General features: G+C 41.9%; 4 protein-coding genes across 9 annotated transcripts; 1 reads left to right on the forward strand and 3 right to left on the reverse strand.

Moving 5' to 3' along the window:
- Positions 1-5,302: 5,302 nt before the first annotated feature.
- LOC129818226 (BTB/POZ domain-containing protein KCTD9-like) lies at positions 5,303-9,387 on the reverse strand. 5 transcript variants are annotated; one of them, XM_055873963.1, is made up of 12 exons: positions 9,127-9,385; positions 8,790-8,911; positions 8,649-8,692; positions 8,424-8,541; positions 8,288-8,346; positions 8,057-8,185; positions 7,910-7,977; positions 7,740-7,835; positions 7,481-7,630; positions 7,227-7,332; positions 6,972-7,105; positions 5,303-6,871 (listed from the first exon to the last, which is right to left on the reverse strand). In XM_055873963.1, the coding sequence occupies exons 1-12, from the start codon at positions 9,172-9,174 to the stop codon at positions 6,785-6,787; spliced, it is 1,161 nt and encodes a 386-aa protein (XP_055729938.1). In that variant the 5' UTR covers positions 9,175-9,385; the 3' UTR covers positions 5,303-6,784. The 5 variants fall into 5 exon arrangements, with proteins under 5 accessions (XP_055729938.1, XP_055729936.1, XP_055729937.1 ...); XM_055873961.1 differs by having other exon boundaries at positions 5,303-6,934; XM_055873962.1 differs by having other exon boundaries at positions 5,303-6,901; positions 9,127-9,381.
- Positions 9,388-15,719: 6,332 nt separating this feature from the next.
- Positions 15,720-18,639, reverse strand: LOC129818228 (E3 ubiquitin-protein ligase MARCHF5-like). Its single transcript, XM_055873966.1, has 7 exons — positions 18,470-18,639; positions 17,708-17,794; positions 17,425-17,627; positions 17,109-17,239; positions 16,727-16,901; positions 16,369-16,535; positions 15,720-16,277 (listed from the first exon to the last, which is right to left on the reverse strand). Exons 2-7 carry the CDS (start codon positions 17,734-17,736, stop codon positions 16,101-16,103), a joined length of 882 nt encoding a protein of 293 aa, XP_055729941.1. The 5' UTR covers positions 17,737-17,794; positions 18,470-18,639; the 3' UTR covers positions 15,720-16,100.
- Positions 18,640-19,014: 375 nt separating this feature from the next.
- LOC129818227 (beta-centractin) lies at positions 19,015-27,726 on the forward strand. The gene is made up of 11 exons (XM_055873965.1): positions 19,015-19,225; positions 20,752-20,816; positions 20,933-21,008; positions 21,161-21,286; positions 21,529-21,653; positions 21,761-21,977; positions 24,784-24,876; positions 25,051-25,225; positions 25,341-25,402; positions 25,549-25,589; positions 25,677-27,726. The coding sequence occupies exons 1-11, from the start codon at positions 19,178-19,180 to the stop codon at positions 25,777-25,779; spliced, it is 1,131 nt and encodes a 376-aa protein (XP_055729940.1). The 5' UTR covers positions 19,015-19,177; the 3' UTR covers positions 25,780-27,726.
- An 8,123-nt stretch (positions 27,727-35,849) lies between these two features.
- Positions 35,850-217,908, reverse strand: LOC129818229 (neuropeptide Y receptor type 1-like). 2 transcript variants are annotated; one of them, XM_055873968.1, is made up of 6 exons: positions 217,693-217,908; positions 182,811-183,402; positions 182,417-182,658; positions 165,068-165,214; positions 164,320-164,536; positions 35,850-47,151 (listed from the first exon to the last, which is right to left on the reverse strand). In XM_055873968.1, the coding sequence occupies exons 2-6, from the start codon at positions 183,117-183,119 to the stop codon at positions 46,936-46,938; spliced, it is 1,131 nt and encodes a 376-aa protein (XP_055729943.1). In that variant the 5' UTR covers positions 183,120-183,402; positions 217,693-217,908; the 3' UTR covers positions 35,850-46,935. The 2 variants fall into 2 exon arrangements, with proteins under 2 accessions (XP_055729943.1, XP_055729944.1); XM_055873969.1 differs by lacking the exon at positions 217,693-217,908 and having other exon boundaries at positions 182,811-185,851.
- Between the last annotated feature and the right edge of the window lie 56,325 nt (positions 217,909-274,233).

Here is a 274,233-nt window from a genome sequence, read left to right on the forward strand (position 1 = left end):
TTGCTGCTGACGCCACATTGGCGAGTATAGCAGAGGAGGGGGGAGAGGAGGAGAGGAGAGATGAGGAGAGGAGGGGGACAGGAGGTCCTAAACCAGTGGTTTATTTTTAAGAATGGAATAAAGCAAACAATTGTTTCTAGTTCCGACCCAGCCAGCCCCGTCTCCAGCCCCAGACAATCAGCTTTACACACCATTAAAGGGGCAATCAGCAGTTGCTACATACTTTTTAAAACTTTCAATTCATAATATGTACCATAGGAAGCTGGTGGGAGAAGCTATTGAAGGATGGCTCATTGTAATGAGCCCATCCTCCTATACCTCCTAACACCAGCATCCACTGATATGTACCTATTGATTCTTGACGAATATAACTTCAAATGCCTCATGTTCTTAGCTCAACTGTCATACCCAATCAGAAACAAAAATATAAGCTAATTTTACTACGTTTGTAACAAAGTAAATGTAAACAAATGCTTTTCAGCCTCCAAACATGGTTAAAATTATTCTTTTGATATCATTGATGGTCAGACCTTGCATCCACAGCTCTGTTTATGAGAGTACTTACTTTTTACCAAAACAGGGGTGGGAGTAAGCTTTATTATTGTTTCAACTGCTGATTGCCATTTTAAGGAAACTCTAACACTGTGTGTGGTTACCCTCTAGAGAATGCAGTTCTGAATGCCTGAGAATTGCGGAGCCCCAAACACACATCTACTATCATTATAAGGTGCCCATAGATCTGTCCCAAACACAAGCATACTGATGCACATACACATGCATGCACGCACACCGGATGTTACTAGCTGTAGCAGGCTCAGTCCAGTCCAGTCCAGCTGACCACAGGAGAGGAAATAAGAAGATATGTGTGTGTTTAGAACATAGCAGACAGTTCGAGAGGATACCCGCTGTAGCCACAGAACAGGGGAACAGAGAGGACAACTAAATACAGAAACACACAGACATCCCATCTGAGCTAAAGGCCAAAACCACACAAACAGCCTCAGCCCAGGTCCTCTCCCCAGCCCCAGCCTCATCACCCAGCCATCGCCGTCTCCCCAGCCATAGCCCTCTTCCCAGCCCGGGCCTCAGCCCGGGCCTCTCCCCACCCCTAGCCTCAGCCCTATCACCCAGCCATAGCCCTCTCCCCAGCCCCAGCCTCAGCCCGGGCCTCTCCCCAGCCCTAGCCTCAGCCCGGGCCTCTCCCCAGCTCTAGCCTCAGCCTATCACCCAGCCATAGCCCTCTCCCCAGCCCCAGCCTCAGCCCTATCCCCAGCCTCAGCCCGGGCCTCTCCCCGGCCTCAAACTTACCAGCCTTGTCAGGGCACAACAGCCCTCTCACACCACAGTAGACTGTGAGACCCGTGACTTCAGCCTCTGTGGTCTCAGCCTTTACCATGTCACTGATCACAGCTGTCACTGTAACCCAGACACACACACACACACACCCCTCATACACATATTTCGCACAAGCATATGCACAAACAAGCATACGACGACATCAAGTCATGACCACTACTGCTAATTAAACACTTTAACCAGGCCAGCCGAGCTGTGTGAGTTCGGTCTTCTGGTTCAGCCCTGTATGGTCAGGCTGACATTGGTAGAGCAGTAAAATGGGAGTGTGTGTTGAATGTGGCTTTATATGAAGCTGTTTTATAAGGCGTTACCCAAGACGACGTCGGACCACAGAGGGTGACATGAGGAACCAAAATGGCTGCTAAGAGAGGCTGAGAGAGAGAGAGGAAGATGGAGAGAGAAGAGCGGGGGTAGAGTCAAAGAGAGGAGAGTGGAGATGGACAGGATGAAGGATGGGTGAGACTACCAAACCCTTTAAACCACAGTTCTAATATAAGGAAAATAACATCCTAAAATAGGATTTAAATTATTAAACATTTCTGGAAACCTGTAGGAACATCCGGGAACAAGCCTTGTTAAAAACAGTAGAAACATGTGATCACACCTGTATGTAGATGGGAGAGAAAGACTGGGTGCATATAACCACCTCTCCAGTTAAGCTGGATTCACTCCCCAGGCAGGGATGAGCATGAGTGATGACCATGCCTGCCTCTCTGCTTCGCCACTTTTTCACTCTCACTAACATACGCACAGTATCAGCTAGCATTAACTAAAACATGCACCCAGCTCAACTAAATACAGGACCTTCCAGCTGTCGAACCCTAACATCACATTACACACCCACTATCACCTCATATTCTCTTAATCAACAATCTCCTTTCCTCTCTGCCTCTCTCTAGTGACAGTATGCCACATGTTATTTGTCACATGCTTCGTAGACAACAGGTGTAGACTAACAGTGAAATTCTTACCATTTCCAACAATGCAGAGTTAAAGTATACATAAATGGTAGTCCAGTGTGTGTGCATAGTCAGTGCAAGAGAGTTAGTGCAAAAATGGGTCAATGCAGGTAGTCCGGGAAGCCATTTGATTAGCTTTTTAGCAGTCTTGTTTTTAAGTCTTATAGCTCGGGGGTAGAAGCTGTTCAGGGTCCTGCTGGTTCCATACTAGGTGCATTGGTACCGCTTGCCATGCGGTAGCAGAGAGAACAGTCTGTGGCTTGTATGCATGCGTGTGTGTGTGTGCAATAATGTGTAAGCTATATGTAAGCTATATCTGTCACGACTTCCACCGAAGGTGGCTCCTCTCCCTGTTCGGGCGGTGCTCGGCGGTCGTCGTCGCCGCCTACTAGCTGCCACCAATCCATTTTTCCTTTTCGTTTGTGTCTGTCTGTTTTGTTTACACCTGTGTCCTATTAGTTAATTTCGGTGGGTTTATTAACCTCCGCTGCCTGCTAGTCTTTGTGCGGGATTATTTGCTGTGTTTGCTCTTTTAGGGGTACGTGTTTGCGACAGTTTTTTATTTTCTCACAGTCGTTGTACCGTTGGTACTGTGTTACGAGTAGAGGTTTCTCCTCCATGTGTTTCGTGATTTTCCCTGTGTGTGGCGACTTCGTTGGGGTGTGTTTCCCCACCTGTTGTTGTTGGGTTGGGACTTTATAATAAACGACTGTGCCACTGGGACTTCCTTGCTCTCCTGCACCTACCTCTTCTTAGGAGGCACCTAACAATATCTGAGCTTAGCGGAGAGAGGAGAGTGTATTTATAAAGGAAGTGGGTTCTGGGCTGACTGAAGGGACATTCTCTGTTCTTCAAATAAAACTGCCTGGCTTTGTAACCTCCACATTCCCGAGCTTGTGGTCTCTCTCAGAGGGAAGGACTGAGGCAAGACTTCATCCATACCTTTTGAACCTGCTAAATCAGTACGCTTTAGAAATAAAATAAATCACAAAAAAATTGTTTCCAAAGATCTATCAAGACCTTGCACATGCTTGCCTGCCTGCACCATAAGTGTGTGTGTTTTCCTCCCATGAGCTCATGCTGCAGGAGAGTGTTCAAGCAGACAAGGCCTTGAGGAAGGAAGGGAGGAGACCTGAGGGGTTTAGGAATGGAACGTGTCCCGCCCTTTAACCCCAAAACTAAGGATTCCAGCCCACACCACAAAAGGCAAACCATCTCTTTGTCTTTCTCTCTCTCTCACACACACACACACACGCGCCACACCATTACCCACAATGCACACCAACCAGGGGTTACCTAGCTATCCCTCTGTGAATGGCGTCGCTGACCCTCAGTACTGCATGGTTGGGAGGGAAGGGGCACATACATGCACGCATGCATACATACATGAGCACACACACACACATACAAGTATAAGGCCACACACAGAGCACGATCATCTGTGATGTCATCGGAATTAAAGCTTCTCCACCACACTCAAGGATACACTGTAAATACAATGCTTTACCATGCATTTTACACACACAATCTAGCCCAGTATCAAGACTCTATTATTATTGTGGAGTTCACTGACTTGTGACTGTTTGAATCTCACCAAAATAACAGTTTCACAGCCCATATTCTACAGAGAGAGAGAGAGAGAGAGGAAGAGGAAGAGAGATAGAGACTTTGTGTCTCTGCCCCTCCAAAAATAGCTAGTTGTTTTGGTATGCCATTTTCAATTCTACTAAAAGATAAGAAGAATACAAATAGGAAGAATTGATGCTGAGTTATATCATGAGAGTTCTTGGTTTTGATGAACAGCCATTCTACCTATGATGTGTTTGTTTGTGTTCAGTAATTAGCATATCCGTGCCATCGCCCCCTCTGATTTGACCACAGGCCACAGGACCCCTCTGTGGTCCCGCCCCCACAGCCTCATGCCAGCAAACAGGGTCTCCCACCCACAAATCCGACACACACAGACAGAAACACACACGCACTTCCCCATCCATCACGGGTCGTTAGTGAAAGCCACATCCATCCAATCAGCTCTATGGTTTGTCTATAGAAACAAATCAAATCAATCAAATTGTATTTGCCACATGCGCCAAATACAACAGGAATAGACTTTACCATGAAATGCTTATTTATGACCCCTTTCCCAATAATGCATAGTTAAAAAGTACGAAAATTTAAAAAGCTAATATTTACACAATAAAATAATGAGTGTAAGGAGTACCAGTACCGAGTCAATGTGCAGGGTTAAGAGGTAGTTGAGGTAATATGTACATGTAGATAGGGGTAAAGTGACTAGACAATCAGGATAGATAATAAACTATAATAAATTCATAGTGTTTGTGTGTGTTGGAGTGACTGTGTGTAGGGCCCTGTGAGTGTGAAAAAAAAGATTTCGATATATAGATCAACTCAGATAGTCCGTGTAGCCATTTTGTTAGCTCTTTAGCAGTCTTATGGCATGGTGATGGAAGCACTTCAAGAGCTTGTTGGTGTCAGACTTGATGCACCGTTACCGCTTGCTGTGCAGAAGCAGAGAGAACAGTCTATGACTTGGGTGGTTGGAGTCTTTAAAGATATTTGGGCCTTCCTTTCACACTGTCTGATATAGAGGTCCTGGATGGCAGGAAGCTCAGCCCGTGATGTACTGGGCTGTCCGCACCACCCTCTATAGCACCATGCGATCGAGGGCGGTGCTATTGCTGTACCAAGCAGTGATGCAGCCAGTCAAGATGCTGTCAATGGTACAGCTGTATAACCTTTTTTTAGGTTTGTTCCTAAAAGGCAGGTTTCAAACACAAACCTTTACAATAAGGTACATTCCAGTTACCCTACACACCCTTGTACGTGTGCATCACTTTATGCGTGCCTAGTCTGCCAGGGCCATCCTTCCAAATCTTGTCTCTTTAACTCAAGTTTCCGAGGGTAAAGCATGGCAAATATACGTGCGGATCACTTAGAGGAACCGTCAACATAAAAACACAACAAGATACTAAAAACAGGCTAGAGCCTTTATTGCAAAAGACATAAAACAGTAATTATACAGTGATAGCGTGAAACAAAAAAAAAATACTTTCCACAATGATAAAGTGTAGCACCATGTGATGGAAATCCAACCCCAGGCACGGAGAAGATGCCCATGTAGGATAATGTACATGTGGACCCATTAAAGTGAGACTCTATATAACTTTTGCCATGAACCTCAGATATTGCAGATAAGCGCATGGGTGCATTTCACACTGCTGCAACACGATAGCTGCGAGACCAAAACAGCGAGAAGTTTAGCCTCACACTGTTTGTTGTTGCAGAAGTCGGCCCGAATCTGCCGTATCTACCTTCAAAATAAATATATTATTTTACAAACATGTAGAACCTTTTACGCCATATATACAAACATGTGTACTAGAACTAAAACATTCCTGGGTCTCGTTTCATATTCACTCCTCATGTCAGAGGAACAACCACTGCCCTCAGGTAGCTAAGTGACTACTAAGGGTTGATATAGTATTGGACAACTAGTCTCTTCTGAGAATTCAAAAATCAGTGGTGAGCTACACAGGGGGTTGGGAGGTGTGACTTAAGGACCAGGAGTGTATGTTTGTGTGGGGTTATCCTACACTCTGAGACATGTGCAGTAGGGTTATCCTACACTCTGAGACATGTGCAGTAGGGTTATCCTACACTCTGAGACATGTGCAGTAGGGTTATCCTACACTCTGAGACATGTGCAGTAGGGTTATCCTACACTCTGAGACATGTGCAGTAGGGTTATCCTACACTCTGAGACATGTGCAGTAGGGTTATCCTACACTCTGAGACATGTGCAGTAGGGTTATCCTACACTCTGAGACATGTGCAGTAGGGTTATCCTACACTCTGAGACATGTGCAGTAGGGTTATCGTACACTCTGAGACATGTGCAGTAGGGTTATCGTACACTCTGAGACATGTGCAGTAGGGTTATCGTACACTCTGAGACATGTGCAGTAGGGTTATCGTACACTCTGAGACATGTGCAGTAGGGTTATCGTACACTCTGAGACATGTGCAGTAGGGTTATCGTACACTCTGAGACATGTGCAGTAGGGTTATCGTACACTCTGAGACATGTGCAGTAGGGTTATCGTACACTCTGAGACATGTGCAGTAGGGTTATCGTACACTCTGAGACATGTGCAGTAGGGTTATCGTACACTCTGAGACATGTGCAGTAGGGTTATCGTACACTCTGAGACATGTGCAGTAGGGTTATCGTACACTCTGAGACATGTGCAGTAGGGTTATCGTACACTCTGAGACATGTGCAGTAGGGTTATCGTACACTCTGAGACATGTGCAGTAGGGTTATCGTACACTCTGAGACATGTGCAGTAGGGTTATCGTACACTCTGAGACATGTGCAGTAGGGTTATCGTACACTCTGAGACATGTGCAGTAGGGTTATCGTACACTCTGAGACATGTGCAGTAGGGTTATCGTACACTCTGAGACATGTGCAGTGGAGTCAGCATCTCTTCAAAGATGGCTCCCTTCACGTTGGAGCCCCGAAGGTTAGCTTCCTGTAGATCACATCCAGACAGGTCACAGTTCTGAGAGAGAGGGGGAGAAAGAGAGGGAGGGAGCTATGTTTGAGAGGTGTTTGTGTGTGTGTGTGCTTACCTCTAGGTCTGTGCCAGCCAGTGTAGCTCCTCTCAGGTTGCAGTTTTTCAGCTTGGCGTTCTTCAGTGTGGCAACTCGCAGGTTGATACCTGTCATCTGACTACCCTCCATGTCCACCCCCTTTAGGTTGGCACCTAACACACACCATCAATACAAATCCAAGTATGATCGAAAAGGTATTGAACCTTGCTCGTCCTTGCAATTTAAGTGTGTGTGTGTCGAGTCAAGTCAAATTTGTTTATATGTGCGTGTTACCCTCCATGTTGGCTTTGACTCCAGAAGGGTCCTCAAAGTTACACCCTCTCAGAGACGCACCCTCCGCATTAGAACACAGCATCTTAACACCCTGTAGGTTAGCTCCCTGTAACACACACACCTCCGCATTAGAACACAGCATCTTAACACCCTGTAGGTTAGCTCCCTGTAACACACACACCTCCACATTAGAACACAGCCTCTTAACACCCTGTAGGTTAGCTCCCTGTAACAAACACAATGCATTTACACACATCAAGGCAGGCTGAGGACAGGTCTGCCCGCTCCAGGTTGGCACCACTGAGGTTGGCATGAGTGAGGTTGGCAGCTCTCAGGTTGGCCATCTTAAAGTTGATGTAGCGCAGGTCCAGGCGAGACAGGTCTGCACCGCTGAAGTTCAGACCCTGTGTGTGTGTGTGTGTGTGTGAAATAGAGGGAGATCAAAGAGGACAGTGTCAGACAAGATAGATCATAGCCACTGAAAACAGATACATTTTGGTGAGTGTGTGCTACCTGACAGCGCAGCTCTGACTTGGTGGGTGTGGCCAACAGGAAACGTACAAACTCCTTCCTGGTTAGAGGGGAGTGGTCATCAGCAGGCTGGGAACTCTGGGTAGGAGAAAATATGGTGTAGTTAGGATAGACAGGCCTCATGCACACTTACGGTATTCACACACACACACCTTGATCAGGTTCTCCAGTTGCTCAGCCAGCTGCTCAATGCCGAAGAACCGAGCCTCCTCCAGGACCCCTGAGACAGAGAAAGAGATGAAGTAGCTATTAGTGTGCGTGTGTAAGTCCAGTGTGTACATTGTGAGTGTGTGGCATACCCAGTGGGTTGATGCCGTCATTGATGATGAGTTGTCCGTGTCTCAGGTAGTTGAGGATGGGTTCAAAGTAGCCTGGACTCCTGTCTATCAGGTAGGCACCCTGGGAGTCCTGTTTATTACCCCACACATCTACACACACACACACACACACACACACACAGAATTCGGGACATGAATAATGAGTGGAGGAGACAGGCAGTGAGTGGTGCATTGTGGGAGTGACATCATCACCTTTGTCTCGGAACATGTGGGCCAGCATGCTCACTGGCTCTTTACTGACCAGAGTGCTCCTGAGGAGAAAACACACCACACAGGTTATGTGTATCAATAGAATGGAGTGGACAGACTGCGAGGTTGTCATGGTTACCGTGTGGTGGTGAAGCAGCAACCCCCAACGTTGAGCGTCAGCCAATCAGTGTGAGTCTGGAACCAGTCTGGACAACCAGGGTCATCCTGGGGGTCTGCACACTGTGTCTTACTCACATCTGAGGGAAGTCATACAGATAGCAAGTACATCCCACCCAGATAGAAGCACAGAATATCCCACACTGTACCTCCTGATAGAGCTGTTGAGAGGTTGTCGTCAACTTACCATCAAAGGAGTCGCCCTCAGACACATACAGCACGTCATCATCCCTGCAGAACACACACACGCACGGTGTTAGCAGTGAACAGAACTTTGTCCTGCCTAGCTAGCTGAGTAGTTCTGCTATGTCGCCAATTTCGAACTCACCTTATAAGCGTTATGTCGTCTATAAGACCGCCTGTACCGTTATAAACGCTGGAGGCTCGGATTCCCAGTTTACTGCTAGCGACGGACAGCAGGTCTGTCAGCGATCCATACAGCGCCACAACCTACGGGAAAATACACACGAAGCCCACAGATACAACCCTGCGACAGTATATATCTGGCGATGTACACTGACAAATTACGAAACTGCTGGCAACCTAGCGCACCTACTGTGGTCAGATGAGATGTAGCTAGCTACAGCAGTAGCTATGCAGAGATGTTATCTGTGCTGCAGTTCATATAGAAAGGGATCCGATAGGGTTCTCGGAAACTAGCTTACCTTGCCATTGGAAGACTTTCCGTTGACAAACAGAGTGACTCTCTTCATGATAGTTCTGGTTATTTAGCTGCTCGGCTGGAGTCAACTAGCTAAAGACACCCGTTTCTGATTTTTTCGATTGGGACCAAAACATCCGCATTAAAATAAAAAGCTTGAAAAAGTGTTGCAACGATGTCGTCCAATCAACGATTAAAGAGTGAATGTTGTCCAATGGCGATGAATGAGGGGGTAACTCACATGCAGTTACCGAGATGTCATTGGTAAAAATAATTTTTTCTAAACAATGAATGCTTCCTTTCCTCGCTTCCTGTCCTTAAAACTTTTAGTTTGGTGGTGGAAAAATAATTGTTATCGAGCAATAATGACAAACGTCCTGGCATTGACAACTTAGATGGAAAGCTACTGAGGATGGTAACGGACTCTATAGCCACTCTTATCTGTCATATATTTAATCTATATCAGCTTGCTGCCAACTCTAGGCAAACTGTTGGAAAAAATTGTTTAACCAAATTTTTCTCTGTGAACAAATTAACAAGACTTTTAACATGCATATAGAGAATGGCACCCAACGTGTACAGCACTGACACATATGACTGATGATTGGTTGAAAGAAATTGATAAGAAGATTGTGGGAGCTGAACTGTTAGATTTCAGTGCAGCCTTTGATATTATTGACCAAAACCTGCTGTTGAGAACGTTGGTGTTATGGCTTTTCAACCTCTGCCATATCGTGGATTCAGGGCTATCTATCTAATATAATTCAAAGGGTTTTCTTTAATGGAAGTTTCTCTAATGTCAAACATGTAAAGTGTGGTTTACTGCAGGGCAGCTCTCTAGGCCCTCTACTCTTTTCGCCAATGACCTGCCACTGGCATTAAACAAATCATGTGTGTCCATGTATAATGATCAACTATATACACATCAGCAACCACAGCTAATGAAGTCACTGAAACCCTTAACAAAGAGTTGCAATCTGTTTGGAATGGGTGGCCAGTAATAAACTGGTTGTGAACATCTCTAAAACTAAGAGATCTGTATTTGGCACAAATCATTCCCTAAGTTCTAGAACTCAGCTGAATCAAATCAAATCAAATTGTATTTGTAACATGCGCCAAATAAAACAGATGTAGACCTTACAGTGAAATGCTTACCTACAAGCCCTTGAACAACAATGCAGTTTTAAGAAAATACAAAAAAGGTAAGATAAGAGCTATTGTTGTCTTAGCTAGCTCTCCCAATCAACACCTGTGATTGCTTTATGCCTCACTTTACGTCTCTCTAAAATGTCAATATGCCTTGTACGCAGTTGTTTAGGACAGTTATCATTGTTTTAGTTTACTGCGGAGCCCCTAGACCCACTCAATATGCCTCAGATACCTCCTTTGTCCCACCTCCCACACATGCAGTGACCTCACCCAGCATAACTAGCCCGTCCAGAGATGCAACCTCTCTTATCATCACTCGGTGCCTGGGTTTACCTCCACTGTACCCGCACCCCACCATACCCCTGTCTGTACATTATGCCCTGAATCTATTCTACCACGCCCAGAAATCTGCTCCCTTTATTTTCTGTCCCCAACGCACTAGACGACCAGTTTTGATAGCCTTTAGCCGTACCCTCATCCTACTCCTCCTCTGTTCCTCAGGTGATGTGGAGGTTAACCCAGGCCCTGCATATCCCCAGGCACTCTCATTTCTTGACTTCTGTAACAGAAAAAGCCTTGGTTTCATGCATGTTAACATCAGAAGCCTCCTCCCTAAGTTTGTTTTACTGTTTTACTGCTTTAGCACACTCCGCCAACCCTGATGTCCTTGCCGTGTCTGAATCCTGATTTAGGAATGCCACCAAAAATTCTGAGATTTCCAAACCCAACTACAACATTTTCCGTCAAGATAGAACTGCCAAAGGGGGAGGAGTTGCAATCTACTCCAGAGATAGCCTGCCATACATAAGTTCTGTCATACTTTCCAGGTCTATGCCCAAAAAGTTCGAGCTTCTAATTTTAAATATGAATCTCTCCAGAATTAAGTCTCTCACTGTTGCCGCCTGTTATAGATCCCCCTCAGCTCCTAGCTGTGCCCTGGACACCATATGTGAATTGATTGCCCCCCATCTATCTTCAGAGTTTGTTCTGTTAGGTGACCTAAACTGGGATATGCTTAACACCCCGGCAGTCCTACAATCTAAGCTAGATGCCCTCAATCTCACACAAATTATCAAGGAACCCACCAGGTACAACCCTAAATCTGTAAACATGGGCACCCTCATAGATATTATCCTGACCAACTTGCCCTCCAAATATACCTCTGCTGTTTTCAATCAGGATCTCAGCGATCACTGCCTCATTGCCTGCATCCGCTATGGGTCCGCGGTCAAACGACCACCCCTCATCACTGTCAATCGCTCCCTAAAACACTTCTGCGAGCAGGCCTTTCTAACCGACCTGGCCCGGGTATCCTGGAAGGATATTGACCTCATCCTTTCAGTCGAGGATGCCTGGTCATTCTTTAAAATACATTTCCTCACCATCTTAAATAAGCATGCCCCTTTCAAAAAATGTAGAACTAAGAACAGATATAGCCCTTGGTTCACTCCAGACCTGACTGCCTTTGATCAGCACAAAAACATCCTCTGGCGGATTGCACTAGCATCGAATAGTCCCCGCGATATGCAACTTTTCAGGGAAGTCAGGAACCAATATACGCAGTCAGTCAGGAAAGCAAAGGCTAGCTTTTTCAAACAGAAATTTGCATCCTGTAGTTCTAACTCCAAAAAGTTTTGGGACACTGTAAAGTCCATGGAGAACAAGAGAACCTCCTCCCAGCTGTCCACTGCACTGAGGCTAGGTAACACTGTCACCACCGAAAAATCCACGATAATTGAGAATTTCAATAAGCATTTCTCTACGGCTGGCCATGCTTTCCTCCTGGCTACCCCAACCCCGGCCAACAGCTCCACACCCCCCGCAGCTACTTTCCCAAGCCTCCCCAGCTTCTCCTTCCCCCAAATCCAGATTGCAGATGTTCTGAAAGCGCTGCAAAACCTGGACCCGTACAAATCAGCTGGGCTAGACAATCTCGGACCCTCTCTTTCTAAAATTATTATTGGAAAGTTGCCGCGGTCATCCCCCTCTTAAAAGGGGGTAACACTCTAGACCCAAACTTTTATAGACCTATATCCATCCTGCCCTGCCTTTCTAAAGTCTTTGAAAGCCAAGTAAATAAACAGATCACTGACCATTTCGAATCCCACCGCACCTTCTAAGCTGTGCAGTCCGGTTTTTAAGCTGGTCACGGGTGCACCTCAGCCACGTTCAAGGTACTAAACGATATCATAACCGCCATCGATAAAAGACTGTGCAGCCGCCTTCATCGACCTGGCCAAGGCTTTCGACTCTGTCAATCACTGTATTCTTATCGGCAGACTCAACAGCCTTTGTTTCTCAAATGACTGCCTCACCTGGTTCACCAAAAACTTCTCAGACAGAGTTCAGTGTGTAAAATCGGAGGGCCTGTTGTCCGGACCTCTGGCAGTCTCCATGGGGGTACACCAGGGTTCAATTCTCGGGCCGACTCTTTTCTCTGTATATATCAACGATGTCACTCTTGCTGCGGGTGATTCCCTGATCCACCTCTACGCAGACAACACCATTCTGTATACATTTATCCCTTCTTTGGACACTGTGTTAACTAACCTCCAAACGGGCTTCAATGCCATACAACACTCCTTCCGTGGCCTCCAACTGCTCTTAAATGCTAGTAAAACCAAATACATGCTTTTCAACCGTTCACTGCCCGCACCCGCCCGCCTGACTAGCATCACTACTCTGGATGGTTCTGACTTAGAATATGTGGACAGCTACAAATACCTAGGTGTCTGGCTAGACTGTAAACTCTCCTTCCAGACTCATATTAAACATCTCCAGTCCAAAATTAAATCTAGAATTGGCTTCCTATTTCGTAACAAAGCCTCCTTCATTCACGCCGCCAAACATACCCTCGTAAAACTGACTATCCTACCGATCCTCGACTTTGGCGATGTCATTTACAAAATAGCTTCCAATACTCTACTCAGCAAACTGGATGCAGTCTATCACAGTGCAATCCGTTTTGTCACCGAAGCCCCTTATAACACCCACCACTGCGACCTGTATGCTCTAGTCAGCTGGCCCTCGCTACATATTCGTCGTCAGACCCACTGGCTCCAGATCATCTATAAGTCTATGCTAGGTAAAGCTCTGCCTTATCTCAGCCCACTGGTAACGATAACAACACCCACCCGTAGCACGCGCTCCAGCAGGTACTATATCTCACTGGTCATCCCAAAGCCAACACCTCCTTTGGCCGCCTTTCCTTCCAGTTCTCTGCTGCCAATGATTGGAACGAATTGCAAAAATCACTGAAGCTGGAGACCTATATTTCTCTCACTAACTTTAAACATCAGCTATCTGAGCAGCTAACCGATCGCTGCAGCTGTACATAGCCCATCTGTACATAGCCCATCCAATCTACCTACCTCATCCCCATATTGTTTTTATTTACTTTTCTGCTCTTTTGCATACCAGTATTTCTACTTGCACATCACCATCTGCTCATCTATCACTCCAGTGTTAATTTGCTAAATTGTAATTACACATCTACTATGGCCTATTTATTGTCTTACCTCCTCACGCCATTTGCATACACTGTATATTGACTTTATTTTTTTCTATTGTGTTATTGACTGTACGCTTGTTTATTCCATGTGTAACTCTGTGTTGTTGTTTGTGTCGCACTGCTTTGCTTTATTTTGGCCAGGTCGCAGATGTAAATGAGAACTTGTTCTCAACTAGCTTACCTGGTTCAATAAAGGTGAAAAAAATAAATAAAATAAGAATAACAAATAATTAAAGAGCAGCAGTAAATAACAATAGCGGGGCTATATACAGGGGGTACCGGTACAGAGGCAATGTGCAAGTAGGTAGAGTTATTAAAGTGACTATGCATAGATAATAACAGAGAGTAGCAGCAGCATAGAAGAGGGGGGAGGCTTAATGTAAATAGTCTAGGTAGCCATTTGATTAGATGTTCTGGAGTCTTATGGCTTGGGGGTAGAAGCTGTTTGGAAGCCTCTTGGACCTAGACTTGGTGCTCCGGTACTGCTTGCTGTGCGGTAGCAGAGAGAACAGTCTATGTCTAGGGTGGCTGGAGTCTTTGAAAATTTTTAGGGCCATTCCTCTGACAACGCCTGGTATAGAGGTCCTGGATGGCAGGAAGTTTGGCCCCGGTGATGTACTGGGCCGTACACACTACCCTCTGTTGCGCCTTGTGGTCGGAGGCCGAGCAGTTGCCATACCAGGCAGTGATGCAACCCGTCAGGATCCTCTTGATGATGCAGCTGTAAAATCTTTTGAGGATCTAAGGACCCATGCCAAATCTTTTCAGTCTTCTGAGGGGTAATAGGTTTTGTCGTGATCTCTTCATGACTGTCTTGGTGTGCTTGGACCATGTTAGTTTGTTGATGATGTGGACACCAAGGAACTTGAAGCTCTCAACCTGCTCCACTACAGCCCCATTGATGAGAATGGGGGCGTGCTCGGTCCTCCTTTTCCTGTAGTCCACAATCATCTCCTTTGTCTTGATCACATTGAGGGAGAGGTTGTTGTCCTTGCACCACACGGTCAGGTCTCTGACCTCCTCCCTATAGGCTGTCTCATCGTTGTCGGTGATCTGGCCTACCACTGTTGTGTCATCGGCAAACTTAATGATGGTGTTGGAGTCGTGTCCTGGCTGTGCAGTCATGAGTGAACAGGGAGTACAGGAGGGGGACTGAGCACACACCCGAGGGGCCCTCGTGTTGAGGATCAGCGTGGCAGATGTGTTCTTACCTACCCTTACCACCTGGGGGGTGGCCCGTCAGCAAGTCCAGGATCCAGTTGCAGAGGGAGGTGTTTAGTCCCAGGGTCCGTAATCTGGTAATGAATGGTGTTGTGTAAAACAAGTTGAGGAGACTAAATTACTTGGTGTTACTTAAGATTGTGAACTGTCATGGTCAAAATATATAGATTCAATGGTTGTAAAGATGGGGAGAGGTCTATCCGTAATAAAGATATGACACCAGACTCCACAAAGCAAGTTCTGCAGGCTCTAGTTTTATCTTATTATTAAATATGTTTCTTATAAGAAACTGTTTTCATAGTCAACTTACACACAGCACTGACACACACACACTTACCCCACTAGACATGTCCCCACAGGTCCAGAACAAATTCAAGGAAATGTAGAGTATTATACAGAGTCATGAGTTCTCCCTTCCATCTTATATAGCGCAAGTGAACAGCAAACCTGGTTTAAAAAAAATTATAATAAAGTAAAACATCAGGGCACAACGCCTCGCCCTCATGTGACGTCCTTGTTATGTGTATGTACTGACATGTATGTGTAACTGTTAGATGCACACATACACTACATGTTGTTTTTAAATGTATGCAAATTGAAAAGTAATTTTGTCTGTCTTTTTTGCTTTATGTCAGACCCCAGTAAGACTAGCTGTCGCCATAGGAGTTGGCTAATGGGGATCTAATCAATCACATCAAACAGAGAGAATGCAGAAATTAACAATCAAATCACTTTATTTGCCAATTCATTCATACAGGCAAATAAAATAGCATGGGCTCTACAGTGTACACACACACTCACACATACAGTCATGGTTGGGTGGATATCTTACAATGCAAATAGAAGAGCTGGGTCGCATTCAGGAGACCTAAATGGGAGAAAAAAACGAACAATTGCATTCCTATTGAACAAGTTCTCTGTTTGGAAATGTAATGCGCCTCCTAAACACACCCCTTGTCTGAGTAAAATAAAACTACATTGCGATTGGGAACAGAGGATTCTGGGAGGCTGTCAATCATTTCTGCTGTCCTTGTGTGCCGAACTCCAACTCTTTCTCCCTCCCCCGGGGTTAAGGTTGGGGAGGGGGAGTCTTGCATTCACTCATTTCCGCTGTCCTCTGTGTCGTCTTCTCCTCCCTCGCTCCGTCCCTCCGTCTCTCCGTCCCTCCCTCTCTCAGGGTAGTTGAGGATGTGGCGGTTGGCCTGAATGAGGTACTGCTGCTGTTTGAAATACACCTTCAACACTCCCTTCATCACCACAAATGCTATACCACCCTACAACACAGAGAAAGAGAGCGAGAGACAAACATAAAACAAATTCTACCCCAGCCTTGAAACATACTGTACAAATACACTCTCCCCTCACCAGAACGGTGCGTTGCAGAGATGAGGGTACCCTGCTGAAGATCAGTCGTCCCACCAGGCTGGCTACAGAGGGGAAGATGAGAGCTCCACACAGAGTACGAGACACTGACAGGTGGTCCCCTCCATTACCCCCATCAGCTGGCACACGGGGCAACGGACGACCTATACCTGGGAGGGAGGGGAAGAGAGGAAGAGTTAAAAATTGTTTTGTCAAATGCATTTCATTTGCAGAATGTACTATATGCTGTAACGTTTACTAAACCTCTAGAGTTAACCATACCTCAGACAGACAGCCATACCCCAGGCAGACAACCTGTCTTCTCACTTTTGTATGTATGTATGCATGCATGCATGTATACCTGGCAATAGCAGCTGTAGTTTAGAGGAGTGTCTCTGCCACAGCCTCAGTATGTAGTCCTCCCAGCGGATCATCTTGCCCAGGACAAGCATCACAGGGATGGTAGGTAGACCCATCAGGAGGAACAGAGGATCTGCTCTCTCCATCACATCCAAGCCCTTCTTATGGCCCACCACCTGGAGAAAGAGGGGGAGGGGTAGAAGATGAGGGAGGGAGGGAAAGAGGTGAGCTGGGACTCTTGTGTTTTGAGTTGCATTGTTGTTTGCAATGGATTCACTGAACTAGTTACTGAACTAGTGAGTAGTTAGTGTTAGTTATGGGTCAAAGGTTAAGGGTATAACGCATATGACAGGGTTAAGGTTCAGAAGTCAAGAGGCATGTACCTGCATGACAGTCACAGCTCCATAGGTGACAGCTGACCAATAGACTGTCCCCAGCACCACACCGGCAGCAGTGAATGGACTGGCCCGTGACAGAGCACTGTTCATCTGCTGGAGGAAGTATACCAATGGCCCTGGAGGGTGGGGGACAAACATATACAGACAGCCATTAACTAACTGACACACCTGGACATGAAAGCTACAGAATAGAACTTTCATTGTGGTGTGTAGTGTGTTTGTGTGCGAGTTGGTGAGTGTGTTTGTTCTATATCTCACCTTGGGTAAGATGATGCAGTGTGTGTGTGTGTGTGTTAGTTACCCATTTTGGGAAAGAAAATGCGGTACTCTGTGCCACACTGAGGGCAGCTGACGGCTCCTCCACTGTTTCCTTTCTGCTTCTCATCGAGCCAACGCTGCAGACAGGCCTGGTGGATCCACTTGGTACAGCCCTTACATCTACAGGGGCTCACCCACTCTGCCACGCTGTCCTCTCTCTCTGTCGCAAAACACACCCAGCAGTGCCTGGAAACACACAGAGGGAGACACAGGTTAATACGCACGCACGCACGCACACACACGCACACACACACACACACACTTACTTCTCAGGGGGCTCCTCCACACAGGCCATCTTGAGTCTGTTCAGTTCCTCTAGGTCCCCGTCTCACCATGGGCCAGCCAGGCAAGATCTACACACACATTCTTTCACTTTCTCTACATCTGGCTAAAATATAGACCCAATAGGTACCCTTTGCGAGGCATTGGAAAACCTCGCTGGTCTTTGTGTTTCAATCTGTTTTTGAAATTCACTGCTTGACCGAGGGACCTTAAAGATCATTTTATGTGTGGTGTGCAGAGATGAGGTAGTCATTCATGTTAAACACAATTATTGCATCCGTGCAACTTATGTGACTTGTTAAGCATATTTTTACTCTTGAACTTACTTAGGCTTGCCAAAACAAAGGGGTTGAATACAATATTGACTCAAGACATTTCAGCTTTTAATTTGTACACATTTCTACTAACTGCCTGTATTAGCTTGCTTCTTCTACATTCACAAACTCACTTCCGGTCAAACTTGTAACTTAGCTGGCTAACTGGCTACAAAGGCCTTGGCTAAACTAATTTTAGCTATAGTTAATGCTGTGATGCATATTTTCTATGTTTTAGTTGGATCAGAAAATGACATGTCCATACAATTTGCCATTCATAAGTTTTAATCGCTTTGTGATACTTGCTGACGGCCTAGTGTTAAGAGTAGCCATACTAGCTACCTCCGGTGCGTAACTACCTAGCTAGCTAACTATAGATTAGAGGAATTCATAACTTTTAGTTGTTGTTGAATAATGACAGTGGTTTCTTACCTCGACAATACCTCTATTTAAAAACCTGTAAGTACCTTACAGTCAGTTTTTTAACTGGTTGGATGACAATAAAAGAGATTTGATTTATAAAAAATATTCGAACTGCCTGTCCTACGGACGGACAAAAATACATAACAGTTCTTCCGGTTACAGACACTTTTTCTTAAAGGCAAATACATTTTTTTCCTCCAACTTCAACATTTTTGGATGTTGTGGAATTTACAGATAAAACATACATAATTTCTGTTCATCAATAATTGCCCATGATTTCCCAAACATGCACATAATAATGTAATAGATATTATGTTTCCACCCACTCTGATGCTCATCTATTCATCTTGGAAAGGGGGAAAGTTTATTTAGCTGAAGGTACATTTATTCATAAAGATGGTGATGATGATAATAATGATTATGATGATGATGATGGAAAAACAAGACGGCAAAAACTGCACAAGCTCACAACCCTGAATCTGGGTTTGACAGCGAGCACGTGGGCTCCAGCTGGCAGTATTGCCATTGGCTGTTGCACTGTCAGTCTACTCTAGAGACAACCGCATACCTACTGGGTTAGGTTGTGATCAACGCAAGCAGCAGCGACCGGTGGTCTGAGACCAGAGTGACAGGGCGTTATTTACATGATTAAAATATCAAATAGGCAAGATTGTATCAAAGGATTAATAGAAACATATCTTAAACAATCAGTTCGTCATGGAGTCCTATGACATTATAGCTAACCAGCCGGTTGTGATCGATAATGTAAGTATGATGTCACTCATCCACACCCTTGCCTAGCTAACGACTAGCCAGGGAGGGTAGCTAGCTAGTGTTGTGTTGGAGGTTTTGATCAAAGATTTTTATAACTAAACAAAGATAGGCAACAGCCTGTCGTTTCCAATGGAAACAAAGCCATAGTGGGCAGAACAAGGAAAGAGGTGGGCAGAGCCGAGTACGAGCTAGCGAGATCCTATTGGCCTGTTCTAGCAGACATCTGCATATTTCCGTCAGGGAATACCTATTCTGAGGTGCGCGTGTGCAATAACTAAATTCGCCTTTGCACCCCTTCTAAACGCCTTCTTTTTTTTTTTTTACTTTGGCAAAGGGTAAAGTCTACAACAGATTGTAGTTTTGGGAAAATAAAACTATTGAGATCAAATGTTTCATCTATGAGGACATTTGCATAATGTTGGCCAAAATCCACTGCCCGCTTCTGGGCTTCCTCTCACTACCATATTTGGTCGTGAGTGGAAACGCTAAGCGGATGATTCACATTTATACATCCGGTGAAATATCTGTCTTATTGTTCTAGCTGTGCTTTGATAGCGGACATTACTGAATACATTGTACTAGCTTACTATTCATAAATATATTCCACTTGCGCTTAGCCACCTCTTTCCACGTGCACCTCGTGTAGTAGAATGTATCTTTATCGACTGTGCCGCAAAAGCATGCTCAAGCGGCAGAGTCGATTTCCGCGCTTATAAACCCAGGGTCGTTACACTATGTTGCTGTGTGTGCTGCAGAATCAGCGAACGTTATTTAGCCAGCTTACGTTGTTATTTTTCATCCAAACACTGGTTTGCCTGTATCGTCTCCATCATATATGTTCTGTTCTGGAAGAATAACTATCTAGCTAGATTTATATGATACATTTACAGTTAACGTCAGGCACTAGCTAGGTAAATAGCTGCAACACCGGCTAGATACACAGTTGTGTCGCCGGGAAACAAACCCCACCTTGCGAACGGCTAGCCATCTATGCGAAATGCGTTGGTCGAGAAAGAAGTTAGCTAGCAGCGTTAGCTATCGCCACCTGTCACTGATTATGTGGACCACACTATAAATAAACCACTTATTTCCTAAATGAGCTTATTCGCTAGATAATTGGTCCTGAATGAGTGTACTGGACCTTGCAGGTGATAACTGTTGTGTTGTTGTCAACATAATACTACCTGTGTCATCTGTTGCCCTGTCATGAGCCCAGAGGCATTTCATGGGCTAATGTTTTACTCAAACCCTTATGACTATTAATTATAAGGAAACACTAGGCATGTTAAAGCCCAGTGATGCAGCCATAACCCAGCAGATAGGGGCTGTGATGTCTCAGAGTGGGATAATGCCTTCCGCTGCCTCAGGCTGTGTCTTATGACTCAACACACACGAAGAAGTGTTAATTGTTGTGGCTTGGGACAGACAACTTAAGTAGTCATAGCTTGATATGAATAACTTTCTCTCCTGTCCTATCTCTCCTAATCTTCCCTCTACCTCCATCTGTCTCTCCCCAGGGTTCAGGTGTTGTCAAAGCTGGCTTTGCTGGAGACCAGATCCCCAAATACTGCTTCCCCAACTAGTAAGACCTCCTTTATTTGTACCTATCCTACATCAATAAGACACAGCTGTGATTCAGATGGATAACATCCGTGGGTTTGTTTCTAACTGTTTTGTGTTCTGCTGTGTGTGATCCAGTGTGGGCCGTCCCAAGCACGTGCGCGTGATGGCAGGAGCCCTGGAGGGGGACCTCTTCATTGGACCCAAAGCAGAGGTAGGCTTCATACCATAGCCTTACACACACACACACACACACACACACACACACACACACACACACACACACACACACACACACACACACACACACTATGAAGGGGCCAGTTTCATCAAGCCTCTAACCCTTCTCTTATCCCTCCCTCCCAGGAGCACAGAGGGTTGCTGTCAGTAAGGTATCCTATGGAGCATGGTATAGTGAAGGACTGGAACGATATGGAGAGGATCTGGCAGTACGTCTACTCTAAGGAACAGCTGCAGACCTTCTCAGAGGAGGTGGGCTCTCCTCTCACCTCCTTATTCTCCTCCTCCCCTTTTCCTGTCTCTAATCTCCTCACTGTGTGAACAGTTTACCATTGTTGTAAATGTTAGGCTTCTTGATTTATTGAATTGTATAAAAAATGATGGATGTTGTGAGTGTGTGAAAAGTATTTAACAGACAAGGGAGCTAGTATGACTAAGAAAGCGATTTTCAGCCTTCTGGCTCGCATGCTAACTGGATCTTTCTTCCCCTCCAGCACCCTGTCCTGCTGACTGAAGCCCCTCTGAACCCCAGTAAGAACAGGGAGAAGGCGGCTGAGGTGTTCTTTGAGACCTTCAACGTTCCCGCCCTCTTTATCTCCATGCAGGCAGTCCTTAGTCTGTGAGTACGCTACACTGTTTGTGTGTTTGCGTACATACCGTGTGTGTTAGTGTGTGCAGGCACGCTTTTGTGTGTTTGTTATACTCACGCCCCTTTCTCTGGTCCAGCTATGCGACAGGGCGTACCACGGGTGTGGTGTTGGATGCAGGCGACGGGGTGACCCATGCGGTGCCCATCTACGAGGGCTTTGCCATTCCCCACTCCATCATGAGGGTGGACATCGCTGGAAGGGACGTGTCCCGTTACCTCCGGCTGCTGCTACGCAAGGAGGGCTATGACTTCCATACCTCCGCAGAGTTTGAGGTGGTCCGCACCATCAAAGAGGTAAGGGACGGACAGTGTGTGTGTGTGTGTGACCTAACTAGAAGAAAATGAAGGGGTCAATAGGAATTGCTGTCAATTAGGGCTGGGCAATTTGGCCTAAAAATCACATCTCTATTTTTTTCAAACATATGGGTCATTCACAATATATATCTATTATCATTTTAAATGTTCTCTCTAAATAAGCATTGTTGTACAATTAAAGTTCAAATGCACTGCATTTGAACTTTAAGCAATAATCTAATGAATTCATAAGACACTAATAATTATTTAATCAAAATAATTCAACCTGCTTTTTAAACATTTTATAATCACTGATCCAGCTTTCAAGTCTGTCTATGAAATGGCCCTTTTTTGTTGCAAATGTAACCAGAACCCTGCATAATGCACATTCACTAACTAACTTCATATAGCAGGCATCAGGCTATAGAACATTAACACAGGTCTCATCAACAATCTCTCCAGCCCACATGCTAGTGATTAGCCAGCTAATTTTATATTTCATGTTTACCAACTTGGATGTATTTTCTAGCTAACAAGAAAACAGTTGAATATTTATAAACACACCCTGCTGTCCGTCTCCAACTGTTTGAGCAGCATGCTAGCCTGTCCACTTTGTTCCCTTCTGTCTCCAACTGTTTGAACAGCATGCTAGCCTGTCCACTTTGTTCCCTTCTGTCTCCAACTGTTTGAACAGCATGCTAGCCTGTCCACTTTGTTCCCTTCTGTCTCCAACTGTTTGAACAGCATGCTAGCCTGTCCACTTTGTTCCCTTCTGTCTCCAACTGTTTGAACAGCATGCTAGCCTGTCCACTTTGTTCCCTTCTGTCTCCAACTGTTTGAACAGCATGCTAGCCTGTCCACTTTGTTCCCTTCTGTCTCCAACTGTTTGAACAGCATGCTAGCCTGTCCACTTTGTTCCCTTCTGTCTCCAACTGTTTGAACAGCATGCTAGCCTGTCCACTTTGTTCCCTTCTGTCTCCAACTGTTTGAACAGCATGCTAGCCTGTCCACTTTGTTCCCTTCTGTCTCCAACTGTTTGAACAGCATGCTAGCCTGTCCACTTTGTTCCCTTCTGTCTCCAACTGTTTGAACAGCATGCTAGCCTGTCCACTTTGTTCCCTTCTGTCTCCAACTGTTTGAGCAGCATGCTAGCCTGTCCACTTTGTTCCCTTCTGTCTCCAACTGTTTGAACAGCATGCTAGCCTGTCCACTTTGTTCCCTTCTGTCTCCAACTGTTTGAACAGCATGCTAGCCTGTCCACTTTGTTCCCTTCTGTCTCCAACTGTTTGAACAGCATGCTAGCCTGTCCACTTTGTTCCCTTCTGTCTCCAACTGTTTGAACAGCATGCTAGCCTGTCCACTTTGTTCCCTTCTGTCTCCAACTGTTTGAACAGCATGCTAGCCTGTCCACTTTGTTCCCTTCTGTCTCCAACTGTTTGAACAGCATGCTAGCCTGTCCACTTTGTTCCATGCTGTCCGTCTCCAACTGTTTGAACAGCATGCTAGCCTGTCCACTTTGTTCCCTTCTGTCCGTCTCCAACTGTTTGAGCAGCATGCTAGCCTGTCCACTTTGTTCCCTTCTGTCTCCAACTGTTTGAACAGCATGCTAGCCTGTCCACTTTGTTCCCTTCTGTCTCCAACTGTTTGAACAGCATGCTAGCCTGTCCACTTTGTTCCCTTCTGTCTCCAACTGTTTGAACAGCATGCTAGCCTGTCCACTTTGTTCCCTTCTGTCTCCAACTGTTTGAACAGCATGCTAGCCTGTCCACTTTGTTCCATGCTGTCCGTCTCCAACTGTTTGAACAGCATGCTAGCCTGTCCACTTTGTTCCCTTCTGTCCGTCTCCAACTGTTTGAGCAGCATGCTAGCCTGTCCACTTTGTTCCCTTCTGTCTCCAACTGTTTGAACAGCATGCTAGCCTGTCCACTTTGTTCCCTTCTGTCTCCAACTGTTTGAACAGCATGCTAGCCTGTCCACTTTGTTCCCTTCTGTCTCCAACTGTTTGAACAGCATGCTAGCCTGTCCACTTTGTTCCCTTCTGTCTCCAACTGTTTGAACAGCATGCTAGCCTGTCCACTTTGTTCACATGTTGAAATCAAGTGGCCTACCTTATTTCTCAGAATGACAACGAGTTGCCAATTCCTTATATAATTGTGTTTTATGCTTATTGCACATTTATAAAACACAGACTAGACCGTATAAGTCTTTGACTAAAATGCTGCTCGTGGTATGTGGCACGACAAACTTAGCCTTCTTTTCCAGAATCAATGTTCATTGATACTCCTGTTTTAGTCATGTCTGCTCTGTACGCCATGTGAGCAGTTGAGACATAAAAAGGGTATCGTCAGAAAGGTTAACTTGTCCTTTATTACAGTTAAATCATGTTTCAGTGTGTTTCAGTGTCCATATGACTGATTCTGTTGGACCAAACCTCAAATTCAAATAGCGAGTTGAAACAGCGGGCTTATTCTCTTTGGGCTTATTTTGGACCTACGTTTGTCATCTGCCTTCCCGACTTTGGGACAACGACTCCCATTGTTAGGGCAGAGACGTGCATCTCATCATTATATACAGATCTCTGGTGTAAATGGGGAGGTGCACACAGCACAGAAGGAGCAAAAGAGACCGGACCAAAAATACAACACGAGAACAAGCGGACATAAACGCTCATAAAGACAAAATCCGTTACAGGCATTTGGAATATCGCGGAAAAACATATATTCAAATGAATCTAATTAATTAAATATATTGGCCAGCCTTACTGTCAATAGGGAAGTGCTGGTAATATGTGTGTTTCTGTCCTCAGAGAGCCTGCTACCTGTCCCTGAACCCCCAGAAGGATGAGACTCTGGAGACCGAGAAGGCCCAGTACACCCTCCCCGACGGTAGCACGCTGGATGTGAGTCAAACACCACACACACACACACACACACACACACACACACACACACACACACACACACACACACACACACACACACACACACTGTTTTATTTTGAAGGACTACAAACATCAATATCATCATCTCTGACACCCAGTTGACCCTAACTCTGACCTCTGCCCCCTGTCCAGATTGGTCCAGCCAGGTTCCGCGCCCCAGAGCTGCTGTTCAGGCCAGACTTGATCGGAGACGAGAGCGAGGGGATCCACGAGGTGCTGGCCTTCGCTATCCAGAAGTCTGACATGGACCTCCGACGCACACTCTTCTCCAACATCGTACTGTCTGGAGGATCCACACTGCTCAAAGGTTACACACACACACACACACACTGACCAACAACAACTAATACTAGTGTGTTGTGAAAGTAGGTGTTTTCTCATGTGGTTTAAGGCTCCTTAGCTAACAGTCTTTTCTGCTGCAGGTTTCGGGGACAGGTTACTAAGCGAAGTGAAGAAGCTCGCTCCCAAAGACGTGAAGATCAAGGTATAGTAACCAATGACCCAGCTTTTCACCTCTTCTTGGCCAGATCTCAGCATGTTCCTATATGAGTCTTTTTAGCATGTGTGGGCAGGATGTCTCCTCAGCAAGTCCCTGCTGACTTTCCGTCTCTCTCTGTGTTTCCTGTCCAGATTTCCGCCCCTCAGGAGAGGCTCTACTCCACGTGGATCGGGTAAGAGATCACCACACACAGACTCACTCTCACTCACGCATCTCTCTATTCCCTAATCCCTCTCTCCTCCCTCTGTGTTCTGCGTAGTGGCTCCATCCTGGCGTCGTTGGACACCTTTAAGAAAATGTGGGTCAGCAAGAAGGAGTATGAGGAGGACAGAGCACGGGCCATCCACAGGAAGACCTTCTAACACCGCTGCCCTTAAACTGACCTCAACATGACCTATCTGCCCTGTGCTGCCCCAATCTGTCACGACACTACCCTCCAATGCTCCTATATTTGCTCTGTTGCCCCACATGACTGATTTGCCTCAACATCTGGAACTATCCCCACAGCCCCATGTCTGCCCCAGTCTCCCCCTCCCCTTAAGGTCTCCCCCATCCTCTGGCTAGGGGAATTTCCATATACACCCTCCCTCAATTCAGCATGCCTTCTGTTACCAGCCATGTGGGAGAGAGCAGCGTGGCCCTTCAGGCAAGCCTTTGGCCCTCTCACCTCCTCACACACCCAGGGCTGCGTGGGAATCTGTCAATACTGTGGACTGTTCTTTCTGTTCTTAAAGGGGCAATGCTATACTCAACCCTGAAGTATTTATATTACTCTCCTATCTACCCTGCCCTGTACGATACCTTGCATCATATCATCCAATGACAAAGAAGGTGAATTATTTTTGATTCTGTAAGAATTCCATTCCAAACCGAAGAGATTGATTTCATTTTTTTGCGTTCTTTAAAAAAGTATCTTGGTCGTCAGTTACAAATCACCATGTTAATGTCAACGGTTGAATTCACCATTGTTTTCTTTAATTTTTTGGTTTCCATTTGTGTTGGTGTTGAGGGTCGGGGTTAGGATAGTCTGCTATAGGAATAGGTCATGCTGTAGACGGGTAGAGAATACCACTGTGTTTTACATTGGCTCATCAAATATTCAAGGAATTCATTGGAAAACATTCAAAGAACTTCTCTTTCCACTAACCCTCCCACATGTGTTCTTCAACAACGACTAATGGACATGTTTAGACGACAGCGATGTTTAACACTTCCTTTATGATGTGTAAAGTATCTCCATTCAGTTAGCTGTGTTTTTTCTCTTTGTTTGAAAATGACATTAGTGGAAATGGTTTGATAACAAAGGACGGGTGAGATGTATCCTCCTCACTCGGTACCAAATCCAACGGGGGGATTTCAACTTTAAATAACCATTAGATGACCATTGCTATTTCTAAATGACCGTTTAAGATATGACAGTTAAACTTTGGGACCAGTTGAATGGGACCCTTGAATGCCTTGTAAAGATTAAACATGACAAAGTGCTGTCCATAAAACATGTTATTGTTCTGTACTGCACAGAGAGACTGATCTGAGAGCTGTATGCCTGGACAGGATCATCTCTGAGGAGGTCCAAGTCTCCACTAACCATTGATACAGGTTCATATTTAATAATCACCTTTCTGGTTAACCTTCAGATTGATGAAGGCTTATCTGATCCTAGATCTGTGGTTATGGGCAGCTACAACCTGGAGTGATCTCTGATCTCAGTGTTAGTCAAGGGTCAGGGACTAGCTGAATATTGGGTGAAAGGCCACAGAGATCATCCAACAAACATTGTCGTTTTATTTCTCTCCAAAGACTCCATATTTGGCTCCATTTAAAGGATGGTGGAGATCACCTGTTAAATGTTCCCTGTGAGTTATTTTAAAACACCAAGTGAATGGGTTAGAACAATTGAGAGCAATGTTTAGTTGCTATAGACTGTAGTAGGACCATTCTCATAATAAGCATGTAGAAGCACAAGATGGTGGATTATTATCAGTTAGTTTTCTACCCTCTATTCCCCCTCATGTACCACTAGAAGTCTGGCTGTTTATTATGGCTAAGCTGATTTCCCTACGTCTCAGTGGCAGTAAAGGGGTTGTGTCCAAAACTGCGTCCGCCTTACTCCTGTGCCCTGGCACCGGAAAGTCCACTTCAGATTCTGGGTGTTTTTTAAAAGGTTCTATACTTCATCAGCCTTGTGTACAGTGGACCGCTTTTCAAAACGTCAAAAAATACAATAAATGTACAATACTGTTTATTCAAGTGTTGCTTTTACTTTTCATTTTGTAAATTCAGTATAATAAATAAGTTAATGACTGCTGTTGGAGGTGTCTGGTCTTTGTAATTAATTAATCTTTATGATAATCATAACCAACAGGATGCTATGAATTGTTTCAGACATTGTGACCCACTTCAGTTACACTCTGGTGACTTTGGTCACATATTAAACTAACTTATAAAGGCTTTATAAGGCATTAATTCAGAAGTACTACACATGCTTTACAATGAAAGTCATACCACATTCATAAGCAAGTCATATAAGATAAACTGAGAATGCTCTTGGCATCTTTTCTCAGTCACTCAATAAGGACATCACTATCGTCTGCTGGCTGGTAATTACGGGTGAAGTTGACGGCACCATATTGTCTATGTTGGCAGAAATCCACTTTCCAAAAAGCAGAGAGAAGAATATAGGGGGGAGGAGTTTACTCCCAAGTACCTGTGTATAGCCTACCTGTGCAAAGGAGAAAGTAAAACTTTTGCTTATTCCGTAGATCTCCTGTGCAGTGCATTCTCGAAACGTGTAGATACAGTATGTGTGTATTATAGATTTATGGAGGAGATGTTTGGGGAGGGTTGTTGGGAACACTGTGATTGTATTCACCCATGATGGTGGCCTGAAAGGGCAGAACATTGAGGAGTTTCTCCAAGCAGGGAGTCAGGACCTCCAGCAGCTTGTAGAGACATGCGGGAGCAGGTACCACATCCTCAACATTAAGGACAGGGCTCATGGTACTCAGGTTCCAGAGCTGCTGGAGCAGGTAGAGGAGATGGTGGCAAGAAACAGAGAGATTCTACAGCAGGAGAGGAACTTGAGACAGAGGCTTGTGGAGTTGCAGGACTCTGATACAGATAGAGATCCAGGAGCATGAGGTAGATATTAGAACACTCAGTGAAAGAACCACTGAACTGGAGAGACAGGTGAACGAAGAGAGGGAAGAAAATAATAACATTTGGTATTTTATTATGATCCCCATTAGCTGTTGCAAAAGCAGCAGCTACTCTTCCTGGGGTTCATACAAAACATGACATAATACAGAACATTAATAGACAAGAACAGCTCAAGGACAGAAGTACATCATTTCAAAAGAGAACTCGAGAGGAAGCTGAAAAGAGAATCTGATAGGAAGGAGGAGATGGAGAGAAAGCTAAAGAGACTGAGAGCGAAGAGAGAGAATGAGAGGGAGGAGAGACACAGGCAGGAGATAGAGGAGATGAGAGGAAACTATGAAGGAGAGGCCAGAGTTGAAGCAGAGAGAAACCTGATGAAGATAGTTCTGCCTGAGTTACAGAGGAACGTCATGATCTCTAAGACAAAGATGGAGAGGAAGAATAGACAGATGGAGGAGAAGGATAGACATGAAGAAGAAGGATAGAGAGATGATGGAAAAGGATAGAGTAACTACTGTATATAGCCCTGCTACTGTTATTTTGCTGCTGCTCTTTAACTATTTGTTATTTTTATTTTTTTACTTATCTATTTTTTACTTAACACTTATTTTTCTTAAAACTGCGTTGTTGGTTAAGGGCCTGTAAGTAAGTATTTCACTGTAAGGTGAACCTGTTGCATTCTACCTGTTGTATTCGGTGCATGTGACAAATACAATCATTCACAATGTGAGATCAAAAGTGGTCGTCTTACTATTTCAGCAGTGTCATTTTTTCTATTTGTATAAGTGGTTATGTTACATGTTGAAACTTGAAATATAAGTATCTCTACAGTGAAGGATTTATTAGTAATTCATTTATTTACGTTGTCATGCATAGTTTATTAGTTCAAAGAAACCCTTTAATAATGAGTGACTTGAATGACACATTGTGAATTTACTCCCACATTAACAATCAGACTCCCAATGACAACCACCACCTGAGATGGCTATTATTGCAATAAAGAAAATAAACTTAGTAAGGAGTCAGTGGGAATTTCTTGTCTTGAATGATTCAATCTCAGGAGACCAGAGGAAGTTATGGAGCATCAGTCTGAATGGAGGTGTCCATATGACTGACAGGTGAGGAGTAAAAAAGACATGCAGTAACCTTCTCTGGCCACTAGATGTCTCCGTTGCACCACCAGAGGAGAAGGAGGAACCATGCGGAGTATAGGAGCAGGAGTAAGCTACAGATAACTGCGAAAATAAAGGAAACACCAACATAAAACATCTCAACAGGGCGTTGGGCCACCATGATCCAGAACAGATTCAATGCATCTTGGCATAGATTCTGTGGAACTTGGAGGTATGCGACACCATTCTTCCACAAGAAATTCCATCATTTGATGTTTTGTTGATGTCTCAGTCGCCGTTCCAGAATCTCCCATAAGTGTTCAATTGGGTTGAGATCTGGTGACTGAGACAGCCAATGCATATGGCTAACATAATTTTCATGCTCATCAAACCATTCAGTGACCACTCGAGCCCTATGGGGGCATAGCCATAGTAGCCAAAATAATGACCTGGCCAGCATTTTTATACATGACCCTAAGCATCATGGGATGTTAATTGCTTATTTAACTCAGGAACCACACCTGTGTGGAATAACCTGCTTTCAAAATACTTTGTATCCATCATTTACTCGTGTTTCCATTATTTTGGCAGTTACCTGTATACTTACTATGGCTGTCTCGATTCTTCTATGAGGAAGAGAGATAGGAAACCTGCTTTCTTTATCTTCTATATGGTATGTTTGCTCTCAGCTCATTGAGCCCAAAGGGACAGATATTAATACACATATCAGTCGAGGGCCACCGTAGTGTAGGGACAGTTCGAGTGTTAGTGTGTATGTGTGTGTGTGTATCTGTATTGTGTTAACACAGTTGCTATGCAATTATCTTTGCTGTGGCATTGTGTGCAGTTATCTTTGCTGTGGCATTGTGTGCGTGACTGTGTGAATGTCTCCTGCCCAGATCCCCAGTCACCAACACACAGAGCACAGACAGAGAGAGAAAGTTATAAAAGATATGTGATACCAGTGGTTGGCATATACACTTTCACCTGGCAGCGTGTGTGAGTGTGTGGGCATGCCTGTGTCTGCTTGTGCACATTGTTTTGTGCGTGTGTGTGTGTGTTGGGGGGAGGGGGGGGGTGGGGGGGGGGGGGGTGTAAGGGTGTGGGGGGGGGCGTGTGAGTGTGCGTGTGTGTGTGTGTGTGGGGGGGGGGGGTATTTGTGTGCATCACAGGAGGCTGAAAGGATGATGGCTCATAATAATGGCTGGTATGGCGTGAATGGAATGATATCAAACCATGTGTTTGATACCATTCCATTAATTCCGTTCCAGCCATTACTACGACCTCATCATCCCCAATTAAGGTTCTACCAGCCAACTGTGGTGTGTATAATAGTGAGAGTGTAGGTGTGTGTCTCCCCCATGGTGTTGCTATGGTATTTATGGAGCGAGAGAATATAAATAGAGAGTATAAATAAAGTACTAGTCTGGCACGTCTCTGATGTTTTCTGTCTTTATTTGGAAGGAAAATAAAATAATGAATAATGGATGAGTTATCAAGAGATAAATGAGGAGAGAGCAGAGTGTGGGGCCAGGGGAATGAGAAAGCAAAGAGGGGGGGAGGGGAAGGGGAGGGGAAGAGGGAGCAAAGAGGATGGGAGGATAAGGGGAGGGGAAGAGGGAGGAAAGAGGAGGGGAGGGGAAGGGGAGGGGAAGAGGGAGCAAAGAGGATGGGAGGATAAGGGGAGGGGAGGAGGGAGCAAAGAGGAGGGGAGGATAAGGGGAGGGGAAGAGGGAGCAAAGAGGAGGGGAGGGGAAGGGGAGGGGAAGAGGGAGCAAAGAGGATGGGAGGATAAGGGGAGGGGGAGAGGGAGCAAAAAGGATGGGAGGGGAATGGGAGGGGAATGAGAAAGCAAAGAGGAGGGGAGGGGAAGGGGAGGGGAAGAGGGAGCAAAGAGGATGGGAGGATAAGGGGAGGGGAAGAGGGAGCAAAGAGGATGGGAGGATAAGGGGAGGGGAGGAGGGAGCAAAGAGGAGGGGAGGATAAGGGGAGGGGAAGAGGGAGCAAAGAGGAGGGGAGGGGAAGGGGAGGGGAAGAGGGAGCAAAGAGGATGGGAGGATAAGGGGAGGGGAGGAGGGAGCAAAAAGGATGGGAGGGGAGGGGAGGGGAATGAGAAAGCAAAGAGGAGGGGAAGAGGGAGCAAAGAGGATGGGAGGATAAGGGGAGGGGAGGAGGGAGAAAAGAGGAGGGGAGGATAAGGGGAGGGGAAGAGGGAGCAAAGAGGAGGGGAGGGGAGGGGAGGGGAAGAGGGAGCAAAAAGGATGGGAGGACAAGGGGAGGGGAAGAGGGAGCAAATAGGATGGGAGGATAGGGGGAGGGGAAGAGGGAGGAAAGAGGATGGGAGGATAGGGGGAGGGGAAGAGGGAGCAAAGAGGATTGGAGGATAAGGGGAGGGGAAGAGGGAGCAAAGAGGATGGGAGGATAAGGGGAGGGGAGGAGGGAGCAAAGAGGATGGGAGGATAAGGGGAGGGGAGGAGGGAGCAAAGAGGATGGGAGGATAAGGGGAGGGGAGGAGGGAGCAAAGAGGATGGGAGGATAAGGGGAGGGGAGGAGGAAGCAAAGAGGATGGGAGGATAAGGGGAGGGAGAGAGGGAGCAAAGAGGATGGGAGGATAAGGGGAGGGGAGGAGGGAGCAAAGAGGATGGGAGGATAAGGGGAGGGGAAGAGGGAGCAAAGAGGATGGGAGGATAAGGGGAGGGGAAGAGGGAGCAAAGAGGATGGGAGGATAAGGGGAGGGGAGGAGGGAGCAAAGAGGATGGGAGGATAGGGGAGGGGAGGAGGGAGCAAAGAGGATGGGAGGATAAGGGGAGGGGAGGACGGAGCAAAGAGGATGGGAGGATAAGGGGAGGGGAAGAGGGAGCAAAGAGGATGGGAGGATAAGGGGAGGGGAAGAGGGAGGAAAGAGGATGGGAGGATAAGGGGAGGGGAAGAGGGAGCAAAGAGGATGGGAGAATAAGGGGAGGGGAAGAGGGAGCAAAGAGGATGGGAGAATACGGGGAGGGGAGGAGGGAGCAAAGAGGATGGGAGGATAAGGGGAGGGGAGGAGGGAGCAAAGAGGATGGGAGGATAAGGGGAGGGGAGGAGGGAGCAAAGAGGATGGGAGGATAAGGGGAGGAGGGAGCAAAGAGGATGGGAGGATAAGGGGAGGGGAAGAGGGAGCAAAGAGGATGGGAGGATAAGGGGAGGGGAGGAGGGAGCAAACAGGATAGGATAATACGGGGAGGGGAGTGGGGAGCAAAGAGGATGGGAGGATAAGGGGAGGGGAAGAGGGAGCAAAGTGGATGGGAGGATAAGGGGAGGGGAGGAGGGAGCAAAGTGGATGGGAGGATAAGGGGAGGGGAAGAGGGAGGAAAGAGGATGGGAGGATAAGGGGAGGGGAAAAGGGAGGAAAGAGGATGGGAGGATAAGGGGAGGGGGAGAGGGAGCAAAGAGGATGGGAGGATAAGGGGAGGGGGAGAGGGCGCAAAGAGGATGGGAGAATAAGGGAAGAGGGAGTAAAGAGGAGGGGAGGATAAGGGGAGGAGGAGAGGGAGTATAGAGGAGGGGAGGATAAGGGGAGGGGGAGAGGGCGTAAAGAGGAGGGGAGGTGGAGAGGGAGTAAAGAGGAGGGGAGGGTAATGGGAGGGGGAGAGGGAGCAAAGAGGAGGGGAGGATAAGGGGAGTTGAGAGGGAGTAAAGAGGAGGGGAGGGGGAGAGGGAGCAAAGAGGAGGGGAGGATAAGGGGAGGGGGAGAGGGAGTAAAGAGGAGGGGAGGGTAGGGGGAGGGGGAGAGGGAGTAAAGAGGAGGGGAGGGAGAGAGGGAGTAAAGAGGAGGGGAGGGAGAGAGGGAGTAAAGAGGAGGGGAGGGAGAGAGGGAGTAAAGAGGAGGGGAGGGAGAGAGGGAGTAAAGAGGAGGGGAGGGGAGAGGGAGTAAAGAGGAGGGGAGGGTAGGGGGAGGGGGAGAGGGAGTAAAGAGGAGGGGAGGGAGAGAGGGAGTAAAGAGGAAGGGAGGGAGAGAGGGAGTAAAGAGGAGGGGAGGGAGAGAGGGAGTAAAGAGGAGGGGAGGGGGAGAGGGAGTAAAGAGGATGGGAGGGAGAGAGGGAGTAAAGAGAAGGGGAGGGAGAAAGGGAGTAAAGAGAAGGGGAGGGGGAGAGGGAGTAAAGAGAAGGGGAGGGGGAGAGGGAGTAAAGAGAAGGGGAGGGAGAGAGAGAGTAAAGAGAAGGGGAGGGAGAGAGGGAGTAAAGAGGAGGGGAGGGAGAGAGGGAGTAAAGAGGAGGGGAGGGAGAGAGGGAGTAAAGAGGAGGGGAGGGAGAGAGGGAGTAAAGAGGATGGGAGGGGGAGAGGGAGTAAAGAGAAGGGGAGGGAGAGAGGGAGTAAAGAGGAGGGGAGGGAGAGAGGGAGTAAAGAGAAGGGGAGGGAGAGAGGGAGTAAAGAGGAGGGGAGGGAGAGAGGGAGTAAAGAGAAGGGGAGGGGGAGAGGGAGTAAAGAGAAGGGGAGGGGGAGAGGGAGTAAAGAGAAGGGGAGGGGGAGAGGGAGTAAAGAGAAGGGGAGGGAGAGAGGGAGTAAAGAGAAGGGGAGGGGGAGAGGGAGTAAAGAGAAGGGGAGGGGAGAGGGAGTAAAGAGAAGGGGAGGGGGAGAGGGAGTAAAGAGAAGGGGAGGGGGAGATGGAGGTTAGGTTTCTCTCTCTCTCACCACATGTGAGGAAAGGACCACTGAAATGTATAAAAATATCAGGGACAGAACACACAAAGAGGACAGAGTAACACCCTAACACACACACAAACACATTTACTCTCTCTCACACATACACACACACACAGACACACACACACACACACACACACACACACACACACACACACACACACACACACACACACACACACACACACACACACACACACACACACACACACACACACACACACACACACACACACACACACACACACACACACACACACACACACACACACACACACACACACACACACACACAGACACACAGACAGACAGATTTACTCCACAGGCACTGTAATCTGCTCCCAGGAGTCTCTCAGATCTGCAATAATTACATAAGAGAGGGAACAAAAACTAGCAGGTGGCAACAATCTCTCAGACATGATGATCCTGTTTCTCTAAGCCCTGACTCCTCTCTCCATCACTTCATCCCTCTCTCATCCTCCTCTGACCTTATGTGACATTACAGCAAAACAAAGCAACAGAGACAGAGAGGAGATGGGAAGAGGAGAGAGGAGGGGAGAGGAGTGAGGGGAGGAGAGAATAGGAGATGAGGAGAGAGGAGGGGAGAGCAGAGGATAGGATAGGAGATGAGAGAGTAGAGGGGAGGGGAGAGGGGAGGATAGGAGATGAGAGAGTAGAGGGGAGGGGAGAGGGGCGAGGGGAGGAGAGAATAGGATAGGAGATGAGGAGAGAGGAGAGCAGAGGCGAGGCGAGAGGAGAGGGGAGCAGTGGATAGGAGATGAGAGAGGGGAGGGGAGGAGAGAGGAGAGGATAGTAGATGAGAGAGGAGAGGGGAGAGGGGATGAAAGGATAGGAAATGAGAGAGGAGAGGATAGGAGATGAAAGAGGAAAGGATAGGAGAGGATAGGAGATGAGAGAGGAGAGAGGAGGAGAGGATAGGAGATGAGAGAGGAGAGGGGAGGAGATGAAAGAGGAGAGGGGAGGAGAGGATAGGAGAGGATAGGAGATGATAGGAGATGAGAGAGGAGAGGGGAGGATAGGAGATGAGAGAGGAGAGGGGAGGAGATGAAAGAGCAGAGGGGAGGAGAGGATAGGAGAGGATAGGAGATGAGAGAGGAGAGGGGAGGAGAGGATAGGAGATGAGAGAGGAGAGGGTAGGATAGGAGATGAGAGAGGAGAGGGGAGGAGATGAAAGAGGAGAAGCGAGGAGAGGATAGGAGAGGATAGGAGATGAGAGAGGAGAGGGGAGGATAGGAGATGAGATGAGAGAGGAGAGGGGAGGAGATGAAAGAGGAGAGGGGAGGAGAGGATAGGAGAGGATAGGAGATGAGAGAGGAGAGGATAGGAGATGAGAGAGGAGAGGGGAGGAGATGAAAGAGGAGAAGGGAGGAGAGGATAGAAGATGAAAGAGGAGAGCTCAAGTTTCTCTTGACTCATGTTGATCTATTAGTCCTAGAAAGAATAGACAACCACAGAGATACAGGTTGGACTCTTGTATTCAAACACATTTACAGAACATTACTGCCACAGAAATATCAATATGGAAATTATAGTAGGAATCAATGAAGAGGTCATAGGCTACATCTGCTTGAGGCTTGCTACACAGATCAGAGAACAGAAGAAGAGACAGAAAAAAGAGAAAAAGGTTAAAAAAAAATAGAACGTCTGGACTCGTTAGAGAAGTTCGAGAGGGCGATGCTTACAGGTTGTACTATCCACTGATTGGCCATTGGGTCAGAGACATGAATCACCTCACAACATCGCTAACGAGCTCCGGTAACGGTTACACTGGAATCCATTCTGAACAATCATATTCCGGAGCAGACAGAAATAGTTCTCAAAGAAAACATTTCCAGAATGAGAGAAATTATCATTCAGTTCAACAATCAGTTGAATCACAAATCACCGTTTTTGTTTAAAGTGCATTTCAACATGAAAAAACAGCCCTTAAAGCTGCGGTACAGACACACTGAAAAGCACCCCCCCCCACCACCTCCACACACAGACCAGATCCCTTTTCCAGATGTCTTGTAGTCATGTCCAGCACACTGCAGGGTCATTAGATGTCTGTGTTTGTTGTACCTGTAATCTATGTGAGGGTCCCTGTATATATAGTGTGTGATCATTAGTGGGGTCAAACACACTTCGGGTGGTGATTACACACACACACACACACACACACACACACACACACACACACACACACACACACACACACACACACACACACACACACACACACACACACACAACATTCATAAATGCATGATGATAAGTGTTCAAACACACATTAGTTGATGATTTTGTATATTATCACTCATACAGCCCTAACCACCTGTTGTCTATGTTTTGTGAGTGTGTGTGTGTGTGCACGTGTGTGCGCATGTCAAATTGGCCAGCAACATGCATCAGCCTACTAAACACTCCTCTACAACAGCACAGAGTGAGGTATCATGGGGCACCAAGGCAACAGAAAGGAACGTCACATCACAGACAGAAATACATGTAACATCACAGTCACACTGCTAGTTTGCACCTCTTCTTTTCACATGAATACAAATAAATGGAAACAAAAACAGACATAAACCCTGATTTTGTCATCACCTAGCTGTAAAATGGCTGCATGTGTGTCAGTGTGACTATGTGACTGTGTGTCAGTGTGTGACTGTGTGTCAGATTGTGACTGTCTGGCAGTGTGTGACTATGTGTGACTGTGTGTCAGTGTGTGACTGTGTGTCAGATTGTGACTGTGTGTCAGTGTGTGACTGTGTGTCAGTGTCAGATTGTTACAGTGTGTGACTGTGTGTCAGTGTGTGACTGTGTGTCAGATTGTGACTGTGTGTCAGTGTGTGACTGTGTGTCAGTGTCAGATTGTGACTGTGTGTGACTGTGTGTCGGATTATGACTGTGTGTCAGTGTGTGACTGTGTAACAGATTGTGACTGTGTGTCAGTGTCAGATTGTTACTGTGTGTGACTGTGTGTCAGTGTGTGACTGTGTGTCAGTGTCAGATTGTTACTGTGTGTGACTGTGTGTCAGTGTGTGACTGTGTGTCAGTGTCAGATTGTTACTCTGTGTGACTGTGTGTCAGTGTCAGATTGTTACTGTGTGTCAGATTGTTACTGTGTGTCAGATTGTTACTGTGTGTCAGATTGTTACTGTGTGTCAGATTGTTACTGTGTGTCAGATTGTTACTGTGTGTCAGATTGTTACTGTGTGTGTGTGTGTTTAGCCCTTGGAGTTTAGGGTTTAAACAGTATCTTCCTGGCAAGGAAATCATCCAGAGATGTCGAATCAAATTTGTCATGTCGAGTTGCTGTGACGTTTTGGGGCACTAAACACCCTCTCATGGGAGTTGAACAGCTGGTGAGAGCAGTCCTATCTCCTGTATGTGTGTGTGTGTGTTTGCCCGTCTGTGGTGTTTACTCTGTGAAGGTTGTTGGAAGTACATACACTATAATGATATCTAACCTGAACAATGAATTTCAATTCCGGATATCTTATTTAGACATAAGAACATAAACAACAACTCTGATGCCGGGACATTCCCAGCACTTCAATTTAAGCATGTGCCGTTTCTCAGTACCATATTTCTCACCACACTATTTCTAGGTAGTATTTAGGTAATTATTTTTACAGCTGTACAGTCATTTGTCAGAAGACAGTAAGCCCGAGTAAATCCTGCAAGCACAGCGAATGGGAGGGTAATGTCATTTGTAATTTATGAAATTTCTATATTTTTCAGTTTTAGAATGAGTTGCTTATTAGGCTATATATAGATGTGTGCCCGATGCCGCCCCTCATCTCTGATTCTCCGCTGGGCGTGCAATATCAAGTGCGTCTGAAGGCTATTTAGTGCGGTCTCTATTAAATGATCCACAGCCTATAGGCTTTAGGCTACGAAGTGCATGCTCGGGGAAGCACAGAGCACAGTTATGTTTCTAAGATAGCTGCTGAGACGGTGTAAATACAACTAGGCTGCATTACACACTGCAATGGATATTCCAACAATGCTCTGCTCTTGCTGATCCAACATTTTTTAGTGTGCAGCCTAACTAATGGCTGTGCTGTGTATGACTACGCTGTCAGTTTAGGAGAGTCAAAGGCTTCTTCCAAATAGCCTATAGCTTATGTTCTGTTCAGTTTGAGGAGAAGGCACAGGACCGGTCAACTTTGATAGCTTGCTACTACTATAATAGATTTGATTAAAAACTATTTGTTTCTTGCCCATGATGTATTTATCACAGTTATTGACCTCACAAGAGGTAACAATGTACTTTGTGGTGCTGAAACTTGAAGCAGCAGTCGCGTCACAATCAATCGGAAATGGACAGCTCATGGTGCTGAAAGTAGGCAAATTAGAGTAGGAATAATTCATTTCAACAGTCTTCATTTTAATTGGAATTTACTAACAACAAGAGGGCTTTGTGTTGGAGCCTATTTCTTCTAATTTAAGAAATAATAGGTAGGCCTATCGGTTTGACAAATGAAATTAGGCTATAGGCTGCTATATCCATAGATTTTGTCGGTCAATTCCTCCACCCACCATGCACTCTTTAAAAACAGCCAACCTTCATGTCATTGAAGGTGTCACGCCCTGGCCATAGAGAGGCTTTTATTCTCTATTTTGGTTAGGCCAGGGTGTGACTAGGGTGGGCATTCTAGTTTCTTTATTTAGGCAGCCTGTTTTGCCACCTTAGTTGTGTGTAGTTGTCTGTGTTAGTGGCCTGTATAGCCCTAGTCATCTTCACGTTCGTTTCTGTTGTTTCTTGTTTTGTTGGCGACATTCATAATAAAGAGAAATGTACGCTCACCACGCTGCACCTTGGTCCGGTTATTTCCACCCTGACGACAATCGTGACAGAAGAGCTGAGTTAGAACCAAGACTGGAATTGGGGGGGTTATGAGAGGTTATGACATAGTTAGTTTATATAAACTGATCCGATTATATAAAGTAATCTTTAACAACGCTTTATAATGCTTTGGCTAACCTAAAAAGCGTTACATGGGCTTGCTCCTACCTATCTTTCCGATTTGGTCCTGCTGTACATACCTACACGTACGCTACGGTCACAAGACGCAGGCCTCCTAATTGTCCCTAGAATTATTTCTAAGCAAACAGCTGGAGGCAGGGCTTTCTCCTATAGAGCTCCATTTTTATGGAATGATCTGCCTACCCATGTGAGAGACGCAGATACGGTCTCAATCTTTACGTCTTTACTGAAGACTCATCTCTTCAGTGGGTCATATGATTGAATGTGGTCTGGCCCAGGAGTGTGAAGGTGGACGGAAAGGCTCTGGAGCAACGAACCGCCCTTGCTGTCTTTGCCTGGCCGGTTCCCCTCTCTCCACTGGGATTCTCTGCCTCTAACCCTATTCCAGAAGATGACTGGCCACCCCTCATAGCCTGGTTCCTCTCTAGGTTTCTTCCTAGGTTTTGGCCTTTCTAGGGAATTTTTCCTAGCCACCGTGCTTCTACACCTGCATTGCTTGCTGTTTGGGGTTTTAGGCTGGGTTTCTGTACAGCACTGAGATATCAGCTGATGTAAGAAGGGCTATATAAATAAATTTGATTTTGATTTGGTCTGCGATACTAGAAACAAGCTGTAAAATAGCCGAGAAAGACGTGGCAATATCATTGTTTCAATTCTTTGACATTCAGAGGCTGAGCTACAACCTGCTATAGCCAAGGAGACAAAAAATTGACTTTGCTTGGGAAGTAATCTAATTCTGTCACTATCAATTGATTAAGGTATTCACTTTCTGTACAATAGAAGATGTTTAAACCCAGGCAGCTTTTAGGTTAGCACTTGTGTTGAAGACCTTCTCTCATTGTGGTTTCCACTCGGGTGGAAAGGTAGGCCTAACTTTTGAAAATACCATTCTCAGATTCCAAATGAAGTCTCAGATTTAATTATTTGCATACAGGGCCAGTTTTGTTGCAAACAAGACTAACATGATTTGGCATTGGAGAATATGATAAGATGAACACATAGGCCTATCTCTCTGTCCATTATTAGCCTGTCAGATGAACACATAGGCCTATCTCTCTGTCCATTATTAGCCTGTCAGACGAACACATAGGCCTATCTCTCTGTCCATTGTTAGCCTGTCAGATGAACACATAGGCCTATCTCTCTGTCCATTATTAGCCTGTCAGACGAACACATAGGCCTATCTCTCTGTCCATTGTTAGCCTGTCAGATGAACACATAGGCCTATCTCTCTGTCCATTATTAGCCTGTCAGACGAACACATAGGCCTATCTCTCTGTCCATTATTAGCCTGTCAGATGAACACATAGGCCTATCTCTCTGTCCATTATTAGCCTATAATTTTGGTAATTTGTGTGGCATTAAAAAAAGATTCTGCTAATATGTAAAATTATGTAGAATTGCATGAACTGTTTATAAAAGGTATTTTTTTCTTGGACCTGCAAATACAATGATAGATTCATGCAATGCTTTTACTATAAAGGAGATCTTTCCACCTCTACTCTTGTAAAATGTATGTCTGCAAACCCACAACCTTCTGGCCTGCAGCCTTATACGCTATAAAAACCTCTTCGTTGCAATGTAACAAGACAAAAACTGAAAACCTAAAACTGCATATCTAAGGCTCTGGTCTGTCCATGACGTGAGGGTAAAAGGTAGACAGACATGTTCTCTGCTATCCACATGGTTTAATTCTTATTTTGGGTATAGGGGAGGGTCACTTTTTTTTTCAAGCGTTCAGGGAAAAAAAAAATGAACGCTTTTCAAGCGTTCATTTTTATTTCAGAAGTCAGATTATCTCCATGTAACTATTATTATAAATAACGTTCACTCCCTTACATTTAGAATGCTCAGGCAGGACAGAAATATGGTCCAATTCACACACCTACCAATATAACCCATTGCCATCCCTACTGCCTCAGATCTGTCAGACTCACTATACACAAATACTGCATTTATAAATGTCTGTTTTGGAGTGTGCCCATGTCTGTCTGTATAAAAAAAGTAAAGAAAAAACCGTGATGTCTTGTTTGCTTTATAAAATGAATTTGATGTATAGCATTTACTTTTACTTATGACTTTTACTCTTTACTTATGACTTTTACTTTTTACTTTTACTTATGACAAATTAGTTATTTTTCCACCACTGTACTTAAGTACATTTAAAACCAGATACTTACATACTTTTACTCAAGTAGTGTTTTACTTGGTGACTTTCACTTTTACTTGAGTAATTCTCTATTAAGGTATCTTTAGTTTTACTCAAGTATGACCATAGCATACTTTTTCCACCACCGATTTACGGTTGTAACGTTTTTTCATCATTATAACTATCTGTGAACATTTAGACTCTCTTCATACATTCAGATTCCTATATGTTATCCTGAAAGCCCAATCACCATGACATTAAAGAGTATTGGAGCTATGTGAGTATGTGATCTAGGAGTATTGAGCATCAATAGCATGACCAGATAGACTGTAACATAGTCAACATGATGTGACCACCTGTGTATCACTCCTACTTCAGTGGTGAATTCATATATGCACTAGTCTACTGTTGTAGTTCAGCACTCAGGGCCCAGGGTTGTTTCTGAACATACCCTAGCTAACACATTAGTATGTAGCAGCATACATTTTGACACATGATTGGCTCTAGTTAAGCAGGAAACTGCCTGGGGCTAAGAGCCAATCAGGCCTCACTGCCCGGGGGCAGGAGACAATGAGAAGGGGCTGAGGTGATTATATCGTGAACACACAGCTAAGAGGGTCTGCACACACACACACACACACACACACACACACACACACACACACACACACACACACACACACACACACACACACACACACACACACACACACACACACACACCAAAACACAACACACACCACAGCTAATTAGCTAAAGATAATTTCATACACGAGGGATTTGTAATTTTTATTAGGATCCCCATTAGCTAACGCCATAACGCTAGCTTATCTTCCTGGGGTCCAACACCAATTAACAAGACATTACAAACAATAGGGTTGGACCATTAAAACCAGCCAAATTTAAAACAAAAACACTCCATATTTGAAATTACAGATGCACAAAATCAAATGGAAAAAATGGAACACAGAAGAAGAAGAATCTGCCGCAGGAACCACAACGAAAATATACTTTTTAAATATAAAATCAGATATGAGATATATATATATTATTTGGTTTACATCATTTCCACAGTTCTGTACAATCATAAGGTTGATGTGGATTCATGATGAAGATTTACAGTAGGCCAGCTAGACAGTCGGCCACCCACACAGATGTACAGTATATCAGCCAGCCAGATAGCAAACCAGGCAGCCAGCCAGTCAGCCAAACAGACAGATACAGTAAACATTAGACCAGCCAGCCAGACAGCCAACATGCCAGCCAGCCAGTCAGCCACCCAGACAGATATACAGTAGACCAGCCAGCCCCTAAGCCAGCAAGACAGCCAGTAGACCAGACAGCCAATCCAGTCAGCCTGCTCTGTGTGTCTGTGATCTGTCTGCAATGTGTCAGCAGCACCCGGGACTCCCTCTCTCAGCCAGAAACAGCTGTCAGTCACACTCTAGCCCCTGGCTCACTGCTGGACACCCAGCACCAACCTGCACTGCATGGTGTCCTTATTCCTCTCTCTCTCTGTGTCTCGTTCTATGTCTATCGCTCTCTGTCTGTCTCTCTCGCTCGGTCTCAATCTACCTTCCCCTCTCTGTCTCGTTCTCTGTCTCTCGCTCTTTGTCTGTCTCTCAATCTCCCTCTCTCTTTCTCTCTGTCTCTCGGTCTCAATCTAACCCCCCTCTCTATCTCCTCTCTCTCTTTCTGTCTCGTTCTCTATCTCTCTCTCTTTCTCTCTATCTCTCGGTCTCAATCTAACCCCCCTCTCTATCTCTCTCTCTCTTTCTGTCTCGTTCTCTATCTCTCTCTCTTTCTCTCTGTCTCTCGGTCTCAATCTAACCCCCCTCTCGATCTCTCTTTTTCTGTCTCGTTCTCTATCTCTCTCTCTTTCTGTCTCGTTCTCTATCTCTCTCTCTCTGTCTCATTCAATTCCATTCAATTCAATTCACTTTATTGACATGGCAAGTTCATTATTACTTACATTGTCAAAGTATACATATCGAAAAATAAAAATAAAATATATATGTATATACTATATACAAAATATTTATCATTCTCTATCTCTCTCTCTCTCTCTCTCTCTCTCTCTCTCTCTCTGTCTCTTGGTCTCAATCTAACCCCCCCTCTCTATCTCTCTCTCTGACTCTCTCACTCGGTCTCAATCTATCCCCCTTCTCTCTATCTATTCTCACTTCTCTCACTCTTTCTTCTCACTTCTCTCTCTCTCTCTTTCTTCTCACTTCTCTCTCTCTCTCTCAGACAGAAGTATCAGCGTATTTCAGACTAATCTCCGATTGGTGAATAGCTTATAGATTTTTCTACTGTTGTCACAGAGAGAGTGACTGAGAGGAAGGGCTGTCAGTGCCAACAGGGTTATTCTGACGTTAGAGAGACAGCTGTCATATAAGCTTCAAGTTCAATTGCATGCACATCCCTGACAACCTGAAATGGTCCCTTCACACAGACAGCGTGGTGAAACAGTGCCTCTTCAACCTCAGGAGGCTGAAGGAATTTGTCTTGGCCCTTAAGACCTTCACAAACTTCTACAGATACTCCATTGAGAGACACCAGGTAGTCTACCCTGCACTTTAGAGACTGCTGCACTATGTATATAGTCACTGAACGCTGGTCACTTAAAAAATGTTTACATAATGTTTTACACACTTCATATGTATACTGTATTCCTGTCAAGGCTCATTCTACTGTTGTACATACCTTTTCTATTCATACACTGTCCATACTGCCTACACACACCATTTCATATATATATATTTATATACACAGTATATACAGTACCAGTCAAATGGTTGGACACGCCTACTCATTCAAGGCTTTTTCTTAATTTTTACTATTTTCTACATTGCAGAATAATAGTGAAGACATCAACACTTTGAAATAACACATATGGAATCATGTAGTAACCAAAAAAAGTGTTAAACAAATCAAAATAAGTTTTATATTTGAGATTCTTCAAAGTAGCCACCGTTTGCCTTGATGACAGCTTTGCACACTCTTGGTATTCTCTCAACCAGCTCCATGAGGTAGTCACCTGGAATGCATTTCAATTAACAGGTCTGCCTTGTTAAAAGTTAATTTGTGAAATGTATTTCCTTCTTAATGCATTTGAGCCAATCAGTTGTGTTGTGACAAGGTAGGGGTGGTATACTGAAGATAGCCCTATTTGGTAAAAGACCAAATCCATATTATGGCAAGAACAGCTCAAATAAGCAAAGAGAAATGACAGTCCATCATTACTTTAAGACATGAAGGACAGTCAATGCAGAAAATGTCAAGAACTTTGTAAGTTTCTTCAAGTTCAGTCACAAAAACCATTTAACTAGGCAAATCAGTCAAGAACAAATTCTTATTTACAATGCCGGCCTACCCAGGCCAAATCCTAACCCGGACGATGCTGGGCCAATTGTACATCGCCCTATCACGGCCGGTTGTGATATAGCCTGGACTCGAACCAGGGTCTGTAATGACGTCTCTAGCACTGAGATGCAGTGCCCTAGACCGCTGTGCCACTCGGGAGCTTGGAGCTTGGGAACCATCAAGCGCTATGATGAAACTGGCTCTTATGAGGACCGCCACAGGAAAGGAAGATCCAGAGTTACCTCTGCTGCAGAGGATACGTTTGTTAGAGTTACCAGTCTCAGAAATCGGCGATTAACTGCACCTCAGATTGCAGCCGGAATAAATGCTTCAAAGAGTTCAAGTAACAGACACATCTCAGCATCAGCTGTTCAGACGAGACTGTGTGAATCTGGCCTTTATGGTTAAATTGCTGCAAAGAAACCACTACTAAAGGACACCAATAAGAAGAAGAGACTTGCTTTGGCCAAGAAACATGAGCAATGAACATTAGACCGGTGGAAATCTGTCCTTTGGTTTGATGAGTCCAAATTTTAGATTTTTGGTTCCAACCGTAGGTGAACGGATGATCTCAGCATGTGTGGTTATCACGGTGAAGCACGGAAGAGGTGTGATGGTGTTGGGGTCCTTTGCTGGTGCCGCTGTCAGTGATTTATTTAGAATTCAAGGCACACTTAACCAGCATGGCTACCACAGCATTCTGCAGCAATACGCCATCCCATCTGATTTGCGCTTAGTGGGACTATCATTTGTTTTCAACAGGACAATGACCCAAAACACACCTCCAGGCTGTGTAAAGGCTATTTGACCAAGAAGGAGAGTGATGGAGTGCTGGATCAGATGACCTGGTCTCCACAATCACCCGACCTCAACCCAATTGAGATGGTTTGGGATGAGTTGGACCGCAGAGTGAAGGAAAAGCAGCCAACAAGTGCTCAGCATATGTGGGAACTCCTTCAAGACTGTTGGAAAAGCATTCCAGGTGACTGGTTGAGAGAATGCCATGAGTGTGCAAAGCTGTCATCAAGGCAAAGGGTGGCTATTTGAAGAATCTCAAATATAAAATATATTTTTATTTGTTTAACACCCTTTTGGTTACTACATGATTCCATATGTGTTTTTTCATAATTTTGATGTCTTTACTATTATTCTACAATGTAGAAAATAGTAAAAAATAAAGAAAGATCCTTGAATGAGTAGGTGTTCCAAAACTTTTGAACGGCAATGTATATATTCTGAACTTTGACCATGGCTCTGATATTTCTACCTTTCTCTCTTTATTTATTTTAAGGGATTTGTGTCTTTTGTTTTGCATTGTTAGGTATTACTGCACTGAGGGAGTACCAAATATAATCATTTCGCTGCAACTGTGATAACATCTGAAAAATATGTGTATGTGGTTAATCAAATTTGATTTGGATTAGAGCTCAAGGCAGCCCTGAGTTCAGAATTGACTGTCTGACTGACTGACAGTCTGTCCATCTTTCTGACTGGCTTGACAACAGCTTAACACCCCAGGATGATGTCAATCTCTGGTGAAGACAGTTTTTCTGGGGACAAGCTGAATTAGCTCAGAAATACATCATCACCATTGAAACAGAGCCCACGCGTCCCTGGTTCTGTCAGGCTCTCTGCCGCAGTCTCTCCAGAGGTTTGCTACCGAGCGTAGCTGCATGTGTGCAATCTGTCCATGAGCTTCTCTGTCGATTAGCTGTATGGATCTGTTTGTTTGCTTTTAGCGAAGTGCATTCTGTATACTCTGCAGGGCCTGCGATGCTTTGTAGGAATTCAGAAATGGACCGATCTCTATGGAGACTGGGGCCAACCAGCTCTGTCTTTGACTGTCAGTCCAGCTGCTTAGTTCCACTTTCTCTCTCTCTATTAGCGTTAGCTGCTCTCTATTAGTTCTGTCCATTGGGGTGTTCTGTCTGTTAGCTGCTTGCTTGATATGAACTTTACCCTTGTTGTTTACATCCTGTCTGACAGCTGTACACACTACACAATGTCCATTAGCTCTTAGCCATTAGCATTAGCCACTAGCTCTGTCGGCTAGCCGTTAGCTGCATATGCTAACACTGGGCTCAGCCCGTGGCGGCGGCGCGATGCTCATTGACCCTGCCCGGTTCAGCATCGACATCTTGGTGATCCCCTCGCTGCCAACGGTAGAGAGTGGGAAATTCTCGTAGCTCTCTGGCGCCCCCAAACCACAGTGGCAGCGCTGCAGCTGGGCCTTCAACTCCCTCTGGAAGTTACTGTTCAGGAAACCGTACACCTGTGTGTGTGTGTAGACAAAGTTTAAATGCAGAGCACCAGCACCTTAATAATGTTTGTAATGACATTTACATTTCCAACATTTTAATCAATACAGAGTTAAGTTCATTTAAATTCAATTCAGTTAAGTTAAATTAGATTTGATTAAATTTCATTCAATTCCACTCCACCCCTCTCTACCCCACTCAATACTTTCAAGCTTTTCTTGAGGAATTCTCCCAGTCCCTCTCTGTAAATCTTCTGGGAGAGAGGAAGGCAGCTAGCACTTCCACATCACTCAGCTACCCCTCTCACTACCGCTACCCTAACCCTCTGGGAAAGAGAGGAAGGTAACTAGCACTACCACTCTCACTACCGCTACCCTAACCCTCTGGGAAAGACAGGAAGGTAACTACCACTACCACTCTCACTACTGCTCTCAACCTTCCGGACTGTTCGGACAGAGGGAAGACATGAGCAAGAACAAGGACACAGCATCTTGTGTCCTGCTTTTAACCGGGAAACTACAATCAAAACTGGACCAAATGTGGAAAAAAGAGAGCCAACCACAGGTCCAAGACCCTAGAATAGAGATACAAAGGAACAAGCGCCCCTTGCACAAAACAGTCGAGAAAATAACAGAGGTGATACATGGATTCTAAAGCATTTGGAATGTAAACAACTGCAAACAAACTGTAAACAAATTGGTTACTCAGTAGAGAAGCTTCTTAAGAAAAAAAAAATAACTTCATAAGATAGTTCGTAAGTGCAATTCCTCAACAATATCTTAAGATTTAATGATTTTCTTACAAACTTCTCAAATATTCTATTTCGAATCTTCTTAAGATGTTTGTTGCCAGGCAACTGATTTAGCTAGCTATCTAGCTAGCAATGACAATCATGTTAGCATATTTCCTACTGAGATTACTGTTCTAAACATGTTATTGGGTTTAAAATAATCAATACTGAAACTTTCAGATGAAATTTGTGAGTGAATTAAACATGTTCAATTGCTTTCATGAGCGTATTCTCTCACTACCCTGAGTTTAAGACGAGGGTTTAGCTATCTAAAGGGTTTAGGCAGTCTCTATGGGGGTACCACAGGGTTCAATTCTCGGGCCGACTCTTTTCTCTGTATACATCAATGATGTTGCTCTTGCTGCGGGCGATTCCCTGATCCACCTCTATGCAGACGAAACCATTCTGTATACCTCCGGCCCTTCCTTGGACACTGTGCTATCTAACCTCCAAACGAGCTTCAATGCCATACAACACTCCTTCCGTGGCCTCCAACTGCTCTTAAACGCTAGTAAAACCAAATGCATGCTTTTCAACCGTTCGCTGCCTGCACCCGCACGCCCGACTAGCATCACCACCCTGGACGGTTCCGACCTAGAATATGTGGACATCTATAAGTACCTAGGTGTCTGGCTAGACTGCAAACTCTCCTTCCAGACTCATATCAAACATCTCCAATCCAAAATCAAATCTAGAGTCGGCTTTCTATTCCGCAACAAAGCCTCCTTCACTCACGCCGCCAAACTTACCCTAGTAAAACTGACTATCCTACCGATCCTCGACTTCGGCGATGTCATCTACAAAATAGCTTCCAATACTCTACTCAGCAAACTGGATGCAGTTTATCACAGTGCCATCCGTTTTGTTACTAAAGCACCTTATACGACCCACCACTGCGACCTGTATGCCCTAGTCGGCTGGCCCTCGCTACATGTTCGTCGTCAGACCCACTGGCTCCAGGTCATCTACAAGGCTATGCTAGGTAAAGTGCCGCCTTATCTCAGTTCACTGGTCACGATGACTACACCCACCCGTAGCATGCGCTCCAGCAGGTGTATCTCACTGATCATCCCTAAAGCCAAAACCTCATTTGGACGCCTTTCCTTCCAGTTCTCTGCTGCCTGCGACTGCAACGAATTGCAAAAATCTCTGAAGTTGGAGACTTTTATCTCCCTCAACAACTTTAAAAATCTGCTATCCGAGCAGCTAACCGATCGCTGCAGCTGTACATAGTCCATCTGTAAACTACCCACCCAATTTACCTACCTCACCCCCCATACTGCTTTTATTTATTTACTTTTCTGCTCTTTTGCACACCAGTATCTCTTCTTGCACATGATCATCTGATGATTTATCACTCCAGTGTTAATCTGCTAAATTGTAATTACTCGATTTATTGCCTACCTCATGCCTTTTGCACACATTGTATATAGATTCTCTTTTTTTTTCTACCATGTTATTGACTTGTTTATTGTTTACTCCATGTGTAACTCTGTGTTGTTGTCTGTTCACACTGCTATGATTTATCTTGGCCAGGTCGCAGTTGCAAATGAGAACTTGTTCTCAACTAGCCTACCTGGTTAAATAAAAGTGAAAAAAAAAATATAAAAAAAATAAAAAAACTTGGAATTAAGAACAAATCTAAAAATGTTATTTTCAATAACCTTCAATAAACTTTTTGCTTAAGGAGAAACATAATAAATAGCGCAAGAACATTTCCAATAACCTTTTTGAGAAATATCAACTTTGTTTAATTTTCTTCGTAAGTCTATAGTTCAGGGAAAAATGGCAGTTAAGAAGAAATGTCGTTTTAAGAAAGTTTTGTGAATCTGGGCCCAGGAAATCTGCACCTGGCTTGTTGATTTTAAAACAGGCATTTCAAACAAAAACAATTCAAACAAAAACCAAAACAATAACAATGGAACTATCAGCAATAGTCCCAGTCGTTATTCAGGTAATAATGAATTCCCCTCGACCACGCCCACAAACCAACAGTCTTTCCTATTGACCCCCATTGTAAAAGAGGCAACTTCGTTGTCGATTTTTTTGTTATACAGAAATAATAAAACATGCCGAAAAGCTGCTGTGTTGTTCAATGTGCATGTAGCTAAGTCAAAAATCCTGACCTATGGTTCGCAATGCTCCCACATAGGGAAATATAGCCTGTGAGAAGAGCCCTCTGGATTCAGGCTATTCGGTGTGGCAAAGTGGGAAATGTTGGGACGCTGTGTCCAACTAGGCTAAAACATTTCATCAAAGTAAGACATTTAACTTGTTTAGTACAGTTCGTTTGTAACTCTACTCACTACTTATAGTCTGTTTGTAACTCTACTCACTACTTGTAGCTGTATAGTCTGTTTGTAACTTTACTCACTACTTATAGTCTGTTTGTAACTCTACTCACTACTTGTAGCTGTATAGTCTGTTTGTAACTATACTCAATACTTCTAGCTGTATAGTCTGTTTGTAACTCTACTCACTACTTGTAGCTGTATGGTCTGTTTGTAACTCTACTCATTACTTGTAGTCTGTTTGTAACTCTACTCACTACTTGTAGTCTGTTTGTAACTCTACTCACTACTTATAGTCTGTTTGTAACTCTACTCACTACTTGTAGCTGTATGGTCTGTTTGCAACTCTACTCACTACTTGTAGTCTGTTTGTAACTCTACTCACTACTTATAGTCTGTTTGTAACTCTACTCACTACTTGTAGCTGTATAGTCTGTTTGTAACTCTACTCACTACTTGTAGCTGTATGGTCTGTTTGTAACTCTACTCACTACTTGTAGTCTGTTTGTAACTCTACTCACTACTTATAGTCTGTTTGTAACTCTACTCACTACTTGAAGCTGTATGGTCTGTTTGCAACTCTACTCACTACTTGTAGTCTGTTTGTAACTCTACTCACTACTTATAGTCTGTTTGTAACTCTACTCACTACTTGTAGCTGTATAGTCTGTTTGTAACTCTACTCACTACTTGTAGCTGTATGGTCTGTTTGTAACTCTACTCACTACCTATAGTCTGTTTGTAACTCTACTCACTACTTATAGTCTGTTTGTAACTCTACTCACTACTTGTAGTTGTATAGTCTGTTTGTAACTCTACTCACTACTTATAGTCTGTTTGTAACTCTACTCACTACTTGTAGCTGTATAGTCTGTTTGCAACTCTACTCACTACTTATAGTCTGTTTGTAACTCTACTCACTACTTATAGTCTGTTTGCAACTCGACTCACTACTTGTAGCTGTATAGTCTGTTTGTAACTCTACTCACTACTTGTAGCTGTGTGGTCTGTTTGCAACTCTACTCACTACTTGTAGTCTGTTTGTAACTCTACTCACTACTTATAGTCTGTTTGTAACTCTACTCACTACTTGAAGCTGTATGGTCTGTTTGCAACTCTACTCACTACTTGTAGTCTGTTTGTAACTCTACTCACTACTTATAGTCTGTTTGTAACTCTACTCACTACTTGTAGCTGTATAGTCTGTTTGTAACTCTACTCACTACTTGTAGCTGTATGGTCTGTTTGTAACTCTACTCACTACCTATAGTCTGTTTGTAACTCTACTCACTACTTATAGTCTGTTTGTAACTCTACTCACTACTTGTAGTTGTATAGTCTGTTTGTAACTCTACTCACTACATATAGTCTGTTTGTAACTCTACTCACTACTTGTAGCTGTATAGTCTGTTTGCAACTCTACTCACTACTTATAGTCTGTTTGTAACTCTACTCACTACTTATAGTCTGTTTGCAACTCGACTCACTACTTGTAGCTGTATAGTCTGTTTGTAACTCTACTCACTACTTGTAGCTGTATGGTCTGTTTGCAACTCTACTCACTACTTGTAGCTGTATAGTCTGTTTGTAACTCTACTCACTACTTGTAGCTGTATAGTCTGTTTGCAACTCTACTCACTACTTATAGTCTGTTTGTAACTCTACTCACTACTTGTAGCTGTATAGTCTGTTTGTAACTCTACTCACTACTTGTAGCTGTATAGTCTGTTTGCAACTCTACTCACTACTTATGGTCTGTTTGTAACTCTACTCACTACTTGTAGCTGTATAGTCTGTTTGTAACTCTACTCACTACTTGTAGCTGTATAGTCTGTTTGCAACTCTACTCACTACTTATGGTCTGTTTGTAACTCTACTCACTACTTGTAGTTGTATAGTCTGTTTGCAACTCTACCCACTACTTGTAGCTGTATAGTCTGTTTGCAACTCTACTCACTACTTATAGTCTGTTTGTAACTCTACTCACTACTTGTAGCTGTATAGTCTGTTTGTAACTCTACTCACTACTTGTAGTCTGTTTGTAACTCTACTCACTACTTGTAGCTGTATAGTCTGTTTGTAACTCTACTCACTACTTATGGTCTGTTTGTAACTCTACTCACTACTTGTAGTTGTATAGTCTGTTTAAAACTCTACCCACTACTTGTAGTTGTATAGTCTGTTTGTAACTCTACTCACTACTTGTAGTTGTATAGTCTGTTTGTAACTCTACTCACTACTTGTAGTTGTATAGTCTGTTTGTAACTCTACTCACTACTTGTAGTTGTATAGTCTGTTTGTAACTCTACTCACTACTTATAGTCTGTTTGTAACTCTACTCACTACTTGTAGCTGTATGGTCTGTTTGTAACTCTACTCACTACTTGTAGTCTGTTTGCAACTCTACTCACTACTTGTAGTTGTATAGTCTGTTTGTAACTCTACTCACTACTTGTAGCTGTATAGTCTGTTTGTAACTCTACTCACTACTTGTAGCTGTATAGTCTGTTTGTAACTCTACTCACTACTTGTAGCTGTATGGTCTGTTTGTAACTCTACTCACTACTTATAGCTGTATAGTCTGTTTGTAACTGTACTCACTACTTGTAGCTGTATAGTCTGTTTGTAACTCTACTCACTACTTGTAGCTATATAGTCTGTTTGTAACTCTACTCACTACTTGTAGCTGTATAGTCTGTTTGTAACTCTACTCACTTCTTATAGTCTGTTTGTAACTACTCAATACTTATAGTCTGTTTGTAACTCTACTCCCTACTTGTAGCTGTATAGTCTGTTTTCAACTCTACTCACTACTTATAGTCTGTTTGTAACTCTACTCACTACTTGTAGCTGTATAGTCTGGTTGCAACTCTACTCACTACTTGTAGTTGTATAGTCTGTTTGTAACTCTACTCACTACTTGTAGCTGTATAGTCTGTTTGTAACTCTACTCACTACTTATAGTCTGTTTGTAACTCTACTCACTACTTGTAGCTGTATGGTCTGTTTGTAACTACTCACTACTTATAGTCTGTTTGCAACTCTACTCACTACTTGTAGTTGTATAGTCTGTTTGTAACTCTACTCACTACTTGTAGCTGTATAGTCTGTTTGTAACTCTACTCACTACTTGTAGCTGTATGGTCTGTTTGTAACTCTACACACTACTTGTAGCTGTATGGTCTGTTTGTAACTCTACTCACTACTTATAGTCTGTTTGTAACTCTACTCACTACTTATAGTCTGTTTGCAACTCTACTCACTACTTGTAGCTGTATAGTCTGTTTGTAACTCTACTCTCTACTTGTAGCTGTATAGTCTGTTTGTAACTCTACTCACTACTTGAAGCTGTATAGTCTGTTTGCAACTCTACTCACTACTTATGGTCTGTTTGTAACTCTACTCACTACTTGTAGTTGTATAGTCTGTTTGCAACTCTACCCACTACTTGTAGCTGTATAGTCTGTTTGCAACTCTACTCACTACTTATAGTCTGTTTGTAACTCTACTCACTACTTGTAGCTGTATAGTCTGTTTGCAACTCTACTCACTACTTGTAGCTGTATAGTCTGTTTGTAACTCTACTCACTACTTGTAGCTGTATAGTCTGTTTGCAACTCTACTCACTACTTATGGTCTGTTTGTAACTCTACTCACTACTTGTAGTTGTATAGTCTGTTTGCAACTCTACCCACTACTTGTAGCTGTATAGTCTGTTTGTAACTCCACTCACTACTTGTAGTTGTATAGTCTGTTTGTAACTCTACTCACTACTTGTAGTTGTATAGTCTGTTTGTAACTCTACTCACTACTTGTAGCTGTATAGTCTGTTTGTAACTCTACTCACTACTTGAAGCTGTATGGTCTGTTTGCAACTCTACTAACTACTTGTAGTCTGTTTGTAACTCTACTCACTACTTATAGTCTGTTTGTAACTCTACTCACTACTTGTAGCTGTATAGTCTGTTTGTAACTCTACTCACTACTTGTAGCTGTATGGTCTGTTTGTAACTCTACTCACTACCTATAGTCTGTTTGTAACTCTACTCACTACTTATAGTCTGTTTGTAACTCTACTCACTACTTGTAGTTGTATAGTCTGTTTGTAACTCTACTCACTACTTATAGTCTGTTTGTAACTCTACTCACTACTTGTAGCTGTATAGTCTGTTTGCAACTCTACTCACTACTTATAGTCTGTTTGTAACTCTACTCACTACTTATAGTCTGTTTGCAACTCGACTCACTACTTGTAGCTGTATAGTCTGTTTGTAACTCTACTCACTACTTGTAGCTGTATGGTCTGTTTGCAACTCTACTCACTACTTGTAGTCTGTTTGTAACTCTACTCACTACTTATAGTCTGTTTGTAACTCTACTCACTACTTGAAGCTGTATGGTCTGTTTGCAACTCTACTCACTACTTGTAGTCTGTTTGTAACTCTACTCACTACTTATAGTCTGTTTGTAACTCTACTCACTACTTGTAGCTGTATAGTCTGTTTGTAACTCTACTCACTACTTGTAGCTGTATGGTCTGTTTGTAACTCTACTCACTACCTATAGTCTGTTTGTAACTCTACTCACTACTTATAGTCTGTTTGTAACTCTACTCACTACTTGTAGTTGTATAGTCTGTTTGTAACTCTACTCACTACTTATAGTCTGTTTGTAACTCTACTCACTACTTGTAGCTGTATAGTCTGTTTGCAACTCTACTCACTACTTATAGTCTGTTTGTAACTCTACTCACTACTTATAGTCTGTTTGCAACTCGACTCACTACTTGTAGCTGTATAGTGTGTTTGTAACTCTACTCACTACTTGTAGCTGGATGGTCTGTTTGCAACTCTACTCACTACTTGTAGCTGTATAGTCTGTTTGTAACTCTACTCACTACTTGTAGCTGTATAGTCTGTTTGCAACTCTACTCACTACTTATAGTCTGTTTGTAACTCTACTCACTACTTGTAGCTGTATAGTCTGTTTGTAACTCTACTCACTACTTGTAGCTGTATAGTCTGTTTGCAACTCTACTCACTACTTATGGTCTGTTTGTAACTCTACTCACTACTTGTAGCTGTATAGTCTGTTTGTAACTCTACTCACTACTTGTAGCTGTATAGTCTGTTTGCAACTCTACTCACTACTTATGGTCTGTTTGTAACTCTACTCACTACTTGTAGTTGTATAGTCTGTTTGCAACTCTACCCACTACTTGTAGCTGTATAGTCTGTTTGCAACTCTACTCACTACTTATAGTCTGTTTGTAACTCTACTCACTACTTGTAGCTGTATAGTCTGTTTGTAACTGTACTCACTACTTGTAGCTGTATAGTCTGTTTGTAACTCTACTCACTACTTGTAGCTATATAGTCTGTTTGTAACTCTACTCACTACTTGTAGCTGTATAGTCTGTTTGTAACTCTACTCACTTCTTATAGTCTGTTTGTAACTACTCAATACTTATAGTCTGTTTGTAACTCTACTCCCTACTTGTAGCTGTATAGTCTGTTTTCAACTCTACTCACTACTTATAGTCTGTTTGTAACTCTACTCACTACTTGTAGCTGTATAGTCTGGTTGCAACTCTACTCACTACTTGTAGTTGTATAGTCTGTTTGTAACTCTACTCACTACTTGTAGCTGTATAGTCTGTTTGTAACTCTACTCACTACTTATAGTCTGTTTGTAACTCTACTCACTACTTGTAGCTGTATGGTCTGTTTGTAACTACTCACTACTTATAGTCTGTTTGCAACTCTACTCACTACTTGTAGTTGTATAGTCTGTTTGTAACTCTACTCACTACTTGTAGCTGTATAGTCTGTTTGTAACTCTACTCACTACTTGTAGCTGTATGGTCTGTTTGTAACTCTACACACTACTTGTAGCTGTATGGTCTGTTTGTAACTCTACTCACTACTTATAGTCTGTTTGTAACTCTACTCACTACTTATAGTCTGTTTGCAACTCTACTCACTACTTGTAGCTGTATAGTCTGTTTGTAACTCTACTCTCTACTTGTAGCTGTATAGTCTGTTTGTAACTCTACTCACTACTTGAAGCTGTTTAGTCTGTTTGCAACTCTACTCACTACTTATGGTCTGTTTGTAACTCTACTCACTACTTGTAGTTGTATAGTCTGTTTGCAACTCTACCCACTACTTGTAGCTGTATAGTCTGTTTGCAACTCTACTCACTACTTATAGTCTGTTTGTAACTCTACTCACTACTTGTAGTTGTATAGTCTGTTTGTAACTCTACTCACTACTTATAGTCTGTTTGTAACTCTACTCACTACTTGTAGCTGTATAGTCTGTTTGCAACTCTACTCACTACTTATAGTCTGTTTGTAACTCTACTCACTACTTATAGTCTGTTTGCAACTCGACTCACTACTTGTAGCTGTATAGTCTGTTTGTAACTCTACTCACTACTTGTAGCTGGATGGTCTGTTTGCAACTCTACTCACTACTTGTAGCTGTATAGTCTGTTTGTAACTCTACTCACTACTTGTAGCTGTATAGTCTGTTTGCAACTCTACTCACTACTTATAGTCTGTTTGTAACTCTACTCACTACTTGTAGCTGTATAGTCTGTTTGTAACTCTACTCACTACTTGTAGCTGTATAGTCTGTTTGCAACTCTACTCACTACTTATGGTCTGTTTGTAACTCTACTCACTACTTGTAGCTGTATAGTCTGTTTGTAACTCTACTCACTACTTGTAGCTGTATAGTCTGTTTGCAACTCTACTCACTACTTATGGTCTGTTTGTAACTCTACTCACTACTTGTAGTTGTATAGTCTGTTTGCAACTCTACCCACTACTTGTAGCTGTATAGTCTGTTTGCAACTCTACTCACTACTTATAGTCTGTTTGTAACTCTACTCACTACTTGTAGCTGTATAGTCTGTTTGTAACTGTACTCACTACTAGTAGCTGTATAGTCTGTTTGTAACTCTACTCACTACTTGTAGCTATATAGTCTGTTTGTAACTCTACTCACTACTTGTAGCTGTATAGTCTGTTTGTAACTCTACTCACTTCTTATAGTCTGTTTGTAACTACTCAATACTTATAGTCTGTTTGTAACTCTACTCCCTACTTGTAGCTGTATAGTCTGTTTTCAACTCTACTCACTACTTATAGTCTGTTTGTAACTCTACTCACTACTTGTAGCTGTATAGTCTGGTTGCAACTCTACTCACTACTTGTAGTTGTATAGTCTGTTTGTAACTCTACTCACTACTTGTAGCTGTATAGTCTGTTTGTAACTCTACTCACTACTTATAGTCTGTTTGTAACTCTACTCACTACTTGTAGCTGTATGGTCTGTTTGTAACTACTCACTACTTATAGTCTGTTTGCAACTCTACTCACTACTTGTAGTTGTATAGTCTGTTTGTAACTCTACTCACTACTTGTAGCTGTATAGTCTGTTTGTAACTCTACTCACTACTTGTAGCTGTATGGTCTGTTTGTAACTCTACACACTACTTGTAGCTGTATGGTCTGTTTGTAACTCTACTCACTACTTATAGTCTGTTTGTAACTCTACTCACTACTTATAGTCTGTTTGCAACTCTACTCACTACTTGTAGCTGTATAGTCTGTTTGTAACTCTACTCTCTACTTGTAGCTGTATAGTCTGTTTGTAACTCTACTCACTACTTGAAGCTGTTTAGTCTGTTTGCAACTCTACTCACTACTTATGGTCTGTTTGTAACTCTACTCACTACTTGTAGTTGTATAGTCTGTTTGCAACTCTACCCACTACTTGTAGCTGTATAGTCTGTTTGCAACTCTACTCACTACTTATAGTCTGTTTGTAACTCTACTCACTACTTGTAGCTGTATAGTCTGTTTGCAACTCTACTCACTACTTGTAGTTGTATAGTCTGTTTGTAACTCTACTCACTACTTGTAGTTGTATAGTCTGTAACTCTACTCACTACTTGTAGTTGTATAGTCTGTTTGTAACTCTACTCACTACTTGTAGCTGTATAGTCTGTTTGTAACTCTACTCACTACTTGTAGCTGTATAGTCTGTTTGTAACTCTACTCACTACTTGTAGCTGTATGGTCTGTTTGTAACTCTACTCACTACTTATAGCTGTATAGTCTGTTTGTAACTGTACTCACTACTTGTAGCTGTATAGTCTGTTTGTAACTCTACTCACTACTTGTAGCTATATAGTCTGTTTGTAACTCTACTCACTACTTGTAGCTGTATAGTCTGTTTGTAACTCTACTCACTACTTATAGTCTGTTTGTAACTCTACTCACTACTTGTAGTCTGTTTGTAACTCTACTCACTACTTGTAGCTGTATAGTCTGTTTGTAACTCTACTCCCTACTTATAGTCTGTTTGTAACTACTCAATACTTATAGTCTGTTTGTAACTCTACTCACTACTTGTAGCTGTATAGTCTGTTTGTAACTCTACTCCCTACTTGTAGCTGTATAGTCTGTTTTCAACTCTACTCACTACTTATAGTCTGTTTGTAACTCTACTCACTACTTGTAGCTGTATAGTCTGTTTGCAACTCTACTCACTACTTGTAGTTGTATAGTCTGTTTGTAACTCTACTCACTACTTGTAGTCTGTTTGTAACTCTACTCACTACTTATAGTCTGTTTGTAACTCTACTCACTACTTGTAGCTGTATGGTATGTTTGCAACTCTACTCACTACTTGTAGTCTGTTTGTAACTCTACTCACTACTTATAGTCTGTTTGTAACTCTACTCACTACTTGTAGCTGTATAGTCTGTTTGTAACTCTACTCACTACTTGTAGCTGTATGGTCTGTTTGTAACTCTACTCACTACTTGTAGTCTGTTTGTAACTCTACTCACTACTTATAGTCTGTTTGTAACTCTACTCACTACTTGTAGCTGTATGGTCTGTTTGCAACTCTACTCACTACTTGTAGTCTGTTTGTAACTCTACTCACTACTTATAGTCTGTTTGTAACTCTACTCACTACTTGTAGTTGTATAGTCTGTTTGTAACTCTACTCACTACTTATAGTCTGTTTGTAACTCTACTCACTACTTGTAGCTGTATAGTCTGTTTGCAACTCTACTCACTACTTATAGTCTGTTTGTAACTCTACTCACTACTTATAGTCTGTTTGCAACTCGACTCACTACTTGTAGCTGTATAGTCTGTTTGTAACTCTACTCACTACTTGTAGCTGTATGGTCTGTTTGCAACTCTACTCACTACTTGTAGCTGTATAGTCTGTTTGTAACTCTACTCACTACTTGTAGCTGTATAGTCTGTTTGCAACTCTACTCACTACTTATAGTCTGTTTGTAACTCTACTCACTACTTGTAGCTGTATAGTCTGTTTGTAACTCTACTCACTACTTGTAGCTGTATAGTCTGTTTGCAACTCTACTCACTACTTATGGTCTGTTTGTAACTCTACTCACTACTTGTAGCTGTATAGTCTGTTTGTAACTCTACTCACTACTTGTAGCTGTATAGTCTGTTTGCAACTCTACTCACTACTTATGGTCTGTTTGTAACTCTACTCACTACTTGTAGTTGTATAGTCTGTTTGCAACTCTACCCACTACTTGTAGCTGTATAGTCTGTTTGCAACTCTACTCACTACTTATAGTCTGTTTGTAACTCTACTCACTACTTGTAGCTGTATAGTCTGTTTGTAACTCTACTCACTACTTGTAGTCTGTTTGTAACTCTACTCACTACTTGTAAATGTATAGTCTGTTTGTAACTCTACTCACTACTTATGGTCTGTTTGTAACTCTACTCACTACTTGTAGTTGTATAGTCTGTTTAAAACTCTACCCACTACTTGTAGTTGTATAGTCTGTTTGTAACTCTACTCACTACTTGTAGTTGTATAGTCTGTTTGTAACTCTACTCACTACTTGTAGTTGTATAGTCTGTTTGTAACTCTACTCACTACTTGTAGCTGTATGGTCTGTGTGTAACTCTACTCACTACTTGTAGTCTGTTTGCAACTCTACTCACTACTTGTAGTTGTGTAGTCTGTTTGTAACTCTACTCACTACTTGTAGCTGTATAGTCTGTTTGTAACTCTACTCACTACTTGTAGCTGTATAGTCTGTTTGTAACTCTACTCACTACTTGTAGCTGTATGGTCTGTTTGTAACTCTACTCACTACTTATAGCTGTATAGTCTGTTTGTAACTGTACTCACTACTTGTAGCTGTATAGTCTGTTTGTAACTCTACTCACTACTTGTAGCTATATAGTCTGTTTGTAACTCTACTCACTACTTGTAGCTGTATAGTCTGTTTGTAACTCTACTCACTTCTTGTAGTCTGTTTGTAACTACTCAATACTTATAGTCTGTTTGTAACTCTACTCCCTACTTGTAGCTGTATAGTCTGTTTTCAACTCTACTCACTACTTATAGTCTGTTTGTAACTCTACTCACTACTTGTAGCTGTATAGTCTGTTTGCAACTCTACTCACTACTTGTAGTTGTATAGTCTGTTTGTAACTCTACTCACTACTTGTAGCTGTATAGTCTGTTTGTAACTCTACTCACTACTTATAGTCTGTTTGTAACTCTACTCACTACTTGTAGCTGTATGGTCTGTTTGTAACTACTCACTACTTATAGTCTGTTTGCAACTCTACTCACTACTTGTAGTTGTATAGTCTGTTTGTAACTCTACTCACTACTTGTAGCTGTATAGTCTGTTTGTAACTCTACTCACTACTTGTAGCTGTATGGTCTGTTTGTAACTCTACACACTACTTGTAGCTGTATGGTCTGTTTGTAACTCTACTCACTACTTATAGTCTGTTTGTAACTCTACTCACTACTTATAGTCTGTTTGCAACTCTACTCACTACTTGTAGCTGTATAGTCTGTTTGTAACTCTACTCTCTACTTGTAGCTGTATAGTCTGTTTGTAACTCTACTCACTACTTGAAGCTGTATAGTCTGTTTGCAACTCTACTCACTACTTATGGTCTGTTTGTAACTCTACTCACTACTTGTAGTTGTATAGTCTGTTTGCAACTCTACCCACTACTTGTAGCTGTATAGTCTGTTTGCAACTCTACTCACTACTTATAGTCTGTTTGTAACTCTACTCACTACTTGTAGCTGTATAGTCTGTTTGCAACTCTACTCACTACTTGTAGCTGTATAGTCTGTTTGTAACTCTACTCACTACTTGTAGCTGTATAGTCTGTTTGCAACTCTACTCACTACTTATGGTCTGTTTGTAACTCTACTCACTACTTGTAGTTGTATAGTCTGTTTGCAACTCTACCCACTACTTGTAGCTGTATAGTCTGTTTGTAACTCTACTCACTACTTGTAGCTGTATAGTCTGTTTGTAACTCTACTCACTACTTGTAGTTGTATAGTCTGTTTGTAACTCTACTCACTACTTGTAGCTGTATGGTCTGTTTGTAACTCTACTCACTACTTATAGTCTGTTTGTAACTCTACTCACTACTTGTAGCTGTATGGTCTGTTTGTAACTATACTCAATACTTCTAGCTGTATAGTCTGTTTGTAACTCTACTCACTACTTGTAGCTGTATGGTCTGTTTGTAACTCTACTCATTACTTGTAGTCTGTTTGTAACTCTACTCACTACTTGTAGTCTGTTTGTAACTCTACTCACTATTTATAGTCTGTTTGTAACTCTACTCACTACTTGTAGCTGTATAGTCTGTTTGTAACTTTACTCACTACTTATAGTCTGTTTGTAACTCTACTCACTACTTGTAGCTGTATAGTCTGTTTGTAACTATACTCAATACTTCTAGCTGTATAGTCTGTTTGTAACTCTACTCACTACTTGTAGCTGTATGGTCTGTTTGTAACTCTACTCATTACTTGTAGTCTGTTTGTAACTCTACTCACTACTTGTAGTCTGTTTGTAACTCTACTCACTACTTATAGTCTGTTTGTAACTCTACTCACTACTTGTAGCTGTATAGTCTGTTTGTAACTCTACTCACTACTTGTAGCTGTATGGTCTGTTTGTAACTCTACTCACTACTTGTAGTCTGTTTGTAACTCTACTCACTACTTATAGTCTGTTTGTAACTCTACTCACTACTTGTAGCTGTATGGTCTGTTTGCAACTCTACTCACTACTTGTAGTCTGTTTGTAACTCTACTCACTACTTGTAGTCTGTTTGTAACTCTACTCACTACTTGTAGCTGTATGGTCTGTTTGTAACTCTACTCACTACTTGTAGTCTGTTTGTAACTCTACTCACTACTTATAGTCTGTTTGTAACTCTACTCACTACTTGTAGCTGTATGGTCTGTTTGCAACTCTACTCACTACTTGTAGTCTGTTTGCAACTCTACTCACTACTTATAGTCTGTTTGTAACTCTACTCACTACTTGTAGCTGTATAGTCTGTTTGTAACTCTACTCACTACTTGTAGCTGTATGGTCTGTTTGTAACTCTACTCACTACTTGTAGTCTGTTTGTAACTCTACTCACTACTTATAGTCTGTTTGTAACTCTACTCACTACTTGTAGCTGTATGGTCTGTTTGCAACTCTACTCACTACTTGTAGTCTGTTTGTAACTCTACTCACTACTTATAGTCTGTTTGTAACTCTACTCACTACTTGTAGCTGTATGGTCTGTTTGTAACTCTACTCACTACTTATAGTCTGTTTGTAACTCTACTCACTACTTGTAGCTGTATAGTCTGTTTGTAACTCTACTCACTACTTGTAGCTGTATGGTCTGTTTGTAACTCTACTCACTACTTGTAGTCTGTTTGTAACTCTACTCACTACTTGTAGCTGTATAGTCTTTTTGTAACTCTACTCACTATTTGTAGCTGTATGGTCTGTTTGTAACTCTACTCACTACTTATGGTCTGTTTGTAACTCTACTCACTACTTGTAGTTGTATAGTCTGTTTGCAACTCTACCCACTACTTGTAGCTGTATAGTCTGTTTGCAACTCTACTCACTACTTATAGTCTGTTTGTAACTCTACTCACTACTTGTAGCTGTATAGTCTGTTTGTAACTCTACTCACTACTTGTAGTCTGTTTGTAACTCTACTCACTACTTGTAGCTGTATAGTCTGTTTGTAACTCTACTCACTACTTATGGTCTGTTTGTAACTCTACTCACTACTTGTAGTTGTATAGTCTGTTTAAAACTCTACCCACTACTTGTAGTTGTATAGTCTGTTTGTAACTCTACTCACTACTTGTAGTTGTATAGTCTGTTTGTAACTCTACTCACTACTTGTAGTTGTATAGTCTGTAACTCTACTCACTACTTGTAGTTGTATAGTCTGTTTGTAACTCTACTCACTACTTGTAGCTGTATAGTCTGTTTGTAACTCTACTCACTACTTTTAGCTGTATAGTCTGTTTGTAACTCTACTCACTACTTGTAGCTGTATGGTCTGTTTGTAACTCTACTCACTACTTATAGCTGTATAGTCTGTTTGTAACTGTACTCACTACTTGTAGCTGTATAGTCTGTTTGTAACTCTACTCACTACTTGTAGCTATATAGTCTGTTTGTAACTCTACTCACTACTTGTAGCTGTATAGTCTGTTTGTAACTCTACTCACTACTTATAGTCTGTTTGTAACTCTACTCACTACTTGTAGTCTGTTTGTAACTCTACTCACTACTTGTAGCTGTATAGTCTGTTTGTAACTCTACTCCCTACTTATAGTCTGTTTGTAACTACTCAATACTTATAGTCTGTTTGTAACTCTACTCACTACTTGTAGCTGTATAGTCTGTTTGTAACTCTACTCCCTACTTGTAGCTGTATAGTCTGTTTTCAACTCTACTCACTACTTATAGTCTGTTTGTAACTCTACTCACTACTTGTAGCTGTATAGTCTGTTTGCAACTCTACTCACTACTTGTAGTTGTATAGTCTGTTTGTAACTCTACTCACTACTTGTAGTCTGTTTGTAACTCTACTCACTACTTATAGTCTGTTTGTAACTCTACTCACTACTTGTAGCTGTATGGTCTGTTTGCAACTCTACTCACTACTTGTAGTCTGTTTGTAACTCTACTCACTACTTATAGTCTGTTTGTAACTCTACTCACTACTTGTAGCTGTATAGTCTGTTTGTAACTCTACTCACTACTTGTAGCTGTATGGTCTGTTTGTAACTCTACTCACTACTTGTAGTCTGTTTGTAACTCTACTCACTACTTATAGTCTGTTTGTAACTCTACTCACTACTTGTAGCTGTATGGTCTGTTTGCAACTCTACTCACTACTTGTAGTCTGTTTGTAACTCTACTCACTACTTATAGTCTGTTTGTAACTCTACTCACTACTTGTAGCTGTATAGTCTGTTTGTAACTCTACTCACTACTTGTAGCTGTATGGTCTGTTTGTAACTCTACTCACTACTTATAGTCTGTTTGTAACTCTACTCACTACTTGTAGCTGTATAGTCTGTTTGTAACTCTACTCACTACTTGTAGCTGTATGGTCTGTTTGTAACTCTACTCACTACCTATAGTCTGTTTGTAACTCTACTCACTACTTATAGTCTGTTTGTAACTCTACTCACTACTTGTAGTTGTATAGTCTGTTTGTAACTCTACTCACTACTTATAGTCTGTTTGTAACTCTACTCACTACTTGTAGCTGTATAGTCTGTTTGCAACTCTACTCACTACTTATAGTCTGTTTGTAACTCTACTCACTACTTATAGTCTGTTTGCAACTCGACTCACTACTTGTAGCTGTATAGTCTGTTTGTAACTCTACTCACTACTTGTAGCTGTATGGTCTGTTTGCAACTCTACTCACTACTTGTAGCTGTATAGTCTGTTTGTAACTCTACTCACTACTTGTAGCTGTATAGTCTGTTTGCAACTCTACTCACTACTTATAGTCTGTTTGTAACTCTACTCACTACTTGTAGCTGTATAGTCTGTTTGTAACTCTACTCACTACTTATGGTCTGTTTGTAACTCTACTCACTACTTGTAGCTGTATAGTCTGTTTGTAACTCTACTCGCTACTTGTAGCTGTATAGTCTGTTTGCAACTCTACTCACTACTTATGGTCTGTTTGTAACTCTACTCACTACTTGTAGTTGTATAGTCTGTTTGCAACTCTACCCACTACTTGTAGCTGTATAGTCTGTTTGCAACTCTACTCACTACTTATAGTCTGTTTGTAACTCTACTCACTACTTGTAGCTGTATAGTCTGTTTGTAACTCTACTCACTACTTGTAGTCTGTTTGTAACTCTACTCACTACTTGTAGCTGTATAGTCTGTTTGTAACTCTACTCACTACTTATGGTCTGTTTGTAACTCTACTCACTACTTGTAGTTGTATAGTCTGTTTAAAACTCTACCCACTACTTGTAGTTGTATAGTCTGTTTGTAACTCTACTCACTACTTGTAGTTGTATAGTCTGTTTGTAACTCTACTCACTACTTGTAGTTGTATAGTCTGTTTGTAACTCTACTCACTACTTGTAGTTGTATAGTCTGTTTGTAACTCTACTCACTACTTATAGTCTGTTTGTAACTCTACTCACTACTTGTAGCTGTATGGTCTGTTTGTAACTCTACTCACTACTTGTAGTCTGTTTGCAACTCTACTCACTACTTGTAGTTGTATAGTCTGTTTGTAACTCTACTCACTACTTGTAGCTGTATAGTCAGTTTGTAACTCTACTCACTACTTGTAGCTGTATAGTCTGTTTGTAACTCTACTCACTACTTGTAGCTGTATGGTCTGTTTGTAACTCTACTCACTACTTATAGCTGTATAGTCTGTTTGTAACTGTACTCACTACTTGTAGCTGTATAGTCTGTTTGTAACTCTACTCACTACTTGTAGCTATATAGTCTGTTTGTAACTCTACTCACTACTTGTAGCTGTATAGTCTGTTTGTAACTCTACTCACTTCTTATAGTCTGTTTGTAACTACTCAATACTTATAGTCTGTTTGTAACTCTACTCCCTACTTGTAGCTGTATAGTCTGTTTTCAACTCTACTCACTACTTATAGTCTGTTTGTAACTCTACTCACTACTTGTAGCTGTATAGTCTGTTTGCAACTCTACTCACTACTTGTAGTTGTATAGTCTGTTTGTAACTCTACTCACTACTTGTAGCTGTATAGTCTGTTTGTAACTCTACTCACTACTTGTAGATGTATAGTCTGTTTGTAACTCTACTCACTACTTATAGTCTGTTTGTAACTCTACTCACTACTTGTAGCTGTATGGTCTGTTTGTAACTACTCACTACTTATAGTCTGTTTGCAACTCTACTCACTACTTGTAGTTGTATAGTCTGTTTGTAACTCTACTCACTACTTGTAGCTGTATAGTCTGTTTGTAACTCTACTCACTACTTGTAGCTGTATGGTCTGTTTGTAACTCTACACACTACTTGTAGCTGTATGGTCTGTTTGTAACTCTACTCACTACTTATAGTCTGTTTGTAACTCTACTCACTACTTATAGTCTGTTTGCAACTCTACTCACTACTTGTAGCTGTATAGTCTGTTTGTAACTCTACTCTCTACTTGTAGCTGTATAGTCTGTTTGTAACTCTACTCACTACTTGAAGCTGTATAGTCTGTTTGCAACTCTACTCACTACTTATGGTCTGTTTGTAACTCTACTCACTACTTGTAGTTGTATAGTCTGTTTGCAACTCTACCCACTACTTGTAGCTGTATAGTCTGTTTGCAACTCTACTCACTACTTATAGTCTGTTTGTAACTCTACTCACTACTTGTAGCTGTATAGTCTGTTTGCAACTCTACTCACTACTTGTAGCTGTATAGTCTGTTTGTAACTCTACTCCCTACTTGTAGCTGTATAGTCTGTTTGCAACTCTACTCACTACTTATGGTCTGTTTGTAACTCTACTCACTACTTGTAGTTGTATAGTCTGTTTGCAACTCTACCCACTACTTGTAGCTGGATAGTCTGTTTGTAACTCCACTCACTACTTGTAGTTGTATAGTCTGTTTGTAACTCTACTCACTACTTGTAGTTGTATAGTCTGTTTGTAACTCTACTCACTACTTGTAGCTGTATAGTCTGTTTGTAACTCTACTCACTACTTGTAGTTGTATAGTCTGTTTGTAACTCTACTCACTACTTGTAGCTGTATGGTCTGTTTGTAACTCTACTCACTACTTATAGTCTGTTTGTAACTCTACTCACTACTTGTAGCTGTATGGTCTGTTTGTAACTATACTCAATACTTCTAGCTGTATAGTCTGTTTGTAACTCTACTCACTACTTGTAGCTGTATGGTCTGTTTGTAACTCTACTCATTACTTGTAGTCTGTTTGTAACTCTACTTACTACTTGTAGTCTGTTTGTAACTCTACTCACTACTTATAGTCTGTTTGTAACTCTACTCACTACTTGTAGCTGTATAGTCTGTTTGTAACTTTACTCACTACTTATAGTCTGTTTGTAACTCTACTCACTACTTGTAGCTGTATAGTCTGTTTGTAACTATACTCAATACTTCTAGCTGTATAGTCTGTTTGTAACTCTACTCACTACTTGTAGCTGTATGGTCTGTTTGTAACTCTACTCATTACTTGTAGTCTGTTTGTAACTCTACTCACTACTTGTAGTCTGTTTGTAACTCTACTCACTACTTAGAGTCTGTTTGTAACTCTACTCACTACTTGTAGCTGTATAGTCTGTTTGTAACTCTACTCACTACTTGTAGCTGTATGGTCTGTTTGTAACTCTACTCACTACTTGTAGTCTGTTTGTAACTCTACTCACTACTTATAGTCTGTTTGTAACTCTACTCACTACTTGTAGCTGTATGGTCTGTTTGCAACTCTACTCACTACTTGTAGTCTGTTTGTAACTCTACTCACTACTTGTAGTCTGTTTGTAACTCTACTCACTACTTGTAGCTGTATGGTCTGTTTGTAACTCTACTCACTACTTGTAGTCTGTTTGTAACTCTACTCACTACTTATAGTCTGTTTGTAACTCTACTCACTACTTGTAGCTGTATGGTCTGTTTGCAACTCTACTCACTACTTGTAGTCTGTTTGTAACTCTACTCACTACTTATAGTCTGTTTGTAACTCTACTCACTACTTGTAGCTGTATAGTCTGTTTGTAACTCTACTCACTACTTGTAGCTGTATGGTCTGTTTGTAACTCTACTCACTACTTGTAGTCTGTTTGTAACTCTACTCACTACTTATAGTCTGTTTGTAACTCTACTCACTACTTGTAGCTGTATGGTCTGTTTGCAACTCTACTCACTACTTGTAGTCTGTTTGTAACTCTACTCACTACTTATAGTCTGTTTGTAACTCTACTCACTACTTGTAGCTGTATAGTCTGTTTGTAACTCTACTCACTACTTTTAGCTGTATGGTCTGTTTGTAACTCTACTCACTACTTGTAGTCTGTTTGTAACTCTACTCACTACTTGTAGCTGTATAGTCTTTTTGTAACTCTACTCACTATTTGTAGCTGTATGGTCTGTTTGTAACTCTACTCACTACTTATGGTCTGTTTGTAACTCTACTCACTACTTGTAGTTGTATAGTCTGTTTGCAACTCTACCCACTACTTGTAGCTGTATAGTCTGTTTGCAACTCTACTCACTACTTATAGTCTGTTTGTAACTCTACTCACTACTTGTAGCTGTATAGTCTGTTTGTAACTCTACTCACTACTTGTAGTCTGTTTGTAACTCTACTCACTACTTGTAGCTGTATAGTCTGTTTGTAACTCTACTCACTACTTATGGTCTGTTTGTAACTCTACTCACTACTTGTAGTTGTATAGTCTGTTTAAAACTCTACCCACTACTTGTAGTTGTATAGTCTGTTTGTAACTCTACTCACTACTTGTAGTTGTATAGTCTGTTTGTAACTCTACTCACTACTTGTAGTTGTATAGTCTGTAACTCTACTCACTACTTGTAGTTGTATAGTCTGTTTGTAACTCTACTCACTACTTGTAGCTGTATAGTCTGTTTGTAACTCTACTCACTACTTGTAGCTGTATAGTCTGTTTGTAACTCTACTCACTACTTGTAGCTGTATGGTCTGTTTGTAACTCTACTCACTACTTATAGCTGTATAGTCTGTTTGTAACTGTACTCACTACTTGTAGCTGTATAGTCTGTTTGTAACTCTACTCACTACTTGTAGCTATATAGTCTGTTTGTAACTCTACTCACTACTTGTAGCTGTATAGTCTGTTTGTAACTCTACTCACTACTTATAGTCTGTTTGTAACTCTACTCACTACTTGTAGTCTGTTTGTAACTCTACTCACTACTTGTAGCTGTATAGTCTGTTTGTAACTCTACTCCCTACTTATAGTCTGTTTGTAACTACTCAATACTTATAGTCTGTTTGTAACTCTACTCACTACTTGTAGCTGTATAGTCTGTTTGTAACTCTACTCACTACTTTTAGCTGTATGGTCTGTTTGTAACTCTACTCACTACTTATAGTCTGTTTGTAACTCTACTCACTACTTGTAGCTGTATAGTCTGTTTGTAACTCTACTCACTACTTGTAGCTGTATGGTCTGTTTGTAACTCTACTCACTACTTGTAGTCTGTTTGTAACTCTACTCACTACTTGTAGCTGTATAGTCTTTTTGTAACTCTACTCACTATTTGTAGCTGTATGGTCTGTTTGTAACTCTACTCACTACTTATGGTCTGTTTGTAACTCTACTCACTACTTGTGGTTGTATAGTCTGTTTGCAACTCTACCCACTACTTGTAGCTGTATAGTCTGTTTGCAACTCTACTCACTACTTATAGTCTGTTTGTAACTCTACTCACTACTTGTAGCTGTATAGTCTGTTTGTAACTCTACTCACTACTTGTAGTCTGTTTGTAACTCTACTCACTACTTGTAGCTGTATAGTCTGTTTGTAACTCTACTCACTACTTATGGTCTGTTTGTAACTCTACTCACTACTTGTAGTTGTATAGTCTGTTTAAAACTCTACCCACTACTTGTAGTTGTATAGTCTGTTTGTAACTCTACTCACTACTTGTAGTTGTATAGTCTGTTTGTAACTCTACTCACTACTTGTAGTTGTATAGTCTGTAACTCTACTCACTACTTGTAGTTGTATAGTCTGTTTGTAACTCTACTCACTACTTGTAGCTGTATAGTCTGTTTGTAACTCTACTCACTACTTGTAGCTGTATAGTCTGTTTGTAACTCTACTCACTACTTGTAGCTGTATGGTCTGTTTGTAACTCTACTCACTACTTATAGCTGTATAGTCTGTTTGTAACTGTACTCACTACTTGTAGCTGTATAGTCTGTTTGTAACTCTACTCACTACTTGTAGCTATATAGTCTGTTTGTAACTCTACTCACTACTTGTAGCTGTATAGTCTGTTTGTAACTCTACTCACTACTTATAGTCTGTTTGTAACTCTACTCACTACTTGTAGTCTGTTTGTAACTCTACTCACTACTTGTAGCTGTATAGTCTGTTTGTAACTCTACTCCCTACTTATAGTCTGTTTGTAACTACTCAATACTTATAGTCTGTTTGTAACTCTACTCACTACTTGTAGCTGTATAGTCTGTTTGTAACTCTACTCCCTACTTGTAGCTGTATAGTCTGTTTTCAACTCTACTCACTACTTATAGTCTGTTTGTAACTCTACTCACTACTTGTAGCTGTATAGTCTGTTTGCAACTCTACTCACTACTTGTAGTTGTATAGTCTGTTTGTAACTCTACTCACTACTTGTAGTCTGTTTGTAACTCTACTCACTACTTATAGTCTGTTTGTAACTCTACTCACTACTTGTAGCTGTATGGTCTGTTTGCAACTCTACTCACTACTTGTAGTCTGTTTGTAACTCTACTCACTACTTATAGTCTGTTTGTAACTCTACTCACTACTTGTAGCTGTATAGTCTGTTTGTAACTCTACTCACTACTTGTAGCTGTATGGTCTGTTTGTAACTCTACTCACTACTTGTAGTCTGTTTGTAACTCTACTCACTACCTATAGTCTGTTTGTAACTCTACTCACTACTTGTAGCTGTATGGTCTGTTTGCAACTCTACTCACTACTTGTAGTCTGTTTGTAACTCTACTCACTACTTATAGTCTGTTTGTAACTCTACTCACTACTTGTAGCTGTATAGTCTGTTTGTAACTCTACTCACTACTTGTAGCTGTATGGTCTGTTTGTAACTCTACTCACTACTTATAGTCTGTTTGTAACTCTACTCACAACTTGTAGCTGTATAGTCTGTTTGTAACTCTACTCACTACTTGTAGCTGTATGGTCTGTTTGTAACTCTACTCACTACCTATAGTCTGTTTGTAACTCTACTCACTACTTATAGTCTGTTTGTAACTCTACTCACTACTTGTAGCTGTATGGTCTGTTTGCAACTCTACTCACTACTTGTAGCTGTATAGTCTGTTTGTAACTCTACTCACTACTTGTAGCTGTATAGTCTGTTTGCAACTCTACTCACTACTTATAGTCTGTTTGTAACTCTACTCACTACTTGTAGCTGTATAGTCTGTTTGTAACTCTACTCACTACTTATGGTCTGTTTGTAACTCTACTCACTACTTGTAGCTGTATAGTCTGTTTGTAACTCTACTCGCTACTTGTAGCTGTATAGTCTGTTTGCAACTCTACTCACTACTTATGGTCTGTTTGTAACTCTACTCACTACTTGTAGTTGTATAGTCTGTTTGCAACTCTACCCACTACTTGTAGCTGTATAGTCTGTTTGCAACTCTACTCACTACTTATAGTCTGTTTGTAACTCTACTCACTACTTGTAGCTGTATAGTCTGTTTGTAACTCTACTCACTACTTGTAGCTGTATGGTCTGTTTGTAACTCTACTCACTACTTATAGCTGTATAGTCTGTTTGTAACTGTACTCACTACTTGTAGCTGTATAGTCTGTTTGTAACTCTACTCACTACTTGTAGCTATATAGTCTGTTTGTAACTCTACTCACTACTTGTAGCTGTATAGTCTGTTTGTAACTCTACTCACTTCTTATAGTCTGTTTGTAACTACTCAATACTTATAGTCTGTTTGTAACTCTACTCCCTACTTGTAGCTGTATAGTCTGTTTTCAACTCTACTCACTACTTATAGTCTGTTTGTAACTCTACTCACTACTTGTAGCTGTATAGTCTGTTTGCAACTCTACTCACTACTTGTAGTTGTATAGTCTGTTTGTAACTCTACTCACTACTTGTAGCTGTATAGTCTGTTTGTAACTCTACTCACTACTTGTAGATGTATAGTCTGTTTGTAACTCTACTCACTACTTATAGTCTGTTTGTAACTCTACTCACTACTTGTAGCTGTATGGTCTGTTTGTAACTACTCACTACTTATAGTCTGTTTGCAACTCTACTCACTACTTGTAGTTGTATAGTCTGTTTGTAACTCTACTCACTACTTGTAGCTGTATAGTCTGTTTGTAACTCTACTCACTACTTGTAGCTGTATGGTCTGTTTGTAACTCTACACACTACTTGTAGCTGTATGGTCTGTTTGTAACTCTACTCACTACTTATAGTCTGTTTGTAACTCTACTCACTACTTATAGTCTGTTTGCAACTCTACTCACTACTTGTAGCTGTATAGTCTGTTTGTAACTCTACTCTCTACTTGTAGCTGTATAGTCTGTTTGTAACTCTACTCACTACTTGAAGCTGTATAGTCTGTTTGCAACTCTACTCACTACTTATGGTCTGTGTGTAACTCTACTCACTACTTGTAGTTGTATAGTCTGTTTGCAACTCTACCCACTACTTGTAGCTGTATAGTCTGTTTGCAACTCTACTCACTACTTATAGTCTGTTTGTAACTCTACTCACTACTTGTAGCTGTATAGTCTGTTTGCAACTCTACTCACTACTTGTAGCTGTATAGTCTGTTTGTAACTCTACTCACTACTTGTAGCTGTATAGTCTGTTTGCAACTCTACTCACTACTTATGGTCTGTTTGTAACTCTACTCACTACTTGTAGTTGTATAGTCTGTTTGCAACTCTACCCACTACTTGTAGCTGGATAGTCTGTTTGTAACTCCACTCACTACTTGTAGTTGTATAGTCTGTTTGTAACTCTACTCACTACTTGTAGTTGTATAGTCTGTTTGTAACTCTACTCACTACTTGTAGCTGTATAGTCTGTTTGTAACTATACTCAATACTTCTAGCTGTATAGTCTGTTTGTAACTCTACTCACTACTTGTAGCTGTATGGTCTGTTTGTAACTCTACTCACTACTTATGGTCTGTTTGTAACTCTACTCACTACTTGTAGTTGTATAGTCTGTTTGCAACTCTACCCACTACTTGTAGCTGTATAGTCTGTTTGCAACTCTACTCACTACTTATAGTCTGTTTGTAACTCTACTCACTACTTGTAGCTGTATAGTCTGTTTGTAACTCTACTCACTACTTGTAGTCTGTTTGTAACTCTACTCACTACTTGTAGCTGTATAGTCTGTTTGTAACTCTACTCACTACTTATGGTCTGTTTGTAACTCTACTCACTACTTGTAGTTGTATAGTCTGTTTAAAACTCTACCCACTACTTGTAGTTGTATAGTCTGTTTGTAACTCTACTCACTACTTGTAGTTGTATAGTCTGTTTGTAACTCTACTCACTACTTGTAGTTGTATAGTCTGTAACTCTACTCACTACTTGTAGTTGTATAGTCTGTTTGTAACTCTACTCACTACTTGTAGTTGTATAGTCTGTTTGCAACTCTACCCACTACTTGTAGCTGTATAGTCTGTTTGCAACTCTACTCACTACTTATAGTCTGTTTGTAACTCTACTCACTACTTGTAGCTGTATAGTCTGTTTGTAACTCTACTCACTACTTGTAGCTGTATGGTCTGTTTGTAACTCTACTCACTACTTATAGCTGTATAGTCTGTTTGTAACTGTACTCACTACTTGTAGCTGTATAGTCTGTTTGTAACTCTACTCACTACTTGTAGCTATATAGTCTGTTTGTAACTCTACTCACTACTTGTAGCTGTATAGTCTGTTTGTAACTCTACTCACTTCTTATAGTCTGTTTGTAACTACTCAATACTTATAGTCTGTTTGTAACTCTACTCCCTACTTGTAGCTGTATAGTCTGTTTTCAACTCTACTCACTACTTATAGTCTGTTTGTAACTCTACTCACTACTTGTAGCTGTATAGTCTGTTTGCAACTCTACTCACTACTTGTAGTTGTATAGTCTGTTTGTAACTCTACTCACTACTTGTAGCTGTATAGTCTGTTTGTAACTCTACTCACTACTTGTAGATGTATAGTCTGTTTGTAACTCTACTCACTACTTATAGTCTGTTTGTAACTCTACTCACTACTTGTAGCTGTATGGTCTGTTTGTAACTACTCACTACTTATAGTCTGTTTGCAACTCTACTCACTACTTGTAGTTGTATAGTCTGTTTGTAACTCTACTCACTACTTGTAGCTGTATAGTCTGTTTGTAACTCTACTCACTACTTGTAGCTGTATGGTCTGTTTGTAACTCTACACACTACTTGTAGCTGTATGGTCTGTTTGTAACTCTACTCACTACTTATAGTCTGTTTGTAACTCTACTCACTACTTATAGTCTGTTTGCAACTCTACTCACTACTTGTAGCTGTATAGTCTGTTTGTAACTCTACTCTCTACTTGTAGCTGTATAGTCTGTTTGTAACTCTACTCACTACTTGAAGCTGTATAGTCTGTTTGCAACTCTACTCACTACTTATGGTCTGTGTGTAACTCTACTCACTACTTGTAGTTGTATAGTCTGTTTGCAACTCTACCCACTACTTGTAGCTGTATAGTCTGTTTGCAACTCTACTCACTACTTATAGTCTGTTTGTAACTCTACTCACTACTTGTAGCTGTATAGTCTGTTTGCAACTCTACTCACTACTTGTAGCTGTATAGTCTGTTTGTAACTCTACTCACTACTTGTAGCTGTATAGTCTGTTTGCAACTCTACTCACTACTTATGGTCTGTTTGTAACTCTACTCACTACTTGTAGTTGTATAGTCTGTTTGCAACTCTACCCACTACTTGTAGCTGGATAGTCTGTTTGTAACTCCACTCACTACTTGTAGTTGTATAGTCTGTTTGTAACTCTACTCACTACTTGTAGTTGTATAGTCTGTTTGTAACTCTACTCACTACTTGTAGCTGTATAGTCTGTTTGTAACTATACTCAATACTTCTAGCTGTATAGTCTGTTTGTAACTCTACTCACTACTTGTAGCTGTATGGTCTGTTTGTAACTCTACTCACTACTTATGGTCTGTTTGTAACTCTACTCACTACTTGTAGTTGTATAGTCTGTTTGCAACTCTACCCAGTACTTGTAGCTGTATAGTCTGTTTGCAACTCTACTCACTACTTATAGTCTGTTTGTAACTCTACTCACTACTTGTAGCTGTATAGTCTGTTTGTAACTCTACTCACTACTTGTAGTCTGTTTGTAACTCTACTCACTACTTGTAGCTGTATAGTCTGTTTGTAACTCTACTCACTACTTATGGTCTGTTTGTAACTCTACTCACTACTTGTAGTTGTATAGTCTGTTTAAAACTCTACCCACTACTTGTAGTTGTATAGTCTGTTTGTAACTCTACTCACTACTTGTAGTTGTATAGTCTGTTTGTAACTCTACTCACTACTTGTAGTTGTATAGTCTGTAACTCTACTCACTACTTGTAGTTGTATAGTCTGTTTGTAACTCTACTCACTACTTGTAGCTGTATAGTCTGTTTGTAACTCTACTCACTACTTGTAGCTGTATAGTCTGTTTGTAACTCTACTCACTACTTGTAGCTGTATGGTCTGTTTGTAACTCTACTCACTACTTATAGCTGTATAGTCTGTTTGTAACTGTACTCACTACTTGTAGCTGTATAGTCTGTTTGTAACTCTACTCACTACTTGTAGCTATATAGTCTGTTTGTAACTCTACTCACTACTTGTAGCTGTATAGTCTGTTTGTAACTCTACTCACTACTTATAGTCTGTTTGTAACTCTACTCACTACTTGTAGTCTGTTTGTAACTCTACTCACTACTTGTAGCTGTATAGTCTGTTTGTAACTCTACTCCCTACTTATAGTCTGTTTGTAACTACTCAATACTTATAGTCTGTTTGTAACTCTACTCACTACTTGTAGCTGTATAGTCTGTTTGTAACTCTACTCCCTACTTGTAGCTGTATAGTCTGTTTTCAACTCTACTCACTACTTATAGTCTGTTTGTAACTCTACTCACTACTTGTAGCTGTATAGTCTGTTTGCAACTCTACTCACTACTTGTAGTTGTATAGTCTGTTTGTAACTCTACTCACTACTTGTAGTCTGTTTGTAACTCTACTCACTACTTATAGTCTGTTTGTAACTCTACTCACTACTTGTAGCTGTATGGTCTGTTTGCAACTCTACTCACTACTTGTAGTCTGTTTGTAACTCTACTCACTACTTATAGTCTGTTTGTAACTCTACTCACTACTTGTAGCTGTATAGTCTGTTTGTAACTCTACTCACTACTTGTAGCTGTATGGTCTGTTTGTAACTCTACTCACTACTTATAGTCTGTTTGTAACTCTACTCACTACTTATAGTCTGTTTGCAACTCTACTCACTACTTGTAGCTGTATAGTCTGTTTGTAACTCTACTCTCTACTTGTAGCTGTATAGTCTGTTTGTAACTCTACTCACTACTTGAAGCTGTATAGTCTGTTTGCAACTCTACTCACTACTTATGGTCTGTGTGTAACTCTACTCACTACTTGTAGTTGTATAGTCTGTTTGCAACTCTACCCACTACTTGTAGCTGTATAGTCTGTTTGCAACTCTACTCACTACTTATAGTCTGTTTGTAACTCTACTCACTACTTGTAGCTGTATAGTCTGTTTGCAACTCTACTCACTACTTGTAGCTGTATAGTCTGTTTGTAACTCTACTCACTACTTGTAGCTGTATAGTCTGTTTGCAACTCTACTCACTACTTATGGTCTGTTTGTAACTCTACTCACTACTTGTAGTTGTATAGTCTGTTTGCAACTCTACCCACTACTTGTAGCTGGATAGTCTGTTTGTAACTCCACTCACTACTTGTAGTTGTATAGTCTGTTTGTAACTCTACTCACTACTTGTAGTTGTATAGTCTGTTTGTAACTCTACTCACTACTTGTAGCTGTATAGTCTGTTTGTAACTATACTCAATACTTCTAGCTGTATAGTCTGTTTGTAACTCTACTCACTACTTGTAGCTGTATGGTCTGTTTGTAACTCTACTCACTACTTATGGTCTGTTTGTAACTCTACTCACTACTTGTAGTTGTATAGTCTGTTTGCAACTCTACCCAGTACTTGTAGCTGTATAGTCTGTTTGCAACTCTACTCACTACTTATAGTCTGTTTGTAACTCTACTCACTACTTGTAGCTGTATAGTCTGTTTGTAACTCTACTCACTACTTGTAGTCTGTTTGTAACTCTACTCACTACTTGTAGCTGTATAGTCTGTTTGTAACTCTACTCACTACTTATGGTCTGTTTGTAACTCTACTCACTACTTGTAGTTGTATAGTCTGTTTAAAACTCTACCCACTACTTGTAGTTGTATAGTCTGTTTGTAACTCTACTCACTACTTGTAGTTGTATAGTCTGTTTGTAACTCTACTCACTACTTGTAGTTGTATAGTCTGTAACTCTACTCACTACTTGTAGTTGTATAGTCTGTTTGTAACTCTACTCACTACTTGTAGCTGTATAGTCTGTTTGTAACTCTACTCACTACTTGTAGCTGTATAGTCTGTTTGTAACTCTACTCACTACTTGTAGCTGTATGGTCTGTTTGTAACTCTACTCACTACTTATAGCTGTATAGTCTGTTTGTAACTGTACTCACTACTTGTAGCTGTATAGTCTGTTTGTAACTCTACTCACTACTTGTAGCTATATAGTCTGTTTGTAACTCTACTCACTACTTGTAGCTGTATAGTCTGTTTGTAACTCTACTCACTACTTATAGTCTGTTTGTAACTCTACTCACTACTTGTAGTCTGTTTGTAACTCTACTCACTACTTGTAGCTGTATAGTCTGTTTGTAACTCTACTCCCTACTTATAGTCTGTTTGTAACTACTCAATACTTATAGTCTGTTTGTAACTCTACTCACTACTTGTAGCTGTATAGTCTGTTTGTAACTCTACTCCCTACTTGTAGCTGTATAGTCTGTTTTCAACTCTACTCACTACTTATAGTCTGTTTGTAACTCTACTCACTACTTGTAGCTGTATAGTCTGTTTGCAACTCTACTCACTACTTGTAGTTGTATAGTCTGTTTGTAACTCTACTCACTACTTGTAGTCTGTTTGTAACTCTACTCACTACTTATAGTCTGTTTGTAACTCTACTCACTACTTGTAGCTGTATGGTCTGTTTGCAACTCTACTCACTACTTGTAGTCTGTTTGTAACTCTACTCACTACTTATAGTCTGTTTGTAACTCTACTCACTACTTGTAGCTGTATAGTCTGTTTGTAACTCTACTCACTACTTGTAGCTGTATGGTCTGTTTGTAACTCTACTCACTACTTGTAGTCTGTTTGTAACTCTACTCACTACCTATAGTCTGTTTGTAACTCTACTCACTACTTGTAGCTGTATGGTCTGTTTGCAACTCTACTCACTACTTGTAGTCTGTTTGTAACTCTACTCACTACTTATAGTCTGTTTGTAACTCTACTCACTACTTGTAGCTGTATAGTCTGTTTGTAACTCTACTCACTACTTGTAGCTGTATGGTCTGTTTGTAACTCTACTCACTACTTATAGTCTGTTTGTAACTCTACTCACTACTTGTAGCTGTATAGTCTGTTTGTAACTCTACTCACTACTTGTAGCTGTATGGTCTGTTTGTAACTCTACTCACTACCTATAGTCTGTTTGTAACTCTACTCACTACTTATAGTCTGTTTGTAACTCTACTCACTACTTGTAGCTGTATGGTCTGTTTGCAACTCTACTCACTACTTGTAGCTGTATAGTCTGTTTGTAACTCTACTCACTACTTGTAGCTGTATAGTCTGTTTGCAACTCTACTCACTACTTATAGTCTGTTTGTAACTCTACTCACTACTTGTAGCTGTATAGTCTGTTTGTAACTCTACTCACTACTTATGGTCTGTTTGTAACTCTACTCACTACTTGTAGCTGTATAGTCTGTTTGTAACTCTACTCGCTACTTGTAGCTGTATAGTCTGTTTGCAACTCTACTCACTACTTATGGTCTGTTTGTAACTCTACTCACTACTTGTAGTTGTATAGTCTGTTTGCAACTCTACCCACTACTTGTAGCTGTATAGTCTGTTTGCAACTCTACTCACTACTTATAGTCTGTTTGTAACTCTACTCACTACTTGTAGCTGTATAGTCTGTTTGTAACTCTACTCACTACTTGTAGTCTGTTTGTAACTCTACTCACTACTTGTAGCTGTATAGTCTGTTTGTAACTCTACTCACTACTTATGGTCTGTTTGTAACTCTACTCACTACTTGTAGTTGTATAGTCTGTTTAAAACTCTACCCACTACTTGTAGTTGTATAGTCTGTTTGTAACTCTACTCACTACTTGTAGTTGTATAGTCTGTTTGTAACTCTACTCACTACTTGTAGTTGTATAGTCTGTTTGTAACTCTACTCACTACTTGTAGTTGTATAGTCTGTTTGTAACTCTACTCACTACTTATAGTCTGTTTGTAACTCTACTCACTACTTGTAGCTGTATGGTCTGTTTGTAACTCTACTCACTACTTGTAGTCTGTTTGCAACTCTACTCACTACTTGTAGTTGTATAGTCTGTTTGTAACTCTACTCACTACTTGTAGCTGTATAGTCTGTTTGTAACTCTACTCACTACTTGTAGCTGTATAGTCTGTTTGTAACTCTACTCACTACTTGTAGCTGTATGGTCTGTTTGTAACTCTACTCACTACTTGTAGCTGTATAGTCTGTTTGCAACTCTACTCACTACTTGTAGTTGTATAGTCTGTTTGTAACTCTACTCACTACTTGTAGTCTGTTTGTAACTCTACTCACTACTTATAGTCTGTTTGTAACTCTACTCACTACTTGTAGCTGTATGGTCTGTTTGCAACTCTACTCACTACTTGTAGTCTGTTTGTAACTCTACTCACTACTTATAGTCTGTTTGTAACTCTACTCACTACTTGTAGCTGTATAGTCTGTTTGTAACTCTACTCACTACTTGTAGCTGTATGGTCTGTTTGTAACTCTACTCACTACTTGTAGTCTGTTTGTAACTCTACTCACTACCTATAGTCTGTTTGTAACTCTACTCACTACTTGTAGCTGTATGGTCTGTTTGCAACTCTACTCACTACTTGTAGTCTGTTTGTAACTCTACTCACTACTTATAGTCTGTTTGTAACTCTACTCACTACTTGTAGCTGTATAGTCTGTTTGTAACTCTACTCACTACTTGTAGCTGTATGGTCTGTTTGTAACTCTACTCACTACTTATAGTCTGTTTGTAACTCTACTCACTACTTGTAGCTGTATAGTCTGTTTGTAACTCTACTCACTACTTGTAGTCTGTTTGTAACTCTACTCACTACTTGTAGCTGTATAGTCTGTTTGTAACTCTACTCCCTACTTATAGTCTGTTTGTAACTACTCAATACTTATAGTCTGTTTGTAACTCTACTCACTACTTGTAGCTGTATAGTCTGTTTGTAACTCTACTCCCTACTTGTAGCTGTATAGTCTGTTTTCAACTCTACTCACTACTTATAGTATGTTTGTAACTCTACTCACTACTTGTAGCTGTATAGTCTGTTTGCAACTCTACTCACTACTTGTAGTTGTATAGTCTGTTTGTAACTCTACTCACTACTTGTAGTCTGTTTGTAACTCTACTCACTACTTATAGTCTGTTTGTAACTCTACTCACTACTTGTAGCTGTATGGTCTGTTTGCAACTCTACTCACTACTTGTAGTCTGTTTGTAACTCTACTCACTACTTATAGTCTGTTTGTAACTCTACTCACTACTTGTAGCTGTATAGTCTGTTTGTAACTCTACTCACTACTTGTAGCTGTATGGTCTGTTTGTAACTCTACTCACTACTTGTAGTCTGTTTGTAACTCTACTCACTACCTATAGTCTGTTTGTAACTCTACTCACTACTTGTAGCTGTATGGTCTGTTTGCAACTCTACTCACTACTTGTAGTCTGTTTGTAACTCTACTCACTACTTATAGTCTGTTTGTAACTCTACTCACTACTTGTAGCTGTATAGTCTGTTTGTAACTCTACTCACTACTTGTAGCTGTATGGTCTGTTTGTAACTCTACTCACTACTTATAGTCTGTTTGTAACTCTACTCACTACTTGTAGCTGTATAGTCTGTTTGTAACTCTACTCACTACTTGTAGCTGTATGGTCTGTTTGTAACTCTACTCACTACCTATAGTCTGTTTGTAACTCTACTCACTACTTATAGTCTGTTTGTAACTCTACTCACTACTTGTAGCTGTATGGTCTGTTTGCAACTCTACTCACTACTTGTAGCTGTATAGTCTGTTTGTAACTCTACTCACTACTTGTAGCTGTATAGTCTGTTTGCAACTCTACTCACTACTTATAGTCTGTTTGTAACTCTACTCACTACTTGTAGCTGTATAGTCTGTTTGTAACTCTACTCACTACTTATGGTCTGTTTGTAACTCTACTCACTACTTGTAGCTGTATAGTCTGTTTGTAACTCTACTCGCTACTTGTAGCTGTATAGTCTGTTTGCAACTCTACTCACTACTTATGGTCTGTTTGTAACTCTACTCACTACTTGTAGTTGTATAGTCTGTTTGCAACTCTACCCACTACTTGTAGCTGTATAGTCTGTTTGCAACTCTACTCACTACTTATAGTCTGTTTGTAACTCTACTCACTACTTGTAGCTGTATAGTCTGTTTGTAACTCTACTCACTACTTGTAGTCTGTTTGTAACTCTACTCACTACTTGTAGCTGTATAGTCTGTTTGTAACTCTACTCACTACTTATGGTCTGTTTGTAACTCTACTCACTACTTGTAGTTGTATAGTCTGTTTAAAACTCTACCCACTACTTGTAGTTGTATAGTCTGTTTGTAACTCTACTCACTACTTGTAGTTGTATAGTCTGTTTGTAACTCTACTCACTACTTGTAGTTGTATAGTCTGTTTGTAACTCTACTCACTACTTGTAGTTGTATAGTCTGTTTGTAACTCTACTCACTACTTATAGTCTGTTTGTAACTCTACTCACTACTTGTAGCTGTATGGTCTGTTTGTAACTCTACTCACTACTTGTAGTCTGTTTGCAACTCTACTCACTACTTGTAGTTGTATAGTCTGTTTGTAACTCTACTCACTACTTGTAGCTGTATAGTCAGTTTGTAACTCTACTCACTACTTGTAGCTGTATAGTCTGTTTGTAACTCTACTCACTACTTGTAGCTGTATGGTCTGTTTGTAACTCTACTCACTACTTATAGCTGTATAGTCTGTTTGTAACTGTACTCACTACTTGTAGCTGTATAGTCTGTTTGTAACTCTACTCACTACTTGTAGCTATATAGTCTGTTTGTAACTCTACTCACTACTTGTAGCTGTATAGTCTGTTTGTAACTCTACTCACTTCTTATAGTCTGTTTGTAACTACTCAATACTTATAGTCTGTTTGTAACTCTACTCCCTACTTGTAGCTGTATAGTCTGTTTTCAACTCTACTCACTACTTATAGTCTGTTTGTAACTCTACTCACTACTTGTAGCTGTATAGTCTGTTTGCAACTCTACTCACTACTTGTAGTTGTATAGTCTGTTTGTAACTCTACTCACTACTTGTAGCTGTATAGTCTGTTTGTAACTCTACTCACTACTTGTAGATGTATAGTCTGTTTGTAACTCTACTCACTACTTATAGTCTGTTTGTAACTCTACTCACTACTTGTAGCTGTATGGTCTGTTTGTAACTACTCACTACTTATAGTCTGTTTGCAACTCTACTCACTACTTGTAGTTGTATAGTCTGTTTGTAACTCTACTCACTACTTGTAGCTGTATAGTCTGTTTGTAACTCTACTCACTACTTGTAGCTGTATGGTCTGTTTGTAACTCTACACACTACTTGTAGCTGTATGGTCTGTTTGTAACTCTACTCACTACTTATAGTCTGTTTGTAACTCTACTCACTACTTATAGTCTGTTTGCAACTCTACTCACTACTTGTAGCTGTATAGTCTGTTTGTAACTCTACTCTCTACTTGTAGCTGTATAGTCTGTTTGTAACTCTACTCACTACTTGAAGCTGTATAGTCTGTTTGCAACTCTACTCACTACTTATGGTCTGTTTGTAACTCTACTCACTACTTGTAGTTGTATAGTCTGTTTGCAACTCTACCCACTACTTGTAGCTGTATAGTCTGTTTGCAACTCTACTCACTACTTATAGTCTGTTTGTAACTCTACTCACTACTTGTAGCTGTATAGTCTGTTTGCAACTCTACTCACTACTTGTAGCTGTATAGTCTGTTTGTAACTCTACTCACTACTTGTAGCTGTATAGTCTGTTTGCAACTCTACTCACTACTTATGGTCTGTTTGTAACTCTACTCACTACTTGTAGTTGTATAGTCTGTTTGCAACTCTACCCACTACTTGTAGCTGGATAGTCTGTTTGTAACTCCACTCACTACTTGTAGTTGTATAGTCTGTTTGTAACTCTACTCACTACTTGTAGTTGTATAGTCTGTTTGTAACTCTACTCACTACTTGTAGCTGTATAGTCTGTTTGTAACTCTACTCACTACTTGTAGTTGTATAGTCTGTTTGTAACTCTACTCACTACTTGTAGCTGTATGGTCTGTTTGTAACTCTACTCACTACTTATAGTCTGTTTGTAACTCTACTCACTACTTGTAGCTGTATGGTCTGTTTGTAACTATACTCAATACTTCTAGCTGTATAGTCTGTTTGTAACTCTACTCACTACTTGTAGCTGTATGGTCTGTTTGTAACTCTACTCATTACTTGTAGTCTGTTTGTAACTCTACTTACTACTTGTAGTCTGTTTGTAACTCTACTCACTACTTATAGTCTGTTTGTAACTCTACTCACTACTTGTAGCTGTATAGTCTGTTTGTAACTTTACTCACTACTTATAGTCTGTTTGTAACTCTACTCACTACTTGTAGCTGTATAGTCTGTTTGTAACTATACTCAATACTTCTAGCTGTATAGTCTGTTTGTAACTCTACTCACTACTTGTAGCTGTAAGGTCTGTTTGTAACTCTACTCATTACTTGTAGTCTGTTTGTAACTCTACTCACTACTTGCAGTCTGTTTGTAACTCTACTCACTACTTATAGTCTGTTTGTAACTCTACTCACTACTTGTAGCTGTATAGTCTGTTTGTAACTCTACTCACTACTTGTAGCTGTATGGTCTGTTTGTAACTCTACTCACTACTTGTAGTCTGTTTGTAACTCTACTCACTACTTATAGTCTGTTTGTAACTCTACTCACTACTTGTAGCTGTATGGTCTGTTTGCAACTCTACTCACTACTTGTAGTCTGTTTGTAACTCTACTCACTACTTGTAGTCTGTTTGTAACTCTACTCACTACTTGTAGCTGTATGGTCTGTTTGTAACTCTACTCACTACTTGTAGTCTGTTTGTAACTCTACTCACTACTTATAGTCTGTTTGTAACTCTACTCACTACTTGTAGCTGTATGGTCTGTTTGCAACTCTACTCACTACTTGTAGTCTGTTTGTAACTCTACTCACTACTTATAGTCTGTTTGTAACTCTACTCACTACTTGTAGCTGTATAGTCTGTTTGTAACTCTACTCACTACTTGTAGCTGTATGGTCTGTTTGTAACTCTACTCACTACTTGTAGTCTGTTTGTAACTCTACTCACTACTTATAGTCTGTTTGTAACTCTACTCACTACTTGTAGCTGTATAGTCTGTTTGTAACTCTACTCACTACTTTTAGCTGTATGGTCTGTTTGTAACTCTACTCACTACTTATAGTCTGTTTGTAACTCTACTCACTACTTGTAGCTGTATAGTCTGTTTGTAACTCTACTCACTACTTGTAGCTGTATGGTCTGTTTGTAACTCTACTCACTACTTGTAGTCTGTTTGTAACTCTACTCACTACTTGTAGCTGTATAGTCTTTTTGTAACTCTACTCACTATTTGTAGCTGTATGGTCTGTTTGTAACTCTACTCACTACTTATGGTCTGTTTGTAACTCTACTCACTACTTGTAGTTGTATAGTCTGTTTGCAACTCTACCCACTACTTGTAGCTGTATAGTCTGTTTGCAACTCTACTCACTACTTATAGTCTGTTTGTAACTCTACTCACTACTTGTAGCTGTATAGTCTGTTTGTAACTCTACTCACTACTTGTAGTCTGTTTGTAACTCTAGTCACTACTTGTAGCTGTATAGTCTGTTTGTAACTCTACTCACTACTTATGGTCTGTTTGTAACTCTACTCACTACTTGTAGTTGTATAGTCTGTTTAAAACTCTACCCACTACTTGTAGTTGTATAGTCTGTTTGTAACTCTACTCACTACTTGTAGTTGTATAGTCTGTTTGTAACTCTACTCACTACTTGTAGTTGTATAGTCTGTAACTCTACTCACTACTTGTAGTTGTATAGTCTGTTTGTAACTCTACTCACTACTTGTAGCTGTATAGTCTGTTTGTAACTCTACTCACTACTTGTAGCTGTATAGTCTGTTTGTAACTCTACTCACTACTTGTAGCTGTATGGTCTGTTTGTAACTCTACTCACTACTTATAGCTGTATAGTCTGTTTGTAACTGTACTCACTACTTGTAGCTGTATAGTCTGTTTGTAACTCTACTCACTACTTGTAGCTATATAGTCTGTTTGTAACTCTACTCACTACTTGTAGCTGTATAGTCTGTTTGTAACTCTACTCACTACTTATAGTCTGTTTGTAACTCTACTCACTACTTGTAGTCTGTTTGTAACTCTACTCACTACTTGTAGCTGTATAGTCTGTTTGTAACTCTACTCACTACTTATGGTCTGTTTGTAACTCTACTCACTACTTGTAGTTGTATAGTCTGTTTAAAACTCTACCCACTACTTGTAGTTGTATAGTCTGTTTGTAACTCTACTCACTACTTGTAGTTGTATAGTCTGTTTGTAACTCTACTCGCTACTTGTAGTTGTATAGTCTGTAACTCTACTCACTACTTGTAGTTGTATAGTCTGTTTGTAACTCTACTCACTACTTGTAGCTGTATAGTCTGTTTGTAACTCTACTCACTACTTGTAGTTGTATAGTCTGTTTGTAACTCTACTCACTACTTGTAGTTGTATAGTCTGTTTGTAACTCTACTCACTACTTATGGTCTGTTTGTAACTCTACTCACTACTTGTAGCTGTATAGTCTGTTTGTAACTCTACTCGCTACTTGTAGTTGTATAGTCTGTTTGTAACTCTACTCACTACTTGTAGTTGTATAGTCTGTTTGTAACTCTACTCACTACTTGTAGTTGTATAGTCTGTTTGTAACTCTACTCGCTACTTGTAGTTGTATAGTCTGTAACTCTACTCACTACTTGTAGTTGTATAGTCTGTTTGTAACTCTACTCACTACTTGTAGCTGTATAGTCTGTTTGTAACTCTACTCACTACTTGTAGCTGTATGGTCTGTTTGTAACTCTACTCACTACTTATAGCTGTATAGTCTGTTTGTAACTGTACTCACTACTTGTAGCTGTATAGTCTGTTTGTAACTCTACTCACTACTTGTAGCTATATAGTCTGTTTGTAACTCTACTCACTACTTGTAGCTGTATAGTCTGTTTGTAACTCTACTCACTACTTATAGTCTGTTTGTAACTCTACTCACTACTTGTAGTCTGTTTGTAACTCTACTCACTACTTGTAGCTGTATAGTCTGTTTGTAACTCTACTCACTACTTTTAGCTGTATGGTCTGTTTGTAACTCTACTCACTACTTATAGTCTGTTTGTAACTCTACTCACTACTTGTAGCTGTATAGTCTGTTTGTAACTCTACTCACTACTTGTAGCTGTATGGTCTGTTTGTAACTCTACTCACTACTTGTAGTCTGTTTGTAACTCTACTCACTACTTGTAGCTGTATAGTCTTTTTGTAACTCTACTCACTATTTGTAGCTGTATGGTCTGTTTGTAACTCTACTCACTACTTATGGTCTGTTTGTAACTCTACTCACTACTTGTAGTTGTATAGTCTGTTTGCAACTCTACCCACTACTTGTAGCTGTATAGTCTGTTTGCAACTCTACTCACTACTTATAGTCTGTTTGTAACTCTACTCACTACTTGTAGCTGTATAGTCTGTTTGTAACTCTACTCACTACTTGTAGTCTGTTTGTAACTCTACTCACTACTTGTAGCTGTATAGTCTGTTTGTAACTCTACTCACTACTTATGGTCTGTTTGTAACTCTACTCACTACTTGTAGTTGTATAGTCTGTTTAAAACTCTACCCACTACTTGTAGTTGTATAGTCTGTTTGTAACTCTACTCACTACTTGTAGTTGTATAGTCTGTTTGCAACTCTACTCACTACTTGTAGTTGTATAGTCTGTAACTCTACTCACTACTTGTAGTTGTATAGTCTGTTTGTAACTCTACTCACTACTTGTAGCTGTATAGTCTGTTTGTAACTCTACTCACTACTTGTAGCTGTATAGTCTGTTTGTAACTCTACTCACTACTTGTAGCTGTATGGTCTGTTTGTAACTCTACTCACTACTTATAGCTGTATAGTCTGTTTGTAACTGTACTCACTACTTGTAGCTGTATAGTCTGTTTGTAACTCTACTCACTACTTGTAGCTATATAGTCTGTTTGTAACTCTACTCACTACTTGTAGCTGTATAGTCTGTTTGTAACTCTACTCACTACTTATAGTCTGTTTGTAACTCTACTCACTACTTGTAGTCTGTTTGTAACTCTACTCACTACTTGTAGCTGTATAGTCTGTTTGTAACTCTACTCCCTACTTATAGTCTGTTTGTAACTACTCAATACTTATAGTCTGTTTGTAACTCTACTCACTACTTGTAGCTGTATAGTCTGTTTGTAACTCTACTCCCTACTTGTAGCTGTATAGTCTGTTTTCAACTCTACTCACTACTTATAGTCTGTTTGTAACTCTACTCACTACTTGTAGCTGTATAGTCTGTTTGCAACTCTACTCACTACTTGTAGTTGTATAGTCTGTTTGTAACTCTACTCACTACTTGTAGTCTGTTTGTAACTCTACTCACTACTTATAGTCTGTTTGTAACTCTACTCACTACTTGTAGCTGTATGGTCTGTTTGCAACTCTACTCACTACTTGTAGTCTGTTTGTAACTCTACTCACTACTTATAGTCTGTTTGTAACTCTACTCACTACTTGTAGCTGTATAGTCTGTTTGTAACTCTACTCACTACTTGTAGCTGTATGGTCTGTTTGTAACTCTACTCACTACTTGTAGTTGTATAGTCTGTTTGTAACTCTACTCGCTACTTGTAGTTGTATAGTCTGTAACTCTACTCACTACTTGTAGTTGTATAGTCTGTTTGTAACTCTACTCACTACTTGTAGCTGTATAGTCTGTTTGTAACTCTACTCACTACTTGTAGCTGTATAGTCTGTTTGTAACTCTACTCACTACTTGTAGCTGTATGGTCTGTTTGTAACTCTACTCACTACTTATAGCTGTATAGTCTGTTTGTAACTGTACTCACTACTTGTAGCTGTATAGTCTGTTTGTAACTCTACTCACTACTTGTAGCTATATAGTCTGTTTGTAACTCTACTCACTACTTGTAGCTGTATAGTCTGTTTGTAACTCTACTCACTACTTATAGTCTGTTTGTAACTCTACTCACTACTTGTAGTCTGTTTGTAACTCTACTCACTACTTGTAGCTGTATAGTCTGTTTGTAACTCTACTCACTACTTTTAGCTGTATGGTCTGTTTGTAACTCTACTCACTACTTATAGTCTGTTTGTAACTCTACTCACTACTTGTAGCTGTATAGTCTGTTTGTAACTCTACTCACTACTTGTAGCTGTATGGTCTGTTTGTAACTCTACTCACTACTTGTAGTCTGTTTGTAACTCTACTCACTACTTGTAGCTGTATAGTCTTTTTGTAACTCTACTCACTATTTGTAGCTGTATGGTCTGTTTGTAACTCTACTCACTACTTATGGTCTGTTTGTAACTCTACTCACTACTTGTAGTTGTATAGTCTGTTTGCAACTCTACCCACTACTTGTAGCTGTATAGTCTGTTTGCAACTCTACTCACTACTTATAGTCTGTTTGTAACTCTACTCACTACTTGTAGCTGTATAGTCTGTTTGTAACTCTACTCACTACTTGTAGTCTGTTTGTAACTCTACTCACTACTTGTAGCTGTATAGTCTGTTTGTAACTCTACTCACTACTTATGGTCTGTTTGTAACTCTACTCACTACTTGTAGTTGTATAGTCTGTTTAAAACTCTACCCACTACTTGTAGTTGTATAGTCTGTTTGTAACTCTACTCACTACTTGTAGTTGTATAGTCTGTTTGCAACTCTACTCACTACTTGTAGTTGTATAGTCTGTAACTCTACTCACTACTTGTAGTTGTATAGTCTGTTTGTAACTCTACTCACTACTTGTAGCTGTATAGTCTGTTTGTAACTCTACTCACTACTTGTAGCTGTATAGTCTGTTTGTAACTCTACTCACTACTTGTAGCTGTATGGTCTGTTTGTAACTCTACTCACTACTTATAGCTGTATAGTCTGTTTGTAACTGTACTCACTACTTGTAGCTGTATAGTCTGTTTGTAACTCTACTCACTACTTGTAGCTATATAGTCTGTTTGTAACTCTACTCACTACTTGTAGCTGTATAGTCTGTTTGTAACTCTACTCACTACTTATAGTCTGTTTGTAACTCTACTCACTACTTGTAGTCTGTTTGTAACTCTACTCACTACTTGTAGCTGTATAGTCTGTTTGTAACTCTACTCCCTACTTATAGTCTGTTTGTAACTACTCAATACTTATAGTCTGTTTGTAACTCTACTCACTACTTGTAGCTGTATAGTCTGTTTGTAACTCTACTCCCTACTTGTAGCTGTATAGTCTGTTTTCAACTCTACTCACTACTTATAGTCTGTTTGTAACTCTACTCACTACTTGTAGCTGTATAGTCTGTTTGCAACTCTACTCACTACTTGTAGTTGTATAGTCTGTTTGTAACTCTACTCACTACTTGTAGTCTGTTTGTAACTCTACTCACTACTTATAGTCTGTTTGTAACTCTACTCACTACTTGTAGCTGTATGGTCTGTTTGCAACTCTACTCACTACTTGTAGTCTGTTTGTAACTCTACTCACTACTTATAGTCTGTTTGTAACTCTACTCACTACTTGTAGCTGTATAGTCTGTTTGTAACTCTACTCACTACTTGTAGCTGTATGGTCTGTTTGTAACTCTACTCACTACCTATAGTCTGTTTGTAACTCTACTCACTACTTATAGTCTGTTTGTAACTCTACTCACTACTTGTAGTTGTATAGTCTGTTTGTAACTCTACTCACTACTTATAGTCTGTTTGTAACTCTACTCACTACTTGTAGCTGTATAGTCTGTTTGCAACTCTACTCACTACTTATAGTCTGTTTGTAACTCTACTCACTACTTATAGTCTGTTTGCAACTCGACTCACTACTTGTAGCTGTATAGTCTGTTTGTAACTCTACTCACTACTTGTAGCTGTATGGTCTGTTTGCAACTCTACTCACTACTTATAGCTGTATAGTCTGTTTGTAACTCTACTCACTACTTGTAGCTGTATAGTCTGTTTGCAACTCTACTCACTACTTATAGTCTGTTTGTAACTCTACTCACTACTTGTAGCTGTATAGTCTGTTTGTAACGCTACTCACTACTTGTAGCTGTATAGTCTGTTTGCAACTCTACTCACTACTTATGGTCTGTTTGTAACTCTACTCACTACTTGTAGCTGTATAGTCTGTTTGTAACTCTACTCACTACTTGTAGCTGTATAGTCTGTTTGCAACTCTACTCACTACTTATGGTCTGTTTGTAACTCTACTCACTACTTGTAGTTGTATAGTCTGTTTGCAACTCTACCCACTACTTGTAGCTGTATAGTCTGTTTGCAACTCTACTCACTACTTATAGTCTGTTTGTAACTCTACTCACTACTTGTAGCTGTATAGTCTGTTTGTAACTCTACTCACTACTTGTAGTCTGTTTGTAACTCTACTCACTACTTGTAGCTGTATAGTCTGTTTGTAACTCTACTCACTACTTATGGTCTGTTTGTAACTCTACTCACTACTTGTAGTTGTATAGTCTGTTTAAAACTCTACCCACTACTTGTAGTTGTATAGTCTGTTTGTAACTCTACTCACTACTTGTAGTTGTATAGTCTGTTTGTAACTCTACTCACTACTTGTGGTTGTATAGTCTGTTTGTAACTCTACTCACTACTTGTAGTTGTATAGTCTGTTTGTAACTCTACTCACTACTTATAGTCTGCTTGTAACTCTACTCACTACTTGTAGCTGTATGGTCTGTTTGTAACTCTACTCACTACTTGTAGTCTGTTTGCAACTCTACTCACTACTTGTAGCTGTATAGTCTGTTTGTAACTCTACTCACTACTTATAGTCTGTTTGTAACTACTCAATACTTATAGTCTGTTTGTAACTCTACTCCCTACTTGTAGCTGTATAGTCTGTTTTCAACTCTACTCACTACTTATAGTCTGTTTGTAACTCTACTCACTACTTGTAGCTGTATAGTCTGTTTGCAACTCTACTCACTACTTGTAGTTGTATAGTCTGTTTGTAACTCTACTCACTACTTGTAGCTGTATAGTCTGTTTGTAACTCTACTCACTACTTGTAGATGTATAGTCTGTTTGTAACTCTACTCACTACTTATAGTCTGTTTGTAACTCTACTCACTACTTGTAGCTGTATGGTCTGTTTGTAACTACTCACTACTTATAGTCTGTTTGCAACTCTACTCACTACTTGTAGTTGTATAGTCTGTTTGTAACTCTACTCACTACTTGTAGCTGTATAGTCTGTTTGTAACTCTACTCACTACTTGTAGCTGTATAGTCTGTTTGTAACTCTACTCACTACTTGTAGCTGTAAGGTCTGTTTGTAACTCTACACACTACTTGTAGCTGTATGGTCTGTTTGTAACTCTACTCACTACTTATAGTCTGTTTGTAACTCTACTCACTACTTATAGTCTGTTTGCAACTCTACTCACTACTTGTAGCTGTATAGTCTGTTTGTAACTCTACTCTCTACTTGTAGCTGTATAGTCTGTTTGTAACTCTACTCACTACTTGAAGCTGTATAGTCTGTTTGCAACTCTACTCACTACTTATGGTCTGTTTGTAACTCTACTCACTACTTGTAGTTGTATAGTCTGTTTGCAACTCTACCCACTACTTGTAGCTGTATAGTCTGTTTGCCTCTCTACTCACTACTTATAGTCTGTTTGTAACTCTACTCACTACTTGTAGCTGTATAGTCTGTTTGTAACTCTACTCACTACTTGTAGCTGTATAGTCTGTTTGTAACTCTACTCACTACTTGTAGCTGTATAGTCTGTTTGCAACTCTACTCACTACTTATGGTCTGTTTGTAACTCTACTCACTACTTGTAGTTGTATAGTCTGTTTGCAACTCTACCCACTACTTGTAGCTGTATAGTCTGTTTGTAACTCCACTCACTACTTGTAGTTGTATAGTCTGTTTGTAACTCTACTCACTACTTGTAGTTGTATAGTCTGTTTGTAACTCTACTCACTACTTGTAGCTGTATAGTCTGTTTGTAACTATACTCAATACTTCTAGCTGTATAGTCTGTTTGTAACTCTACTCACTACTTGTAGCTGTATGGTCTGTTTGTAACTCTACTCACTACTTATGGTCTGTTTGTAACTCTACTCACTACTTGTAGTTGTATAGTCTGTTTGCAACTCTACCCACTACTTGTAGCTGTATAGTCTGTTTGCAACTCTACTCACTACTTATAGTCTGTTTGTAACTCTACTCACTACTTGTAGCTGTATAGTCTGTTTGTAACTCTACTCACTACTTGTAGTCTGTTTGTAACTCTACTCACTACTTGTAGCTGTATAGTCTGTTTGTAACTCTACTCACTACTTATGGTCTGTTTGTAACTCTACTCACTACTTGTAGTTGTATAGTCTGTTTAAAACTCTACCCACTACTTGTAGTTGTATAGTCTGTTTGTAACTCTACTCACTACTTGTAGTTGTATAGTCTGTTTGTAACTCTACTCACTACTTGTAGTTGTATAGTCTGTAACTCTACTCACTACTTGTAGTTGTATAGTCTGTTTGTAACTCTACTCACTACTTGTAGCTGTATAGTCTGTTTGTAACTCTACTCACTACTTGTAGCTGTATAGTCTGTTTGTAACTCTACTCACTACTTGTAGCTGTATGGTCTGTTTGTAACTCTACTCACTACTTATAGCTGTATAGTCTGTTTGTAACTGTACTCACTACTTGTAGCTGTATAGTCTGTTTGTAACTCTACTCACTACTTGTAGCTATATAGTCTGTTTGTAACTCTACTCACTACTTGTAGCTGTATAGTCTGTTTGTAACTCTACTCACTACTTATAGTCTGTTTGTAACTCTACTCACTACTTGTAGTCTGTTTGTAACTCTACTCACTACTTGTAGCTGTATAGTCTGTTTGTAACTCTACTCCCTACTTATAGTCTGTTTGTAACTACTCAATACTTATAGTCTGTTTGTAACTCTACTCACTACTTGTAGCTGTATAGTCTGTTTGTAACTCTACTCCCTACTTGTAGCTGTATAGTCTGTTTTCAACTCTACTCACTACTTATAGTCTGTTTGTAACTCTACTCACTACTTGTAGCTGTATAGTCTGTTTGCAACTCTACTCACTACTTGTAGTTGTATAGTCTGTTTGTAACTCTACTCACTACTTGTAGTCTGTTTGTAACTCTACTCACTACTTATAGTCTGTTTGTAACTCTACTCACTACTTGTAGCTGTATGGTCTGTTTGCAACTCTACTCACTACTTGTAGTCTGTTTGTAACTCTACTCACTACTTATAGTCTGTTTGTAACTCTACTCACTACTTGTAGCTGTATAGTCTGTTTGTAACTCTACTCACTACTTGTAGCTGTATGGTCTGTTTGTAACTCTACTCACTACTTGTAGTCTGTTTGTAACTCTACTCACTACCTATAGTCTGTTTGTAACTCTACTCACTACTTGTAGCTGTATGGTCTGTTTGCAACTCTACTCACTACTTGTAGTCTGTTTGTAACTCTACTCACTACTTATAGTCTGTTTGTAACTCTACTCACTACTTGTAGCTGTATAGTCTGTTTGTAACTCTACTCACTACTTGTAGCTGTATGGTCTGTTTGTAACTCTACTCACTACTTATAGTCTGTTTGTAACTCTACTCACTACTTGTAGCTGTATAGTCTGTTTGTAACTCTACTCACTACTTGTAGCTGTATGGTCTGTTTGTAACTCTACTCACTACCTATAGTCTGTTTGTAACTCTACTCACTACTTATAGTCTGTTTGTAACTCTACTCACTACTTGTAGCTGTATGGTCTGTTTGCAACTCTACTCACTACTTGTAGCTGTATAGTCTGTTTGTAACTCTACTCACTACTTGTAGCTGTATAGTCTGTTTGCAACTCTACTCACTACTTATAGTCTGTTTGTAACTCTACTCACTACTTGTAGCTGTATAGTCTGTTTGTAACTCTACTCACTACTTATGGTCTGTTTGTAACTCTACTCACTACTTGTAGCTGTATAGTCTGTTTGTAACTCTACTCGCTACTTGTAGCTGTATAGTCTGTTTGCAACTCTACTCACTACTTATGGTCTGTTTGTAACTCTACTCACTACTTGTAGTTGTATAGTCTGTTTGCAACTCTACCCACTACTTGTAGCTGTATAGTCTGTTTGCAACTCTACTCACTACTTATAGTCTGTTTGTAACTCTACTCACTACTTGTAGCTGTATAGTCTGTTTGTAACTCTACTCACTACTTGTAGTCTGTTTGTAACTCTACTCACTACTTGTAGCTGTATAGTCTGTTTGTAACTCTACTCACTACTTATGGTCTGTTTGTAACTCTACTCACTACTTGTAGTTGTATAGTCTGTTTAAAACTCTACCCACTACTTGTAGTTGTATAGTCTGTTTGTAACTCTACTCACTACTTGTAGTTGTATAGTCTGTTTGTAACTCTACTCACTACTTGTAGTTGTATAGTCTGTTTGTAACTCTACTCACTACTTGTAGTTGTATAGTCTGTTTGTAACTCTACTCACTACTTATAGTCTGTTTGTAACTCTACTCACTACTTGTAGCTGTATGGTCTGTTTGTAACTCTACTCACTACTTGTAGTCTGTTTGCAACTCTACTCACTACTTGTAGTTGTATAGTCTGTTTGTAACTCTACTCACTACTTGTAGCTGTATAGTCTGTTTGTAACTCTACTCACTACTTGTAGCTGTATAGTCTGTTTGTAACTCTACTCACTACTTGTAGCTGTATGGTCTGTTTGTAACTCTACTCACTACTTGTAGCTGTATAGTCTGTTTGCAACTCTACTCACTACTTGTAGTTGTATAGTCTGTTTGTAACTCTACTCACTACTTGTAGTCTGTTTGTAACTCTACTCACTACTTATAGTCTGTTTGTAACTCTACTCACTACTTGTAGCTGTATGGTCTGTTTGCAACTCTACTCACTACTTGTAGTCTGTTTGTAACTCTACTCACTACTTATAGTCTGTTTGTAACTCTACTCACTACTTGTAGCTGTATAGTCTGTTTGTAACTCTACTCACTACTTGTAGCTGTATGGTCTGTTTGTAACTCTACTCACTACTTGTAGTCTGTTTGTAACTCTACTCACTACCTATAGTCTGTTTGTAACTCTACTCACTACTTGTAGCTGTATGGTCTGTTTGCAACTCTACTCACTACTTGTAGTCTGTTTGTAACTCTACTCACTACTTATAGTCTGTTTGTAACTCTACTCACTACTTGTAGCTGTATAGTCTGTTTGTAACTCTACTCACTACTTGTAGCTGTATGGTCTGTTTGTAACTCTACTCACTACTTATAGTCTGTTTGTAACTCTACTCACTACTTGTAGCTGTATAGTCTGTTTGTAACTCTACTCACTACTTGTAGTCTGTTTGTAACTCTACTCACTACTTGTAGCTGTATAGTCTGTTTGTAACTCTACTCCCTACTTATAGTCTGTTTGTAACTACTCAATACTTATAGTCTGTTTGTAACTCTACTCACTACTTGTAGCTGTATAGTCTGTTTGTAACTCTACTCCCTACTTGTAGCTGTATAGTCTGTTTTCAACTCTACTCACTACTTATAGTATGTTTGTAACTCTACTCACTACTTGTAGCTGTATAGTCTGTTTGCAACTCTACTCACTACTTGTAGTTGTATAGTCTGTTTGTAACTCTACTCACTACTTGTAGTCTGTTTGTAACTCTACTCACTACTTATAGTCTGTTTGTAACTCTACTCACTACTTGTAGCTGTATGGTCTGTTTGCAACTCTACTCACTACTTGTAGTCTGTTTGTAACTCTACTCACTACTTATAGTCTGTTTGTAACTCTACTCACTACTTGTAGCTGTATAGTCTGTTTGTAACTCTACTCACTACTTGTAGCTGTATGGTCTGTTTGTAACTCTACTCACTACTTGTAGTCTGTTTGTAACTCTACTCACTACCTATAGTCTGTTTGTAACTCTACTCACTACTTGTAGCTGTATGGTCTGTTTGCAACTCTACTCACTACTTGTAGTCTGTTTGTAACTCTACTCACTACTTATAGTCTGTTTGTAACTCTACTCACTACTTGTAGCTGTATAGTCTGTTTGTAACTCTACTCACTACTTGTAGCTGTATAGTCTGTTTGCAACTCTACTCACTACTTGTAGTTGTATAGTCTGTTTGTAACTCTACTCACTACTTGTAGTCTGTTTGTAACTCTACTCACTACTTATAGTCTGTTTGTAACTCTACTCACTACTTGTAGCTGTATGGTCTGTTTGCAACTCTACTCACTACTTGTAGTCTGTTTGTAACTCTACTCACTACTTATAGTCTGTTTGTAACTCTACTCACTACTTGTAGCTGTATAGTCTGTTTGTAACTCTACTCACTACTTGTAGCTGTATGGTCTGTTTGTAACTCTACTCACTACTTGTAGTCTGTTTGTAACTCTACTCACTACCTATAGTCTGTTTGTAACTCTACTCACTACTTGTAGCTGTATGGTCTGTTTGCAACTCTACTCACTACTTGTAGTCTGTTTGTAACTCTACTCACTACTTATAGTCTGTTTGTAACTCTACTCACTACTTGTAGCTGTATAGTCTGTTTGTAACTCTACTCACTACTTGTAGCTGTATGGTCTGTTTGTAACTCTACTCACTACTTATAGTCTGTTTGTAACTCTACTCACTACTTGTAGCTGTATAGTCTGTTTGTAACTCTACTCACTACTTGTAGTCTGTTTGTAACTCTACTCACTACTTGTAGCTGTATAGTCTGTTTGTAACTCTACTCCCTACTTATAGTCTGTTTGTAACTACTCAATACTTATAGTCTGTTTGTAACTCTACTCACTACTTGTAGCTGTATAGTCTGTTTGTAACTCTACTCCCTACTTGTAGCTGTATAGTCTGTTTTCAACTCTACTCACTACTTATAGTATGTTTGTAACTCTACTCACTACTTGTAGCTGTATAGTCTGTTTGCAACTCTACTCACTACTTGTAGTTGTATAGTCTGTTTGTAACTCTACTCACTACTTGTAGTCTGTTTGTAACTCTACTCACTACTTATAGTCTGTTTGTAACTCTACTCACTACTTGTAGCTGTATGGTCTGTTTGCAACTCTACTCACTACTTGTAGTCTGTTTGTAACTCTACTCACTACTTATAGTCTGTTTGTAACTCTACTCACTACTTGTAGCTGTATAGTCTGTTTGTAACTCTACTCACTACTTGTAGCTGTATGGTCTGTTTGTAACTCTACTCACTACTTGTAGTCTGTTTGTAACTCTACTCACTACCTATAGTCTGTTTGTAACTCTACTCACTACTTGTAGCTGTATGGTCTGTTTGCAACTCTACTCACTACTTGTAGTCTGTTTGTAACTCTACTCACTACTTATAGTCTGTTTGTAACTCTACTCACTACTTGTAGCTGTATAGTCTGTTTGTAACTCTACTCACTACTTGTAGCTGTATGGTCTGTTTGTAACTCTACTCACTACTTATAGTCTGTTTGTAACTCTACTCACTACTTGTAGCTGTATAGTCTGTTTGTAACTCTACTCACTACTTGTAGCTGTATGGTCTGTTTGTAACTCTACTCACTACCTATAGTCTGTTTGTAACTCTACTCACTACTTATAGTCTGTTTGTAACTCTACTCACTACTTGTAGCTGTATGGTCTGTTTGCAACTCTACTCACTACTTGTAGCTGTATAGTCTGTTTGTAACTCTACTCACTACTTGTAGCTGTATAGTCTGTTTGCAACTCTACTCACTACTTATAGTCTGTTTGTAACTCTACTCACTACTTGTAGCTGTATAGTCTGTTTGTAACTCTACTCACTACTTATGGTCTGTTTGTAACTCTACTCACTACTTGTAGCTGTATAGTCTGTTTGTAACTCTACTCGCTACTTGTAGCTGTATAGTCTGTTTGCAACTCTACTCACTACTTATGGTCTGTTTGTAACTCTACTCACTACTTGTAGTTGTATAGTCTGTTTGCAACTCTACCCACTACTTGTAGCTGTATAGTCTGTTTGCAACTCTACTCACTACTTATAGTCTGTTTGTAACTCTACTCACTACTTGTAGCTGTATAGTCTGTTTGTAACTCTACTCACTACTTGTAGTCTGTTTGTAACTCTACTCACTACTTGTAGCTGTATAGTCTGTTTGTAACTCTACTCACTACTTATGGTCTGTTTGTAACTCTACTCACTACTTGTAGTTGTATAGTCTGTTTAAAACTCTACCCACTACTTGTAGTTGTATAGTCTGTTTGTAACTCTACTCACTACTTGTAGTTGTATAGTCTGTTTGTAACTCTACTCACTACTTGTAGTTGTATAGTCTGTTTGTAACTCTACTCACTACTTGTAGTTGTATAGTCTGTTTGTAACTCTACTCACTACTTATAGTCTGTTTGTAACTCTACTCACTACTTGTAGCTGTATGGTCTGTTTGTAACTCTACTCACTACTTGTAGTCTGTTTGCAACTCTACTCACTACTTGTAGTTGTATAGTCTGTTTGTAACTCTACTCACTACTTGTAGCTGTATAGTCAGTTTGTAACTCTACTCACTACTTGTAGCTGTATAGTCTGTTTGTAACTCTACTCACTACTTGTAGCTGTATGGTCTGTTTGTAACTCTACTCACTACTTATAGCTGTATAGTCTGTTTGTAACTGTACTCACTACTTGTAGCTGTATAGTCTGTTTGTAACTCTACTCACTACTTGTAGCTATATAGTCTGTTTGTAACTCTACTCACTACTTGTAGCTGTATAGTCTGTTTGTAACTCTACTCACTTCTTATAGTCTGTTTGTAACTACTCAATACTTATAGTCTGTTTGTAACTCTACTCCCTACTTGTAGCTGTATAGTCTGTTTTCAACTCTACTCACTACTTATAGTCTGTTTGTAACTCTACTCACTACTTGTAGCTGTATAGTCTGTTTGCAACTCTACTCACTACTTGTAGTTGTATAGTCTGTTTGTAACTCTACTCACTACTTGTAGCTGTATAGTCTGTTTGTAACTCTACTCACTACTTGTAGATGTATAGTCTGTTTGTAACTCTACTCACTACTTATAGTCTGTTTGTAACTCTACTCACTACTTGTAGCTGTATGGTCTGTTTGTAACTACTCACTACTTATAGTCTGTTTGCAACTCTACTCACTACTTGTAGTTGTATAGTCTGTTTGTAACTCTACTCACTACTTGTAGCTGTATAGTCTGTTTGTAACTCTACTCACTACTTGTAGCTGTATGGTCTGTTTGTAACTCTACACACTACTTGTAGCTGTATGGTCTGTTTGTAACTCTACTCACTACTTATAGTCTGTTTGTAACTCTACTCACTACTTATAGTCTGTTTGCAACTCTACTCACTACTTGTAGCTGTATAGTCTGTTTGTAACTCTACTCTCTACTTGTAGCTGTATAGTCTGTTTGTAACTCTACTCACTACTTGAAGCTGTATAGTCTGTTTGCAACTCTACTCACTACTTATGGTCTGTTTGTAACTCTACTCACTACTTGTAGTTGTATAGTCTGTTTGCAACTCTACCCACTACTTGTAGCTGTATAGTCTGTTTGCAACTCTACTCACTACTTATAGTCTGTTTGTAACTCTACTCACTACTTGTAGCTGTATAGTCTGTTTGCAACTCTACTCACTACTTGTAGCTGTATAGTCTGTTTGTAACTCTACTCACTACTTGTAGCTGTATAGTCTGTTTGCAACTCTACTCACTACTTATGGTCTGTTTGTAACTCTACTCACTACTTGTAGTTGTATAGTCTGTTTGCAACTCTACCCACTACTTGTAGCTGGATAGTCTGTTTGTAACTCCACTCACTACTTGTAGTTGTATAGTCTGTTTGTAACTCTACTCACTACTTGTAGTTGTATAGTCTGTTTGTAACTCTACTCACTACTTGTAGCTGTATAGTCTGTTTGTAACTCTACTCACTACTTGTAGTTGTATAGTCTGTTTGTAACTCTACTCACTACTTGTAGCTGTATGGTCTGTTTGTAACTCTACTCACTACTTATAGTCTGTTTGTAACTCTACTCACTACTTGTAGCTGTATGGTCTGTTTGTAACTATACTCAATACTTCTAGCTGTATAGTCTGTTTGTAACTCTACTCACTACTTGTAGCTGTATGGTCTGTTTGTAACTCTACTCATTACTTGTAGTCTGTTTGTAACTCTACTTACTACTTGTAGTCTGTTTGTAACTCTACTCACTACTTATAGTCTGTTTGTAACTCTACTCCCTACTTGTAGCTGTATAGTCTGTTTGTAACTTTACTCACTACTTATAGTCTGTTTGTAACTCTACTCACTACTTGTAGCTGTATAGTCTGTTTGTAACTATACTCAATACTTCTAGCTGTATAGTCTGTTTGTAACTCTACTCACTACTTGTAGCTGTAAGGTCTGTTTGTAACTCTACTCATTACTTGTAGTCTGTTTGTAACTCTACTCACTACTTGCAGTCTGTTTGTAACTCTACTCACTACTTATAGTCTGTTTGTAACTCTACTCACTACTTGTAGCTGTATAGTCTGTTTGTAACTCTACTCACTACTTGTAGCTGTATGGTCTGTTTGTAACTCTACTCACTACTTGTAGTCTGTTTGTAACTCTACTCACTACTTATAGTCTGTTTGTAACTCTACTCACTACTTGTAGCTGTATGGTCTGTTTGCAACTCTACTCACTACTTGTAGTCTGTTTGTAACTCTACTCACTACTTGTAGTCTGTTTGTAACTCTACTCACTACTTGTAGCTGTATGGTCTGTTTGTAACTCTACTCACTACTTGTAGTCTGTTTGTAACTCTACTCACTACTTATAGTCTGTTTGTAACTCTACTCACTACTTGTAGCTGTATGGTCTGTTTGCAACTCTACTCACTACTTGTAGTCTGTTTGTAACTCTACTCACTACTTATAGTCTGTTTGTAACTCTACTCACTACTTGTAGCTGTATAGTCTGTTTGTAACTCTACTCACTACTTGTAGCTGTATGGTCTGTTTGTAACTCTACTCACTACTTGTAGTCTGTTTGTAACTCTACTCACTACTTATAGTCTGTTTGTAACTCTACTCACTACTTGTAGCTGTATAGTCTGTTTGTAACTCTACTCACTACTTTTAGCTGTATGGTCTGTTTGTAACTCTACTCACTACTTATAGTCTGTTTGTAACTCTACTCACTACTTGTAGCTGTATAGTCTGTTTGTAACTCTACTCACTACTTGTAGCTGTATGGTCTGTTTGTAACTCTACTCACTACTTGTAGTCTGTTTGTAACTCTACTCACTACTTGTAGCTGTATAGTCTTTTTGTAACTCTACTCACTATTTGTAGCTGTATGGTCTGTTTGTAACTCTACTCACTACTTATGGTCTGTTTGTAACTCTACTCACTACTTGTAGTTGTATAGTCTGTTTGCAACTCTACCCACTACTTGTAGCTGTATAGTCTGTTTGCAACTCTACTCACTACTTATAGTCTGTTTGTAACTCTACTCACTACTTGTAGCTGTATAGTCTGTTTGTAACTCTACTCACTACTTGTAGTCTGTTTGTAACTCTAGTCACTACTTGTAGCTGTATAGTCTGTTTGTAACTCTACTCACTACTTATGGTCTGTTTGTAACTCTACTCACTACTTGTAGTTGTATAGTCTGTTTAAAACTCTACCCACTACTTGTAGTTGTATAGTCTGTTTGTAACTCTACTCACTACTTGTAGTTGTATAGTCTGTTTGTAACTCTACTCACTACTTGTAGTTGTATAGTCTGTAACTCTACTCACTACTTGTAGTTGTATAGTCTGTTTGTAACTCTACTCACTACTTGTAGCTGTATAGTCTGTTTGTAACTCTACTCACTACTTGTAGCTGTATAGTCTGTTTGTAACTCTACTCACTACTTGTAGCTGTATGGTCTGTTTGTAACTCTACTCACTACTTATAGCTGTATAGTCTGTTTGTAACTGTACTCACTACTTGTAGCTGTATAGTCTGTTTGTAACTCTACTCACTACTTGTAGCTATATAGTCTGTTTGTAACTCTACTCACTACTTGTAGCTGTATAGTCTGTTTGTAACTCTACTCACTACTTATAGTCTGTTTGTAACTCTACTCACTACTTGTAGTCTGTTTGTAACTCTACTCACTACTTGTAGCTGTATAGTCTGTTTGTAACTCTACTCACTACTTATGGTCTGTTTGTAACTCTACTCACTACTTGTAGTTGTATAGTCTGTTTAAAACTCTACCCACTACTTGTAGTTGTATAGTCTGTTTGTAACTCTACTCACTACTTGTAGTTGTATAGTCTGTTTGTAACTCTACTCGCTACTTGTAGTTGTATAGTCTGTAACTCTACTCACTACTTGTAGTTGTATAGTCTGTTTGTAACTCTACTCACTACTTGTAGCTGTATAGTCTGTTTGTAACTCTACTCACTACTTGTAGCTGTATAGTCTGTTTGTAACTCTACTCACTACTTGTAGCTGTATGGTCTGTTTGTAACTCTACTCACTACTTATAGCTGTATAGTCTGTTTGTAACTGTACTCACTACTTGTAGCTGTATAGTCTGTTTGTAACTCTACTCACTACTTGTAGCTATATAGTCTGTTTGTAACTCTACTCACTACTTGTAGCTGTATAGTCTGTTTGTAACTCTACTCACTACTTATAGTCTGTTTGTAACTCTACTCACTACTTGTAGTCTGTTTGTAACTCTACTCACTACTTGTAGCTGTATAGTCTGTTTGTAACTCTACTCACTACTTTTAGCTGTATGGTCTGTTTGTAACTCTACTCACTACTTATAGTCTGTTTGTAACTCTACTCACTACTTGTAGCTGTATAGTCTGCTTGTAACTCTACTCACTACTTGTAGTTGTATAGTCTGTTTGCAACTCTACCCACTACTTGTAGCTGTATAGTCTGTTTGCAACTCTACTCACTACTTATAGTCTGTTTGTAACTCTACTCACTACTTGTAGCTGTATAGTCTGTTTGTAACTCTACTCACTACTTGTAGTCTGTTTGTAACTCTACTCACTACTTGTAGCTGTATAGTCTGTTTGTAACTCTACTCACTACTTGTAGTTGTATAGTCTGTTTGTAACTCTACTCGCTACTTGTAGTTGTATAGTCTGTAACTCTACTCACTACTTGTAGTTGTATAGTCTGTTTGTAACTCTACTCACTACTTGTAGCTGTATAGTCTGTTTGTAACTCTACTCACTACTTGTAGCTGTATAGTCTGTTTGTAACTCTACTCACTACTTGTAGCTGTATGGTCTGTTTGTAACTCTACTCACTACTTATAGCTGTATAGTCTGTTTGTAACTGTACTCACTACTTGTAGCTGTATAGTCTGTTTGTAACTCTACTCACTACTTGTAGCTATATAGTCTGTTTGTAACTCTACTCACTACTTGTAGCTGTATAGTCTGTTTGTAACTCTACTCACTACTTATAGTCTGTTTGTAACTCTACTCACTACTTGTAGTCTGTTTGTAACTCTACTCACTACTTGTAGCTGTATAGTCTGTTTGTAACTCTACTCACTACTTTTAGCTGTATGGTCTGTTTGTAACTCTACTCACTACTTATAGTCTGTTTGTAACTCTACTCACTACTTGTAGCTGTATAGTCTGTTTGTAACTCTACTCACTACTTGTAGCTGTATGGTCTGTTTGTAACTCTACTCACTACTTGTAGTCTGTTTGTAACTCTACTCACTACTTGTAGCTGTATAGTCTTTTTGTAACTCTACTCACTATTTGTAGCTGTATGGTCTGTTTGTAACTCTACTCACTACTTATGGTCTGTTTGTAACTCTACTCACTACTTGTAGTTGTATAGTCTGTTTGCAACTCTACCCACTACTTGTAGCTGTATAGTCTGTTTGCAACTCTACTCACTACTTATAGTCTGTTTGTAACTCTACTCACTACTTGTAGCTGTATAGTCTGTTTGTAACTCTACTCACTACTTGTAGTCTGTTTGTAACTCTACTCACTACTTGTAGCTGTATAGTCTGTTTGTAACTCTACTCACTACTTATGGTCTGTTTGTAACTCTACTCACTACTTGTAGTTGTATAGTCTGTTTAAAACTCTACCCACTACTTGTAGTTGTATAGTCTGTTTGTAACTCTACTCACTACTTGTAGTTGTATAGTCTGTTTGCAACTCTACTCACTACTTGTAGTTGTATAGTCTGTAACTCTACTCACTACTTGTAGTTGTATAGTCTGTTTGTAACTCTACTCACTACTTGTAGCTGTATAGTCTGTTTGTAACTCTACTCACTACTTGTAGCTGTATAGTCTGTTTGTAACTCTACTCACTACTTGTAGCTGTATGGTCTGTTTGTAACTCTACTCACTACTTATAGCTGTATAGTCTGTTTGTAACTGTACTCACTACTTGTAGCTGTATAGTCTGTTTGTAACTCTACTCACTACTTGTAGCTATATAGTCTGTTTGTAACTCTACTCACTACTTGTAGCTGTATAGTCTGTTTGTAACTCTACTCACTACTTATAGTCTGTTTGTAACTCTACTCACTACTTGTAGTCTGTTTGTAACTCTACTCACTACTTGTAGCTGTATAGTCTGTTTGTAACTCTACTCCCTACTTATAGTCTGTTTGTAACTACTCAATACTTATAGTCTGTTTGTAACTCTACTCACTACTTGTAGCTGTATAGTCTGTTTGTAACTCTACTCCCTACTTGTAGCTGTATAGTCTGTTTTCAACTCTACTCACTACTTATAGTCTGTTTGTAACTCTACTCACTACTTGTAGCTGTATAGTCTGTTTGCAACTCTACTCACTACTTGTAGTTGTATAGTCTGTTTGTAACTCTACTCACTACTTGTAGTCTGTTTGTAACTCTACTCACTACTTATAGTCTGTTTGTAACTCTACTCACTACTTGTAGCTGTATGGTCTGTTTGCAACTCTACTCACTACTTGTAGTCTGTTTGTAACTCTACTCACTACTTATAGTCTGTTTGTAACTCTACTCACTACTTGTAGCTGTATAGTCTGTTTGTAACTCTACTCACTACTTGTAGCTGTATGGTCTGTTTGTAACTCTACTCACTACTTGTAGTTGTATAGTCTGTTTGTAACTCTACTCGCTACTTGTAGTTGTATAGTCTGTAACTCTACTCACTACTTGTAGTTGTATAGTCTGTTTGTAACTCTACTCACTACTTGTAGCTGTATAGTCTGTTTGTAACTCTACTCACTACTTGTAGCTGTATAGTCTGTTTGTAACTCTACTCACTACTTGTAGCTGTATGGTCTGTTTGTAACTCTACTCACTACTTATAGCTGTATAGTCTGTTTGTAACTGTACTCACTACTTGTAGCTGTATAGTCTGTTTGTAACTCTACTCACTACTTGTAGCTATATAGTCTGTTTGTAACTCTACTCACTACTTGTAGCTGTATAGTCTGTTTGTAACTCTACTCACTACTTATAGTCTGTTTGTAACTCTACTCACTACTTGTAGTCTGTTTGTAACTCTACTCACTACTTGTAGCTGTATAGTCTGTTTGTAACTCTACTCACTACTTTTAGCTGTATGGTCTGTTTGTAACTCTACTCACTACTTATAGTCTGTTTGTAACTCTACTCACTACTTGTAGCTGTATAGTCTGTTTGTAACTCTACTCACTACTTGTAGCTGTATGGTCTGTTTGTAACTCTACTCACTACTTGTAGTCTGTTTGTAACTCTACTCACTACTTGTAGCTGTATAGTCTTTTTGTAACTCTACTCACTATTTGTAGCTGTATGGTCTGTTTGTAACTCTACTCACTACTTATGGTCTGTTTGTAACTCTACTCACTACTTGTAGTTGTATAGTCTGTTTGCAACTCTACCCACTACTTGTAGCTGTATAGTCTGTTTGCAACTCTACTCACTACTTATAGTCTGTTTGTAACTCTACTCACTACTTGTAGCTGTATAGTCTGTTTGTAACTCTACTCACTACTTGTAGTCTGTTTGTAACTCTACTCACTACTTGTAGCTGTATAGTCTGTTTGTAACTCTACTCACTACTTATGGTCTGTTTGTAACTCTACTCACTACTTGTAGTTGTATAGTCTGTTTAAAACTCTACCCACTACTTGTAGTTGTATAGTCTGTTTGTAACTCTACTCACTACTTGTAGTTGTATAGTCTGTTTGCAACTCTACTCACTACTTGTAGTTGTATAGTCTGTAACTCTACTCACTACTTGTAGTTGTATAGTCTGTTTGTAACTCTACTCACTACTTGTAGCTGTATAGTCTGTTTGTAACTCTACTCACTACTTGTAGCTGTATAGTCTGTTTGTAACTCTACTCACTACTTGTAGCTGTATGGTCTGTTTGTAACTCTACTCACTACTTATAGCTGTATAGTCTGTTTGTAACTGTACTCACTACTTGTAGCTGTATAGTCTGTTTGTAACTCTACTCACTACTTGTAGCTATATAGTCTGTTTGTAACTCTACTCACTACTTGTAGCTGTATAGTCTGTTTGTAACTCTACTCACTACTTATAGTCTGTTTGTAACTCTACTCACTACTTGTAGTCTGTTTGTAACTCTACTCACTACTTGTAGCTGTATAGTCTGTTTGTAACTCTACTCCCTACTTATAGTCTGTTTGTAACTACTCAATACTTATAGTCTGTTTGTAACTCTACTCACTACTTGTAGCTGTATAGTCTGTTTGTAACTCTACTCCCTACTTGTAGCTGTATAGTCTGTTTTCAACTCTACTCACTACTTATAGTCTGTTTGTAACTCTACTCACTACTTGTAGCTGTATAGTCTGTTTGCAACTCTACTCACTACTTGTAGTTGTATAGTCTGTTTGTAACTCTACTCACTACTTGTAGTCTGTTTGTAACTCTACTCACTACTTATAGTCTGTTTGTAACTCTACTCACTACTTGTAGCTGTATGGTCTGTTTGCAACTCTACTCACTACTTGTAGTCTGTTTGTAACTCTACTCACTACTTATAGTCTGTTTGTAACTCTACTCACTACTTGTAGCTGTATAGTCTGTTTGTAACTCTACTCACTACTTGTAGCTGTATGGTCTGTTTGTAACTCTACTCACTACTTGTAGTCTGTTTGTAACTCTACTCACTACCTATAGTCTGTTTGTAACTCTACTCACTACTTGTAGCTGTATGGTCTGTTTGCAACTCTACTCACTACTTGTAGTCTGTTTGTAACTCTACTCACTACTTATAGTCTGTTTGTAACTCTACTCACTACTTGTAGCTGTATAGTCTGTTTGTAACTCTACTCACTACTTGTAGCTGTATGGTCTGTTTGTAACTCTACTCACTACTTATAGTCTGTTTGTAACTCTACTCACTACTTGTAGCTGTATAGTCTGTTTGTAACTCTACTCACTACTTGTAGCTGTATGGTCTGTTTGTAACTCTACTCACTACCTATAGTCTGTTTGTAACTCTACTCACTACTTATAGTCTGTTTGTAACTCTACTCACTACTTGTAGTTGTATAGTCTGTTTGTAACTCTACTCACTACTTATAGTCTGTTTGTAACTCTACTCACTACTTGTAGCTGTATAGTCTGTTTGCAACTCTACTCACTACTTATAGTCTGTTTGTAACTCTACTCACTACTTATAGTCTGTTTGCAACTCGACTCACTACTTGTAGCTGTATAGTCTGTTTGTAACTCTACTCACTACTTGTAGCTGTATGGTCTGTTTGCAACTCTACTCACTACTTATAGCTGTATAGTCTGTTTGTAACTCTACTCACTACTTGTAGCTGTATAGTCTGTTTGCAACTCTACTCACTACTTATAGTCTGTTTGTAACTCTACTCACTACTTGTAGCTGTATAGTCTGTTTGTAACGCTACTCACTACTTGTAGCTGTATAGTCTGTTTGCAACTCTACTCACTACTTATGGTCTGTTTGTAACTCTACTCACTACTTGTAGCTGTATAGTCTGTTTGTAACTCTACTCACTACTTGTAGCTGTATAGTCTGTTTGCAACTCTACTCACTACTTATGGTCTGTTTGTAACTCTACTCACTACTTGTAGTTGTATAGTCTGTTTGCAACTCTACCCACTACTTGTAGCTGTATAGTCTGTTTGCAACTCTACTCACTACTTATAGTCTGTTTGTAACTCTACTCACTACTTGTAGCTGTATAGTCTGTTTGTAACTCTACTCACTACTTGTAGTCTGTTTGTAACTCTACTCACTACTTGTAGCTGTATAGTCTGTTTGTAACTCTACTCACTACTTATGGTCTGTTTGTAACTCTACTCACTACTTGTAGTTGTATAGTCTGTTTAAAACTCTACCCACTACTTGTAGTTGTATAGTCTGTTTGTAACTCTACTCACTACTTGTAGTTGTATAGTCTGTTTGTAACTCTACTCACTACTTGTGGTTGTATAGTCTGTTTGTAACTCTACTCACTACTTGTAGTTGTATAGTCTGTTTGTAACTCTACTCACTACTTATAGTCTGTTTGTAACTCTACTCACTACTTGTAGCTGTATGGTCTGTTTGTAACTCTACTCACTACTTGTAGTCTGTTTGCAACTCTACTCACTACTTGTAGCTGTATAGTCTGTTTGTAACTCTACTCACTACTTATAGTCTGTTTGTAACTACTCAATACTTATAGTCTGTTTGTAACTCTACTCCCTACTTGTAGCTGTATAGTCTGTTTTCAACTCTACTCACTACTTATAGTCTGTTTGTAACTCTACTCACTACTTGTAGCTGTATAGTCTGTTTGCAACTCTACTCACTACTTGTAGTTGTATAGTCTGTTTGTAACTCTACTCACTACTTGTAGCTGTATAGTCTGTTTGTAACTCTACTCACTACTTGTAGATGTATAGTCTGTTTGTAACTCTACTCACTACTTATAGTCTGTTTGTAACTCTACTCACTACTTGTAGCTGTATGGTCTGTTTGTAACTACTCACTACTTATAGTCTGTTTGCAACTCTACTCACTACTTGTAGTTGTATAGTCTGTTTGTAACTCTACTCACTACTTGTAGCTGTATAGTCTGTTTGTAACTCTACTCACTACTTGTAGCTGTATAGTCTGTTTGTAACTCTACTCACTACTTGTAGCTGTAAGGTCTGTTTGTAACTCTACACACTACTTGTAGCTGTATGGTCTGTTTGTAACTCTACTCACTACTTATAGTCTGTTTGTAACTCTACTCACTACTTATAGTCTGTTTGCAACTCTACTCACTACTTGTAGCTGTATAGTCTGTTTGTAACTCTACTCTCTACTTGTAGCTGTATAGTCTGTTTGTAACTCTACTCACTACTTGAAGCTGTATAGTCTGTTTGCAACTCTACTCACTACTTATGGTCTGTTTGTAACTCTACTCACTACTTGTAGTTGTATAGTCTGTTTGCAACTCTACCCACTACTTGTAGCTGTATAGTCTGTTTGCCTCTCTACTCACTACTTATAGTCTGTTTGTAACTCTACTCACTACTTGTAGCTGTATAGTCTGTTTGTAACTCTACTCACTACTTGTAGCTGTATAGTCTGTTTGTAACTCTACTCACTACTTGTAGCTGTATAGTCTGTTTGCAACTCTACTCACTACTTATGGTCTGTTTGTAACTCTACTCACTACTTGTAGTTGTATAGTCTGTTTGCAACTCTACCCACTACTTGTAGCTGTATAGTCTGTTTGTAACTCCACTCACTACTTGTAGTTGTATAGTCTGTTTGTAACTCTACTCACTACTTGTAGTTGTATAGTCTGTTTGTAACTCTACTCACTACTTGTAGCTGTATAGTCTGTTTGTAACTCTACTCACTACTTGTAGTTGTATAGTCTGTTTGTAACTCTACTCACTACTTGTAGCTGTATGGTCTGTTTGTAACTCTACTCACTACTTATAGTCTGTTTGTAACTCTACTCACTACTTGTAGCTGTATGGTCTGTTTGTAACTATACTCAATACTTTAGCTGTATAGTCTGTTTGTAACTCTACTCACTACTTGTAGCTGTATGGTCTGTTTGTAACTCTACTCACTACTTGTAGTCTGTTTGTAACTCTACTCACTACTTATAGTCTGTTTGTAACTCTACTCACTACTTGTAGCTGTATAGTCTGTTTGTAACTTTACTCACTACTTATAGTCTGTTTGTAACTCTACTCACTACTTGTAGCTGTATAGTCTGTTTGTAACTATACTCAATACTTCTAGCTGTATAGTCTGTTTGTAACTCTACTCACTACTTGTAGTCTGTTTGTAACTCTACTCACTACTTGTAGCTGTATAGTCTGTTTGTAACTCTACCCACTACTTGTAGTTGTATAGTCTGTTTGTAACTCTACTCACTACTTGTAGTTGTATAGTCTGTTTGTAACTCTACTCACTACTTGTGGTTGTATAGTCTGTTTGTATCTCTACTCACTACTTGTAGCTGTATGGTCTGTTTGTAACTCTACTCACTACTTGTAGTCTGTTTGCAACTCTACTCACTACTTGTAGTTGTATAGTCTGTTTGTAACTCTACTCACTACTTGTAGCTGTATAGTCTGTTTGTAACTCTACTCACTACTTGTAGCTGTATAGTCTGTTTGTAACTCTACTCACTACTTGTAGCTGTATGGTCTGTTTGTAACTCTACTCACTACTTATAGCTGTATAGTCTGTTTGTAACTGTACTCACTACTTGTAGCTGTATGGTCTGTTTGCAACTCTACTCACTACTTGTAGTCTGTTTGTAACTCTGCTCACTACTTATAGTCTGTTTGTAACTCTACTCACTACTTGTAGCTGTATAGTCTGTTTGTAACTCTACTCACTACTTGTAGCTGTATGGTCTGTTTGTAACTCTACTCACTACTTGTAGTCTGTTTGTAACTCTACTCACTACCTATAGTCTGTTTGTAACTCTACTCACTACTTGTAGCTGTATGGTCTGTTTGCAACTCTACTCACTACTTGTAGTCTGTTTGTAACTCTACTCACTACTTATAGTCTGTTTGTAACTCTACTCACTACTTGTAGCTGTATAGTCTGTTTGTAACTCTACTCACTACTTGTAGCTGTATGGTCTGTTTGTAACTCTACTCACTACTTATAGTCTGTTTGTAACTCTACTCACTACTTGTAGCTGTATAGTCTGTTTGTAACTCTACTCACTACTTGTAGCTGTATGGTCTGTTTGTAACTCTACTCACTACCTATAGTCTGTTTGTAACTCTACTCACTACTTATAGTCTGTTTGTAACTCTACTCACTACTTGTAGTTGTATAGTCTGTTTGTAACTCTACTCACTACTTATAGTCTGTTTGTAACTCTACTCACTACTTGTAGCTGTATAGTCTGTTTGCAACTCTACTCACTACTTATAGTCTGTTTGTAACTCTACTCACTACTTATAGTCTGTTTGCAACTCGACTCACTACTTGTAGCTGTATAGTCTGTTTGTAACTCTACTCACTACTTGTAGCTGTATGGTCTGTTTGCAACTCTACTCACTACTTATAGCTGTATAGTCTGTTTGTAACTCTACTCACTACTTGTAGCTGTATAGTCTGTTTGCAACTCTACTCACTACTTATAGTCTGTTTGTAACTCTACTCACTACTTGTAGCTGTATAGTCTGTTTGTAACGCTACTCAATACTTGTAGCTGTATAGTCTGTTTGCAACTCTACTCACTACTTATGGTCTGTTTGTAACTCTACTCACTACTTGTAGCTGTATAGTCTGTTTGTAACTCTACTCACTACTTGTAGCTGTATAGTCTGTTTGCAACTCTACTCACTACTTATGGTCTGTTTGTAACTCTACTCACTACTTGTAGTTGTATAGTCTGTTTGCAACTCTACCCACTACTTGTAGCTGTATAGTCTGTTTGCAACTCTACTCACTACTTATAGTCTGTTTGTAACTCTACTCACTACTTGTAGCTGTATAGTCTGTTTGTAACTCTACTCGCTACTTGTAGTCTGTTTGTAACTCTACTCACTACTTGTAGCTGTATAGTCTGTTTGTAACTCTACTCACTACTTATGGTCTGTTTGTAACTCTACTCACTACTTGTAGTTGTATAGTCTGTTTAAAACTCTACCCACTACTTGTAGTTGTATAGTCTGTTTGTAACTCTACTCACTACTTGTAGTTGTATAGTCTGTTTGTAACTCTACTCACTACTTGTGGTTGTATAGTCTGTTTGTAACTCTACTCACTACTTGTAGTTGTATAGTCTGTTTGTAACTCTACTCACTACTTATAGTCTGTTTGTAACTCTACTCACTACTTGTAGCTGTATGGTCTGTTTGTAACTCTACTCACTACTTGTAGTCTGCTTGCAACTCTACTCACTACTTGTAGCTGTATAGTCTGTTTGTAACTCTACTCACTACTTATAGTCTGTTTGTAACTACTCAATACTTATAGTCTGTTTGTAACTCTACTCCCTACTTGTAGCTGTATAGTCTGTTTTCAACTCTACTCACTACTTATAGTCTGTTTGTAACTCTACTCACTACTTGTAGCTGTATAGTCTGTTTGCAACTCTACTCACTACTTGTAGTTGTATAGTCTGTTTGTAACTCTACTCACTACTTGTAGCTGTATAGTCTGTTTGTAACTCTACTCACTACTTGTAGATGTATAGTCTGTTTGTAACTCTACTCACTACTTATAGTCTGTTTGTAACTCTACTCACTACTTGTAGCTGTATGGTCTGTTTGTAACTACTCACTACTTATAGTCTGTTTGCAACTCTACTCACTACTTGTAGTTGTATAGTCTGTTTGTAACTCTACTCACTACTTGTAGCTGTATAGTCTGTTTGTAACTCTACTCACTACTTGTAGCTGTATAGTCTGTTTGTAACTCTACTCACTACTTGTAGCTGTAAGGTCTGTTTGTAACTCTACACACTACTTGTAGCTGTATGGTCTGTTTGTAACTCTACTCACTACTTATAGTCTGTTTGTAACTCTACTCACTACTTATAGTCTGTTTGCAACTCTACTCACTACTTGTAGCTGTATAGTCTGTTTGTAACTCTACTCTCTACTTGTAGCTGTATAGTCTGTTTGTAACTCTACTCACTACTTGAAGCTGTATAGTCTGTTTGCAACTCTACTCACTACTTATGGTCTGTTTGTAACTCTACTCACTACTTGTAGTTGTATAGTCTGTTTGCAACTCTACCCACTACTTGTAGCTGTATAGTCTGTTTGCCTCTCTACTCACTACTTATAGTCTGTTTGTAACTCTACTCACTACTTGTAGCTGTATAGTCTGTTTGTAACTCTACTCACTACTTGTAGCTGTATAGTCTGTTTGTAACTCTACTCACTACTTGTAGCTGTATAGTCTGTTTGCCTCTCTACTCACTACTTATAGTCTGTTTGTAACTCTACTCACTACTTGTAGCTGTATAGTCTGTTTGTAACTCTACTCACTACTTGTAGCTGTATAGTCTGTTTGTAACTCTACTCACTACTTGTAGCTGTATAGTCTGTTTGCAACTCTACTCACTACTTATGGTCTGTTTGCAACTCTACCCACTACTTGTAGCTGTATAGTCTGTTTGTAACTCCACTCACTACTTGTAGTTGTATAGTCTGTTTGTAACTCTACTCACTACTTGTAGTTGTATAGTCTGTTTGTAACTCTACTCACTACTTGTAGCTGTATAGTCTGTTTGTAACTCTACTCACTACTTGTAGTTGTATAGTCTGTTTGTAACTCTACACACTACTTGTAGCTGTATGGTCTGTTTGTAACTCTACTCACTACTTATAGTCTGTTTGTAACTCTACTCACTACTTGTAGCTGTATGGTCTGTTTGTAACTATACTCAATACTTCTAGCTGTATAGTCTGTTAGTAACTCTACTCACTACTTGTAGCTGTATGGTCTGTTTGTAACTCTACTCACTACTTGTAGTCTGTTTGTAACTCTACTCACTACTTATAGTCTGTTTGTAACTCTACTCACTACTTGTAGCTGTATAGTCTGTTTGTAACTTTACTCACTACTTATAGTCTGTTTGTAACTCTACTCACTACTTGTAGCTGTATAGTCTGTTTGTAACTATACTCAATACTTCTAGCTGTATAGTCTGTTTGTAACTCTACTCACTACTTGTAGTCTGTTTGTAACTCTACTCACTACTTGTAGCTGTATAGTCTGTTTGTAACTCTACCCACTACTTGTAGTTGTATAGTCTGTTTGTAACTCTACTCACTACTTGTAGTTGTATAGTCTGTTTGTAACTCTACTCACTACTTGTGGTTGTATAGTCTGTTTGTAACTCTACTCACTACTTGTAGCTGTATGGTCTGTTTGTAACTCTACTCACTACTTGTAGTCTGTTTGCAACTCTACTCACTACTTGTAGTTGTATATTTTGTTTGTAACTCTACTCACTACTTGTAGCTGTATAGTCTGTTTGTAACTCTACTCACTACTTGTAGCTGTATAGTCTGTTTGTAACTCTACTCACTACTTGTAGCTGTATGGTCTGTTTGTAACTCTACTCACTACTTATAGCTGTATAGTCTGTTTGTAACTGTACTCACTACTTGTAGCTGTATAGTCTGTTTGTAACTCTACTCACTACTTGTAGCTATATAGTCTGTTTGCAACTCGACTCACTACTTGTAGCTGTATAGTCTGTTTGTAACTCTACTCACTACTTATAGTCTGTTTGTAACTACTCAATACTTATAGTCTGTTTGTAACTCTACTCCCTACTTGTAGCTGTATAGTCTGTTTTCAACTCTACTCACTACTTATAGTCTGTTTGTAACTCTACTCACTACTTGTAGCTGTATAGTCTGTTTGCAACTCTACTCACTACTTGTAGTTGTATAGTCTGTTTGTAACTCTACTCACTACTTGTAGCTGTATAGTCTGTTTGTAACTCTACTCACTACTTGTAGATGTATAGTCTGTTTGTAACTCTACTCACTACTTATAGTCTGTTTGTAACTCTACTCACTACTTGTAGCTGTATGGTCTGTTTGTAACTACTCACTACTTATAGTCTGTTTGCAACTCTACTCACTACTTGTAGTTGTATAGTCTGTTTGTAACTCTACTCACTACTTGTAGCTGTATAGTCTGTTTGTAACTCTACTCACTACTTGTAGCTGTATAGTCTGTTTGTAACTCTACTCACTACTTGTAGCTGTATGGTCTGTTTGTAACTCTACACACTACTTGTAGCTGTATGGTCTGTTTGTAACTCTACTCACTACTTATAGTCTGTTTGTAACTCTACTCACTACTTATAGTCTGTTTGCAACTCTACTCACTACTTGTAGCTGTATGGTCTGTTTGTAACTCTACTCTCTACTTGTAGCTGTATAGTCTGTTTGTAACTCTACTCACTACTTGAAGCTGTATAGTCTGTTTGCAACTCTACTCACTACTTATGGTCTGTTTGTAACTCTACTCACTACTTGTAGTTGTATAGTCTGTTTGCAACTCTACCCACTACTTGTAGCTGTATAGTCTGTTTGCAACTCTACTCACTACTTATAGTCTGTTTGTAACTCTACTCACTACTTGTAGCTGTATAGTCTGTTTGTAACTCTACTCACTACTTGTAGCTGTATAGTCTGTTTGTAACTCTACTCACTACTTGTAGCTGTATAGTCTGTTTGCAACTCTACTCACTACTTATGGTCTGTTTGTAACTCTACTCACTACTTGTAGTTGTATAGTCTGTTTGCAACTCTACCCACTACTTGTAGCTGTATAGTCTGTTTGTAACTCCACTCACTACTTGTAGTTGTATAGTCTGTTTGTAACTCTACTCACTACTTGTAGTTGTATAGTCTGTTTGTAACTCTACTCACTACTTGTAGCTGTATAGTCTGTTTGTAACTCTACTCACTACTTGTAGTTGTATAGTCTGTTTGTAACTCTACTCACTACTTGTAGCTGTATGGTCTGTTTGTAACTCTACTCACTACTTATAGTCTGTTTGTAACTCTACTCACTACTTGTAGCTGTATGGTCTGTTTGTAACTATACTCAATACTTCTAGCTGTATAGTCTGTTTGTAACTCTACTCACTACTTGTAGCTGTATGGTCTGTTTGTAACTCTACTCATTACTTGTAGTCTGTTTGTAACTCTACTCACTACTTGTAGTCTGTTTGTAACTCTACTCACTACTTATAGTCTGTTTGTAACTCTACTCACTACTTGTAGCTGTATAGTCTGTTTGTAACTTTACTCACTACTTATAGTCTGTTTGTAACTCTACTCACTACTTGTAGCTGTATAGTCTGTTTGTAACTATACTCAATACTTCTAGCTGTATAGTCTGTTTGTAACTCTACTCACTACTTGTAGCTGTATGGTCTGTTTGTAACTCTACTCACTACTTATAGTCTGTTTGTAACTCTACTCACTACTTGTAGCTGTATGGTCTGTTTGCAACTCTACTCACTACTTGTAGTCTGTTTGTAACTCTACTCACTACTTGTAGTCTGTTTGTAACTCTACTCACTACTTGTAGCTGTATGGTCTGTTTGTAACTCTACTCACTACTTGTAGTCTGTTTGTAACTCTACTCACTACTTATAGTCTGTTTGTAACTCTACTCACTACTTGTAGCTGTATGGTCTGTTTGCAACTCTACTCACTACTTATAGTCTGTTTGTAACTCTACTCACTACTTATAGTCTGTTTGTAACTCTACTCACTACTTGTAGCTGTATAGTCTGTTTGTAACTCTACTCACTACTTGTAGCTGTATGGTCTGTTTGTAACTCTACTCACTACTTGTAGTCTGTTTGTAACTCTACTCACTACTTATAGTCTGTTTGTAACTCTACTCACTACTTGTAGTTGTATGGTCTGTTTGCAACTCTACTCACTACTTGCAGTCTGTTTGTAACTCTACTCACTACTTATAGTCTGTTTGTAACTCTACTCACTACTTGTAGCTGTATAGTCTGTTTGTAACTCTACTCACTACTTGTAGCTGTATGGTCTGTTTGTAACTCTACTCACTACTTATAGTCTGTTTGTAACTCTACTCACTACTTGTAGCTGTATAGTCTGTTTGTAACTCTACTCACTACTTGTAGCTGTATGGTCTGTTTGTAACTCTACTCACTACTTGTAGTCCGTTTGTAACTCTACTCACTACTTGTAGCTGTATAGTCTTTTTGTAACTCTACTCACTATTTGTAGCTGTATGGTCTGTTTGTAACTCTACTCACTACTTATGGTCTGTTTGTAACTCTACTCACTACTTGTAGTTGTATAGTCTGTTTGCAACTCTACCCACTACTTGTAGCTGTATAGTCTGTTTGCAACTCTACTCACTACTTGTAGTCTGTTTGTAACTCTACTCACTACTTGTAGTCTGTTTGTAACTCTACTCACTACTTGTAGCTGTATAGTCTGTTTGTAACTCTACTCACTACTTATGGTCTGTTTGTAACTCTACTCACTACTTGTAGTTGTATAGTCTGTTTGTAACTCTACTCCCTACTTATAGTCTGTTTGTAACTACTCAATACTTATAGTCTGTTTGTAACTCTACTCACTACTTGTAGCTGTATAGTCTGTTTGTAACTCTACTCCCTACTTGTAGCTGTATAGTCTGTTTTCAACTCTACTCACTACTTATAGTCTGTTTGTAACTCTACTCACTACTTGTAGCTGTATAGTCTGTTTGCAACTCTACTCACTACTTGTAGTTGTATAGTCTGTTTGTAACTCTACTCACTACTTGTAGTCTGTTTGTAACTCTACTCACTACTTATAGTCTGTTTGTAACTCTACTCACTACTTGTAGCTGTATGGTCTGTTTGCAACTCTACTCACTACTTGTAGTCTGTTTGTAACTCTACTCACTACTTATAGTCTGTTTGTAACTCTACTCACTACTTGTAGCTGTATAGTCTGTTTGCAACTCTACTCACTACTTGTAGTTGTATAGTCTGTTTGTAACTCTACTCACTACTTGTAGCTGTATAGTCTGTTTGTAACTCTACTCACTACTTATAGTCTGTTTGTAAATACTCACTACTTATAGTCTGTTTGTAACTACTCACTACTTATAGTCTGTTTGTAACTCTACTCACTACTTGTAGCTGTATGGTCTGTTTGTAACTCTACTCACTACTTGTAGTCTGTTTGCAACTCTACTCACTACTTATGGTCTGTTTGTAACTCTACTCACTACTTGTAGTTGTATAGTCTGTTTGCAACTCTACCCACTACTTGTAGCTGTATAGTCTGTTTGCAACTCTACTCACTACTTATAGTCTGTTTGTAACTCTACTCACTACTTGTAGCTGTATAGTCTGTTTGTAACTCTACTCACTACTTGTAGCTGTATAGTCTGTTTGTAACTCTACTCACTACTTGTAGATGTATAGTCTGTTTGTAACTCTACTCACTACTTGTAGCTGTATAGTCTGTTTGCAACTCTACTCACTACTTATAGTCTGTTTGTAACTCTACTCACTACTTGTAGCTGTATAGTCTGTTTGTAACTCTACTCACTACTTGTAGCTGTATAGTCTGTTTGTAACTCTACTCACTACTTGTAGATGTATAGTCTGTTTGTAACTCTACTCACTACTTATAGTCTGTTTGTAACTCTACTCACTACTTGTAGCTGTATGGTCTGTTTGTAACTATACTCAATACTTCTAGCTGTATAGTCTGTTTGTAACTCTACTCACTACTTGTAGCTGTATGGTCTGTTTGTAACTCTACTCATTACTTGTAGTCTGTTTGTAACTCTACTCACTACTTGTAGTCTGTTTGTAACTCTACTCACTACTTATAGTCTGTTTGTAACTCTACTCACTACTTGTAGCTGTATAGTCTGTTTGTAACTTTACTCACTACTTATAGTCTGTTTGTAACTCTACTCACTACTTGTAGCTGTATAGTCTGTTTGTAACTATACTCAATACTTCTAGCTGTATAGTCTGTTTGTAACTCTACTCACTACTTGTAGCTGTATGGTCTGTTTGTAACTCTACTCACTACTTATAGTCTGTTTGTAACTCTACTCACTACTTGTAGCTGTATGGTCTGTTTGCAACTCTACTCACTACTTGTAGTCTGTTTGTAACTCTACTCACTACTTGTAGTCTGTTTGTAACTCTACTCACTACTTGTAGCTGTATGGTCTGTTTGTAACTCTACTCACTACTTGTAGTCTGTTTGTAACTCTACTCACTACTTATAGTCTGTTTGTAACTCTACTCACTACTTGTAGCTGTATGGTCTGTTTGCAACTCTACTCACTACTTATAGTCTGTTTGTAACTCTACTCACTACTTGTAGCTGTATAGTCTGTTTGTAACTCTACTCACTACTTGTAGCTGTATGGTCTGTTTGTAACTCTACTCACTACTTGTAGTCTGTTTGTAACTCTACTCACTACTTATAGTCTGTTTGTAAATCTACTCACTACTTGTAGTTGTATGGTCTGTTTGCAACTCTACTCACTACTTGCAGTCTGTTTGTAACTCTACTCACTACTTATAGTCTGTTTGTAACTCTACTCACTACTTGTAGCTGTATAGTCTGTTTGTAACTCTACTCACTACTTGTAGCTGTATGGTCTGTTTGTAACTCTACTCACTACTTATAGTCTGTTTGTAACTCTACTCACTACTTGTAGCTGTATAGTCTGTTTGTAACTCTACTCACTACTTGTAGCTGTATGGTCTGTTTGTAACTCTACTCACTACTTGTAGTCCGTTTGTAACTCTACTCACTACTTGTAGCTGTATAGTCTTTTTGTAACTCTACTCACTATTTGTAGCTGTATGGTCTGTTTGTAACTCTACTCACTACTTATGGTCTGTTTGTAACTCTACTCACTACTTGTAGTTGTATAGTCTGTTTGCAACTCTACCCACTACTTGTAGCTGTATAGTCTGTTTGCAACTCTACTCACTACTTGTAGTCTGTTTGTAACTCTACTCACTACTTGTAGTCTGTTTGTAACTCTACTCACTACTTGTAGCTGTATAGTCTGTTTGTAACTCTACTCACTACTTATGGTCTGTTTGTAACTCTACTCACTACTTGTAGTTGTATAGTCTGTTTGTAACTCTACTCCCTACTTATAGTCTGTTTGTAACTACTCAATACTTATAGTCTGTTTGTAACTCTACTCACTACTTGTAGCTGTATAGTCTGTTTGTAACTCTACTCCCTACTTGTAGCTGTATAGTCTGTTTTCAACTCTACTCACTACTTATAGTCTGTTTGTAACTCTACTCACTACTTGTAGCTGTATAGTCTGTTTGCAACTCTACTCACTACTTGTAGTTGTATAGTCTGTTTGTAACTCTACTCACTACTTGTAGTCTGTTTGTAACTCTACTCACTACTTATAGTCTGTTTGTAACTCTACTCACTACTTGTAGCTGTATGGTCTGTTTGCAACTCTACTCACTACTTGTAGTCTGTTTGTAACTCTACTCACTACTTATAGTCTGTTTGTAACTCTACTCACTACTTGTAGCTGTATAGTCTGTTTGCAACTCTACTCACTACTTGTAGTTGTATAGTCTGTTTGTAACTCTACTCACTACTTGTAGCTGTATAGTCTGTTTGTAACTCTACTCACTACTTATAGTCTGTTTGTAAATACTCACTACTTATAGTCTGTTTGTAACTACTCACTACTTATAGTCTGTTTGTAACTCTACTCACTACTTGTAGCTGTATGGTCTGTTTGTAACTCTACTCACTACTTGTAGTCTGTTTGCAACTCTACTCACTACTTATGGTCTGTTTGTAACTCTACTCACTACTTGTAGTTGTATAGTCTGTTTGCAACTCTACCCACTACTTGTAGCTGTATAGTCTGTTTGCAACTCTACTCACTACTTATAGTCTGTTTGTAACTCTACTCACTACTTGTAGCTGTATAGTCTGTTTGTAACTCTACTCACTACTTGTAGCTGTATAGTCTGTTTGTAACTCTACTCACTACTTGTAGATGTATAGTCTGTTTGTAACTCTACTCACTACTTGTAGCTGTATAGTCTGTTTGCAACTCTACTCACTACTTATAGTCTGTTTGTAACTCTACTCACTACTTGTAGCTGTATAGTCTGTTTGTAACTCTACTCACTACTTGTAGCTGTATAGTCTGTTTGTAACTCTACTCACTACTTGTAGATGTATAGTCTGTTTGTAACTCTACTCACTACTTATAGTCTGTTTGTAACTCTACTCACTACTTGTAGCTGTATGGTCTGTTTGTAACTCTACACACTACTTGTAGCTGTATGGTCTGTTTGTAACTCTACTCACTACTTATAGTCTGTTTGTAACTCTACTCACTACTTATAGTCTGTTTGCAACTCTACTCACTACTTGTAGCTGTATAGTCTGTTTGTAACTCTACTCTCTACTTGTAGCTGTATAGTCTGTTTGTAACTCTACTCACTACTTGAAGCTGTATAGTCTGTTTGCAACTCTACTCACTACTTATGGTCTGTTTGTAACTCTACTCACTACTTGTAGTTGTATAGTCTGTTTGCAACTCTACCCACTACTTGTAGCTGTATAGTCTGTTTGCAACTCTACTCACTACTTATAGTCTGTTTGTAACTCTACTCACTACTTGTAGCTGTATAGTCTGTTTGTAACTCTACTCACTACTTGTAGCTGTATAGTCTGTTTGTAACTCTACTCACTACTTGTAGCTGTATAGTCTGTTTGCAACTCTACTCACTACTTATGGTCTGTTTGTAACTCTACTCACTACTTGTAGTTGTATAGTCTGTTTGTAACTCCACTCACTACTTGTAGTTGTATAGTCTGTTTGTAACTCTACTCACTACTTGTAGCTGTATAGTCTGTTTGTAACTCTACTCACTACTTGTAGTTGTATAGTCTGTTTGTAACTCTACTCACTACTTGTAGCTGTATGGTCTGTTTGTAACTCTACTCACTACTTATAGTCTGTTTGTAACTCTACTCACTACTTGTAGCTGTATGGTCTGTTTGTAACTATACTCAATACTTCTAGCTGTATAGTCTGTTTGTAACTCTACTCACTACTTGTAGCTGTATGGTCTGTTTGTAACTCTACTCACTACTTGTAGTCTGTTTGTAACTCTACTCACTACTTATAGTCTGTTTGTAACTCTACTCACTACTTGTAGCTGTATAGTCTGTTTGTAACTTTACTCACTACTTATAGTCTGTTTGTAACTATACTCACTACTTGTAGCTGTATAGTCTGTTTGTAACTCCACTCACTACTTGTAGTTGTATAGTCTGTTTGCAACTCTACCCACTACTTGTAGCTGTATAGTCTGTTTGTAACTCCACTCACTACTTGTAGTTGTATAGTCTGTTTGTAACTCTACTCACTACTTGTAGTTGTATAGTCTGTTTGTAACTCTACTCACTACTTGTAGCTGTATAGTCTGTTTGTAACTCTACTCACTACTTGTAGTTGTATAGTCTGTTTGTAACTCTACTCACTACTTGTAGCTGTATGGTCTGTTTGTAACTCTACTCACTACTTATAGTCTGTTTGTAACTCTACTCACTACTTGTAGCTGTATGGTCTGTTTGTAACTCTACTCACTACTTACAGTCTGTTTGTAACTCTACTCACTACTTGTAGCTGTATGGTCTGTTTGTAACTCTACTCACTACTTGTAGTCTGTTTGCAACTCTACTCACTACTTGTAGTTGTATAGTCTGTTTGTAACTCTACTCACTACCTGTAGCTGTATAGTCTGTTTGTACCTCTACTCACTACTTGTAGCTGTATAGTCTGTTTGTAACTCTACTCACTACTTGTAGCTGTATGGTCTGTTTGTAACTCTACTCACTACTTATAGTCTGTTTGTAACTCTACTCACTACTTATAGTCTGTTTGCAACTCTACTCACTACTTGTAGCTGTATAGTATGTTTGTAACTCTACTCTCTACTTGTAGCTGTATAGTCTGTTTGTAACTCTACTCACTACTTGAAGCTGTATAGTCTGTTTGCAACTCTACTCACTACTTATGGTCTGTTTGTAACTCTACTCACTACTTGTAGTTGTATAGTCTGTTTGCAACTCTACCCACTACTTGTAGCTGTATAGTCTGTTTGCAACTCTACTCACTACTTATAGTCTGTTTGTAACTCTACTCACTACTTGTAGCTGTATAGTCTGTTTGTAACTCTACTCACTACTTGTAGCTGTATAGTCTGTTTGTAACTCTACTCACTACTTGTAGCTGTATAGTCCGTTTGCAACTCTACTCACTACTTATAGTCTGTTTGTAACTCTACTCACTACTTGTAGCTGTATAGTCTGTTTGCAACTCTACTCACTACTTGTAGTTGTATAGTCTGTTTGTAACTCTACTCACTACTTGTAGCTGTATAGTCTGTTTGTAACTCTACTCACTACTTATAGTCTGTTTGTAAATACTCACTACTTATAGTCTGTTTGTAACTACTCACTACTTATAGTCTGTTTGTAACTCTACTCACTACTTGTAGCTGTATGGTCTGTTTGTAACTCTACTCACTACTTGTAGTCTGTTTGCAACTCTACTCACTACTTGTAGTTGTATAGTCTGTTTGTAACTCTACTCACTACTTGTAGCTGTATAGTCTGTTTGTAACTCTACTCACTACTTGTAGCTGTATAGTCTGTTTGTAACTCTACTCACTACTTGTAGCTGTATGGTCTGTTTGTAACTCTATTCACTACTTATAGTCTGTTTGTAACTCTACTCACTACTTGTAGCTGTATAGTCTGTTTGTAACTCTACTCACTACTTGTAGTTGTATAGTCTGTTTGTAACTCTACTCACTACTTGTAGCTGTATAGTCTGTTTGTAACTCTACTCACTACTTGTAGTCTGTTTGTAACTCTACTCACTACTTGTAGCTGTATAGTCTGTTTGTAACTCTACTCACTACTTATAGTCTGTTTGCAACTCTACTCACTACTTGTAGTTGTATAGTCTGTTTGTAACTCTACTCACTACCTGTAGCTGTATAGTCTGTTTGTAACTCTACTCACTACTTGTAGCTGTATAGTCTGTTTGTAACTCTACTCACTACTTGTAGCTGTATGGTCTGTTTGTAACTCTACTCACTACTTATAGTCTGTTTGTAACTCTACTCACTACTTATTGTCTGTTTGCAACTCTACTCACTACTTGTAACTGTATAGTATGTTTGTAACTCTACTCTCTACTTGTAGCTGTATAGTCTGTTTGTAACTCTACTCACTACTTGAAGCTGTATAGTCTGTTTGCAACTCTACTCACTACTTATGGTCTGTTTGTAACTCTACTCACTACTTGTAGTTGTATAGTCTGTTTGCAACTCTACCCACTACTTGTAGCTGTATAGTCTGTTTGCAACTCTACTCACTACTTATAGTCTGTTTGTAACTCTACTCACTACTTGTAGCTGTATAGTCTGTTTGTAACTCTACTCACTACTTGTAGCTGTATAGTCTGTTTGTAACTCTACTCACTACTTGTAGCTGTATAGTCCGTTTGCAACTCTACTCACTACTTATGGTCTGTTTGTAACTCTACTCGCTACTTGTAGTTGTATAGTCTGTTTGCAACTCTACCCACTACTTGTAGCTGTATAGTCTGTTTGTAACTCCACTCACTACTTGTAGTTGTATAGTCTGTTTGTAACTCTACTCACTACTTGTAGTTGTATAGTCTGTTTGTAACTCTACTCACTACTTGTAGCTGTATAGTCTGTTTGTAACTCTACTCACTACTTGTAGTTGTATAGTCTGTTTGTAACTCTACTCACTACTTGTAGCTGTATGGTCTGTTTGTAACTCTACTCACTACTTATAGTCTGTTTGTAACTCTACTCACTACTTGTAGCTGTATGGTCTGTTTGTAACTCTACTCACTACTTACAGTCTGTTTGTAACTCTACTCGCTACTTGTAGCTGTATGGTCTGTTTGTAACTCTACTCACTACTTGTAGTCTGTTTGCAACTCTACTCACTACTTGTAGTTGTATAGTCTGTTTGTAACTCTACTCACTACTTGTAGCTGTATAGTCTGTTTGTAACTCTACTCACTACTTGTAGCTGTATAGTCTTTTTGTAACTGTACTCACTACTTGTAGCTATATAGTCTGTTTGTAACTCTACTCACTACTTGTAGCTGTATAGTCTGTTTGTAACTCTACTCACTACTTGTAGCTGTATAGTCTGTTTGTAACTCTACTCACTACTTGTAGTCTGTTTGTAACTCTTCTCACTACTTGTAGCTGTATAGTCTTTTTGTAACTCTACTCACTATTTGTAGCTGTATGGTCTGTTTGTAACTCTACTCACTACTTATAGTCTGTTTGTAACTCTACTCACTACTTGTAGCTGTATAGTCTGTTTGTAACTCTACCCACTACTTATAGTCTGTTTGTAACTACTCACTACTTATAGTCTGTTTGTAACTCTACTCACTACTTGTAGCTGTATAGTCTGTTTGCAACTCTACTCACTACTTATAGTCTGTTTGTAACTCTACTCACTACTTGTAGCTGTATAGTCTGTTTGCAACTCTACTCACTACTTGTAGTTGTATAGTCTGTTTGTAACTCTACTCACTACTTGTAGCTGTATAGTCTGTTTGTAACTCTACTCACTACTTATAGTCTGTTTGTAAATACTCACTACTTATAGTCTGTTTGTAACTACTCACTACTTATAGTCTGTTTGTAACTCTACTCACTACTTGTAGCTGTATGGTCTGTTTGTAACTCTACTCACTACTTGTAGTCTGTTTGCAACTCTACTCACTACTTGTAGTTGTATAGTCTGTTTGTAACTCTACTCACTACTTGTAGCTGTATAGTCTGTTTGTAACTCTACTCACTACTTGTAGCTGTATAGTCTGTTTGTAACTCTACTCACTACTTGTAGCTGTATGGTCTGTTTGTAACTCTACTCAGTACTTATAGTCTGTTTGTAACTCTACTCACTACTTGTAGTTGTATAGTCAATTTGTAACTCTACTCACTACTTGTAGCTGTATAGTCTGTTTGTAACTCTACTCACTACTTGTAGTCTGTTTGTAACTCTACTCACTACTTGTAGCTGTATAGTCTGTTTGTAACTCTACTCACTACTTGTAGATGTATAGTCTGTTTGTAACTCTACTCACTACTTGTAGCTGTATAGTCTGTTTGTAACTCTACTCACTACTTGTAGTCCGTTTGTAACTCTACTCACTACTTGTAGCTGTATAGTCTGTTTGCAACTCTACTCACTACTTGTAGTTGTATAGTCTGTTTGTAACTCTACTCACTACTTGTAGCTGTATAGTCTGTTTGTAACTCTACTCACTACTTGTAGCTGTATAGTCTGTTTGTAACGCTACTCACTACTTGTAGCTGTATGGTCTGTTTGTAACTCTACTCACTACTTATAGTCTGTTTGTAACTCTACTCACTACTTATAGTCTGTTTGCAACTCTACTCACTACTTGTAGCTGTATAGTATGTTTGTAACTCTACTCTCTACTTGTAGCTGTATAGTCTGTTTGTAACTCTACTCACTACTTGAAGCTGTATAGTCTGTTTGCAACTCTACTCACTACTTATGGTCTGTTTGTAACTCTACTCACTACTTGTAGTTGTATAGTCTGTTTGCAACTCTACCCACTACTTGTAGCTGTATAGTCTGTTTGCAACTCTACTCACTACTTATAGTCTGTTTGTAACTCTACTCACTACTTGTAGCTGTATAGTCTGTTTGTAACTCTACTCACTACTTGTAGCTGTATAGTCTGTTTGCAACTCTACTCACTACTTATGGTATGTTTGTAACTCTACTCACTACTTGTAGTTGTATAGTCTGTTTGCAACTCTACCCACTACTTGTAGCTGTATAGTCTGTTTGTAACTCCACTCACTACTTGTAGTTGTATAGTATGTTTGTAACTCTACTCACTACTTGTAGTTGTATAGTCTGTTTGTAACTCTACTCACTACTTGTAGCTGTATAGTCTGTTTGTAACTCTACTCACTACTTGTAGTTGTATAGTCTGTTTGTAACTCTACTCACTACTTGTAGTTGTATAGTCTGTTTGTAACTCTACTCACTACTTGTAGCTGTATGGTCTGTTTGTAACTCTACTCAATACTTATAGTCTGTTTGTAACTCTACTCACTACTTGTAGCTGTATGGTCTGTTTGTAACTCTACTCACTACTTACAGTCTGTTTGTAACTCTACTCACTACTTGTAGCTGTATGGTCTGTTTGTAACTCTACTCACTACTGGTAGTCTGTTTGCAACTCTACTCACTACTTGTAGTTGTATAGTCTGTTTGTAACTCTACTCACTACTTGTAGCTGTATAGTCTGTTTGTAACTCTACTCACTACTTGTAGCTGTATAGTCTGTTTGTAACTCTACTCACTACTTGTAGCTGTATAGTCTGTTTGTAACTCTACTCACTACTTGTAGTTGTATAGTCTGTTTGTAACTCTACTCACTACTTGTAGCTGTATGGTCTGTTTGTAACTCTACTCACTACTTATAGTCTGTTTGTAACTCTACTCACTACTTGTAGCTGTATGGTCTGTTTGTAACTCTACTCACTACTTACAGTCTGTTTGTAACTCTACTCACTACTTGTAGCTGTATAGTCTGTTTGTAACTCTACTCACTACTTGTAGCTGTATAGTCTGTTTGTAACTCTACTCACTACTTGTAGTCCGTTTGTAACTCTACTCACAACTTGTAGCTGTATAGTCTGTTTGTAACTCTACTCACTATTTGTAGCTGTATAGTCTGTTTGTAACTCTACTCACTACTTGTAGCTGTATGGTCTGTTTGTAACTCTACTCACTACTTATAGTCTGTTTGTAACTCTACTCACTACTTGTAGCTGTATAGTCTGTTTGTAACTCTACTCACTATTTGTAGCTGTATGGTCTGTTTGTAACTCTACTCACTACTTATGGTCTGTTTGTAACTCTACTCACTACTTGTAGTTGTATAGTCTGTTTGCAACTCTACCCACTACTTGTAGCTGTATAGTCTGTTTGCAACTCTACTCACTACTTGTAGTCTGTTTGTAACTCTACTCACTACTTGTAGTCTGTTTGTAACTCTACTCACTACTTGTAGCTGTATAGTCTGTTTGTAACTCTACTCACTACTTATGGTCTGTTTGTAACTCTACTCACTACTTGTAGTTGTATAGTCTGTTTGTAACTCTACTCCCTACTTATAGTCTGTTTGTAACTACTCAATACTTATAGTCTGTTTGTAACTCTACTCACTACTTGTAGCTGTATAGTCTGTTTGTAACTCTACTCCCTACTTGTAGCTGTATAGTCTGTTTTCAACTCTACTCACTACTTATAGTCTGTTTGTAACTCTACTCACTACTTGTAGCTGTATAGTCTGTTTGCAACTCTACTCACTACTTGTAGTTGTATAGTCTGTTTGTAACTCTACTCACTACTTGTAGTCTGTTTGTAACTCTACTCACTACTTATAGTCTGTTTGTAACTCTACTCACTACTTGTAGCTGTATGGTCTGTTTGCAACTCTACTCACTACTTGTAGTCTGTTTGTAACTCTACTCACTACTTATAGTCTGTTTGTAACTCTACTCACTACTTGTAGCTGTATAGTCTGTTTGCAACTCTACTCACTACTTGTAGTTGTATAGTCTGTTTGTAACTCTACTCACTACTTGTAGCTGTATAGTCTGTTTGTAACTCTACTCACTACTTATAGTCTGTTTGTAAATACTCACTACTTATAGTCTGTTTGTAACTACTCACTACTTATAGTCTGTTTGTAACTCTACTCACTACTTGTAGCTGTATGGTCTGTTTGTAACTCTACTCACTACTTGTAGTCTGTTTGCAACTCTACTCACTACTTATGGTCTGTTTGTAACTCTACTCACTACTTGTAGTTGTATAGTCTGTTTGCAACTCTACCCACTACTTGTAGCTGTATAGTCTGTTTGCAACTCTACTCACTACTTATAGTCTGTTTGTAACTCTACTCACTACTTGTAGCTGTATAGTCTGTTTGTAACTCTACTCACTACTTGTAGCTGTATAGTCTGTTTGTAACTCTACTCACTACTTGTAGATGTATAGTCTGTTTGTAACTCTACTCACTACTTGTAGCTGTATAGTCTGTTTGCAACTCTACTCACTACTTATAGTCTGTTTGTAACTCTACTCACTACTTGTAGCTGTATAGTCTGTTTGTAACTCTACTCACTACTTGTAGCTGTATAGTCTGTTTGTAACTCTACTCACTACTTGTAGATGTATAGTCTGTTTGTAACTCTACTCACTACTTATAGTCTGTTTGTAACTCTACTCACTACTTGTAGCTGTATGGTCTGTTTGTAACTCTACACACTACTTGTAGCTGTATGGTCTGTTTGTAACTCTACTCACTACTTATAGTCTGTTTGTAACTCTACTCACTACTTATAGTCTGTTTGCAACTCTACTCACTACTTGTAGCTGTATAGTCTGTTTGTAACTCTACTCTCTACTTGTAGCTGTATAGTCTGTTTGTAACTCTACTCACTACTTGAAGCTGTATAGTCTGTTTGCAACTCTACTCACTACTTATGGTCTGTTTGTAACTCTACTCACTACTTGTAGTTGTATAGTCTGTTTGCAACTCTACCCACTACTTGTAGCTGTATAGTCTGTTTGCAACTCTACTCACTACTTATAGTCTGTTTGTAACTCTACTCACTACTTGTAGCTGTATAGTCTGTTTGTAACTCTACTCACTACTTGTAGCTGTATAGTCTGTTTGTAACTCTACTCACTACTTGTAGCTGTATAGTCTGTTTGCAACTCTACTCACTACTTATGGTCTGTTTGTAACTCTACTCACTACTTGTAGTTGTATAGTCTGTTTGTAACTCCACTCACTACTTGTAGTTGTATAGTCTGTTTGTAACTCTACTCACTACTTGTAGCTGTATAGTCTGTTTGTAACTCTACTCACTACTTGTAGTTGTATAGTCTGTTTGTAACTCTACTCACTACTTGTAGCTGTATGGTCTGTTTGTAACTCTACTCACTACTTATAGTCTGTTTGTAACTCTACTCACTACTTGTAGCTGTATGGTCTGTTTGTAACTATACTCAATACTTCTAGCTGTATAGTCTGTTTGTAACTCTACTCACTACTTGTAGCTGTATGGTCTGTTTGTAACTCTACTCACTACTTGTAGTCTGTTTGTAACTCTACTCACTACTTATAGTCTGTTTGTAACTCTACTCACTACTTGTAGCTGTATAGTCTGTTTGTAACTTTACTCACTACTTATAGTCTGTTTGTAACTATACTCACTACTTGTAGCTGTATAGTCTGTTTGTAACTCCACTCACTACTTGTAGTTGTATAGTCTGTTTGCAACTCTACCCACTACTTGTAGCTGTATAGTCTGTTTGTAACTCCACTCACTACTTGTAGTTGTATAGTCTGTTTGTAACTCTACTCACTACTTGTAGTTGTATAGTCTGTTTGTAACTCTACTCACTACTTGTAGCTGTATAGTCTGTTTGTAACTCTACTCACTACTTGTAGTTGTATAGTCTGTTTGTAACTCTACTCACTACTTGTAGCTGTATGGTCTGTTTGTAACTCTACTCACTACTTATAGTCTGTTTGTAACTCTACTCACTACTTGTAGCTGTATGGTCTGTTTGTAACTCTACTCACTACTTACAGTCTGTTTGTAACTCTACTCACTACTTGTAGCTGTATGGTCTGTTTGTAACTCTACTCACTACTTGTAGTCTGTTTGCAACTCTACTCACTACTTGTAGTTGTATAGTCTGTTTGTAACTCTACTCACTACCTGTAGCTGTATAGTCTGTTTGTACCTCTACTCACTACTTGTAGCTGTATAGTCTGTTTGTAACTCTACTCACTACTTGTAGCTGTATGGTCTGTTTGTAACTCTACTCACTACTTATAGTCTGTTTGTAACTCTACTCACTACTTATAGTCTGTTTGCAACTCTACTCACTACTTGTAGCTGTATAGTATGTTTGTAACTCTACTCTCTACTTGTAGCTGTATAGTCTGTTTGTAACTCTACTCACTACTTGAAGCTGTATAGTCTGTTTGCAACTCTACTCACTACTTATGGTCTGTTTGTAACTCTACTCACTACTTGTAGTTGTATAGTCTGTTTGCAACTCTACCCACTACTTGTAGCTGTATAGTCTGTTTGCAACTCTACTCACTACTTATAGTCTGTTTGTAACTCTACTCACTACTTGTAGCTGTATAGTCTGTTTGTAACTCTACTCACTACTTGTAGCTGTATAGTCTGTTTGTAACTCTACTCACTACTTGTAGCTGTATAGTCCGTTTGCAACTCTACTCACTACTTATAGTCTGTTTGTAACTCTACTCACTACTTGTAGCTGTATAGTCTGTTTGCAACTCTACTCACTACTTGTAGTTGTATAGTCTGTTTGTAACTCTACTCACTACTTGTAGCTGTATAGTCTGTTTGTAACTCTACTCACTACTTATAGTCTGTTTGTAAATACTCACTACTTATAGTCTGTTTGTAACTACTCACTACTTATAGTCTGTTTGTAACTCTACTCACTACTTGTAGCTGTATGGTCTGTTTGTAACTCTACTCACTACTTGTAGTCTGTTTGCAACTCTACTCACTACTTGTAGTTGTATAGTCTGTTTTTAACTCTACTCACTACTTGTAGCTGTATAGTCTGTTTGTAACTCTACTCACTACTTGTAGCTGTATAGTCTGTTTGTAACTCTACTCACTACTTGTAGCTGTATGGTCTGTTTGTAACTCTATTCACTACTTATAGTCTGTTTGTAACTCTACTCACTACTTGTAGCTGTATAGTCTGTTTGTAACTCTACTCACTACTTGTAGTTGTATAGTCTGTTTGTAACTCTACTCACTACTTGTAGCTGTATAGTCTGTTTGTAACTCTACTCACTACTTGTAGTCTGTTTGTAACTCTACTCACTACTTGTAGCTGTATAGTCTGTTTGTAACTCTACTCACTACTTATAGTCTGTTTGCAACTCTACTCACTACTTGTAGTTGTATAGTCTGTTTGTAACTCTACTCACTACCTGTAGCTGTATAGTCTGTTTGTAACTCTACTCACTACTTGTAGCTGTATAGTCTGTTTGTAACTCTACTCACTACTTGTAGCTGTATGGTCTGTTTGTAACTCTACTCACTACTTATAGTCTGTTTGTAACTCTACTCACTACTTATAGTCTGTTTGCAACTCTACTCACTACTTGTAACTGTATAGTATGTTTGTAACTCTACTCTCTACTTGTAGCTGTATAGTCTGTTTGTAACTCTACTCACTACTTGAAGCTGTATAGTCTGTTTGCAACTCTACTCACTACTTATGGTCTGTTTGTAACTCTACTCACTACTTGTAGTTGTATAGTCTGTTTGCAACTCTACCCACTACTTGTAGCTGTATAGTCTGTTTGCAACTCTACTCACTACTTATAGTCTGTTTGTAACTCTACTCACTACTTGTAGCTGTATAGTCTGTTTGTAACTCTACTCACTACTTGTAGCTGTATAGTCTGTTTGTAACTCTACTCACTACTTGTAGCTGTATAGTCCGTTTGCAACTCTACTCACTACTTATGGTCTGTTTGTAACTCTACTCGCTACTTGTAGTTGTATAGTCTGTTTGCAACTCTACCCACTACTTGTAGCTGTATAGTCTGTTTGTAACTCCACTCACTACTTGTAGTTGTATAGTCTGTTTGTAACTCTACTCACTACTTGTAGTTGTATAGTCTGTTTGTAACTCTACTCACTACTTGTAGCTGTATAGTCTGTTTGTAACTCTACTCACTACTTGTAGTTGTATAGTCTGTTTGTAACTCTACTCACTACTTGTAGCTGTATGGTCTGTTTGTAACTCTACTCACTACTTATAGTCTGTTTGTAACTCTACTCACTACTTGTAGCTGTATGGTCTGTTTGTAACTCTACTCACTACTTACAGTCTGTTTGTAACTCTACTCGCTACTTGTAGCTGTATGGTCTGTTTGTAACTCTACTCACTACTTGTAGTCTGTTTGCAACTCTACTCACTACTTGTAGTTGTATAGTCTGTTTGTAACTCTACTCACTACTTGTAGCTGTATAGTCTGTTTGTAACTCTACTCACTACTTGTAGCTGTATAGTCTTTTTGTAACTGTACTCACTACTTGTAGCTATATAGTCTGTTTGTAACTCTACTCACTACTTGTAGCTGTATAGTCTGTTTGTAACTCTACTCACTACTTGTAGCTGTATAGTCTGTTTGTAACTCTACTCACTACTTGTAGTCTGTTTGTAACTCTTCTCACTACTTGTAGCTGTATAGTCTTTTTGTAACTCTACTCACTATTTGTAGCTGTATGGTCTGTTTGTAACTCTACTCACTACTTATAGTCTGTTTGTAACTCTACTCACTACTTGTAGCTGTATAGTCTGTTTGTAACTCTACCCACTACTTATAGTCTGTTTGTAACTACTCACTACTTATAGTCTGTTTGTAACTCTACTCACTACTTGTAGCTGTATAGTCTGTTTGCAACTCTACTCACTACTTATAGTCTGTTTGTAACTCTACTCACTACTTGTAGCTGTATAGTCTGTTTGCAACTCTACTCACTACTTGTAGTTGTATAGTCTGTTTGTAACTCTACTCACTACTTGTAGCTGTATAGTCTGTTTGTAACTCTACTCACTACTTATAGTCTGTTTGTAAATACTCACTACTTATAGTCTGTTTGTAACTACTCACTACTTATAGTCTGTTTGTAACTCTACTCACTACTTGTAGCTGTATGGTCTGTTTGTAACTCTACTCACTACTTGTAGTCTGTTTGCAACTCTACTCACTACTTGTAGTTGTATAGTCTGTTTGTAACTCTACTCACTACTTGTAGCTGTATAGTCTGTTTGTAACTCTACTCACTACTTGTAGCTGTATAGTCTGTTTGTAACTCTACTCACTACTTGTAGCTGTATGGTCTGTTTGTAACTCTACTCAGTACTTATAGTCTGTTTGTAACTCTACTCACTACTTGTAGTTGTATAGTCAATTTGTAACTCTACTCACTACTTGTAGCTGTATAGTCTGTTTGTAACTCTACTCACTACTTGTAGTCTGTTTGTAACTCTACTCACTACTTGTAGCTGTATAGTCTGTTTGTAACTCTACTCACTACTTGTAGATGTATAGTCTGTTTGTAACTCTACTCACTACTTATAGTCTTTTTGCAACTCTACTCACTACTTGTAGTTGTATAGTCTGTTTGTAACTCTACTCACTACTTGTAGCTGTATAGTCTGTTTGTAACTCTACTCACTACTTGTAGCTGTATAGTCTGTTTGTAACGCTACTCACTACTTGTAGCTGTATGGTCTGTTTGTAACTCTACTCACTACTTATAGTCTGTTTGTAACTCTACTCACTACTTATAGTCTGTTTGCAACTCTACTCACTACTTGTAGCTGTATAGTATGTTTGTAACTCTACTCTCTACTTGTAGCTGTATAGTCTGTTTGTAACTCTACTCACTACTTGAAGCTGTATAGTCTGTTTGCAACTCTACTCACTACTTATGGTCTGTTTGTAACTCTACTCACTACTTGTAGTTGTATAGTCTGTTTGCAACTCTACCCACTACTTGTAGCTGTATAGTCTGTTTGCAACTCTACTCACTACTTATAGTCTGTTTGTAACTCTACTCACTACTTGTAGCTGTATAGTCTGTTTGTAACTCTACTCACTACTTGTAGCTGTATAGTCTGTTTGCAACTCTACTCACTACTTATGGTCTGTTTGTAACTCTACTCACTACTTGTAGTTGTATAGTCTGTTTGCAACTCTACCCACTACTTGTAGCTGTATAGTCTGTTTGTAACTCCACTCACTACTTGTAGTTGTATAGTATGTTTGTAACTCTACTCACTACTTGTAGTTGTATAGTCTGTTTGTAACTCTACTCACTACTTGTAGCTGTATAGTCTGTTTGTAACTCTACTCACTACTTGTAGTTGTATAGTCTGTTTGTAACTCTACTCACTACTTGTAGTTGTATAGTCTGTTTGTAACTCTACTCACTACTTGTAGCTGTATGGTCTGTTTGTAACTCTACTCACTACTTATAGTCTGTTTGTAACTCTACTCACTACTTGTAGCTGTATGGTCTGTTTGTAACTCTACTCACTACTTACAGTCTGTTTGTAACTCTACTCACTACTTGTAGCTGTATGGTCTGTTTGTAATTCTACTCACTACTGGTAGTCTGTTTGCAACTCTACTCACTACTTGTAGTTGTATAGTCTGTTTGTAACTCTACTCACTACTTGTAGCTGTATAGTCTGTTTGTAACTCTACTCACTACTTGTAGCTGTATAGTCTGTTTGTAACTCTACTCACTACTTGTAGCTGTATAGTCTGTTTGTAACTCTACTCACTACTTGTAGTTGTATAGTCTGTTTGTAACTCTACTCACTACTTGTAGCTGTATGGTCTGTTTGTAACTCTACTCACTACTTATAGTCTGTTTGTAACTCTACTCACTACTTGTAGCTGTATGGTCTGTTTGTAACTCTACTCACTACTTACAGTCTGTTTGTAACTCTACTCACTACTTGTAGCTGTATAGTCTGTTTGTAACTCTACTCACTACTTGTAGCTGTATAGTCTGTTTGTAACTCTACTCACTACTTGTAGTCCGTTTGTAACTCTACTCACTACTTGTAGCTGTATAGTCTGTTTGTAACTCTACTCACTATTTGTAGCTGTATGGTCTGTTTGTAACTCTACTCACTACTTGTAGTCTGTTTGTAACTCTACTCACTACTTGTAGCTGTAAAGTCTGTTTGTAACTCTACTCACTACTTATAGTCTGTTTGTAACTACTCACTACTTATAGTCTGTTTGTAACTCTACTCACTACTTGTAGCTGTATAGTCTGTTTGCAACTCTACGCACTACTTATAGTCTGTTTGTAACTCTACTCACTACTTGTAGCTGTATAGTCTGTTTGCAACTCTACTCACTACTTGTAGTTGTATAGTCTGTTTGTAACTCTACTCACTACTTGTAGCTGTATAGTCTGTTTGTAACTCTACTCACTACTTATAGTCTGTTTGTAAATACTCACTACTTATAGTCTGTTTGTAACTACTCACTACTTATAGTCTGTTTGTAACTCTACTCACTACTTGTAGCTGTATGGTCTGTTTGTAACTCTACTCACTACTTGTAGTCTGTTTGCAACTCTACTCACTACTTGTAGTTGTATAGTCTGTTTGTAACTCTACTCACTACTTGTAGCTGTATAGTCTGTTTGTAACTCTACTCACTACTTGTAGCTGTATGGTCTGTTTGTAACTCTACTCACTATTTATAGTCTGTTTGTAACTCTACTCACTACTTGTAGCTGTATAGTCTGTTTGTAACTCTACTCACTACTTGTAGCTGTATAGTCTGTTTGTAACTCTACTCACTACTTGTAGCTGTATAGTCTGTTTGTAACTCTACTCACTACTTGTAGCTGTATAGTCTGTTTGTAACTCTACTCACTACTTGTAGTTGTATAGTCTGTTTGTAACTCTACTCACTACTTGTAGCTGTATGGTCTGTTTGTAACTCTACTCACTACTTATAGTCTGTTTGTAACTCTACTCACTACTTGTAGCTGTATGGTCTGTTTGTAACTCTACTCACTACTTACAGTCTGTTTGTAACTCTACTCACTACTTGTAGCTGTATAGTCTGTTTGTAACTCTACTCACTACTTGTAGCTGTATAGTCTGTTTGTAACTCTACTCACTACTTGTAGTCCGTTTGTAACTCTACTCACTACTTGTAGCTCTATAGTCTGTTTGTAACTCTACTCACTATTTGTAGCTGTATGGTCTGTTTGTAACTCTACTCACTACTTGTAGTCTGTTTGTAACTCTACTCACTACTTGTAGCTGTAAAGTCTGTTTGTAACTCTACTCACTACTTATAGTCTGTTTGTAACTACTCACTACTTATAGTCTGTTTGTAACTCTACTCACTACTTGTAGCTGTATAGTCTGTTTGCAACTCTACGCACTACTTATAGTCTGTTTGTAACTCTACTCACTACTTGTAGCTGTATAGTCTGTTTGCAACTCTACTCACTACTTGTAGTTGTATAGTCTGTTTGTAACTCTACTCACTACTTGTAGCTGTATAGTCTGTTTGTAACTCTACTCACTACTTATAGTCTGTTTGTAAATACTCACTACTTATAGTCTGTTTGTAACTACTCACTACTTATAGTCTGTTTGTAACTCTACTCACTACTTGTAGCTGTATGGTCTGTTTGTAACTCTACTCACTACTTGTAGTCTGTTTGCAACTCTACTCACTACTTGTAGTTGTATAGTCTGTTTGTAACTCTACTCACTACTGGTAGCTGTATAGTCTGTTTGTAACTCTACTCACTACTTGTAGCTGTATAGTCTGTTTGTAACTCTACTCACTACTTGTAGCTGTATAGTCTGTTTGTAACTCTACTCACTACTTGTAGCTGTATGGTCTGTTTGTAACTCTACTCACTATTTATAGTCTGTTTGTAACTCTACTCACTACTTGTAGCTGTATAGTCTGTTTGTAACTCTACTCACTACTTGTAGCTGTATAGTCTGTTTGTAACTCTACTCACTACTTGTAGCTGTATAGTCTGTTTGTAACTGTACTCACTACTTGTAGCTGTATTGTCTGTTTGTAACTCTACTCACTACTTGTAGCTATATAGTCTGTTTGTAACTCTACTCACTACTTGTAGCTGTATAGTCTGTTTGTAACTCTACTCACTACTTATAGTCTGTTTGTAACTCTACTCACTACTTGTAGTCTGTTTGTAACTCTACTCACTACTTGTAGCTGTATAGTCTTTTTGTAACTCTACTCACTACTTGTAGCTGTATGGTCTGTTTGTAACTCTACTCACTACCTATAGTCTGTTTGTAACTCTACTCACTACTTGTAGCTGTATAGTCTGTTTTTAACTCTACTCCCTACTTATAGTCTGTTTGTAACTACTCACTACTTATAGTCTGTTTGTAACTCTACTCACTACGTGTAGCTGTATAGTCTGTTTGTAACTCTACTCCCTACTTGTAGCTGTATAGTCTGTTTGCAACTCTACTCACTACTTATAGTCTGTTTGTAACTCTACTCACTACTTGTAGCTGTATGGTCTTTTTGTAACTCTACTCACTACTTGTAGTCTGTTTGCAACTCTACTCACTACTTGTAGTTGTATAGTCTGTTTGTAACTCTACTCACTACTTGTAGCTGTATAGTCTGTTTGTAACTCTACTCACTACTTGTAGCTGTATAGTCTGTTTGTAACTCTACCCACTACTTGTAGCTGTATAGTCTGTTTGTAACTCTACTCACTACTTGTAGCTGTATGGTCTGTTTGTAACTCTACTCACTATTTATAGTCTGTTTGTAACTCTACTCACTACTTGTAGCTGTATAGTCTGTTTGTAACTCTACTCACTACTTGTAGCTGTATAGTCTGTTTGTAACTCTACTCACTACTTGTAGCTGTATAGTCTGTTTGTAACTGTACTCACTACTTGTAGCTGTATTGTCTGTTTGTAACTCTACTCACTACTTGTAGCTATATAGTCTGTTTGTAACTCTACTCACTACTTGTAGCTGTATAGTCTGTTTGTAACTCTACTCACTACTTATAGTCTGTTTGTAACTCTACTCACTACTTGTAGTCTGTTTGTAACTCTACTCACTACTTGTAGCTGTATAGTCTTTTTGTAACTCTACTCACTACTTGTAGCTGTATGGTCTGTTTGTAACTCTACTCACTACCTATAGTCTGTTTGTAACTCTACTCACTACTTGTAGCTGTATTGTCTGTTTTTAACTCTACTCCCTACTTATAGTCTGTTTGTAACTACTCACTACTTATAGTCTGTTTGTAACTCTACTCACTACGTGTAGCTGTATAGTCTGTTTGTAACTCTACTCCCTACTTGTAGCTGTATAGTCTGTTTGCAACTCTACTCACTACTTATAGTCTGTTTGTAACTCTACTCACTACTTGTAGCTGTATGGTCTGTTTGTAACTCTACTCACTACTTGTAGTCTGTTTGCTACTCTACTCACTACTTGTAGCTGTATAGTCTGTTTGTAACTCTACTCACTACTTGTAGCTGTATAGTCTGTTTGTAACTCTACTCACTACTTGTAGCTGTATAGTCTGTTTGTAACTCTACTCACTACTTGTAGCTGTATAGTCTGTTTGTAACTCTACTCACTACTTGTAGCTGTATGGTCTGTTTGTAACTCTACTCACTATTTATAGTCTGTTTGTAACTCTACTCACTACTTGTAGCTGTATAGTCTGTTTGTAACTCTACTCACTACTTGTAGCTGTATAGTCTGTTTGTAACTCTACCCACTACTTGTAGCTGTATAGTCTGTTTGTAACTGTACTCACTAATTGTAGCTGTATTGTCTGTTTGTAACTCTACTCACTACTTGTAGCTATATAGTCTGTTTGTAACTCTACTCACTACTTGTAGCTGTATAGTCTGTTTGTAACTCTACTCACTACTTATAGTCTGTTTGTAACTCTACTCACTACTTGTAGTCTGTTTGTAACTCTACTCACTACTTGTAGCTGTATAGTCTAGTCTTTTTGTAACTCTACTCACTACTTGTAGCTGTATGGTCTGTTTGTAACTCTACTCACTACCTATAGTCTGTTTGTAACTCTACTCACTACTTGTAGCTGTATAGTCTGTTTTTAACTCTACTCCCTACTTATAGTCTGTTTGTAACTCTACTCACTACTTATAGTCTGTTTGTAACTCTACTCACTACGTGTAGCTGTATAGTCTGTTTGTAACTCTACTCCCTACTTGTAGCTGTATAGTCTGTTTGCAACTCTACTCACTACTTATAGTCTGTTTGTAACTCTACTCACTACATGTAGCTGTATGGTCTGTTTGTAACTCTACTCACTACTTATAGTCTGTTTGTAACTCTACTCACTACTTGTAGCTGTATAGTCTGTTTGTAACTCTACTCACTACTTGTAGCTGTATAGTCTGTTTGTAACTCTACTCACTACTTGTAGCTGTATAGTCTGTTTGCAACTCTGCTCACTACTTGTAGCTGTATAGTCTGTTTGTAACTCTACTCACTACTTGTAGCTGTATAGTCTGTTTGTAACTCTACTCACTACTTGTAGATGTATAGTCTGTTTGTAACTCTACTCACTACTTATAGTCTGTTTGTAACTCTACTCACTACTTGTAGCTGTATGGTCTGTTTGTAACTCTACTCACTACTTATTGTCTGTTTGCAACTCTACTCACTACTTGTAGTTGTATAGTCTGTTTGTAACTCTACTCACTACTTGTAGCTGTATAGTCTGTTTGTAACTCTACTCACTACTTGTAGCTGTATGGTCTGTTTGTAACTCTACTCACTACTTATAGTCTGTTTGTAACTCTACTCACTACTTGTAGCTGTATGGTCTGTTTGTAACTCTACTCACTACTTATAGTCTGTTTGCAACTCTACTCACTACTTGTAGCTGTATAGTCTGTTTGTAACTCTACTCTCTACTTGTAGTCTGTTTGTAACTCTACTCACTACTTGTAGCTGTATAGTCTGTTTGTAACTCTACTCTCTACTTGTAGTCTGTTTGTAACTCTACTCACTACTTGTAGCTGTATAGTCTGTTTGTAACTCTACTCACTACTTGTAGCTGTATGGTCTGTTTGTAACTCTACTCACTACTTATAGTCTGTTTGTAGCTCTACTCACTACTTGTAGCTGTATAGTCTGTTTGTAACTCTACTCACTACTTGTAGCTGTATAGTCTGTTTGTAACTCTACTCACTACTTGTAGCTGTATGGTCTGTTTGTAACTCTACTCACTACTTGTAGCTGTATGGTCTGTTTGTAACTCTACTCACTACTTATAGTCTGTTTGTAACTCTATTCACTATTTGTAGCTGTATGGTCTGTTTGTAACTCTACTCACTACTTACAGTCTGTTTGTAACTCTACTCACTACTTGTAGCTGTATGGTCTGTTTGTAACTCTACTCACTACTTGTAGTCTGTTTGCAACTCTACTCACTACTTGTAGTTGTATAGTCTGTTTGTAACTCTACTCACTACTTGTAGCTGTATAGTCTGTTTGTAATTCTACTCACTACTTATAGCTGTATAGTCTGTTTGTAACTCTACTCACTACTTGTAGCTGTATGGTCTGTTTGTAACTCTACTCACTACTTATAGTCTGTTTGTAACTCTACTCACTACTTGTAGCTGTATAGTCTGTTTGTAACTCTACTCACTACTTGTAGCTGTATAGTCTGTTTGTAACTCTACTCTCTACTTGTAGTCTGTTTGTAACTCTACTCACTACTTGTAGCTGTATAGTCTGTTTGTAACTCTACTCACTACTTGTAGCTGTATAGTCTGTTTGCAACTCTACTCACTGCTTATGGTCTGTTTGTAACTCTACAAGTAGTGAGTAGAGTTACAAACAGACCATAAGCAGTGAGTAGAGTTGCAAACAGACTATACAGCTACAAGTAGTGAGTAGTTGTATAGTCTGTTTGCAACTCTACCCACTACTTGTAGCTGTATAGTCTGTTTGCAACTCTACTCACTACTTATAGTCTGTTTGTAACTCTACTCACTACTTGTAGCTGTATAGTCTGTTTGTAACTCTACTCACTACTTGTAGCTGTATAGTCTGTTTGCAACTCTACTCACTACTTATGGTCTGTTTGTAACTCTACTCACTACTTGTAGCTGTATAGTCTGTTTGTAACTCTACTCACTACTTGTAGCTGTATAGTCTGTTTGCAACTCTACTCACTACTTATGGTCTGTTTGTAACTCTACTCACTACTTGTAGTTGTATAGTCTGTTTGCAACTCTACCCACTACTTGTAGCTGTATAGTCTGTTTGCAACTCTACTCACTACTTATAGTCTGTTTGTAACTCTACTCACTACTTGTAGCTGTATAGTCTGTTTGTAACTCTACTCACTACTTGTAGCTGTATAGTCTGTTTGTAACTCTACTCACTACTTGTAGCTGTATGGTCTGTTTGTAACTCTACTCACTACTTATAGTCTGTTTGTAGCTCTACTCACTACTTGTAGCTGTATAGTCTGTTTGTAACTCTACTCACTACTTGTAGCTGTATGGTCTGTTTGTAACTCTACTCACTACTTGTAGCTGTATGGTCTGTTTGTAACTCTACTCACTACTTATAGTCTGTTTGTAACTCTATTCACTATTTGTAGCTGTATGGTCTGTTTGTAACTCTACTCACTACTTACAGTCTGTTTGTAACTCTACTCACTACTTGTAGCTGTATGGTCTGTTTGTAACTCTACTCACTACTTGTAGTCTGTTTGCAACTCTACTCACTACTTGTAGTTGTATAGTCTGTTTGTAACTCTACTCACTACTTGTAGCTGTATAGTCTGTTTGTAATTCTACTCACTACTTATAGCTGTATAGTCTGTTTGTAACTCTACTCACTACTTGTAGCTGTATGGTCTGTTTGTAACTCTACTCACTACTTATAGTCTGTTTGTAACTCTACTCACTACTTGTAGCTGTATAGTCTGTTTGTAACTCTACTCACTACTTGTAGCTGTATAGTCTGTTTGTAACTCTACTCACTACTTGTAGCTGTATGGTCTGTTTGTAACTCTACTCACTACTTGTAGCTATACAGTCTGTTTGTAACTCTACTCACTACTTGTAGCTGTATAGTCTGTTTGTAACTCTGCTCACTACGTATAGTCTGTTTGTAACTCTACTCACTACTTGTAGTCTGTTTGTAACTCTACTCACTACTTGTAGCTGTATAGTCTTTTTGTAACTCTACTCACTACTTGTAGCTGTATGGTCTGTTTGTAACTACTCACTACTTATAGTCTGTTTGTAACTCTACTCACTACTTGTAGCTGTATAGTCTGTTTGTAACTCTACTCACTACTTATAGTCTGTTTGTAACTCTACTCACTACTTGTAGCTGTATAGTCTGTTTGTAACTCTACTCACTACTTGTAGCTGTATAGTCTGTATGTAACTCTACTCGCTACTTGTAGCTGTATTCTCTGGTTGTAACTCTACTCACTACTTGTAGCTGTATAGTCTGTTTGTAACTCTACTCACTACTTGTAGCTGTATAGTCTAACTCCACTCACTACTTGTAGCTGTATAGTCTAGTCTGTTTGTTTGTGTTGTTGGTCTTGGCTAGCTTAATGTTCTGGTCGGTTGCTAGCTAGCACTCACTCAAGTGGCTGCTAGCACAGGCATGAAAAGTGGCATGAGAGAAGCACTACAATATTATGTTTTCTAAGTAGTGAGAACGCTAGGGAGCAGCCATTGTTGAAAAGTAATCTTTAGACATGTAGTGCTTTTCTTAAATGTAGTTTTGTAATCGACTTAAACAAGCAGACAACAAGAAAATTGTATTTGAAAAAGGTCAAGTTTTTGCTGTGAGCCAATGAGGTAACTACAGGTTGTTTTCCCCACAGGCGTGCAGGTTTGTCTAATACTGACTGGATCTATAGCAAGAGCAGTAGCAACGGAAACTTCAGCAGCAGTAGAAGTCTCACCATGCCCGTTTGTCTATCCACCATCTGTGACATCAGGACATTCCAAAAGGTGCCACAAACTGAAGCAATAAAGGGACAGCCCAGATACATTACTTGGTCACTATGTGCATTTGCAAAACACATGAACTAACCTCCTGTGTTTCACCTGTTGCCCAACGACATGGCACTCTGCCCTACGTAGACACTAAAAATACATAACAAAAAGGGGCATTGGAAAAGGGATGGCAGATTCAGATTTTGGAGGACCAGGAGAAAGAAAGCGAGATCAGGTACCTCACAATAAACATATACCTGAATGGGACAGTATTGGTTCAAGGGAGCGAATGATGAAGTTGCGCTCCACACCTTTGTAGACAGATTTTTTACACTCAAATCTGTGGTGGAAGCAGAGGGAAAAAATGACCAGTACCTGATCAACATTACAACATCACAAGCAAGTTCCAATGAACCCAATGAACAAAGACAGTGAACAAAGACAGAGAGGCCATGGTCAAAGAAATGGCCAAATCATCACCTAAACCCAATTTCATTGTGGTGCAGATGAGAGGCAGCCTCTCCCAGCTAGACTCAGAACTCGTAGAGTTAAAAGATCAAGTCCTGGACCAGCTCTCTACCAGCACTGACGTAGAGATGGAGCAGCTGAGTGACCAACTCTGCCACGTGAAGAATGAACACAGACGGTTGATAGAAAATCTGACATCAGAGAGAAAGAAAGGAAATGACAGAAGAACTCTGAAAAAAATAAATAATAATACATTAAAAAAAATCCAAGATGGCGTAGCAGTCAGACATCTTTGTCTTTGTCTCGTCCCATGTATATATCTTTTTATATCTTTCTCTTCGCATTCTTTTTAATATTTTTCCTAAACCTCAACTTCAAAATACTCTCCTGCAACCCGCCTCACCCAATGTGGTGTGGATCTGTTTTTTTTCTTAAGTATTTCTATTTACCTCCGAACTGGAATACCTCAACTGAAGCTAGCTAGCTAACTAGCTACCAGCTATCAGTCAGCTAACCACTGCTAGCGGTCATCAGCTAACCTTTAGCTCGGAAAGCTCTCGCCAGTTCGTACAACGCGTTTCAAACAAGAGCATACTGGACCTATTTTTCGCTCCATATCCCCGGATTCCTACCGCAAACTCTGAACCTTTTCATCTGGATCATCACAGCTAGCTAACCGCAACCCGGGTTGACTACTCCTGGCTAACATTTCCGTCCCAGAGCTAGCACCAACTGGCCTGGAGCTAGCCCATGCTAGAACCATCTCCCGGCTAGGGCTCCGGAACCCCGCCGATCCTTCACGACTGGAATACCGACATAATCTGCCCGAGGATCCCAACAAGCCCCTCAGGGGCAACGTCCCCTGAATGCCCATTCTGCTAACCGCGGCCTGCTAGCTATCTAGAGTATATTGGACTGTTAGCTGATCCATCGGCCAGTTTCTTGGACCACTATACCCATTTTGCCAGTTGGACTTGGACCCCTCTGCTACTTGGAACCCTACTAATTCCACGACTGGTCTATCGACGTCACCGCACGAGGAGGCAAAAACAGACTTTCCCCCATCGCGACGTCCATCTAAGGCCCTTATCCTAGCTTGCTAGCCCCGGCCTGCTAACTGTCTGAAACGCCATGTCCCCAGCCAGCCCAACCTCCCATTGGACCCATACGATCACTTGGCTACGCATGCCTCTCCCTAATATCAATATGCCTTGTCCATTACTGTCTTGGTTAGTGATTACTGTCTTATTTCACTGTAGAGCCTCTAGCCCTGCTCAGTATGCCTTAACCAACCATGTTGTTCCACCTCCCACATATGCGATGACATCACCTGGTTTAAATATCTCTAGAGACTACATCTCTCTCATCATTACTCAATGCCTAGGTTTACCTCCCATGTACTCTCTTCCTACCATACCTTTGTCTGTTCATTATGTCTTGAATCTATGCTATCGTGCCCAGAAACCTGCTCCCTTTACTCTCTGTTCCGAACGTGCTAGACTGCCAGTTCTTATAGCTTTTAGCCGTACCCTTATCCTACTCCTCCTCTGTTCCTCTGGTGATGTAGAGGTTAATCCAGGCACTGCAGTGCCTAGCTCCACTCCTACTCCCCAGGTGCTCTCATTTGTTGACTTCTGTTACCGTAAAAGCCTTGGTTTCATGCATGTTAAAATTAGAAGCCTCCTCCCTAAGTTTGTTTTATTCACTGCTTTAGCACACTCTGCCAACCCAGATGTCTTAGCCGTGTCTACAACATTTTCTGCCAAGACAGCCCTGCCAAAGGGGGCGGTGTTGAAATCTACTGCAGAGATAGCCTGCAGAGTTCTATCTTACTATCCAGGTCTGTACCAAAACAATTCGAGCTTCTACTTCTAAAAATTCACCTTTCCAGAAACAAGTCTCTCACCGTTGCCACTTGTTATAGACCACCCTCTGCCACCAGCTGTGCCCTGAACACCATATGTGAACTGATTGCCCCCATCTATCTTCTGAGCTCGTGCTGCTAGGTGACCTAAACTGGGACATGCTTAACACCCCGGCCATCCTACAATCTAAGCTTGATGCCCTCAATCTCACACAAATTATCTATGAACCTGCCAGGTACAACCCCAAATCCGGAAACACGGGCACCCTTATAGATATATCATCCTAAGTAACTCGCCCTCCAAATACACCTCTGCTGTTTTCAACCAAGATCTCAGCGATCACTGCCTCATTGTCTGCATCCGTAATGGGTCTGCGGTCAAACGACCACCCCTCATCACTGTCAAACGCTCCCTAAAACACTTCAGCGAACAGGCCTTTCTAATCGACCTGGTAGGGTATCCTGGAATGACATTGACCTCATCCCGTCAGTAGAGGATGCCTGGTTATTCTTTAAAAGTGCCTTCCTCACCATCTTAAATAAGCATGCTCCATTCAAAAAATATAGAACCAAAAATAGATATAGCCCTTGGTTCACTCCAGACCTGTCTGCCCTTGACCAGCACAAAAACATCCTGTGGCGTTCTGCATTAGCATCGAATAGCCCCCGTGAAATGCAACTTTTCAGGGAAGTTAGGAACCAATATACACAGGTAGTTAGGAAAGCTAAGGCTAGCTTTTTCAAACAGAAATTTGCATCCTGTAGTACAAACTCAAAAAAGTTCTGGAACACTGTAAAGTCCATGGAGAATAAGAGCACCTCCTCCCAGCTGCCCACTGCACTGAGGCTAGGAAACACTGTCACTACCGATAAATCCACAATAATTGAGAATTTCAATAAGCATTCTTCTACGGCTGGACATGCTTTCCACCTGGCTACCCCTACCCTGGTCAACAGCCCTGCACTCCCCACAGCAACTCGCACAAACCTCCCCCACTTCTCCTTCACCCAAATCCAGATAGCTGATGTTCTGAAAGAGCTGCAAAATCTGGACCCCTACAAATCAGCCGGGCTAGACAATCTGGACTCTCTCTTTCTAAAATTATCTGCCAAAATTGTTGCAACCCCTATTACTAGCCTGTTCAGCCTCTCTTTCGTATCGTCTGAGATTTCCAAAGATTGGAAAGCTGCCGCGGTCATCCCCCTCTTCAAAGGGGGAGACACTCTAGACCCAAACTGCTACAGACCTATATCTATTCTACCCTGCCGTTCTAAGGTCTTTGAAAACCAAGTTAACTTCTTATGGCTGCCGGGGCAGTATTGAGTAGCTTGGATGAAAGGTGCACAGAGGTGCCCAGAGTAAACGGCCTGCTCCTCAGTCATAGTTGCTAATATATGATAACACATAATGAATTATGTCTGTGAGTATAACAGAACTCATATGGCAGGCAAAAACCTGAGAAGCTCCACTTCCTGTTTGGAATTTTTCTGAGGCTGGTAGTTTTTCAACCAAGCTCTCATTGAAATTACAGCGAGATATGGATGAGTTTTCACTTCCTACGGCTTCCACTAGATGTCAACAGTCAATAGAACTTTGTCTGACGACTCTGCTGTGAAGGGGGGCCGAAGGAGACAGGAATGAGTAACCAAAGCAATGAGGTGACCACGCTTTGACCACGCGCGTTCACGTGGGAGGCAGCTCCGTTCCATCGCTCAACTGAAGTCAATGTAATTCTCCGGTTGGAACGTTATTCAAGATGTATGTTAACAACATTCTTAAGATTGATTCAATACATCGTTTGACATGTTTCTACTGACTGTTACGGAACTTCTGGCCATTTCGTCACGTTATAGTGGACGTGCTTTGTGACTTTGGAATTGTTTACCAAACGCGCTAACCAAAGTAGCTAATTGGACATAAATAACGGACATTATCGAACAAATCAAGCATTAATTGTGGACCTGGGATTCCTAGGACTGCATTCTGATGAAGTTCATCAAAGGTAAGGAAACATTTATCATGTACTTTCTGCTCTCTGTTGACTCCAACATGGCGGCTAATTTTACTATTGTTCTGAGCTCCGTCTCAGATTATTGCATGGTTTGCTTTTTCCGTAAAGTTTTTGGGAAATCTGACACAGCGGTTGCATTAAGGAGAGGTATATCTATAATTCTATGTGTATAACTTGTATTATCATCTACATTTATGATGAGTATTTCTGGTCATGGATGCACCTCAGCCACGCTCAAGGTCCTAAACGATATCATAACTGCCATCGATAAGAGACATTACTGTGCAGCCGTATTCATTGACCTGGCTAAGGCTTTCGACTCTGTCAATCACAACATTCTTATTGGCAGACTCAACAGCCTTGGATTCTCAAATGATTGCCTCGCTTGGTTCACCAACTACTTCTCCGATAGAGTTCAGTATGTCAAATCGGAGGGCCTGTTGTCCGGACCTCTGGAAGTCTCTATGGGGGTGCCACAGGGTTCAATTCTCGGGCCGACTCTCTTCTCTGTATACATCAATGATGTCGCTCTCGCTGCTGGTGATTCTTTGATCCACCTCTACGCAGACGACACCATTATGTATACCTCTGGCCCTTCGTTGGACACTGTGTTAACTAACCTCCAGATGAGCTTCAATGACATACAACTCTCCTTCCGTGGCCTCCAACTGCTCTTGCAAGTGAAACTAAATGCATGCTCTTCAACCGATCGCTGCCCGCACCTGCCCGCCCATCCAGCATCACTACTCTGGACGGTTCTGACTTAGAATATGTGGACAACTACAAATACCTAGGTGTCGGGTTAGACTGTAAACTCTCCATCCAGACTCACATTAAACATCTCCAATCCAAAATGAAATCTAGAATCGGCTTCCTATTTCGCAGCAAAGCATCCTTCACTCATGCTGCCAAACATACACTCGTAAAACTGACCATCCTACCGATCCTCGACTTCGGCGATGTCATTTACAAAATAGCTTCCAACACTCTAATCAACAAATTGGATGCAGTCTATCACAATACCATCCGTTTTGTCACCAAAGCCCCTTATACTACCCACCTCTGCGACCTGTATGCTCTCGTTGGCTGGCCCTCGCTTCATACTCGTCGCCAAACCCACTGGCTCCAGATTATCTACAAGTCTCTGCTAGGTAAAGCCCCGCCTTATCTCAGCTCACTGGTCACCATAGCAGCACCCACCCGTAGCACGCGCTCCAGCAGGTATATCTCACTGGTCATCCCCAAAGCCAATTCTTCCTTTGGCCGCTTCTCCTTCCAGTTCTCTGCTGGCAATGACTGGAACGAACTGCAAAAATCTCTAAAGCTGGAGACTCTTACCTCCCTCACTAGCTTCAAGCACCAGCTGTCAGAGCAGCTCACAGATCACTGCACCTGTACATAGCTCATCTGTAAATAGCCCATCCAATCTACCTCATCCCCATACTGTATTTATTTATTTTGCTCCTTTGCGCCCCAGTATCTCAACTTGCACATTCATCCTCTGCACATCCAGTGTTTAATTGCTATATTGTAATTACTTTGCCACCATGGCCTATGTATTGCCTTACCTCTCTTATCCTACCTCATTTGCACATGCTGTATATAGATTTTCCTACTGTAATATCGATTGTATGTTTGTTTATTCCATGTGTAACTCTGTGTTGTTGTATTTGTCGAACTGCTTTGCTTTATCTTGGCCAGGTTGCAGTTGCAAATGAGAACTTGTTCCCAACTAGCCTACCTGGTTAAATAAAGGTGAAATAAAAATTATAAAAAATGAAGACAGTGACAATGAGAAAAGTAGAGGAGATCAAGGAGATGAGAAAAGAGTTTTTAGAAGTAAAAAAGGACCTGAAGAAAAGGGGACACCATACGGGCTCTGAAGGAGCAGCTAGCCAGGGTCACAAACCCCAGCCCACCTCCCACTGTGCTCCACACACTCATCCCCACCAGCTCTCCAGGAGATCCCTCTCCACCCAACACCAACCGTCCCCCCTCAGATCCATCTCCAACAAATAACAACCTCCCTACCACCTCTGCTAGCTCAACCAACACTCCCACCAACGCTCCAAGAACAACCTGGGAATGGAGTCATTCCTGGGAATGGAGTCACACTACTTGTAGTTGTATAGTCTGTTTGTAACTCTACTCACTACTTGTAGCTGTATAGTCTGTTTGTAACTACTCACTACTTATAGTCTGCTTGTAACTCTACTCACTACTTATAGTCTGTTTGCAACTCTACTCACTACTTGTAGCTGTATAGTATGTTTGTAACTCTACTCTCTACTTGTAGCTGTATAGTCTGTTTGTAACTCTACTCACTACTTGAAGCTGTATAGTCTGTTTGCAACTCTACTCACTACTTATGGTCTGTTTGTAACTCTACTCACTACTTGTAGTTGTATAGTCTGTTTGCAACTCTACCCACTACTTGTAGCTGTATAGTCTGTTTGCAACTCTACTCACTACTTGTGGTCTGTTTGTAACTCTACTCACTACTTGTAGCTGTATAGTCTTTTTGTATCTCTACTCACTACTTGTAGCTGTATGGTCTGTTTGTAACTACTCACTACTTATAGTCTGTTTGTAACTCTACTCACTACTTGTAGCTGTATAGTCTGTTTGTAACTCTACTCACTACTTATAGTCTGTTTGTAACTCTACTCACTACTTGTAGCTGTATAGTCTGTTTGTAACTCTACTCACTACTTGTAGCTGTATAGTCTGTATGTAACTCTACTCGCTACTTGTAGCTGTATAGTCTGTTTGTAACTCTACTCACTACTTGTAGCTGTATAGTCTGTTTGTAACTCTACTCACTACTTGTAGCTGTATAGTCTAACTCCACTCACTACTTGTAGCTGTATAGTCTAGTCTGTTTGTTTGTGTTGTTGGTCTTGGCTAGCTTAATGTTCTGGTCGGTTGCTAGCTAGCACTCACTCAAGTGGCTGCTAGCACAGGCATGAAAAGTGGCATGAGAGAAGCACTACAATATTATGTTTTCTAAGTAGTGAGAACGCTAGGGAGCAGCCATTGTTGAAAAGTAATCTTTAGACATGTAGTGCTTTTCTTAAATGTAGTTTTGTAATCGACTTAAACAAGCAGACAACAAGAAAATTGTATTTGAAAAAGGTCAAGTTTTTGCTGTGAGCCAATGAGGTAACTACAGGTTGTTTTCCCCACAGGCGTGCAGGTTTGTCTAATACTGACTGGATCTATAGCAAGAGCAGTAGCAACGGAAACTTCAGCAGCAGTAGAAGTCTCACCATGCCCGTTTGTCTATCCACCATCTGTGACATCAGGACATTCCAAAAGGTGCCACAAACTGAAGCAATAAAGGGACAGCCCAGATACATTACTTGGTCACTATGTGCATTTGCAAAACACATGAACTAACCTCCTGTGTTTCACCTGTTGCCCAACGACATGGCACTCTGCCCTACGTAGACACTAAAAATACATAACAAAAAGGGGCATTGGAAAAGGGATGGCAGATTCAGATTTTGGAGGACCAGGAGAAAGAAAGCGAGATCAGGTACCTCACAATAAACATATACCTGAATGGGACAGTATTGGTTCAAGGGAGCGAATGATGAAGTTGCGCTCCACACCTTTGTAGACAGATTTTTTACACTCAAATCTGTGGTGGAAGCAGAGGGAAAAAATGACCAGTACCTGATCAACATTACAACATCACAAGCAAGTTCCAATGAACCCAATGAACAAAGACAGTGAACAAAGACAGAGAGGCCATGGTCAAAGAAATGGCCAAATCATCACCTAAACCCAATTTCATTGTGGTGCAGATGAGAGGCAGCCTCTCCCAGCTAGACTCAGAACTCGTAGAGTTAAAAGATCAAGTCCTGGACCAGCTCTCTACCAGCACTGACGTAGAGATGGAGCAGCTGAGTGACCAACTCTGCCACGTGAAGAATGAACACAGACGGTTGATAGAAAATCTGACATCAGAGAGAAAGAAAGGAAATGACAGAAGAACTCTGAAAAAAATAAATAATAATACATTAAAAAAAATCCAAGATGGCGTAGCAGTCAGACATCTTTGTCTTTGTCTCGTCCCATGTATATATCTTTTTATATCTTTCTCTTCGCATTCTTTTTAATATTTTTCCTAAACCTCAACTTCAAAATACTCTCCTGCAACCCGCCTCACCCAATGTGGTGTGGATCTGTTTTTTTTCTTAAGTATTTCTATTTACCTCCGAACTGGAATACCTCAACTGAAGCTAGCTAGCTAACTAGCTACCAGCTATCAGTCAGCTAACCACTGCTAGCGGTCATCAGCTAACCTTTAGCTCGGAAAGCTCTCGCCAGTTCGTACAACGCGTTTCAAACAAGAGCATACTGGACCTATTTTTCGCTCCATATCCCCGGATTCCTACCGCAAACTCTGAACCTTTTCATCTGGATCATCACAGCTAGCTAACCGCAACCCGGGTTGACTACTCCTGGCTAACATTTCCGTCCCAGAGCTAGCACCAACTGGCCTGGAGCTAGCCCATGCTAGAACCATCTCCCGGCTAGGGCTCCGGAACCCCGCCGATCCTTCACGACTGGAATACCGACATAATCTGCCCGAGGATCCCAACAAGCCCCTCAGGGGCAACGTCCCCTGAATGCCCATTCTGCTAACCGCGGCCTGCTAGCTATCTAGAGTATATTGGACTGTTAGCTGATCCATCGGCCAGTTTCTTGGACCACTATACCCATTTTGCCAGTTGGACTTGGACCCCTCTGCTACTTGGAACCCTACTAATTCCACGACTGGTCTATCGACGTCACCGCACGAGGAGGCAAAAACAGACTTTCCCCCATCGCGACGTCCATCTAAGGCCCTTATGCTAGCTTGCTAGCCCCGGCCTGCTAACTGTCTGAAACGCCATGTCCCCAGCCAGCCCAACCACCCATTGGACCCATACGATCACTTGGCTACGCATGCCTCTCCCTAATATCAATATGCCTTGTCCATTACTGTCTTGGTTAGTGATTACTGTCTTATTTCACTGTAGAGCCTCTAGCCCTGCTCAGTATGCCTTAACCAACCATGTTGTTCCACCTCCCACATATGCGATGACATCACCTGGTTTAAACATCTCTAGAGACTACATCTCTCTCATCATTACTCAATGCCTAGGTTTACCTCCCATGTACTCTCTTCCTACCATACCTTTGTCTGTTCATTATGTCTTGAATCTATGCTATCGTGCCCAGAAACCTGCTCCCTTTACTCTCTGTTCCGAACGTGCTAGACTGCCAGTTCTTATAGCTTTTAGCCGTACCCTTATCCTACTCCTCCTCTGTTCCTCTGGTGATGTAGAGGTTAATCCAGGCACTGCAGTGCCTAGCTCCACTCCTACTCCCCAGGTGCTCTCATTTGTTGACTTCTGTTACCGTAAAAGCCTTGGTTTCATGCATGTTAAAATTAGAAGCCTCCTCCCTAAGTTTGTTTTATTCACTGCTTTAGCACACTCTGCCAACCCAGATGTCTTAGCCGTGTCTACAACATTTTCTGCCAAGACAGCCCTGCCAAAGGGGGCGGTGTTGAAATCTACTGCAGAGATAGCCTGCAGAGTTCTATCTTACTATCCAGGTCTGTACCAAAACAATTCGAGCTTCTACTTCTAAAAATTCACCTTTCCAGAAACAAGTCTCTCACCGTTGCCACTTGTTATAGACCACCCTCTGCCACCAGCTGTGCCCTGAACACCATATGTGAACTGATTGCCCCCATCTATCTTCTGAGCTCGTGCTGCTAGGTGACCTAAACTGGGACATGCTTAACACCCCGGCCATCCTACAATCTAAGCTTGATGCCCTCAATCTCACACAAATTATCTATGAACCTGCCAGGTACAACCCCAAATCCGGAAACACGGGCACCCTTATAGATATATCATCCTAAGTAACTCGCCCTCCAAATACACCTCTGCTGTTTTCAACCAAGATCTCAGCGATCACTGCCTCATTGTCTGCATCCGTAATGGGTCTGCGGTCAAACGACCACCCCTCATCACTGTCAAACGCTCCCTAAAACACTTCAGCGAACAGGCCTTTCTAATCGACCTGGTAGGGTATCCTGGAATGACATTGACCTCATCCCGTCAGTAGAGGATGCCTGGTTATTCTTTAAAAGTGCCTTCCTCACCATCTTAAATAAGCATGCTCCATTCAAAAAATATAGAACCAAAAATAGATATAGCCCTTGGTTCACTCCAGACCTGTCTGCCCTTGACCAGCACAAAAACATCCTGTGGCGTTCTGCATTAGCATCGAATAGCCCCCGTGAAATGCAACTTTTCAGGGAAGTTAGGAACCAATATACACAGGTAGTTAGGAAAGCTAAGGCTAGCTTTTTCAAACAGAAATTTGCATCCTGTAGTACAAACTCAAAAAAGTTCTGGAACACTGTAAAGTCCATGGAGAATAAGAGCACCTCCTCCCAGCTGCCCACTGCACTGAGGCTAGGAAACACTGTCACTACCGATAAATCCACAATAATTGAGAATTTCAATAAGCATTCTTCTACGGCTGGACATGCTTTCCACCTGGCTACCCCTACCCTGGTCAACAGCCCTGCACTCCCCACAGCAACTCGCACAAACCTCCCCCACTTCTCCTTCACCCAAATCCAGATAGCTGATGTTCTGAAAGAGCTGCAAAATCTGGACCCCTACAAATCAGCCGGGCTAGACAATCTGGACTCTCTCTTTCTAAAATTATCTGCCAAAATTGTTGCAACCCCTATTACTAGCCTGTTCAGCCTCTCTTTCGTATCGTCTGAGATTTCCAAAGATTGGAAAGCTGCCGCGGTCATCCCCCTCTTCAAAGGGGGAGACACTCTAGACCCAAACTGCTACAGACCTATATCTATTCTACCCTGCCGTTCTAAGGTCTTTGAAAACCAAGTTAACTTCTTATGGCTGCCGGGGCAGTATTGAGTAGCTTGGATGAAAGGTGCACAGAGGTGCCCAGAGTAAACGGCCTGCTCCTCAGTCATAGTTGCTAATATATGATAATACATAATGAATTATGTCTGTGAGTATAACAGAACTCATATGGCAGGCAAAAACCTGAGAAGCTCCACTTCCTGTTTGGAATTTTTCTGAGGCTGGTAGTTTTTCAACCAAGCTCTCATTGAAATTACAGCGAGATATGGATGAGTTTTCACTTCCTACGGCTTCCACTAGATGTCAACAGTCAATAGAACTTTGTCTGACGACTCTGCTGTGAAGGGGGGCCGAAGGAGACAGGAATGAGTAACCAAAGCAATGAGGTGACCACGCTTTGACCACGCGCGTTCACGTGGGAGGCAGCTCCGTTCCATCGCTCAACTGAAGTCAATGTAATTCTCCGGTTGGAACGTTATTCAAGATGTATGTTAACAACATTCTTAAGATTGATTCAATACATCGTTTGACATGTTTCTACTGACTGTTACGGAACTTCTGGCCATTTCGTCACGTTATAGTGGACGTGCTTTATGACTTTGGAATTGTTTACCAAACGCGCTAACCAAAGTAGCTAATTGGACATAAATAACGGACATTATCGAACAAATCAAGCATTAATTGTGGACCTGGGATTCCTAGGACTGCATTCTGATGAAGTTCATCAAAGGTAAGGAAACATTTATCATGTACTTTCTGCTCTCTGTTGACTCCAACATGGCGGCTAATTTTACTAATGTTCTGAGCTCCGTCTCAGATTATTGCATGGTTTGCTTTTTCCGTAAAGTTTTTGGGAAATCTGACACAGCGGTTGCATTAAGGAGAGGTATATCTATAATTCTATGTGTATAACTTGTATTATCATCTACATTTATGATGAGTATTTCTGGTCATGGATGCACCTCAGCCACGCTCAAGGTCCTAAACGATATCATAACTGCCATCGATAAGAGACATTACTGTGCAGCCGTATTCATTGACCTGGCTAAGGCTTTCGACTCTGTCAATCACAACATTCTTATTGGCAGACTCAACAGCCTTGGATTCTCAAATGATTGCCTCGCTTGGTTCACCAACTACTTCTCCGATAGAGTTCAGTATGTCAAATCGGAGGGCCTGTTGTCCGGACCTCTGGAAGTCTCTATGGGGGTGCCACAGGGTTCAATTCTCGGGCCGACTCTCTTCTCTGTATACATCAATGATGTCGCTCTCGCTGCTGGTGATTCTTTGATCCACCTCTATGCAGACGACACCATTATGTATACCTCTGGCCCTTCGTTGGACACTGTGTTAACTAACCTCCAGATGAGCTTCAATGACATACAACTCTCCTTCCGTGGCCTCCAACTGCTCTTAAATGCAAGTGAAACTAAATGCATGCTCTTCAACCGATCGCTGCCCGCACCTGCCCGCCCTTCCAGCATCACTACTCTGGACGGTTCTGACTTAGAATATGTGGACAACTACAAATACCTAGGTGTCGGGTTAGACTGTAAACTCTCCATCCAGACTCACATTAAACATCTCCAATCCAAAATGAAATCTAGAATCGGCTTCCTATTTCGCAGCAAAGCATCCTTCACTCATGCTGCCAAACATACACTCGTAAAACTGACCATCCTACCGATCCTCGACTTCGGCGATGTCATTTACAAAATAGCTTCCAACACTCTAATCAACAAATTGGATGCAGTCTATCACAATACCATCCGTTTTGTCACCAAAGCCCCTTATACTACCCACCTCTGCGACCTGTATGCTCTCGTTGGCTGGCCCTCGCTTCATACTCGTCGCCAAACCCACTGGCTCCAGATTATCTACAAGTCTCTGCTAGGTAAAGCCCCGCCTTATCTCAGCTCACTGGTCACCATAGCAGCACCCACCCGTAGCACGCGCTCCAGCAGGTATATCTCGCTGGTCATCCCCAAAGCCAATTCTTCCTTTGGCCGCTTCTCCTTCCAGTTCTCTGCTGGCAATGACTGGAACGAACTGCAAAAATCTCTAAAGCTGGAGACTCTTACCTCCCTCACTAGCTTCAAGCACCAGCTGTCAGAGCAGCTCACAGATCACTGCACCTGTACATAGCTCATCTGTAAATAGCCCATCCAATCTACCTCATCCCCATACTGTATTTATTTATTTTGCTCCTTTGCGCCCCAGTATCTCAACTTGCACATTCATCCTCTGCACATCCAGTGTTTAATTGCTATATTGTAATTACTTTGCCACCATGGCCTATGTATTGCCTTACCTCTCTTATCCTACCTCATTTGCACATGCTGTATATAGATTTTCCTACTGTAATATCGATTGTATGTTTGTTTATTCCATGTGTAACTCTGTGTTGTTGTATTTGTCGAACTGCTTTGCTTTATCTTGGCCAGGTTGCAGTTGCAAATGAGAACTTGTTCCCAACTAGCCTACCTGGTTAAATAAAGGTGAAATAAAAATTATAAAAAATGAAGACAGTGACAATGAGAAAAGTAGAGGAGATCAAGGAGATGAGAAAAGAGTTTTTAGAAGTAAAAAAGGACCTGAAGAAAAGGGGACACCATACGGGCTCTGAAGGAGCAGCTAGCCAGGGTCACAAACCCCAGCCCACCTCCCACTGTGCTCCACACACTCATCCCCACCAGCTCTCCAGGAGATCCCTCTCCACCCAACACCAACCGTCCCCCCTCAGATCCATCTCCAACAAATAACAACCTCCCTACCACCTCTGCTAGCTCAACCAACACTCCCACCAACGCTCCAAGAACAACCTGGGAATGGAGTCATTCTCTGTGACTACAACAGAAACATCTATGGGAAGAGAACTACTATCTGATATGGAGGTGAGAAAAATATGGTGCCCCACACCCTAGAGTGCCCTCAAAATAATTTCACAGGACAGTTGAATAGGAGCGAAGACAATAAAAATCCACACTGGAACGAACGACCTAAAGAACATGAGAGAACGTGTGGCCCCAGCTATGGAAGTAATAGCCAATATGGCCACAGAGAGATACCCATCTGCAATAATTATAATTTCATCTCTTCTCCCACGCTGCGATGTGCCATTCAATATTATTTTAGAAAACAAACTCAGAGCTCTCAAGAAAACGTGCACTAAGATCTAACATCTTTTTGGCACACCACAAAGACATCCACCCTCACCTCATGCAAGACCATGTCCATCTAAATTGGTGGTGTGCAAACGTCTTAGCAAAGGTTCTAAAGTACATGGCCAATATGCGAAGAAAGACTAAGAGCATCCGGCCTATGGGAAGCCAGCAAATAAGAACATCACACCCAGAGAGCCCTCCACCAAGAGAAGTCAGCACTCCGCACAGAGAGACCCTCACATAACCCAGAGAGCCCAGCACTCCACCCAGAGACTCCCACAATCCACCCAGAGAGCCCTCCACCAAGAGAAGTCAGCACTCCGCACAGAGAGACCCTCACATAACCCAGAGAGCCCAGCACTCCACCCAGAGAGCCCAGCACTCCACCCAGAGAGACCCTCACATAACCCAGAGAGCCCAGCTCTCCACCCAAAGACTCCCACACTCCACCCAGAGAGTCCAGCACTCCGCCCAGAGAGTCCAGCACTCCGCCCAGAGACTCCCACACTCCACCCAGAGAGTCCAGCACTCCGCCCAGAGAGCCCAGCACTCCACCCAGAGAGACCCTCACATAACCCAGAGAGCCCAGCTCTCCACCCAAAGACTCCCACACTCCACCCAGAGACTCCCACACTCCACCCAGAGTCCAGCACTCCACCCAGAGACTCCCACACTCCACCCAGAGTCCAGCACTCCGCCCAGAGAGACTATCACCTCACCCAGAGAGCCCAGCACTCCATTGAGTGTGACCAATGAACAAGTTGAAGAACTTCTAGCAGTAACATTGGATGGTCAGTTATCATGGTCACGTCATATTGACAAAGTTGTTGTGAAGATGATGAGAGGTATGTCTGCGTTTGACACAAAGATCAACTGTACTCGTTGTTCAGGCTTTGATCCTGTCCCATCTTGATTACTGTCTGGTAATATAGTCAGGTGTAGCAAAGACAGACCTAGCAAAGCTGTAGCTGTCTCAAAACAAAGCAGCACGCCTTACCCTGAACTGCAAACATAGAACTAACATCAACAACATGCATGAAAGTCTCATGGTTGAGGACAAAATTACTGCTTCTCTTCTAGTCTTTTTAAGACACGTTTTTGTGTTGAAAATGCCTAACCACTTGTATAATCTATTTGCATTCACTTCAAACAGACATACAGTACCAGTCAACATTTTGGACACACGTACTCATTCAAGGGTTTTTCTTAATTCTTTACTATTTTCTACATTGTATAATAATAGTGAAGACATCAAAGCTATGAAATAACACATGGAATCATGTAGTAACTAAAAAAGTGTTAAACAAATCAAAATATATTTTATATTCTTCAAAGTAGCCACCCTTCCCCTTGATGACAGCTTTGCACACTCTTGGCATTTTCTCAACCAGCTTCATGAGGAATGCTTTTCCAACAGTCTTGTAGGAGTTCCCACATATGCTGAGCACTTGCTGGCTGCGGTCCAACTCATCCCAAACCATCTCAATTGGGTTGAGGTCGGGTAAATGTGGAGGCCAGGCCATCTGATGCAGCACTCCATCACTCTCCTTCTTGGTTAAATAGCCCTTACACAGCCTGGAGCTGTGTTTTGGGTAATTGTCCTGTTGAAAAACAAATGATAGTCCCACTAAGCGCAAACCAGATGGGATGGCGTATTGCTGTAGAATGCTGTGGTAGCCATACTGGTTAAGTGTGTCTTGAATTCAAAATAACTCACTGACAGTGTCACCAGCAAAGCCCCCCCACACCATTACACCTCCTCCTCTATGCTTCACGGTGGCAACCACACATGCAGAGATCATCCGTTCACCTACTTTGACACGGAGGCTGGAACCAAAAATCTCAAACTTGGAGTCATGTGACCAAAGGACAGATTTCCACTGGTCTAATGTCCATTGCTCGTGTTTCTTGGCCCAAGCAAATTTCTTCTTATTATTGGTGTCCTTTAGTAGTGGTTTCTTTGCAGAAATTTGACCATGAAGGCCTGACTCACACAGTCTCCTCTAAACAGTTGATTTTGAGATGTGTCTGTTACTTGAACTCTGTGAAGCATTTATTTGGGCTGCAATCGGAGGTGCAGTTAACTCTAATGAACTTATCCTCTGCAACAGAGGTAACTCTGGGTCTTCCTTTCCTGTGACTGTCCTCATGACAGCCAGTTTCATCATAGCGCTTGATGCTTTTTGTGACTGCACTTGAAGAAACTTTCAAAGTTCATGACATTTTCCGCATTGACTGACCTTCATGTCTTAAAGTAATGATGGACTGTTGTTTCTCCATGCTTATTTGAGCTGTTCTTGCCATAATATGGACTTGTTCTTTTACCAAAAGGGGCTACCTTCTGTATACCACCCCTACCTTGTCACAACACAACTGATAGGCTGAAACACATTAAGAAGGAAAGAAATTCCACAAATTAACTTTTAACAAGGCACACCAGTTAATTGAAATGCATTCCAGTCGACTACTCAATGAAGCTGGTTGAGAGAATGCCAAGAGTGTGCAACGCTGTCATCAAGGCAAACGGTGGCTACTTTGAAGAATCTCAAATAAAAAAATATATTTTGATTTGTTTAACCATTTTTTGGGGTACTACATGATTCCATATGTGTTACATAAATTTTTTGATGTCTTCACTACTATTCAACAATGTAGAAAATAGTAAAAATAAAGAAAAACCCTTGAATGAGTAGGTGTGTCCAAACCTTTGACTGGTACTGTACATAACCCACCAGACACACTACTATGGGTTTCTTCACTGTACCCAAACCCAAAACAGATTTAATGCATAGCTCAGTTATGTATATAGTCATGTCATCGTGGAATGCTCCGCCACCAGACGTTACTCAGGCAAATAGCACATTTAGCTTTAAAAAATGGATAAAAAAAAAAACATATTGTTTCACAGAGCCTCTACTCTTTCTAAATATCTCATTTAACTGTATACAGTGGGGCAAAAAAGTATTTAGTCAGCCACCAATTGTGCAAGTTCTCCCACTTAAAAAGATGAGAGAGGCCTGTAATTTTCATCATAGGTTTTCTTCAACTATGACAGACAAAATGAGAAGAAAAAAAATACAGAAAATCACATTGTAGGATTTTTTATGAATTTATTTGCAAATTATGGTGGAAAATAAGTATTTGGTCACCTACAAACAAGTAAGATTTCTGGCTCTCACAGACCTGTAACTTCTTCTTTAAGAGGCTCCTCTGTCCTCCACTCCTTACCTGTATTAATGGCACCTGTTTGAACTTGTTATACAACCTCAAACAGTCACACTCCAAACTCCACTATGGCCAAGACCAAAGAGCTGTCAAAGGACACCAGAAACAAAATTGTAGACCTGCACCAGGCTGGGAAGACTGAATCTGCAATATGTAAGCAGCTTGGTTTGAAGAAATCAACTGTGGGAGCAATTATTAGGAAATGGAAGACATATAAGACCACTGATAATCTCCCTCAATCTGGGGCTCCACGCAAGATCTCACCCCGTGGGGTCAAAATGATCACAAGAACGGTGAGCAAAAGTGCCAGAACCACACGGGGGGACCTAGTGAATGACCTGCAGAGAGCTGGGACCAAAGGAACAAAGCCTACCATCAGTAACACACTACGCCGCCAGGGACTCAAATCCTGCAGTGCCAGACGTGTCCCCCTGCTTAAGCCAGTACATGTCCAGGCCCGTCTGAAGTTTGCTAGAGAGCATTTGGATGATCCAGAAGAAGATTGGGAGAATGTCATATGGTCAGATGAAACCAAAATAGAACTTTTTGGTAAAAACTCAACTCGTCGTGTTTGGAGGGCAAAGAATGCTGAGTTGCATCCAAAGAACACCATACCTACTGTGAAGCATGGGGGTGGAAACATCATGCTTTGGGGCTGTTTTTCTGCAAAGGGACCAGGACGACTGATCCGTGTAAAGGAAAGAATGAATGGGGCCATGTATCGTGAGATTTTGAGTGAAAACCTCCTTCCATCAGCAAGGGCATTGAAGATGAAACGTGGCTGGGTCTTTCAGCATGACAATGATCCCAAACACACCGCCCGGGCAACGAAGGAGTGGCTTCGTAAGAAGCATTTCAAGGTCCTGGAGTGGCCTAGCCAGTCTCCAGATCTCAACCCCATAGAAAATCTTTGGAGGGAGTTGAAAGTCTGTGTTGCCCAGCAACAGCCCCAAAACATCACTGCTCTAGAGGAGATCTGCATGGAGGAATGGGCCAAAATACCAGCAACAGTGTGTGAAAACCTTGTGAAGACTTACAGAAAACGTTTGACCTCTGTCATTGCCAACAAAGGGTATATAACAAAGTATTGAGACACACTTTTGTTATTGACCAAATACTTATTTTCCACCATAATTTGCAAATAAATTCACAAAAAATCCTACCATGTTTTTTTCTGGAATTTTTTTTCTCATTTTGTCTGTCATAGTTGAAGTGTACCTATGATGAAAATTACAGGCCTCTCTCATCTTTTTAAGTGGGAGAACTTGCACAATTGGTGGCTGACTAAATACTTTTTTGCCCCACTGTGTAATAATATGAATATGTATATAAGAATAGTGTGTAAATAATATTTTTGTTCTCTCTTAGTGTCTATCCAATTTATAACTCTTATTTATTTTATTTGTTTATGTTTATTTGTTATTATTATTAATAATTCTATTTCATGTCCTTGTCTGTAACTGTTCTGCACTTTGTCATGTATTTGTACGTTTTATGTGGACCCCAGGAAGAGTTGCTGCTGCATGTGCAGGAGCTAATGTGGATACTAATAACCTAAACTAAACTCCACTACACTCACCACAGGATTGACACAGGTGGAGGCCATGGCGGTGAGGTGGCAGGCGGAGAACACAGCATCATGCTGGCAGGCGGGCAGCGCCTGGTGGTCCCAGTCGAATATCGTGTTGAACACGTTGAGAGGCAGCCAGCAGAGGGCGAAGGCGGCAACGATGGCCGCCAACATAGCATTGATCCTCTGGGCTCCTCGGGCCTTCCGGCTCCGCTCCACCACGTCCCTGGATGGGAAAAACACAGGAAAGGACTTTAGATGGGACTTACAGTATTCAACACTTTTCCAGTTACTTTTGTTTCTGTTTTCTTTGTCTGTTTATTTGTTCTTTGTGTAACTGTTGTTGTAATTTTGTTTTGATCAATGGGTGGCAACCGGAACGGACTACATGGATGGGATTTAACCATACTTTACCAGGTACTTACTAATTTCATTAACATTTCTATTTACTCATTAACTGTTCATTGTCTATCCTCTTTGATGATCCTTGGACTATTACTCTACGCATTAATTTATTTTATTCACCTATTCATCATTGGTCACTCATTGACTACCATTCATTGACTCCTGTCCTGATGTATTACCTGCGTCTGAGTAGGCATACTATTATTGACTTTTCACTGACAATTCTTTGACTGTCTTGTGTGTGTGTGTGTGTCTGTCTGCGCTTGCGAGCATGCATGAGTGCATGTGTGTGTGTGCTTGTGTGGTGGAGTGAGTGTGCATGTGTGTGTGCATGCATGTGTGTGTGTGTCACCTGCGTCGACGTAGGCGTAGGAATATGCGGAGGTAGCAGAGCAGCACTAGTAGTAGAGGGAGGCAGTACTGGAACAGCAGCAGGGAGGTGGTGTAGGCCAGACGGTGTCTTTCAGTAGGCCATTTCTCCAAACAGATCACATGGTCTCTGAGGAGAGAGAGTGAGAGAGAGAGGGAGGGAGCGAGCGAGCGAGAGAGGGAGGGAGCGAGCGAGAGAGAGTGGGAGAGAAGGAGAGCAAGAGAGAGGGAGGGAAAGAATGAGAGTGAAAGAGAGCAAGAGAGAGGGAGCGAGAGAGAGAGAGTGAGACCAAACGTAGCGTCCCATCTCGACAACTTCCGGTGAAATTGCAGAGCGCCAAATTAAAATTAAATTACTATAAATATTTAACTTTCATGAAATCACAAGTGCAATACATCAAAATAAAGCTTAACTTGTTGTTAATCCAGCCGCCGTGTCAGATTTCAAAAAGGCTTTACGGCGAAAGCAAACCATGCGATTATCTGAGGACAGCGCTCAGCACACAAAACATTACAAACAGTTAGCAGCCAAGTAGATTAGTCACGGAAGTCAGAAATAGCAATAAAATTAATCACTTACCTTTGATGATCTTCATATGGTTGCACTCACAAGACTCCCAGTTACACAATAAATGTTCATTTTGTTCGATAAAGTCCCTTTTTATATACAAAAACCTCAATTTTGTTGGCGCGTTTTGTTCAGTAATCCAATGGCTCAAATGCGGTCACAAGAGGCAGACGGAAATTCCAAATAAAATCCGTAAAGTTCGTAGAAACATGTCAAACGATGTTTATAATCAATCCTCAGGTTGTTTTAACTTCTTATGGCTGCAGGGGGCAGTATTGAGTAGCTTGGATGAAAGGTGCCCTGCTCCTCAGTCCCAGTTACTAATATATGCATATTATTATTATTATTGGATAGAAAACACTCTGAAGTTTCTAAAACTGTTTGAATTATGTCTGTGAGTATAACTGAACTCCTATGGCAGGCAAAAACCTGAGAAAAAATCCAAACAGGAAGTGAGAATTCTGAGAGTGGTCGATGTTAAAGTCATTGTTACGCCCCTGAAAAAGGGGAGAAATGATCACGAGAGTGGTACGGAATTGTTTACTCATTGAAACTTTAGTGCAATCATTTTACAAAAGTAACACATTACAGAACAACAGATCTACAGGAAATAGATAGGTTTGTAGGGTACAAGGCTTATTCAAGTCACAACAGTATACACTGTAATTCACTGAAACAGATACTAATTTCAATATAACTGTCAAGCACAAAGCTTTAACTCAGTAAACCATAACTCAATTTATCAACAGGAAATAAAGTGTTTGAAAAACCATTACACAAATAACACCGCAAAATATCTTATTAACAACGCACCTGTTCATTCACAATCAACATAAAATGGCAGCTACTCTCAGTACGAAGCTATTCTTCGCTGCAACCGAGCAGGGCTCATATTACTCTCTGCAAACTTAACTAACCTTCTCAATATGTTACTAAGACACACCTTAAACACTCTTGACATGTTAGCGAGTTATTACATTTAAATTACTATTTTTTATCATCAATAACGTACCTGAAAAAGGGGAGAAATGATCACGAGAGTGGTACGGTATTGTTTACTCATTGAAACTTTTAGTGCAATGAGAAAAGACCGCAATTTCTGCGGGACCTTCAGTGGAGACCAGAGCAATCGATCTCAGGCTCATAGATTAAGAGCATTTAGTAGATCACAGATTAACACTTTTACCCACGACAAAATTAAGTAATCAACATGACGTTTACACATTCCTCTCACAATTCGTACCCATTGTACGCTTGACGGATTTTAATTATATAAATGTTATAAATCTCTATCAACTAGTACTGAATGCATGATCTTCTTAACCTTAGATGTTATAAGATCTTCACATACTATGAACTTACTAATACTTTTTAATGCATAACAGGCTATTAGTATTTCCTTTAACCTGTCACACTCTCCCCGACAAAATAAATGTTGTCCCAACATTACCAACATTGTCTTCTTCAACAGTCTGTATGCACTGGACCTAGAAAATCATCTTCTGTAAGGTAGTACTTGAGCAGAGGTCAAGGGTCACAGTTCAAATATAACTAACAAGTTATTCACAGTCCATATCTGTTGACCAGCTGTATAACATAAACAGTCCTTTCTCATACTATTGATCAACAGTCCATCAATTTTAATGATCTAAATGCATAGTCTGCAAATTGTCTCTTGTGACAGTTTGTGAAATCAGTCAGTAGTCCATGGTCAAACATGTCAACTCTGTAGCCTCATGTTTGCTGAAGCCCATACATGTAAGGTGGCTGAAAGTAACATTACTGTAGTGATGGCAGCCATGGAACCAGTCCTGGTGCAGAGTAGACAGGGAACAACTGTGGCTGTGGCTGGATACTGTAGCAGGAAGGGATACCAAGCTGATCATAGGTGATACGTCTTGGAGGGTGTCTCTCTCTTTGTGGCAGCTGGTAGGCTGGTTCCTCAGGTTCAGCAGCATCAGTTAATGAAGGAAAGGCACTTGGTGGACAATCATCAGGCAGATTTTCAGCAGGCAAGTTCATCTCCTCAGCAGGCAGGTCTTTAACTGTTGTTGTCTCCTCCAGCCGCTTTTCAACAAGAGGCTGTGCTGGTAGCGTATCAGGGACTGGCACCGCAACTGTCTGTTTCACTGGTGGGGGCCTGTGTTCCCACTCTCTCGCTGGTTCAGCATTCCTCTCCTCAGGTACTGTAGGAGATGTGGGAACCTGTAGCGGCTCATGATGAAGGTCATATTCATCCCCGCTGTCTTCATCAGAATCTAGAGGATGTGATGCAGGCTGATGTCTCCTTTATTTCTGACTTTTGTCATCTTTGGTCATTTCTGGTTGTGTCTCAAAAGGTAAGTGGTCACAGGACATGAGCAGGTTTCTGTGCAGGACCCTGGAGCGTCCCCTACCCTTTTCTGGTCTCAATTCATAAATCGGCAGGTCTGAACCCATTTGTCTCACTACTGTGTGAATTGTATCTTCCCAATAGTTACGGAGTTTGCCTGGTCCTCCTCTTGGTGTCAGGTTTTTAATCAGAACTCGCTCGCCAGGCTGTAGCACTGAACGCCTAACTTAAGTGTCATAGTACTTCTTACTTCTTTCAGCGGCTTTCTGAGCATTTTCATTTGCAATGGCGTATGCTTCTTCCATCCCTCGTTTCCAGTTCTCCACGTAGTCTCGATGGTTACTGGAACCTGCCTCTGTGCACAATCCAAAGAGCATATCAACTGGAAGCCTGGGTGATCTCCCAAACAGAAGATAAAATGGTGAATAGCCAGTCACTTCGCAACGGGTGCAGTTATAGGCATAAACCAGTTTGTTCAGAGACTCCTTCCAATTGGACTTTTGTGTCTCAGTTAGTGTCTTTAACATTTGCAACAATGTTCTGTCCATGCGTTCCACTTGACCGTTCCCCATCGGGTGGTAGGGTGTTGTTCTGGACCCCGCCATGCCACTGAGTTTCTTTAACTGATGGAACAACTGATTTTCAAATTCTCCCCCTTGGTCATGGTGGATGCGGGATGGGAACCCAAACTTCAGGGCAAAGTCATTGAAGATGAGATTTGCAGCAGTTTTACCTGACTTTGATGTGTTGGCATAGGCTTGAGTGAAACGTGTAAAATGATCAACAATCACGAGGATGTACTCATATCCCCCTTTGCATCTGTCGAGATGAAGCAAGTCTAAACATACCAGTTCAAATGGCTGTGTTGTCACAATGTTTGTCAGAGGAGCTCTTGTTTCATGGGCTGGCTTTTTCTGCTTGACACAGCTACAAGTTTTAGTCACATAGTGCTCGATGTCAGATTGCATATATGGCCAAAAGAAGCGGTCACGTACTAGTGATACAGTGCGGTCAGTACCTTGGTGTCCCATGTTATTGTGCAACTCTTACATCACTTTACCTTTGTACTGCTCTGGTAGAACTAACCGCTTGCGGGCTGTAGTGATTCTGTACAGAATGCCATCACTGTCTATTGTCAATTTGTCCCATTCTCTGAATAGGCACTTTGTCTTTGGACTGAATTCATTTTGCTCTTTATTAACTTGCGGTTTAGAACCAGACAGTTTGAAATTGAGCACAGGACGGATGACCGGATCAGATTCTTGTGCTTCTCTTATCCCATCTTTTGGGATCGAGCTGGTTGTTGCAGTGGTTGTCTCACCTTCAGATGACACTGACATAGCTGCAGCTGAAAGTGACCAAGGTACAACAGCCTCTTTCTGTACCTCAACTGCTTGTATCGTGGCGGCAATGGTGTCTGGTGGAAGCTCCTCAGAACATTCTCTCATCAGTGACTCTACATCCAGTGGCATCCTTGACAACGCATCTGCATCACCGTTCTCTCTGCCTGGCCTGTACTTTATTGTAAAGTGGAAATCAGCCAATTCTGAAACCCACCTGGAAGTGGTTGCGTTCAGTTTTGCAGTAGACAGAATGTAGCTGCGCGGGTTGTTATCGCTGTATACAGTGAAGGTCGGAACATTGTACAAATAATCATGGAACTTATCAGTGATTGCCCATTTTAGAGCTAGAAATTCTAGCTTGCCCGAGTGGTAGTGATAGTTCTTCTCAGCCGCTGTTAAGGTTCGAGAGCCATAAGCAATGACCCTAAGCTTCCCATCTTGCTTTTGATAAAGAACTGCTCCCAAGCCTTGGTGTGACACATCAGTGTGTACAACAAATGGCTGAGTGAAATCAGGGAAACCTAAGACTGGTGGGTAAAGCAAACACTCAATCAGCTGTTCAAGTGCCTGTTGATGCTGGTCAGTCCACAGGATTGGCTTGTTTGAGGGCACCACATGACTTACTTTCTTTGTTTTTGTTTTCCGTGGGTGGTCAGGTAATTTCTCTGAATCTGCTTTTAGGAGGTCATACAGGCAGCTGGCCCTCCTAGAAAAGTATTTGATGTACTGTCTGTTGTAAGTGAGTAAACCAAGCATTTGTCTGAGCTGACCCACAGTCTCTGGTCTGATTTTTTTCAATGCTCTTACTGCTTCAAAATCGTAAAGGGTCAACTCGGCTGCCCTCTGCAGACACTATTCTGCCCAAATAACGGATCTGGGGTTTAAAGAGATCACACTTACTGGGTTTGAGTTTAATGCCATACTCTCTGAGACGCTGCAAATTTTTTTGCACAGCATTCACATGGCTGTCGAAAGTTTAACTGAAAACTAGCGTGTCGTCCAGATAAGGAATGCAGAAGTTATCCCGGAGCCCTTCCAAACACTCCCCCATACACCGCTGAAAAGCTGCAGGAGCGTTCATGAGACTGAATGCCATACGTATCCACTCATAGAGTACTCCTATTAAATTCCCTGTAATATATGGATCTGTTTGCACTTCCTATGCCTTCCAATAGATGTCAACAGTCAGTAGAACGTGGAATGAAGCGTATGCTGTGTTGTGGGACCGGATGGGAGGTGTTTGAGTCAGTGGTCTGGCAGAGTGCCAGTTCTTGGTCACGCACTTTCCTCATGATATCGCCATGCGTTCCATTACTTATAGAGACGGAGAAGAATTATTGGATATAGATGATAACAACGTCCTGAAGATTTATTCTCTACTAAGTTTGACCAGTTTATTCGACTTGTAATATAATTTTTTGAAGTTTTCGTCCAACGTTTGCCTGCATCTGCGCGAGCGTTTGGACACGTACACATGCTAGCAAAATTAGCTAATTGGACATAAGTAATGGACATTATCGAACAAAACAACGATTTAATGTGGAAATAAGATTCCTGGCACTGCATTCTGATGAAGATAATCAAAGGTAAGGGAATATTTATGATGTAATTTCGTATTTCTGTTGACTCCAACATGGCGGCTAATTTGGCTATTGTTCTGAGCGCCGTCTCAGATTATTGCATGGTTTGTTTTTTCCGCAAAGTTTAAAAAAAATCTGACACAGCGGTTGCATTAAGGAGAGGTATATCTATAATTCCATGTGTATAACTTGTATTATCATCTACATTTATGATGAGTATTTCTGTTGAAACGATGTGGCTATGCAAAATCACCTGATGCTTTTGGAACTAGTGAATGTAACGCGCCAATGTAACTCAGATTTTTTTATATAAATATGAACTTTATCAAACAAAACATGCATGTATTGTGTAACATGAAGTCCTATGAGTGTCATCTGATGAAGATAATCAAAGGTTAGTGATTAATTTTATCTCTATCTCTGCTTTTTGTGAAAGTTATCTTCCGCTGGAAAAATGGCTGTGCTTATTGTGGTTTGGTGGTGACCTAACATAATCGTTTGTAGTGCTTTCGCTGAAAAGCATATTTGAAATGGGACACTTTGGTGGGATTAACAACAAGATTACCTTTAAAATGATATAAGACACATGTACAGTGGGAAGAAAAACTATTTGATACACTGCCGATTTTGCAGTTTTTCCTACTTACAAAGCATGTAGAGGTCTGTAATTTTTATCATAGGTACACTTCAACTGTGAGAGACGGAATCAAAAATCCAGAAAATCACATTGTATGATTTTTAAGTAATTAATTTGCATTATATTGCATGACATAAGTATTTGATACATCAGAAAAGCAGAACTTAATATTTGGTACAGAAACCTTTGTTTGCAATTACAGAGATCATACATTTCCTGTAGTTCTTGACCAGGTTTGCACACACTGCAGCAGGGATTTTGGCCCACTCCTCCATACAGACCTTCTCCAGATCCTTCAGGTTTCGGGGCTGTCGCTGGGCAATACGGACTTTCAGCTCCCTCCAAAGATTTTCTATTGGGTTCAGGTCTGGAGACTGGCTAGGCCACTCCAGGACCTTGAGATGCTTCTTACGGAGCCACTCCTTAGTTGCCCTGGCTGTGTGTTTCGGGTCGTTGTCATGCTGGAAGACCCAGCCACGACCCATCTTCAATGCTCTTACTGAGGGAAGGAGGTTGTTGGCCAAAATCTCGCGATACATGGCCCCATCCATCCTCCCCTCAATATGGTGCAGTCGTCCTGTCCCCTTTGCAGAAAAGCATCCCCAAAGAATAATGTTTCCACCTCCATGCTTCACGGTTAGGATGGTGTTCTTGGGGTTGTACTCATCCTTCTTCTTCCTCCAAACACAGCGAGTGGAGTTTAGACCAAAAAGCTCTATTTTTGTCTCATCAGACCACATGACCTTCTCCCATTCCTCCTCTGGATCATCCAGATGGTCATTGGCAAACTTCAGACGGGCCTGGACATGCGCTGGCTTGAGCAGGATTTTAATCCATGACGGCGTAGTGTGTTACTAATGGTTTTCTTTGAGACTGTGGTCCCAGGTCAGGTCATTGACCAGGTCCTGCCGTGCAGTTCTGGGCGGATCCCTCACATTCCTCATGATCATTGATGCCCCACGAGGTGAGATCTTGCATGGAGCCCCAGACCGAGGGTGATTGACCGTCATCTTGAACTTCTTCCATTTTCTAATAATTGCGCCAACAGTTGTTGCCTTCTCACCAAGCTGCTTGCCTATTGTCCTGTAGCCCATCCCAGCCTTGTGCAGGTCTACAATTTTATCCCTGATGTCCTTACACAGCTCTCTGGTCTTGGCCATTGTGGAGAGGTTGGAGTCTGTTTGAGTGTGTGGACAGGTGTCTTTTATACAGGTAACGAGTTCAAATAGGTGCTGTTAATACAGGTAATGAGTGGAGAACAGGAGGGCTTCTTAACTTCTTGCCACTAGGGGGGTGCCATTTCGACATAGCACAAATTCGTCTCCAAATTAAACTGCCTCGTACTCAATTCTTGCTCGTACAATATGCATATTATTATTACTATTGGATAGAAAACACTCTCTAGTTTCTAAAACCGTTTGAATTATGTCTGTAAGTGAAACAGAACTTGACTTAGAGCAATTCTCCTATGAGGATTTGAAAATGGTGAAATCTCCACGCTGTTCCCAGACCTGTAGATAACCCTGACTGTCTTCTATTGGTTGAGATGCACTGCATACGCCTTCCCCTGGTTGTTAGCGAATAGGGAGAGTTGAAATGGAGTTTCTACGTAGTTCAGAAAGTTGATAAATTGGTTGGAATCGAGGTGTCCGGCCTTTTGGACCTTCGCGCTGACGCAGAAAGGGTCTTGGAATGTCTTTTTAGAAGCTCTGGTTTTAGAAACTAGAAATATCCGGCTCTGTTTTTATTCGATATAGGCTTTAAAGACATCATAATCTTGTTATTTTAAACCGATTTATTTCAGTTTATGTCAGTATATTGCGATTTTCGGGCATTTCATTTTCTGACGTTGTATTGAGTTGGGTATCTCTCTCTCGAATGCCATTGTGTACTGCTAATTGCAGTCGAAGGAAAACGTCGAAGGAAACATTCTCCAACCCAGCAACGATTCTTTTGGCCAACAGACACCTTTCCCAAGATTCTGATGGGAGTTCAGCTAATAGTAAGTACTATTTATGCTGATAATTTGTTGTTCTGTTGAAAAAGTAAAATGCATAAGACGACATTATTTTCCATGTAGCCTTGCGCTATCGCACCCTGTATTGCACCCAGTATTGCGCAGTAAGGTTAATTTTAAAAATGTAATTCAGCGATTGCATTAAGAACTAATTTGTCTTTCATATGCTGTCCACCCTTTATTTTTTAGTCAAGTTTATGATTATTTATTGATTAGACTAGGTGACTCTCCAAGATGGCGCCTGAAACTTTCTGGGGAGCTTGGCAACTTTTCTCATTGTATAAGCACGATTTGTGCCGCTAAATATGGACATTTTCGAACAAACTCTATATGCATTGTGTAATATGATGTTACAGGACTGTCATCTGAAGAATTCTGAGAAGGTTAGTAAAAAATTATTATTTTGGTGGTGAATACGTTATCGCTATGTTTGGCTGGAATCAATGCTGTTGTTTGGTTTGCTACTGTGCTAAGCTAATATAACGTTATATTGTGTTTTCGCTGTAAAACACTTAGAACATCTGAAATATTGTCTGGATTCACAAGATCTGTGTCTTTCAATTGCTGTACGCTGTGTATTTTTAAGAAATGTTTTAAGATGAGTAATTAGGTAATACTGTAACGTTCCTGACCTGTTTTATGTTGTTTTTGTATGTGTTTATGGTCAGGGCGTGTGTTTTGGGTGGGCAGTTTATGTTTTCTGTTTCTATGTTGGTTTTGGGTTGCCTGGTATGGCTCTTAATTAGAGGCAGGTGTTTTGCGTTTTCCTCTAATTGAGAGTCATATTTAGGTAGGGTGTCCTCACTGTTTGTTTGTGGGTGATTGTCTCCTGTGTCGTCGATGTATGTACCATACGGGACTGTTTGGTTGTTCGTTCGTTTTGATGTAGTCTGTTCCTGTCCGTGAGTTTTACGTTTTAGTTATGTAAGTTCATGTTCAGGTTTTCGTCTACGTCGTTTTCTTGTTTTGTAATTTTGTAAAGTGTTTTGTTTTTGTGTGCCGTCGTGTCAAATAAAGAGATGGCATATTTCCCTAATGCTGCGTATTGGTCCACTGATCCTTCTCTCCTCTCCTCGTCCGAGGAAGAGGAGAACGACAGCCCTTACAAATACACGTTGCTCTCTGTAGTTATTCTAGTCGATTTGTGATGGTGGCTGCAATGGTAAACTATGATTTATACCTGAAATATGCACATTTTTCTAACAAAACATATGCTATACAATAAATATGTTATCAGACTGTCATCTGATGAGGTTGTTTCTTGGTTAGTGGCTATTTATATCTTTATTTGGCCGAATTTGTGATAGCTACTGATGCAGTAAGAAAATGGTGGAGTAAAAAAAAAGTTGTCTTTTGCTAACGTGGTTAGCTAATAGATTTACATATTTTGTCTTCCCTGTAAAACATTTAAAAAATCAGAAATGATGGCTTTATTCACAAGATCTGTATCTTTCATTTGGTGTCTTGGACTTGTGATTTCATGAACATTTTATTATATGATATCCCTGTGGCTTTAGGCTAGGCTATGCTAGTCAGCTTTTGTGATGGGGGGGCTCCCGGATCCTGGTTTGGTAGGCGTTAGAGGTTAAAGAAAAACTAACAGGTCTGTGAGAGCCGGAATTCTTACTGGTTGGTAAGTGATCAAAAACTTATGTCACGCAATAAAATGCAAATTAATTAAAAATCATACAATGTGATTTTCTGGATTTTTGTTTTAGATTCCGTCTCTCACAGTTGAAGTGTCTCGGGATTGCGCACCAAACAGGTTGGGGACTTTCCACTGGCCTCTCATTGATACTGCTCATTCTCCCTAATTTTTCAGAATAAAGGCCTGAAACAATGTCTAAAGACTGTTCGCAGCTATTGGAAGCCATAGGGAACGCAATCTGGGTCCTAACCATTTATATGGTGGATAGGCTTTCAACGGAAAAACATCCATTTCAAAATAATAGCACTTCCTGGATGGATTCTCCTCAGGTTTTTGCCTGCCATTTCAGTTCTGTTATACTCACATACATTATTTTAACAGTTTTGGAAATTTTAGAGAGTTTTCTATCCAAATCTACCAATTATATGCATATCCTAGCTTCTGGGCCTGAGTAGCAGGCAGTTTACTTTGGGCACGCTTTTCATCCAAAATTTCAAATGCTGCCCCCTATCCTAAAAAAGTTAAGGAAAGCTTTGACTATGTACAGACTCAGTGAGAATAGCCTTGCTATTGAGAAAGGCCGCCGTAGGCAGACCTGGGTCTCAAGAAAAGACAGGCTATGTGCACACTGCCCACAAAATTAGGTGGAAACTGAGCTGCACTTCCTAAATTCCTGCCAAATGTATGACCATATTAGAGATACATATTTCCCTCAGATTACACAGACCCACAAAGAATTCGAAAACAAACCCAATTTTGATAAACTCCCATATCTACATGGTGAAATATCACAGTGTGCAATCACAGCAGCAAGATTTGTGACCTGTTGCCACAAAAAAGGCAACTAGTGAATAACAAACACCATTGTAAATACAACCCATATTTATGTTTATTTATTTTCCCTTTTGTACTTTAACTATTTGCACATAAAATGACATTTGAAATGTCTTCATTCTTCTGGGACTTTTGTGAGTGTAATGTTTACTGTACATTATTTTATTGGTTATTTCACTTTTGTTTATTATCTATTTCACTTGGTTTGGCAATGTTAACATATTGTAACGACCCGGTATTGTGTTCTGTGTTTGTGGGTATGTTATGGTTCTCATGGCTACTAGCAGGGGTTAAATATGTCAGGACAGATGGAAAGGTTGGGGGGGTATGATGGGTAATCCCGCGGGGTTTGGAAATGCATAAATAGGGATTACTGTCTCATCTCTCTCTCTTCTGTTCGGGCCTTGATCTGTTCCTATGAGAGTGACCCTTAACTCGACATGGTATAATTGTGTACGTTCGGCATTTAGCGGCGTGGGCTGTGGCCTGAACAATAGCCCAGTTTAGGAATAAACCTGTGTTCTGACCTGCACACCTAGAGTCCGTCTCTTTTCTCTTTATATGACCCAGCCGGGTCATTACATTGGCGTCAGAAGTGCTTTCGAACTACGGGATCGAGACTAGGCGAGTTAGCTGTTCAGTATAGGCCGGGTTGGCTTTAGCATGACTCGCATCTACGGTCATGATGCTTGGGGTGAGGCAGAAAATTAAGGAAGAGTCGGACAAAGTGTCCGTTGTGGGCTCGGGGGTACCTGGTCGGGAGGGCCGGGCGGCGACTGCCGTAGAAGAGTTGGAGAGCCACATGGCGGGAGTTAAATTGTCAGTCAGCAAGATGGCAGAACTGGCGGGTTTTCCTTCACACCGCTCGAGAGCAGACGTCACGGCGACGGGGATATCGACGTCACCGGGTGCGGAAATGGCTGGGCCTGCTTATGTAAACAGAGATGGCAGCGGCCTATTGCCATTAGCCACGGTAGCGGCTAAACTACCAAAGTTCAATGGACAAGGTAAATGGGAAGTTTTTTTCACTCAATTCGAGTTGTTGGCTAGAGCCGGGAGGTGGTCTGACGAGACCAAAGCGTTACAGCTTGCCCTGAGCCTGGCGTCGGAATGCCTGTTAACGCTAGCCCCGGACGAGAGGGGCGACTACGGTGCGCTAGTGGAGGCATTGGGGGGCCGTTGCGGCAGCGACGCGCAGCCCAACATGCTGCGGATTGAACTGAGTAACAAAAAGAGACTTCAGGGGGAATCATTAAAGGCGTTGGCAAGTGGTATTCTGAGCCTGACCAGGCGGGCTTATGCAACTATGCCGATTGGGGTGCAAGACGAGCTGGCACGGAACAGTTTTATTAGAGCGCTCTCTTCCACTGAACTGGGTAAGCATGTTCAGATGGCGGACCCACCATCTCTGCGGGCTGCAGTGGAGATAGCCAGGAAGAGGGAGCTGATCTGGGGTGAGGGAGTGAGAGTGGAAGTCGCCAGTCAACCAGAGGTGAGAGCAGCGGTGGCTGGGGTGCCAGGGGTCACAAAACCAGAGTGGGTTGACGAGTTGGGCGGGCTAGTCAAGACTGCTTCGCTTGTCATGGAGAGGGGCTCCAGGCAACGTCGCAGTGTCAGCTCAACTCCTATTGTCTGCTGGGGTTGTGGCCAACCTGGCCACATTCAGCGGGAGTGTGGCAGATTCTCCCGTCACCAGGGAAACGACAGCGGGTTCTTGCGCAGGGGGCAGCGCGTTTTACCCCCCCCCCCCCCCCCCCCCCCCCCCGCCCCCGAACCCACTGTAAGCAAAGGAGGTACCCAGCAGCGCAGACAAGAGGGTGGGGACCTGCTCCCTCAAGGTGTAGCTGCCGCCGTGTTTCCTAGTCCGGTAGTTGTGGTGGGACGTACCACCGTTGGGGACTTCTGCAATGTCATCGTCAAGGTAGAGGGGGTGGGATGTTTGGCCCTGGTCGACACGGGCTCTACAGTAACCCTGGTGAGACCAGACATACTACCTGTTGGGGTGCGGGTGGAGCCGACCCTTGTCCAGCTATGGACTGTCACGGGGGAGCTAGCCCCCATGTTAGGGAAGTGTCAGCTATCTGTGACTGTGGGGGGGAGAACTATGGGGTGTCCGGTGTGGGTAGCAGCGGTGCAGGACCCCTGTATACTGGGAATGGACTTTTTGAAAAACTGTGGGGCTCAGTTGGACTTAGCGTTGGGCACTTTGAGGCTGTCGGGGGGGCCCACAGTGGGAATGTCGCCTTCGGGAGGGCCAGCAGGGGGCAGGGCTGTCCCTCAGTCTTCCTCCAAGCTTGCAGAAACTCCACCGGTCATCCCGGCTGCTCCCTTGGTCGTTGTGCCATCCCAGCAGCTGTCTCCGGCGGCGACGGCCTTCACTCCCCATCATGGCGTAAGCACAGGCAGCCCAGTAGCCCAAAACACACTGGCTCCTTCACCCCATCAGCCCGACGGGGGGAAGGAGGAAGCTATCGACGCCGTCGAGGCTGTGTGGCTGAAGAACTGTCAGGGTCTGGATGAGAGACAACAGAGACAGTTAAAGCAGCTGCTGTTGGACTTTAAAGATAGCTTCGCTTGGGGGTGAAGATGAGGTAGGACAAACGCACCTAGTTCAGCACGAAATAGACACTGGGGACGCCCGACCCATTAAAATTCGGCCCCGTCGTATTCCCTTTGCCAGGAGGGAAGCAGCAGACACAGCTATTGTTGACATGTTGCGGGCTGATTTCATTGAGCCATCAGATAGCCCATGGTCCGCACCGGTCGTCATGGTGCCTAAGAAAGGGGGTAAACTTAGGTTTTGTGTTGACTACAGGGGCCTAAATTCTGTCACCACTAAAGACTCTTATCCCCTACCGATGATTGATGAGTCGCTAGACCACGTGAGAGGGTCCTCGTGGTTCTCCTCCCTTGAACCGCGCAGTGGCTACTGGCAGGTGCCCCTCTCGCCAGGGGCACGTGAAAAAACGGCCTTCTCCACAGATAGGGGCCATTGGCAGTTCAAGGTGCTGTGCTTCGGGCTCTGTAATGCTCCTGCCACCTTTGAGAGGCTCATGGACAGAGTGCTGGCGGGGGTTCCGAGAGACGAGTGTGTTGTGTACCTAGACGACATATTGGTGCACGGCACATCGTTTGAGGGGGCACTGGGGGCAATTAGGCGAGTGTTGGAGAGGATCTCGGGGGCGGGGCGGGGCTAAAATTACATTCGGGAAAGTGCCATTTCATGCAAAGGGAGGTGGCGTTCCTGGGGCATCAGCTGGGTGGTGAGGGCATCAGCACGATGTCAGACAAAGTAGAGGCTGTGAGGGGGTGGCCAGTTCCAGGGGGGAAAAAAGAGGTTAAGAGCTTCCTGGGGCTGGCATCCTACTATCGTAGGTTTGTGAAGGGGTTTGCGGGGGTAGCGGCTCCTTTGAACCACCTTCTCAAGGAGGACACTGTTTTTCAGTGGACCGAAGAGCACCAGCGGGCGTTTGAGGCCCTCAAACGTGCCCTGATGGAGGCCCCTGTCCTGGCCTCACCAGACCCGAACCGTCCGTTCATCCTGGACACCGACGCAAGCAATGAGGGTTTGGGGGCTGTGCTGGCTCAGCGTGGTCCTGATGGGGAACACGTAGTAGCTTATTACAGCAGAACTTTTGATAAGGCTGAAAAACGCTACTGCGTGACAAGGAGAGAGCTTTTGGCTGTCGTGGCAGCAGAACGCCATTTCAAATACTACCTGGGGGGCCTGCCGTTTGTGGTCCGGACGGAACACTCCGCCCTGCAGTGGCTTCTCTCCTTCAAGGAGCCAGAGGGTCAGATTGCCCGCTGGCTGGAGGAGCTGCAACCCTACGACTTCCAAGTGGAGCACAGAGCCGGCCTTCGCCACAGCAATGCAGACGCATTGTCCCGCCGCCCATGTGCTGAGGATGGCTGTGGGTACTGCGCCAAATGGGTGGAGCGAGAGAGAGAACTGTGCAGGGAGGAGGGAGTCACCGCCACGGTAAGTCAGCTGAGTGTGACAGAGTGCCGGGAGCTTGAGGCTGTGGACGTTGGGGAGTGGAGGCGTCGCCAGGAGGAGGACGCAGAGCTGCGTCCTGTGCTGCGGTGGGTGGAAGAGAGAAGACGACCGCCGTGGGGGGAAGTAGCCCCTCTATCACCAGTCACCAAAGGACTGTGGGCTAAATTCACAGTCCTTAGAGTGGCTGAGGGAGTGCTCCAGAGGGGGTGGAAAAAGCCAGCGAATGGAGAAATTACGTGGCAGGTAGTGGTGCCCAAAAGGCTGCAGGGGAGCGTGTTACAGCAGCGTCATGGGGGAGTAGGCGCAGGGCATTTTGGGGTCTCCATAAACGTTAAAGCGCGTGCGTAAAGGCTTCTATTGGGCCAGGCACAGGAGGGATGTTGAGGACTTTTGTAGGCAGTGCGACGAGTGTGCTGCTAAAAAAGGACCTCCAGGTCAGTCACACGCCCTCCTACAACAATTCCCAGTAGGGGAGCCCATGGAGAGACTGGGGGTAGACATAGTAGGGCCGTTTCCAACCACAGACAGCGGTAACAGGTGGATTCTAACCGCTATGGACTACTTCACCAAGTGGCCGGAGGCTTACGCTCTCCCAGACCAGGAGGCAGAGACAGTAGCTGATGCGTTGGTGGGGGGAATAATCAGTCGGTTTGGGGTGCCACAGTCTATTCACAGCGACCAGGGGAGAAACTTTGAGTCACGGGTGTTCTCAGAGTTGTGTAGACGGTTAGGCGCGGAGAAGACGCGCACTACTCCGCTTCACCCCCAGAGTGATGGGCTGGTGGAAAGATTTAACAGAACATTAGCACAGCAGCTGGCCATCGTTACCTCAAAACACCAGAGAGATTGGGACACCAACTTACCGTTTATTCTTATGGCGTGTAGGTCGGCTGTTCAAGAATCGACTGCGTGCTCCCCAGCACTACTAATGTTAGGTCGTGAGTTGCGCACCCCAGCCGAACTGACGTTTGGCCACCCTCCTGATAATGACGACGGGGTTTTGCCTGCCCCGAACTATGTGCGTCATCTGCAGAACCGGTTAGAAGCGGCTCACACCTTCGCAAGAGAGCAACTCGAGAACGCAGGGGTGCGCCAAAAGCGCCACTACGACTCTTGCGCTAGGGGGAGGCACTTTGGAGCGGGAGAATGTGTGTGGCTTCACAACCCCACGCGCAAGAAGGGGCGGTGCCCAAAGCTGGACAGTGCATGGGTGGGGCTGTGTCTGGTGATAGAGAGAGTGGGGGAGGTGACGTACCGGGTGGAGGTCCCCCCACGGAGCAGGAAGGTGGTGGTCCACCGGGATCGATTGGCACCCTACAGAGGGAGGAAAACGGTAGGGAATGGGAGTGAGGTCTCTGATGTGAGCCAAAGGGAACAGTCTAACGAGGAGACTCTAGCGCAACCTGAGCCTGGGGAGGGGGCTGCTTCTTCGGAGGGCGCTGGAAATGACATTGGGGCAGAGGAGTGTTCTGGGGGTTCACCGGTGAGAGTCACGGGGAGGCCCAAGAGACTGATGTGACCTCCGGGTCGTTTTAAGGATTTTGTTGTATAACCCTAGGGGCTAGGGTTTAGAAAGGGGGGGGGGGGGGGGGGGCTATGTAACGACCCGGTATTGTGTTCTGTGTTTGTGGGTGTGTTATGGTTCTCACGGCTACTAGCAGGGGTTAAATATGTCAGGACAGATGGAAAGGTTGGGGGGGTATGATGGGTAATCCCGCAGGGTTTGGAAATGCATAAATAGGGATTACTGTCTCATCTCTCTCTCTTCTGTTCGGGCCTTGATCTGTTCCTATGAGAGTGACCCTTAACTCGACATGTATAATTGTGTACGTTCGACATTTAGCGGCGTGGGCTGTAGCCTGAACAATAGCCCAGTTTAGGAATAAACCTGTGTTCTGACCTGCACACCTAGAGTCCGTCTCTTTTCTCTTTATGACCCAGCCGGATCATTACAATATGTTTCCCATGCCAATAAAGCCCTTAAATTGAATTGAATTGAGAGAGAGAGAGAGAGAGAGAGAGAGAGAGAGAGAGAGAGAGAGAGAGAGAGAGAGAGAGAGAGAGAGAGAGAGAGAGAGAGATAGAGAGAGAGAGAGGAAGGGAGAGAATAAAAGACAAAGAGAGCGTTCGTAAATTCATCACTTGTTCTGCGCTCTGGCACACTCAGAGTAGGTAATCAGAGTGAATTTATGAACACACACACACACACACACACACACACACACACACACACACACACACACACACACACACACACACACACACACACACACACACACACACACACACACACACACACACACACACACACACACACACACACACACACACACACACACACACACACACACACACACACACACACAGACTCACCTGAAGGGGTTGGCAGGCAAGGTGAGGTTCTGGAAGGGGTTGTCGGTCAGAATGTTGTAGGACAGGAACGGGAGTGATATGAAGCAGGCGACCAACCAGGTGAGACCTACGGCCAGGTAGGAGTGGCCTGCTGCTGGGGACCAGCCAGTAGGGTGCAGGATCAACTGATGGCGCTCCAACGCAATCAACACCAGGGAGAAAATAGACACCGTCACTGACACACACTGTACAAACGGAGTGACCTGATGGGGAAGAGAGGAGATATATAAGGGACAAGAGAGGGAGAGGGAGGAGAAAAAGGCACATTATGGACACATACATGGCAAGGTTATCAAACAAAGATACAGGAACTCTGAACAAGGATTTTTTTGAAGAAAAGACTTTGTGTTCTCACCTTGCAGAGTGCCTCCCCCAGTACCCAGCGGTCCATCAGAGTATAGATGACGGTGACGGGTAGACACACCACACACATCAAGATGTCGGAGCAGGACAGGTTGGCGATTAGAATGTTGGTGACATTATGCAGTTCCTTCTGCCGCCCGATGATGAAAACCAGGCCCACATTGCCTAGCAACCCTACTGCGATCACCGTGCTGTAGGCCACGATGAGGAAGGTGGCTCCACTCACCGAGGGCGGACACTGGGCTGACTCTGACCAATCAGAGTTCTCCCAGACGCCAGAGGAGCTGCTGTTATTGGTCATGGGGGAAGAAGTGTTTTGGGGGCTGTTAGAGGGAGCTTACTGGCAGAGCCTGGGAGTTGATGGGGGGCTAGAGGGAGCTAAAGGGGGTGTAGAGGGGACAGGGTGACTGGGTAATCAGGCAGTTATAGTCCTTCTATACTCTCCTCAGTTGTCTGATTGGTCGTCAAGATGTTAGAGTCGCTGTGATTGTCTCTCCGAGTCTGCTAATCACTCTTATTGGTTGAGCACTCAGTCTGATGGAGACAATATGATTGGTTTGGCTCAGGAGGAGCACAAAGTCTATCTGTAAAACAGGGAAGAGAATAAAAAATTATCTCAGTCTATCTACTGTATAAGAGAAGAGAATCTGTAAGAAAAGATCTAAAGATCATGAATAGAGGGAGTGGAGGAAAAGAGAATATAACTTAGAAGATATACATACAGATGATGAGAGAAAATGTGAAAAGACAGAACAGAAGATGAGAGAAAATGAGATGAGAAGAGAGGAGAGGACAAGAGGATCATAAAAAAAGGAAATTAGAAAAAAGAAAAGAGGGAACATAGTTTAGATGAGGACAGAGAAGGTATGACAAGGGAGAATTTTAGAAAAATTAAGAGGGGAGAAGCTGAGAATAGAAAAAGAGAGAATATGGGGAGAATTAATAAGAAGAGAGAAGATATTAAACAGAGAAGAGGGGGATAACTAATAAGTAGAGATGATATTAAAGAGAGAAGAGGGGGATAACTAATAAGTAGAGAGATGATATTAAAGAGAGAAGAGGGGTAGAACTAATAAGTAGAGAGAGGATATTAAACAGAGAAGAGGGGGAGAACTAATAAGTAGAGAGAGAAGATATTAAAGAGAGAAGAGGGGGATAACTAATAAGTAGAGAGAAGATATTAAAGAGAGAAGAGGGGAAGAACGAATAAGTAGAGAGAGAAGATATTAAAGAGAGAAGAGGGGCATAACTAATAAGTAGAGAGAGAAGATATTAAAGAGAGAAGAGGGGGATAACTAATAAGTAGAGAGATGATATTAAAGAGAGAAGAGGGGGATAACTAATAAGTAGAGAGAAGATATTAAACAGAGAAGAGGGGGATAACTAATATGTAGAGATGATATTAAAGAGAGAAGAGGGGGATAACTAATAAGTAGAGATGATATTAAAGAGAGAAGAGGGGGAGAACTAATAAGTAGAGAGAAGATATTAAAGAAAGAAGAGGGGCATAACTAATAAGTAGAGAGAGAAGATATTAAAGAGAGAAGAGGGGGATAACTAATAAGTAGAGAGATGATATTAAAGAGAGAAGAGGGGGATAACTAATAAGTAGAGAGAAGATATTAAAGAAAGAAGAGGGGCATAACTAATAAGTAGAGAGAGAAGATATTAAAGAGAGAAGAGGGGGAAAACTAATAAGTAGAGAGATGATATTAAAGAGAGAAGAGGGGGAGAACTAATAAGTAGAGAGAAGATATTAAAGAAAGAAGAGGGGGATAACTAATAGGTAGAGAGAGAAGATATTAAAGAGAGAAGAGGGGCATAACTAATAAGTAGAGAGAGAAGATATTAAAGAAAGAAGAGGGTGATAACTAATAAGTAGAGAGAAGATATTAAAGAAAGAAGAGGGGGATAACTAATAAGTAGAAAGATGATATTAAAGAGAGAAGAGGGGGAGAACTAATAAGTAGAAAGATAAGATATTAAACAGAGAAGAGAGGGAGAACTAATAAGTAGAGAGAGAAGATATTAAAGAGAGAAGAGGGGGATAACTAATAAGTAGAGATGATATTAAAGAGAGAAGAGGGGGAGAACTAATAAGTAGAGAGAAGATATTAAAGAAAGAAGAGGGGGATAACTAATAGGTAGAGAGAGAAGATATTAAAGAGTGAAGAGGGGCATAACTAATAAGTAGAGAGAGAAGATATTAAAGAAAGAAGAGGGGGATAACTAATAAGTAGAGAGAAGATATTAAAGAAAGAAGAGGGGGATAACTAATAAGTAGAAAGATGATATTAAAGAGAGAAGAGGGGGAGAACTAATAAGTAGAAAGATAAGATATTAAACAGAGAAGAGAGGGAGAACTAATAAGTAGAGAGAGAAGATATTAAAGAGAGAAGAGGGGGAGAACTAATAAGTAGAGAGAAGGTATTAAAGCGAGAAGAGGGGGAGAACTAATAAGCAGAGAAAGAAGATATTAAACAGAGAAGAGAGGGAGAACTAATAAGTAGAGAGAAAATGTATTATTGCGAGAAGGGGATAACTAATAAGTAGAGAGAGTAGAAGATAAGAAGAGGGAGGAAAGGCTTTCATTGTCCACTAAATATTAAAATGTCCACTAAATATTAATAAAATCTCTAGGCAGTGTTGAAGAGCACAAGGAAAGATATTAGAGGAGGAGAGAGGAGAGGTGGATGTAATTATATCTCTCTCTTCCTTCAGGAAAGCAGCTCTCTGTGACAATTACTCCAGCTTCTCTCTCTCTCTTTCAATTCAATTCAATTCAATGGGCTTTATTGTCATGGGAAACATATGTTAACATTGAGGTAGATAATATACAAAAGTGAAATAAACAATACAAATTTACAGTAAACATTTAACATACAGAAGTTTCAAAAGAATAAAGACATTACAAATGTCTTTCTCTTACTCTTCATCTCTCATTCTATCTTTATCTCTGTCTCTCTCTCTGTTCCTCACACCAGTATAACCATCTTATCATTTCTTCTTCCTCAGAACTTTGCTTCATGTCTTTTAAATCTTCCCAGCAGGTTGCACACACACACACACACACACACACACACACACACACACACACACACACACACACACACACACACACACACACACACACACACACACACACACACACACACACACACACACACACACACACACACACATATATATATACACACACACACAGAAAAACACACACACATAAAAACAAAAAACACACACACAAACTAAAACAAAACCTGTTACAGTAACAAAAAAAATGAGAGTAGATTTCTGTCTCATTTGCATGAGAGGGGGAGTGCAGCTCAGATGAGGTGTGTAGTCAAGCAATCAGCAATACACTGCCAATTACGACAGGAAACAAACACACACATGAGAGAAGGAGAGGTGAGGGAGACTATAGAGAGACTGGGAACAAACACATACATTGAAACACAGACACAGACTCACACACACTGCCCTCAAGTTAAGAGTGTGATTATACAGCCTGTCTCACGGAATATTACTGGCTCCTCGGACCAGATTAAACATTAGAGACAAATGGCTTAATGTGACCCTCAAAGAATTGTGTGTCTGAATGTGTGTGTGTGTTTCATTATATTAGTCTAGACAGTTGTAGTAGAATATACAACAGTATAACTATAGCTAGACAACAGAGAGTATATGAAGTAGAACAGAGATAGACTGTAATATTCTCTGATCTGCCAGCAGACAGGGATGTCTGAAAGCCCTGGCCTCTCTAAAAATACCAACGCGCTCCCAGACACAGACTGACTGTGAATAACACACGCATTCATGCTTGGATGCACACAAACACACACACACACAAGCATGTGCGAAGACACACATGCAGACACACACATACATGCATGCTTGGGTGCATACAAACACACACGTAAGAATGTGCACTTACACACCTGCACACACACACACACAAGCACACACACACACAAAAGAGTGAACGTTCCTCCCTCCTAATTTATCTGGTTCATACTCTGCTCTCTTCCTCAGGCCAGTGGCGTCCTGGTTTGACTAAGCTGTTTATTAAAACCACTCTGAAAGACAATACATCATGCTTATGACACCAGCTCATTGCCACAGACAGATATCAATATCACTAATCCGGAAAAACAACATTAATATGTCTCTTCTGTTTTGCTAGTCTCCACTGGGCCATTTTACTGTGCTATGAATGTTGCTCACAAATGTTGCTCACCAGTCACTTTCTTAATGAGTTAACCGCCTCTGCCCTCGCTCCCGTTAACTCATTATGAAAGTGACTGGTCATTTGTGATTAACATTTAATATCCGCATCAAAGTAGACATCATGCTAAACTACAAATCCCTGCAAGGTCCTGCACTTCATATCTAAATGATAGCTTTGCTAACAGGTACTGGATCAATTTAAAACATGCACAAAACAGTTGACAGAATTGTCAAATTTAAAGAAATGTAGCCAATTTATTTGTTACTAAATTTAGCTAACATTACATAACTAATCCAGAGATTATTACATTTGCTTCGATTCGTCACTCTCGCCCAGATCGTCATGGCATTTTGTAGGTTTTTATGATAGCCACATTAGCAGCAAATTAGCATGGCAGTATTTATTTTTAAATACAGGCGAATATATTGATAAAAGTCACCTTGTCCTAAAGAGATTTACATGATTATCTAAACGTCACGCCAGGGTAAGCCTAAACGAAACACAGTGTTAATTTTAAGTCTTTCTAAAATCCCCTATGGGAAAAATGAATGGTGGAAAAACTAATTGGAACCATTTCCCTGTTTGACCACTAGTTTTTATGAGTATTATGGCTCATACTGTGGTACTCTATTAGAGCAGCATGTGGCTGGTTTGTTATAAAAGGTAGAAAACAAAATCTGTATGAGTGTGTTTGGGGGAGGGATGTTGAGTCACTCAGTGGAAATCATTTATTCAACGGAAGACAATAATGAAGCAAATATCCTCCATCCATCACCTCCAAAACTCCCTGCTGGGATAAACAACTAACTCACATACACACACACACACGCTAGCATTTGCGTCTCCACAGGCTTACTAGTGTATAGGACACAGAGTGTTTTCTCTCAAAGGGTAAAATACCGACTCTCCTCTGCTAGCGTATGTGTGTGTGTGTGTGTGTGTGTGTGCGGGGGGTGAGGGTTGAGTGGGAATCGTTTACTCAACGGAATACAATATTCAAGCAAATATCCTCCATCCATCATCTCTCACAACTCCCTTCTGGGATAAACAACTAACCCACACACACACACACACACACACACACACACTAGTATTTGTGTCTACACAGACGTTCTAGTGTGTAGGACACAGAGTGTTATCTCTCCTCCCCTCTACTCTCCTCTACTAACCCCTATTCTTTCCCTTCTCCCTTACCACCTCCTTCCCTCCTCTCCCCCTCTTTCCTCCATCCCGTCTCTTCCCACTCCTCCCTCCCCTCTTCTCCTTCCTCTCTCCTCCCCTCCCCCCTTTTCTCCTCTCCTTCCCACTCTATCCTCCTCGGATGAGTTAGACCGAAGAGTGAAGGAAAAGCAGCCAACAAGTGCTCAGCATATGTGGGAACTCCTTCAAGACGATTAGAAAAGCATTCCAGGTAAATACCTCATGAAGCCAGTTGAGAGAATGCCAAGAGTGTGCAAAGCTGTCATCAAGGCAAAGGGTGGCTACTTTGAGGAATCTAAAATATATGTTTATTTGTTTAACACTTTTTTTGTTACTACATGATTCCATATGTGTTATTTTATAGTTTTGATGTCTTCACTATTATTTTACAACGTAGAAAACAGTAAAAATAAAGAAAAACCCTTGATGAGTAGGTATGTCCAAACTTTTGACTGGTACTGTATGTCACAATACATGTTAACATACACTACATGACCAGAAGTATGTGGACACCTGCTTGTCAAACATCTCATTCCAAAATCATGGGCAATAATATGGAGTTGGTCCCCCCTTTGCTGCTGTAACAGCCTCCAATCTTCTGGAAAGGCTTTCCACTAGATGTTGGAACATTGCTGCGGGGACTTGCTTCCATTCAGCCACAAGCATTAGTGAGGTCGGGCACTGATGTTGGGAGATTAGGCCTGGTTCGCAGTCGGCGTTCCAATTTATCCCAAAGGTGTTTGATGGGATTGACAAACCATGGACCTAACTTTGTGCACGGGGCATTTTAATGCAGAAACAAGAAAGGGCCTTCCCCAAACTGTTGCCACAAAGTTGGAAGCACAGAATTGTCTACAATGTCATTGTAAGCTGCAGTGTTAAGATTTCCCTTCGCTGGAACTAAAGGGCCTAGCCCGAACCATGAAAAACAGCCCCAGACCAATATTCCTCGTCCAACAAGCTTTACAATTGGCACTATGTATTGGGGCAGGTAGCGTTCTCCTGGCATCCGCCAAACCCAGATTTGTCTGTCGGACTGCCAGATCGTGAAGCGTGACATCATACCAGAGAACGTGTTTTCACTGCTCCAGAGTCCAATGGCGGCGAGCTTTACACCACTCCAGCCAACGCTTGGCATTGCGGATGGTGATCTTAGGCTTGTGTGTGGCTGCTCGGCCATGGAAACCAATTTCATGAAGCTCTTGACGAACAGTTATTGTGCTGACGTTGCTTCCAGAGGCAGTTTTGGAACTCGTTAATGAGTGTTGCAACCGAGGACAGATGATTTTTGCGCGCTACGGCTTCAACACTCGGAGGTCTCGTTCTGTGAGCTTGTGTGGCCTACCACGTTGCAGCTGAGCTGTTATTGCTCCTAAATGTTTCCACTTCACAATAACAGCACTTACATTTAACTGGGGCAGCTCTAGCAGGGCATACATTTGACGAACTGACTTGTTGGAAAGGTGGCATCCTATGACTGTGCCACGTTAAAAGTCACTGAGCTCTTCTCCTGCCATTGTACTGCCAATGTTTCCTATGGAGATTGCATGGCTGGTCAGACGAACTAATGAATACCATTTTTATGTCTCTGCGTGCAGTTTGGAGATTATTGAAGTTAGCATATCATTAGTTTAGCACAAATGCTGGAAGTCTCCTGGTACAGCAGCCAGCTGATCGCAATGTTGCATCTGTCTCAATGGCGCTGCTAGTGCGCGTACCGACTCCATAACGAGACAGATATGATGCTGCAATCGCTATACGCCAACGGGACAGAGATTGAGGAAGTGGATAGAATCTTGTCTCTTGTGATTATCAGTAAAATTAACACATTTGGAAAATATTGCTTACTGTGTATAACTTTATAAGACTATAAATGACCAACCACCCAGCTTTGGAATAGTTAGAAAATCAATTTCCTTGTTTTTGAGAGGAGGCGGCTACTGTGAAAGACCTCAAGTAATTGCGCTAAGCTAACAATATACTAACTTCAATCATCTCAAAACACGCAGACTTAAAAATGGTTCCCATGAGTTTGTCAGACTCTGGGTAAGTAGAAAAACATCTCGAAATTCGAAGTATCCCTTTAAGCCATGTCAGTGTCTACAATAATATTCACCATTCTTTCTGCCATGAGTCATTTATAAGTCATATTCTTTTTACAACTATATCATGACAACACCGTACACTGTCAAATGCTTATTTGCAATCGATTAACAAAAACCTTCTCACAGTAATATGTCACTTTTTCAGGATCCAATCTGTCTTTTTACTCCCCATCTTCTCCCCATTTAGCTTTGTCACCTAGAATTGTTAAATTTAAATGAGTTGAATGTTTAATAAATAAATCTCCTAATGACACAGCCATATATTTAAATTTCAGTTAGGTCTAAAGATAATGCCTCTGGCTTAGCTGTACAACACTACAAATAATACATACACACATACAGTGGCTTGCGAAAGTATTCCCCCCCTTAACAATTTTCCTATTTTGTTGCCTTACAACGTGGAATTTAAATTTAGTTTTTGCGGGGTTTGAATCATTTGATTTACACAACATGCCTACCACTTTGAAGATGCAATTTGTATTTATTTATTGTGAAATAAACAAGAAATATGACAAAACAACTGAAAACTTGAGCGTGCATAACTATTCACCCCCCCCAATCTCAATACTTTGTAGAGGACATTTCTACAAAAAGTGCAATCTTTGTCCCCATGTGCAGTTACAAACCGTAGTCTAGCTTTTTTTATGCCGGTTTTGGAGCAGTGGCTTCTTCCTTGCTGATCGGCCATTTAGGTTATGTCGATATAGGACTCGTTTTACTGTGGATATAGATACTTTTGTACCTGTTTCCTCCAGCGTCTTCACAAGGTCGTTTGCTATTATTCTGGGACTGATTTGCACTTTCCGCACCAAAGTACGTTCACCTCCAGGAGAAAGAAGGCGTCCCCTTCCTGAGCGTTATGGTTGAGTGGTTGAAAAAACGAGTTTTAATGACTCCAACTTAACTGTATGTTAACTTCCGACTTCAACTGTATACTCTGAGATCATGTGACAGATCATGTGACACTTAGATTGCACACAGGTGGACTTCATTTAACTAATTATGTGACTTCTGAAGGAAATTGGTTGCACCAGCTCTTATTTAGGGGCTTCATAGCAAAGGGGGTGAATTTTCCATAGTTAATATTTAGAAACAAGTTATTTTTTTCATTTCACTTCACCAATTTGGACTATTTTGTGTATGTCCATTACATGAAATCCAAATGAAAATCCATTTAAATTACAGGTTGTAATGCAACAAAATAGGAAAAATGCCAGGGGTATGAATATTTTTGCAAGGCACTGTGTATATATACACTGCTCAAAAAAATAAAGGGAACACTTAAACAACACAATGTAATTGATGTGCCATCCTGGATGAGCTGCACTACCTGAGCCACTTGTGTGTGTTGTAGACTCCGTCTCATGCTACCACTAGAGTGAAAGCACCGCCAGCATTCAAAAGTGACCAAAACATCAGCCAGGAAGCATAGGAACTGAGAAGTGGTCTGTGGTCACCACCTGCAGAACCACTCCTTTATTGGGGGTGTCCTGCTAATTGCCTATAATTTCCACCTTTTGTCTGTTCCATTTGCACAACAGCATGTGAAATTTATTGTCAATCAGTGTTGCTTCCTAAGTGGACAGTTTGATTTCACAGAAGTGTGATTGACTTGGAGTTACATTGTGTTGTTTAAGTGTTCCCTTTATTTTTTTGAGCAGTGTATATATATATAAATATATATATACACAGTGCTTTCGGAAAGTATTCAGACGCCTTGACTTTTTCCACATTTTGTTACGTTACAACCTTATTCTAAAATGGATTAAATAGATAAAATATTTTTTGTAGCAATTATTGCAAAAAAATTAAAATACTGAAATACCTAATTTACTTAAGTATTCAGACCCTTTGGTATGAGCCTTGAAATTAAGCTCAGGTGCATCCTGTTTCCATTGATCAACCTTGAGATGAACTTTATTGGAGTCCACCTGTGGTAAATTCAAATGATTGGACATGATTTGGAAAGGCACACACCTGTCTATATAAGGTCCCAGAGTTGACAGTGCATGTCAGAACAAAAACCAAGCCATGAGGTGAGGAGTTCCATGACAGGATTGTGTCGAGACACAGATCTAGAGAAGGGTAACAAACATTTTCTGCAGCATTGAAGGTCTCCAAGTACACAGTGGCCTCCATCATTCTTAAATGGAAAAAGTTTGGAACCACCAAGACTCTTCCTAGAGCTGGCTGCCCGGCTAAACTGAGTAATCGGGGGAGAAGAGCCTTGGTTAGGGAGGTGACCAAGAACCCAATGGTCACTCAGACAGAGCTCTAGAGTTCCTCTGTGGAGATGGTAGAACCTTCCAGAAGGACAACCATCTCTGCAGTACTCCACCAATCAGGCCTTTATGGTAGAGTGGTCAGACGGAAGCCACTACTCAGTAAAAAACGCACACGACAGCCTGCTTGGAGTTTGCCTAAAGGCACATAAAACTCTCAGAACATGAGAAACAATATTCTCTGGTCTGATGAAACCAAGATTGAACTCTTTGGCCTGAATGCCAGGCGTCACATCTGGAGGAAACCTGGCACCATCCCTACGGTGAAGCATGGTGGTGGCAGCATCATGCTGTGGGGAGAATAGTCAGGATCGAGGGAAAGATTAACGGAGCAAAGTACAGAGAGATCTTTGATGAAAACCAGCTCCAGAGCGTTCAAGACCTCAGACTGGGTCGAAGATTCACCGTCCAACAGGACAACGACCCTAAGCACACAGCCAAGACAAAGCAGGAGTGGCTTCGGGACACGTCTCTGAATTAGAGGTTGACCGATTAATCGGAATGGCCGATTAATTAGGGCCAATTTCAAGTTTTCATAACAATCGGAAATCGGTATTGTTGGACACCGATAAAACAATAAATAATCACCTTTATTTAATATTTATTTAACTAGGCAAGTCAGTTAAGAACACATTCTTATTTTCAATGACGGCCTAGGAACGGTGGGTTAACTGCCTCGTTTCAGGGGCAGAACGACAGATTTTTACCTTGTCAGCTCGGGGGATTCAATCTTGCAACCTTACAGTTAACTAGTCCAACGCTCTAACCACCTGATTACATTGCATATTAACCAGGTGAAATTGTGTCACATCTTTTCATTGCACGCAGAGTCAGTGTATACGCAACAGTTTGGGCCACCTAATTTGCCAGACTTTTACGTAATTATGACATAACATTGAAGGTTGTGCAATGTAACAGGAATATTTAGACTTATGGATGCCACCCGTAAGATAAAATACGGAACGGTTCCGTATTTCACTGAAAGAATAAACGTCTTGTTTTCGAGATGATAGTTCCCGGATTCGACCATATTAATGACCTAAGGCTCGTATTTCTGTGTGTTATTATGTTATAACTAAGTCTATGATTTGATAGAGCAGTCTGACTGAGCGGTGGTAGGCAGCAGCAGGCTCGTAAGCATTCATTCAAACAGCACTTTCCTGCGTTTTGCCAGAAGCTCTTCGCTGTGCTTCAAGCCTATCAACTCCCGAGATTAGGCTGGTGTAACCGATGTGAAATGGCTAGCTAGTTAGCGGGGTGCCTGCTAATAGCGTTTCAAACGTCACTCGCTCTGAGACTTGGAGTAGTTATTCCCCTTGCTCTGCATGGGTAACGCTGCTTCGAGGGTGGCTGTTGTCGTTGTGTTCCTGGTTCGAGCCCAGGTAGGAGCGAGAAGAGGGATGGAACCTATACTGTTACACTGGCAATACTAAAGTGCCTATAAGAACATCCAATAGTCAAAGGTTAATGAAATACAAATGGTATAGAGAGAAATAGTCCTATAATAACTACAACCTAAAACTTCTTACCTGGGAATATTGAAGACACATGTTAAAAGGAACCACCAGCTTTCATATGTTCTCATGTTCTGAGCAAGGAACTTAAACGTTTGCTTTCTTACACGGCACATATGGCATATTTACTTTCTTCTCCAACACTTTGTTTTTGCATTATTTAAACCAAATTGAACATGTTTCATTATTTATTTGAGGCTAATTTGATTTTATTGATGTATTATATTAAGTTAAAATAAGTGTTCATTCAGTATTGTTGAATTAATCAGTATCGGCTTTTTTTGGTCCTCCAATAATCGGTATAGGTGTTGAAAAATCATAATCGGTCAACCTCTACACTGAATGTCCTTAAGTGGCCCAGCCAGAGCTGTAAAGGTTGTCAATGTCGTTCTCCTCCTCAGACGAGGAGGAGCATGGATCGGACCAAGATGCGGATTGGTAATTGTACATGTTTAATGAAAACACAAGAAAACACTACAAAATACAAAACAACAAACGTGACTAACCTCAAACAGTCCTGTGTGGCCCAAACACTAACACAGGAAACAAACACCCACAAAACCCCAGTGAAACCCTGGCTGCCTTAGTATGACTCTCAATTAGAGACAAACGATACACACCTGTCTCTAATTGAGAATCATACCAGGCCGAACACAAAACCCAACATAGAAATACAAAACATAGACTACCCACCCAACACTCACGCCCTGACCAATAAAGACATACAAAACAAGAGAAAACAGGTCAGGAACGTGACAGAACCCCCCCCTTAAGGTGCGAACTCCGGGCGCACCAGCACAAAGTCTAGGGGAGGGTCTGGGTGGGCGTCTGTCCACGGTGGCGGCTCTGGCGGTGGACGAGGTCCCCACCCCACCATAATCAATCCCCGCTTCTTTATCCCCCTCCCAAATACCACCCTCCCACTAAGCCCACCTAAATGAAGGGGCAGCACCGGGATAAGGGGCAGCATCGGGATAAGGGGCAGCACCGGGATAAGGGGCGGCAGGTCCTGGCTGAGGGACTCCGGCAGGTCCTGGCTGAGGGACTCCGGCAGGTCCTGGCTGAGGGACTCCGGCAGGTCCTGGCTGAGGGACTCCGGCAGGTCCTGGCTGAGGGACTCCGGCAGGTCCTGGCTGAGGGACTCCGGCAGGTCCGGGCGTAGGGACTCCGGCAGGTCCGGGCTGAGTGGCAGCTCCGGACTGTAGGGCAGCTCCGGACTGTAGGGCAGCTCCGGACTGTAGGGCAGCTCCGGACTGTAGGGCAGCTCCGGACTGTAGGGCAGCTCCGGACTGTCGGGCGTCTCTGGCAGCTCCTGACTGGCGGGCGTCTCTGGCAGCTCCTGACTGGCGGGCGTCTCTGGCAGCTCCTGACTGGCGGGCGTCTCTGGCAGCTCCTGACTGGCTGACGTCTCTGGCAGCTCCTGACTGGCTGACGTCTCTGGCAGCTCCTGACTGGCGGGCGTCTCTGGCAGCTCCTGACTGGCTGACGTCTCTGGCAGCTCCTGACTGCCGGACGGCTCTAGCGGCTCCTGACTGACGGACGGCTCTACTGGCTCGGGACAGACGGGCGGCTCTAATGGCTCGTGGCAGACGGATGACTCAGATGGCGCTGGGCAGACAGATGGCTCAGACGGCGCTGGGCAGACAGATGGCTCAGACGGCGCTGGGCAGACAGATGGCTCAGACGGCGCTGGGCAGACAGATGGCTCAGACGGAGCTGGGCAGACGGGCAGTTCAGGCACCGCTGGGCAGACGGGCCGTTCAGGCACCGCTGGGCAGACGGCAGACTCTGGCCGACTGAGACGCACTATAGGCCTGGTGCGTGGTACCGGAACTGGAGGTACCGGGCTGAGGGCACGCACCTCAGGGCGAGTGCGGGGAACAGGAACAGGGCACACTGGACTCTCGTGGCGCACTCTAGGCCTGGTGCGTGGTACCGGAACTGGAGGTACCGGGCTGAGGGCACGCACCTCAGGGCGAGTGCGGGGAGAAGGAACAGTGCGTCCAGGGCTCTGGAGACGCACAGGAGGCTTGGTGCGTGGTGCCGGAACTGGAGGCACTGGGCTGGAGACACGCACCATAGGGAGAGTGCGTGGAAGAGGAACAGGGCTCTGGAGATGCACTGGAAGCCTGGTGCGTGGTGTAGGCACTGGTGGTACTGAGCTGGGGTGGGAAGGTGGCGCCGGATATACCGGACCGTGAAGGAGGACACGTGCTCTTGAGCACCGAGCCTCCCCAACCTTACCAGGTTGAATGGTCCCCGTAGCCCTGCCAGTGCGGCGAGGTGGAATAGCCCGCTCTGGGCTATGCAGGCGAACCGGGGACACCACCTGTAAGGCTGGTGCCATGTACGCCGGCCCGAGGAGACGTACTGGAGACCAGATACGTTGGGCCGGCTTCATGGCACTCGGCTCGATGCCCAACCTAGCCCTCCCAGTGCGGCAAGGTGGAATAGCCCGCACTGGGCTAAGCACGCGTACTGGGGACACCGTGCGCTTTATCGCATAACACGGTGTCTGACCAGTACGACGCCCTCTTACTCCACGGCAAGCCCGGGGAGTTGGCTCAGGTATCCAACCCGGCTTCGCCACACTCCCCTTTAGCCCCCCCCCCAAGAAATTTTTGGGTGAGCCTCTCGGGCTTCCAGCCTCTCATACGTGCTGCCTCCTCAATCCACCGCTCCTGGGCTGTGGCTGCCTTCTTCTCCTCCCGCGAGCGGCGATTCACACCAACCTTAGCCCAGGGTCCTTCTCCGTTGAATATTTGTTCCCAACTCCATTCCTCTTCTCTCCATTGCTTTAGTTCCTTTCCTCCGGCTCCAATCCGCTTGGTCCTGTTGGGGTGGGTGTTTCTGTAAAGGTTGTCAATGTCGTTCTCCTCCTCAGACGAGGAGGAGCATGGATCGGACCAAGATGCGGATTGGTAATTGTACATGTTTAATGAAAACACAAGAAAACACTACAAAATACAAAACAACAAACGTGACTAACCTCAAACAGTCCTGTGTGGCCCAAACACTAACACAGGAAACAAACACCCACAAAACCCCAGTGAAACCCTGGCTGCCTTAGTATGACTCTCAATTGGAGACAAACGATACACACCTGTCTCTAATTGAGAATCATACCAGGCCGAACACAAAACCCAACATAGAAATACAAAACATAGACTACCCACCCAACACTCACGCCCTGACCAATAAAGACATACAAAACAAGAGAAAACAGGTCAGGAACGTGACAAGAGCCCGATCGAACATCTCTGGAGAGACCTATATAAATAGTTGTGCAGCAATGCTCCCCATCCAACCTGACAGAGATTGAGAGGATCTGCAGAGAAGAACTCCCCAAATACAAGTGTGCCAAGCTTGTAGCGTCATACCCAAGACTCGATGCTGTAATCGCTGCCAAACGTGCTTCACCAAAGTACCGAGTAAAGGATCTGAATACTTATGTCAATTTGATATTTCTTTATTTTTATATTCATTAAAAAATATATTCTAAAAACCTGTTTTTGCTTTGTCATTATGGGATATTGTGTGTAGATTGATGAGGACCTTATTTTTTAAAAAAATCAATTTTAGGATAAAGTTGTAACGTAACAAAATGTGGAAAAATTCAAGGGGTCTGAATACTTTCCGAAGGCACTGTTTTACTGTACCACAGCCATGGATGTCAATTAAGGCAGCCACGCCCACCTCTCTGGTTCAGAGGGGTGGGGTTACATGTTGAAGACACATTTCAGTTGAATGCATTCAGTTCTACAACTGACTAGGAATCCCCCTTTCCCTTTCCATTTTCCCATAGTAAAATGGACATTCTCATCAGAAACAGTGTTGGTTTGGGTGAGCAGCAACTAGCTACTTGTTATCCTTAAATGTGCATTCTGAGATGGAGTCCCTCAAGAAATTACCCAATGTCTTTTGATATTCTTCAAACTGGGAAAGCTCCTCCCTCACTCCCAAGGCCGAGCCCCTCCAAGCCATGATCTAAGGGCTTATGCCCCTTATAGTATTTCTAATTCTACGGTCTATACCAGGCCTGGGCAAAGGCCGGCCTTGAGGCCGTATGCAGCCCGCGACCTGATGCAATACGGCCTGCGGAATCATGCTCAGATCACATAAAGAATGTGCGATAGTAAAGTTTTGAAAAACGTATTTGTTACTCAAATTTAAAGCCCAATGAATACTTGCCTTTGTGTAATGATTTAACTCCCACCGCTTGTGGGACATTTCTTTTGAAGGCACGTATAAATAACAACTGCACGAGGACAAACAGTGACTGACAGGTTGACACACACGTACGTCACAGTTACAAATAGTAGCTAGCTAGAAATTACGCAGAAATGTGATTTTCAAAGATTTCAAAGAAAAGGATAGTAGACAGGGTCACTGAATGCAGGGTGTTCCAGCAAGAGTGGACATCGAAATGTGAATTTATTGAGGTATCAGGGAAAGCTGTGTGCTTAGTGTGCAAAGAGAGGTGTCTTAAAAGATTACAACTTGTTCCGACACTTCCAGACGAAGCATGCAGAGAAGTATAGGAATATGTCTTCTGAGCAGAGAGTATGTGCATCGAAAGAGTTGCTTTCTCAGCTGCAAAAGCAGTGGGCGAATTCATTAAAGAATGTTTAATTGACTATGCAGCAAAACTTTGCACCGACAATAAAGAGCTGTTGGAAAATGTTCCCCTGTCAAGACGAACTGTAACGATTGTCGTTGGTGGAAGGAGAAGAGGACCAAAGTGCAGCGTGGTACGTATTCATAATAATTTAATAAAGAATGAATACTGAACAAAAAACACTAAACAGAAAATAACTACCCACAACCCATAGTGGGAAAACAGGCTACCTAAGTATGATTCTCAATCAAAGACAACGATCGACACCTGCCTCTGATTGAGAACCATACTAGGCCAAACACATAGAAATATAACGACTAGAACAAAACATAAAAAAACAACATAGAATGCCCACCCCAACTCACGCCCTGACCAAACTAAAATAAAGACATAAAAAAGGAACTAAGGTCAGAACGTGACACGAACAGTGACACGGTGTGTTGAGGACATCGCAGAGAATATGGAACAACAGTTGAAAGACAAGGTAAAGGATTTCACCTATTTCTCCTTGGCCCTGGATGAGAGCAGTGATACGCACGTGACACGGCGCAGTTGTTGATATTCTTACAAGGCATACCCCAGACTTTGAAATTACAGAGGAGCTTGCTTCAGCGCAGTCAATGAAGAGCACAACCACAGGGAAAGATTTATTGTAGGAGGTTAATAAGTGTGTGGCAAAGCTGTGACTGAGTTTTGAAAAGTTATCCAGTGGGGCCACTGATGGGTGCCCAAACTTGACAGGAAAAAACGTTGACCTTTTAAAAAGGATACAAGATCAAGTAGCTGAACTGAACCCAGATCAGAAAATTTGTTTCCTGCATTGCATTATTCATCAGGAGGTGCTCTGTAAATGTGTTCTGAAAATGAGCCATGTTGTGGATACAGTCACTAAAGTGGTAAACGTCATAAGATCAAAATCTTGAAACCAGTTTGTCTCACTGTTGGAAGAGACAGTTGGGTCATGCAGATCTCCCTACCACACAAACGTGAGATGGCTGAGTTTGGGGAAGGTTCGTGGGACCTGAAGTCGGAGATTGCTGAGTTTTTGCAAATTAAAGGAAAATATGTGGATTTCCCTCAACTACAAGATACATTTTTGATTTTGCCTTCACCGTGGACATCATGGTCCTCATGATGAACTGAATTCCAAACTACAAGGGAAGGGCCTTTTTGCATATCAGATGTACAGCCTTGTCAAAGCCTTCATGGGAAAATTACTCATCCTGATCCTCCAAGTAGGAGCCAACAATCTCATCAACCTAACGGCACTACTCGTCTGTTCCATTTTTGATGACCAGCGGGAGAAGTATACATTGCTGCTGCGTACTTTGAACAGTGAGTTTTCTCATCGTTTTGAGGATTTCAAAGTGTTGGAAAATGACATGCTGTTGGTTTCCTTTCCTTTCACCTTCAATGTGGATAAATGACTGACCCACTGACCTGCAACTTGAGCTTAACGATCTTCAGTCTGATGCAGTGATTGGAGAACTATTCAAAACAATGTCACTGACGAGGTTCTATGCATCTCTCAATGAACAAAACTTTCCAAAGATTATAAGATGTTTGTACTGTTTGTGTCAACCTATGTATGTGAACAGACATTTTCAGTGATGAAATATAACAAGTCAAGGCACAGATCATCTCTTACTGACTCTCACCTATCCTGCGCATGGTGACGTCAGAAACTATACCTGACTTCACTGCTTTAGTCAATGCCCATCAAAGACTTCACTACTCACACTGATTGAGTAGTTTAAATGTAATGTTGAGCTCTCTCTCTTTCTTGTGTTTTTGTGCATACCCGTTAACAAGAGTTCTGTCCGTGGTGCTGAATGCACAGTGTACTTTTCCCTCCGTGTAGTTCATTGATGTTTAATAATGAAAATACCTACCAAAAGGAGAACATGGATGTGGTTTATTTCTGTGCATGTTAAAAAAGTAAAATTAAGTAGCATATCTGGACATGATTTACAGTAGATATATCTGTCAACATAGTCATACACATGATGTATAATCCTGTAATATGATTCTGGCCTGTGATGGCAAAAATCTATTCTAATGTGGCCCTCCATGGAAAATAATTGTCCAGGCCTGGTCTATACAATCTCTGTACATACCTCTCAGGTTGCTTTTTCAGCAACATGCAAACATCAAAAGTACCCAACAGCGCTCTTGCCATCAGTGGAACTGTTGGCCTGGTTGCATGGCCGCCCTCCAGATGTTCTTTGGGACCATAACTTTAAAGCCTGGAAAACATTAATAATTCAGCCAGATGCTGTAAAAGACTAGAAAGTACTGTAAGTACAGTAACATAATACATCCTCTGTATTTAAAATAGACATGCTAGCTAATACTGTAAATTGACTTGTAATACAAAATAAACCTTCTCAGTATTTATCTTAAGAACTAATGTATCTTTCATTTGCTGTCCAACCTGTATTTTTTAGTCAAGTTTATGATTAGTTATTGATTAGATTAGGTGCCTCTCCCAAGATTTCTCCCGACATTTTGTCTGCAACTTGGCTACTATTCTCAATGTATAACCACGATTTGTGCCGCTAAATATGCACATTTTCGAACAAACTCTATATGTATTGTGTAATATGATGTTATAGGACTGTCATCTGAAGAAGTTTGAGAAGGTTAGTGAAAAAATTAATATCTTTTGCTGGTTTATTCGTTATCGCTATTGTTGTCTTGAATCAATGCTGTTGTGTGGTTGGCTATTGTAGTAAGCTAATATAATGCTATATTGTGTTTTCGCTGTAAAACATATAAAAAATCTGAAATATTGGCTGGATTCACAAGATCTTTGTCTTTCATTTGCTGTACACTGTATTTTTCATAAATATTTTATGATGAGTATTTAGGTAATTCACGTTGCTCTCTGTAGTTATTCTAGTTGCTTTGGTGAGAGTTGTGATGTTGGCTGCAATGTAAAACTATGATTTATACCTGAAGTATGCACATTTTTCGAACAAAACATATGCTATACTATAAATATGTTATCAGACTGTCATCTGAAGAAGTTGTTTCTTGGTTAGTGACTATTTATATCTTTATTTGGTCGAATTTGTGATAGCTACCTATGCAGTAAAAAAATGGTGGGGAAAAAAAGTTGTGTCTTTTGCTATCGTGGTTAGCTAATAGAAATACATATTGTGTCTTCCCTGTAAAACATTTAAAAAATCAGAAATGATGGCTGGATTCACAAGATGTGTATCTTTCATTTGGTGTCTTGGACTTGAGATTTCATGATATTTAGATGCTAGTATTTACTTGTGGCGCTATGCTAGGCTATACTAGTCAGCTTTTTTACTGATGAGGGTGCTCCCGGATCCGGGATTGTGACCAAGCACTCTGATGATGAAAAAATTAACAATAAGGTACTGTTTTAATGAAAATAAATGCACATATAAGGAGGCCTGTTTTAACCTTTAGCTAAATAAACCATAAACCAATGCAGTCATCTCAAAACTGAGCAAGCTAACGGTAGCCGCTAAGCTAATAGCAACCCTATAGACTTGACAGGCTAGCGTTAGCGCATTTAGCTTAGCATTAGCATATCGTTTTTCTAAATACAACTCTGTAATATAGAACACTTGAATGGGGACATACAGGGCCTAGATAATATAAACGAAGTAGAAAATAAACCACAATATCACCTCAGATGAGCTATAAATCAATAAGTTCAAACAAAAATATTAGCTGGTGCCATTTCTTACGTTATCCTATGGGCTAGCCAAGCTTAGACGCAAAACCCAGTTATCTCAATGTCAAGATTGCTAACGGTTTTCCTTCGATCAATTTACACATTTAAACTTTATACTTTCCATATAAACGGTAAGTATCACTCAGCCAACCATTTAGACTCTAACATTTTCTATAGATCATGTGCTTGTGTACACCACATACAGTACCTGTTTAACAGAAGAAAAAGGAGACAGAAGGTAAAACAGTTCGAGTTTTCACCATAAACGGTTTGAGTTGTCACAGACATCTTTCTTCGAGTGTTGTTGAGGGGAGGGGAGATGTTCATACCGCGCCTCCTGCTGGTGGCAATATGCATAAATGATTTCCAATGGAAATCCTTGGAGGATTCAGTCCAAAATAATAGTGGATTACAACCATACTGCAATCATTGATTACAACAATAATATATAAACCATGTTTTAAATACAATGTGATGCCATAACCTTATGGGCAGCCACAACTATAGTGTATGAAAATAAACAGGGTTCTGTGTGTTTTCAGAACTTGTACATAAACAAATTATAAACCTACAATAGTTGTCTACGCTATCTCAATCTAATCTCAAAATGAGAAGGCAAGTTTCATCTAACCAAAAGGTTGCTGGTTCAAATCCCCAAGACGACTTAGTAAAAGATCTGCCAATGTTTACTTGAGCAAGGCCCTTAACCCTAATTGCTCCTGTAAGTCGTTCTGACTAAGATGTACTTGACTATTGCACATGTTATTTCCTCAAGTTTCTAACTGTAGTTATATTATCAAACAACAAATAATAATAACTTCAATTTTTTTTAAATGAAATTCATTACATATTCACACTTTTGTTAATCCCTTTGAGGCCTTGTCCTCATTCAGTTTTGACATAACTGTCACGACTTCTGCCGAAGTCGATGCCTCTCCTTGTTCGGGCGATGCTCGGCGATCAACATCACCGGTCTTCTAGCCATCATTGATCTATGTTTCATTTTCCATTGGTTTTGTCTGGTCTTCTTACACACCAGGTTCCAATCCCATTCATATATGTTGTGTATTTAACCCTCTGTTTCCCCTCATGTCCTTGTCAGAGATTGTTTATTGTTATGTTCATGTTCTATGGATTGGTGTGCGACGGGTTCTTGTACCCACATTTATTTTATTATGGACTTTGGTTTTGGAGTTTGTGTTTTAAGTTATTAAAATACTCCATTTATACCAAGATTAATTCTCCTGCGCTTGACTTCCCTGCCACCTACATACACGACGTGACAATAACTATCTTCAGATCCTCCTTCTTTTTTTGCAGCCACATTTCTTCACAACGTAACCTTTTAGAAAATAAAGACAAGCACAACCAAAGACAGGCACGAAACAACCAATTATAAGCCATTATTAATCATCAGCTAACAGACATCACATAAAACACAGAAAAACATTTGTTAAACAATGAGGATGACTACATTCGGGATTGTCAAAAACAGTAGATAACAACAATCAACTACTTCCTGTTTTGCCTTCTTCTGCGGTCACGAAAAGCCGGTGTAGTCTGGTTGTAGTGTTGTGACTACTAATTTACTACTAACATCAAGTAGTAAAAACTGTACCTGATTACTATTAAGAAAGACTGTTTAATAAAAATAATATTAACTATAAATAATTAGGTGGGTGCTTATATTTGTCCTATTTCATGTAAAAGTGTGTATTATGCCGCACCTGTGTAGTAAAGCTGTAATGTTTTGACTATTTATTTACTACCATCTACCAACATCAAACTGCAAAAACCTATATCTGAATACTACTGGAAAGACTACAAAACTCTAGTTGAGTAGTGCATAAACTACACATTCACAACCTAAATCCCTACGCGTCTCTACATAGTCACTACTGCACAAATAGGTTTTGTGTAGTAATTCAGTAGTACCTTAGGTAGACAGAAATAGGTAGATCGAAATACAGTCTCAAATGACACCCTATTCACATGCAAAATACTACTTTCTGCTTGAGCCTTACTCCCCATACAGTACACCACTTTTCACTTTAGGCATATTCCCCATATAATGCGCTACCTTTTACTATATGGGGCAAGAGGCAACGTGTACTTCGTGGTGCTTCTTGCAACTTACAGTACTTTCACTATGATGTAACCCTTCTAATACTTCTTTATGTTAATCCAGCATAGTCTCTAGTGGCCCTCTTACTGGAAAACACAATTGTACAGATGATGTAGTACATACAGGGTTGAGACAGAGCAAGATCAGGGGAGTCAACTGTGTGTGTGTGCGTGTGTATGTGTGTGTAGCTAGGGTTAGGGTTAGGGTAAAGGTTAGGTTTTTGGGTTAAGGTTAGGGTTAAGCTAAGTGTTAGGGGTTAGGGAAAATAGGATTTTAAATGGGACTGAATTACGTGTACCCACAGGGTCAGTTATACAAGACTGTGTGTGTGTGTGTGTGTGTGTGTGTGTCACATATTTGTCCTGATTGAGTTTGACTGTCTTTCACATCTGATCACTCATCTTACTGTGACTCTGCAGAAGAGACCATTCTTTATCTTAAAACATACACACACAAACACACACACATATATTTACATAATTCAGCAGACTGAGGACAGGCTGCTCAAGATCAAACCAAATATTTGTCAACAACCTAACCCTCTCTCTGACACAGACATACACACACACACACAACCTCCGCAGCACTTTTCATCTAGCCCCTCTAATCAGGGATGACTCAGACCTGTGCCAAGTGAGGTGTAGTCGGTAAGGTAAAACGTTAAGAAGAAATGTTATTTAAGCTAACATGATTCCCTATTATACATGACAGACAATCATATCTGTTTAATAGAATAGTACCCACTAGATCAGGCTCCAAGTGAGTTGACGCTCTAGTCAATCAGTCTGGCCTTTTCTGTGTTGACCTTAGTGATCACTGTTTTACAGCCTGTGTTCATAATGGCTGCTCAGTGAAATTACCTGTCCTGATTTGTCATAGACGCTTGCTAAACAACTTTGATGAGGAAGCCTTCCTTCATAACCTGGCCTCTGTAAATTGGTATTGAATCAGCTTGATCCGCTCTGTCGAAGACGCTTGGACCTTCTTTTTTTATATTTTCAGTGGTATTGTTAACAAACACGCCCCCAAAAATAAAATGAAAATTGAAAACATGTTTAGCCCCTAGTTCGATCGTGATCTTGCAGAGTTACTCCACCTCAAGAATTTCATTTGGCGAAAAGCTCAGCACATGCATACTCAGGCTGACTGGCACTCGTTCAGGCAAATGAGAAATAAGTGCACTCAGGCTATCCGGAAGGCCAAAGTTAGTTACTTTAAGGAGCAGTTCTCTCTCTGTGGGTCTAACCCCAAGAAGTTCTGGAAAATGGTTAAAGATCTGGAGAATAAACCCTCCTCCTCACAGCTGCCCATGTACCTTAATGTTGATGAAGTGGTTGTTACTGACAAGGAGAACATGGCTGAGCTCTTTAATCACCACTTCATTAAGTCAGGATTCCTATTTGACTCAGCCATGCCTCCTTGCCCATCCAACATTTCTCATCTCCCAACGCTTCTAATGCAACTAGCCCGATGCTCCTCCCTTTTTCTCCCCTGCCCCGCTACAAAGTTTCTCCCTGCAGGCGGTCACTGAGTCCGAGGTCTTAACTTCTCTGCGCTACGGATCCCATTTACGGGATCACTTTCCTAACAAAACACTAGAATTGGAGGGCGCCAAATGCAAAAATATTACTAAAAATATTTATAATCATGCAATCACAAGTGAAATATACCAGAACACAGCTTAACTTGTTGTTAATTGATATGTTCTTGATATTTTCGACAACAAGGGTAATATTCTGACAAATGAAAAATTTATAACATTGAAAGAGTTTCCAATACCTTTCAGAGAGTTTATTTCTGTGATCAAAGCCGTTCCCAGTGGTCTAACTACACTAATGAAAACTCATCTTAGTTTTCGGAATGATCACAAAGTTGATCCAGAACTCAGATTGGAAGGCGTGGGCTTACTTGAGAGATCTTGTTATAATAAATATATAAGACAAATTCTTCATTCACAAAACCAACTTACACTGCAAGGAAAGTTTTTCTGGAACATGCTTATTCCTGACATTGTCTGGAAAAATGCATGGTTAAGGCCTTACAAATACTGTATACCAAACAAAGAATGCTCCTCTCCCCACCGATGTGATTACTACCTTTGAAGGTTTAGAGCTTGAGGAAGTCATCCCATAGAAGTATTTGGGAGTATGGTTAGATGGTACACTGTCCTTCTCTCAGCACATATCAAAGCTGCAGGCTAAGGTTAAATCTAGACAGGGTTTCCTCTATCGTAATTGCTCCTCTTTCACCCCAGCTGTCAAACTAACCCTGATTCAGATGAACATCCTACCCATGCTATACTACGGAGACGTAATTTATAGATCGGCAGGTAAGGGTGCTCTCGAGCGGCTAGATGTTCTTTACCATTCGGCCAACAGATTTTCCACCAATGCTCCTTATAGGACACATCACTGCACTTTATACTCCTCCGCAAACTGGTCATCTCTGTATACCGGTCACAAGACCCACTTGTTGATGATTATTTATAAAACCCTCTTCGGCTTCACTCTCCACTATCTGAGATACCTACTGCAGCCCTCATCCTCCACATACCTGTTCTGCCAGTCACATTCTATTAATCAGACCAAAGGACATATTTTCACCGGTCTAATGTCCATTGCTTGTGTTTCTTAGTCCAAGCAAGTCCCTTTTTATTATTGTTGTCCTTTAGTAGTGGCTTCTTTGCAACAATTTGACCATGAAGGCCTGATTCACGTAGTCTCCTCTGGACAGTTAATGTTGAGATGTGTCTGTTACTTGAACTCTGTGAAGCATTTATTTGGGCTGCAATCTGAGGTGCAGTTAACTCTAATGAACTTATCCTCTACAGCAGAGGTAACTCTGGGTCTTCCTTTCCTGTGGCGGTCCTCATGAGAGCCAGTTTCATCATAGCGCTTGATGGTTTTTGCGACTGCACTTGAAGAAACGTTCAAAGTTCCTGAAATGTTCTGCATTGACTGACCTTCATGACCGAAAGTAATGATGGACTGTCGTTTCTCTTGGTTAGAGCGTTGGACTAGTAACCGAAAGGTTGCAAGATCGAATCCCTGAGCAGACAAGGTAAAAATCTGTTGTTCTGTCCCTGAACAAGGCATTTAACCCACTGTTCCTAGGCCGTCATTGAAAATAAGAATTTGTTATTAAATGACTTGCCTAGTAAAATAAAAATGAATAAATAAAACATTTGAGCTGTTCTTGCCATAATATGGACTTGGTTGTTGATCTAATAGGGCTATCTTCTGTATACCACACCTACCTTGTCACAACACAACTGATTGGCTCAAACACATTATGTAGGAAAGAAATTACACAAATTAACTTTTAACAAGGCACACCTGTTAATTGAAATGCATTCCAGGTGACCACCTCATAAAGCTGGTTGAGAGAATGCCAAGAGTGTGCAAAAGCTGTCATCAAGGCAAAGGTTGGCTGTTTTGAACAATCTCAAATCTCAAATATATTTAGATTTGTTCAACACTTTTTTGGTTACTACATGATTCCATATGTGTTATTTCATAGTTTTGATGTCTTCACTATTATTCTACAATGTAGAAAATAGTAAAAATAAAGATAAACCCTTGAATGAGTAGGTGTGTCCACACTTTTGACTGGTATTGTATGCAGCCCTAAAAGTTGTGCAAGGCTGATAGAATATTTTTCAAAATGATTCACAGCTGTAATTGCTGTCAAGGGTGCTTTCAGCAAGTATTACCTATTACCTCCAAGTATTACCTCTGGGCTGTGAATACATACTCAATCAAGTATGTCTTCAAGTTTGCAGACGACACTACAGTGGTAGGCTTGATTACCAACAACGACGAGACGGCCTACAGGGAGGAGGTGAGGGCCCTCGGAGTGTGGTGTCAGGAAAATAACCTCACACTCAACGTCAACAAAACAAAGGAGATGATTGTGGACTTCAGGAAACAGCAGAGGGAGCACCCCCCTATCCACATCGACGGGACAGTAGTGGAGAGGGTGGTAAGTTTTAAGTTCCTCGGTGTACACATCACGGACAAACTGAATTGGTCCATCCACACAGACAGTGTTGTGAAGAAGGCGCAGCAGCGCCTCTTCAAACCTCAGGAGGCTGAAGAAATTCGGCTTGTCACCAAAAGCACTCACAAACTTTTACAGATGCACAATCGAGAGCATCCTGTCGGGCTGTATCACCGCCTGGTACGGCAACTGCTCCGCCCACAACCGTAAGGCTCTCCAAAGGGTAGTGAGGTCTGCACAACGCATCACCAGGGGCAAACTACCTGCCCTCCAGGACACCTACACCACCCGATGTCACAGGAAGGCCATAACGATCATCAAGGACAACAACCACCTGAGCCACTGCCTGTTCACTCCGCTATCATCCAGAAGACGAGGTCAGTACAGGTGCATCAAAGCAGGGACCGAGAGACTGAAAAACAGCTTCTATCTCAAGGCCACCACTAAACAGCCACCACTAACATTTAGTGGCCGCTGCCAACATACTGACTCAACTCCAGCCACTTTAATAATGGGAATTGATGGAAATTTATGTAAAAATGTATCACTAGCCACTTTAAACAATGACACTTAATATAATGTTTACATACCCTACATTACTCATCTCATATGTATATGTATATACTGTACTCTATATCATCTACTGCAGCTTGCCATCTTTATGTAATACATGTATCACTAGCCACTTTAAACTATGCCACTTTATGTTTATATACCCTACATTACTCATCTCATATGTATATACTGTACTCTATACCATCTACTGCATCTTGCCTATGCCGTTCTGTACCATCACTCATTCATATACAGTGGGGCAAAAAAGTATTTAGTCAGCCACAAATTGTGCAAGTTCTCCCACTTAAAAAGATGAGAGAGGCCTGTAATTTCCATCATAGGTACACTTCAACTATGACAGACAAAATGAGGGAAAAAAATCCAGAAAATAACATTTTAGGATTTTTTATGAATTTATTTGCAAATTATGGTGGAAAATAAGTATTTGGTCAATAACAAAAGTTTATCTCAATACTTTGTTATATACCCTTTGTTGGCAATGACAGAGGTCAAATGTTTTCTGTAAGTCTTCACAAGGTTTTCACACACTGTTGCTGGTATTTTGGCGCATTCCTCCATGCAGATCTCCTCTAGAGCAATGATGTTTTGGGGCTGTTGCTGGGCAACACGGACTTTCAACTCCCTCCAAAGATTTTCTATGGGGTTGAGATCTGGAGACTGGCTAGGCCACTCCAGGACCTTGAAATGCTTCTTACGAAGCCACTCCTTCGTTGCCCGGGCGGTGTGTTTGGGATCATTGTCATAGTGAATGACCCAGCCACGTTTCATCTTCAATGCCCTTGCTGATGGAAGGAGGTTTTCACTCAAAATCTCACGATACATGGCCCCATTCATTCTTTCCTTTACACGGATCAGTCGTCCTTGTCCCTTTGCAGAAAAACAGCCCCAAAGCATGATGTTTCCACCCCCATGCTTCACAGTAGGTATGGTGTTCTTTGGATGCAACTCAGCATTCTTTGTCCTCCAAACACGACGAGTTGAGTTTTTACCAAAAAGTTCTATTTTGGTTTCATCTGACCATATGACATTCTCCCAATCTTCTTCTGGATCATCCAAATGCTCTCTAGCAAACTTCAGACGGGCCTGGACATGTACTGGCTTAAGCAGGGGGACACGTCTGGCACTGCAGGATTTGAGTCCCTGGCGGCGTAGTGTGTTACTGATGGTAGGCTTTGTTACTTTGGTCCCAGCTCTCTGCAGGTCATTCACAGGGCCCCCGTGTGGTTCTGGGATTTTTGCTCACTGTTCTTGTGATCATTTTGACCCCACGGGGTGAGATCTTGCGTGGAGCCCCAGATTGAGGGAGATTATCAGTGGTCTTATATGTCTTCCATTTCCTAATAATTGCTCCCACAGTTGATTTCTTCAAACCAAGCTGCTTACCTATTGCAGATTCAGTCTTCCCAGCCTGGTGCAGGTCTACAATTTTGTTTCTGGTGTCCTTTGACAGCTCTTGGTCTTGGCCATAGTGGAGTTCGGAGTGTGACTGTTTGAGGTTGTGGACAGGCGTCTTTTATACTGATAACAAGTTCAAACAGGTGCCATTAATACAGGTAACGAGTGGAGGACAGAGGAGCCTCTTAAAGAAGAAGTTACAGGTCTGTGAGAGACAGAAATCTTGCTTGTTTGTAGGTGACCATACACTCAATTAGTATTTGGTAGCATTGCCTTTAAATTGTTTAACTTGGGTCAAACGTTTCGGGTAGCCTTCCACAAGCTTCCCACAATAAGTTGGGTGAATTTTGACCCATTCCTCCTGACAGAGCTGGTGTAACTGAGTCAGATTTGTAGGCCTCCTTGCTCGCACATGCTTTTTCAGTTCTGCCCACAAATTTCCTATAGGATTGAGGTCAGGGCTTTGTGATGGCCACACCAATAGCTTGACTTTGTTGTCCTTAAGCCATTTTGCCACAACTTTGGAAGTATGCTTTGGGTCATTATCCATTGTGAAGACCCATTTGCGACCAAGCTTTAACTTTCTGACTGATGTCTTGAGATGTTGCTTCAATATATCCACATCATTTTCTATCCTCATGATGCCATCTATTTTGTGAAGTGCACCAGTCCCTACTGCAGCAATGTACGCCGACAACATGATGCTGCCACCCGTGCTTCACGGTTGAGATGGTGTTCTTCAGCTTGCAAGCCTCCCCCTTTTTCCTCCAAACATAACGATGGTCATTATGGCCAAACAATTCTATTTTTGTTTCATCCGACCAGAGGACATTTCTCCAAAAAGTGCGATCTTTGTCCCCATGTGCAGTAGCAGACCGTAGTCTAGCTTTTTTATGGCGGTTTTGGAACAGTGGCTTCTTCCTTGCTGAGCGACCTTTCAGGTTATGTTGATATAGGACTTGTTTTACTATGGATATAGATCCTTTTGTACCTGTTTCCTCCAGCATCTTCACGAGGTCCTTTGCTATTGTTCTGGGACTGAGTTGCACTTTTCGCACCAAAGTACGTTCATCTCTAGGAGAAAGAACGCGTTCCCTTCCTGAGCGGTATGACAGCTGCGTGGTTCCATGGTGTTTATACTTGCATACTATTGTTTGTACAGATGAACGTGGTACCTGCAGGGGTTTGGAAATTACTCCCAAGGATGAACCAGACTTAAAGAGGTCTACAATGTTTTTTTCTGAAGTCTTGGCTGATTTCTTTTCATTTAATTTTCCCATGATGTCAAGCAAAGAGGCACTGAGTTTGAAGGTAGGCCTTGAAATGCATCCACAGGTACACCTCCAATTGACTCAAATTATGTCAATTAGCCTATCAGAAGATTCTAAAGCCATGACATAATTTTCTGGAATTTTCCAAGCTGTTTAAAGGCAGTCAGCTTAGTGTATGCAAATTTCTGAGCCACTGGAATTGTGATACAGTGAATTATAAGTGAAATAATCTGTCTGTAAACAATTGTTGGAAAAATTACTTGTGTCATGCACAAAGTAGATGTCCTAACAAACTATAGTTTTGGCAAGTCGGTTAACAAGACATTTGGCAAGTGGTTGAAAAACGAGTTTTAATGACTCCAACCTAAGTGTATGTAAACTTCCGACTTCAACTGTAAATGAGACTTTACACCCTTACACCTCAAATGGGACCATATAAACCCCAAAATGGTGTTGAGTTTGACTCCATAGGAGTTGAATTAACTATTGTGGTTATATTGTGAGAGTAAACATTACTCCAAATAATTAACTGTAGAATACTGAAAACGGCATAGAGTTAAAAAAGTAACAGATATTGTTAATTAATACTGACAGAGTGTAACGCAATGACGCAGAGTTAAATATCAACACTAAATTGAGCATGTTCAACTGTGAAAAAAATAACTCTGTTGCCAGAGTATGTTTTACCCTTCTTAGACTGGCACCAAATGTTATCTGTGGCAGAGTAAAATATTCTTCAATTAGAGTCAAATGTACGCTGTCATTTTGACTCTGTAAAACCTGTAGCTCAATCTAAATATACCAGGACATCTATACCAGGCGGTGTCAGAGGAAGGCCCTAAAAATTGTCAAAGACTCTAGTCATCGACGGTGTCTCCTGTACGGGTGCATAGCCCGGTGCGGGTTATTCCACCTCCCCGCACTGGGCGGGCTAGAGTGAGCATTGAGCCAAGTGCCATGAAGCCGGCTCTACATATCTGGCCTCCAGTACGTCTCCTCGGGCCGGTGTACATGGCACCAGCCTTACGCATGGTGTCCCCGGTTCGCCAACATAGCCCAGTGCGGGTTATTCCACCTCCCCGCACTGGACGGGCTACGGGGAGCATGCAACCAGGTAAGGTTGGGCAGGCTCAGTGCTTAAGGCAGCCAGTACGCCTGCACGGTCCGGTATATCCGGCGCTACCTTCCCGCCCCAGCCCAGTACCACCAGTGCCTACATCACGCACCAGGCTTCCAGTGCGTCTCCAGAGCCCTGTTCCTCCTCCACGCACTCTCCCTGTGGTGCGTGTCTCCAGCCCAGTACCACCAGTTCCGGCACCACGCACCAAGCCTCCTGTGCGTCTCCAGAGCCCTATACGCACTGTTCCTTCTCCCGCACTCGCCCTGAGGTGCGTGCCCTCAGCCCGGTACCACCAGTGCCGGTACCACGCACCAGGCCTATAGTGCGCATTGAGAGTCCAGTGTGCCCTGTTCCTGCTACCTGCACTAGCCTTGAGGTGCGTGTCTCCAGTCCGGTACCATCAGTTCCGGCACCACGCACCAGGCCGAATGTGCGCCTCAGCAGGTCAGAGTCAGCCGTCTGCCCAACGCCGCCTGCACTGCCCAGCGCATGAAGGTCTGTCCAGCGCTGTCTGAGCTGCCTGCATGCCCAGCGCCGTCTGAACTGCCTGCACTGCTCGTCTGCTCAACGCCGCCTGCACTGCTCGTCTGCCCAGCGCCGTCTGAGCTGCCTGCACTGCACCATCTGAGCCATCCGTCTGCTCAGCGCCGTCTGAGCCATCCGTCTGCCCAGCGCCGTCTGAGCCATCCGTCTGCCCAGCGCCGTCTGAGCCATCTGTCTGCCCAGCGCCGTCTGAGCCATCTGTCTGCCCAGCGCCGTCTGAGCCATCCGTCTGCCCAGCGCCGTCTGAGCCATCTGTCTGCCCAGCGCCATCTGAGCCATCCGTCTGCCACGAGCCATTAGAGCCGCCCGTCTGTCCCGAGCCATTAGAGCCGTCCGTCAGTCAGGAGCCGCTAGAGCCGCCAGCCAGTCAGGAGCCGCCGGAGCCGCCAGCCAGTCAGGAGCCGCCGGAGCCGCCAGCCAGTCAGGAGCCGCCGGAGCCGCCAGCCAGTCAGGAGCCGCCGGAGCCTCCAGCCAGTCAGGAGCCGCCGGAGCCGCCAGCCAGTCAGGAGCCGCCGGAGCCGCCAGCCAGTCAGGAGCAGCCGGAGACGCCAGCCAGTCAGGAGCTGCCTGAGACGCCAGCCAGTCAGGAGCTGCCAGAGACGCCAGCCAGTCAGGAGCTGCCAGAGACGCCAGCCAGTCAGGAGCTGCAAGAGCCGCCAGCCAGTCAGGAGCTGCCAGAGCCGCCAGACAGTCAGGAGCTGCCAGAGCCGCCAGACAGTCAGGAGCTGCCAGAGCCGCCAGACAGTCAGGAGCTGCCAGAGCCGCCAGACAGTCAGGAGCTGCCGGAGCCGCCAGACAGTCAGGAGCCGCCGGAGCCGCCAGCCAGTCAGGAGCCGCCGGAGCCGCCAGCCAGTCAGGAGCCGCCGGAGCCGCCAGCCAGTCAGGAGCTGCCGGAGACGCCAGCCAGTCAGGAGCTGCCTGAGACGCCAGCCAGTCAGGAGCTGCCAGAGACGCCAGCCAGTCAGGAGCTGCCAGAGACGCCAGCCAGTCAGGAGCTGCAAGAGCCGCCAGCCAGTCAGGAGCTGCCAGAGCCGCCAGACAGTCAGGAGCTGCCAGAGCCGCCAGACAGTCAGGAGCTGCCAGAGCCGCCAGACAGTCAGGAGCTGCCAGAGCCGCCAGACAGTCAGGAGCTGCCAGAGCCGCCAGACAGTCAGGAGCTGCCAGAGCCGCCAGCCAGTCAGGAGCTGCCAGAGCTGCCCTACAGTCATGAGCTGCCCTCCAGTCATGAGCTGCCCTCCAGTCATGAGCTGCCCTCCAGTCATGAGCTGCCCTCCAGTTATGAGCTGCCCTCCAGTCCGGAGCTGCCACTCAGTCCGGAGCTGCCTCTCTGTCCTGAGCTGCCTCTCTGTCCTGAGCTGCCTCTCTGTCCTGAGCTGCCTCTCTGTCCTGAGCTGCCTCTCTGTCCTGAGCTGCCTCTCTGTCCTGAGCTGCCTCTCTGTCCTGAGCAGCCTCTCTGTCCTGAGCTGCCTCTCTGTCCTGAGCTGCCTCTCTGTCCTGAGCTGCCTCTCTGTCCTGAGCTGCCTCTCTGTCCTGAGCTGCCTCTCTGTCCTGAGCTGCCTCTCTGTCCTGAGCTACCTCTTTGTCCTTAGCTACCTCTCTGTCCTGAGCTACCTCCTAAATCATGTGGGGGCCTTGGGGAGGATTCTTAGGCCAAGGTCGTGGGCGAGGGTCGCCACTCAAAGGACGCTAAGGAGGGGGACAAAGACAGGGGTGGAGTGGTGTCCTCGCCCACCCAGACCCTCCGCGGACATATGCCCACCCAGACCCTCCCCTTGAGTTTTAGGGGTGCGTTCGGAGTCCGCACCTCAGGGGGGGGGGGGGGGGGGGGGGGGGGGTACTGTAACGTCCTGACCAGAGTTCTTATGTGTTTTGCTTGTTTAGTGTTGGTCAGGACGTGAGCTGGGTGGGAATTCTGTGTTGTGTGTCTAGTTCGTCTGTTTCTATGTTCAGCCTGATATGGTTCTCAATCAGAGACAGCTGTCAATCGTTGTCCCTGATTGAGAATCATATATAGGTGGCTTATTTTGTGTTGGGGATTGTGGGTGGTTATTTCCTGTCTCTGTGTTTGTGTTCTGCACCAGCTAGGACTGTGACAGTATGTTCTTTTGTTGTTTTGTATAGTGTATTGTTTTGTGTTGATTAAATTCATTATGGAAAATTACCACGCTGCGTATTGGTCCTCTGATCCTTCTCGCCTCTCCTTGTCTGAGGAGGAGGACGAAGTAGACTGCCGTTACAATCCTATTCTGTGGTGTTAGCTGCTGTGTTATTGCGTAACACTTCATTATGTGTGTTGTTGGCCTGCTCTGGGAAATGTGTTGCTTTTACACTGTACATGTTACAATACACTGTCATTTGTTTCGCTGAAAATGTGTTGTCAACACTGTACATGTTATAACACACGCACATACACACACACATGCACGCACGGAGGCACACACGCACAGAGTTACAGGATGTCTGGTATTGATCCTTTCTCAGGAGTAACCTGTGTACACAGCACGCCTGGAACACTCGAGCGTCTACCAATCAGAGCCAGGCGTTATCTACACTGATAAGAGCAGAACCCATTTAAAATCACAGCAGTGACATACACACACACACACACCGCACACACAAACTCACACACACACAGAAACACACACATTTTCCTCCACACAAATACCAACTATACAGATACATTTATTGGTTGTTTGGTTGGTTGATTTCCTGTCCTACCAAGGCCCATGAAGTGAGGTGAGACAGACACAGCCACTCCTGGAGGACAATATGCTGGATAATAATTGAAAATAATTCTGTGTCTCTGCCTTACAGCCTTTACCAGAGTTCTGCTGACAGACAAACCTGTCCTGATTCTTTATTTGATATCAAATTTAGCTACAATCATATAGGCCAGGGGTGCCCAAACTTTTTCACATGAGGCCCCCCTTCCAGCATTGGGGAACATCCCCCTTCCCCCTGCATGTGAGCGCCACATCTATTTCTATGGGTACAAGCATGACTGTTCATGACACAAACTGTTCACATCCCTCTTGTTGGTGGAGCGAATTTTGCAGGTTTAAAGCTTCTTTCCTGCAATTCTACACATTTTGTCATAGGGTGCAAAGACAATTTTGCTGTTTTAAAGCACATTTTCTTGAAATTCTATACATTTTACCATGTCTAATGTGTATTCATGTTATATTTGAGTGACTAAAAAATTACAACAATATCTATGGGCTAAAAAAAATAAAAATAAAAAATGTTAGCCGACATGGGCTAGTTGATCTGGACAGTTCTGACAAGTTATAAATAGCTCTACGGTATGCAATGACTGACATGACAAGAAGAACTGATGATGCACTACCCAATTTTGAAACGGCACCTTGTGCATTCTACTATTACAACTTTCAAGAGTAAGTTTAAAGCCAGACTGAGTTCCTTTTTTGACCCCCTGCCAACCCCTCGCCCTAGGGGGCACGCCCCAGAGTTTTGGAACCACTGATATAGGCTACAATAGCTTAGGCCTTCTGTAGCCTACCTAAATTCTCGTAAGCTAACTACACCGCATAAGGTTAAATTATACACTTTTTAAATTCATTAAACTGACAACAATCGAGAACTAAACAGATTACACTGAACAAGCATTTTGCTACACTCGCATTACCATCTGCTAACAATGTGTATGTGACCAATACAATTTGATTTGATTTTCAAACAATTACCAATGATTTTCAAACTGTCAAATGGCTTCACAACAGAAAGGAGAAAGGAGAAAGACCCCCCCCCCCCCCCCCGCCCCTCCTCTCTCGCTATGCCGCTCTCTCTCTCTCTCTCTCTCTCTCTCTCATTCACTCACACACACACACATCAGTAGCCGGTAATTCATCTCCATTAGCGTTTGGTCATGGGTAAACCAGATCGCTGCATGCGATTGACGAATATCCACGTTTGACTGGAGTCAAAAGGGTTCCCTCGCGCTGAAACATATCTTTAACCCACACCGACTGATTGACAGCATCTAAAAAAATATATATATATTTCAAGACGACAACAACTAGAATATTGAATAAACGGTAACATAGCTGTATTCCCTCACTTTGTTTAATACGCGTAAAAGCAGAGGAACAATATCGGAGCACCAGAGCTAGACAACAAACATCTTTAAGAATGTTGTCAAATGTCTGTGTGAGAGTGAGCGGAAATTTACCTTATGTTGATCTCTAAATGCTCAGCCAGTCACCTGCTGTATGTAGCCACGCGGACAGAACAGATGCGCGCTCTCTCTCGTGTGAGATGTGTTGGTGCGTCTCTCTGCCGCCTCTGGGCTGTTCTGTGTGGAGGGACTCACAGCGCGGAAACGCAGCTTTATAACGAGAGGGGCATGGGGAGAAGCAAGGAGGGGAGAGACCATCGACGGCGCGTCTTATCTTGAGAGAGAGAGAGAGAGAGAGAGAGAGAGAGAGAGAGAGAGAGAGAGAGAGAGAGAGAGAGAGAGAGAGAGAGAGAGAGAGAGAGAGAGAGAGAGAGAGAGAGAGAGAGAGAGAGAGAGAGAGAGAGAGAGAGAGAGAGAGAGAGAGAGAGAGAGAGAGAGAGAGAGAGAGGGGCGGGGGACATCATTTGCGTAATAACCCACTGGTTGAATTGACATTCTATGTGAAAACGTTGAATCAACGGGGATTTTGGGGGGAAGAAAGTCATCCATGTAAGGGAATTTCGTATTTTTTTTACCCAACTTTTAACATAAATCCAATGATATGGTGACATTTTTTGTTGATTTCACGTTGAAGTCAGTTAGATGACAACTAGAACATTTAACGAACATTTAACATTCAATGATGGCTTCCTGCCATGTATGTATCTAATAATCTCAGACATACAGACTGTAAAAAGACATGATGGCATGAGTCATCATATTTGTGCCCATTCTTCTCTTATCCAGAATAGACATCAACACAGTAAGACAAGCCTTAAAGACATTTTCCAGAACTCTGGCAACTACACTGGGTGAAAAGGGTCATATCAGGGGATATCTTTATCTATATACAGTATTTCCGGATGTCTGACATTTTATTAGATATAAGGACTAGATATGCTCCAGATACGCATGTCCTTCATTTCATATAAGGAGCTAGGATATTCTCCGTAATGGGATAGTTTCTTCATGGATTCAAACTGGACCTCCGAAATCTCCCTGCTAACATATGAGTCTGGGGTAATATCTGGGGTGAGATACATTGAAGACACGCACCTGATACGCGTGCACCTGCTTAACGTTACATATTTGTAGAATATTTTAACTCCGGAAAGGGTATGTGTCAACATGCTGACATATCTAAGCCTTTTTCTGTAGTCATTACCTGATCATACTGTATATGACTTGATAATTCATTGGCTATTTTAGCAGCCCCATTTCACATGTTAATACATATATTTTTACAAGAAACTGAAATATTGTTTAAATGTTAAACTGTTGTGAAAAAGACCCTATGGTGAAACAGGGAGACACTGATGTTTTATATTCTACACATATCTAGAAGGCTTGTTCTGACAATAAACAAGTAGCTTTATACTTTTAAAGGATGTTACAATATATATTTGAATTGTCAAGATAACATACTACTACTGTACTACTATCCGAGGTGGTAACCCTTTACACTCGGGATCCGTATGTATACGGGTCAAAAATGGCAGAGATTGGCACTGGTAAGCACCTAAACTGGAATGCAGTGGCTGTACAGTAATATGATATAAATGACATCAGAGCTCAGGCTTGTTTTTGTGGGGGAAATGCTGTAAATTAAGACGACTCAATGTATTTTGAAAGATATGACATTGAGGATTATAATAAATAACGCTTTGATTCCATACGATCAAGCCAAACACCCAAATGTGCACTTCTCATGCCATATACAATGTCAACGTTTTTTATCACTATGTTTGATGTACTGTTACAAGATCACGTGGTGTCATGCCCTGGGTTGTTCTGAAAAGAATGACATGTCTATTGTGTAGAAATTAGTCGCAGAACAAGCACCTGAATCATGACTCTTTTCTATGCGCACCAAAATTACAATTTGTTTCTCTGAATTGCCTTGTGAAAGCCTAACACTGTAAGATCACATTTCATAACTTAGCTAGTCATGTTGACAATAGAACAAGCTTTCAAATGGTGCCCACCTGACCTAGATTATAATTTAGAACGGGCCATTTTTGGATTGCATAAACAACAACAGTAATTGTGTGATGGTGGGGATGCAGAGTTGTGTTCCAAACAAAATGACTACAAGGTTGTGTTCCTCAACAGCCCATCTTGAAGAACTTAAAAAACAACCTTAAAGTTGAAGACTCTTCTTTGAGTCATAAACGTGCATTGAATTTACTTAGGAACTGTGCAAACTTCAGAGAGGTGTGTGGCCTCTCAATACCCTTGTCATGTTTTGTTTTATGTTGCACCTACCCCACATTTCCAGGAATATTATTATCATGTTAGTAAATGTATCCAGAGTATTTTCAGATTTCGTTAGCAACAAATGTGTAATGTTTGCATTCAGTGTAATGTCTGAATTCAGTCTTGTATCAGGTAAACTGTTGTGTCCTCAACTTTGGCCTAATAATTTTCCCATAATCTAAGGTGACCAGATTTCTGAAATGAAAACCGGGGACATTTCCAGTTCGGCGGTCAATATATTATTAAAATATCCCATGTTATTATCTATGAAATAAAAAAGGGGGACAATTCCGGTTTCTTGTATTTAGTCTAACAGGCACACTGTGATAGAGAAAACAACTATATTACAGAAACACTACAGACAAGACAGAACTGTCCGATCTGAACAGCCATTCAGTGGTCCTGGTAGAATAAGAGCAGAAGAGAACATGAGCAAAATTGAAAAAACAGACAATAGTATATGTGAAATACTTAACAACATAATAAATAAGAGGATGATGAGATTGGTAACTACATAATATACTTATACCAACCTAATCTGTATATTTCTCAGAAGAATGTATCTTCTTCAGGATTGCTCTGTCTTTGGCCAGCTTCTCCATGAACTCCTGGCAGGGGAGGTTGAAGTTTGTCTTCACAATAAGCATGGCCTTGATGGTAGGAACAGTGAACATATTTCTTGCTGTTGTCCATATATCATTCATTTGGGAGAACACTCTCTCGACTGGTGCATTACTTCCAGGTAAGCACATGACAACAGACGCTAATCTAGCCAGGTTAGTGTGTGGGATGTCGTTCTCTTTGAAGTGGGTAACCACCGTGCTCCATCTCTGACTAAGCGGTGTCTCCGATGTTTTCCATTCTTCAAGCGATCCCCCCCTTTAGGAACTCTTGCAGTTTTGATAAAGCTCTCTTTGGACATTGCACCATTTCCCTCTAGCTCTCTCAGAAGTCCTCTGACCAAAACTGGTTGTCATCACGTCTTGCAGTCAATTTTGCCTCAATGGTTCTCAGAATTGCAGCTGACTCCACAGCACAGTGGTCCAGCCCTTCAAGTATCTTGATTGTGTCACTGAATACGGTCAAGTTTCCATGGACAATATCCAGCCAAAGTTCAGTCAGTGGATCTTCGAACATTGTTTGCAGGACAACAGGGCATTTGTCTTCAGAAAGAAAAAAAGGATTTCAATGGCACATACCTTTTCAGCACTCTTTCTAGAGCAGGGAGCATGGACATCCAGCGAACATTGCTGTGTCCTAAAATGTTATGGTACTCCTGGCCAACACACTCACAAAAGCTCTTCAGTCTTTCTACTCTGACGGTGAAAATATCTTTGTGAGCAGGTACTCAACATCAATGGGAATCATATCCAAAGCTGTTCTGGCCGTGTTATGATGTGGGCAGGACAACCTAAGCCAATCACCTCCCTCTGCAGAGCATTTTTAACTTTGGTATGGACATTGACCCTCCCCAGCCTATTCAGTCCTCCAAAGTTGGTATTTGTGTTGTCGGCAGAGAATGCCATGACTTTGTTTTGCAGGTTACATTTTTGGATGACCACCAGGACCTCATCTGCAATCTCCTCTCTGTTTCTGCTTTCAAATCAACAAAATCAAGCAGTTTTGTTTCCACAGATGTGTTGCCACCATATATCTTACAATATCTGACTGCTATTTGCAGCAGCTTTACATGTCCATGATTGGACGCATCAATGACCAGGGACACAAATTCAACCTGGTCTAGGTCCTGTGTTACCAAAGTAGCCCATGGTGCTAACACGTTACTTACTGTGGCGTCACATTTTGTCCTAGCACATGTAAACTTCGGCTCATAAAGCTTTCTCTCCTGCACAGCTAAATCATATTCTTCTTGGGAAGGCTCTACCTTCTAGAAGAATGTGGTGACAGAGGGCATACCAACACGGGCAATCAGAGAGGCTTTATGTTTTTTTGTCTGTTGATGTTCTACCACTGCCGTTATTCCCCCACTGCCAATTGAAAAAGAGGAATTACAAAGGGTGCAGTTAACCATTCTATCGTCTTGACCTGAGTGTATAAATGGAAATTCTCTCATCATGTTGTCATTAAAATGGCATTTCCGTTTCTTGGAAATAGCCATTGTGTCTGCTCCTCTGTCTGCTCTTCTTCACTCTCCTTGTGTCACTCTTCTTACTCTCAACTTTTTCTTCTCCTCCAATCATCTTCCTGATCTTTCTTTCTTTCCACCTCACTCTTCCACACTCTTCAACTTCAGCCGGGGACAGGCCACTAAAAACGGGGACTGTCCCCGGAAAACGGGGACGTCTGGTCACCCTACCATAATTGCTAAACAGCTACTCCCTGTTTAAGCTTTCAGTACTACTCCCTCCCTGCTCTTCTTCACTCTCCTTGTGTCACTCTTCTTACTCTCAACTTTTTCTTCTCCTCCAATCATCTTCCTGATCTTTCTTTCTTTCCACCTCACTCTTCCACACTCTTCAACTTCAGCCGGGGACAGGCCACTAAAAACGGGGACTGTCCCCGGAAAACGGGGACGTCTGGTCACCCTACCATAATTGCTAAACAGCTCCCTTTCAATTGCTACAATGCTATGAAACACCAAGTTAAGCAGAGTGTAATGATATAATCTTTGTTATTTTTTTATTATGTTTTGATAGCTTAATACATTTATAAAAAGTCTGTTAGCATAGAAGCTGACATCGGCTAAAGTTAGCTCCAGTCAAGCTAGCCTGTTGTAGTCATGGCAACAGGACCAACGAACGTTAACACAGAGTGCAAACAAAGGGAAACATTCTTACTTGCTGTTTTTAAGAATATGTTGAGAATTACATGATGAATATGTATCTATGAGATAAGATGATAATGTGTACCTTTTTACACATTGTTTTGTAGTATGTTGACTATTTAGAATTGTACATGAGTAGCCAAGTCAGTTGAATAAAAGAGAGCCAACTGAAAACTGTGTTGAAGAGAGAAGCACCAGATAAACAATTTTAAATATTCAAGGTTTTCAGACTCCCTTCATTCTTCTTACCCTAACCTATCCAATTCCCAAGGTTTAAAAGGGTACATTACAATACTAGACCATGTGTGTTGTGGTTTTTCACTATGAGCTAAAGGGGTTTAAGACCATACTAGGCAGTGGAGGCTCCTCAGAGGAAGAAGGGGAGGACCATCCTCCTAAGTGAATTTCATGAAAATAAAAATGATAAAACATTGAAAAAGTGATCCTTTTTACATAAATCTATACTAAATATATTCACGTCACCAAATAATTGATTGAAAGAAAAGCCTCAACAGCAGCCTCTAGGGTAGAACCATGGTGTAGCCGGAGGACAGCTAGCTTCCGTCCTCCTCTTGGTACATTGACTTCAATACAAAACCTAGGAGGATCTTGGTTCTCACCCTCTTCCATAGACTTACACAGTAAATATGACAACTTCTGAAGGACGTCCTCCAACCTATCAGAGCTCTTGCAGCATGAACTGACATGTTGTCCACTCAATCAAAGAATTAGAGAATGAATCTAGTACTGAAAGCTTAAACTACAGCTAGCTAGCACTGCAGTTCATAAAATGTGGTGAGTAGTTGACTCAAAGAGAGAGAAAGACAATAGTTGAACAGTTTTCAACAAATTAATTTCTTCAAAAATGAAGAAGTGAGAGAGAGAGATTTAGTCTTTTTTTTCACTTTCAGTTTCACTTACTTAGCTAGCAAATGCAGCTGGCTAGTTTAGTTACTCAAACACCTGGCTCAAACAGAGCTAGCTAGCTGGCTATGACTATCCAACACAACACTGGAACTCTTCCAAGTCAAGGTAAGCGTTTGGTTGTATTAATTTATTGCCAGCGGTGTAACTGCTTACTGACTATACACTGTAACGTTACTGTATGATTGTAGCGGGTTTTACCGACGTGTTAGTTCTATTAGCTATGTTGATTAGAACGTTACTTTAGCTAATATGGGGACAACTATGTGTTGGGGACAGATGATGTGTTGTTCATTTGAAGTCCACAAACGAAGGGGAAAGGTGAGAGGAGGAGAGTGCATAGAGGCTAGAATGAATACAACGTGGCTGCTATGATCAGGGTGTATTCATTCTGCCGATTCTGTTGAAAAACGTTTCTTAAACGGAAGCAAACGAAACGGGGATTGAAATACCAGAATTTGTACAATAGAAAAAAAAAAAAATATTTTTTTTGGGTCACTACCATGGCAGGAAAAAACCATGGTACTGGTGCAAATATCATGGTATTTTCCTGCCATGGTAATACAATAAAAAAAAAAACCATGTATGTGCTGAGAAAATATACTATGTAGACCTACTGTCAATATTTGTCAACATAAAGAGAAAATAGGATGTCCACATAGGCCAATCTCAGGATATCTAATTAGTCCATGTCCGGCCATACCATGTGTGATATCTCGAGGGACCTCAGCTAAGAGATATCTGCACCTATTATAGCTTCCTTGAATGTGAATGTGCTGAGAAAACACAGATATGCTATGTATGCCGTTAGTATTTGTCAACATGAAGAGAGAAAAATAGGATGTCACATATCTCAGGATATCAAATTAGCAGTGGTGGGAAAAGTACCAATTGTCCTACTTGAGTAAAAGTATAGATACCTTAACAGAAAGTCACCCAGTAAAATACTACTTGAGTAAAAGTCTAAAAGTATTTGGTTCTAAATATACTTAAGTATCAAAAGTAAATGAAATTGCTAAAATATGCTGAAGTATCAAAAGTAAAAGTATAAATCATTTCAAATTCCTTATATTAAGCAAACAGATGGAACCATTTACTTGTTTCTAAAATGTACGGATAGCCAGGGGTACACTCCAGCACTCAGACATAATTTACAAATGATGCATTTGTATTGATGACAAAGTGTTCTCTTGATAAGTGCGTGATTTGGACGATGTTCCTGTCCTGCTAAGCATTCAACACGGAACAAGTCCTTTTGGGTGTCAGGGAAAATGTATGGGGTAAAAATTACATTATTTTCTTTAAGAATGTAGTGAAGTAAAAGTAAAACTTATCAAAAATATAAATAGTAAAGTACAGCTACCCCCAAAAATGACTTAAGTAGCACTTTATAGTATTTTTACTAAAGTACTTTTCACCCCTGCGAATGAGTTCATACCTGGCCATAGGAAATGTCCATGTGTAATCCCAATATCATACATTGCCCTCAGAAAGTATTCACACCCCTTGACTAGTTCCACGTTTTGTTGTGTTACAGCCTGGATTTAAAATGGATTACATTTAGATTTTTTTGTCACTGGCCTACTCACAATACCCCATAATGCCAAAGTGGAGTATCTTTTTAGAAATGTTTACAAATGAATAAAAAAATGAAAAACTGAAAGGTCTTAAGTCAATAAGTATTCAACCCCTTTGTTGTGGCAAGCCTAAATAAGTTCACAAGTAAACATTTGCTTAACAAGTCATATTAATAAGTTGCATGGACTCACTCTGTGTGCTATAATAGTGTTTAACATAAAAAATATATATGACTACCTCATCTCTGTACGCCACACATACAATTATCTGTAAGGTCCTCAGTCGAGCAGTGAATTTTTAAACACCGATTCAACCACAAAGACCAGGAAGGTTTTCCAATGCCTTGCAAAGAAGGGCACCTATTGGTAGATGAGTAAAAATGAAAAAAAGCAGACATTTAATATCCCTTTGAGGATGGTGAAGTTTTTAATTACACTTTGGATATTGTATCAATACACCCAGTAACTACAAAGATACAGGTGTACTTCCTAACTCACTTGACGGAGAGGAAATAAACCACTCAGGGATTTCACCATGAAGCCAATGGTAACTTTAAAACAGTTACAGAGTTTAATGGCTGTGATAGGAGAAAACTGAGGATGGATCCACAACATTGTTGTTACTCCATAATACTAACCTAATTGACAGAGCAAGAAGAAGGAACCCTGTGGCTCAGTAGGTAGAGCATGGTGCTTGCAACGCCATGGTTCTGGGTTTGATTCCCATGGGGGACCAGTACTCGGGGGGGGTGGGGGGGGGCGAGTATGAAAATGAATGCAATCACTACTGTAAGTTGCTGTGTATAAGAGTGTTTGATAAATGACTAAAAGGTATTCTCTAGAATATCAAAAATGTTTCATGTAAAGCTATCCCCTGATATGTGTAGTCTGGCCCAGGAGTGTGAAGGTAAACGGAAAGGCTCTGGAGCAACGAACCGCCCTTGCTGTCTCTCCAGGGCCGGTTCCCCTCTCTCCACTGGGATTCTCTGCCTCTAACCCTGTTACTGGGGCTGAGTCACTGGCTTGCTGGTGCTCTTTCATGCCGTCCCTAGGAGGGGTGCGTCACTTGAGTGGGTTGAGTTACTGACGTGAACTTCCTGTCTGGGTTGGCGCCCCCCCTTGGTTGTGCTGTGGTGGAGACCTTTGTGGGCTATACTCGGCCTTGTCTCAGGATTGTAAGTTGGTGGTTGAGGATATCCCTCTAGTGGTGTGGGGGCTGTGCTTTGGCAGAGTGGGTGGGGTTATATCCTTCCTGTTTGGCCCTGTCCGGGGGTTTCTTCGGATGGGGCCACAGTGTCTCCTAACCGCTCCTGTCTCAGCCTCCAGTATTTATGCTGCAGTAGTTTATGTGTCGGGGGGCTAGGGTCAGTTGGTTATACCTGGAATACTTCTCCTGTCTTATCCAGTGTCCTGGGTGAATTTAAGTATGCTCTCTCTAATTCTCTCGTTCTCTCTTTCTCTCTGAGAACCTGAGCCCTAGGACCATACGTCAGGACTACCGGGCATGCTGACACCTTGCTGTCCCCAGTCCGCCCGGCCTTGCTGCTATTCCAGTTTCAACTGTTTCTGCCTGCGGTTACGAAACCCCTACCTGTCCCAGACCTGCTGTTTTCAACTCTTAATGATCGGCTATGAAAAGCCAACTGAGATTTATTCCTGATTATTATTTGACCATGCTTGTCATTTATGAACATTTTGAAAATCTTGGCTCTCTTTAATTTTCTCCTTCTCTCTTTCTCTCGGAGGACCTGAGCCCTAGGACCATACGTCGGGACTACCGGCCGTGGTGACTCCTTGCTGCCCCCAGTCCGCCTGGCCTTGCTGCTATTCCAGTTTCAACTCTTCTGCCTGCGGTTATGGAACCCCTACCTGTCCCAGACCTGCTGTTTTCAACTCTTAATGATCGGCTATGAAAAGCCAACTGAGATTTATTCCTGATTATTATTTGACCATGCTTGTCATTTATGAACATTTTGAAAATCTTGGCTCTCTCTAATTTTCTCCTTCTCTCTTTCTTTCTCTCGGAGGACCTGGGCCCTAGGACCATGCGTCGAGACTGCTGCCCGTGGTGACTCCTTGCTGTCCCCAGTCCGCCTGGCCTTGCTGCTATTCCAGTTTCAGCTGTTCTGCCTGCGGTTATGGAACCGCCACCTGTCCCAGACCTGTTGTTTTTCAACTCTTAATGATCAGCTATGAAAAGCCAACTGAAAATTATTCATGATTATTATTTGACCATGCTTGTCACTTATGAACATTTTTGAACATCTTGGCATAGTTCTGTTATAATCTCCACCCGGCACAGCCAGAAGAGGACTGGCCACCCCTCATAGCCTGGTCCCTCTCTAGGTTTCTTCCTAGGTTTTGGCCTTTCTAGGGAGTTTTTCCTAGCCACCGTGCTTCTACACCTGCATTCTAGCTGTTTGGGGTTTTAGGCTGGGTTTCTGTACAGCACTTCGAGATATTATCTGATGTACGAAGGGCTATATAAAATAAAATTGATTGATTGATTGATTGATATGAACCTTTTTTGCACAGTACTTTGAATAAAGGATTGCAGCGGTCTAGGCACTGCATCGCAGTGCTAGAGGTGTCACAACCGGCTGTGATTGGGAGTACCATAGGGCGGCGCACAATTGGCCCAGCGTCATCCGTGTTTGGCTGGGGTAGGCCGTCATTGTAAATAAGAATTTGTTCTTAACTGACTTGCCTAGTTAAATGAAGGTAAAAAATAAAAAATAAAATAAATACAGACCATTTCCAATGCATATTTAGAGTTTGACCATTTCCAATCAATATCCTGACAAATTCTGAATTGAGATGTGTTTCTAGACATATACACTTGTTTCAGAAAGTATTCACACCCTTTGACTTGTTCCACATGTTGTTGTTACAGCCTGAATTCAAAATGGATTCAATGGATTTTTTTCTCTCACCCATCTATCTACACACAATACCCCATAATGACAAAGTGAAAACATGTTTTAACACATTTTTGCACATTTATTGAAAATTAAATACAGAAATATCTCAATTATGTAAGTATTCACACCCCTGAGTCAATACTTTGAATATGCACCTTTGGCGGCGATTACAGCTGTGAGTCTCTCTGGGTAAGTCTCTAAGAGCTTTCTACATCTGGATTGTCCAACATTTCCCCATTATTATTTTCTAAATCCTTCAAGGTCTGTCAAAGTGGTTGTTGATCATTGCTTGACAACCATTTTCAAGTCTTGACATAGATTTTCAAGTAGATTTAAGTCAAAACTGTAACTCGGCCTCTCAGGAACATTCACTGTCTTCTTGGTAAGCAACTCCAGTGTAGATTTGGGCTGGATGTGTCAATGTGTAGTTCGTACATTCATAATCTATGAGCAGAATTACTATCTTACCTCAATTAGCCAAGAAATCCCTAGTTTAAAAGCTACAGTTTTTCTGGAAGCTGTGCTGTGCCATTTTCCCCTATGTGGTCCAGTCCACTAGCAATTCGTGTTCAACCAATGAGCTTCAGCCCCTCGCCATTTGAGTGACAGCTAGCAAGATGCACACACAGCAGAGTGGGAGAGAGAGTAATGACATGGTGCACATATCTGCACATATGTGACCTAGTACGATATTTTCTGGGATAACTTCTGGCTCTTGAGAAATACTGGCTAAAAATGTCAACAAAAGTACCAGATAATCTCGTTAAGGCTATTGCCATTGGATAACCTTGGAGTTGACAAATACAGGCCTAGACTCAGGGAAAATTGACAGTTTTGGGGGAAAAGTCCACACCGGAGAATGTCGTAAAATAGAATGGTCTTATTTTTCTGGTTGAATTCTTTGGTTTTAATCTGATAGGCTACCATATAGATAGTCTAAACCCGAGGTTATAGGTAATGTGGGGTAACTAGCCCACTCTAGGAACAATGTTCAACTGCTGACACAAAAAAGCAACGTTTGGTAAAAATGTGGTATGTGGATGATGGTCATGCTTAGGCAAACAAACTACGAAGAGAAATAAGTGGCTACAATTGACACTTTTTTAGTTATTTAATAAAATGTTGTTTTTTAAAAAGGGGCATTTTTACCAAGGGTAACTTTGTCCTGATCATGCACACATTCTGATTCTGCCCACATTTTCTATACTAGAATGTGCCTCTTATCTGTCCACTGTGTCCGAATTGTGACCAGATTTCCTGGTCCGTCCCTGTATGTACATTATTTCACTTTGATAGTGAGTTTCTGAATCTCAGAGATGAATTGCATACTCAGATAGAACTACAGAGAGATGGAGGGAGGAGGTATAAAGGGGAACAGGGAGGGAGAGAAAGATACAAAGAGGAAGGGAGGACGAGAAGATCAAAAAGAGGGGGAGAAAGTTATACAACGAGAATCAGAGAGGGAGAAAATACAGAGAGGGGGAACAGAGAGAGAACACACACACAGCGCACACACACAAAGACATACACACACATACACGGTGCACACACATACAGGTGTATAATCCCAATACCTCATCTACACCTCTTGCAGGTCACATAGGAGGGAGATGGGGACAGGGAATTGCTTTCCCCTCAACAATGAGAGCACATTATATTATACCCTGTTATTTCCAGATTTATCTTGGCTCTTCCTCTCTCCCTTTCCCTCTTCATTTCCCTTCCTTCCTTCCTTCTTCTTTCTTTCTTTCTTTCTTTCTTTCTTTCTTTCTTTCTTTCTTTCTTTCTTTCTTTCTTTCTTTCTCTCTCGCTCTCTCTCTCTCTCTCTCCCTCTCTCTTTCTCTCTCTCTATGTATGAGAGCGAGAGAGAACTGAATGAATAGTGTATGAGGAATTGGAGATTCATTTGTTTTTAATGTGCTGTGTCCATATTGGAGCAGAGAGAGGGTCCGTTACAGTAACAGCTGCTGTAAGGATTTGGATTACAGAGTAATACAAAATAGTAATAATAAATGTTTCTGGGCTAGCCTGACATAGGGCCCTGTGTTTTGGTTTATCATGTCACATGACCTGAATTTTAACCTTCATATATAATTTTTTAACAATCAAACTGTCCCCTTTTCTTTTTTTGACCAAGTTTGTATTTGTTTTGTCATTTTTTGTTGGGGGGTTTACAGGTACAATATACATTTTAATTCATATATTTTGCAATATATTCATGTTGACAATAGATATTCTGCCGGTTAGAGCAGCTGAGATATTAGTCCATTTACTGAAGTCAGATTGATTTGATTTGAGCATTCTGTTCAAGTTTATGGCAATGGTTTTATCTAAGAAAAGAAATCTATCTATTCCCAAATATTTAGAATTGGAAACAATTGGGATTACGTAAGTAGAGATGGAGTCCTCCATAGGGCAGATTTGGTTATATCTATTTTATAACTGGAGATGGAACTGAATTTTTCTATTATCTCCAAAGCGTTTGGGAGGGATTGAGATACATTGTCTAGAATCTAGATGAAGTAAGATATCATTGCCTTATAATGAAATGACGTGATCTGTAGAATTAAGAGATATTGGTGTAATTTCTTTCGATTGTCGAATTGCCTGGGCCAGGGGCTCCATAGACAATAAGAATAGTAGAGGTGAGATCGGCTCACCTTTCCTGCTACTTCTAGTTATTCTGAACTGAACAGAGCAGGTATTGCTCTCACGACTCCGGCCGAAGTTGGCTCCCCCGCCTGTTCGGGTGGTGCTCGGTGGTCGTCGTCACCGATCCCTTTTTCTTTTCGTTTAGTTTTGTCTAATTAGTTACACCTGTTCCTTGTTTGTGTGTGTTTGATTTACTTCCCTATTTAGGTTGTGAAACCCACCCCTGTGTTGTGCGGGATTATTTCTATGTTCACGGTTGTGTCGTTTGGTGTTGTTTTGTGCTCTGGACCGTGTTACCCGTTGTATTTGGGCTGGTCAGTGTTTTTCACCCTGCGTGGTTGGACATTTATTTTTGGTGCTGCATTAAAGTGCATCTTTCCACTGGACCTCTCTGCTCTCTGCGTTTGATTCCTTCTACACACCTAGTCAGCCGTGACAATTGCCTGTTATTACTATGGCTACTAGGGATGGCATATCATATTTTAATCATATTAATGAAATTGGAGTCAAGTCCCATATCTTCCAAAACAGACCAAAGACATGGCCATTCTAATCTATCAAAACCTTTTTCTATGTCTATCACACCTTGATCTGTTTCACCTGTCTTGTGCTTGTCTCTACCCCGCTCCAGGTGTCGCCATTTTCCCCTTTATCCCCTGTGCATTTATACCTGTGTTTTCTGTTTGTCTGTTGCCAGTTCGTCTTGTCTCGTCAGCATGTTTTTCCGTACTCCTGTTCTCTTTAGTCCCTGTTTTCTAGTGCTTCCTGTTTTGACAATTTCTGCCTGCCCTGAGCCTGCCTGCCGTTCTGTACCTTTTGACACTGCCCTGGATTACTGACCTCTGCCTGCCCTGACCCTGAGCCTGTCTTCCGATCTGTACATTACGGACTCTGTCTTGGATTACTGACCTCTGCCTGCCCTGACCCCTGAGCCTGTCTTCCGATCTGTACGTTACGGACTCTGTCTTGGATTACTGACCTCTGCCTGCCCTGACCCCTGAGCCTGTCTTCCGATATGTACCTTACGGACTCTGTCTTGGATTACTGACCTCTGCCTGCCCTGACCCTGAGCCTGACTTCCAATATGTACCTTACGGACTCTGTCTTGGATTACCGGCCTCTGCCTGCCCTGACACTGAGCCTGACTTCCAATATGTCGTTACGGACTCTGTCTTGGATTACCGGCCTCTGCCTGCCCTGACCCCTGAGCCTGTCTTCCAATGTGTACGTTACGGACTCTGTCTTGGATTACCGGCCTCTGCCTGCCCTGACCCTGAGCCTGTCTTCCAATATGTACGTTACGGACTCTGTCTTGGATTACCTGCCTCTGCCTGCCCTGACCCTGAGCCTGACTTCCAATATGTACGTTACGGACTCTGTCTTGGATTACCGGCCTCTGCCTGCCCTGACCCTGAGCCTGACTTCCGATATGTACGTTACGGACTGTGTCTTGGATTACCGGCCTCTGCTTGCCCTGACCCTGAGCCTGACTTCCGATATGTACGTTACGGACTCTGTCTTGGATTACCGGCCTCTGCCTGCCCTGACCCCGAGCCTGACTTCCAATATGTACGTTACGGACTCTGTCTTGGATTACCGGCCTCTGCCTGCCCTGACCCCGAGCCTGACTTCCAATATGTACGTTACGGACTCTGTCTTGGATTACCGGCCTCTGCCTGCCCTGACCCCGAGCCTGACTTCCAATATGTACGTTACGGACTCTGTCTTGGATTACCGGCCTCTGCCTGCCCTGACCCCGAGCCTGACTTCCAATATGTACGTTACGGACTCTGTCTTGGATTACCGGCCTCTGCCTGCCCTGACCCCGAGCCTGACTTCCGATATGTACGTTACGGACTCTGTCTTGGATTACCGGCCTCTGCCTGCCCTGACCCTGAGCCTGACTTCCAATATGTACGTTACGGACTCTGTCTTGGATTACCGGCCTCTGCCTGCTCTGACCCTGAGCCTGACTTCCAATATGTACGTTACGGACTCTGTCTTGGATTACCGGCCTCTGCCTGCCCTGACCCCGAGCCTGACTTCCAATATGTACGTTACGGACTCTGTCTTGGATTACCGGCCTCTGCCTGCCCTGACCCTGAGCCTGACTTCCAATATGTACGTTACGGACTCTGTCTTGGATTACCGGCCTCTGTCTGCCCTGACCCTGAGCCTGACTTCCAATATGTACGTTACGGACTCTGTCTTGGATTACCGGCCTCTGCCTGCCCTGACCCCGAGCCTGACTTCCAATATGTACGTTACGGACTCTGTCTTGGATTACCGGCCTCTGCCTGCTCTTGACCTGTTGTTTGCCTACCCCCTGTTTTGTAACTACACTTCTGTGATTTGAACTGTCTCCATATGGGTCTTATGCTGAGTTCTGATAGCGTCGAGAGCTGCCCAAGGAGCTTTGGATTCTGATGAAGCATGTAAGATATTTAATAGACAAAGGAGGTTATATGAGGATAATTGTTTTTGTTTAACAAACCCGCTTTGGTCCGGAAGTACCAATTAAGACGACATCATTTTTGAAAATAGTTTTATATCTGTGTTTATCAAAGATAGGGAGCGATAGAGAGAACACTCGGTGGCGTCCTTATCTTTTTTGAATAAATTACTGCTGTATTGACATCCCTTCCAAATGAACCTTTGTGAACGGCTGTTTTAATTATTTCAAGGAACAGTGGACCTAATTGGTTCCAACTAGGTGATTTGCCTTTATTTATGTTATGCCCTTTTGAGTTAACAGAGAGAGATTTGGGCTCCCAGCAAGCTAGCCGGCTTCCACAGTTGAGAGAAGAGGAATTATTTTATCATTTAAAAAGGTCTCAGTCTGGCTTGGTGTGGGTTTACAATCAGAGTTGTACAATTATTTATAGAAACGGGATAATCTTTGGTTGATTGATTTAGGTTCTGATAGTAATTAACCTGATTCAGATTCAATAGTTGTAATATCCGCTATATTACTGTGAAGCTTGTTAGCCAGTAGACGACTGGGTCGATTGCCATGGAAGTAATGGTAGAATCTAACTCGATGGATGGCAAATTCTGCTCTCTGTCTTACCAATAAACGTAGTTCTATCTTGACTTTGGAGAGAGAAGTCGCTACCTGGTCTGAAAAAAGTGTATGGTGAGAACGATCTAACGTCGTTATCAACTTTTCCAATTCTGATATCTTCTGTAATTGTGATTTATTCAAATGCAGTTCCATTGTTTTTGTTTTGTTTTCTTGTTTGTCAATCAACCAACAAAACACATTACACATTCACAGATGTGACAGACTTAAAAAAAAAAAAATAATAATAATAATAATAATAATAATAAAAATGAGAACCCCCCCCAAAAAACCTAATAACAAATAATTATTAAAAAATAAAGAAATATATATATATATATATATAAAACTTGCAGCAGCACTATCAAGGTTCTTATTAGCTATTTCCAGCCTTAGCTGAGATAGTTCCATTGTTTTTAATAAAAGCTTTGATGGGGTCCCATAAAACCAGAGGATCATCGACTGAATTTTTGTTAATAATTTTGAATTAATTAAATTCACTTTCAAAATGTTGATATAAAATAGGATTTTGTAGTAAGGAAGCAATAAAGCTCTATCTTGTGGCTATTATACGAGATTCTGATGTTTGGTTTTTGGTAGTAAGCATGATGATCAGATAGGCTCAAATGTCGAATTTCTATTTTCTTGAATAAAGAAAATAGAGGAGTAGATAATAGTATGAGATCGATTCGGGAGAATGTTTTGTGTCTGTTTGAATAGAAAGTGTACTATTTTGCTTTAGGGTTATGAGCTCGCCAGGCATCAATGAGGTTGTAATCAGAGAGTGAGTATATGTTGCGGAGCCTTGGTTGCCTGTGGATTATAGTTGGTCTTATTAGATTTGTGCCGGATATTCAGAATTGCATTCATGTCAGTCCCAATAACCAGTTGGAATTCAGTTAATTCTAACAACATGCTGTTCAGAGAATGAAACAAACTTTGGATCATATGAATTTGGAGCATACACATCAAAACCTCTTAGATGTAAAGTCCCCTGTTTTGAGAAACTGTGTGGTTCTGGTTCCAGTTCCGACAGACATTGTAGCTTATTAATTGATCTGTGGACACCGTACATCAAAATGGCTTGCATTGATAGCACAGGTTCCCATGGACATGGTAGTATATTTTCTGAGTTTGTGTGATGTAGGATCTGAAATCTGAAACCATTTGAAGCTGGGATATCCCTCTTACCATTTAATTTGCTCTTCCGACTGTCCATCAACTCCTGGCTGAACCCACAGCAACGGACGAAGCACATGCCTGCAATCCTTACAGAGATTGCAGGCATAATGGTTTCATCACTGTAGCACACTGTAGCACATTCAGAGATCAATTTAAATTAATCTACAATAATTAATCTGAGATGAAAGGCGGGTTCCTATAGAGACCTTTAGAAAATAAGTACATTTTCTCTAACACTAAACATACAAACATACAAATATGTATTTTACAGTTATAAGGAAATCTTATAGTTAGTCGTTTCAGTGGTGACCCATCATTCAAAATTTGCCCACGAAGGACCACCGTGCCATCTTCCTGTTCAAGTGAGCACAGCACAGCAAGGTGTGTCCAAAAATGTCTTGTATGCTGCTGCATAAATTATGTAATATGCCAGGGAGATATGTATTCTGTAGCTAAGAAAGTAATACTAAGTGTATGTTGTTGTAACGTTCGTCTGGTGGTGTATTAACGGACCAAGGCGCAGCGGGTGATGAATACATAATGACTTTAATTGAACAGACGAAAACACTGACAAAACACTAGAACAAACTAGAAAACAATAAATGAAGGCAACAGACCTGAAACAAACGAACTTACATATAGACGAAGGACGCAAGAACAGGAACAGACTACCAAAAACGAACGAACAAACGAAACAGTCCCTTGTGGATTACACAGACACAGGAACAATCACCCACAAACAAACAGTGAGAACAACCTACCTTAATTAATATGACTCTCAATCAGAGGAAATGAAAACCACCTGCCTCTAATTGAGAGCCATACCAGGCAACCCATTAACCCAACATAGAAAACACATAACATAGACTACCCACCCAAACTCACGCCCTGACCAATTAAACACATACCAAACAACAGAAAACAGGTCAGGAACGTGACAGAACCCCCCCCCCATCAAGGTGCGAACTACGGGCGCACCCCTGAAACTCAAGGGGAGGGTCTGGGTGGGCATCTGTCCGCGGTGGCGGCTCCGGCGGTGGACGAGGACACCACTCCACCACTGTCTTTGTCCACCTCCTTAGCGTCCCTTGAGTGGCGACCCTCGCCCCCGACCATGGTCCAGGAACCTTCACCAACGCCCCTCTACAATAGAGGAGACAACTCAGGACAAAGAGGTAGTTCAGGACAAAGAGGTAGCTAAGGACAGAGAGGTAGCTCAGGACAGAGAGGCAACTCTGGACTAGTGGCAGCTCCGGACTGAGTGGCAGCTCCGGACTGTAGGGCAGCTCCGGACTGTAGGGCAGCTCCGGACTGTAGGGCAGCTCCGGACTGTAGGGCAGCTCCGGACTGTGGGGCAGCTCCGGACTGTGGGGCAGCTCCGGACTGTAGAGCAGCTCATGACTGTAGGGCAGCTCATGACTGTAGGGCAGCTCATGACTGTAGGGCAGCTCATGACTGGAGGGCAGCTCATGACTGTAGGACAGCTCATGACTGGAAGGCAGCTCATGACTGGAGGGCAGCTCATGACTGGAGGGCAGCTCCTGACTGGAGGGCAGCTCATGCAGCTCCTGACTGGCTGGCGGCTCTGGCAGCTCCTGACTGGCTGGCGGCTCTGGCAGCTCCTGACTGGCTGGCGGCTCTGGCAGCTCCTGACTGGCTGGCGGCTCTGGCAGCTCCTGACTGACGGACGGCTCTAGCGGCTCCTGACTGACGGACGGCTCTAATGGCTCGGGACAGACGGGCGGCTCTAATGGCTCGTGGCAGACGGATGGCTCAGAAGGCGCTGGGCAGACGGATGACTCAGATGACGCTGGGCAGACGGATGGCTTAGATGGCGCTAGGCAGACAGATGGCTCAGACGGCGCTGGGCAGACGGATGGCTCAGATGGCGCTGGGCAGACGGATGGCTCAGACGGCGCTGGGCAGGCAGGCAGCTCAGGCGGCGCTGGACAGACGAGCAGTGCAGGCGGCGTTGAGCAGACGAGCAGTGGAGGCAGTTCAGATGGCACTGGGCAGGCAGGCAGCTCTGACCCGCTGAGGCGCACAGTAGGCCTGGTGCGTGGTGCCGGAACTGGTGGTACCGGACTGGAGACACGCACCTCAAGGATAGTGCGGGGAGCAGGAACAGGGCACACTGGACTCTCGATGCGCACTATAGGCCTGGTGCGTGGTACCGGAACTGGAGGTACCGGGCTGAGGGCACGCACCTCAGGGCGAGTGCGGGGAGAAGGAACAGTGCGTACAGGGCTCTGGAGACGCACAGGAGGCTTGATGCGTGGTGCCGAAACTGGAGGCACTGAGCTTGAGACACGCACCACAGGGAGAGTGCGTGGAGGAGGAACAGGGCTCTGGAGACGCACTGGAAGCCTGGTGCGTGGTGTAGGCACTGGTGGTACTGAGTTGGGGCGGGAAGGTGGCGCCGGATATACCGGACCGTGTAGGCGTACTGGCTCCCTCGAGCACTGAACCTGCCCAACCTTACCTGGTTGTATGCTCCCCGTCGCCTGACCAGTGCGGGGAGGTGGAATAACCCGCACCGGGCTATGTAGGCGAACCGGGGACACCATGCGTAAACCTGGTGCCATGTAAGCCGGCCCAAGGAGACGTACTGGTGACCAGATATGTAGAGCCGGCTTCATGGCACTTGGCTCAATGCTCAATCTAGCCCTACCAGTGCGGGGAGGTGGAATAACCCGCACCGGGCTATGCACACGTACAGGAGACACCGTGCGCTCTACTGCGTATACTCCCGCTCTCCACGGTTAGCCTGGGAAGTGGGCGCAGGTCTCCTACCTGCCCTAGACCCACTACCTCTTAGCCACCCCCAAGACATTTTTGGGTTGTACTTGCGGGCTTTTCGGGCTTCCGTGCTAGACTCGTCCCCTCATAACGCCGGTTCCTCTCTCCGGTTTCCTCCGCTCTCCGAGCTGCCTCCAGCTGTTCCCATGGGCGGCGATTCACTTCAACTTTAGCCCATGGTCCTTTTCCTTCCATGATTTCCTCCCAAGACCAGAAGTCCTGCTTCGTGCGCTGTCCGTTAACCCGCTGCTTGATCCGGGTTTGGTGGGTGATTCTATAACGTTCGTCTGGTGGTGTATTAACGGACCAAGGCGCAGCGGGTGATGAATACATAATGACTTTAATTGAACAGACGAAAACACTGACAAAACACTAGAACAAACTAGAAAACAATAAACGAAGGCAACAGACCTGAAACAAACAAACTTACATATAGACGAAGGACGCAAGAACAGGAACAGACTACCTAAAACGAACGAACAAACGAAACAGTCACTTGTGGATTACACAGACACAGGAACAATCACCCACAAACAAACAGTGAGAACAACCTACCTTAATATGACTCTCAATCAGAGGAAATGAAAACCGCCTGCCTCTAATTGAGAGCCATACCAGGCAACCCATTAACCCAACATAGAAAACACATAACATAGACTACCCACCCAAACTCACGCCCTGACCAATTAAACACATTCCAAACAACAGAAAACAGGTCAGGAACGTGACAGTTGTGTAGTAAGCTGTTAGTAGCCCATGTGTCTCACCTTAATAATTTGGTCCTTTTTATTTATTTTTAATTTAACTATGCAAGTCAGTTAAGAACAAATTCTTATTTACAATGACGGCCTTCCCCCGACCAAACCGTAACAACGCTCGGCCAATTGTGTGCCGCACTATTGGACTCCCAATCACGTCCGGTTGTGACACAGCCTGGAATCAAACCAGGGTCTGTTGTGACACCTCTAGCACTGCGATGCAGTGCCTTAGACCGCTGCGCCACTTGGGAGCCCTTAGCCTACTGTTCTGACTTGGTGGTGCACATGTAGCCTATCGCCTGTTTTAGAGAAACGTTATCATTGAATATTGTAAGAGCTTTTATTGTCTGCTTATATGCCCCCTTTATTTATCCTACTGTTCTGACTTGGTGTACAGGGAGAATACTGTAAGAATGGCCCATGTTCTGAATTCTGTCACTTTGCATTTCAAAAGTGCTGAACAAATAGTTATATATTTCATTCTTTAGCAAGCACTCTTATCCAAAGTAGTTCATATATACATTTTAATATTTTTTTCGTACTGGTCGCCTGTGTTAATTGAACCAACAACCCTGTCGCTGCAAGTGCCATGCACTACCAACTGATCAGTTGATTGTTAATATTGACTACGTCCATCCTAGCTGGCTCATTGTCTTAATCGAAATTACGGATCGCCTCTTATCCGCTCATTGTCCCCTTAAGCCGTAGTTTGTACATCTCAATTGTCAGTAGAAACCACATTTGTTTAAGCAAGTCAGCCATATCAGCTATGTTTTTTTACGGCAATAAATGAGCCTGAATGAACTGTTTCGCTGCCAGACAAGGCTCCGCGGATAGCCAGGTGTAGCAGTGGTAAGGTGTTGGGACTGCTGATGGGACTCTGCTGTTGGGACAGTTTTATGTAGGCCCTAACAGTTTTGTGGCACCGTTTGTCACTGTTATAGTGAAATTAATGTATTGTTTAGTGTTGTGTTGTGTAGTGGCTTTGCTGGCATGCATGAAAAAATTATAATTTTACTTGCCCCATCAAGATTTACATGTGGAAATGTAGAAAGCATATAAGTCATTTCAAGCCTTATTCATCCAGTTTTGTTGAATAGGAAATACATCATATCAAATATTTCATAATCTCATGTTTGTATCATATTTGCACTGTGAACTTCAGCTTGTGTCCTCAAAACTGACCACACCTCAGCACATTATAACTATTTTTCCCAGAAAGGTGAGATTTTAACCTCTCGTGGAGTATGCAGCATTACTAGCTATTGTTTATGGGGATTAAGCAGATTACATTTTCGATTACATTTAGTTACATTTAACTGGTTTAATAAAGGCAATTTTCTTTCCATTATGGATACATATAATTAATGAAAGTGATTCTGCCTTCTTGTTCTTCACCTTTAACAAGGATGGTGATTTTGAGTTTCTTATGTAACATTATGATTTTACCCTTAGTGAGTAATGAAGAAAAAAGAAAGAATATGAAGATATGACAGATATGTCGTCCAAGTGCCTAAGGAGTCAAAAATAGGATAGATGTAGGACCAATAGCCCTTAATCCATTATCTTCATGTGTTAATATTTGTTATTAGGGGAACAATGACAAAAAAGCAGTGGAACTGACTTCGACATCCAGAGTTGAGTTATAAGGCTCTATATATTATATAATAATTCATCATTGCCTGTAGGGCAAGTCCTCCCTCTGAGATAAATTCTGTAGCCTAAACAGAGACGGACAGGAATCAACAAGAAGAAAAACAAGGAAAACCAAAAGCGCTATTGTGTAGTAGTAGCCCATCTCTCTTTACCAATAGCAAAACATTAATACAAAATAAAGAAATAAACAGTAGGGGGATAGCGACCAACTTATATTGCCATATTTAGCCCAGATAGATTCAGTGCCCTGTAGCCACACAAGAGAGCAGTCCCAGTATGTATATTGTCCATTGTTCATTAATTGGCATGGTGTCCTCACTGTGTAAATATCCTGAACCATAGGCAATATAATTATAACATAAAGTTCATTGCTCGGCGTTTTTGGTCTAATTCTCATTTCTGGAAAAGGCTTAAAATAAAGGATAAAACCCAGGTAATGTGACATGATTAACAATAACAGAGGGCCCTAGTATATGGGATGGCTTGGTTCTATTACACCTGCTTAGGGGTTAGCTGGGCTTCTTAGAATAAGAGGTTTACAAGTGTGTGTGTGTGTGTGTGTGTGTGTGTGTGTGTGTGTGTGTGTGTGTGTGTGTGTGTGTGTGTGTGTGTGTGTGTGTGTGTGTGTGTGTGTGTGTGTGTGTGTGTGTGTGTGTGTGTGTGTGTGTGTGTGTGTGTGTGTGTGTGTGTGTGTGTGTGTGTGTGTGTGTCAGAGCTGGGATCAAATGTGTATTTGAGTATTTGTTATTTAAAATCAAATCAAATTGTCATTTTCCCCGATTACAGCAAGTGTAGTAGACCTTACAGTGAAATGCTTACTTACAAGCCCTTAAAGCAACAATGCTTTAAGAAGTTAATAAAAAAATAAGTGTTAAGTAAAAAAAATAGAAAATAGAAAATAAAGTAACAAATAATTAAACAGCAGCAGTAAAATAAAAGCGAGGCTATATGCACGGGGTACTGGTACAGATTCAATGTGCGGGGGCACCGGTTAGTTGAGATAATATGTACATGTAGGTAGAGTTAAAGTGACTATGCATAGATAATAAACAGAGAGTAGCAGCAGTGTAAAAGAGGGGTCTGGGTAGCCCTTTGATTAGCTGTTCAGGAGTCTTATGGCTTGGGGGGTAGAAGATACATTTTGTTTGTGTATTTTTTAATTTTCAAATACACAGCCCAAAACAATAACTTTTATTTTGAGTATTTGAATGGTTATTTGTAAAAACCAAATAGTCTTTCTAATTGTATTTGAAAGTATTTTCCAATAGTTATTTAAAATACTGTTGTAGGCTGGACCTTAATAATGTATGTGCTCTCTGTCACCTGGAGCTGCATGGCAAATGGTCCAGGAACACAAGGGAAGCACAAAGGACAATGCCCAAGGACTAGTGGCACAACGGTCTAAGGCACTGCATATCAGTGCAAGAGACGTCACTACAGTCCCTGGTTTGAATCCAGGCCGTATCACATCTGGCTGTGATTGAGAATCCCATAGGGCAGCGCACAATTGGCCCAGCGTCGTCTGGGTTTGGCTGGGGTAGGCCGTCATTGTAAATAACAATTTGTTTGTTGTTGAACTGACTTGCCTAGTTAAATAAAAAATAAACCATTCCCCCTCTGAGGGGCCTAAATGTATCTCTCTGTTACAGTATCCAAAGGACTGACTACTGTGATAAAATAATGCTACACTATGTGAAACTTGTCCTCTGAGGATATCTCTGATGCTATCTATATGGATGTATGATCTCCGTAATTACTTGTATCTGCACAGAGTAAACTCTGAATGACTCTATTATGTAAAGGGGTGTCTTCTCGTTAATTCTGTCTCGTTTACATTGGTCTCATCCCCCACACAAGCCTCTAAATGCTGTGACACCCTGTGGAGATTGGGTAGGTTTAGGTTACTGTAATCTTGGTATCAGTTGATTGGTCAATGGTGGTTGGTTTTAGGTTGAAAGGTTACACCTTCAGATGTTATAAATGGAACTAAATTCCTTTGTTCTCTCTATTATCCGGTATCCAGTCCATGAAGGAATGTTGTATGATCAATTCTAATTTCCTAGGCTTCTAGCCCTCTGGCCTACTAGGCATCTCTTTGTGCTTTGTCTTCTAAATTAACCTTAGGTTCTACATGCCTAGAAGTATGATTGGTAATGTTTGTAACTTAAGCTTCATGCCTTGTATGTGAATCCATTCATTGTACAATGGTAATTAAATATCTGCCTTTGATATAGACAATTTTCAGACCAATTCTTGCTAGTCAACGTTAACTCATTGCCTAATGCTTGCTTGTATATTTTAAGTATCTTTATGGAGCCAGTTAAACATTTTAATAGGCTAATTGCTTAGTCTTATTACGAGTCACATGTGATGTATATATAATATACTGTATATATACATATAAAAAATGAATGCCCACTACAATATTTTGAAATGCATGGGAGTGTATTTCACTACTCTCTCTCTCTCTCTCTCTCTCTCTCTCTCTCTCTCTCTCTCTCTCTCTCTCTCTCTCTCTCTCTCTCTCTCTCTCTCTCTCTCTCTCTCTCTCTCTCTCTCTCTCTCTCTCTCTCTCTCTCTCTCTCTCTCTCTCTCTCTCTCTCTCTCTCTCTCTCTCTCTCTCTCTCTCTCTCTCTCTCTCTCTCTCTCTCTCTCTCTCTCTCTCTCTCTCTCTCTCTCTCTCTCTCTCTCTCTCTCTCTCTCTCTCTCTCTCTCTCTCTCAATTCAATGGGCTTTATTGGCATGGGAAACATGTGTTAACATTGCCAAGGCAAGTGAGGTAGATAATACACAAAAGTGAAATAAACAATAAAAATGAACAGTAAACATTACACATACAGAAGTTTCAAAAGAATAAAGACATTACAAATGTCATATCATGTGTATATACAGTGTATATACAGTCTCTCTCTCACACCCCTCCCTCTCTCTCTCTCTCTCTCTCTCTCTCTCTCTCTCTCTCGCATTTAATGTTTAAAAAAAGACTAAAAACCAAAATCAAAAATCTTTATTATTTTTTAATAATTGAACTGAAACCGAACAGACCTAAAAAAGCACTAATCACTCAGCACTAACACACACAACCACACAAGCACACACACAAGCACACAGACCCACACAAGCACACACACACACAAGCACACACACAAACCCACACAATCACACACACAATCACACAGACCCACACAAGCACACACACAACCACACAGACCCACACAAGCACACACACAACCACACAGACCCACACAAGCACATACACAACCACACAGACTGACACAAGCACACACACACACACAAGCACACACACAAACCCACACAAGCACACACACAAGCACACAGACCCACACAAGCACACACACACACAAGCACAAGCACAAACATAAACACATCCTGATCTATGCTCATCAACCCTGTACTCACAGCAAACACACACACCATCTCCACTCTAACTATCTTATCTCTCACTTACAATAAAAATAGTTCAAAAAGTGATTCATTGTTTTTATTAGCTGCATCTTCACTGATCAGAAGTCTCTACCTTCTCCTCTCTCTCCCTTTCCCTCTCTTTACTTATCTCTATTTCTCTCCGTCTCTCTGTCATTAATCAGAGTACCAGAGTGGAGCTCCACACAGGCTGGTTGATGGGTATCTGAGCCCCAGTTGGAGACCTCTAGGATGGGAAATCATCTTAGCCCTTTCCCCTGGGAGCGACATTCTAACACAATATTACTGGGTGTATAAGAGGAGAGGAAAGGAGAGGAGAGATGAGATCAAGTACGGGTGAGGAGAGGGGAAGAGGGGGAATAGGAGGATCAAATCTTATCACACCCTGCTATCCCTCTATCTGTTCTCTCTATCTGAATCACTCTCTCTCCCTCCATCATCCTCACTCTCTCTGTACTAACCCTCTCTTTACCTCCATCTAACACATATGTCCTACCAATTACCTATACTTTAGGTTGTTATGATATACAGTTAAAGTCAGAAGTTTACATACACCTGAGCCAAATACATTTCAACTCAGTTTTTTACAATTCCTGACATTTAATCCTAGTAAAAAATCCCTGTCTTAGGTCAGTTAGGATCACCACTTTATTTTAAGAATGTGAAATGTCAGAATAATAATAGAGAGAATGATTTATTTAAGCTTTTATTTCTTTCATCACATTCCCAGTGGGTCAGAAGTTTACATACACTCGATTAGTATTTGGTAGCATTGCCTTTAAATTGTTTAACTTGGTTCAAATGTTTCGGGTAGCCTTCCACAAGCTTCCCACAAAAATGTTGGGTGAATTTTGGCCCATTCCTCCTGACAGAGCTGGTGTAACTGAGTCAGGTTTGTAGGCCTCCTTGCTCGCACACGCTTTTTCAGTTCTGCCCACAACTTTTCTATGGGATTTAGGTCAGGGCTGTCATCATATGATACATGATACAATACCAGTACTTGTTGCATTTACAACTTATGTTGGCATATTGGCAGTTAATTAGAAAAAAATATTCTGTAATCATTCCTCTAAAACTGGCTGGTTAGCTAGCTTATAAACAAACAGGGCAGATAAATTCTTCAAAATAATATTTTTTATTTTTACCATATCTTATTACAGCACTGGCAAACCATGGTTGACCAGCTCCCAGACCTTTATCCCATCAATGAGGTTCATGTCCATTCTAGTATTCTAATTCATAGTTCTATGGGACTAAACCTGACCCTTCACATTTAATAACATCGTTCTCATTGAGCTGTCAGCACTGGACTGGATGAAGTATGGAGAGAAGGAGACTGATGGTGAGAGATGGAGAAGGAGAGGAGGGACCAAGAAATGGGCCGAACGAAAGATTCAAAGGAGATATATGGAGAGGAGGACATAAGAGAAAAAGAGAAGAACAGTGACAGAGGTACGTATTTGTATCCTACCAATGCACTGTAATGACATAACAGCTGTATAGAGCAAGATGACCTATAGGTCAGACGGAATGACATATTGAAGGATAAATGGTCATTTTGTCCTTTCTTCTGAAACCTACAGAAACACACACACACACACACAGAGAGAGAGAGAGAGAGAGTTAACTCTGATCATGCTCTGTCATCTAAATCTCATCAGGTGTGACCAGGCAGTGCTCGTAAGTGCTCGTTATCTGCGGCCAACAAGGCAGAGTTCATCTCAGCCTATGCTTCCCTCCAGTCCCTCGACTTCTTGGTACTGACGGAAACATGGATTACCACAGATAACGCTGCTACTCCTACTGCTCTCTCCTCGTCTGCCCACGTGTTCTCGCACACCCCGAGAGCTTCTGGTCAGCAGGGTGGTGGCACTAGGATCCTCATCTCTCCCAAGTGGACATTCTCTCTTTCTCCCCTGACCCATCTGTCTATCGCCTCCTTTGAATTCCATGCTGTCACAGTTACCAGCCCTTTCAAGCTTAACATCCTTATCATTTATCGCCCTCCAGGTTCCCTTGGAGAGTTCATCAATGAGCTTGACGCCTTGATAAGTTCCTTCCCTGAGGATGGCTCACCTCTCACAGTTCTGGGTGACTTTAACTTCTTATGGCTGCAAGGGGCAGTATTGAGTAGCCTGATAAAATGTGTCCATTTCAAACGGCCTCGTACTCAATTCTTGCTCGTACAATATGCATATTATTTTTACCATTGGATAGAAAACACTCTCTAGTTTCTAAAACCGTTTGAATTATTTCTCTGAGTGAAACAGAACTCATTCTGCAGCACTTTTCCTGAACAGGAAGTGGAACGTCTGAAATCGATGCTCTGTTCTTCTTCATGCCTATACATGGGCACAAGACCTATTAGTATACATACACGTCATACACCTTCCTCTGGGTGTCAAGAAGGCTGTGAGAGAAGAAATGAGGTGATTATCTCGATCTGGGATGGAATAAATCCTCTTGGAATGACGTGTACCCAATTTCCGGTACTCTGAAGAACGCAATTTGGACAGTGGGGTTGCCTTTTGTTTTGATGACGTTATATGCGACTATTAATTCCGGCTTTGATTTTATTTGATACATGTCACCATATCATCGTAAAGTATGTTTTTTCAATATAGTTTCGTCAGATTATTGAAATTTTTTCGGGAGTTTTGCCGTGTTCTGTTCTCTTCTGTTTGTTTACATGGAGAGATCCGTGCAAACCGGCTAGCGCGCTTGCTAAATGGAGAGAGAAAGTTGCCATTCTGAATCCAAACAACGACTCATCTGGACAAAGGACACTGTCACGATCGTGTGGAGGATTGACGGACCAAAACGCAGCATTAGGAAAATAAGCCATCTTCATTTATTTAAGAAGAAGGAGAACCGAAAACAAAACACTCTTACAAAACTAACAAAACAAGAAAACGATCGTGAAGCTAAATAACGATGTGCACACACAGGCTACAAACGTATCACATAGACAACTACTCACAACAAATGAAAGCCTATGGCTACCCTAAATATGGCTCCCAATCAGAGACAACAGAAATCAGCTATCTCTATTTGGGAACTCATTCAGGCAACCATAGACTCTCCTAGACAACTAAACATACATAGACAACGCTAGACACATGTACTCAACACAAACTCATATACTACACCCAACATCCCCTTTACCATAGAATCACCCAAAACCAACAAAACACAAACATTCCCCATGTCACACCCTGACCTAACTAAAATAATAAAGAAAACAAAGAATACTAAGGCCAGGGCGTGACATAACCCCCCCCTTAAGGTGCGAACTCCGGGCGCACCATTACACAGTCTAGGGGAGGGTCTGGGTGGGCTTCCATCCACGGTGGCGGCTCCGGCTCTGGTTGTGGTCCCCACGTCATCACAGTCCCTAACCGCCTCCTTAGCTTCCTCCAAATGACCCCCCTCCACATTAACCCCACTGCATTAAGGGGCAGTTCCGGACTAAGGGGCAGCTCCGGACTAAGGGGCAGTACCAGGGTAAGGGGCAGTACCAGGGTCAGGGGCAGCTCCGAACTAAGGGGCAGTACCAGGGTAAGGGACAGCACCAGGATAAGGGGCAGCACCAGGATAAGGGGCAGCTCCGGACTGAGGAACGGCAGCTCCGGACTGAGGGACTGCAGCTCCGGACTGAGGGACGGCCCATGGCTGGCTGACGGATCTGGCTGCTCATGGCTAGCTGACGGATCTGGCTTCTCATGGCTAGCTGACGGATCTGGCTGCTCATGGCTAGCTGACGGATCTGGCTGCTCATGGCTAGCTGACGGATCTGGCTGCTCATGGCTAGCTGACGGATCTGGCTGCTCATGGCTAGCTGACGGATCTGGCTGCTCATGGCTGGCTGACGGATCTGGCAGATCCTGTCTGGTTGGCGGCTCTGGCAGATCCTGTCTGATTGGCGGCTCTGGCAGATCCTGTCTGATTGGCGGCTCTGGCAGATCCTGTCTGACGGACGGCTCTAGCGGCTCCTGTCTGGCGGGCGGCTCTAGCGGCTCCTGTCTGGCGGGCGGCTCAGTAGGCTCATGGCAGACGGGCGGCTTTGCAGGCTCATGGCAGACGGGCGGCTTTGCAGGCTCATTGCAGACGGATGGCTCAGATGGCGCTGGGGAGACGGATGGCTCAGATGGCGCTGGGGAGACGGATGGCTCAGATGGCGCTTGGCAGACGGGCAGTTCAGGCATCGCTGTGCAGACGGCAGACTCCTGCCGGCTGAGGCGCACTGTAGACCTGGTGCGTGGTGCCGGGACTGGTGGTACCGGGCTGGGGACACGCATCTCAGGGCTAGTGCGGGGAGCAGCAACAGGACGCACAAGACTCTGGGGACACACAGGAGGCTTAGTGCGTGGTTTAGGCACTGGTGGTAAAGGGCTGGAGACACGCACCATATGGCTAGTGCGTGGAGGAGGCACTGGTGGTACTGGGTTGGGGCGGGGAGGTGGCGCCGGAAATACCGGACCGTGCAGGCGTACTGGCTCCCTTGAGCGCCGAGCCTGCCCAACCCTACCTGGTTGTATGCTCCCCGTCGCCTGACCAGTGCGGGGAGGTGGAAAAACCCGCACCGACCTATGTAGGCGAACCGGGGACACCATGCGTAAGGCTGGTGCCATGTACGCCGGCCCGAGGAGACGCACTGGTGACCAGATGCGTTGGGCCGGCTTCATGACATACGGCTCAACGCTCAGTCTAGCCCGGCCGATACGTGGAGCTGGAATGTACCGAACCGGGCTATGCACGCGTACAGGAGACACCGTGCGCTCTACTGCGTAACACGGTGTCTGCCCGTACTCTCGCTCTCCACGGTAAGTACAGGGAGTAGGCGCAGGTTTCCTACCTGACTTCGCCACACTCCCTTTAAGGCCCCCCCCAAGAAATTTTTGGCTTGAACTCACGGGCTTCCAGCCTTGTCTCCGTGCTGCCTCCTCATATCGCCTCCTCTCGGCTTTAGCTGCCTCCAGCTCTTCACGAGGAAGGCGATATTCTCCCGGTTGTGCCCACGGCCCCTTACCATCCAGTATCTCCTCCCATGTCCACGAATCCTGTGTAGGTGGGTCCTGTTGCCGCTTTCCATGCCGCTTGGTCCTGTATTGGTGAGTAGTTCTGTCACGATCGTGTGGAGGATTGACGGACCAAAACGCAGCATTAGGAAAATAAGCCATCTTCATTTATTTAAGAAGAAGGAGAACCGAAAACAAAACACTCTTACAAAACTAACAAAACAAGAAAACGATCGTGAAGCTAAATAACGATGTGCACACACAGGCTACAAACGTATCACATAGACAACTACTCACAACAAATGAAAGCCTATGGCTACCCTAAATATGGCTCCCAATCAGAGACAACAGAAATCAGCTGTCTCTAATTGGGAACTCATTCAGGCAACCATAGACTCTCCTAGACAACTAAACATACATAGACAACGCTAGACACATGTACTCAACACAAACCCATATACTACACCCAACATCCCCTTTACCATAGAATCACCCAAAACCAACAAAACACAAACATTCCCCATGTCACACCCTGACCTAACTAAAATAATAAAGAAAACAAAGAATACTAAGGCCAGGGCGTGACAGACACCTTGTTCAACATTCTGATGAAAGATCAGCAAAAGTAAGACCCAATTTATGATGTTATTTCATATATCTGTCGTAGTCGCCGGCGCCCAAGTGTTTCTGGCTATTGTGCTAAGCTAATATAATGCTATATTTTGTTTTCGCTGTAAAACACTTAATAAATCGGAAATATTGTCTGGCATCACAAGATGCCTGTCTTTCATTTGCTGTACACTATGTATTTTTCAGAAATGTTTTATGATGAGTAATTAGGTATTTGACGTTGGTGTCTGTAAATATTATGGCTGCTTTCGGTGCAATTTCTGAATGTAGCTGCAATGTAAACTATGATTTATACCTGAAGTATGCACATTTTTCGAAAGAAACATATGCTATACAATAAATATGTTATCAGACTGTCATCTGATGAGGTTGTTTCTTAGTTAGTGGCTATTTATATCTTTATTTGGCCGAATTTGTGATAGCTACTGATGGAGTCAAAAACTGATGGAGTAATAAAAGTGGAGTCTTTTGCTAACGTGGTTAGCTAATAGATTTACATATTTTGTCTTCCCTGTAAAACATTTTAAAAATCGGACATGTTGGCTGGATTCACGATATGTGTACCTTTCTTTCATATGCTGTATTGGACTTGTTAATGTGTGAAAGTTAAATATAAAAAAAAAATATCTTTTGAATTTCGCGCCCTGCACTTGAAGTGGCTGTTGTCATAAATGTACCGACGTCGGGCTTGCACGCCAAACAGGTTAACCTCCCCACGTCTACCTTTGACTCATTCCTCTCTACCTCCCTCTTTCCACTCCTCTCCTCTTTTGACCTCACCCTCTCACCTTCCCCCCCTACTCACAAGGCAGGCAATATGCTTGACCTCATCTTTACTAGATGCTGTTCTTCCACTAATCTCATTGCAACTCCCCTCCAAGTCTCCGACCACTACCTTGTATCCTTTTCCCTCTCGCTCTCATCCAACACTTCCCACTCTGCCCCTACTCGGATGGTATCGCGCCGTCCCAACCTTCGCTCTCTCTACCCCGCTACTCTCTCCTCTTCCATCCTATCATCTCTTCCCTCTGCTCAAACCTTCTCCAACCTATCTCCTGATTCTGCCTCCTCAACCCTCCTCTCCTCCCTTTCTGCATCCTTTGACTCTCTATGTCCCCTATCCTCCAGGGCGGCTCGGTCCTCCCCTCCTGCTCCGTGGCTCGACGACTCATTGCGAGCTCACAGAACAGGGCTCCGGGCAGCCGAGCGGAAATGGAGGAGAACTCGCCTCCCTGCGGACCTGGCATCCTTTCACTCCCTCCTCTCTACATTTTCCTCTTCTGTCTCTGCTGCTAAAGCCACTTTCTACCACTCTAAATTCCAAGCATCTGCCTCTAACCCTAGGAAGCTCTTTGCCACCTTCTCCTCCCTCCTGAATCCCCCTCCCCCCTCCTCCCTCTCTGCGGATGACTTCGTCAACCATTTTGAAAAGAAGGTTGACGACATCCGATCCTCGTTTGCTAAGTCAAACGACACCGCTGGTTCTGCTCACACTGCCCTACCCTGTGCTTTGACCTCTTTCTCCCCTCTCTCCCCAGATGAAATCTCGCGTCTTGTGATGGCCGGCCGCCCAACAACCTGCCCGCTTGACCCTATCCCCTCCTCTCTTCTCCAGACCATTTCCGGAGACCTTCTCCCTTACCTCACCTCGCTCATCAACTCATCCTTGACCGCTGGCTACGTCCCTTCCGTCTTCAAGAGAGCGAGAGTTGCACCCCTTCTGAAAAACCTACACTCGATCCCTCCGATGTCAACAACTACAGACCAGTATCCCTTCTTTCTTTTCTCTCCAAAACTCTTGAACGTGCCGTCCTTGGCCAGCTCTCCTGCTATCTCTCTCAGAATGACCTTCTTGATCCAAATCAGTCAGGTTTCAAGACTAGTCATTCAACTGAGACTGCTCTTCTCTGTGTCACGGAGGCGCTCCGCACTGCTAAAGCTAACTCTCTCTCCTCTGCTTTCATCCTTCTAGACCTATCGGCTGCCTTTGATACTGTGAACCATCAGATTCTCCTCTCCACCCTCTCCGAGTAGGGCATCTCCGGCGCGGCCCACGCTTGGATTGCGTCCTACCTGACAGGTCGCTCCTACCAGGTGGCGTGGCGAGAATCTGTCTCCTCACCACGTGCTCTCACCACTGGTGTCCCCCAGGGCTCTGTTCTAGGCTCTCTCCTATTCTCGCTATACACCAAGTCACTTGGCTCTGTCATAACCTCACATGGGCTCTCCTATCATTGCTATGCAGACGACACACAATTAATCTTCTCCTTTCCCCCTTCTGATAACCAGGTGGCGAATCGCATCTCTGCATGTCTGGCAGACATATCAGTGTGGATGATGGATCACCACCTCAAGCTGAACCTCGGCAAGACGGAGCTGCTCTTCCTCCCGGGGAAGGACTGCCCGTTCCATGATCTCGCCATCACGGTTGACAACTCCATTGTGTCCTCCTCCCAGAGCGCTAAGAACCTTGGCGTGATCCTGGACAACACCCTGTCGTTCTCAACTAACATCAAGGCGGTGGCCCGTTCCTGTAGGTTCATGCTCTACAACATTCGCAGAGTACGACCCTGCCTCACACAGGAAGCGGCGCAGGTCCTAATCCAGGCACTTGTCATCTCCCATCTGGATTACTGCAACTCGCTGTTGGCTGGGCTCCCTGCCTGTGCCATTAAACCCCTACAACTCATCCAGAACGCCGCAGCCCGTCTGGTGTTCAACCTTCCCAAGTTCTCTCACGTCACCCCGCTCCTCCGCTCTCTCCACTGGCTTCCAGTTGAAGCTCGCATCCGCTACAAGACCATGGTGCTTGCCTACGGAGCTGTGAGGGGAACGGCACCTCCGTACCTTCAGGCTCTGATCAGACCCTACACCCAAACAAGGGTACTGCGTTCATCCACCTCTGGCCTGCTCGCCTCCCTACCTCTGAGGAAGTACAGTTCCCGCTCAGCCCAGTCAAAACTGTTCGCTGCTCTGGCACCCCAATGGTGGAACAAACTCCCTCAAGATGCCAGGTCAGCGGAGTCAATCAACACCTTCCGGAGGCACCTGAAACCCCACCTCTTTAAGGAATACCTAGGATAGGATAAAGTAATCCTTCTAACCCCCCCACCCCCCCTTAAAAGATTTAGATGCACTATTGTAAAGTGGCTGTTCCACTGGATATCATAAGGTGAATGCACCAATTTGTAAGTCGCTCTGGATAAGAGCGTCTGCTAAATGACTTAAATGTAATGTAAATGTAAATGTAAGCTTACACATGCAGTTGAAGTCGGAAGTTTACATACACTGAGGTTGGAGTCATTACAACTAGTTTTTTTTCAACCACTCCACACATTTCTTGTTAACAAACTATAGTTTTAACAAGTCGGTTAGGACATCTACATTGCGCATGACACCAGTAATTTTTCAAAAAATTGTTTACAGGCAGATTATTTCACTTATAATTCCCTGTATCACAATTCCAGTGTGTCAGAAGTTTACATGCATTTAGTTAACTGTGCCTTTAAACAACTTGGAAAATTCCAGAAAACGTCGGCATGGCTTTAGAAGCTTCTGATGGGCTAATTGACATCAGTTGAGTCAATTGGAAGTGTACCTGTGAATGTATTTCAAAGTCTACCTTCAAACTCAGTGCCTCTTTGCTTGACATCATGTGAAAATGACACCTGAAGGTACCACGTTCATCTGTACAAACAACAGTACGCAAGTATAAACACCATGGAACCACGCAGCCGTCATACCGCTCAGGAAGGAGACGCGTTCTGTCTCCTAGAGATGAACGTACTTTGGTGCAAAAAGTGCAAATCAATTCCAGAACAACAGCAAAGAGCCATGTGGAGATGCTGGAGGAAACAGGTACACAAGTATCTATATCCACAGTAAAACGAGTCCTATATCGACATAACCTGAAAGGCTGCTCAGCAAGGAAAAAGCCACTGCTCCAAAACCACCATAAAAAAGCCAGACTACGGTTTGCAATTGCACATGGGAACAAAGATCATACTTTTTGGAGAAATGTCCTCTGGTCTGATGAAACAAAAATAGAATTGTTTGGCCATAATGACCATCGTTATGTTAGGAGGAAAAAGGGGAAGGCTTGCAAGCTGAAGAACACCATCCCAACCATGAAGCACGGGGGTGGCAGCATCATGTTGTTGAGGTGCTTTGCTGCAGGAGGGACTGGTGCACTTCACAAAATAGATGGCAACATGAGGGGAAATTATGTGGATATATTGAAGCAATATCTCAAGACATGAGTCAGGAAGTTAAAGCTTGGTCGCAAATGAGTCTTCCAAATGGACAATGACCACAAGCATACTTCCAAAGTTGTTGCAAAATGGCTTAAGGACAACAAAGTCAAGGTATTGGAGTTGCCATCACAAAGCCCCGACCTCAAGCCTATAGAACATTTGTGGGCAGAACTGAAAAAGCCTACAAACCTGACTCAGTTACACCAGCTCTGTCAGGAGGAATGGGCCAAAATTCACCTTATTCTGGGAAGGCTATCCGAAACGTTTGACCCAAGTTAAACAATTTGAAGGCAATGCTACCAAATACTATCTGAGTGTATATAATCTTCTGACCCACTGGAAATGTGATGAAAGAAATAAAAGCTGAAATAGATCATTGTCGCTACTATCTGACATTTCACATTCTTAAAATAAAGTGATGATCCAAACTGACCTAAGACAGGATTCTTTTACTAGGATTAAATGTCAATAATTGTGAAAAACTGAGTTTACGTGTATTTGGCTAAGGTGTATGTAAACTTCCGACTTCAACTGTACAGTCGTGGCCAAAAGTTTTGAGAATGACACAATATTAATTTTCACAAAGTCTGCTGCCTCAGTTTGTATAATGGCAATTTGCATATACTCCAGAATGTTATGAAGAGTGATCAGATGAAATGCAATTAATTGCAGTCCCTCTTTGCCATGCAAATTAACTGAATCCCCCAAAACATTTCCACTGCATTTCAGCCCTGCCACAAAAGGACCAGCTGACATCATGTCAGTGATTCTCTCGTTAACCCAGGTGTGAGTGTTGACAAGGACAAGGCTGGAGATCACTCTGTCATGCTGATTGAGTTCGAATAACAGACTGGAAGCTTCAAAAGGAGGGTGGTGCTTGGAATCATTGTTCTTCCTCTGTCAATCATGGTTACCTGTGTCACAATTGTTGAAATGGACGGACCAAGGCGCAGCATGATTTGAGTTCCACATATTTATTTAAAGTGAAACTTCTCAACAAAACAATAAACAAGCAACGAAACGTGACTACGTGGTGCAACAAGCACATACACAAACAATATCCCACAAATGCAGGTGGGAACAGTGACACCTTAAGTATGATCCCTAATTAGATACAACGATAATCAGCTGCCTCTAATTGGGAACCACACTCAATCCCAAACATAGAAATACATCAACTAGAACACCCCCTAGTCACACCCTGACCTACAACACCATAGAGAACCAAGGGCTCTCCATGGTGTTGTAGGTCAGGGCGTGATTAGGGGGTGTTCTAGTTGATGTAGTTGAAGGGCTCTCCATGGTCAGGGTGTGACAGTACCCCCCCCCCCCCCCCCCAAGGTGCGGACTCCGGCCGCAAAACCTGAAACCAAATGGGGAGGGTAGGGGGGGTGACTAATGTCGGTGGCGGCTCCGGTGCAGGTCGTAGCCCCCGCCCAGACCAGGGCAGAGGAAGGCTCCTGCCATGGAGCTGGACTGGACACTGTGCCTGGACTGGGCACCAGCGCAGAGGAAGGCTCCTGCCATGGAGCGGGACTGGATGCCGTGCCTGGACACCAGCGCAGAGGAAGGCTACTGCCATGGAGCGGGACTGGACGCCGTGCCTAGACTGGACACCAGGGCAGAGGAAGGCTCCTGCCATGGAGCTGGACTGGACACTGTGCCTGGACTGGGCACCAGCGCAGAGGAAGGCTACTGCCATGGAGCGGGACTGGACACCGTGCCTGGACCAGGCATCGGCGCAGAGGAAAGCTCCGGCCATGGAGCAGGGTTGGACGCCGTGCCTGGACTGGGCATCGGCGCAGGTTGCACCGGACTGATGACACGTTCCTCAGGTCGAGTGCGTGGAGCCGTCACAGGATGCTCCGGTCTGGGGAGGCGCACCGAGTTTGAGTTTATTTTTACAGGGACAGTGCACATTAATCAACGTTTCAGTAAAAGTGCCGGTTTTAGCCAGCCGGCTAATTTTCAACCGCAGTCCCTGGGCAGGTTATTAAAAACAATTACAATATAGACAATCATTGAGCAGTGAGCACACGCAGAGCAACATAGGACAAGCAAGACATAGCATACAGACAGAGCAACATAGGACAAGCAAGACGTAGCATACAGACAGAGCAACATAGGACAAGCAAGACATAGCATACAGACAGAGCAACATAGGACAAGCAAGACAAAGCATACAGACAGAGCAACATAGAACAAGACGTAGCATACAGACAGAGCAACATAGAACAAGACGTAGCATACAGACAGAGCAACATAGAACATAAAGCAGCAAGACAAAATTCATAAAAGCAACAGTGTTTCCACACCTCACAAGCTACAGACAACAGACAACATGGAAAGTGACAATACACAGCCACGGATTATGTTCACAAATCTGATTCACCTTTAGCCATGTCTTCATGCATTTTGTGAAAGTGTGATATGTGGTGCAGTTATGTGTGTCTGATGGCAGTATATTCCAGAGATGGGAAGCTCTCACAGTGAAAGCGGATTTACTAAAGGTGCTTTTCCTTAAGGGAACTATACAGTCACCTCTCATGGCAGACCTTGCGGATCTGCTGCCATATGTTTTGGTTTTCTGTTTAAACAAAAATACTGAGTGGAGGGGGAGCCAGGCCATTTAGGATCTTGAATACAAGACATGCGTCGGTGTATTGCACAAGATTTTCCCAACTCAGGAGCTCATGCTTTCTGAGGATGTAACAGTGATGATGGCTATTGGGCTTCCTATCAAGCACTTTGAGAGCCTGTTTGTAGACAGACTGAATATGTTTTAATGTTTTACAGCAAGCTTGGGCCCAACTAGTTAAGCAGTATGTTAAGTGGGGGAGTATCATAGATTTGAAGTACAGTTTTGCTACCTCTGTAGTCAAACAATTTCGTATAAAACGGAAATTAGCTAGGTTGAATTTGGTTATCTGAATTACCTTTTTCACATGCTTTTTAAAAGAGAGGTTGGAATCAAGTATGATGCCAAGATACTTAAAATCAGATATAACCTGGAGCTTCTCCCCTGACACATATACATCTGGCTCAGTAGCATCTGTTGCCCTCTTTGTGAAGAACATGCAAACAGTTTTTTTCACATTGAGATGCAAACACGAGTCACTGAGCCACTTTGTAACCTGGACCATTACAGTAGAGAGTTCTTGTGCAGCTTGTTGTTTGCTCTTTGCATGCACATATATCACTGTATCATCTGCATACATTTGAACTTCAGACCCAGTACAAACAGAAGGCAGATCATTAATGTTCAGGCTGAACAGGAGGGGCCCCAGTATTGACCCTTGGGGCACGCCCACATCATAGCTAAGAGTGGGCGACAGCTCATTGCTCACTCTGACACACTGAGTTCTGCCTTCAAGGTATGATTTCATCCATCTCAAGGCATCGGGAGAAAAGTTGAACTTGGACAATTTTGTGATTAGAATCTCATGGTTAACAGTATCAAAAGCCTTCCTTAGGTCCAGAAACACAGCCCCATCAGCGCACCCTTTGTTCATCTTGGACTTCACATTTTCCAGAAGAAAGCAGTTGGTCGTTTCTGTGGAGTGTTTCGCTCTGAAGCCAAACTGCATGGAGTGTAATGTGAAGGGGCTGTTGTTGAGGTGGGCAATCAGTTGTTCTGCTACACACCTTTCAACAACCTTTAACATCACGTCAGCAGGGTCGCCCGATTGAAAGATGGCCGTTATTATGGCCGACTTCCATACCCTTGGAAACACCCGAGACCAATAGATGAGTTGGTGACCTTAGTAATGGGGCCAATGAGTGACTCTTTGTAGTTTTTAAGAAAGGTAGAGTCCAGCCCAAACACATCTTTGGCTTTAGAGGTCTTTAGTGAGCTAATCACCTTGTTCACCTTTGACTCAGAAACTTATGTTGAAGACAGGTTGAGCATCATTCACTAGCACTGAGCCCAAGAAACCAGTGGAGGTTTCAATAAAGTAGGAATTGAAGGCTATTGCTATTTCTACTGCATCCTGTGTTAGATTGTTATTCACCATGATTTCTAGTCTTTTTGCAGTGTTACTATGGTCTTTCCCTGTTAACTTTTTTAGATTCTCCAAGATCAATTTAGAATTTCCCTTTGCTTCACCAATTATGTTAATAATTTTTTTTGCCTTGGCCTGTCTGATTTCTTTCATCACTGTAACGGTCGTCTTGTGGTGAATGAGCGGACCAAGGCGCAGCGGGTGATGAATACATACTGATTTATTATAACAAGACGAAACACTATGAACACTAGAACAAACTACAAAACAATAAACGAAGTCAACAGACCTGAACAAACGAACTTACATAATAACACGAAGAACGCACGAACAGGAACAGACTACCTAAAACGAACGAACAAACGAAACAGTCCCGTGTGGTATACACAGACACAGGAACAATCACCCACAAACAAACAGTGAGAACAGCCTACCTTAATATGGTTCTCAATCAGAGGAAACGTCAAACACCTGCCTCTAATTGAGAACCATATCAGGCAACACATTAACCCAACATAGAAACACATCACATAGACTACCCACCCCAACTCACGCCCTGACCAACTAAACACATACAAAAACAACAGAAAACAGGTCAGGAACGTGACAATCACCTTATTTCTCAACATGGTAAACCTACGTCTGTCATGCTCTAATTTGGATCTTAGGGATATTTTTAGAGCATAATCTCATTCTTTCATCAATTTCCATATTTCTCCATTTAGCCAGGTTTGTATTTGATTTTCTTTAGGAAACCATTTATTGTAGTCTGGATTGTGGATAGAAAAACCTGACTATCAGTTTCCGCGTCTGTATAGGACAAGAGATCATTCCAGTTAATTCCCTTAATTGCGTTTTCAAAATTGTTTAATTCACTCTTAGGTATTCTTAGTTGATCCGGCTTTCTAGCAGTAGAGAGGTTAAACCTGCTCTTAGACAGCTTTCTGGCTATAAGTGTCAGATTACGATCAGATAGCTCAGTAGCAATATTGAATGATTTAGTCACTCTCTCTGGTTTATTACTGAACACCAAATCAATCTGTGTTTTAGAGCAACAAGTCACCCTGGCTGGCCCTTTAACTAGCTGTGTAAGGTCAAAGGTATTAGTGATCCGTTTGAGGGTTTTCTTACAAGACTTGTCTTCATAATTAATATTAAAATCTCCCATTAAGATGACCTCTTTCCCAAAATCACATTCCCTAAGCATGTTATTAAACTGATCAAAAAACTATTTTTTGTTGTGTTTACATTCCAATAAAGGTAAAAGACATTTGAAGAGACAATGTAACGTTCAGGCCAATACATTCTAGTTCATTGTCACATGACCACTCAATTTGTTTACATCGGATATGTTCTTTAATGTAAATCACAACACCCCCTCCTCTTCCTTCAATCCTGTCTCTCGTGAAAACATTGTAGCCAGGCACAATCAAAGCAGCAGATGGAGAGTTTTTATGGAGCCATGTCTCTGAGAGGCAGAGGAAATCAAGGTTGGAGTCTGTGAGTAGATGTTGAATTTGATCACTTTTTGGAATGACACTACGAATGTTCAAGTGCCCCCCCTAGTAGTCCCTTGGGATTAGCTCGTGGGTCCCAGATGACTCGAGAGTGATTGACACATTGAAAAAAGTTACATTTTCTGTGTTTTCTGACGACTGGGTTTAGTTTTGTTTTGATTAGGGGCAGTTCAGTAGCGCAATTAACAATCCCACCTGCCTGCACTGGATGCAGGGAATTAATTAAAACAACTTGCGTACCAGAAGCAGAGTCAGGGATCACATATAGGGACTTGGGTATGTTTGAAGAGTCAAAATCTATCCTGGAGCCGGGTGAGTCGATAGAAACCATGGGACCATAGCACTCACCCACTTCCACAGCGGCGACGATCAGTGGATGAGGCCATCCACTGCTTTCCACTCCGGTGAGTATCGCTGGCTCGGTGATGTTAGGCCCAGGATTGAGTTGCACATCCCCGGAGAGCAGGAGGGTAGTGGACAGGTAGTTTAACAGTTTCCGATAAATGTTGGACTTGTGTTTGTTACGCCTAAGCGGTTCAGTGGAATAGGGAGCGAGGTAGACTTGGCCATTATTCAGAACATTATGGTATGTTGTGTACTGTCCGCTCCCGTGGAACGGTAAACCAATGTGTTTGGTGTTGATATTCTCCGGCAGTAGATTTATTGTGTCATCCCAGCAAGGACGCACTGAGATTATCAATAGAGCAGCTACATAACTGACAATCATGGCAAAGTACTGGGGATAAAACACATAATTGCGCTTTAACTCTTTGCATGAGTTACTTAGCTGGGGTTGGCATACACCTGATGTTTTAGATAAAATAACAGCATTCGTATGAGCGCCATTATCCTGATAAGGCACTGGAGGCATAGTGCGTGGAGGCGCACTGGAGGCCTGGTGCGTGGAGCCGGCACAGGTGGCACCGGACTGGTGACACGCACTTCAGGGCGAGTGCGGGGAACTGGCACAGGACATACCGGACTGGGGAGGCGCACTGGAGGCCAGATGCGTGGAGCCGGCACAGACTTCACCAGACTGCTGACAGGCTCTTCAGGTCGATTGTTGAGCCGAACACACTTGACCAACATCTCTCTCCTCTCTCTCTCCCCCAACTTCTCCATCATCTCCCTGACGGTCTCTGGCTCTTCCCTCTGCTCAGCCGCCAGCTCCATGTGGCAGTGGACTGAAGACACGCTCCTCATGGCGAGTGCGAGGAATTCGGGCTCTTGTACTCTCCACTGCTCAGCCGACAGCTCCATGTGCCCCCCCACCCCAAAAAATCTTTGGGTTTCTGTTCGTTGCTGTCCTTCCTGAGTCCTCTGCGACTCCCGCGAAGGAAGGGTCTCGCATCCACTCATGACCTCCTCCCACGTCCAAAACTCCTTTACCTCATTAACATGCTGCTTGGTCCTTGTTTGGTGGGATATTCTGTCACGATTGTTGAAATGGACGGACCAAGGCGCAGCTTCTCAACAAAACAATAAACAAGCAACGAAACGTGACCAAACATAGAAATACATCAACTAGAACACCCCCTAGTCACGCCCTGACCTACAACACCATAGAGAACTGATAATGGAATTTATATGTTAAAATTAATGATTAGAATATTCCACCCTGAAACCATATAATTGTATGAAATTGATTAGAATCATAACATTAATATTAATGATGTGTGTAGTTTTAGTCAGTAAAATTATAATTAATGATGTGTGTAGTTTTAGTCAGAATTAGGGTAAAACAATATATCTGTATAATATATCTTTATAGTATCTTCAACACAGACGGTCTGAGCAAAATTTGGTGCCGACCTGGCTATGAGAGATTCGGGATGGGAGTACTTCTCACGGTCAACCTAATCTTGGGGGAGGACAGGGAGTACTTCTCACGGTCTCCCTAATCTTTGTCGGCTGGGTAGTGATACAGTATGTGCATAGGATACCTGCTGTTTGTGTGGAAGTATGTGCGCCGCTATAAATTGGATGTCTTTGTATTGTGGACTTCAGAACGTTCTTGTGAATAAACTGTACTAACCTCTTAGTCTTTGACTAATTATTATTATACCCATGGTCTTACAAACCTCGGGATTGGTCAAAGCTATTGATTGATACTTATTATCATTGGGATTGAAAATTCTCGTGACAAGAACCAAGGGCTCTCCATGGTCAGGGCGTGACAACCTGCAAGGAAACACGTGCCGTCATCATTGCTTTGCACAAAAAGGGCTTCACAGGCAAGGATATTGCTGCCAGTAAGATTGCACCTAAATCTACCATTTATCGGATCATCAAGAACTTCAAGGAGAGCGGTTCAATTGTTGTGAAGAAGGCTTCAGGGCGCCCAAGAAAGTCCAGGAAGCGCCAGGACCGTCTCCTAAAGTTGATTCAGCTGCGGGATCGGGGCAACACCAGTACAGATCTTGCTCAGGAATGGCAGCAGGCAGGTGTGAGTACATCTGCACACACAGTGAGGCAAAGACTTTTGGAGGATGGCCTGGTGTCAAGAAGGGCAGCAAAGAAGCCACTTCTCTCAAGGAAAAACATCAGGGGCAGACTGATATTCTGCAAAAGGTACAGGGTTTGGACTGCTGAGAACTGGGGTAAAGTCATTTTCTCTGATGAATCCCCTTTCCGATTGTTTGGGACATCCGGAAAAAAGCTTGTCCGGAGAAGACAAGGTGAGCGATACCATCAGTCCTGTGTCATGCCAACAGTAAAGCATCCTGAGATCATTCATGTGTGGTGTTGCTTCGCAGCCAAGGGAGTGATCCCACTCACAATTTTGCCTAAGAACACAGCCATGAATAAAGAATGGTTCCAACAAATCCTCAGAGAGCAACTTTTCCCAACCATCCAGGAACAGTTTGGTGACGAACAATGCCTTTTCCACCATGATGGAGCACCTTGCCATAAGGCAAAAGTGATGACTAAGTGGCTCGGGGAACAAAACATCAATATTTTGGGTCCATGGCCAGGAAACGCTCCAGACCTTAATCCCATTGAGAACTTGTGGTCAATCCTCAAGAGGCGGGTGGACAAACAAAAACCCACAAATTCTGACAAACTCCAAGCATTGATTATGCAAGAATGGGCTGCCATCAGTCAGGATGTGGCCCAGAAGATAATTGACAGCATGCTAGGGCGGATTTGAAAGGTCTTGAAAAAGAAGGGTCAACACTGCAAATATTGACTCTTTGCATCAACTTCATGTAATTGTCAATAGAAGCCTTTTGACACTTATAAAATGCTTGTAATTATACATCAGTATTCCATAGTAACATCTGACAAAAATATCTAAAGACACTGAAGCAGCAAACTTTGTGGAAATTAATATTTGTGTCATTCTCAAAACTTTTGGCCATGACTGTAAGTACACAAGTATTCAGACCACTTGACTTTTTCCACATTTTGTTACGTTACAGGCTTATTCTAAAAAATAAAAAAAAATCTTCCCCTCAGCAATCTGCACACAATACCCCATAACGACAAAGCAAAAACAGGTTCATTTTTACAAATTTACAAACAAATAGAAATTAAATTTTACATTTAGATAAGTATTCAGACACTTTACTCAATTCTTTGTTGAAGCACCTTTGGCGGCGATTACAGCCATGATTGTTTTTGGGTATGACGCTACAAGCTTGGCACACCTGTATTTGGGGAGTTTCTCCCATTCTTCTCTGCAGATCCTCTCAAGATCTGCACAGCTTTTTCCAGGCGTCTCCTGAGATGTTCGTTCGGGTTCAAGTACGGTCTCTGGCTGGGCCACTCAAGGACATACAGAGACTTTCATAGTCTCAAAACAACTCCTGCGTTGTCTTGGCTGTGTGCTTACGGTTGTTGTCCTGTTGAAAGGTGAACCTTTGACCCAGTCTGAGGTTTTGAGCGCTCTGGAGCAGGTTTTCATGAAGGATCTCTCTGTACTTTGCATTCCCTCGATCCTGACTAGTCTCCCAGTCCCTGCCGCTAATACCATTCTTCACCCTAGGGATAGTGCCACGTTTCCTCCAATAGTGACGCTTGGCATTCAGGCCAAGAGTTCAATCTTGGTTTGATCATTTGACAAACTCCAAGCGGGCTGTCATGTGCTTTTTACTGAGGAGTGGCTTCAGTAAAGAGATGTTTGTCCTTCTGGAAGGTTCTGTCAGAGTGACCATCGGGTTCTTGGTCACCTCCCTGACCAAGTGCCTTGTCCCCCGATTGCTCAGTTTGGCCGGGAGGCCAGCTCTAGGAAGAGTCTTGGTGGTTCTAAACTTCTTCCATTTAAGAATGATGAAGGCCACTGTGTTCTTGGGTCCTTCAATGCTGCATAAATGTTTTGGTACCCTTCCCCAGATCTATGTGTGTCACGAATCCCGCCGAAGGTGGTTCCTCTTCCTGTTCGGGCGGCACTCGGCGGTCGTCGTCGCCGGTCTACTAGCTGCCACCGATCCCCTTTTCTGTTTCAGTTAGTTTTGTCTGATTTGTTACACCTGTTTCTTGTTTGGGTTTTGATTTGGGCTATTTAAACCAGGTATGCCCGCCTGCTTTTGTGTGGACTTGTTTTTCTGTTCATGTGTGTATGTATTCTCGTGGACTATTTTCTCCGGACTGTTTGGTCCTGCTTTTGGGCTGGTTTAAGTGATGCGCCTTAGTGTTTGGCGGTACCGTTACTTGTTGTTCTGGATTAAAAGATCACGATTGAACTACCTCTGCTCTCTGCGCCTGACTCCTGCACCCACTACTCCTAGAAGTCGTGACAATGTGGCTTTCCAAATCATGTCCAATCAATTGAATTTACCACAGGTGGTCTCCAATCAAGTTGTAGATACATCTCAAGGATGATCAATAGAAACAGGATGAACCTGAGCTTTATTTCGAGTCTCATTGCTAAGTGTCTGAATACTTATGTAAATAAATAAGTATTTAACCCATCATCATACTTGTGAAGGTGGTAAATTACCTTTTATCTGTCCTCGTGCTCCTAGACCTTAGTGCTGCTTTTTTATACCATCGATCACCACATTCTTTTGGAGAGATTGGAAACCCAAATTGGTCATTACGGACAAGTTCTGGCCTGGTTAAGATCTTATCTGTCGGAAAGATATCAGTTTTTCTCTGTGGATGGTTTGTCTTCAAACAAATCAACTGTACATTTTGGTGTTCCTCAAGGTTCCGTTTTAGGACCACTATTGTTTTCACTATATATTTTACCTCTTGGTGATGTCATTCGTAAACACAATGTCAACTATCACTGCTATCCGGGCGACACACAGCTGTTCATTTCGATGAAACATGGTGAAGCCCCAAAATTGCTCTCCCTGGAAGCCTGTGTTTCAGACATAAGGAAGTGGCTGGCGGCAAATGTTCTACTTTTAAACTCGGACATAACAGAGATGCTAGTTCTAGGTCCTAAGAAACAAAGAGATCTTCTGTTGAATCTGACAATTAATCTTGATGGTTGTAGTCATCTCAAATAAAACTGTGAAAGACATCGGCGTTACTCTGGACCCTGATCTCTCTTTTGACAAACATATCAAGACTGTGTCAAGGACAGCTTTTTTCCATCTACGTAACAATGCAAAAATCAGGAACTTTCTGTCCAAAAATTATGCTGAAAAATGTATCCATTCTTTTGTCACTTCTAGATTAGACTACTGCAATGCTCTACTTTCCAGCTACCTGGATAAAGCACTAAGTAAACTTCAGTTAGTGCTAAACATGGCTGCTAGAATCTTGACAAGAACCAACAATTTTGATCATATTACTCCAGTGCTAGACTCTCTACACTGGCTTCCTGTTAAGGCTAGGGCTGACTTCAAGGTTTTACTGCTAACCTACAAAGCATTACATGGGCTTGCTCCTACCTATCTTTCCGATTTGGTCCTGCCGTACATACCTACATGTACACTATGGTCACAAGACACAGGCCTCCTTACTGTCCCTAGAATTTTTAAGCAAACAGCTGGAGGCAGGGCTGTCTCCTATAGAGTTAAATTTTTATGGACCCCGCACAGCCAGCCTATCCATGTGAGAGACGTAGACTCGGTCTCGACCTTTAAGTCTTTATTGAAGACTCATCTCTTCAGTAGGACCTATGATTAAGTGTAGTCTGGCCCAGGAGTGTGAAGGTGAACGGAAAGGCACTGGAGCAACAAACCTACCTTGCTGTCTCTGCCTGGCCGGTTCCCCTCTCTCCACTGGGATTCTTTGCCTCAAACCCTATTACAGGGGCTGAGTCACTGGGTTACTGGTGCTCTTCTATGCCGTCCCTAGGAGGGGTGCGTCACTTGAGTGGGCTGAGTCACTGACGTGGTATTCCTGTTGGGGTTGGCGCCCCCCCCCCCCCCCCCCCTTGGGTTTGTGCCGTGGGGGAGAGCTTTGTGGGCTATACTCGGCCTTGTCTTAGGATGGTAAGTTGGTGGTTGAAGATATCCCTTTGGTGGTGTAGGGCCTGTGCTTTGGCAAAGTGGGTGGGGTTATATCCTGCCTGTTTGTCCCTGTCTGGGGGTATCGTTGGACGGGTCCACAGTGTCTCCCGACCCCTCCTGTCTCATCCTCCAGTATTTATGTTGCAATAGTTTATGTGTCGAGGGGCTAGGGTCAGTCTGTTATATCTGGAGTATTTCTCCTGTCTTATCTGGGGTCCTGTATGAATATAAGTATACTCTCTCTAATTCTCTCTCTCTTTCTCTCGGAGGACCTAGGCCCTAGGACCATGCCTCAGGACTACCTGGCCTGATGACTCCTTGCTGTCCCCAGTCCACCTGGTCGTGCTGCTGCTCCAGTTTCAACTGTTCTGACTGCGGCTATGGAACCCTAACCTTTTCACTGGACGTGCTGCCTTGTCCCAGACCTGCTGTTTTCAACTCTCTAGAGACAGCAGGTGTGGTAGAGATACTCTGAATGATCGGCTATGAAAAGCCAACTGACATTTACTCCTGAGGTGCTGACCTGTTGCACCCTCTACAACCACTGTGATTATTATTATCTGACCCTGCTGGTCATCTCTGAACATTTGAACATCTTGGCCATGTTCTGTTATAATCTCCACCCCGCACAGCCAGAAGAGGACTGGCCACCCCTCATAGCCTGGTTCCTCTCTAGGTTTCTTCCTAGGTTTCGGCCTTTCTAGGGAGTTTTTCCTAGCCACCGTGCTTCTACACCTGCATTGCTTGCTGTTTGGGGTTTTAGGCTGGGGTTTTGTACAGCACTTTGTGACATCAGCTGATTGATCAATTTGATTGATTGATGTTTATTTATTTTTATTTGCAAACATTTCTAAAAACCTGTTTTCACTTCATCATGATGGGGTAGTGTGTGCAGATTGATGAGGATTTTTATTTATTTAATCCATTTTAGAATAAGGCTGTAACGTAACAAAATGTGTAAAAATTCATGGGATCTGAATACTTTCCAAATGCGCTGTATATAACAGTGGTATCCAGTTGATCTAGTACACAGGTGTCAAACTCATTCCACGGAGGGCCGAGTGTCTGCGGGTTTTCGCTCCACCCTTGTACTTGATTGATGAATTAACATCACTAATTAGTTAGGAACTCCCCACACCTGGTTGTCTAGGGCTTTATTGAAAGGAAAGACCAAAAACCTGCAGACACAAGGCCCTCCGTGGAATGAGTTTGACACCCCTGATCTAGTAGATCTGATCCCTGGCCCACATGGAGGATTCCAAGCACTCCGCCATAGTGCAGGATTTCATTTCCACTTCAGTTTGATTTGGGTGGAGCCGCCAGCCATGTCAGAAAGTGCATAAAGGAGGGAGATGAAAATCAAGATTCAGTCATTTTATCAAGGGTGCAGTTAGAGTGGAAAGTTAGTAGATTGGAGAATTAGGGTGGCGAGTTGGTGAATAAAGTACACAGTGTTATGGTGTTTAGGGTGCCGACTTAGCTAATAGTGAAGGTAGATTTTAGTCTGAAGTTATCAGTGTTGGACCAAGCGATCATGGGACCTGGGGGTACCACTTTTTACAGACCTGTGAGTTAGTTCTGAGGATAAATAGTTTGTTTTAGCTTGAACATGAGCATCTAAAGATATAGAAACTCAAAAAGGAGAATGGTGTAATAACATGCTGTTAAACACAACACCCACACTCCCCCGCCTCAACATTTGCTTGTTAGCAGACACACCCTCTCCACTGCAATCACAGGACTGTAGGGGCCCGGTTTCCATGACAGCAATTATCACTTTGATCCTCCAGTCAGGGGGCAGCCTCAACAGTAAATGTGCTTAATGAAGTAAGTGGTGGCACTGGCTCGCGATGACAGGCTGTGTGTTTTTGTGTAACGGACACCACGCTGCTTGCTTAGCGAGAAGCGGTACTCAAACCCATAACCTCAGCCCTGCTAGCACATGAATGCCCTCCTGAAGTGTCTTACCTGTCACGCCACATGAAAAGCTAACTATTGGGACACTTCAGGCTGAGGAGTGTTTCACACATCGCCAATGTGCTACAATGAAGTTATATTCTAGTGCTTGGCTAGGCAGACGGGTGTTCGCACGCACGAGCGTGCAGGGTGAAATTATTGGATTTGTTTTGCAACGATCGTGTACTGCAACATGGCAGGTTTGGATGAAAGAGAGACAGAGGAAAAAAAGAGAGGTGGGGTGTGTGGGTGGGAGACTGACAGGCTAGAGATTACACCGATCTGCTCTATCTGTATGCAGACTATGCTGTCTGCCTTCACCGTAATAACCACCATGCTAATATTGACATGGTTGATAGAGGTTAATAATTGAAAGTGTTGACTATTTATCTCTCTCTCTGTGTGTGTAATCTTTCCATATTCAGGCAGCCTGCAGGCCAGTGCTTTTGTTCCCATCTCTCAACTGCGTATCAAATAGAAAAATACACGTGTTAATGAGCCGGACGTGATGGGTGGCATGTGTGCGTGTTGGCGTGTTAATAGGCTAATGAGCAACAGCTTGATACAACCTCAGTGTGTATGTGTCTGGGAATAAGTTAAACAGACCATCAGCTATCCTTCACAATCAGTTACAGCCAGATGTCAATGAAGTGGCCAAGGCGTCGGGGGCCTCTTTCACAAAAGAGACACCGAAATACAGCGATGTACCCAGAGAACCTGTAGTGAGAACACACACACACACACACACACACACACACACACACACACACACACACACACACACACACACACACACACACACACACACACACACACACACACACACACACACACACACACACACACACACACACACAAACAGAAATACAGCAGGGTCAGGGAGAGGAAGGTCTGACTGACTCAGATGCATCGGGCTGATCTGACCCTAGTAGCCCCGGGCTAGAGCTGACAGGAGGCTCTTGCAGCAGACATGCCCATAGACATTAAGCCCTCCATGGGGTGGATGACAAGGTCAGACACCCTGGACCTCAAGGAGGAGAGACCAGGCCAGCAGCAGCCTGAAGGCAGGACAGTTTCCTCCACATCAGACCTCTGTGTCTCGGAAAGAAGGAGAGAAGAGAGAGAGAGACAGGAGTTGCATTGCAACAGAGTGCGACTGAGCGAGAGAGAGAAAAAGGAATGAGAAGGAATGAAGAGCAGTAAACAAGTAGCATCCTCTCTGCATCTTAAATTCAGCACAGTTTACGTAATCCTCCTGGGTTCTCCTCCCTAAACCCATGGCCTTTCTCCCTCCTTTCTATTTACCTCTTGACCTCTCTATGCCATTCATCCTGTCCCTTATCACTCATCATATCCCCCCTCTTTTTCTCTCTACACCCTCCCAACCTCCTTTCCTTCAGTAGAAATCATTTCCCAGGTTGCCCTGCTCAAGTCTGGCATTTCTCAGACCTGTAGGACGTGACTGTCCTTCTCTCTTCCACCCCCTCCCTCCCCCTTCATCCTATCCACTCTTCCTCCTCTCAAACTCTCCCCTCTAAGTGAGAGCAAATTACTAGTAATGTGTAGAGGAGAGGGCAGTAAAGAAGGACCAGGAATGATTCCTAAATACGCAGAAAAAAGCATACAGACACACACACACACACACACAATGATTAATTGGGCATCACTGTCCTTTCCTTTCAGTAACCATGGAAACTCAACTTCATAGGCCACAGGGGATTATAGCCCTGGGCAAATCTCCAGTGACAACCTAAACCTAGGCTATTCCCTCTCCATTTAGTTGCCCTATATGGGGATCAGGGTGTCATTTAAATGTAGTGCACTCTATGGGGATATGGTGTCATTTAAAAGGAGTGCACTATACAGGATTTGTCATTTGAGACACAGTTGGTGCCTTTGAAAGAATCCACATATTTCTTGCCACAATAGCACCACCAGCACTGTGGTAAGACTTGGGTGATCATCAACATACTATGAAAGAGAATGGAATAACACTAATGAGACTATGATTCAAGACTAAAAAACTGAGACATTTGTTGATGTTCTGTCTGATACAGGATGAATTGTGGCGAGAGCATGACAGAGATGTAGATGAGCTTGAAACAAACAGCTGTTCCTCTCTCTAAACTAACCAGCTCTATGACTCCCTTACAAAGTCTGAAGAACTAGCCAGATGAGATGTGGTTTTGTAATGACACCAATCAGTCAGGGCCTGAATAACATTTGATGTCATTTTGTAGGATGTCCATGGAACATCTGAAGAAAAACACAAAACTGGGATAATCTGGTGGTAAATATTACCCTCTGCTGGTGACTCCACAAGTTGCAGAAGCAAGTCATATTGAATCAAGTCAAATATGATGTCGCATGCACTGAATACAACATTGTGAAATGCTTATTTAGAAGCCCTTAACCATCAATGCAGTTAAGAAAATAGTTATTAAATCACCTAAAGTAAAAAATAAAAAAGTAACAATAATGAGGCCATATACAGTGGGTACCAGTACAGAGTCAATGTGCGGGGATACAGGTTAGTTGAGGTAATTTGTACAGGTAGGTGTAAAGTGACTATGCATAGATAATAAACAGTGAGTAGCAGCAGTGTAAAAACAAAGGGGGGGGGGGGGGGTGCCCATTTGATTAGCTGCTCAGCAGTTTTATGGCTTGGGGATAGAAGCTGTTCAGGAAGGAGCCTTTTGAACGTAGACTTGGCTCTCCGGCACCAATTGCTGTGCAGAGTCTTTGACAATTTTTTGGGCCTTCCTCTGATACCTCCTACTATATAGGCACTGGATGGCAGGAAGCTTGGCCGTACTCACTACCCTCTGTTGCGCCTTATGGTTGGATGCAGAGTAGTTGCCATACCAGGGTTGAAGCAACTGGTCAGGATGCTCTCGATGATGCAGCTTTAGAACTTTTTGAGGATCTGGGGACCCATGCCAAATCTTTTCAGTCTCCTCAGGGGGAAAAGGCATTGTCGTGCCCTCTTTAAAACTGTCTTGGTGTGTTTGGACAATGATAGTTTGTTGGTGATGTGGACACTAAGGAACTTGAAACTCTCGACCCGCTCCACTACAGCCCTGACGATGTGAATAGGGGTGTGTTCGGACCTGCTTTTCCTGTAGCCCACGATCATCTCTTTTGTCTTGCTCACGTTGAGGGAGAGGTTGTTATCCTGGCACCACACTGCCAGTTCTCTGACCTCCTCCCTATAGGCTGTCTCATCGTTGCCGGTGATCAGGCCTACCACTGTTGTGCCGTCAGCAAACTTAATGATGGTGTGGGAGTTGTGCTTGGCCACGCAGTCGTTGGTGAACTGGGAGTACAGGAGGAGACTAAGCACTCACCCCTGAGGGGCCCCCGTGTTGAGGATCAGCGTGGCAGATGTGTTGTTGCCTACCCTTACCACCTGGGTGCAGCTCGTCAGGAAGTCTAGGATCCAGTTGCAGAAGGTGTTTAGTCCCAGGGTCCTTAGCTTAGTGATGACCTTTGTGGGCACTACGGTGTTGAACGCTGAGCTGTAGTCAATGAACAGCATTCTCACATAGGTGTTCCTTTAGTCCAGGTGAGAAAGGGCAGTGTGGAGTGCAATTGAGATTGCATTATCTGTGGATTTTTTGGTCTGGTATGTGAATTGGAATGGGACTAGTGTTTCTGGGATGATGGTGTTGATGTGAGCCATGACCAGCCTTTTAAAGCAATTTATAGCTACCGATGTGAGTGCTACGGGGTGGTAGTCATTTAGGCAGGTTACCTTCGCTTTCTTGGGCACAGGGACTATGGTGGTCTGCTTGAAACATATACAGTTGAAGTCGGAAGTTTACATACACTCAGGTTGGAGTCATTAAAACTCGTTTTTCAACCACTCCACAAACTTCTTGTTAACAAACTATAGTTTTGGCAAGTCGGTTAGGACATCTACTTCGTGCATGACACAAGTAATTTTTAATTGTTGACAGACAGATTATTTCACTTATAATTCACTGTATCACAATTCCATAAATCCAGTGGATCAGAAGTTTACATACACTAAGTTGACGGTGCCTTTAAACAGCTTGGAAAATTCCCCAAAATTATGTCATGGCTTTAGAAGCTTCTGATAGGCTAATTGCCATAATTTGAGTCAATTGGAGGTGTATCTGTGGATGTTTTTCAAGGCCTACCTTCAAACGCAGTGCCTCTTTGCTTGACATCATGGGAAATCAAAAGAAATCAGCCAAGACCTCAGAAAAAAATGGTAGACCTCCACAAGTCTGGTTCATCCTTAGGAGCAATTTCCAAACGCCTGAAGGTACCACGTTCATCTGTACAAACAGTACGCAAGTATAAACACCATGGGACCACGCAGCTGTCATACCGCTCACGCATTCTGTCTCCTAGATATGAATGAACTTTGGTGAGAAAAGTGCAAATCTATCCCAGAACAACAGCAAAGGACCTTGTGAAGATGCTGGAGGAAACAGGTACAAAAGTATCTATAGCCACAGTAAAATGAGTCCTATATCGACATAACCTGAAAGGCCGCTCAGCAAGGAAGAAGCCACTGCTCCAAAACCACCATAAAAAAGCCAGACTACAGTTTGCAACTGCACATGGGGACAAAGATCATACTTTTTGGAGAAATGTCCTCTGGTCTGATGAAACAAAAATTTAATTGTTTGACCATAATGACCATTGTTATGTTTGGAGGAAAAAGGGGGAGGCTTGCAGGCCGAAGAACACCATCCCACGTATGAAGCACGGGGGTGGCAGCATCATGTTGTGGGGGTGCTTTGCTGCAGGAGGGACTGGTGCACTTCACAAAATACATAGCATCATGAGGGAGGAAAATTATGTGGATATATTGAAGCACCATCTATGTGATGAAAGAAATAAAAGCTGAAATAAATAATTCTCTCCACTACTATTCTGACATTTCACATTCTTAAAATAAAGTGGTGATCCTAACTGACCTAAGACAGCTAATATTTACTAGGATTAAATGTCAGGAATTGTGAAAAACTGAGTTTAAATGTATTAGTCTATGGTGTATGTAAACTTCCGACTTCAACTGTAGATATTACAGACTCGGTCAGGGAAAGGTTGAAAATGCCAGTGAAGACACTTGCCAGTTGGCCCGCGCATGCTCTGAGTACACGTTCTGGTAATCCGTTTGGCCCCATGACTTTGTGAATTTTGACCTGTATAAAGGTCTTGCTCAAATCGGCTACTGAGAGCGTGATCACACAGTCGTCCGGAAAAGTTGGTGCACTCATACATGCTTCAGTGTTGCTTGTCTTGAAGCAATAATAAAAAAAGGCATTTAGACTGTCAGGTAGGCTCACGTCACTGGGCAGCTCGCGGCTGGGTTTCCCTTTGTAGTCCGTAATAGTTTGCAAGCCCCATCACATCTGACGAACGTTAGTGACGGCGTAGTAGAATTCAATCTTAGTCCTGTATTGACACTTTGCTTGTTTGATGGTTCGTCTGAGGGCAGAGCGGGATTTCTTATAAGCGTCCGGGTTAGTGTCCCACTCCTTGAAAGCGGCAGCTCTAGTCTTTAGTTCGGTACGGATGTTTCCTGTAATCTATGGCTTCTGGTTGGGATATATACGCACGGTCACTGTGGGGACGACGACGTCGATGCACTTATTGGTGAAGCCAGTGACTGAGGTGGTATACTCCTCAATGACATTGGATGAATTCCAGAACATATTCCAGTCTGTGCTAGCAAAACAGTCCTGTAGCATAGCATCCGTGTCATCTGACCACTTTCATACTGAGCGAGTCACTGATACTTCCTGCTTTAGTTTTTGCTTGTAAGCAGGAATCAGGAGGATAGAATTATGGTCAGACTTGCCAAAAGGAGGCCAAGGGGGAACTTTGTATGCGTCTCTGTGTGTGGAGTATTGGTGGTCTACAGTTTTTTTCCCCTCTGGTTGCATGTGACATGCTGGTAGAGATGAGGTAAAACAGATTTGTCTGCCTGCATTAAAATCCCCATCTACTAGTAGCGCCGCTTCTGGATGAGCATTTTTCTTGTTTGTTTATGGCCTTATACAGTCTTGGTGCCAGCATCGGTTTTGTGATGGTCAATATACAGCTATGAAAAATATAGATGAAAACTCTTTGTAGATAGTGTGGTCTATGGCTTATCATGAGGTACTCTACCTCAGGCAAGCAATACCTTGAGACTTTCTTAATATTAGACATCGCCCACCAGCTGCTATTGACAAATAGACACACCACCACCCCTTTTCTTCCCGGACATAGCAGTTGTACTGCCGATGCACAGAAACCCCAGCCAATTGTATATTATCCGTGTCATCGTTCAGCCACGACTTGGTGACACAAAATATGTTACCGTTTTTTATGTTCTGTTGGTAGGAGTCTTGGACGGAGCTCATCCAGTTTATTCTCCAATTATTGTACGTTGACCAATAGAATGGATGGTAGAGGCGGGTTACCCACTCACCAAACGGATTACCACATGGCACCCAGAACTGTCCCCCCTGGAACTGTCTTTTTTTCCCATGCAAATGACAGGGATTTGGGCCTGGTCTGGGAGAAACAATAAATCCTTCACATCAGACTCATTAAAGAAAACAATCTTTGTCCAGTTACAGGTGAGTAATCGCTGTTCTGATATCCAGAAGCTCTTTTCAGTCATAAGAGACAGAAGCAACAACATTATGTACAAAATAAGTTAATGTGATAAAAAAAACACATTTGGTTAGGAGCCCGTAAAACGTAATTTATCCCCTCCGTGCCATT

This window comes from Salvelinus fontinalis, chromosome 21, assembly GCF_029448725.1.
Source record: "Salvelinus fontinalis isolate EN_2023a chromosome 21, ASM2944872v1, whole genome shotgun sequence".
Lineage (NCBI taxonomy): Eukaryota > Metazoa > Chordata > Actinopteri > Salmoniformes > Salmonidae > Salvelinus > Salvelinus fontinalis.

Excerpts from the sequence above, each read along its gene's own strand:
- LOC129818228 (XM_055873966.1), bottom strand. The coding sequence starts at position 17,736 with ATGGCCTGTGTGGAGGAGCCCCCTGAGAA. Across the intron at positions 17,240-17,424 it reads CATTTTCTTTCCCAAAATGG|GGCCATTGGTATACTTCCTC; the intron begins GTAACTAACACA and ends CCCACCCTCCAG. Across the intron at positions 16,902-17,108 it reads GAGCTGTGACTGTCATGCAG|GTGGTGGGCCATAAGAAGGG; the intron begins GTACATGCCTCT and ends CTCTTTCTCCAG.
- LOC129818229 (XM_055873968.1), bottom strand. The coding sequence starts at position 183,119 with ATGACCAATAACAGCAGCTCCTCTGGCGTCTGGGAGAACTCTGATTGG. Across the intron at positions 182,659-182,810 it reads TGGGGGAGGCACTCTGCAAG|GTCACTCCGTTTGTACAGTG; the intron begins GTGAGAACACAA and ends CTTCCCCATCAG. Across the intron at positions 164,537-165,067 it reads CTACGCCTACGTCGACGCAG|GGACGTGGTGGAGCGGAGCC; the intron begins GTGACACACACA and ends TTTCCCATCCAG.
- LOC129818226 (XM_055873960.1), bottom strand. The coding sequence starts at position 9,174 with ATGAAGAGAGTCACTCTGTTTGTCAACGGAAAGTCTTCCAATGGCAAG. Across the intron at positions 7,836-7,909 it reads AACTGGAGAACCTGATCAAG|AGTTCCCAGCCTGCTGATGA; the intron begins GTGTGTGTGTGT and ends TCTCCTACCCAG. Across the intron at positions 7,631-7,739 it reads AGTCAGAGCTGCGCTGTCAG|GGTCTGAACTTCAGCGGTGC; the intron begins GTAGCACACACT and ends ACACACACACAG.
- LOC129818227 (XM_055873965.1), top strand. The coding sequence starts at position 19,178 with ATGGAGTCCTATGACATTATAGCTAACCAGCCGGTTGTGATCGATAAT. Across the intron at positions 25,226-25,340 it reads AGGATCCACACTGCTCAAAG|GTTTCGGGGACAGGTTACTA; the intron begins GTTACACACACA and ends TTTCTGCTGCAG. Across the intron at positions 25,590-25,676 it reads CTCTACTCCACGTGGATCGG|TGGCTCCATCCTGGCGTCGT; the intron begins GTAAGAGATCAC and ends TGTTCTGCGTAG.